The sequence below is a fragment of the Lemur catta genome, chromosome 8 (assembly GCF_020740605.2).
Source record: "Lemur catta isolate mLemCat1 chromosome 8, mLemCat1.pri, whole genome shotgun sequence".
Lineage (NCBI taxonomy): Eukaryota > Metazoa > Chordata > Mammalia > Primates > Lemuridae > Lemur > Lemur catta.
Window position 1 is genome coordinate 19,948,067 of NC_059135.1, and position 259,355 is coordinate 20,207,421.

Sequence of the window (259,355 nt, forward strand, 5' to 3'; positions counted from 1 at the left end):
GACAAATCTGGGGTATCGCATCCCCAGTGTGTTGAAGGAGGCCGTTATCCTGGAGGCCCTCAGCTGAAGAATACCTTGTCTTCCACTTCGAAGAGAAAAAATTGAAAGGGTCCAATTCTAGATATTCAGGACTGACTGCCTGGTGGGGATTGCACTAACAGAGACTCATCCCAGGAGGGGCAGAGCCACAGCTGAGGTAATGGGCATGAGCCAGCACAGCTGCAGTCAGCCCCAGGCCAGCTGCCATCGACTTGCAGAGTCAGCATGGAGACCAGCGGCAGCTGAACCGGCACTTGCTCCAGGTTTGAAGGCAGAGCTCAAACAACGCTTTAACTGATTTTGCAAGTGGAGTTTGTATTATTCAGGGCAAGGTGTGAGGACCAAAGGAGAGCTTCACCCAACCAGCCTTGGCTCCTATCCTGTATTCAATGGTATTCGGCAGCAATTATTGAGCAATAATCATATGTAAATTACTGTGATATAAAATAGTTCATGTCCTCAAAGAATTTATAATCTAGTGGGAAAAATAAAACATAAAAAAATAACAAAAAGGCAAAAAAAAAAAATGTAAGTTCCTTGAGGTAGCAACAAAGAATTATACTGGATTCAAAGGCAGGAAAGAGTGTGTCCCGTGGGGCCTATTTAAGATGGGAGGTGTCAACGTGGGGATAGTTGTGAAAGGTAGGGGCCTAGAGAGGGAGGTGTAAGTATACCTGGGTAGAGGAGATAGAAATACCCCAGGTCAGCCTATGTCCCCTTTAGACATAACAGTCTGAAACAATGTGGCTTTCCTGTAATAGATGCATGAATTGCCACCCCAAAATGAGGGAATGTACTATTTGTCATTTATGTCACCTACAGCCTACTTTTCATTTTCTGCATCATACCTAACCTAGTAAATTGTGATTGAAGGTGGGACCTAGCCAACATAGTCACTTCCCCCCAAATCAAAGCATTCGGGTTTAGGTTAAAGATGGGTACTTTCCCTATTGTATCTGACAATGGGCTGAGGTTCAGAGCTTTTCAGCTGAGCACTAGCCTTATTGACTTAAGACATTTTAATGACACTTTAAATATTATAAGAGTCTCTGTGCCCAGAGTCTGTCAAATGATCTCTGTGCCCTGCCTCTGCTAGAGCAGACACTGTGCGTAGGGAAGAAGACAAGAGAATGTAGGACAAGTCCTACTGGCCTGACAAGGGTACCTCCTAATTCCTATGACGAGTCTAGTGCAGGTGACATGTTCTCTGAGGTGTGGATAGGTAGTTAATTTCGTGGAGAGTAGGAGGTGTGGATTCAGCTCTGTTTTTTTTTTTTTTTTACAGTGGGGCATTATCTAAATGATACTCATCCTCTCTTGAATCTAGACTTCATGCAACAAGCAGCACCTGGATGTTATTTTAAAACAAGCACAAGCCAGTGAAACACACTGATCTGGGTCCTTCTTTTGGAAGAAGAGTTGGTTGAGAGGTGCTTCTTGGCTAAGGATTAACCGCACGGAAAAAGCCAGCAGAAACAGAAGAACTGTGGGTTTCTTACCCCAGCCCCCAAGGAAGCTATGCCATGAAAAGGCTACCGACCCACTGACACACAGCAAGTTGGACGGGCATCAATTCTTCTTTTGAGGAGTGGAGAGAAAAAGAGGAAGTCTCTTATTCCAAGCGTCTGAAGGATGGCTTCCCAATGCCATCAGCTTCGGATCCTGGTCTGGAAAAATTGGCTAGGTGTTAAAAGACAGCCGGTGAGTTTCAAAAAAAAAAGGTGGGGGTTTGGGGCACGGGGAAATACTCCAGGCAATCCTCAAATGTGATGTTAATGAGAGGTAAAAATAAGAGAATTTAAAGGCATTTTCCAAAGCAGGAAATAAGATATTTAGGATTCATCCCTCCAGCTGTCTTACGGCTAATAGAGCGAGTCTTAACATGCCCCAAAAGCAGTCTTTTGAGTTCAGTAAATTAAAAGAGTAAAACCAGGACATGCCCCAGGCAAAGAAAAGGATGTGCCTTGTTAGTGGCTGAATTGGAATTAGTGTTGAATTACAGGTTCAGGCCAAAATGCTTTCAGAATTTTTCTTAATGAATTTAGTTAAAGATGAGATGAAGGAAAACAAAGTATCATTTGAAAGGTACAATAAGTGGGAAGAAATGTACTAGAAAACCAAAAGCAATAATAAGCTTGGTTGAAAGGTAAGATTTAGAGCTGAAATAGTTTGAAAGCTGTCAGTATAGGAAAGCTTTTAAGAAATTTCAGTATCCAAAAATCATTTCCTGGAAATGCCAAACAAGACTAATATGTGCCATGTTTTAAGAGTATTATTGAATCACTTACTTTTCCTGATACAGTCTGTTTTTTTATTCATTGCAGCATCTTTTTTGTGCTCTTCCCTTAATATTTGCTTGTTAACTTACAAAATCAGCTATTAGATCCTCACCAGGTAGAGTCCAGGAAGATTGAGAAATTGTCATATATTCAGAAGAATGTTTGAAAACCAGGGAAGTTCAAAAAGGCATTCAAGATACTTTATTTTAGAGTGGTAATTCCCACTCTAAATGAATGAGTAATATAAATATTATGCAAATAATATGCGTCATAGAAACCAACATTTTATCTATGCTTCTCATCTCATGGCTTGCTTGCTGTGCCTGACACCTTATTTGAGTGTTCTGACGAGTGTATTAAGAGAAGAAAGTAGATGTTCACTTACTTTTGTGAATTTGGTGGATAAGGTTTAAAATCATAAGGCATCGTGGGATTGCATGGGCGTGGGATTTAGACATAAAATTACAAACTCATTAATATTTTTATTTGTTTTTTAACTGGAAAAATAAACACAAAAGAGAAACTCATGTGGTTGATACTGTTTAGCATTCAGCAGGGAAACAGTCCTGAGTGTGTGGATGTGGTCAGAGGGGGAGAGTTGAGACTCCTGCCATTGTTCCTCATGTGACTTAGGTAGCACATGACGATTTCTCTAAGTACAGGTTTTCCTGCTTATAAAATGAGCATGAGCCCTGCCACATCTAATTCATAGTAGGGGAAGAACCAAATATGCTAATGCATTTCAAAGTTTAATACTTTCTATTAATAAATGGCAAAACACTTGGCACATAAATTAGTGAGACATTTGGGGTAATGTGAGTGTTCTGTTTTATTCAGCTCAAAGGTGAAAGGAAATCCAGGAGAAGGGAGTGTAGAAGAAAGGAAAAAATTTACATACAGTAAAGTTCATAAGTAATGAAAATTCAATAGTTAAACACAAAAGCATAGAAGAGCTCAAAACTGGTATTTGTTATGCCAATAATCTGAATGCTGAGGTATGTTTTCCTTATGAGTCTATTTTGCCTAAAAAATTATTTTTTGAAAAACCTCAAAACCTCAGGTGAATAAATTTTTTTTCACTGAGAAATTTTATCTTTAGAAATTTTAATGACAAATCCCTTCCTTATCTGTATAGTAGTGGGTATATCAAATTTTAACTTCAGGATTTTTCTTCATTTTAGTCAGTTTCTGTTGGACATGGTGACATATTTAGAGATGATGCAAGTCAGACATGTGAAAAGTATTTTTACCATGATAATGGTATTGTTCTCATCTAGCCAAAATCTCTAAAAAGCCCCTCGTAGTTATACTTTTCCTAGAGAAGGAAACTACACGAGCTATTTGTTCATTTTTGGACATAGAATAACTTCGATCAATCTTAAGTGCACCTTGAGAGAATGGGACACAGGACAGATAAGTCTTGGTTGCAGGAAATGAGATCAGGGAAAGTCCAGAATTTGGGGCAATACAGAGGCCAACCTGAATCCATTATTACCAACCAGAGGGACAAGAGAGACATGTAGACGAAGGTGCTGGCAAAAGGAGAAGGAAGGACAGTTTTAAGTGGAGGGTGAAGGGGCAAAGGAAGACACATTTCTTCCTTCACAGTTTTGCCTGAGTCGAGCTCTAGCTCTTGGTATTGGGAAGAAGACTTGAGGATACAGGTGGAAAGGATGTACATGTGCTAGCATGATCCTTGAGAGGGAAGAGTGAGAATATAAAGAGATTGAGAAGTTGGAATTAAATATCTAAGGGCAATAAAATGGAAAAAATGTGTAAAGAGAAAATATAGACAAGTTAGAAGACAAGGACTGTGAAAAAGAAGGTCATGTGACTTTGAGGAAAGGACATAGACTTTGTGTAGGAACTGGACTTGGTAAGTAAACATTTAATCAAGTAATCATTTAAGATGCAAGCATTTCCATACTTATATAATCGCTCTAACAATGGTACTTTAAAAATATACTTTTATTCCCAGGAAAATAGAAAATTAAGTTGTGGGACACTGGAAATGTATGGTACTTACTGAATGTTACAGAAAAATGCCAGCATCACCACCATAACAACCTCCCCTAATTTTTTTTTAAGAGATTCCATCACAAAGGAAGGTGGTAGGAATAATCTATCGGGGAAGAAGTTAGGAATCTATTAATGGAGACGTAAATTACATACAAAAAAAAAACCAAAACATAAAGCCCCAAAAATATATATAGTAAAACTATTAAGGTAGATTGAGGATTACTGAAGAAATATAATTATTAAAAGTATTAATATATGCTAGAATAGAAAGTAAGAAAAGAATTATAAACAGCCATATTGTCTGAGAAATACAATGAGAATGGGACAAGCTAAATATTGAGTTTGGGTTAAAAAAAAAGGGTCTTTAATTTTTTAGGTGACCTCCCACAAAATTGTTCTTGGTGTAAATAAATCTCTGTCTCTTTTTTGTAAAATCAAATATCAGAATTCTGGAATATTTGGAATTCTGTGACTCACTCACTTTTACAGGGTCCTAGAGAGCTCAAGGGACTTGTCCAAGGTCACACAGTGAATTTAAAGCTCAAAGTCAGGTTTCCAGGGATCTATTCTTTCCATTACGTCATGCTGCTTCTCTGTCCCTCTTGAGTTGAGTTTACTTTCCCGACATTCTCTGATCCATGCTCAGCGTACAGCCCACCAAAGAAGAGATCACATCTGCTAAGGAGGCCTTAGAGATTGCTGTTTTTTCATATTTGTGGTAATATCAATTCTCAATTGTATTCCAAGAAAAACAATAGAATACTAAAGGCTAGTAAAAAAATACATTAAGCACAACAGAAATGTTAGATAATAGAGAAAATCAATTAGATGCAGTTAATACCCTGCTGGGCTTGTAATTTGACTCTAAAAATAATGGAAAAATGAAGATACGTTCCAGCAGAGATGGTTAGCACCAGGGAGGCTTACCTAATGAGTTGCTAGTTAATGGCAGGAAGACAACAAAGAGATTGCAGCCTGAAAGAGTAGATAATAATACAAGATAAGAGTTTATCTTCCATTAAGAATATGAGTCCTAAATAGGCATATTAAGGAGTGACTTCAAATCTGTACAGAAGTGGAATCTAATTCTAGCATTCTCAAGCTGAAGAAGGAAAATTAACTTCAGCTGTAGTGGATCACACTTTAGCTCGGTTGACGGTAGCATTAGCTTTTCTATCTCAGACAGTCCCACAACTTGCAGAAGACTGGCATTTTGTTTTTTTTTTTTTGAGACAGAGTCTCACTTTGTTGCCCAGGCTAGAGTGAGTGCCGTGGCATCAGCCTAGCTCACAGCAACCTCAGACTCCTGGGCTTAAGCGATCCTACTGCCTCAGCCTCCCGAGTAGCTGGGACTACAGGCATGAGCCACCATGCCCGGCTAATTTTTTTTTTGTATATATATTTTTAGTTGGCCAGATAATTTCTTTCTATTTTTTAGTAGAGACGGGGTCTCGCTCTTGCTCAGGCTGGTCTCGAACTCCTGACCTTGAGCGATCCACCCGCCTCGGCCTCCCAGAGCTAGGATTACAGGCGTGAGCCACCGCGCCCGGCCAAGACTGGCATTTTGGATCAAGCTCGACAGCTCCTTCCACAGTCCCTACCTTGTTCATAACACTTTCTTTCACAGTGACTAGAGAAAGAGGAAGTCTGAGCTACAAAATTTTAGAGCAGGTTTGTCTATATGTTAATTTTTAGATTAAAACAATTTAGGATTAAACCCTAATCTCAACATAATTCTAAATCAGATTAAAATAAACTAGGTCCTGCACAATTAACTGCATGATCAAATGTTTCAGTCCCTTTTACCTCTTTGGGTCAATATCATTTACTCCCTTAATCCCTTTTAATTGCTCAAAAATTTCAGTTCTACCTGTTGATGATAGTGCCTGACACGTAGTAGAGATGCATGTTTTATTAATGCAGTCAATCAAGAAAAAGTAACTGAGGTGAAGATGTTTCAGAAGTGGGAGCAATAGAGAAGTAAGTTGGCTTAATGTCTGATAAAAATGTGCTGTTTCCATATAAACCATGGAAAATTTACCCATCTCCAAAGTACAAAATTTGAAGTACAGATTTCAGAAAGCTTTCTTGATTCTAGTTTTTAATTGAGTCGTTTATATGGATGGAAGTATTATAGAGCAGAAAGCTCAAATAACTGAGAACTCTGAGCCATTTTTGTTTCTTCATTGGAGAACTAAGGTTTCTCATTGGGAAACTAAGATTTCTCATGGGAACTATGGTTTATTCTAGCTCTCAAATACTAAGCTCTTACTTTAGAATGTGAACCTTGAAATTGTCTTATCACTGTCAAGTAACAGTCATCCTTGTCTATAGGACAATGCAGAAAGAAATAGAAAAGGAAGAAAGAGAGAGTGTACTTTATATATGGAAGGCTGGACAATTTTTATTTCCAAGTTTGCAATAAAAAGTTATAATTCTAGGTTTCAGGAAGACCTTTAGATGACTTTCAATACTTTCATACAATAAATTAATAAAAGTATAGTATTCAGATCAAAGAGAGCTACTAATCTATTTTGTAGTGGTTTGGCTATATAATTCAATGATTAGTTGTGCTGGTGAAGCCAGACTGCCTGGCATCAAATACCAGCTCCACCGTTAGTGGCTTATGGAAAGAAAGCTTATTTTGTCTCTTTAAGATTCTGTTTTCCCAATCTGCAAGAGGAAATGAGGTTATTATGTTGAAATGAGATAATACATGTTAAATCTTTAACATAGCATATTGTACATCCTAAGCCGTCAATATATTTATTATGTTAGCTACTATCATTTAAAGTACTGTATTGAATTCTAACACTAATTAATGTCAGAGTTTCTTATAATTATAAGAAAACTACTTGACAACAAGAATTCATTGTGGGGAAATTATTTTGAAACAATATTTAACAGAATTGTTGAAAGTACCCAGGAAAAGAGGGGACTTTGTCTCTCTTCAAATTCTTGTAGAATTCTCATGAGAAAGAGAAGGTTGAACTTAGACAAATGAGTGGTAGTCGTGGGGAGGAAGCTTTCACCTTAATATTAGTAGAAATATCAGGCAATATGAGTTGTCCAATGGTGAAGAAGTCTCGTGAAATAGTAAACTTCTAGGCACTAGAAGCTTTCAGTAGAGGTCGGATGACCTTACAGTATGTGCCAGTCATTCTGGGCTTACTTCTGTTCCTAGAATATCCCACCTTCTCTCCCATCTCTGGGTCTTCACACAAATGTTTCCTCTGCATGGAAGACTCCCACTTCTTTCTCACACTCCATCCGACACACGTCTTTTTTTCTGCCTCTGCCTGACTTTTTTTTATCTTTCAGGTTTTAGACTTAGCTTCCCTATATCTATCTTCCGCTTACACGCTTTCCTTCCTACGTCATAGCATTATCCATTACATCCAGCTGTAATTATTTTTTTTACTGTTTCCCTTCCTCAAAAGACTGAAAACTTTAATTGCTCTATTCCCAGTGCTTGGTACACAGTCGGTACTCAACAATTTCCTAGCGCATTCGTGAATGTGTAAACTTTATATAAATGACTATTATATTATTTATGTTGAGCTCTAAGTTTCCTTAAAACTTTCCAAGACTCTGACTCCGTGAAGGGGAGTGCAGATTCTTCATCCTAGACACATTATTTTTATTTGTTTTCAGAGTAAGACAAAAGAAATCCTGTTGAAATTTAGAAATTATACTGATGTTCAGTATCATTTATTCTAACATAATCAACTTCAAACCACTCTAGTGCACAAACTCAAATACCTACAGGTAACGTGATTATGTGATGTGCACCAAGTGCTTCATAAGAAATAGGGAAGGGAGATACCTCTGATGCACTAGAGAGTGCATGGCCTATAAAGGCATTCAAATTCCATTAAAAACAACAACAACAACAAACCTGTGTGCAAGAAACAACTCCTCCATGAGTCTGATTCGGCCTTTCTACCACTTGTCTGTGACCTCTGCTCTAGGACAGTAAAGAAACCGTAATTAAATTCACAGAATATTCAGATAATATTTTAAAGCAGTCTTCTCAAATTTAAAAACAGATAGTAAAACTTTGCAATTTGAAATTCACCTCTATCTTATTTTCTTATTTACCTTTTAGTGAAAATGATAAGAGAATAATAACAATGGTGGACACAAATAGAATCAGATGGACTAGCAGGAATTAGAATAAAGAGTTCTGACAAGGTAACGGAGTATGGATGACCCAGAGTTGAAAATTACAGGCTTTGTCTAAGTTTTTTAGAATATTTGATTTGTAAAATTTTCAAATATTTGAAGCAATAGCTTTTAGCCAATGCAGAAGCAAATGTTACTATTAATAGATAATTCAATTTAATTAGTAGATAATATAGATCAACTCAAACCTAACACTCAGGTGTCCACTAAAAGAAGATAGCATTTCTTATAAATATTTTCAGGGCTGGGATAAAAAAGGTACAAAACTAAATAAAGCAGAAACAACTTGTGGAACCAGAGGTAGGAAATAAATAATATGCACACATAAATGGACATTTATATTTAATGTCTCTTTATATATTTTGGAAATGACGAGTGTATGCCCATATTGTTAATTCCAGCCCAACACTACAGAGTTCATTTCCCATGTAAAATTCTCCCCATGAATAGTGAGAAGCTGGCTCCCCACATGGGAGCTATATTTACTTTTTTGGTCATCTCCTCTTATGTAATCCCTCTTCTTATGAAATCAGTCACCTACTACTTCTGCCTTCGCTCCCTGCGCTGACACCCTCTTCACCCCACTTGGGCTCTGACTGCCCATGTCCTCGTCACCCTGCTAGGGATCCACCTCCCTCACTGGGTCACCGTGGCTCCCCCAGTCCTAGCGTGGAGACTGACCTGGCCAGGCTCCACCTAAGAACTTTTGGACTGAATTTTTCAGGAAAGGAAAGAGAAGAAAAAGAGAACAGAATAGGAAATCTCAGTAGACAATAAACCCTGGAGAAATAGAAGGACACAAATACCAGGGCCTGCTAAGGAACTGTAAATTATTCAGTGTGCATGTGCCTTTAGATGCCCAGAATACAGGACAATGGAAGATAAACGAGGTGTAGAGTGTAGAGGGAGTGTGAGACAATTAAAATATTAGCAAAAATACTAAATCTTCTGAAACTACTGTACTTAAAGTTCTCAAGTAGCTCCTATGTCTTTATGTGTAAAATCAACATATTAACGCTTTCTCCAAACAAACAAAAAAATCTTGGTTCATTGGTTTAGTATTTGGGCCCCTCACACTGCATTTGCTTCTAGGTTGCTTATGATAATATTTAGAATGGTGTTGAGAGCAATCCTGCTGCTATGAAAATTTAAATTTTATTTATTTCTTGCTTTTGTGATTAACTTGTCAACTTTAACATTTCCAAGATCACACTGTGGAGGGCTTTGTACTTATTATTCCTCGAAAATGAAGTATGCTGAAATGTTCTCCAAAGCTCTCTGACCTAAAATCTTAGGGAAATCTTCTGATTATAGATTTGCATATGGGCTTGCTGTGGTTTCTGCCTTCAACAGAGTCTATATGGCCTTAAATTTCCTTGATATAGGTTACATTTTTGCCTGGATTTAAAACATATCTAAGGTAAATTTCAAAATTTACCAAAACATCCTCATGAAATCATCAAATTAGATCAATCAAAGGACAACTGAAAAATATCCTACAATAGATGTCCCTTATTTGAATGTGAATGTACAATTGTGTTGATATAGTTGATCTTAGCCACTGAATTCTCATGACATTGCCAAGAAAACAAATAGGTGCCCCTAAAAGTAGCTGTGGGGCACTGTCTACTCAGATGAATATTTTCTTTAAAGAATAACAATGGCATCAGATGTAAAACTGATAAATCCACAAACGTTAATATTTTTTAACCTTAATTCTTTATAGTCTACATTTCAAATGAGTCACATAAAATAAAAATGGCACCTTGTATCCAGGATCTGAAGAAGAGGCTCTAATTTTCAAATGTATCAGAGACTAGGCTAGAATAATAACACCTCTTGTATTTCTGTAGCACGGTTACTTTTTAAAACACACTTTCTGTGGTGTTTTCTTATTTGCTCCTCAGAACAACACGATAATTATAAAAAAATCCTGGCCTGTGTCCCTTGAGATTCAGATCCTTGTCCCCTGCTTTGCTCTACAAATGGATATGTGACTTTGGCCAAGCTATGCACCTTCTGCATCCCAGGGAATACAAACAGGGAGTTGGATTAGATTCAGGGCTCTTATCATCTTCCACGCCATGGATGTCTTTGGCAGTCTGGTCAAGCCTATGGCCCTTCTAAGAATCATGTTTTTAAATTTGTCAAATAAAATATATAGGATTATAAATAAAACAAATTATATTCAAATTCAGTTATGAAAGTATTAAAAATCAAGTTTATGAAATGGTAGTATGTGTGTTTGTTATAGCATTAAAAAAAAGTCTAGTGGTGAATCCATAACTACCATAATTTTAACACAGTGATGAGCGTATATAGCACTTTGAGATATCTGCAACAACTCTAATGTGATTTTAAAATATCCCTAATTTCTGTTGGTGACAGGTACTGCTAATAACATTGTGGTTCATTGCCCACATTCATCATTAATGGAAATGCTAAATTTCAAACAAGAGAAAATAAAAATGCAATTTTTTCTAGTAATTTGCAAATGCCCTGAATTCTATCCATCAGATGATCTCAGAAAAACGTTCCAACAAAAATATTCCAAGACTTTATAACCAATCCTGCTAGTTGAGGAGGGTGACACACATCCAGGTCCATTCTCCAACAAAGTGTAGTCCACGGAACAGCAGCATTAACATCACCTACCTGGGAGCTTGTTAGAAATGCAGAGTCTCAGGCTCCCCCAGACCTGCTGAATCAGAATCTGTGTGTTTACAAGATCCCCACATGATCTGGGTACACATGAGTGTTTGAGAAGTGCTGCTTTAGATTAAGTTGTTCAGCCTGTCTGGGTGCTTTTTAGGTATGATCAAACCGAGTGCTTTAGGACTCCTTAGCTCTACAGTGAACTTGCATTTCTAAAAACTTGCCCTTATACCCAGAGTCTAAGAAGATGGTGACAGGCCTACCAGCAAGCAAAGCAGTACTCTAGGGTACACAAGGGAGGTTTTAGTAGAAAATTTAGGTTAGGAATTACTTAAGGATCAATAATTGATTGGGTTTGGATTGCTTTGGAGAATTGAAGAGCCCCAGGTAGATAGTTTAATTTGGCAGAAGCAAATTGTCTCTGAAAAGTGAGGGAGGAAAGATACCAAGCCTGATTGCGTGACCACACAGAAACGTAGCTCCACGTTCCACTTTATTAAGTACAGGCAATGTTTGTCTCTGTGGTTTGGCTCGAGCACTGTAACTACTTGCAGATCACGGTTAATGTTCTTGTGAATATATGTTTTTCACTGTTCTGGAGCTAATTTTATAGGTATATAAAATATTAAGCAGTTAGTGGCTTTAGACCAGAATCATGTCTACGTGGGGAGAGGCAGCAGCTCCTGAAGTGCTTAAAGTGAAATTCTCTAACAGAAATTTCAACGCCATATGTATATTTTTGGGGCACCTATCTTGCACCAGGTAGTGGAAATTTAGGGATGAATAAGATATTATCCCTACCATAAAAGAACTGCCAGTTCATTTCATGAAGCAGACAAAAGAACACACAAAAAAACCATTGCCTTTAACGAATGGTATGTTAAGTTCTATGATAGAAACAGACACAGGATATGATAGTGGGATAGGAGGGGTTGTATAGAGCTTTAAATTCCTGTTTTCTCCTTCACTCATTGACTCAATTATTCATTTGTTGGTCCATTCATTTGTTTATTTTTTTATCATTTTTTAACCATGTCACACACCACTCTTTATGGCTGAGCATAGACTGCTGACATTGAAAGTGGTAAGACAGGTCTAGGTTGAAATTATGGTGGTTTTGTGTGCTCTGTTTAGAATGTTGTGTCTTATCCAAGAGCAACTAGGAAGCTCTAAAAGATTTTTAAGGAAGGAAATAACTGATCCGGTTTGAATTTTAAGATAGTCACTCTTGGGGCAGTCATGAGAGGTGACCAGAAATGTGGCTTTGGAAGATCATTTCAAAGTTCTCAGCCTGGAACAATCATCCTTCTGTCCACTTAGAGGTCTTTTGCATTTAAAAAATTTTCTCATTTTTTTTTCATTAATAATATTTATAGGTAGTCAAATATCCAGCTTGTGTTGAAATATTATAGTATGACATACCTTTTGTGGCCATGTTTTTAAATTTTTGGTTCAACAATATAATTAACGATTTTTTCTATTGTTATTTTGCAGCTTTGGACTCTTGTCTTGATCTTATGGCCAGTCATTATTTTCATAATTTTGGCTATTACTCGGACCAAGTTTCCTCCAACAGCAAAACCAACTTGTAAGTAAATGAGATTTGTTTCCCTAACTTTTGGATTCTAGTTAAAATTTATTTTGGTACGGCTTTAGTGTTTTATTCTAAAAAATTTTTTTGTATAGTATTTTCACTTGGAAGTATTTGTATAAACAGTTTATGTGTTTTTTACCCAAGATTTTCAAATTAGTCAGAAAGTGAAGTTTGTAATATTTATCTAGAGAAATATGAAGCTTGTATGAGCCAGAATATATTTTAATCTTTATAAAATTTTGACTCATTTATTATTCACATCATAAATCTCACGAGGGTATGCACAACATAAACAAGTGTAATCTCAAACTCGATCATTCTTTATTTTCATTGTAGAAACCCTAGACTTGTATTTGATCAACAGAACAAATGAAATCTGGAGTGGTATAAAAATTTCTCTCTTCAGTGCTGATATTTGAGTGATGTAAATGTGTCAACACGATTAGTTTAAAAGAAGATTGTTTTCTAATTAGTGCTGTTTCAGTTACATTTAGTCATTGCCAAGTTACAAAATGGGCAGAATGCCCACCTCACTTCATTATTTTCTTTTGGATCCAGAATGGAAATACAGAAAAGACATAGAGAAGTCCTCAAAGCTGAGGTGGATGAGCTTTTTAACCCCAACGATTTGACCAACACTGTTTTTGTTTTTGTTTTTTTTCCCCATGGACCCACTTTTCTTAGAAGAGGAGTAAAAGTCAATCAAATGTTTCATGTTCAACAAAACAGCCATCTCCTAAAAAGCTTTTTATAAATCAAATTTCTATAAATCTGATTGTATTTCAGGTAAATTATGGTAATTTGCTATATAAAAGAATGCAATGTTGAATTATTGTGTAAAGAGAACAAGCTAGTGACTTTTTAAAACAAGAATAATGTTTTCCAATCACCCAGTCCTAAGAAATAAGATGAGAGCCCTGCAGAATCTACCTGAATCAGGCACAATAGGATCATTCAAAAGAAAATGTCAGCTCAATTAGTATAAAGCATTTAAACTCTTGGTGCTAGAATAAATAATTCCTTATATTTGAATGGCACCTTATTTATAAAGGACTTTTGCACAAGTCATTACATAGAGTTGTTGATGAGATTTTATTAGGTTGTTTATAAAAACAGCATAATTTTTGTCTTTTCATATTGTGCATATATTAGTTCTTTATAACAAATTAACTCCCCTGTATACAATTGGAAATTATGTATTCTTGCATATCTTAAGCAGCTTGGGCTTCAGAAATAATGCATTGAGCACATAAGTAGGACAAATATTCTTTGAAATATTCTGGTTGAATATGCTAATTATCAATTTGCTAACGATAGTAATAGGAGGATTTTAATAGCTTGTTTTTAGGATTTTTCAGTTACATAAAGTTCCCCTTATAAAACTTTCAAGAGAGAAATACAAGGTATGTGAATGAGTGGTCTTTCACTAATTGGTGCTACTTGCTGACTTTTGGAGGTTCATGGAGACAATCCTAGAGGGCTCTTATAATTTTACTAAATTAGGAAAAAAAAACTAGAGAAACAATATGAAGTGTGCTTTCTAGACCTAATCTAAGGGCTCTGAAAAGACAAAATATATGAAAGGAGATGAATAATCATTTTTACTATGGACCTATTGTCATACTCTAACAATAATTAGCTATGAAGTGATTATGTTTGTGGATAGGAGAGAATAGAAGTACAGGATAGTTCAAACACTGAAAGTATGGTTACTACTCTCTTAGACCTTGTAAGAGTCAGTCTAAAATACAGTTTTTTGGTTTGTTATTAGAGCAGGATGTGACCTTCTCATTTTACAGATGAAAAATCTGTAACCCAGGGAGATTGTATTAATAGTTTGCCAAAATTCAATCATGTAGGATAGGAGAGAAAGGTATTAGAAATCACCTTTCCTTATTCTTTGTCCTTGAGATTTGTATAGTATCTTGCCCTACTACACACAAATTCTTTCTAGGTCTAGAAACTCCTACTTGGATAAATAAGAGCCAAATAAAAATTATACCCAGGGTTTCAATTCATTCTATAATCAGTAGAATAGAAAATGTAATTTTATAATCAGAGGTGTTGTAGAGTAATTTGGAGAATCTAAGACTGGTATAGAAGCAGTTACTTTTTCTCTCTCTGTGGTAGAGAGGGAATAATTTTGAGATGACAGTTTGGACTTAAGTATTTTTATTCTTTTTTATTGTTGTTGTTTCTCATATTTATCTATTATACTGCAAGATTAGAATTGGCCAATAATAAATAATAACACTAAAAATGTTTCTTGATCTCATACTATGTGCCTGGCACTTACTAAGGTGGTGACTGTATTATTCGTGTCATAGTTGAGAACACTATCTCACCGAAAATGTAAATAACTTGACCAGTTAATAAGTGGTGGTGTCAGGATTTGAACTTAGGCAGTCTGGCTGTAGAATCTGATTTTAAGCTCATGAATTCACATTCCTTACATCTAGTAGTCAGTACTAATTTTTCATGTTGTGTCATTTAGATTTTGTAAAAGTAGACTAAATATTAGAAACTGGTAATATAAACTCCTTTGTCTCTATGATGAAATCAAAAAATATGAGGAACAGGTGCATTCCAATATATATATCAGAGTTATCCTAAATGTTAGTATTCAGTGCTAACTCTGTCTGACTAATTCTGCATGAGTCATTACAGTTGTAGTACCATAGAAATCAGGTTTTGCTTACTAGAGTTAAAATCCTTTCTGGGCTGCAGTGCTAGTTGGGCAATAGAGAAATGAAGATGAAACTCCAGAGCACATCCCTAGATGAAACTTGGCTACGATGAGAATGGGAGTTGTAATCCCATGGGCACATTCTGCTCCCAGAATATGCAGGCAGATCTACAGGACTCGATAAATCATTTAGAACAAATATATTTAGCGACTCACAGGACTCCCTCCGCAGTCTTTTTGCCTGATCGGTGTCTGGAGAAGTCTGGGTTTTTGGTAAGGAACCAGCTGCAGTCCCTGACACCATGGGTGCTGGTCCAGGGTGACATAATTATTTTTGACATCATCTGTGTTCACTCGCTCCCTTTTGTGTTGTGACAGATTAGGTAACTAGCCTCTGCAAATAATAAATTCCAGGCAATGAAAGTGCTTTAAGCCTGGCAGGCAGGCCTGATGCTGCTTTTTTTTCACACGGGGAAGACATGAGCTGAGATGCCAAGTTTGAAGTAGTTTCAGCTTCGTATAATCTCTACATGCAGAGGCTTGTCAAGAGGCAAACTTTAAAGCTGAAACACCATGCTTCGGAGCAAAGGCAAACAAAACAACACAAATCTCCCCAAAATGATTTAGACTAAGCCCAGCTGGAATGTGCAGGATGTTTATTTTGTCTCCTTTTAATATATACATACCTATGAAAGTCCAGGCAAGAGCTCCTAATTACTGCGGAACGATTCTTCAAATACAATAAAACCCTGCCAGAATGAGATAAGTAGACTCCAAAAAATGCAGTCATGTCAAACAAGGAATCACCCTTTTGTGAGGTTAATGAGAAGCAATGTTTTCCAAGTGGTCAAAAATATCACTATAAGCACAGTGGAAATCATACTGCGCAAATATCACCATGTGCTGAATTAAGCTCCAGATACCTCAAGGCTGTCATTTTCTAACATCACTGCCCCCTCCAAGGATAAGAGAGTCAGCTCATCCCACATTTGAAAATAGGAGAAGTTAGTTGGATATAGAATTATAAACAAATTTATGTTATTACAGGGTTATACTGAATACCACCCACCCAGATGTGACTCAATAGCTTTGGTAAATGCAAATCATCCAACATTCCTAGCATGACTTTTGACTTCCAAAGCCTACCTTTTGTCTTCAGGGAAGCATAAATAAAAAACAAAATAAAAAGTAACAATAGGGATGAACATTTATTGAACACTTTACTAAATATCAGACACTGTGCTGAGCATTTTGTATGTATTACCTTAGGTAATACTCATATCATCTTTTTGAACTATGTAGTATGATTATCCCTATTTTAAAGATGAGAAAACTGAAGCACAGAAATGTTAAGTACTTTACCAACGTTCACATGGTTACTATGTGCCGGATCCTGGATTTCAACCAGACACCTGTAGATGGGTGGTTTTATGCAGATCATAGGTGCCAACAATGGCAGTCCTGAGGCCTGGTTCATTTGAGTTTACAGTGTCTCCTTCTTCTTCTTCATATCACCTATTGGCACTATCATAGATGAAGCATGGCTGTAAAAGTGAACTCAATTGTTCTTTCTGCTTGTCAGCACCTCTAGGAAAAACACGTGAGAAGGATGATTGAAATTGTTGATCACTTGCTGGTTTGTGGGATCTATGCCTGTCGTTAGGCCTACAGTTCCTGAATTGTTAAGAGGAACTATTGTGTAGTCTATGTTGACAGAGCCGATGAGGCATCTCACCGGAGAGGGCTGTGAAAGTCAGAGAAGTGAGGTTTTGTCTGGCCTCGCTCTTGCTGCTGACTTTTCCTGAGGTTTGTTTTCACGGAAGCGAAGGGAAATGCATGAGTTCAGGATTCCAGGGAGTACCTTGCTCTCGAGCACACCTGTGATTTAATGGTAAAAATTGAGGGACTCGTAAATAATTTTGCTTACTATCTAGATTGGCTCAAAATTTATGTAGTTTTTTGTTCTGGAGAGCTTAGAACTCATTGTCATTCATCTTTAGCTGAGGATTGCCCAATGTGGTTTCTCCATTCTGATGAGGGCCCGCAATACCAGTCAGCCTCGCAGTTTAGAAACATTTGAATCATCTCTGACTCCTCCCTTTTCTTTTCCTCCCATAACCACTGGCTTTCAAGTTACAATCTGTCTTGTGAAATGTGTCCTGGAGTTACTCTTGCCTTTCCGTCCCTCTTGCTATCCCTTGATCCCATTGTCTCATGCCTGGACTGCGTTGGTGTCTTTGTTCATGTGAGTGTGTGTGTGGTGTGTGTGTGTGTGTGTGTGTGTCTGGAAGCTCTACCTCCAACTCCTCCCAAGTTTCATCATCAAATAAATCCCCTAAAATACTCTTTGGGCCCATAAAGTTTCAATCTCTCTTTGCCCGACTTTCAGGACCTTCATAACTTCGTGTCTGTTCTGTTCTGTGGTAGGATGCCTGTGCCTCCTAAGGAGGAGGTGTCTGAATGTCCTCCACACGTCCCATGCTCACCTTGATGCATGTGTTCACATCTCATCCTGAATGCTTATTAAAAGACAAGCTCACATCTAAAGCTTCCTCCTACCTTAGCCTCCCCAATCACTCAAAGTCCAATCAGTTCTCCTTTATCTCTCTCTTGTTCAGTATTGGCTTATAGTGGTCTTTGAGTGTGTGATACTTCAATCTTGACTCACTTGTTAGATGGGTAGTACAGTAACAGCAGAAATCACACCATACCTTCATAATCATATCAGATACAGCATGGTTCCTAACAGTGGACAAAGTAGGGGTGCAATAGGTCAGAATGTGGTATACTTTGGAAGATTGATATAGGTGATTGAATTCCAAAATTCACCCAAAGGTGGTTAGTAAAAACCTCAATGTGCATCTGAGATGGGTAAAGGGCAAGGAGTTAGCTTGTTTTGGTTTGATATTTACTTTTCATACCCAGGTAAATCTGACTGTGCTCTCAGAAATGTCTATAATGGTTATATTGGGAAAAGAAAATGAATAGAAAGCCCCATCACTCCTCTCCAGCTAGATCCACCTGGGAATTTCCACCATAAATACTTAAGAGTTCTGAATGTGTAGGAGAGATTTTTGTGTAGGAGAGCATACAGTCTGCTTCCTGCTTAAGAAGTTTCAGGAAATGTTGAAACAGCTTTTGAATTTCACAGCCAAAGCCCTAGCCTTTACTTTTTCCAACAGCAAACCATAGTCAGTGACTTTTTGGGAAACATTACTGACCCTTTAGATGGCAGCGTGGAGATAAATTCTGTGGAACTCATAGGAGCTCAGATTGGGATCAGATTGGGATTCTGTTTCCTCAGGTGTCCTGTACAGAGCTGTCTGAAATAAGCAAAAAGGAGAGAAATATGAACATGACTGTCACACTCATACACAGGGGTGGCTGTAGCTCCTGCTGGCAGTCGCCCATCTCCCCCAGCTCCTGACTTGACTCTCAGGCGGTGCAGATGGGCACACCCTAATGCCAGGTAACATGATGCAAGGATTTCTCAACTCATGCCCTCGTAGGCTCAGTACACACAGAATTGCATCAGAGAACCAGAAATACCTCTGAAGTACAATATGACTTAATTTAACAAATAGGAAAATAAAGAGTATATAACAGCTGTTGATTGCACAATGATGGGTTTCTTTTCTTTTATTTTCTATCCATTCTGTATCATCCCCACTTTGGCTGATCTACCTTTCAAGCTTCCCAGAGGTGACTGCCTCACTGAAATTGGCCATGGGGGGAGTCACATGTCTTCTCTTTCTTAACTCCTTTTCGCTTTTCTTCCCATCATAAAAAGCAGAGGGCCTTCTGTGACTCTCAGATAGGGAGCACTAACATCCAGGTCCATCTGATAAGTCAAGATGAATAATTGATTATTTATAACATTCTTATAAATATAGTGACATCCCTTGCTGAGGTTGCCAGTGTCAGTTAATGTTGCCAATATCCCTTTTAAGCTAAGAGCCAGAGTTAAGAAAATAATTTCAGCTGATTCCCCTTCACTTACCAGGGAAATAGAGCCCAGATATGGGCTCACAGGTGAGGGGAGGGGCTGGGCTCATGATTGGCTAACCATGTTTTCCCAAATGACTGTTTTTTTAAACTTTCTTCTAAGCATTGTCCAGAATACCTGGCCTATCAAACCTTAGTCACTTAATGCCACTCTCACTAGTCACATTTTCTCATTCTCTTTGATTAGATTACATTGTGTAATTTGTCTTTGATAAATGAACTAATGCATTTTTAGAGTAAAGTTGCCCTCATGGAAGAAATGCTATAGCATCTAATTTTCTCTGGCTCTCTGATCAGTTAGAATTTCATTGTGGATTAGAATTAGAATAACCAATAATATTTTCACATTTTAAAACACAAAATCTTTCTGTTGGTTATATATTTACATATTTATATTTATTTATATATAAAATTGTTATTGTGGGAAGCAATATAGGGGTTGAGAGCACAGACTCCAGATCCCAACTGTGTGGGTTAAAACATAAGCCTTGGATAAGTCATTGGATGCTCTGAGCCAGTTTCCACACCTGTATATTGGAGCCAATATTAGCACCTACCTCATAGAATTGTTGTGAGAATTAAATAAGTTAGTATTTGTTAAACACTTGGAAAAGTTTTTGGTATATAGTAAGAACTACATTGGTATTGGATGTTATTTTCCATATTATATTATTTATAATATATATGTATAGAGTATAGCATCAATCATTGAATATCTAGTAATCTCGTCACTATTTGACAGATGAAGAAACTGAGACTCTTAAAAGACTGAAGTTTCATAACATTTATTCTTGCCATCATCACATATTTAAAGGGTACCTGCCATGTCTCTTAAGTGTGGATTAAGAAAGCTTTGAGACATCAAAATGATCAAGTGTATAGGAGAGTAACAGTACATCAGAAACTGTAATGCAATGTGAAAAATCCCACAGTGGAGGTGGGTCTAAAAGCAGAAGCAACAAAGAAGTTGGATTCAGCAACTTTGCCTGGGATCAGGGCTAGGGCTATGGTGAAGAAAGTGTGGTGCAAAATTCAAGGGGTTAACAAAAAACTCAATAATCAAGATCACTTATATTTCAATAAAATATTTTTAAAAATCAAAATTAATACAAAAACTCCATGATGAACAAAATATCAAAATTTAAAATAAAATCAACACCAGGATTTTTCTTTTGTCTCAGACTCCAATGTGGAGCTCCATGCTAAGACTCATGTCTTGGCATGAGTCTTGAAGAAGGAGGAGGAATTTGTCAGGCAGACAACTAGTGTCTTTGCATTCCTTACAGATAACATGAGTGAGGACACTGAACGTCAAAGAGTTAGATGTGCCAGGAATTTTGAGTCTGTTTTGTCTGAAAGAGGAGGATGCTTGTTGAATGGTGGCAGATAAGGCTGTTTGGTCAATACCAAAAATATTCAACTTTATTTTGAGGGCAATGAGAAACCATTGGAATTTTTAACTAAATTAATTTTATTTTAAAATGTTTATACTTTTTTCTGACCATAGGAGTGAATGCTTATTATTAAAAATTAGAAAATATACTACAGGTATGCATATTGTAAAAAGTGGAAGTCCTATGTAATCTTGACCTCTAAAGAGAACCCTTGTTAACATTTCAGTGTATATTTTCTCAAACATTTTTCTATGTATATATGGAACACACACATAGGCACACACTCACATACATGTGTACACACAACAGAATAGGACCACTGGTACCAGATGATGTTTTAGAAGAGTCCCTGCAGCAGTGGAGAGGATGGCTCAGAGCAATAGGAGCTAGTGACTGGGCCGGGCATGGAGTTCTGGTTTTAAGATTCCTATTTCAATTTTCCTTTTCATGATCTCTTCTTAATTGCCTTGGAAATGTGCTGGGGCTAAAAGTCTGTATATTTCTCTATCTTAGCTAGCTATTTCCTCACATTTTTAACACCCCCTCCTTTGATCTCTCACCTTCTTTCCAGATTTTTTCAAATCCAAATTTCTCGTAAAAATAGAGAATTACTTTTTATAATATGGAGGTTTTCAGTGCAAAGTTAGCCATAACCCTCTAATTTTACACTGTCCAAATGAGATTGACACAATTCAGGAAAAATTTGGGGAGTGAATATGTCACTAATTAAAGACAAAATAATACAGGAATCACAAGCTATTATCAGTATTTTCCCTCGTTATCTTTTCTCTATCTTTGTGAGTTATAAACAGATGTACTTAGGCACTCTATCTTAATCAAAATGATCTAAGTGTGTCTGCTGAAATAGATAGATTCCGGAGCATTACCCTAGACTTTCCGAGTTGGTATCTGATGGTGGTGGTGAACGTGGTGGTGAATGGGGTGGTGTTAATGACCGGACAGCTTGAATTTTGAAGAGCTCCCCAGGTGATTATTATGCTACTTAAAATTTGAGAGTTACTTTTTCCTTTTTTTCCAACTATTTTTTTTTTAAATTTAGATTGGTTTGTATTTTTCCCTAGTTCACCAGTATGAAAGCAAACCAGAGAATAGATTTAATTCTTTAAATAATTTCAGCAAAGAACTTGCCTTCACCTGAGTGACCTTGCAGGATTTCAGTGAAGGCCAGCAATCTCTGCTTCATTCCATCACTGGATCTTTCACTGTAGTCCTCAGGATACCAAAAGTCTCACGCTATTGTTCATGTTTTATATGGAAGACAACAGCTGAGAAGAGGAAGAAGCCTTCTCTCAGAGAGCACGGTCAGATGATGACTACGGGGGGAAGTGTTCACAACTTCCTGAACAGGTGTTCCCCCAAGATGGTTTCATGTTGAGGTTACACGTCCAGGGAAACCCAGTTCCGTGCAGACAAGTGCTTCACACTCTAGCATTTTAACACGGTGCTTCTGGTTTCATAAACATCAGGAGAATGAGAAATGTCAATATCTTTTCATCATTTTGACATCGCTGCCCTATATGGAGATGGTGAAAAGATGCTTCTGGAGATTCCTATTCTGCAAGGATGTGCCTAGGGCTGCAAAGAATAGGACTGTTTCTGTCCTCGAGTTGCTTGTGATCTAACTGGGGAGTGAGGAAGCACAAAAGGTTATGTGCCATAATAGATTTTAAAAAATAAAAAATTAAATATAATGAAAACAAAAGTGTAAAATACGTGTTTTGGTGCAGTACTTTGCATATAGTGGGAACTCAAATATTTTTTGATGAATTAATAGTGACACGTAACAACAGTTCACATACTTAGAAAAATAAATATTAAATAAGCAGCAATGGCAACGAAAACTACTGGATGTTTAAAAAAGGAAAAGATTGCTATGAATGAGGGTAATCAAGAATTACTCCAGGATTAAATTAAGCTTGGGAGGAAGAAAATGAATATGCAACAAGAATAGGAAATGGCTTTCAAGAGGAGGAAAGGGCATGATCAAATCTTGGAGGCAGGACTTCCCAGGAATAACTGGCTGAAGACAGACGGACTAGTGTGGTCAAAGCGGAGTGTTTTGCTTGAGAGCAGAAGAGATCAGTTTGAGTGGGGTTTGGGCATGTAGGGTTTTGAATGCTAGTATGGATTTTTAGCCTGTAGTGAAAGAAACACTGAATATCTATGAGGAATTATTTAATTGTGCGTTTTCCAACATGAGAGGTAGACTAAAGGCAGTTTGACAGGTGTTCCACCAAAATTGTTTATATTCACCCAGATGTTTCCATCACATCCAGGCTATAGTAGTTATCTATAGCTCTAAAACAAATTGCCCCCCAAAACTTGGTGGCAACAATATAAACATTAATTGATCTCCAGTTCCCAAGGGGTCAGAAATTAGGGAGTGGCTTAGCTGGGCAGTTTTATGTTAGAGTCTCTCATGAGTTTGCAGCCAGGATCTTAGCTAGGACGATGGCCATCCAACAATTTGGCTCCGGCTGGAAGATCGGTTTCCAAGGTGGATCGCTCACAGGACTGACGATTTGGTACCGATTATTGGTGGGAGGCCTCAGCTTCTCCCCACAAGGCCTCGCGGCTGCTTGTGTGTCCTCATGACATGGCAGCCAGCTTTCCCCAGAGCAAGCAATTCAAGAGACAGCCGGGAAGAAGTTATCCTTTTTCTGACCTCGCCTTGGAAGCCTTGAAGAATCACTCTGCCACATTCTCTTTGTGAGAAACAAGTCTCTCAGCCTGACCTATATCCAAGAGAATTAGGCTCCACCTTTTGAAGGAAAAGTGCCAAAGATTCTGTGGACAGATTTTAAAGCCACCACACAGACTAACAAGATTCGATGGTGCAATAACAACAACATAAATATGCTTGACATGTTTAGCTGCATCAAGGCAGAGTCTATCTGCTTTCAGCCACACTGCAATCCCAGTACCTAGCACAGTGCCCACAAGTTGAGGCACTTATTAAATATTTTTGAACTATTACTATTTTATAGATGAAGATATTTAGCTTCAGAGATTCTAGTGACAGGCCTCTGTAAGTGTTGGAGCAAGATTTAAATGGGTCTTATTACCCACAACTTCTTGCTACTCACTATGCTTCCTGTCAAAACAGAATCACTCATGGCTGTCAGAGATGCTCACCTCCTGTTGGCACAGCTAACAGAAGCACTCTCTGGAATATTGCCTGGTACTTACTAGTCACCAACAAATATTTATTGAACAAATGAATGAATTTGGCACTACAATAATTCAAAGCTAGAAGTGTAAAGAAGTCTGTTCAAATTTACTCACAAGTCAGTGGAAAACTGAGGAATACGGCCCAGAGTGCTTGCCTCTTACGCAGGTTATTATATCATCATACTTACTGAAAGGGTGCTGTGTTTAAAGTGCAGACATTAAATACTAAGAATACAGAAGATATGGAGCTCCCGAGGTTTGAGGAGCTTTATGATGACCACACACAAGGATTCCGCGGCTAATGAACTTTCTATCATTACACCATTTTTTGGAACGTAGTCTTTTCAAGAGTGGGGACACAGTGGAGGGGCAGTCAGTGTGCATCAGCTGGAATTCCTCCTATTTGAGCAGTGTCGTGCTTTGACATGTAACCCACAGGAAAAGAGGAGCAAACAAATTAGGCTATCACATACCATACCTAAACTCTCATGCACCTCACTACACAACTCTAACACGATTTATTCTGGAAACATTTTGGACCAAAATTGAACCTAACTACTGTGAAAACTTTACTCATCTCCACTGAATCCTGTTAGCTTTAATTAGCTGTTTTTAGGTTGTATAATAAGCAGAGCTCTGAAAACCAAAGAAAATAATTATAGAGCTTTGTTACACACATGACATTCCTTTCAGAAGTATACCAAGAGCTGAAATTTAAAGTCTTCATTTTGTTGGCTTACCTTTAGTTTTATGTGGATATCCAGCATTAAATATATAATCCAGAAGGCAAATAATAGGGACCAGGGAATTTCATAGGCAGATTTAATTTGTGGTTAATATGAAATTTGCATTAACGATAGGTAATAGAAATGTAGCCAAACTTGCAGAACAATAAGCAATCGGTTTTTCTGCAATGTTAATACAAAAAGTATGAAATTTTAGCTCAAATAAAATGTAAAGCAAATGAACAAGAGTGGGATTAAGTTAATCTCAAACTTTAGGAAGGTTGTTGAAGGGATTAGAACGATGATTCTAATCCCTGCATTTGTTACATAGATTTCTAGATGTGAATACCCCTAAAGAATGACATTCGGCTGCTCATTAAGCAAATGTTTATTTATTATGGTTTCACATGAAATCTAAAGGAGAAGAGTACAGGTTTCTTAGGCAAAAACATTGATAATCAACGTGGTAACTCTAAAATCTATGATCTGTTACATAATCTACTCTGATAGGAGGAACCACAAATGCACCAAGATTAAAAAAAATAAATGAACAAAAAGAAAAACACATCAGATTTTTGGAGACTAAATAAGTTAGGCAAAGCCTAATATCTAAAATAGGACTTAAGCTATGTTCTCAAAAAGAAAAAAAACTAATAAAATAATTGGATTTGCATGCAGAAGAATAGGTAGTTTTTTAAGGGACGGAGGAGAATGAACCAAATTCTTGACGGGTGGGGATGTAAGGTGAATGGGCTTATTTTGCTTCAGGGAACCTTCCCTGAACTTCTGTACTAGGTTAGTTTTCACCCACCGTACCCCTTCCGTGTAATTTATTGAGTATGCATTTATTTATTTGATGTCTGTGTCCCTGCATAAGATCTGTGCCCTGCCTAAACCTGTTTTATCCACCAAATATCAGCAGTGCCTAGCATGTTACAAACATTCAATAGATAAGAAAATGCTCCCCTTCCCCAAATTCCATCAGATTGTACTGGGAAATAAGTTTGAATGGATAAAATAGGACCGAGAAACCTAGAGTTTCAAGTCCCAGGGTGAAGATATTGGGATGTCTTTATCTGATAAGCAATGAAGAATGACCCATGGCAATAGGTATATGGTGTTTTGTGCATATTAATCAGAAAATGTGAGAAGGCTAGATCAGGGTGAGGAAAAGCTACAAGCAAGAAAAAGAATTACACGTTATCAGAATTATAAAAAGCATTGGTCACTCTCTCTAATACAACAGGAGAAACAAAAATAGAGAAGAATAAATAAATCTTAAAGATTTTGGGCAGAGAGAGTCAGTAGAATGTGATGGAGATTGGATTTGGGTGATAAAAGGAATGATTTGAAATAAAAGCATTCTTCTGGCTTTTGACTTGGAAGTCTGAGAAAATAATAACAACAACAATGATCTCTTTTATGTAATATTATCTTTGAATTCTTGTAAATTTAAGTCCAGCTTGACATTTTTGACCTTGGGAAGTTAACTTCTCTGGGCCTCGGTTGAGGATAATCAACATACCTACGTCATAGCATTTTGGGGGAAGTTAAATAAGAGACTACAACTAATAAGACAATATGTACTAAGGTAATTGGTGATATCACGAAAAAGGATGCCTACAGTCTACAGATGCACAAAGTAAGGGCTCAGTAAAGATTACTATGATCAGGTAACTTGCCCAAGATTAAACTGCTAGTGAGTGGCAGGGCTTCTTACTTGAACCCAGGTCTTCTGATGTATTTGTTATACTTGAGAAAAAAAATAAAGGCACAGGGGTAGAACTGAAACATTAGTTGCTTATTATGCAAAGGACACCACTTGTTTACTGTAGTTTGTGCGTTAAGAATCACTGATCTGGGCCGGGCGCGGTGGCTCACGCCTGGAATCCCAGCACTCTGGGAGGCCGAGACGGGTGGATTGCTCGAGGTCAGGAGTTCGAGACCAGCCTGAGCAAGAGTGAGACCCTGTTTCTACTAAAAATAGAAAGAAATGATTTGGACAGCTAAAAATCGATATAGAAAAAATTAGCTGGGCATGGTGGCTCATGCCTGTAGTCCCAGCTACTCCGGAGGCTGAGGCAGTAGGATCGCTTAAGCCCAGGAGTTTCAGGTTGCTGTGAGCTAGGCTGATGCCACGGCACTCACTCTAGCCCGGGCAACAAAGCGAGACTCTGTCTCAAAAAAAAAAAAAAAAAAAAAAAAGAATCACTGATCTGATGTTTGGAGGAAAAAAAAGAAATCAACAGTCTTATCTTAGTTCTGCCAATCTAAATTTTCCTACGACTTGAGAAAGGACCCAAATTGTTCTTTGGTTTCTATACTCATGTACTAGATCATGTATGTGAAATTGTGCCAAGAGAAACACACTGGATAAAAATCCTCTTAATGCTACATTAGTCCTATAATCTTTAGCGACAACCACTGTTAATGGACCTTGTTTCTCTTTGTGACTGAATTTTAAAACTGAAGACAATAAAGATGCTTCGCAGAAACAACATTTGAAAGAATTCTTCTGTCTCCAGTAGGACCCAGATAGCAATCACACAGGAGAAGTAAATGAGGAGAAGTAAATTGAGGAGAAAATGTTTTCTGAGAGCAGAAATATTCAGAGGCTTTTGGGCTTTTGCACACTAATTCGTAAAATGTAGCTCTTGTTTTACTATCATATCCTTGCTAGCACATGTCTTGATTTTCTTCAATGTAAGAGTTCCTAATAGTTTTAGAATAGTAACAATCATTCTTTTTCTTTCAACATGTTCTTTTCCCATTCTTAGGAGAAGGAGTATGAATCTCATGAAACAGTAAGCAAGAAAAGATTACATGGTTTATAAGGAAACTGTCTGAGCATAAGTAAAGCTTAAAAAAAAAAAAATTGACCATAATCACAACTAATCCAACCACAAGTAGGTGTTAATCCACTTTAGTTATTCCTATCTTATCTGCTGGATTCAGTATTTATCTCCAGTGGAGGTCTGAAGTACTAAAACATTCCTTGAGTGTTCTGACCACAATTTGATTCTGTCCTTTTAAAATTTGTCCAAACTCTCCCAGCTCTTTCAATGTGCATGGTACTTACCAGGTGTTCAATAGATATTTATTTAATGGAGGGATAGATGGATGGATGGAGGGACAGATACATAAATAATTTACAGAATGATTAAATCAATGTATCATTGAAGTTTCTGAAAAAAAAATACCAACTCCCTTTTTGCTACTAAAACTCATTTGGGGAGCCACTGTGTCACATCACCAACATCATTCAGCATTGCTAATGACAAATGCATGATAGTAACTAGGAATTAACAGTATTTTTGTCAAGAACAGGTGTCTCCATTCTCATTTCCTTTTCCTTAATGAAATCAATTTTGCCTCTTCCCATTTATTAAAATTCTAGCTTGGGCTGATGACAAATAACCCCAAACTGAACCTCTGACAGCTTCATTTCCAAATCTCCCAGTCAACTCATGAAAAATGAATCTAATCTAACTCAGTTCCATTAGATATTGGAATCTAATGGTTTTTCATTATGTTAGACTAACCCAATTGCAATACCTGAAGAAAAATAATTAAGGAAATGTGGGTTTGTTACAAGTTTACAACGCATGTACTACTTAATATCTAATACTTAATCCTTTATCTTCCCTTTCCCCCAAACTGGCCATTGCCTAATGTGGGGAATGAATCCACCTTCCACCAAGTCATCCAACACCGTAAGATGGAAGCCATCTTTTCCCACCACATCCATATCCTTCAGTCTCCAAGTTTTGTCAATTCATCCTTCCAAATGTCTCTTGAAACTCTTTCAGATCTTCATCCTGTGTCTGTCATATTCCAGTGGCATTTTTATCTGATTTTCACGTCTCTGTTCTAGCCCATTTAGTATATCCTTTATACTGATGTCAGTTATTATCTTGAGCACAAATCTGTTCATGCCATTTCTCTGTTTAATGTCCTTCTGACTCAACATTACTTTCAGGATAAAATCCAGACTCTATCATGTGACACCTAAGACCTTTCATGATCATACCATGACCTAACTCGTCAGAGCCATCTACTGTCACCTCCCCATCACTCACAGCCACATATTTCATAGTCCAGCCACTTTCAATGAACTAAAAAAGGAAATGGTGCCATAGCAGTATAAGCAGAATCTAGAACATTCAATCATGTAAAATGCAGAAGCCTGTTGTGCAAGGATAATGAAATGACCAGGTGAGCCAATTGCTTTATATCTGAATTCAAGTTATTGCATTATCATGGGGTTTTATTGTACTTTAGGCTCTTCTAGGGTTTTCCAACATTTATGCCTTTGCATATATTATTCTTTTGCTTCCCTGTCATTCTCTCAGCTAGTTCCAACTTGTCCTTCAAAATACACAGCAGGTACTACTTTCTCTAACTAACCTCCACCTGCCCACTCTATTCTCTGCCACCAAATTGTATTAGGAATCCAAATTTTGTTCTTTAATATCATAACCTGTGCATGACTCTATTACCATAGCAAGCATGTGCCAGTTGTAATTGTTTGGACACATGCTTCTCTTTTTTCTCTTATATTCCTGAACCCCCCCACCATGCAACACACACATACTGACTCACGCATAAACACACATTTATACACACACACACACACACACACACACAGAGTTTATATGCCTATTTAAGGCAAGACTTTTATTTTTCATATCTATATTTTCTCTTAAGACCCAGTCCAGTGACAAGCACATAGAAGAAATCCGTGTTCTAAAGGGAAGCCAAAGATCTGTATTTGTAGTAAACCATTTGAATGAATATTTGACAGTCCTTTCCAGTCTGTTAAGAATATCCTAGGCCAATTTGGCCATTCATGATCATTAGGTGCTTCTTGGTAGACACTATTAATAATTAAGTGATAGTTAGAGAAAGGTGAGCTCTGTGGGCCTCCTCCCCCACAATCTTGTTTGCAGTTAGTATATTTACAGTGAGAACAAACCTCACAGTTTGCCACTCATGGCAACATTTATTAGCAAGCATGCACAAAAGCAGTGACACAAACCCGTTCATGAGGCTTGACAAAGTCCCAGCTCTTTGTCCTCTAACAAAGGCCTTGCTGGAGAAATGTATTGGAGGCACACGCAGCAATACATTAGCAGGAGTGTGCATTAGCTCCAGAATCACCTGGTCAGTGGTGGGACACAGGGCTGAAGGGGACTTCTAGGCTACACATGTGCTCCGGAGGGTATTAGGAGTCTGGTTTTGCAGATTCTTAGACTCTGTTCATGTAAAGGTGGAGATACCTTTACAGTATTTCTAGCCAGGCCACGTTAACCTGAACACCATTCATGTCACCAGTGAAAACTCACTTTGGACACCCCTGATGCTACCTGACACGTCCCAGGGCTGACTGAAGAGAAGGCAGGAGAAGTATTTCCACGCAAAGGGCTGCCCTGGCTTAGATTCTCCTTGTGGCTCTCATTTAGACTTAACTGTCTGGGGCCTGTGTATTCCTGATTTAGAACTTCAAAAGTTGACTAACAGCCTCTGGGTTATAGATTACAATTAGATACAAAAGTGAACTGATAGTTGCTGGGTTTTAGGTTAGCATTAACTAACACTCTTAACCCACTATATCCTGAGGTACTTTAAAATAAAGTACAGATGATCTCGGATCCTATGGTCAATCATGATGGTGGTCTGCCAGCCTCTCCTAAAGATGGTGCATGGTAGATACAGCCACCAGCATGGATGCTGGCCAGATGACTGATTAGCAAATGCTCTCTTGCAATGGCTTAAAATATTTCCCATCTCTTATTTCCTCCCTGCACTCATTGTCTTGCCTTCAATCCAGGGGTCCTGACTTCTTCCACCACTATTAATACCTTTTATTCCTTACATAAAAACTACATAATGGTCTTTCATTTATATCTGCAGTCTGCCAGTTACGTAACATTACTTGACTCCCCAAGTGCCTATGTGTGTAATGTTCTTGTGGAAGTACGCTGATGCTTTGTAGAACATTTCTTCCCTTCTTCCTCCCCTCTTTCATCCCCTGCCTGCCCCATTAACTCTAGCGAAGTTACTTACAAGGATACAGTGCTAAGATATCTATAGAATGAATGAATGATATTCCAAGTTACAGAAGGAAGAATCTTATCCTTGTGACATAAAGCTAAAATGAAGGAGACAGAATTGTTTCATACAAAAACAAATTAATTTAGGCCAGGTCTTGTTGAAATAAATCCTATGACAAAAATATTTTTATATAAGAAATTAACATTAATTGTGCCCAGGACTATGGTAAATCTTTTACATGCAACAGTTCATTTGATCTTCAAGACATTACTGTGAGGTAGGTGCTGTTGTCTCATTTTTGCCCCTGTGGGAAAGAGGAAGTAAAGTTGGCCGCCCAGGGACATACAGTGGTAGAGCTGGAGCCAGGCCTTGAGGCTCACACCACACACAAATCTTCATTGCAACCTGTTGCTAAGTATTTTGAAACCTTGATTCAGTTCACTTACTTCCAACTAATATTTACAACAGTAAAAGTCTAGTACATTTAAAATACAGAAAACTCATTGTAATTGAGATTTGGGCTTTATAGCACCAGCTTCTTTCATAGGCACTGAGAACTGTATCATTTACTCCCTTGTTCATTTGTCCATTCAACAATAATTTTTTGAGTCCCTTGTCCAATCATAATATGATAGATCTATATATGGCATGGTACACATATAAACCCTTGCCAGTCAGGCAAAATGACCTTCATGGAGACTTTTAGCCATCAGTAAATTCCTGAGATCAAATGAGCACATCAGTCTTTATGCAGTTGGGATAATAGTTATGAGAAGCTTCGGGCCAAGCTCCCTCTTTTGAAAGTTAAGTGTTTCCATTGGCCTTGGTAGTTGAAAAGTTTTAGTGTTATAGCCATTCAGGCCAGTAGAAGATTGCCTTTGACCTTAGCAAGTTTCTTCTCCAGTTTTCCACCTTTGGTTTTAAAGTATGACAGGAAAAAAAGTGCAACTATTTTATTTAATTTGGGTAATACGACAATCAACTATTGTGACTCAGATTGACACTTGATAAATAAAGGGTCATTGCACTTTTTTGGGGAACTAAATAATGAAGTCTATATGCAGAAGCTGTGATTCACGTGTAAAAATATATATCTTGGGTGGAGATCAAAAATATTCTTTATAAAAAAGATAAAAGGTAGAAAGAGAAACTTCATAATAAGAAACATGAAAATCATAAAGACCATGCCATACCAAAAAGATTTTTATTTATTTTGATGGTTTAAGGGGGAAATATGCATAACAGTTAAAGCTGAGGTACCCAACACCACACACTTTTGTCAGTGGCTTGACTACCTATGATAAAGCTGCTTGATATGTCATGTGAGCTACTCTTCCTCAGTCTATCCATCTGAACTATAGTTTTCAACCTCATTGTCCCCAAGAGGGTACCATGATGATAAAGTATAGGACTTCTAGTTAGCATACTCTAGATAAACAATGAAAAGCAGTATTACACTCATCCAAAAGACAACTAAGTGTTGTTAATTTTTTCTTTTGTCCTTGCAAATTCTGTCCTGGTTGTTTGGTATAAAGAGACTTAGACATAAAATTGCTTATGATGCCCAACAGTGATCAGTATTTTCAGACCAAAAGACACTCCCAACCTCTCTCCTTACCTCCCATGATGAGTCCAAGCCCTCCCTGATATCTTTGTACTGAACCCTGATGTCTACGCCTCTCATTCTGATGTCTTCCTCAGGAATGACCTCATGCTCAGGACAGCTCCCAGCCTAACCTGTCTTTATCACACTCACATTCTACTACCCATTGGCACAGACACTTGATCTCTGCTAGGTGACTCTAGGTGGTAATGACTAGCAGGCACTATCTCTATAGATATGTCAGGGATCCAATGTCTTACACATCTCAATAACATAGTCTATTAGTCTGGTTTAAGTGTACACATCTCCAGAAAGCCATTACCATATGGAAATGGCCACCACATGGCCAAATTAGGGAAGAGGTTTTAATTAGAGGGGACTTCCATCAGCTTTCAGATCATACAATATACACAGAATCATATTGTGGAAAGAGTATGGGGCTTGAAATCACAACTTCTATTTAAAGTTCCAATTTTGTTTACTTACAAATGTCCCTGAGCTTTTATTGCCTAACCCATAAAAATGGAAATGATGCTTATCTCCCATGGTTATGCGAATGAAGCGCAAAATGGTGTTATTTGTGAAAGTATTTTTAAAGCTAAAAAAGCATTAAAACATGGATAGTTACATATGTTATTATTATAGTAATTGAAAAAGAGACCCCTTGAGTAAACTCTTTAAGAGATATAGCAGGTTATATGCATTCTAGAAAACTACAAGAGGACTGGCAGTTAGCTAGGGGCTTGTGTGTGGAATGGTGGGTCACAGACTTGAATATTTTTTTTTATTTTAGAATATTATGGGAATGAGAATGTTTTGGTTGCATGGATTGCTTTTGTACTGCTTGAGTCAAAGTCATATGTGTGCCTATCACCCAGATAGTGTACGATGTACCCATTAGGTATGATTTCACCCATCCTCTCCACCCTCTTCCACCTGAATGATTTCTGTTGAATGTTACTTCCATCTGTACACATGTGTGCTGATTGTTAGTTCCAATTCAGTAGTAGTGTTTGTTTTTCCATTCTTGCAATACCTTACTTAAGAGAATGGTCTCTGGTTCCATCCAGACTGTTGCAGAAGGTATTAATTCATTTTTTATGGCTGAGTAGTACATCATGGTATACATGTACCACATTTTATAAATCCGCTCATGAATTGGTGGGCACTTGGGTTGATTCCACATCTTTGAGATTGTGAATTGTGCTACTATAAACATTCACATTTGAGTGCCTTTTTTATAAAATGTCCTTTTTTTCCTTTGAGCATATACTCGGTAGTGGGATTGCTGAATCAAATGGTAGGTCTACTTTTAGTTCTTTGACGAATCTCCATACTACTTTTCATAGAGGTTGTACTAGTTTGCAGTCCCACCAACAATGTATAAGTGTTCCTTTCTCTCTGCATCCACATCAGCTTCTACTGTTTTGGGACTTTTTGATAAAAGCCATTCTCACTGGGGTTAAGTGATATCTCATTGTGGTTTTGATTTTCATTTCTCTGATGATTAGTGACATTAAGCATTTTTCATATGTTTATGGCCATTAGTCTATCTTCTTTTGAAAATCTTCTGTTCATGTCTTTTGTCCACTTTTTAATGGGGCAATTTGATTTTTCTTGCTGATTTGCTAGAGTTCTTTGTAGATTCTGGTTATTAGCCCTTTATTGGATATATAGCATGCAAATATTTTCTCCCATTCTGTAGGTTGTGTATTTGCTCTGTTGATTGTTTCCTTGGCTGTGCAGAAGCTTTTTAATTTAATCAAGTCTCATTTGTCTATTTTTGTTGTTGCTATGATTATCCTTGGGGTCTTCTTCATAAATTCTTTGCCTAGGACAATATCTAGAAGAGTTTTTCCAACATTTTCTCCTACAATTCTTATGGTTTCATGTCTTAGATTTAAGTCTGTTATCCATTTTGAATTAATTTTTGTGAGTGGTGAGAGATGTGGATCCTGTTTCAATCTTCTACATGTGGCTCTTCAATTTTCCCAGCACCATTTATTGAATAGGGATTCTTTTCCTCGGTGTATAAAGTTGTCTACTTTGTCAAAGATCAGATGGCAATATATGGATGGTTTTTATATCCAGGTTCTCTGTTCTTTCTGTTCCATTGGTCTATGGTCTCTATTTTTGTGCCAGTACCATGCTGTTTTGCTTCTGGTAGCCTTGTAGTATAGTTTAAAGTCTGGTGATGCCTCTAGATTTGTTCCTTTTTCTTAAGGTTGCTTTGGCTATTTGGGCTCTTGTTCCAAACAAAGCGTAGAATTATTTTTTCAATGTGCACTGTACAAATCAATGTACTATACCAATCAGTAGCATTCTTATACACCAACAACAGTCAAGCTGAGAATCAAATCAAAGATTCAATACCTTTTACAATAGCTGCAAAGAAAATAAAATACCTAGGAATACATTGAACCAAGGAGGTGAAAAAGATCTCTACAAAGAGAACTATGAATCACTGAGGAAGGAAATTGCAGATGATATAAAGAGATGGAAAAACATATCATGCTCATGTAGCAGAATCAATGTTGTTAGAATGTCCATACTACTCGAAGTGATTTACAGATTCAATGCAATCACCATCAAAATACCAGTGTCATTTTTTGCAGATCTAGACTTGAATATTTTTGCATCAGCTTCTTTAATGACTCTTTATAGGCCACTAATTCTCTTTCCCATCAGCCCAGCCTTGAGATCATCAGGCTGGATGTAGTGAGGAGAAAGAAGGCAATTGCTTGAACAAGGAATATTGATTGCCCTAGATCTATGTACCTGTCAACCCTGTAGCTCAATTATAAAAGTTGTTATTGCAAAATATAACCAAAATGATTCATTTTAGTAAGTGGGAGAGACACATTATAGTTGAAGGTTAGCAGGGGTGTGAGTGCTGGCAGGACTCCTACTCAACGCTAAGGTCTGGGCTTTATCCTGAAGGCGGGAAGGCTGCTCAGAAAAGAGGGCATTAAAAAGCCAGGAAGAATCAAACAATTTCAATGTGATGTCTCCATAACACACAACTACATATGGACTTGTAAAGAGGGGCTCATATTTTCAACTGAGGTCAACAAAACTTGTGCAACACTATCAATAAGGATAATTCCAATAGTCTAGTAACATCGATTATCCAATGCCCTTTTGACATTGGTTTTGTGTTAGAAACTTCAAGATCCTCTATTTATTTCATAGGGGACTAAAACTCCATTCTGAACCTTTCCTTCTGGAACTCCCTTTTGCCCCCTGTCCTAATATCCTGTCTTATAATCTCTTGGGATTTTTTCAAAAATGGTTATGTTTGTGTGTGTTTATTTAAAATTGTATGTATGTACATATACACTTCAATGTGCAATTGTATATATTAGCTCTGTGATGAGCTATAACATAAGTAGTATGTGTCCAAGCATTTCAATGGTTAAAAGTAATTCAAGTAGGGGTGTAATAATTTGGTCACCTTTATTTAGGGGGCAAACTAAATCCAAATGCCTCCCCTCGTTTTTGTTTTGTTAAGAAATGAAGGTAAGTAGACTAAGAGAGTCAATTAAGATAAATTTTAACTGGAGCTTTTGAATACAAATGTGCACAATGTAACACTTGGGGTAATTGATACTTCCTTTTCTTGGCCAGAAATTGGCCTCATAAAACCAGGCTTAGTGTAGGAAGCAAAAATTAATGATAAACCAGGTGATTCTCAACTTCTTGATCAGCTAAAAGGGGAATTTTCCAGCACTGGTTCAGAAAAGATTTAAAATAATATGGTTCTGAGAAAGAAATAGAAGGATGTGACTTAGAATGTCTTTCAAGGGTTACCTGGTAGTTCTAGTACTCTCTGTATGAAACCGCAGTTAACTGCAGCAAGCAGGAAAATGGACCACTGAGTCAAATGTGGCACTTAAGATACAATCTTGACTTCCCAAGGGAGCAGCCCACTGGATGTGAGAAGAAATAGGTATTACTTGTGGCCACTGACTGGGCTGCCTTTGGTGTATTATTTACTCTTACAGTGTCTACCTTGTCTAATCTATAAAGTATAAATAAATAATTTTCCTTTCTTAAATGGCCTGAAGCAATTGTTTCTTAGATTTATAAGTATACATATTTAAAGCATTTTGAAACGTAAGTAAGAGTATGTCTTAGTTCTATGATAAATTCCTGTACATTTCAGACTCTCAGTTGCATTTTAAGGGCAGTATCCATTATATATATATACTTTAAATTTTAAATAACTACATTAAAAATTATTAATAATATATCCCATTCTCCTGTGAACAAGCAGGAAAAATAACATGGGACTAAAGATGCAAGACAGGACTTTCAAATATGTGCAGAATTCTTCTAAGTACCATATAGAGAAGGAAGAAAATCCCCACCTAGCACAGGTGTTATAAGAGTTAAAGACAATATAGGTCACATATAGGGAAACATTAGAAATATAATAAATGGTAGTCATTAGTGCATCTATCCCTAACCAACATTTTGGTAGTAATCCTATTGGTATGTCTAAATTTAATTTCTTTCCAACTTTATTGTACCTGATTTCATTGGCCTATTTTAATGTTGAAAGCCACTTGCCTGGAATTTAAAGTTTCTGTTCATTTTCTTCCTAAACATTTTATTAAGAAACATAATATTAAGAACTGTACAATCTTACCAAAAGCAATAATTAAAACACTGGTGCTGGTGGGGAATCTGTGAGTGTCTAGGAGCAAAAAGCAAAAACTGGCAACTCACTTTGTTGACTTGAGTGATACAAAACATGACAGGCAATGGCAAGGGAAAGAAAAAAATTGAATTGGAAGACATTAATGACCTTTACTCCGACTTAACTGTCCCTTTAAGCATACTGAGCAGTCACTGATGAAGTTACACCGACTTTGATATTTGAAAACTGGGAGATCAGTTCAAGCTTTCAGATGCTTTCCATATTTTCTTTCTATTACTTATTTATCCACATCTTCCAAAGCTGCCACTGGGGAGTTGATATTGAATACTGACCATTGAGTCAGGTCTCTTCACTTATGCTTCATTGTCTCAGAGCCAGAAAAGAAGTGTTATGACTTTCAAGCTCTGAGCCTTCAGTTTCATGTAGTCAGTCACATTTTTCCAAAAAGAAATCCACCACTGTCTACAGGAAGGTTTTATTGTGTGTTATGATGAAGCTTCATGCCTCTTTCACTTTTTCTCCATGTTGAACTGGGAAGAAAGGATGGTGTGAGGGATGCAATTTTAGAAACTGTTATCTGTGAAGACGAAGCACTTGAAGACTTTTTCATATCCTTCTGTTTTCCTTCACATTATTAGGATAAAAGAACAAAAGCATCTGCTTGCCTGAGACACAGAAAGGGGCTGCTACAAAGTCCACTAAATACACATAAAAAGGGATGAGAAGGAAGAAGCAAAATGTATTAATACTACGTTGCTCACCTCGTACATATGCCCGTTCACATCCCAGTTTCTTTTAATTATTGAGCCTGTGGGTAGAATTTCATTTTATTGTTGCCTTAAAGAAGTCTAATCTTGGATGGGAAGTTCCAACATAGTAAAAGAGGAGTAATTCCCTGGAGGTTATTGTGTCAATTAGATCTAATTCTTAGGTATAATGGCCCAAAATTAAGATGAGGTGACTAGGGTTTGTTTGGCTCCATAATGAACCAGTGTGTTTTTTCCTGTCTCTCATTAGTGTCCCTAAGGGTAGGGACAGTTATAATTCTCGTGTCCACAAAAAGCATCTCCACATTATAGAAGTAAAAGCTATTTAGTAGCCATCAGCCCTCTGTGGATGGGATCAATGAATGAGTAATGACACTGCAGTGCTGATGTAGACGCATGTATCGGAACAATATCTACCAAGTAAAAAACAACGAAGTGGATACCTATCAGCTGGGACTGCATAAGAACTAGGACTTATAAAATTAAGAAGGGATTTGATGGCAACATTACCCACAATCTGAAAGAGTAACAGGAATTCTATGATAGCATGCATGTGGTAAAATCAGCTGAGTATATTAGATCAGTATTCTCTCCAACAGTCAAAGAGGATGAAAGTAAACACAGTGTGGCATGATCTTGAGTTACTTTTCTTTACAAAGTGGTGGAGGCTGCTGCCTTGAGTTTGCCAACAAAAGCTATGAGAGTCAAGGGGAATGAAGTGGCATTGTTTACCCTGGCTAACATTTTTAAAAATCTGAAGAAACTACAGAATGAAACCGAACCACTAATAGAGCTGTATCATTTACTATTAATTGTGAGAATATCTTTAAAGAGCTGCCAGCTGGCTAATGGCTAACCTGTTTTTAAAAATGTGAGGCAAGAGATCCTGGGAACTCATATTAGAAGTTAAGCAAATTTTCCTTTAGCAGGAAAAAGCAATGACTGCCCAGGCCCCTCATTTGGTATAGTTTTAATAAATTAAGTTGTGTCTTTCTAACATGCTGAAATTGCTTGGAAGGATTAACTGAATATTTGTGGTGAGGAAAAGCCAGTGGTTTGCATTTTTTTGGTGATCATCCCACACAGGGCTATGGACAAAGTTTCCATTAAGTAATTTGAGGTATAATTTAATAACAGATAAAAGGTCCAATCCCAGGAGAATTCCAAAAACCAGTTGAGATAGACAAATATATAAAATAAGAGCATGGCATTCAGTTTGAACATTGAGTTGACTTTTAGAAACCTGTAAACAATTTAAAAACAAATTTATTAACATTTCAGAAGCAAAGCAAAAAAAATGGTACATATTTGCCAAGAAGAAGTTTAGAGGATTATGAGAAACTCTTGAAGGACTTAATTAAGCTCGGTAATGGAGTAAACACAATAGCAGATGATGTTCAATGGAGAGAAGATGGAGGTAATATATAATGGAACAGTTTGGAGTCATGCCTTTAATGGGCTCTGAATTAGCCGTACCTCTCAGGAAGACAGGTCCCAGCTAGCATCATAATAAACAAGGCAAGGAGGACAGTGGGGAGAAAAACAAACAAACGAACACTACAACAACAAAAAGAACCCTAGGTCAATGAGTTATCCACAATATTTGCAAAAGGGAACAGAATCTATCAACTCTGAGAGCATTGTTATAAAGTTATCGCTGAACTGGCTTGCAGGTAAGATTGCATTATAATGAGCTTTCTCTAGTACTTTTGTAACTAAAACCTTCTAGTTATGATTTAATGCAATTTCAGTACATCATCATTGAGAAAGTGTGAATTATTTCGAACACATTAGCAAGCGCAAAAATTACACAGACATTCATGTATTCACTACTCAACATTGTCAAATCGTAACATTTTTATATCATATTTGCTTCAGCATTTATTTTTGTTAATGTTTAAAAGAAAACAAACATCAAGGGTCCCACTGAGGCCTCTGTGTAAACCTCCTAGGTCCCATTCCTTCCCTGCCCTCCTGCCTCCTTTCTTCTGTTCCTGAAGGAAACCATTATCATTAATTTAGTGTGTAACATTCTCATGCTTGTTTTGTATTTTTTGCTACATATTTGTTTACCGGACTACATCACACAATATTATTTTGCACGTTTCTAAACTTTATATGTACATGGTATCCCACTATCACATCCTTTTGCATCATGGTTTTTAGGCTCAACATTATGTTTTGCTCAGCACTGTGTTGTGGAGATTTATCTCTGTTGATTTATGCAGCTTGAGTTTATTCACTTTGATCTGTGTGCTCCGTGCATAAACATGCCACAATCTATTCCCATAGTCTTTTGGTGAACATTTAGATTCTTTTCAATATATTACCAATAACATTGTGAATTGATATTCTTTTATATGTCTCCAGTGTATATTTCTCTACGGTATACACCTAGAATTAGGCACATTTTAAACTTTGTCAAATGTGGCCAAATGCTTTCCACAGTAGCGTTACCAACTAACTTTTCCTCACCATGGAACGAGAGTTCTCATTGCTCTCTGTTCTCTCATTGCTCTCAACACTCAGTGTGGTCAGACTTTTTTAAACTTTTGCCAATCTGACAGACATAAAATGAAATCTCTTGGTAATAATTTTTATTTTTCTGAAGTATTTTCTTTTCATAGAAAAAGAAATTTATTTTAAAAAATAGAAATACTAATTGCTATGTTAATTTTTAAAATATTGATAAATTTTGATGGTACAACTTAGAAAAAAAATACCACTGAGGAATTATTCTCTGCTTTTTACCCCTTAATGAGACAGGAGTTTTGATAAAAGGTGGTTCTGCAAAGAGGGAGGGAGAAGGCCAGTAATATGTTGTGAGTTACAAAGCAAGCCACGGGTCACATGAATTGTCTCTTTCCGATTGGCAGAGGTCTTGGTAGGGGAATCTTTGGTTTAGGAGAAAAGTCAAGTCTGACAAAAAGATGGGGTTGCAACTTGTCAGCTGTACTGCTGGAAAGAAAAGGTTGTGACATGCATTTTCCACTGGCGGGCTGTCACAATTATCATTTGTAAATAGACAAAATATGAATACCAAAGATCTAAATATTACACAGGCTGTTGAGGAGTGATAAAATCTGGAACCAGACCCTGAGCTTCCCATGTGAACAGACCATCTGTTGAATTAGAGAAGTTACTAAGCTTCTGCCTTGATAGGGTCTATTTTTTTTCTATACAATGATCTCAGCAATGTATTATTTCATTGGCTTTTATTTTTATACCATAGCACACAAAATAGTCTGTAATAATAACTGAGCCAGATTTCTGGATGAAAATATAGGTTTTAGTAACATACCTCTTTTGGAATAATTACTAAAATTCTTTCCTCCATATTATTACTCTTAATGGGTTACTGAAATCACATTTTAATTTCCAAACATAATTTTCCTCTTAAGTGCTTAATACTTCAACATGCTAATCTCCTTTCACAGGAGATACTTCTTATAACAGTTGTGATGGATGGACGGTCCAGATTTTTTTCCCCTGCATAAATGAAGAAATTGACTCAAGGTAGAGGGTGATGGTTGCATAATAAATCATTTGCAAAGCTAGGATTAAAAATGATGCCTTTTAACTCTTGCTCCTGTCTGGTACTTCACTCATGAGAGTAATTCCTGAAAGTTTTGTCAATACATAGTTGACTGGCAATAGCTCATAATTTAGCTAGAGTTACCAGATGAGCTAAGATTGGGGGAAAAATTGAAGAGGACATTTTCTCTGACAACCCCTAACGCCTTTGCACTATTTTCATCATCTTGCTTGGTATTTTGTACCACGTACATCATGTACACCAGTACCATGATGATGGGGCTCCAGATTGGCAGCTACCCCTTTATAAATGGTGAAGGGAGAATAGCACCTCAGTTTCTCCTCATCACTGCATGCTGGTGGCAACACCATCATCCTCCTCACCCCTTAAAGGATCAGTCACTGGAATGTGGGTCACTGTCACTGATGCTCCTGTGCTGGGTTGGGGGAAACTCACTGGGACATGCTAAAGAAAAGCTCTTGGTGCCTGACAGGTGTGATTTCTCTCTCTGCGTAGGAAAAGCTGTACCTCCTCCAATACATTTTTTTATTTTTATTTTATCTTATGGACACCATGGACTGGGTAAATGATCACACTTCTGTAGTTCCTTGGGTTGCTTAGTGTATCCAGATCCGAATGTGTGGCCAACCTCATATAACACACAGACCTTGGTGCATATTATGGTGGTGGCTTTATTTTTTCCTACCTGTGTTTGCTCTCCTGCTGATTTCCTCATTACTTTGCTTTTTCCCATTATAGAGTGTGTACTTTAATAAGCCTCATCAAATCCTTCTAGAATGAAATTCCCTTCTCCGAGCAGTGTCTTAGACAAGTTTTGCTGAGGGATTCCCACAAGCAGTAGTGTACAGACACCGGGATGCTTGCTTTATTACCACATTTAAGCCATGTTAATAAGGTGACAGTGTATGAGTAAGTTTTAGTACATCAAGGCTTGAAACCACAATGTTTTCTTATGTAAGAATTTTCCTACCTTGGGAGTGGGAGGACAACATATTTCCAGTTCCAGGTGACTTTTCAGCTGAGAATATGTGAAATCGTGGATTAAGGCATTGTTTGCCAAAGTGTGCCCCATGGAATATTCCATCCCAAGATATTATCCAGTACTGCCTTAAAAAAACAGGAAGAAAAAGGGGAAAAAAAGGAAAGAAAAAACTATTCTGTGTATCACCTTGTGGAAATATGGAATTAACCAAAGTTATTCAGATTTTTTACTGGAAAACTTCTCAAGAGTCTTTAATATGCAAATATATTCTGGCTTTCCCAGAAGAGGAGATAGAGTTTTTGTTTCCTAAACTCATTTGGCCCCAGAGTCTGGCTTATGAAAATCCCTTATGCTCCTCCACTCTGCATTCCCTAAACCCCAACTCACATTGCAGATCACAGTAATGGGGGAGGAAAGCGCAGGCTTTGCGAGTTAACTACCGCGATGCCTGAGCGATGTGTGGGGCAGGTAACCCTCGGCACAGACCTGCCTTCCCGCATCAGAACAGCCCATGCAGTGGCACTGGAGGAAGTCCCACCCCTCCAGCGTGCCCCTCCTTTGCTGGATGCTACCTGTGCTGCTGGATCTGTGGAGGAGGACAGTGTCTCAGGGGCCCTGAGCAGTGGCTCTCAACCCACCAGCACCAGGACTTTCTCATGTGACAAATCAGCATAGTCACACATACGCCCAGTGTATGTGTACCCAGCTTCATTCGGCCCTGCCCAGAGGCTAAAAAACATTTTCCTAGTTAGCCACATCAAGGAGAATTAGGAGACTATGTTTTAGAGGGAGAATGTCCTATACGATGAAATGAGGACCTGGGGTTCATTTTTCTTTTAGATTTAGAGGAGAACAAATAGCTGCCAGGATTCTGTTTGCAAACGGCCATAGCAGGGAGACTTTTTAAAATGCAATTATAAACCTTTGTTACTAGAAGACAAGTTTCAGAAGAGCAAGATATTGTTTACTGTTAGGCTCATCTAAACAGGACTAATAGACCCCACTCACCCAAGGTGAGACATAGACTTCAGCATTCCTGGTTAAATGGAAATATTTTGAATAGTATGAGTGAGATTCTTATTTTTAAACTACCCCAGATTTAGTCCATGAGGGAGTCTAGTATCTGCCATGTTATGTCTCTTAAGCTTGAATGAAAACATTTTGTTTTAAATTTAAATAGATCGGGTCATGGCCTTTTGAACTCACCACCCAGCTAGGTCTCCTTAACATTCAGAAAGGAGGGAGGAACATTCCATTCAGGACACTCAGGAAGGCAGGGTTATGGAGCCCTCTGGGATAACCATAATTCAGGTGTGTATACTTAAGGATCAAAGAGACAACAACCAAAGAGACAGCAAGTTGCTGAATCCAGACTGCTTTCTAAAAAATCCTCTTCTCTTAAAAAAATAATAATAGTAACAAGACAAAGACATAAAGAAAGCAGGAATATGTCCTCACTTCCTCTCACCTATAGTTTCATAGCCAGAGTCCTAAAATTATCTTTACAGGGACACTCTTTGTACCTTTCAAAAATCTGTCTGGCTGTGGTACTTGGCAGCAACTTTGAGTGATGAGAATGTGGAAAGATTCCAGCCTCGTAGGACACCATCTCAAATGACCCAAGGTTTGTTCTGGTTCTCTGTGGTTATAGCCATTGACCACATGCAGATGCCAACCTTCTCGGTATAAGACCTCCTTACTTGCTGCTTTCAGGATTAGGCATCTTGCCTCAGCCCTCACCGTCAGCTACAGTCTACCCTTTTGCCCATGGATTTGAACTTGGAAAAGAACCTGTCCTGTGAAGCAAGACTTGCCTGGGGAGAATTAGGGAGAATGCGTCACGGCACCACACCCACTGAGCACACAGTAATTTAAGCACTACCCCAGTGGATACAGGTACATATTATGAATTACTAGGGAGAGGAGCACTTCATGCAACACTCCTAACCATTCATTGGCTCAAGACCTGAGATAGGAGACCGAGCAGAGCAGCAAAGCCTCGGCCCCTGAGTGGAAAATAAAACAAGTGATGCAACAGCAGCCTGATGAGCAATGGTAACTCATGGCTGTACAGGGCCTCTCGTCGTCAGTGTTCATAGGACCTTACACAAGCCTTATCTAATTGATCTTCCCTGTGCCCTGTGAGGTGGCGAGGCCCATTATCCTCAATTTGGTAGATGTGGAAATAGAGACCTAGGTAAATTTACCCCTGGTGATTCAGTGATTCAACAGTAAAACCAGAAGTATACCTGTTTTTCCAACTCTTAGTCTGTTCCCTTCGCAATACTGAAGCTTAGCTGAACAAAATGTATTTTCATTATTGTCATCTGTCATGTAGTTCTAGATCCATCTCTGGCATTTTCGTACTCATGTGACCTTGACCAAATTGCTCGATCTCTGTGAGGTTCTCTGCAAATGGTATAACACTTGCCCTTCCCATCCTATGGGATTGGCATGGGACTTATATGAAATAATGTCTGTTAAATTCCTTCAGGAACCATGAAGGTTTATTTTTAACCAATGTTTTACTATTTGTAAAACACATTTTTATACGTAATATTTCTGGCAGTTCAAGAAAACAAATATAAACATTTTTATATATAATATTTCTGAGAGTTCAAGAAAACAAATGACTTCTAATGCATTTTATCTAATAAAAGTGTGATGAGCTTAAAAACCAGATTCTCTCTCTTTCTCTCTCTCTCTTGCATGCCTTCCCTCTCCATAATAATCCAGAGTAATATTTTTTTTAAAGTTAAGATGAGACATTTTTTTTTAAATAGAGGACAGAACCTTACTTAATTCCTTATTCAGTGCCAAGCACACAATACCTATTTGGTAAATATTTATCAAGCAGATGATGGATGGATTCACGTTGTGGATAATAAATCCAGTGGTTGATATTATGGATGTCAATGTGTATTAGTGAGATTTTTCAGAAAACCAAGACCTAAAGGACCTACAACAATAAATATTATTGGTTTTATTAATCAGTTGAGTCTATTTTTACAAGGCCCATGAATATAATGCAATATTATCTATTGAACTTACTATATCCATTGAACTTACTATAACATTGGGGTAAAGTTTGAAACTTTGTCCCACAAATAATAAGAAAGATGTATATTATGTTAAATTCCTAACTCATGCAGTCTTCCTGGGACCCTCCCTCCAGGGGTTCATACCTCCATTCATTTATTCATATACATAAAAATTGTTTACAATGTGCTAAGCCTTGTGCTAAGAACTATGTAAATATTTTTCATTCTTTCAAATAGCTTATTCTTTATCCGATCTCTCAAAAAGCTGTAATTTTACTAAGTTATTATTTCTATTTGAAGGTTCAAAGTCATATCGGTTTTTAACCCTTGGCTAAGGTCACTCTCGGGCACACAGGTGTAGAAGCCCTCATTCTAGGAGCTGAAATCTGGAAGCGCTAGTGTATTTGATTTTACCTGGTGGTGGGTGGCAGAACAGGACACCTCTCCTCAGTAAATAGACTGATCCTCCAAATGGATATAATCTTATGAAATACTTGGAAAGGCCAAGTTGATATCATTTACATTTTTAACTGTATCTTTTAAAATGTAATTGAGAACAAAATGTGCTCAAGAACAGCTACAAGAAACTGTGCCACAAGAATAATAAAAAAAGCTTAGTTTATAAATTATTACAAATATACTTCTGAGATTCATTTCCTTATCCATAACTTTTTAAATTCATATTGAGGTATTTGATTATTTGCAGGTGATGTTTTTGGATATGCTTGTCTCATTTTGTACTCTTGTCGTGGCATTAAATTCTTGTTGTCATATTTAATAAGGAGACATCATTTGAATATCAGGCCTAATGCTTATTCTGCCGATGTGACCCTGTATCTAAAAAGTTAAGAAACATGTAATACTTCAAATGAGTAATTCTATATTCTTAAAAAGTCCGATTTTTCCTTCCAAGATTTATCATTCACACCTTCACGAGGGTAAAGACTAAATTCCTATTACCTGCAAACACAAAAATACCATCTAGGTTGGGTTCTGACCTGTTTTGAGAAAAACACAAAGAAACAGTGGAAATTCTCCAATTTTACCATTACTATAATAGCTGCAAATGTTATCAAAGCAGCCTACAGAATACTTCCTAAGCCTAACAATGTCAAATGGAAGTAGCTTCATTCCCCAAAAGAGTGTGACATTTCTTTGTTCAATAATGAAATAAATAGAAAATAGCACTTCTCTAGACAGTGCCAGTGAGCGGCATGCTCCTGGATTTATTATGGAAGTGGGTAAAGGTCTTTTTTTGGTGGTGAAAGAGACGAAGTAGTGAGGCAGGATGCTGGGAGAGAGCTACATCCTTGGCTGCATCAGTGAGTAAAGGTATGGGGGGAGGTCGGAGGATGGGGAGTAGCAGGAGAAAAAGAGAAAAGAGGAATTGGAATTTGAGTAAAAAGAGGAAGTGGTAAGTGGAAAGAAAAGAAAAAAAGATTGAGAAATAGAGGAAAAAGGATATTAAGTAGATTAGATGCAATGAGGGAAGAGGGAAAGAAGGATGGGGGAGAAAGTGAAACCAGGAGACGAATGTGGCAGGGGAGGAGGCAGGTGAGTGTAAGAAAGATTATCCTCCTAAGGGTCGGCAATCTACAGCCCACGTGCCAAATCCAACCTACTGCCTGTTTTTGTAAATGAAGTTTTATTGGAATACAACTAGGCCCATTGACATACATTACATGTTGTCCAAGGCTGCTTTCACACTACAATTGCAGAATTGAGTAATTGTGTTAGAGATGGTGTGACCCACAAGCTTAAAATATTTACTATCTGACTCTTATAAAAGGTTTGCAGTCTAATCAAGTGATTCTCAAACTTTGATGTGCATCAGAATTACCTAGGGGATCTGTTAAAACACGGATTGCTGGCTGGGTGTGGTAGCTCACATCTGTAATCCTAGCATCCTGGGAGGCCAAGGCGGGAGGATTGTTTGAGGTCAGGAGTTCAAGACTGGTCTGAGTAACATAGCAAGACCCCATCTCAAAAAAAATAGAAAAATTAGTGGCGCAGTGGCACAAGCCTATAGTCCCAACTACTGGGGAGGCCGAGGCAGGAGGATCATTTGAGCCTGGGGTCTGAGGCTTCAGTGTGCTATGATGACACTACTGCACTCTCACTGGGATGACAGAGCAAGACTCTGTCTCAAAAAAAAAAAAAAAAAAAGAAAGAAAGAAAGAAAGACAGACACACAGATTGCTGAACCCCATCCCCAGAGTTTCTGATTGAGGAAATCTAGGATGGGATCTGAAAATTTCATTTCCAGTAAGTTCCTAGGTAATGAGGATGCTGTTGGTCCTGGGACCACACTTTGAGAATCACTGTTCTCATCTTTCTATTATGTCACACTAATATTGTTCTGAATAAGGACTTTTGTGTAGAAAGGGAGAGGAAAATCAAAGTTGATCCTCTTTTAAGGTAAGCATAGATGTGTCCATTGATACCACAATTATTTACACAGTATAATTTTTAAAAATTCTTAGAACTGAATCTTTTTATAATCCTGGTTTCATTCTTACAGCAATGAAAAATGGATTTGATTCAGTTTAAAGCTTAGTTAATTGGTGGTTTGTTGCTAAAACTGTTTTATAGTTTGGCTTCCTTCAGCTTCCTGAAACAAAGTTGGACCGTGTCAGTGTTATGGTTGGACTGAGTCAATACTATGGACTGTATCCATTTAAGGAGAAGCCTCTCTCCCCACCCAGGGGTGGCTGCTCACCGCCTCTGCCTGGAGCCACTGAGAAATTAAGCCATAGGTGGCTTGGGATTTTGCTTAACACCCACCTTGCCCCACTCCCAGACTCTGCTGGAGTCTTCTGAATTTGACCCCATGAAATTGGCAAGTTCTTCGATAGTTTTTCTTTTGGAGATAGGCATAAATGTTGCCCTGAGTATGAGATCTTTAGGAATCATACTACCAGGTACCAGAGACTCTATCCTTCTTAAACAATGCATCCAAAGACCCTGAGATCTATTTTTTTTTTTAACCTGCTAGTGGTGTTATGGTTTGTGCACTCATGATCTTCTACCTGTGCCCTTAAATCTGTGCTCTGGCTGGGAACACGGACACTCAATTATTAGGCTTAATTTTGCATTTTCTGTGCTTGCTGAATGGAAGTTTTGTGAAAGACAGAGAAATGTTTCTCATTTTTCTTTATCCTACCATTTGAAAATATAGAGGAAACATAATTTTAGAAGCTGAAAGTACCAGAAACACCTCTGGGATAGAATGAGTACAAGTTGAAATTAGCAGCTCTTTATAATGTGGGATGGTTTGCTTCCACCATGGCTCTGAATGTGTACTCTTTGCACATATAACCGAGATGGGCGGAAGACTGAAAAATCCAGATTTTTCTTACAAGAAAGAGACCATAAAGTTTAATTCAGACCTGTTAGTTCTAGAGGATTTCCAGATTTTGTGAAAAATTGAAGTGCATAAGGAAGTATATTATGGACATCAAGGAAGGATGAATAATGTAAGTGTATGTTACATGCCTAGTTCAGTGCATGGGATACAGTAGATACTTAATAAATCTGTATCATTGCTGTTGTTGCAACAGGCCCCTTACCTTGATGAATGGACAATTCTTGGTTAAAAGAGCATGGTAAAATAAACAATGCAGGCAGTCCACACTCTGCATGGCACTAAGTTAGCTGAAACTTGTGCATACCTGAACCAGTTCCTCATTTGCACAATCCCATTGTAACAGGTAAAATATCAGTTATCAAAAAACTATACAAAGCATAGACTGTCTATTCTTTCAACACCATGGGAGCTTATTTTCAAAGAAACCCTATGATGAATTTTCCTATAAAGTGAGATTATGCTCTATAGCTATCACATCAAAGAATGTTGTGGATTTTAATTCCTTCTAATTCCTCTCCAATAATTTGCAAATTGTAATCAACACCAAAAAAGTAAACCTGGATATAAAGTGCCACGTCTCTTCAGCTCTTCTTCCCATGACATCTTTTCCCTCCTTCCCCTCTCTTTGCGTGGCCGTGCGGCTTTTCATAAGCTTCCGCCTATTCAGCACTGCCTGACCCAGTGACACCACCACGCTGGTAAGTGGCATGGAGGAGAGGGGTCACCTGGTCATCTGTTCCTGTTGTCCTGCCATCTACCTTCCACAGAGTAGGAACAAGTCCGTTTACAGACCCGCACCCTGAGCGAGCGTCTACAGTCAAGATCTGTACAACAGGGTAGATTACAGCTAATGGTGAACTTCCACTACAGACTTTTAAAGGTCTTGTTGTATGCAGTTTGCTGTGGCAGAATTTTGTTATAGAGGGATGACATGAAAAGCTAACAGGCAATTTGACTTCAGCTTTTAGTTTATTCAGGGAGTTGCACTGCAATGAACACATTGATGGGAATTACTGTTGGTTCAGTGCACTTTTCACTGGGGTTTAATATTAGAAGAAGCACCAGTCTCTCTGGTATCAAAAAAAAGGGGTTGCTTAGAAGGTACTAGTGAATAATTTGGTGGGCTTGATTTCTTCTGAGTTTTCAAAACTTTCATACCGGTTTTAGTTGCTGTTTTATTTTTCCATGGCTGCTGTGATAAATTACCACAAATGGAGTGCCTTAAAACAATACTGACTTATTATTTCACAGTTCTGGAAGTCAGAATTTCAAAACTCAGTCTTGGTGGGCTAAACATCAAAGTGTCAGCAGGGCCGCGTTCCTTCTGGATGTTCCAGCGGAGACTTTTCTTGTCTCTTCCAGCATCTAAACATCGCTCCTCTAGACACCCCTCCTCTAGACACCCCTTCTCTAGACACCCCTCCTCTAGACACCCCTCCTCTAGACACCCCTCCTTTAGACACCACTCACATTCCCTGGCTTTTGTCTCCTTCCGCCATCTGCACATTAACAGAATAGCATTTTTCAATGTCTGTCTTTTTCCCCTCTTTTCTTTTCCCTGGCCAACTTTCCTATTGCCCCTCTTTTTCTTTCTTTCTTTTTCTTTCCAGTTCTATCTTTATGCATATCTGTATTTAAGTTACTTGAATCAAATTTCTATTTATCATTCTCTTTACTAGTATATTAATGCATAGCCATGTCGCTCTTACCATTCTCTTTTTTTTTTTAACTTTTCCTCTTTCTCTTTAAAATGAAAATAAACCTGTACTAATACTCTTTTTAACACATTCATGAGGAAATTAAGGTTTTGCTTTTTAGCCTACTGTCTAGAATTTTCCTCATCGTTCCTAAACTTGCCTTTTTTGAAAGAAAGTTCATTGTTTGTATGTTCCCCCAAAGGGAGGAATCTAGTGTTTTAATATCAAACATAATTGTGAAAAGATTTGTGCTTCACCGCTTACGTATCTTGACTTATGTGTATGCCGTCATCGTACTTTATAAAGCAAATGTTAGTTTGTAAAACCCTCTACTATTATAGTTCTTGTTTTCTGTTACTAATTTTAGGGAAATCTGCATGGTCATTCACACCACTTACTACTGATTTTTAAATAGGAAAAAAAGTTGTACATATAGGATAATTAAAATGTTAAATTTTGAGGAGACCAAAAATATCTCCTGGTATTTGGAAGATTCACTGCATTTATGCCTACTTTGAATACAAAAGAAGACATATACATTGTGAAAAAATAGTTAATATACAGTCAAAATGAAGAAAATAAAATGAACTATATTATTCAGGAAAAAAGCTATCAACCAAATTTTGGTGATATAACGTTTCAGATTTTTTAATATATATATATTTATATACATCTTAAAAGATTAAGACTCTTCTGCTGATACTATTTTCTGATCTATTCTTTTTAACAATACATTATAGATACTTTTCATATTAATTGATAGCATTTTTATTGGCTGTATTGTGTTTTATCATATGGATACTCTGTGATTTATTTTTAAAACAACTTGGCAAACACACTTGCAACTACTTGTAAGCATTTCCTTAGAATAAATCCCAGGAAAAGAAATTCTTGAGGTTATGGACATTTTAAAGTCTTTTTCTATATATTAGCAAATCCAGAAAAATCAAGTTAAGCAAAACACCCCGCCAAGCCTGCTCCTACGCAGCAGCGGTACATACTAGTTGTAGAGTTGGGGCTAATTTGGGAAACCTAGACAGTCATAATCCACATGGTAATTTCATAAAACAGAGTTACTGTACTTCTTTCCCTTCCCAGGCAAATGTGTCATGGTGACACATCGTAATAGTAACTATTGTTTTTTGATTTCAGGTTACCTCGCACCTCGAAACCTTCCTAGCACTGGATTCTTCCCGTTCCTGCAAACCTTGCTCTGTGACACAGACTCTAAATGCAAAGACACACCCTATGGGCCACAAGATCTGCTTCGTAGGAAAGGGATCGATGATGCACTATTTAACAACAGGTGGGGCACTTCTCAAGTGTTCAATTTTTCTGAGAGATCAAATCTTGTTTCCTTATGTGATAACCAGAAAGCCATCCCAGCTTAGGTATACAATTTTATTTTCAGTGTCTACAAATATAATGATCTAAATATGAATTAACAACGTGGGTACCAGCTATAATCACCATGTTTATGTGAGATTGAGCATAATCTACTTTGGATAAATTACTCATATTTTGCTAAATAAGATGGGTGGCCAAGACTGCCTTCCTTTACTTCCCTCAAAGTTTCTCTGTCTCACCTCAAATTGTCTGTGACACATTGCCCTAAGGCTCAAGCACAAGCATAAGCTGTCACAAGTCAGTGTCAGGGGCATTATCGCCTGGAATAATGACATACTTATATTACTCTATGTGGTGCTTCCAGATATAATAAAAATCAGGAAGTGCAAATAAGAAAATTAAGGATCTTGAAATTCAAAGTAATAAAGTTGAACATATGCATAATTGAACAACCACCTTTAAATGAGGTTAATGCCTGTCCTATTTTATGGTATGAGAAATACCTGAAGAATGAATAGGGAATCTGGAACATTTATGACCTGATCATTAACAATCTCAATTTTCCTTCCTGGGATTCTAACGTTAGAGACTCTCAGGAGCCTACCTGTCTGTAGAACTGAAAACAATATTGTAATCTTGAATCAACCATGAAATAATTCTGTTACAGATTTTTTTAAGTATCTCTTAAGAAAAGATTGTTTATCTATAATCTGAGATACTTGGTTCCCAAACTTTAATATTAAATTCCTTGGCATGTGGCACAGGTTCTCCTTTAACATCATCATCATGATTCTGGTCATCAAATAATATGGGTAATACTTTAAGAGTTTAGCAAGCGGTTTAGCAAAAGCCATCATCAACATGTCAAGAATTGTCATGGGAAGTGACTTGGAACACATAATTGTTGGGTTGCTAATTCACATAGGTTTTGTTGTTTCAATAAGTTAATTAAGCTTGATGCTTTAAATAGTCTGATGTTCATTCATTCATTTATTCAAGAAATAATGACTGAGAAACTTCCCGGGTACCATTCCAGGCACTGGAATAGAGAGGTGAACGTGAAAAATTTTCTAGCCTTTTGTTACTTGCATTTTAATGGAAGGGGGAGCAATAAAATGATCAAATAAATAGCATAATCACATGATAATAAATGTACCAGTAAGAAAATAAAGCTGGTTAAGAGGTAGAAGTCGAATACGTAGGGATTTAATAGAGTGTCAAGAGAAGACCTCTCCTAGAAGTGACATTTGGGTAGGGACCAATAAGGACAAGGAGAAACCAGCAGCAACATGTGAACATCTGGAAAAGAGTGTTGCAGGCAGAGAAACAGCAAATGATCCCAAGGCAGGGACAAACCTAACCATTTAGAGGAGCAGAAATCAGCTAATATAGATGGAACCCAGCCAGGGATGATGAAGTGATAGGGGATGTGTGAAAAGGATCACAGAAGACTGAGCATGTGAAATAGATTATGAAGGAAAGGTAAAGGGATTTGCACTGCATTTTTAGCATAATGAGAGGCCATTGGAAAGTTTTAAGCGGGGAAAGGACATGACATAATATTTATGAGAATTGCACATTCTAGGCATTTACAAGCATGATCTTAATGAGCACTGGTGTATAATTGGATAAGGAAACCAAAGCCAGCTTGAGCCTATGCTCTCTTATGCAATCAGTGCAAAGGTGAGATGCAAGGAAGAATGGCATTCCCTCTCATTCAGTGCTGATGGTCTATGTGTCCATCACCATGTGAGTGACAAAGTAGGCATGATTTACGCTGATGTTCTAGCAAGGGAGAGAAAATACTAAATCAGTGAGGATAATAGGAGATACTGTAACGCACACTGCCAGAAAGATACTGGAGCCAGACACCCTCCACACTCAATGTAAAAGGGAGCATTCAGCTGGGGTAATCAGGTAAATCCTCATGAAGAAGTTTACTTGAGATGGACGTTTTGTGAACCAAGCCTTAAAGGAGATATGGGAAAAATTAATATCCATTATTAACAAATTGAATTACAGTTCTACCTGGGGCTCTCTTCTGTGTACCTTTTTTTCCCCATGAAGAACTAAGTATGAGGAAAATAATTAGCAATATCTAAGAAGTATGTAACTGCACTTCTCCTTAAAGGAGTATTTTTCTATTTAATGTTATAGAAAACCAAACTTACGGGTTTGCATGAGATGAGACATTGAGTTGGTTTTGGAAGTAGGGTTAAAGTCCAGGTTTATTTTATCATTGGTTGATTATTCTCTAGATAGCTGATCATGTTTGCTTTACTTTGTTTGATTCTAACCTCTAGGTAGTTTGTCTAGCTTAAGCTGTGTATTGCTGTATATTCAGTGTTTTCTCTAAACTACCAAGTAATTGGAGCTTCATTTAGAAAATTATGTACAATCATAAAATTGCATTAATGACATTTCCCACCATGCTATTAACTTTTATGCTTTCTATAGCTGCACAATGAAACTGGTGCATGGTTTACCAGTAAAACCTTTCCACTAAATTGCTTCCCTTTGGTGAGGGAAGATTCACCGGCGTAGCCTCATTAAGAAACAAAACAGTCTTCCTTTTCTGTTATGTAAGTGGGGAAAGAAATGCCACCTTTGGTCTCATCAAAAGAGACCTGCCATGTTTCCTTTAATAGAATGTTCTTCTGAAAGACACGATCACACTGCAGTCACTACTTCCTGGCCAGTCGCCAAGTGTTTTGATGTGATTTTGCGTTTGGCACCAGCCTTCTGTTATTAAATTCATACTTCTCTAGGCATTAGCTTCAGGATGAGATGCTTTTAAAAAAAATCCAACACTGTATTCAGCATCCACTCTAACTAGCTGTTTTTCTGAAAAAAGAAACAATTGCATTTATGATTTTCGTGTTCATTTGCACAACAGATGATCCGACATCACAGATCTTACCCTTTTCTTTCTTCCCTGCACTGCCTGTTAGAATCCATCGCACGGTGGGAGCCCCTGGCTGTGTGCCATCGCTCACATAGTTGGAGGATGGCAAAGCTCGCCCCCAGAGCTCACAGGGTCCTCATTTGCAGGAGTGATTCAGCATTCCTGCAGACCCTGCGGGGGAACTGCCTCTGTGGATTCGCTCCCTGTTTCTGTTGACACTCATCCCCGACCCACCATGGCTTCGTACCTCGGCTCCTATTGCTTGGCTCCTACAGGGCTTGAAAAAACCTAATCAGATTTTATTCAAGGATAATTTTAAGTGCCAAGGCTTTTGTTTAATATTTTTATTTAATAAAATTTTGTTTAATATTTTGATTAAATAAAATTTACTTAATTTTTTTTATTTAATAAAAAATATGAATGAGTTTAGAAATTGACCTAAAGGTATACATGGGAATATAAGGCAAGTGGAGGTAAAAAGGGTATTTGTCCTCATTTGACTATAAAGATGAGATAGGATGAAGAGGTCTCATACTGTATGAATTTTTGACTAATTTATAATCATTTAGAAACCATTTTAGCTAGAATTAGTGTAAAAAGAAAGGAAACTAAGACTCTAAAAGTTTAAAAACTTTCCATTAGCTTGTATTATTACATTTATTATTGTTACACAGGTAATTAAAATGACATTAAAATATATTATTTAAAATATGCTTACATATAATTAAAACATAAACATTGATAATTGTTAAATAAAATTTATTGAAGTAAAAAATATTATTTATAAAAAACAAAATAGGAGAATGTCTTAATTGCCATGTAGGCCAAACTGTTCATTCCCTCGGTTATAAAGGATTGAATTTGTACACGTGCTGGAGACGACGCAAGTCGCTGTAGATACAGAAATGAAGGAGGCACTTTCCATGCCCTATATGAATGTACAATTCAGTGGGAAAGAAAAACAGAGAGATGAGATAACAGGTAAATTACTACACAACATAGTAAATGTGAGGAATGTTTGTTTAGGATCTCACTGTGCCCAGAAGATTAGACAACAAAGAGCTAGGCAGGTACCATAAGACATTGCTCGTGCTGAGGAACACGGGCTGGTGGGTGTATTATTGGAGGGGAAATAGGTTTGTGCAGGGAGATGTCAGGAGAGTTCTCCCAGAGGATTTTGAGAGTGTGATCATTAAGGGCAGATAAGGTGATGGTTACCAGAATAGAGGAAGGTATATTTGAGACAAGCCATGGAGAAAGAATGCCAGAGCTCAGTGCAAGAGAACAATAGATGGAGGAATTTGCATAGATGGCTTCGAGGAATAGGCAGATATTTTTGCTACTGACTGTGACAGATTACAAATTTCCTTGCAGCATTCCCAAATTGATCTGCCTGTTTCACAGTTAAGTAGAACATAGTCTGTACAACATCTTCAGAGAGATACTGTGATATTATCTCCTTCCCCCTATTCTACATGCTCCTGTCACACATCTACCCCCTAAAACTTTTCCTCATCTGCCTGTCAGAGTGCCTTTAAACACTTTTAGAAATGTACTAGTTCTGATTATATATTATAACTCCAAAGTCCTTCATAAGAATGTTAAAAATCCTAGGAGAGGGCAACATATTAAAGAATTTCTCAATCTTAACTGGTATTGATTGTTGGATTGTAGCTGGGCCACTTAGAGAAGAGAGATGTTTTGAATGTGGTCAGGCATCCGTATCTGAAGCACGAATGACCCTTAAAGAATGGAGGTCAGGATGAAATACAAGAAGATAATTAAAACAATTAAAATTTTTCTGTAAATGACTTCTGCTTGGGGAGAGGCAGGAAGGACAACTGCATTGAACTACTGAGGGGCTGCAGTGGCCATGACAGCATCCTGAGTCCTTATTTACAGTTAAAAGTCAATGAGGAATGTTGTTCCCCACTGGGATCAGAAGTGAGCTTAGAGCACAACTCACATCTTTCCAGGTGTCATTATATAACCATATAATTATAATTCTGGCAAAAAGAGAAAAAAATACATATAAAAATCTTACTAACCCTTAGAGACAAAAAAGAATATCATAATTTTCTTTCCAGGATAAGCCATCTGGCCCTTTCCTGATAGTAATTCCTTTTATAAATAGAAATTACCATGGCACATGCATATACCACTTGTACAGGTACTCTTTCCCACTCACAGGAAATACAAAGACACTTAGTAAAAGTGCATAAATTGTACCATTACGATGATATATATAAATGTGACATTTCCTGAATGTAACTGTTGGTAGACATGTCTGAGAAGAAGTAAAATCTATTCTGTGTTTAGTTTTCCTCCAAGTATGATGGAATTCTTAAATCCAAGATGTTTCCCTTATTGAATTCCACTCTGAAATAGAGCCCTATAAATGCCACTGAGGCGGAGTTTATGTCTTCAGCATCTTAGAGGAGAGGTCCTTAGCCATCCCCATGACACCTTACATGTGGCTGGATCCAGTAAAAGTTAGTTGGATTATGCCAAGGACCACTTGGTGATTTGATCCTGACTTTCTTGGTTCACCTAGAGGGTTGAATTTTCTGGAATCAGATGGTCCTTTGTGCCAAATTCAGGGGACATCTAAGTTTTGCATAATGCTTTCATATACTTCTCAGAGATACGCAGCATGAGATAGAATCTATGAGACTTCCTTGGAGCTATTTAGAGCACCTGAATAGAATTTTTAAGTCTCCTGAGTTGATCCTGGGGAGTGGGAATAGGGATGCATTGAATAATTCCACTTACCTGTCATGGTCTAGTGCAGGGTTTCTCAATCTTGATAACTAGACCAGACAATTCTTTGTTGTGCTGTGCACTGTAGGATACTTGGCAGACCTACTAGATGCCAGTAGCACCTCACACACAGTTGGGTCAACCAAATATATCTCCAGACATTGGCAAATGTCCCCTACGGGAGGGAGGCAAAATTGTGTCTAGTTGAGAACCACTGCTCTAATGGAAGTGTGAAGGAAAAATTTTAATGTGGCAAGAAACTTGAATTAAGATTATGTCTCAAGATCTTGCTCTATAAGAAACATAAATGATAACTGTGATCTAGGGTTCCTGTCATGTGTTCCCAAGCTCCTCTGTGTGTGTCTTTACTTAGCTATTCTCATTACTGTACTATAATCCCTTGTTTTCTTATTTGACTTGCCCATTATATTACATCCAATAAGAACTAAATCAATGTTGGTGAGTTAATGAATGAATATGGTAAGCACAGTGTAAGATTATAACTTTGGGGCTATGGTACCATCCGTGGGTGTTTCCTCTTCTCAGGACCTTGGCAGAATCAGGTACACAACCATGGAGAACAGGTCAAGGCCATTTAAAAAGATGCTTCCATAGCAATAAGTTGTTCCAAGTGACATTCTTTGTTATTAAGGATACAATGCTTTTCGTGTGCTAAACATCCTACCATCTGCCAACACAGTACACTGTAGACATTTCTTACAGTCTAAGAAGGGGAAAATTGATCATACCTACAAATGGAAAATTCTTCTCATAAATAGATGAAGTTCTTGAAGGTTCTGGTATTCTAAAGGGATTGTGTATAGAACACAGGTGTATAAGTATGGTCCTTCAGCTCCCTACTGATGGTGAAGTTTGTGCCTTTGCACATCCTCTTTTGGGAGTATTTTGACAAAGAGCTAATATTGGCAAGTGCCTGTGATGACAGGGTACAGACAGACACTCAGTACATATATCTTGTCTCATACTCACAACAACCTTGAAATACAGGTGTTATCATTCCTAACCAGCAGATGAGGGAGACAATGGCTGAAATCTTTAAGGAAGAAACAGAGCTAAAAATTCCAAAGCTGAATTCTAACTCTTAAGCTCTTCCTACCACACTCCAGCAATGTGGTCTCTTTTTATTTAACCAGCCATCAAATCTTATGATCCAGTCCTGTACTAGATTCTGGAACATAAAGGTGAATGAGATGTGGTACCTGCTCCCAAAGATGTCATAACCTAGAATAGAAAAGTTCTGGGAATAGATACATGTAAAATAAGCACATACAAAGTGGTTGTGTGAAATAACAAAAAAGGTACTGTTTCTCACCCATCACTCTAAGAAGTATGTTGTATTAGGAACTTCAGAAAAGGCCATTACTCAGTAAGACTGGCTACCTGCTTGCCCTCCTAGGGAGTTAATAGAATTATCTTTGTTTGGGGGAAGTAAGCTGCACTTCAAATTACAGCTTTAATTTATCTTTTTACTCACATACTCTCTGTTGGACCTTTTTTGGTGGTTTCCGTCTTAAGAGTTTAAAGAAAACAGTTTTGATATGAATGGGACTAGACACATGCCATCACACCACACCTTGTAAAGGCAAAATAAAACTGGAGAAAATTTTCAGGAAGAGATACAGCAAAGCACACAAGATATCCCAAGCCCTCACTTCCACAAAAAGGCACACCGAGGCCATTGAAAAGGGTGTGGGCAACCACGAAACCATGGGCATTTTCTGGTGAAGGAAAGGTTATCCATCGTTCCTTTCCTGGGAACAGTTGTTTTACTGTTGAGCAAACTCAGAGCTGCTGAGCCAGCTGCTTTCTGGGAAAGGAATGAGCTTGTCCTTCCTTGGTATTTAAAGAATATTTGTAGGAGTAATTTGGGGGCTCCTATCTGAATGTGGGAAGATGGGTGAAGTGTCTTCTGTGGAGCAGATGGAATTTTACTTCCCCAAGTGCACACATTCTTAGTTTCTGATTGCTGCTTCTTTCTTTTTTTCTTTTTTCTTTCTCCCTTACCATTTATTATTCAGTCTGTTATCCCTTGCTCCTTCATTGCTCATTTTCATCTTTGTCATTCTCCTTTTGGTTTTTGTTGCTGTCCTTAGTCCTTAAATTTTTTATGAAGGCAGTGTTTCCCTTTATATTCAAAATGTGTTGATATTCAATAGTCTTTCTTGTAGTATTTCAAGCTGAACTAAAAAAATGGTGAGGAAAAGAAAAGTAAACATGACTTTCTCAAACTTTCTAAAACTTCTTTTTGAGAGAAGGGAGAAGGTTCAGGTCAGTTCTTATTTTCATCTGAACAGTTTTCCCATCCAAATAGTCAGCATAAGGAATGTAAAAAGATTTAGGAGAATACAGTCAGGGTTATGAATAATTCAAATATACATTAAGAATGCAGAACTTTGGAGCAACCAGTACATTTTATGGAGAATATTGGAAAAACACTAGGGAATGGAAACAAATATATCCTCTTTTTCTTCTTCCAATTATAAATCACAAAGTACCCTGGAACTGGGATTTGGATCTTATTTCTAAAACAGAAATCAAATTGAACCACATTGGTAAGCAGAATTTCTTGCTTTTCCACTACCTCTTTATATCCGTTTTATGTATCTTTAATTAAGCTTTTTTATATACAACTTAACCAAGTTTTTGGAATTCTGAAAATTATTTGCAACCAGACATTTGGAATGATTTCATTTTTAAAATATATACATTTATTTTAGGCACTTATGGGTACACCCAGTTTTCAAGAAAATGTGATTATCTCTGTTTTAATAATAAATTAAACAGGAGACGAATTTTTAAAAAAGAAGATCATTAAATTGTGGGAAGGTCTAATAATATTTCATTCCAAAAGCTAATGTGATCCTGTCATTCAGGGATTCATGGCACCACAGTGTGGTTATTACTGCATTGACACATTCAATACAATTGAAAATTGTTTTAATATCATTCCTTTCATACCTAGAGCCACTGGTAATGACACCAGCCACAGTTCCCGGCACATACTGGATACTAAATAAATGTTTGTTCTTTTTTTTTCTTCCTTGAATCTGTCTTGCAAGTATTCAACTTTGAAAATCTTCAAAATGTCATCAATAATTTAATATAGAAAAGGTGTTTTTCTTTTAATGTTGACAAATAAGCAGACCTTTGTTTCAATCCCCAAAGCACTCTTGGACTTTCATTTATTTTGAATCTATCAACTTTTTAAAAGAAAGGAAAATCATAAATCTTTCAATATTTGACCCTAATGTCTTTTTAATTTCCTTTCTACATGATTAAAATAAAAAATAACTGTATTAAACCTCATCTAGGCCATTTTCTCTGCATAAAAATATACCTTGTAGGAGACCTTATATATTCATTGGTGTATGGTTAGGTGAATTCTTCCATTAAAATTCTAGAAAGTATATTAAAAAATTCAAAGGTCCTCAGAGAGCCCTGGAATCTGCCACATAATACATTGCTGTAACTAACTAAAATTAATGTGAGAGAAGTTATAAAGCTCTTGCTTTTTTTTTCCTCTAGTGAAATTCTGAGAAAGTCGCCCAACCTGGAGGACAGCAATTTATCACTCCAGAGCACCCAAGTTCCAGAAAGAAGGCATGCCTCACTGGGTAAGCTACTCTACTTCTGTAGAGTTTAGAAGAAGTCTTTTGGAACAATAAAGGTCTGATCTTTAAAAGGTTTATACTTTAAACTTTTCAAACAAAGATGGAATGCTTAGAATATCCCTAAGAGATCTAAATGTTCCTCACAGTTGCCTGAGAATGGTGGTGCAATTATGTAAAGTTGTCAAGAATAATTAGAAATTAAGTTCTCACTGAAATACCCTCTAGGAGCAAACACCTAGATGTTGAGAATTGCACTGTTTCCTAGAACTGATTCTGGACTACAGTTGTCTGCAATTAGATGATGCTGGGATGGTTAGAAAGACTATTAATAAAAATCATTGGAATGAGTCTCAGAGATTTGTCCAGACTTTCCATTTTATAGATGAGAAATAAGAGGCCCCACAGGTTAGGTATTGTGTCTGTAGTCATGTAGCAGAGCCGGTATCAGAAGGTCTCCTAGGCCAATACTCCAGCTATACACTGCTGCTTCTCACTTAACACTCAGAGTCACATTCTTCAGTGTGATTGTCTACTTGTTTCACATCTAGGCCAGTAGCTCTCAAACTTTCAGGTACAAAGAATCCTCCTGAGTTACTCCCTAAAAGCAACACAGGTCCTTGAGCCACATGCCCAGGTGATTCTGTTGCAGGTGGACTTGAGATACACTGATTAGAAGCCACAAATTGGGAATAAAGTCTTTAAAGAGCAGGGCTGTTTTACATTCATTTGACAAATATTTATTCCGTGCCTACTATTGTGTAGGCACTGTCCTGAGGATGGGGGATATATCTGTGGACAAAACGAGATTCCTTCATGTTGGAATGTGATTGGTGCTCTGGATAAAAAGGGAGTATCTGTAAAACTGCCAGAGAATATTTGATACTTTATGGTATTAAATAACATTCCAATACAAGTTGATGGACCAAGTAAAAAAGAAGTCCTGTGTTAATGGAGTAGGAACATGGTGGTGAATGGTTTTGAGGAGTTAATGTTCTGTTGTGAATGATCTGTGGGTGTCCGGCTGAATAGGTTAAAGCACAGTAGAAATAAGGTCATAATGTCATGGTGCAGTAACCTTTGCTTTGCTTGCTAGCCACAGCTTATATTTCTCACCCTGGCCAGTCATCTCACAAATGTGTTGTCTTGGTCAAGGAATCAAATAGCAAATTCTTTAGCCCCATGGGCACTAAAATAAAACCTAGGGCCTATTTATGATGGGTTACTAGTATCTTTGAATGTTGAGATTCTTTGCTGTGGGGATAACAGAGTACTTTTGTCCAAAATTTATAAAATCAACATACTGGCTTAATGAATGTCCACACTACAGATAGGAATGTACTCTTCTAGATAATTCTCCAAGCCCAGAAATCTTTGCCACATCGTAAATAGTACTCGATGAGACCACTTTGGGAATTACTTAATTAGTGTATATTGTAGTCTGAGGCTAATTGCTTTATCCCATTCATTTGATCTGAGATAGCATCCAGAAACCACTTTGGGGAGGAGAGGATTTATGATCCTAAGCAGATTTCAGCATCCCAATTGGATAATTTTTTAAAAAGATCATTATCACCAGATGTGCATTGGCAGATCCTTTGAACAGATGTTGGGTATGATGGATCTGCGAAGCCAGTGGAGGCACCTCGAATCCTCTAGGCCTGCACAGAAATGATTCGGTTTATTGGGCAATAATACTGGTGATGAAGTTTAATGACACAAACTGGAATGAAAGCAAATGATATCTAAATGATTGGAAAAAAACCAAGAGCATACTAAAACCATCACAATTTTATACGAACAGAAGAATCCATGGAATCTGCCATTTTTTCAGTATGAAATTTTCATGGAAGAGGCATATATGAGCACATTTTTGCTGTGGGATATATGGGGTCACAAGTGATGTTTATGGATTCTTATGAGATCCTGTCCATTTTGACGTGTGTGCTTAGAATGCTAATCTGTTCTTTCTTCTACTACAGCCATGGTATTTCCCAGCCCCAGTTCTGATTTGGAAAGTATTGGAAGAGATACCTTCAATGGCAGTCAAGTGCTTGCACGAATCCTTGGTTTGGAAAAGGTAACTTCATTCAGTATTGTTATGGATAGATAATAAAAAGCAGTTGAAAAAATACCTTTTAAGTCAATAGAAGTATCTCCCCAATAGCAGGAGATTTGAGGCACCTTTCCTATTTAGAGTAGTATCTCAGGTGTAGTCTTTTCTTAGGAGCTCTTCAATAAACAGCTTAATTTTAAGACATTCTAAATTCCTTAAGGTCTTGAGTATTTACTTCCTTGTTAAGTCCCTTAATTGAACTTAAGGTTTTTATTTGGTAAGAAATAGGGTGGCATTATATGTAATCTTTTAATTTTCTGAAGCAGGGAAGAAAACAAGACCAAATGAAGCTATAACACTCTACGAACTTGCTGCCTCATCCATATTAATCACATCCTTGGAAAAATTAGAGCTATGGAAAATATGCCTCAAAGTAGGAAAATCATTTTCCTTGGCATATTTTAGAGAGTTTATCTATGGATTTCTCTGTTTCCTAATGATCATCCAATTTAGGATTTCTCAGATTATGAGATAATAAACATAATTTCTCTCATAAGTATGAACTGACAGTGTGGGAGCTAAGTGTGTGTGTGTGTGTGTGTGTGTGTGTGTGTGTATGTGTATGTATGTGTATGTGCATGTACAGAGATTTTAAGAAATTTAATTTGAATGCCTTTAGACAGAACAGGTGCTTTTTGAAACTACAATGCCCACCTCTCCTTATTGTCTTTAATACAGCCAGTTCCATACATTTAAGTTATTTGGTTGGTCCCATAGGCATTTGAGTCCTGTTTTATATGCTCTTCAGAAATAAAGAACAGATCATTTTCAACATTTTGCCTTATAGAGACTATTTTCTTCCTCTCTTTATCTCTCCCTCCCTTGCTCTCTTGTTCTCTCCCTCCCTTCCCCATCACATTCACACACGCACACATGTATTTTTAATAATTTGCCCATGTTTTACATAGTAGACATTTCTTACATCTGAATCATCAGACATGTCTCTGACATTTATTCACAGTCTAGTAACCATAACCACTACTCCTGAATATGTCTTTGTTAGTTACCACTGAATTACCATTTTGTATAACTAAAGCATCTGAATAAATTGGATTATATAAATAAGCCAAAGAACAACAAAAAAATGGACACCACGAAAAGGTACCACATTCATCAAGTCAACTCTGCCTGTACTGGCTGAAATAGAAGACTTTCCCATTCATGCCAGTCTAGACGTCGAAAGCCTAGTATAAATAATATTGGAGGTCCCTAAGGCTCCCTGTCTGACATAGAAGTCCTCCAATATGCCTAGTTAATTCCAGTCTAAGCCTCCTCCAATCAGGCCAGTGTGAAAACTCAAGAAAGTTATTCTATTCCATTCTATTGCTTCCATATTGGTTCCTAGAAGCAGGCAGTCTTGCATTGGATCAAATAAATTCTTTAATGCCTGGAACAGCAATGCTACTCTAAAAAATACCACTTTATTGTATTGAAACTCCCAAGTTCTCTTTCTCACATGGAATAAAATTTTAGATGTTTGTGAGGCAGCACATAGAGCCATATATCTAGGAGAGATAAGCCAAAAATGAATTTTCTATGTATAGATACATATTTTTAGAGAAGTTGAAGTAGGGAAGGGATGTAAAAATTAGGATGATATATTGATGCCTGTGTCAGCACTCTCTCTGATTCCTCTTTCTTTCTCTTTACTGCTTTCTGCAACCCTTGCAAGAATGAGTAGAGAAATCATTTTGGGGTGAGTTTATGTGTAATGTTAGAAAAGAGATATGGATGAATGACTAGAAGATCTAGCACTTATAGTACATCCTAGATAAGTGGATCTTGTCTTGTTCCATTACATTTAGAAGTTGAGTCCCTGGAAGGTAGAGTGTAGATTTTGTAACATAAACTTAAGGGGAGGATGAAGTCGGCTTCCCCTCACAGGGTTATAAGAATTAAGTATTAAGAGGGACCCTTTAGGTATGACAACAAAATATAATTGGCTCTGTAAATACCCAAACAACTTAAAATGGTAAATGCATTCAATATTATAGGTGAAAATAGTGCTACATCTGTGAATGGTCTGCACTATAAAATATAGAGGGTGATTATAATGATTTCATTATGAAAATGATTTCCAATTATTGATTTTAGTAATTATACTTGCTTTTATGTACTTTCACTTGTGTTTTCCTTTTTTCTTTCCATATATAAGACTTAAATGCAAGAATTGCTTTGCTAGTGAAACATAATCCATGTTTGTCCACATCTGTAAATAAACACTGTTGGTCCTTTGACCTTGAAGTTCCTTCTTTTGGAAGTCTTTCAAAGATCACAACCAGCTTCTCGTGATGTGTTACAAAGGGTTAGGACACCTGAGTTTCTGCTGCCCAATGTCCAGAAAAAAATGAGTAAGATTTTTTTGCATGAAGATTTTTATCAGAAAAGGCCTGGTCCAATTAGGTTTTCTGGTGAGAAACAGAGTTCAGTTAAACAAATCATACGTGAATCATTGAAATAATACCAAGGACAAGAATTTACCACATTCCCACATTCCTTCTGCAAGTTCTTATCAGTAAATTCAATGCATTTTACGATTATTTTAATAGTTGCTATAATAGAGGACTTTAAAATGGCTATTGTGAAGACAGGTCAGTTTCCTTGAAGACTAGAATATTTTAACATCTACATTTACTAACATTATTATTTAACTGTTCTCACACATGTTTTTAGCTATTAGAGCAAAATTCAACTTCAGAAGATATACGAAGAGAACTGTGTGAGAGCTATCCAGGATACATTGCGGATTATGCCTTCTCATGGACCACTCTAGGAAAAAATGTTTTCAACAAATTCTGCCTTTCCAACATGACCCTTTTAGAGTCTTCTCTCCAAGAACTAAATAAACAGTTTTCTCAGGTGAGTGTAGATCTATTAATATGAGCAAGATCTCATAAAAAATAGAAGGAGGGTACTGTTTCCATTCTTGGATTCTCAAAGTGATTGAACACGGATCGAAGAGCAAATCTGTAGCCCATGTGGACTAGGAGATGCTGACTGGGATATTTGCTCACCTTTGGCACATTTTCCTCACATAACATTTGGACACAGGCTTAGGCTTAAGTAATGTTCACTTATCATTTAAATGTGAAGAACTGAGGTGATTTCAATGCTGAACCAAAAATATTGCATTATATCTAATGTAGACACACCTTTATAGATGAAATATGGCTTTGCTCTATGGTACATGAAGATTGACTGTTTGGAATCTTTAAGTGAGATTATTCAGGATGTAATACAAGATTAATAATTAAACTATCAGGGCCATATAACTATCAGCAGTTAGAATAATGGGTAATGTCTTTCTATCTTTCTCACCAACCTTAAATCTAGTTTGAAAAGCTAAATTTTGATGAAACAATACATCCTTGTCTCCAAAATGTTACACATTAGAAGCAAGAACATTCTACTATGGAGTGCTAATGACCATTTGCATATGCAAGTCTTAAATGATAATAGTGAAAATGAGGTACCAATAATCTGTATTTACTGAAATCCCACATACAATGAAAGATCACAAAAAGTATTCAGAACTTTATTGAAATATTATAGACCAGAATAAATTAAACATGTCCACTTCTAATATTTTCCCCTTGATTCCCTGAATTTTATTATAAGTAATTTATTTTAAGTACAGAGTTCTTAAATAACCATTCAGTAATCTTAGTCTTCCAAGTAAACTCAATTAGAAATACTGTTATCGTAACCCCAATCCAATGTAAAGCACTTAAAATCCTTTCTTAACAAACTTGGCAGTTAGGTAGAGTAAAATATATGGTCAAAAATGCATTGTTCAAAATTACATTCTCAGCATGAAAGACTGATTTAAGACAGATCAAAAGCTCAGCTTTACTAGTGTAAATGAGCTTATTAAGAAAACACTTTGTATGGAAATATAATGAAGAAAATATTTTACTTCTGAAAGTGCTAGTTGAATCCTATGATCCAGACCAAGAGCAAAAATCATAGTTGTTGTTTATCTGTTTACAGTACAAAGTGTGATTATTAAACAGCTTCACTCATTTATTATGACTATATATCATTTATTATGACTAAAAATATATCATTATTATGATATATAAATCATTTATTATGACTAAAGTTCCTGGTATTGCATTAGATCTTTGAAAATATTTTATTACATTAAGTATGAGTAATTGTAATGGTAAACATTTTCCTAAATATGTATATATATATATATATATATATATATAAAATGAATATGTTTATATCATATCTCTATACCTCTCTATTAGTTTTAAGTACACTCCATCCAAACAATATAAGGTCTAGCAACAGATACAGGGAAGATATGTCTGCAACTCCCAAGCCAGGTCCTAAGAAAAAAGAAAACCATTACTCAGAGCTAATTTTATTTTAGGAAATTAACTTTAATTTCCAAATATATAATTTCAAATATTTTATGTAAATACATCTTTTTAACCAAACTTAAAATATGCCAATTTCTGGAGTTAGAGGGAGAAAAATTCCAATTTTGTTTAAGAACATTAGAAATGGTTGCAGTTTTTCCAAGTAAAAGATGGCTTCAAACTGTGTGAAGATCTGAAAGAATTGCTTATGTGGAAATCTAGAATTTTGAGGCTTTCAAAGACAGTCAACCATGTGATTCCAAATGTTAAAGTCTTATTTTACTCTGTGGTTTTATTTTTGAAGCTATCGAGTGACCCCAACAACCAGAAGGTGGTGTTCCAGGAGCTGGTCAGAGCGCTGTCCTTCTTCTCCCAGGTGCAAGAGCAGACAGCTGTGTGGCAGCTTCTCTCCAGTTTTCCAAACGTGTTTCAGAACGACACTTCACTAAGCAGTCTATTTGATGTTCTTCGAAAGGCAAACAGGTGAGAAAATGTAGGAATTCAGTGGAGTATTATCGTTCACAGAAAAGATTATTATTATTATTTTTTAATGCTGCCTGTGAGGATTGCTGCTAGGTAGGTTATTTAAACACATAGCAAACTGGCTGGGTGCTCACGCCTGTAATCCTAGCACTCTGGGAGGATCACTTGAGCTCAGCAGTTCAAGACCAGCCTGAGCAAGAGCGAGACCCTCGTCTCTACTAAAAATAGAAATGTTAGCTGGGCATGCGGGTGCACACCTGTAGTCCCAGCTACTTGGGAGGCTGAGGCAGGAGGATCGCTTGAGCCCAGGAGTTTGAGGTTGCTGTGAGACAGGCTGATGCCACGGCACTCTAGCCCTGGTAACAGAGTGAGACTCTGTCTCAGAAAAACAAACAAACAAACAAACAAACACATAGCAAATAATCCTTCAGCACCTTAGTGTAGATTTGAGCAATGAAAGTGAGTATATTTGTTAAGCAAAGAAGAAACACACACTGTGGTTATCAGGGTTATTGAAGTGTCTGTGAGGAGGTAAGGAGGAACACTAATCCTAACGGTTGCATTGTCACTTGGTGTCCCAGAGCTTCTGAGAATGAGGTGTACAGCAGGATCAACATAGATTCCAACAGTGTCTCAGGCTCATTCAGGGACAACCTGAGCTCTGTGCATCTGGTGTTTAAACTTCCCAAGAATAACAAACCTCAGTGGGTTTTGTTTGGTACCATCCATGATAAAACAGTGCTATTGGTCAGAGTTTTATTCCAACCTACCGCAAGAAAGTTGGCCTCCCTTGTGCCCAGCTGGCTTATAAATGACCTTTCTAACCCTGCCTATTGGGTTGGCTTTGTTTGGCATATATGTCACAAAGATTTAAAAACTTTTGCAGAAGAAATCCCCTTTAAAAGACTGCTTTTTTCATAAAAGATATTTGGACATGGCCAGTATTTAGAGTTTAATGGGCACTGCTCAGGTTGTGACTGTCCTATTTAGCTAATTTGAAAATGTGCATTTAAAAAAATGACTACATCAACAATTGTCAATTATTAAGTGCCTATTACATGCCAGACACTTTACTGGGCTGCTTATATATGCCATTGAATCTTACAACAAACATTATTTATTTTATAAATGAAATAACAGAAGGTCATAGAAATTAAATATTTGCTGATCACGCAACTAGGAGGATTTGAAACTGGGTTTCCCAACTCCAGAACCCAGGCTGCCTCTCTAATATGTCATTAATAGTCTGGTTCTATTTTAAATGTTCAAAGCATCAGAAGAGATTGTTTTTACTTTTGGAATGCTTTTAAGAGTTTATGTCTGTTCAAAGACCTTATAATAAGTCCTTGTATTGATACACTAATCTATTTGATTCTTACAATAATGCTTTGAGATTGAGACAAGAGATTTCCATTTTACAAAAGAGGAAACAAACCCTCATGCAGGTCAAATGTCTTCCCCAATGTTCTACAACTAGCAGTGGCAAAGCCAGGACTTGAACTCAAAAAATTGGCATCCAAGTCCTGTGCTCTTTTTATAATAGCACTCCATAAATGAAGTACAGAAAGAGCAAGACATTAGGAAGTTTGATTCCCAACATTGGTTCTCATTTTACCTCTTAAGGAAATTTTCATTCACCTAGAATTTTGACACTTGCTCCTCTTCCTCCTATTTATAGTTGGTCTTAGAAAGTAAACAGGTGAATCAATTATCAGAGAAGGGGAAATAGGAGATACCATTTAACCCCAGTTAGAATAGCTATTATCAACAAGACAAAAAAATAGCAGATGCTGGTGAGGTTGCAGAGAAAGGGGAACTCTGGTATACTGTTGGTGGGAATGTAAAGTAGTATAGACATTATGGAAACCAGTATGGAGGCTCCTCAAAAAATTAAAAATAGGTAGGCACAGAAAGACAAATACTGCATGATCTCGCTCTCATATGGAATCTAAAAAAGTCAATCTCATAGAAGTAAAGAGTAGAATAGTGGTTACCAGGGGCTGGGAAGGGGGGAGGGGAGGATGTGGGACAGTTGGTCAAGAGGTAGAAAGTTACAGTTAGGTAGGAGGAATAGGTTCTAGTGTTCCATTGCACAGTAGGGTGATTATAGTTAACAGTAATATGCTGTATATTTCAAAAATCACTAGAAGAGAGGATTTTGAATGTTCTCACCACAAAGAAATGATAAATGTTTGGGGTGATAGATATGCTAATTACACTAATTTGATCATTGTGTATTATATACACGTATCAAAACATCACACCGTAACCTATAAGTATGTACAATTATGTGTAAATTAAAAATAAAACAAAAAATAAATAGCTTCAAATTGGTATGAAGCAAATAGAATTTGACATTTAAAAATTTTATTGTCATAAGAACATTTAACATGAGATCTACCATCTTAACAAATTTTTAAGTAAACTACAAGTAAAATGTTGTACAGCAGATCTCTAAAGCTTATCATCTTGCTTACCTGAAACTTCATGCCTGTTGATCAGCAACTCCCCATCTCTCTCTCCCCTCAGCCCCTGGAAACCATCATTCGACCTTTGATTCTATGAATTTGACAATTTTAGATACGTCACATAAGTAGAATTTGTAGTATCTTTTTTTCTGTGACTGGCTTAAGTGATTATGTGTTACCACATAGCATGATGTCCTCAAGTTTCATCCACGTAGCTGTATATTACAAAAATTTCCTTCTTTTTTAAGGCTGAATAGTATTCCATTGTATGTATATACCACATTTTCTTTATTCATTCATCTGCTGATGGGCATTTAGGTTGGATCCACATCTTGGCTATTGTGAATAGTGCTGAATGTAAGAGTGCTAACATATCTTTGAGAACCTTACCCAGAAGTGGGATTGCTGGATCATAGGGTAGCACTATTTTAATTTTTCAAGAAGCCTCTATACTGTTTTCCATAGTGGCTGTACTGTTTTGTATTCCTGCCAATGGTGCACAAGGGTTCCAATTTCTCCATATCCTTTCCAATGCTGTGTCTTTTGTTTATTCAATAATATCCATCCTGACAGGTATGAGGTCATATCATCGTTTTGATTTGCATTTCCTTGATGACTATTTCCTTGATGAATATTTTTTTCAAATATCTGTTTGCTATTTATCTGTCTTCTTTAGAGAAATGTCTATTGAAGCCCTTAGCACATTTTTAAATTGAGTTGTTTTGTTATTATGGGTTGTTTTTTATTTTTTGCTATTGAGTTGTAGAAGTTCTTTATATATTCTGGAAATTAACCCTTTACCACATTAATGGTTTGCCGATATTTTCTCCCATTATTATGTAGTTTACCTTTACAACAGAGTAGCATTTCCCTTTGATCTAATGTGAACAACTCCTTTCTTTAATGGTCCAGTATATTATGGCCAATGTATATACTTGATCTTTCTAATATGATAGCCCCTAGTTAACGTGGTTTTTGAGCACCTAAAATGTGCTAGTGTGACTGAAGAACCGAATTTTTAACTTTATTTAACTTTAATTAATTTAAATTTTAAAAAATAATACTTGATTCAGTTATTGGAAAACTTTTTAGTATGTTTGGAACAACTTGGGTATGTGAATCTACTTTTTCACCTGTAAATATAATAAAATCTAAATTGATTTTCAATTAAATTTTCAATTAAGATTCAGCGTCTGTATTGAAATGCCTCACAAGTTCAAAGATTTAGTACAGTATATATAATATAAAAGACTTAAAATATTTTACCAGTAGTTTTATATTGCTTAAAAGTTGAAATAACAATATTTTGGATGTATTGGTTTAAAAAAAATACATTATTAAAATTAGTTTCATCTGTTTCTTTTAACGTTTTTAATATGACTACTAGAAAATTCTAAATTAAGTATGTGGCTTGCATTATATTTCTCTTGGAGAGCCCTTTATAAAGCATTTTTTGAAGCCAGATTTTTATTATCCTTATTATTTTTAAGCTGACAGTGTCATTAAAAGTCATAATTTCCTCATAAATGAGTATATTTTATCAGGAAATTTTGGTCTCAATGGTTTATCTTAGTCTTTGTTGAACAAGTAATAGGGACAAATGAAACCTACAGAAAATTTCATCATTTCTTTCAGCAACCTTTTCTTAAGCTGCAGTCACCAAAATCAGATTACATAATGTTAAGATTATGACAGAAATTAGCAGAAATGAACAGTCTCAAAACTCAAGAAGGGTATATAAAAACACACATGATTTTCACCTTTTACGAGGAAAAGGCTATGCTGTGATATGAATCACAAAAGCTCTTTTTAAAAAAAATTATCCTTACTTATTGGATAATTTCCATTTTTATATGATGAAGAGCAGAACAAGAAATCTTTGAAGTAAAATAAATATATCTTGATTGAGTTCAAAGGATTTCAGAGGATGGGAGTCAGGTATCATTTTTTAAGTTAAGTTTTGTCAGAAAAAGATGAATTAAGTCTACTGACATTTTATTAATAATGTTAATAGTAATGATAATACTGACAGTTTTAATGAGATTGCCAAGTGTTCAGTCTTTAAAGGTGTCACTTTGGAACAACAAATCAGGTGAGTCAGCAGAGGGCCAGGCTGCAAGAAGGCTGGTCCGGATCTACAACCTGAGAACTTGTAATGGGTCTCCATGGCTGCCAGGGTTTCAAAGCAACCCACAGTCTGAGAACCAGGAGATTCTCGGGGCAAACATAAAAATGCCTGCAGTATCTATCACTTGTCACGTATACAGAGCAGAGAGGAAAAAAATACAGCCATGCCTCTGTGGCCAAATATTTGGATAAGTCAATGATGCCTGTGGGCTTTGTGCAGAAGTGTTCTGTACTTCTCCTCCCCTGCTATGTTGAGGCGAAATTTCTGGGCCAGGCCAGGAGCAGTGACTTATCCCTGTAATCCTACTACTTTGGGAGGCCAGCACGGGAGGATCGCTTGAGCTCAGGAGTTCTGGGCAATAGTAAGACCCCATCTCTATGAAAAATAGAAAAATTAGTCAGGTATGGTGGTGCATGCCTGTAGATCCAGCAACTCAGGAGGCTAAGGCAGGTGGATCACTTGAGCCCAGGAGTTGGAGGCTGAAATGAGCTATCATGACTCCACTGTCCTATAACCCGGGTGACAGAGGGAGACCCTGTCTCAAAAAAAAAAAAAAAAAAAAAAAAAAAAAGACAATTCTGTGCCAGAGGCAACACAAAGAATAAAAAGAACAAACTTTGAAATCAGATAGACCCAAGCTCTACTTATAACTGGATAACTTTGTGTAAGTTATTTAACTTTTTGAATTTTAGTTTTCCCATCTGCAAAATAGGGCAAATAAAATTGACTTCCTGGAATTATCAGAGAACTAAACTTAAAATATGTATATTTTAAATATATACACATATACATGTGTTTATATAAACACATACACATAGCTATATGTGTATCCTTATGTTATGCTAGAGGGCACTCAAAATTTTGTTCTCTAAACAGCTTTCATTCATATCTAAGGGACTAAAATTAAAATAAACTTAATATAATTTTAAAAATTCCCAAAACATTATAGAACATTTACACACATACTGTATCTATTGCTGAAGTAAGCTTTCAGTTTACTAAGAAAGTTAACAAAGAAAAACTACTATTAGTTCATTTCTACTGTGTTTAACTTCATAATAGTAAATTGTTAACAAAAGCTTTTTGTTCTAGTTACTATTCAGGTTAACTAAAGCATTGACTCGGCCTTGATTGTTGGTATAAATCACAGTATTTATGAAATTTAGACATACTTGTGCAAAAGCAACATTTCTTTAAAAATGTACTGACTGTAAGCGGATTAAAAGACATTTCTCTTTTTTTTTTCACATGAGCAGCTTTTTATTATAAAACAAAACAAGTCTGTCTCTGCGAGTGGAGAGAGACAGACTGACTCACTAACTTACTGACTAACTGACTTCTATAGTCAAGGAAAACCTCACTGATAAAGAATCATTTGAGCCAAGGCCTGAAAAGACTCATGTGAACTAGCATGGAAAAAACAAAATAATAATAATCATTGCAGGAGACACTACGCTGTTGGTTGTCCATCCAACATCCAGTTATTCCTTCCTTCTCTCTAACAGAATGCTTCTTCCCTTGCCATAATGCAGCCATGTGATCAGGAGAAAGCTGGAACCCATCTCTAACCGTAGGGGTGGATCCCAATTAATCTAAGCCAATAGCGGCCACCCAGCCTTACTTACTAGTGACAGGTTCAGGAAGCCAGGTTTAAGCCAATCAACACAGGGAATTGCCCTGGTCACTGTCATTGGTCCAGGAGTAGGCACATAAGCTAAACTGGCCTAAGCAGATTTATATTTCTGTTTGAGGGACGAGATTTTTTTCCCTCTGTCCATGATGGATGTGAACAAGGAAGAATGTTGTCACCATTGCACAGGACTTGGTGACACAGCCATCTCTGGACAGTGAAGGAAGCCTGGAGGTACAGCCAATACAAAGAAGAGGGCAGAGCTGGGAGCACTGCAGAGAAAGAGTCAGAGCCCAGATTAAGATCCAAAGATTTCCAACAATGTTATCCTCCAAATTAGGTCTCTTTCTATAACCTGCTCTTGTGCAGCTTCATCCTCAGGAATTTTTTTTTCCGTGTGAAAACCCCTTGCAGCTCCATGTTTACATCCAATTGTAGCAAAATAGAGCTTTTTATGCCAATGGTCCTAGCAAAAGTCCTAGGAATAATTCTCGATACTTTTAATTGAGTCACCTGCCCTTCACTGAACCCATAATAGTAACTCTGAATAGGCCTATGTCACGTGCATACCTCTGGATTTAGAAGTGGGGTTGACCCCATCCAAATCAGATGGATTAAAAGTGAGGGAAGGTTGTTCACCAGAGGAAAATCAAGTTGCTGTTAGTAAAAGGGGGAGAAGATATTAGGCAAGCAAAAACCAACTCATGTCCTCCATAGGAGATGTCCCATACATCAGTAATTATACGGTAAGGCCAGGAGTGATGCCTGTCTTAAGTGCTTACAGCCAAAGATTAGGTAGGAGAAATGGATCACCTCAAGGACAGCTGTCCACAAACGCCTTCTAGGAGGAAGCTTATGAACTATACCTTTTGGATAGGTAGGATTATGGTAGGTGAAGATGAGGAGGCTTTTCAGATACATGGAGAGGCATGAACAGAGGCAGGAAGGTAAGGATCCTTTGGAGGTTTTCCAAGTTTGCTGGGAACTTCTGGGAATTAAGTCTGGAACTTTGGCTGGGGGCTAGATCTATACATAGTCCGATAAGTGCTAAGCCTTTATGCAGATTTCTTTCATATATGATCTCAAAAAAAGAGTAATTTTGGCAGGCACCAGGAGTAGGATTATTCTTCCCATGTTACCAATGGGGCAAGTGAGGCCTACTGCAAGAGATGCCTGCTGAGAATTCACCCTCCTCGGTCCAGAGACAGAACAGCACAAGAAGCCCAATTTCTGCCCTCCAGCCCAGGACTGTGCCCCTCCCTCCAACCCAGTAAAAATAAAATCTGGGGTTGGAAATTACCAGGACAGCAGCTGTGGCTCAGCCCCAGGGCCAGCCTGAGGACACTTTTGGAGGAAGCTGTGGGAACAGCCATATAGGAAGAAAGAAGGTATCTGACTTGCATAATGGGCTAAGAGCAGAGACTCTTGAGTCAGGCCTGGTTTTGATTCTCAGTTTCATGAGTTAAGGTGTTACCTTGGGCAGATTACATAACTTCACTAAGCCTTAGTTTCCTCATCTGTAAACAAGATAAAGAACAATACTTATGTTATAGGATGGTTCGTGAGGTCTGAATGAGGTATTGCATAGTAAGAACTTAGCACTCTCTTCCTCATCTGGTCTTCTCTTTCTCCTCTGGACTGGTCTCCTCTTCCTTGTCCAGTCTGGTCTCCTCTTCTTCCAGTCTGGTCTCCTCTTCCTCGTCTGGTCTCATCTCCTCTTCCTCATCCAGTCTTGTCTTCTCGTCTGGTCTGGTCTCTTCTTCCTCATCTGGTCTGGTTTCCTCTTCCGGCCTGGTCTCCTCATCTGGTCTGGTCTGGTCCCGTCTCCTCTTCCTCATCTGGTCTTGTCCTAAAAGGCATTTCTTAAGTAACGAATTGCTTTTTGGAACTATAGAATGAACTCAATCATAAGTGAATTTTCTGATTGTCTATCCCCAGTTTAAACTGCTCATCTTATTGGTGACATAAAAGGTACAGAAGCCAGGCTCAGTGGCTCCTGTCTGTAATCCTGTCACTTTGGGAGGCCAGCATAGGAGGATCACTTGAGGCCAGGAGTTTGAGACCAGCCTGAGCAACATAGCAAGATCCCATCTCCATAAAAAAAAAAAAAGTTTTAGAAAGACAGTGTCAATTAGTATGGATGTTAAGTTTGAGCTACCTCTGGACTAGTGTCCGTGAACTATTTAAAGGATAGAATACAGTCTTTAATTAAGGCAAGCTCCATTTTTTTTCAAAAATATTACTATTTGTTCAGCAAAAGATAAATATTTATCAGATGCTTAAATAATAATTATTTCTGAATCTGTTTTCTTTATTTGGGTTTGATTTTAATGAAAATAATGTTTAATATTCAATTTTTCTCTGTAATTGATAAGAAAGAGGTATTCCTAATTGGAAGTTCCTTTTCCCAACGACTTATTTATAAGTCTTAGAAGAAACTAATGTGAACTTTGCTCTGTTGCTTTAAGCCCTGTGAGTCCTGAGGTTTTCGAAGCCAGGAAACAAAGTGCTCTGTCCTGGTTAGAGAACATTTTGTTGGGATTTATACATGAACAGACAAGCAAGTAATTAAGTTACAAAAGCAGCACCTTGTCTTTTATGTTAAGAATAATTTTCTATACTGTAGCCATTTTCTCCTTGAATAACCTTTTGTTTTTGTCTGCAAACCTTGAAACACAATCTGGTTTCATTGTTTTTTGACTCGTTAGTGCGCTGCTGGTCGTGCAGAAGGTTTATCCACGTGTCACAACTAACGAAGGTTTCAGAACCCTCCAGAAGTCTGTTAAACATCTGCTGTACACTCTGGACTCCCCAGCTCAAGGTATTATATTTCCATCTTCCTGTATTAAATTCAGTGTCACAAAGCCCACTGGAAATATAAAGCAGAGTGCAATGAAGTAATCGTGTAGAGATGATATTATTCTTAGGTGGGGACATATGCTACGAATAAATCTGGATCTCTAGTTAATCAAAGTGTGGAGAAAGGGAGAAATTAGGGAAAAAGAGGGAAGTGCGACTTTCTAGGGGTTTGATTTAGGTGAAATGATCTCTCTTAGCTTATAAAACTATGTTTATACTTGGTATAGAAAATAAATATTGGGGAATAAGCCTCAACAAATAGATTTCTACCACTACTTTTTGGAACAAAAGCCTAAACTGAATGACAGTGTTTTTGCCCTCATTTCCACGCTTTGATTTTTTAATCAGGAGGAATCTTCCATTTGTAAACATATACGCCTCAGTCAGCCATCTTGAAAAGGCACGATGGGCTTCAGCACACGAGCAGATGGGTATAAATCCACTGTCGCCCCAGCAAGACAAGGTGTGCCAGGTTGCTAGTGAGTCAGAAGATGTGCTCCTGTCATATAGAGATTCAGCCTTATCTACCACTCACATGGAAACATACATAGATACACACACGGACACAGGCAAAAGTTTAGGGATGTAAGGAATAAATTCCTACTTGCCAAGTGAAATGTTTGGTTAACATTTACCTCTCCTGAATGAATTTAGTATTATGCTTTCTTAACTGAGTTTGTCACCTTTTAGATATATAAACTTTTACCTATGGATTACAAAGTAAGCATCCTGAAGACATCAGGTCAAAAGTTGATTATTCATTATACAGTCTTAAAATATCAATTTTCATATGAAAAACACATTTGTGAAGCCTTAGAAGAATTCTCACTGTGGGGTCCAACATGCTCTTGGATACCAGTTTCTATTACCCTGGAGCATTTTTTTATGTCTACAATTACAGAATTAATGATTAGTTTGCAAGATTGACTGTGGTTAAATTTAACAGTCTTGACGAACATTAGAAACAGAGGCTTACTCTTAAAAATAAAAAAAAATAAAAAAAAAGCCCAGGCCAGGAAACCAGACAGTGCACTAACAAACACTAATTATTTCCTCCATATTCTTTTTATGTTTGCATTTTAAACACTTGAGGAACTTCACGTTTCTCCACCATCCTTTTCCTTTTCATCTTCAGACTCACACCTTATCATAAATATAAAGTGATAAAGTTAATTTTTTTGAACAAAGGACAAAAGCTCACCAGTGCCTTAGAAGCTGGAGAAGTAAGTAGCACTTCTTATTAACTAGGCAGCAAAATACTTTTCCTGGTGAACAATAGAATTCAGTTTTCAATATTTAACAACAGCCTCGTCTTAGGTCTGTGGATATGCTAATGATTTTGGCAAGTACCCAAACACATTTTTGGTGGTCCAGATGACAAGGAAATACATCAAGGAAATGTATTTTTACCTGTAAAATTTAATGTGCTTCACTTGTGTTTGTTTTTATATGTCATGAACTTGTGACTTCATAAGGCTGCGGATCACAGTGCAGATGCATTAATGTCAGTACCTAAAAGTCATTAAACCCAAACCTCTACCTGCTTGAGCAGAAATTTTATTGCCTCTGAAAGAAAATCCTCCTAGATATTTCTGGGAATCCTTCAGGGAACTCAAACTTGTCATTGAAGGCTGAACCACTTATTCCAGTTCAACAGTGCAGAGGTCTCTGGCCCCACGTACAGATACCTGCCCCATTGCCCAGGCTACCCCGTGCTTAGTCTTCATGGTGTTCAGCAGTATTTTTGAAGCAAACATATTTTCTCCCTTGATTTTATACTCTATTATGCCGAAGCGGTGTGGTATGTCATAGTGGAGTTGCTCAGGACCTCTCTAATGTATCATGGGGTGAAGATGGCTTTGTGGGTCTCACACCCCTCTTAAATATAAGGAAAATAACGGGTAGTATTTATTGTGTCAATCTGAGTGCTTTATTATCTTAAATTCCTCTTATCATTAAAATAACTCTCTGAGATACAGTGATCATCCCATTTTACAGGCAAAGATACTGAGGCACGAAGGGGTGGGCACTTTGCCTATGTTATGTGTCCAGCAAGCAGCTAAACTGAGATTAGAACCTGGATACGTCCATCCTCGAAGCCAGGTCCCTTGAGCTCATCTATGGATGGCCTCACTTACATTTTCTTTCTGGGACATATATACACTTGCTTCTAGGGTATCTCACTGGGACATGCAAGTACCTGGTTGACCTCAGAACTGTGCCCACTTCCAGCCACTGCTGGAGACTGGTTTCCTTCCCACATGATGCAGCTTTTCAGAGCCATACCCCATTCCTTTCCACACACCTCCCCCACCCCATGTCGATCTCTGCTCCAACCTGAATTATGAGCACACTGCAAGGTTTCTTCAGAAGCCTTCTCAGCAACTGTGGAAATACGGAGATGCTAATAAACACTGGAAAACAAGATTGTCTCCTCACTTCCTGTCTTAAGGGATCTAATTCTCAGCTTTGTCCCAGGAAGGATCCCTGCTGCACAGTTAGTAAGGTCTAGTATTTCCATTTATAAATGCTGAGTTTGGGGAGCAGATATTACTTGTGTGACTCATTGGAATTTGCTATTTTGCAAAGTAGTAAATTATATAAAATTATATTTTTAAATAGAAAGCAATCCTTTTTGAGGAAAAGAGGTTATCCATGCACTAGATTTCTTTCTATGTCTATGGGTACCACTTTAAATATGCCTAGTCCTACGAATAAAAAAAGAAGAAAAATATCACTTTTTAAATCTCTCTCTACTTCATAAAGGCCTGTTTAGTACAGTATTTCTTTCAAGATACTTGATAGTCCTCAGTGGCTAGAGGGAAAAGTCCCTAATTAACCTCAGCGTCAAGTCTATCATTGAGAGTATAAAGTTGATTGTCTATTAATTACTTATTTTAATAGCTTGATGAAAAAGAGAAATTCTATAACCACTTAGTATACAAATGGCAATTAACTTGCTCAGCATCACAAAGGAGTTCAAAATGAGCAAGATTTGATCTTGGAAAAAGAGTTTTATATACTTTTACATTGCAAAAGCATAAATCTCAACAGATTTCTGTCTTTGGTTATTCTATATGTGGAAGCCAATAAATAATAGGTATTACTATTATGAATTAGGTTTATTTATTCTGGGCATCTTCATTCTTGGTCCTTTTACCCACTGATGCATTGCTATCATTAGAGCAATAGTATTCTGCTGTACCTTGGGCAGAAAACTCCACTCTGAAAAACTCCACTCTGCTGAACAGGACAACTGAAAAAGCCATTCCACCAGTTTCTAGGGGCCACACAAACATTACTTAAACATGACTGATACAGGAGACAGATAAGGAAGTTTTTAATTCTGAGATAGTCTTTTTTACACACATGTTAACTTAAATAAACAATCAGCACCAGAAAAGCATAGGTGATTGCATAGTTTTTGCTAGGACTTTTTAAAAGGCTTTAGAATGTACTAACTAGACACAGGAGAAGAACTATTAAAACTGATAATAAAATACCCCATTGACAGAAATAGGCCTATGTTAAAAATGACAGCATTGAAACATACTGGATTATTGATAAGGAATGAGTAAAATCTGAAGAGAAGACTGAAATAAGTGAGACTATTTCCCTAAAGAAGCCAAATTAAAGCACTGGATTTATGGTGTTTTTATTTATGCATTGGCCATTTAAAGCATTTTCAATTTCAATTTTTCATGTGACTATTGTAGCACACTTACTGTTTTATGATACAACCTATGCACCAGGCTGAATCAGCGGCACGTTTAACTTCAACGATGTTGAATTAGAGTGGTTTCCATTAGACCAAACTTAGTGATTGCTTTCCACACTCTACACCTTCATATTATTTGAGACCACTCAGAACAGTTCTGTTAACATTAGTCAATTTGCATTCACAGCTGCATTCAATTGAGATCACTGGCTGCTTTTTGAAAGATAGAAAATATAGATTAGTGATGGCAGATGTTTCCTAAGGCTACACTCTAGACAACTGAAAGCAAAAAATATCCAGTGACCCATAAGACTAAAATTGGCTTCATTTGATTAACAAATTGTGTGTAGTCAATCTTCATTATAGTATTCAAGAGTCATCTATGTGTACAGGTCTTGGGATAAAATAATGCAGTGCTTTGATGCATAGAGAAAGAAATTATTAGAAATGCATGTGCTTGACTATTGGGATTATTTTGATTAATAGGCATCTATTTCCTGTAACTATCCTAAATGTTTCTAACGAAAAGAGCACAAATGTCTTTTGTAAAATTCTTTGGAGAAAGCTTCTGCAGATTTATGCATTCTTCTCCCCATTAATTTGAGCTGGGATGGTCTATGCTGGGAAAAAAAATCTTTAAGCAAACATATTAAATGTTTACCTACATAAATGTTATTCCTTTAGGTGACTCTGATAATATAACACATGTGTGGAGTGAGGATGATGGACAGATACTATCTCCAAGCAGTCTGGCTGCACAGTAAGTCTTCGTTTATTTGTTTCTAAATTGGTAGGTAATGTGGTCAAATAAATAATCAAAACAGTTCATAAACATAATTCTCTTATTGGTGTGTAAAACCATGGAATCCAAAGATCAACTACTGACTGAGTAAAGGAAAGGACATAGTTGAAGTGTCATAAAGTTGAAACTTATTTTTTTGGTATTATTCTATCATACTTGTGGATAATACAACATGAGGATCTCTTTTTCAGTTCTAAGATTGCATAACTAAGTGTAATCTGTCATGTCTAGCTTGGTTAGCTTATGCCTGTGAGGAGAATCTAGCTGGAGGTGTAGTTGCCAACTCTTTTAAGGTCTTTCACCATGAAAAATGTATGAGCATCTGTCTTAGTCTGTCCAGTCTGCTAAAACAAAATACCATAACCCAGGCAGATTATAAACAATAGAAATTAATTTTTCATAGTTCTGGAGGTTGGAAAGTCCAAGATCAAAGCACGAGGAGACTCAGTGGCTGGGGAGGGCCTGCTTTTTGGTTCAGAGGTGGCATTTTCTTGCTATGTCCTCAAATGGTGGAAGGAGCAAGCCAGCTCTCTGGGGTCTCTTTTATAAGGGCATTAATCTCATTCATGAAAGTCCTGTTCTCATGACCTATTCACCTCCCAAAAGCCCCACCTCCTAATACCATCATAGTGGGGGTTAGGAGTTTAACATGTGAATTTTGGGAGGGCACAAACATTCAGACCATAGCAGTATCTGATTTTTCATATTACTATTTCTTTGAGTTTTTAAAGAATCAAAATATTTTTTAATGCCCAATCAAGGCAATGCAAAATTTGTTTGCTCTTAGTGGTATTCAGGTATGCAAAACTATTTGTAGGTAACAATTTTGAACTTTTATTGGGATATGCAAAGTCCCAGGAATAGGTAGTGGAAATAATAGCAGGAACAAAGGTGTCTAAAGACCAGTAATGTAAGCAGATCCTTAAAGCCACTGTAATAGTGATTGTAAGAAATGCAAGCTATTGCTTGCAGTAGCTGACTGAGGTAAATTCCTGTAGTTCAAGGCACGTTTAGAGACTACAGGGCCTGTTCGATAAAGGTTGCTTTAGGCTGTACATTATACTATTGAAATTTTTTGACTTTAATCCCAAAGGGTATATTTTTGTGCTAATGGAAATTTGTACAAATAGCAGTACTTATTTTTAAACCATTCATTTCTTTTTCTAAAATAGAATCTGTGTAGTTGTTTGTAAACAATTATTTAATGAGTTCTCCAACTCTGAGTAAATTCTAGGCAAAATCCTCACATAAACAACCACCTCCTGTTTCTGCTCCATCTCCCTTGTTTGCCAAGGTGGCTAACCCAGGTGCTCCTCTCCTGGGCAATTTTCCCTTAGCCGGGCCGCCAAATTCGAAGTAGTTGTGTCTTTTAAACATCCTATATAGCCATCAAAATAATAACAAAAAATATCTTTAAATTGAGATAACTGGATGCTTATTGCTGAAGCCAGGTATGTTTTTCAGAGCCTGGGGCATCCATAGCATTGGCAATGCCAGCACCACAGACCTGCAAATTCCACAGCAAATGTAGTTAGCTGCTGACGGCTAGCTGACAGTTTATTAGGAAGAATTCAATACTTTTAAGATGGCTCTTGTTGTGATTGATGAAATTAAGAGATTTCTTATCTTCAGACTTCCTTTCCATTCCTGCTTTAAAATAATCACAGAGTGGCAATACAGGCATAAGATAAAAGTTTTTTGGCCCAGAATTTTGAAAAGAAGCTGCTCAAAAATACTTTTCCCTCATAGCGCTTCCTTTTTCTCATCATTTTTTTTCTGAGGGCATTATCTTTACTGTTTTGTATTTGTGTGTGTATGTGTGCACATGAGTGTGTACATTTATAAGCTTAGCTTTTATTGTAAACACTCTTGGGAAGTAGGCAGGATTTTGTATAAAGGATGCATCAATTAAATGCCTTAAAGGAGTAATTGAGTGCTTATGTCAAAACAGTGGCACATAGATATGGAATCTTAATTTTGGGAGTATATTAAATCCATTCTCAAAAATCTTGGTAATCACATGTTCTTTATGTAACTTAGAGAATGGCTTAGATGATATTTCAAGGTCAATTCTAGCCCAACTGTCCTTTATTTTAAGCTTGACAATACACCACAGGAATCTCTGATTCCAGTCCATCTGGAAGATTAAGCCAATATTTTACTATTGAGCACTGCACCGGGAAGAAATTGCTCTATGCTGTAATGACTATGACAGGGAGGAGGATGAACACAAGAGAAGGAAGGGCAATGTTGGGAAGGGTGGGGAAAGGTGAGAGAGGTTAGGGAGAACCACCTCACTGAGGCAGGAGAACCACTCCACACGTGCCCATCCAGAGATGCCTCACTGGGCACTTCTCAGATAAATGGCCGGTATCTCTGCAGCTTCCTAGATCTCTTTTACTGATATATTTATCCTTTCAACAGCTGTTAGGTCTCTGATGTACAAAACAAAAGTGCTAGATATTCTGTGATAGGGATAGGGGTCAGGGTGAGCAGGGAGTCAGATAAAAAATTAAATGGATCATTCTATCGAGTGGTTCACAGAGGAAATAAATTTATCTTGAAACCTATGCTTATTACTATAGGCAAGTAAAATAAATGGATTATTTCCCCTCCCCATGGGAAAAAAATAGATACAATAAATTTACAATTATTCCCCTAAGTCTATTTGTTTCTTCTTTCATGTTTTAGATTCTCAAATCTCATTTTCTAGTTTATCTTTACAATCTTCTTTCTGACACTGTTCCCTACTTCCCTCCATATTCTTAAAGATATCATATATTCCAAAATGCTTGCTCAGGGTTTTTTGTCTTACGTTAGTGCTCTGAGTACATTGGTCATTATTAGATAGACCTTGACTTGACTTGATTCAACTTAACTCACTGATGTCATAGGTGATGATAAAGTCCATGAAACTTGACGATATGCAGGTATGGCTTGAAATTATATGGGTAACCTGTACAGGAGGGTTAGTTATGTCATATGTCATACTCCTGTTAGATTTTTAATAATTATGATGTGATTTAGAAATTTGCCTGATGGATGGTTTCTTTTATCTAGGACAGAAAATCTAATTTCCTGCCCTTCATTTATGAATTGATAAGTGGCATCGATTATCTACAAGAAGGGTTTGATAAATAATAAGGCTAACTGTCTAAAAGCTCAAAAGTGTAGGCCAGGTGCAGTGGCTAATCCCTATAATCCTAGCACTTTGGGTGGTCAAGGTGGGAGGATCACGTGAGGCCAGGAGTTCAAGACCAGGCTGAGCAATACAGTGAGAGCCCATCTCTACAAAAAATAAAAAAATTAGCCAGGCATAATGGCACACACCTGTAGTCCCAGGAGCTACTCCAGAGGCTAAGAAAGGAGGATCACTTGAGCCTAGGAGTTTGAAGTTGTGGTGAGCTATGATCACGCCACTGTACTCTAGCCTGGGCAAGAGAGGGAGACTTTGTCTCAAAAAGAAAATAAATAAATAAGTATAAAAGCTCCAAAGTCTGAGACAATCAAATATAGTGTTATTAAGAGTCTCTAGTCAAGGAATTGCCTAAGCAAAAGCAATAGGGTTTTTGGAATGGGTGCTATTTTTTTTTTTAATGTAGAGGCTATGAGAGTTTTTAAATGAGAATCAGCCATCTGACCACTTAGACTGCCAAGTTAGAGACTTTTCTTGCCATTGATTTATTTTACTTTTAAAGTTCCTCAAGGATCCACCGTTGTTAACCCACATCTAAACATCCTGAGTCCTCTTTAATATTAATGCAAACATTTTTCTGTGTTTACTAGCTATAGCAAGATAAATCTCTCCCACTCACATTTTAATAAAATCGAAGTTAAACACCTGATAGGGCTAGTTAATTTGTGTATTGCACAGTTTGACTCAGAGCAGATGATCCCCAAATCAGCCGTTGACATTTATTCTATCTTTACACAAAATTCAATAGTAGACACTAAGGGAAGAAGTTACAAAATAAACAGAGCTGCAGCCTCACAGTCCAAGTGACAGGGCACATATAACACACACATGCTTACTCACATACACATGCCTTACAAATCTTAGGCTGTGTTCTCACATCCCAGTCAATTTGAAAGGAGACCAGAAAGTGGTTAATTTGGGAACACTAAATTAGTTGTCCGGAGAAAAAAATAACTTACATTGGTCAATTGGATTCCACTATTTGTTTTTAATCACAATGAAATGAATTCAAATGTAGTTATTGAATGTTATGGGTGGAAGGATCTAGCAGATTATCTAGCTTCCTACATCTTAACTGACAAGAGAAGAAACTGAGGCCTAGAAAGTGGTTGCAAGATTTACGGAAAAAAAAAAAGAAGAAAAGAAAAATGTGCAAGACTTGTAGGAAGGACACACTGACAACTAAAAAAATTTATTCATCATTTATTTTTAACTCAACTTCAACTGGGAGTCCTGTATTTCAACTGGCAGCCCCAGCCCAGTGATTTTTTTCTTTCATACCTAGAAATGGCCTTAAGATCACTTATGATGGAGTATTAAAATAATTAAATATAAAGATAGTGCACATGGAAAAGGTAAATGTTCGGAGAACCTAGGCAGTGCTGCTGTGGTGCAGTTGGACGTGATGAGGGAAAATGTCCAGCTTCCTGGCGGTGCTTCAATGCCCAAGTCAGCCAATGCCAGACAACCAGGGACTGAAATGATCTCAGCAAAAGGGCTTTGCTTTATTTTTATATGACTTGATTTATATATCCTTTTCTAACTCTATAGGCTGTTGATCTTGGAAAACTTTGAAGATGCCCTCTTAAATATATCAGCAAATAGTCCTTATGTTCCTTACTTGGCATGTGTGAGAAATATGACTGACAATTTGGCCAGGGGGTCACCAGGTAATGCTCTTCTCAATCATCGGAATGCTGCTCATGGTTTCTAATTCTGTCCTAACTTAGTAAGTCTTTTAAGATATTCGCTTACAAAAGAAAGAAAATTTTTTAAATCTGGGTTTCCATATGCATCAGTTTTAATTTGGTGATTTGATGAACGAAGGGAATATCTGATCATATTATTATATTATTCTGTTGTTCCTGCTAGTCCCACCTGGTTATCTGGACAAACTTTAATATATTAATATAATGGTCATATAATGGATAATGTTATAATGGCTACTTGGACAAACTTTCCAAGTGTTCAGAGTCATTAGGGGATCACATAACCCTTCATGATAATTTCTATGCTCTTAATAATCTCATTTGTTAAAAAATAATGAAGAATATTAGTATGTTAATACAGAGTTCTAAAAGCAGATGTAATTTACATCAACAAAGGCATTTTTGTGGCAGATTATTTTTACTTCCTACTCTCACACACCTTTTATTTTCAATTTTCTGCCTACATGGGCAACCACAAAGGTTGCACTTAATCAAATGTTTTGTTTCTTTTCATAAGAAGAAATATCTATTTTCTCACACTTTCTAGGAGACACACATTCCTTTGTTCTATACCAAAATAGTTTTTTGAGAGTTAATGGCAGGCAAATAGCACAACAAATATTTAAACCTGGTCTTTGTTTACCAGGCATGAATTAATCAGGTTGGAAGGGCATATTTACTTCACAGGGATGATACAACCTATTCCCCCCAAAATACTTCAGCTGAATAGTACATCCAAAAGTCAGAAATAAAAGCATATTCAGTTCACAGAGTCAAAACTATGTAGCACCTTTCCTAGAAATATTTTTATCTCTAAGCAGAATATCTATGAATATTTTAAAAATAATGAACTCTATTGTCCCCATGGTTCAAATAAAGGTTAAACTTTTACTCGTCTTATATTTATATTGAACTAAGCTGTTATCATAGAAAAAATTTAGTAATAAATCAGGATAGAGGTGTCTTTCAAATGGATTTCCTAAATGACCTTGCAATTCACATAAAGTAACTCTTCTCCCCTCCTTTACAGAAAATATAAGACTCCTTCAGTCCACAATAAGATTTAGAAAATCTTTTCTTCGAAATGGCTCCTATGAGGATTACTTCCCTCCAGTTCCTGAAGTCTTAAAATCAAAAGTAAGCCATGAAAGAAAAAAATAAACCTCAATACTTCCTATAATATTTTGGCAAGATATGCTTTTAGTTTAAGTCTGATCTTTGTAACTTATGATCCTATTTTGACTCTAGATTTATAATGGTTCTACTTATGACTCTAGAAAAAGGATGACAAGACTTTGGTGTTGTACAATGGTACTTTGTTTTTAATCGGTGGAGATTTCTGCATGAAATGACTCATAAGAGCCAGATTAAAGTATGTGCATATATAAAGGAATGGCTAACAATATAGTTACCTTATTAAGCTTCACAGTTTGAGAAAGGATTCATAATATGATTTCTAACTTGAGATGTCCTAAGTTTTAAAATCTATCAAAGTAGATTTTAAAATATGCTGTTTTAGATTTCACAGCATACAAAAATCTCAAACGTTGACTCATCCTATTTTTATTATTGTCATCAGAAACAGAAACTAATAAGTCATATTTGAATGTATGCTATTGAGTAAAGGGGGAAGAAAGCAAGCTCAAAATTTAAAATCTGAAGTTTGAATCTGTTCATGCTTATTTCTTATTATTCTTTGTTTAGCTCATGCATATAGTATACAGGTTATCATGAAAATCTCTTCATTTCTTAAATAACCCTATTTAATTTTGAAAGCAGCTTTCCTAGTAAGAACAGCAGTTTAATTGGATTTATGTAGCCAGGAATAAAGTAAAATTAGAACTGGTTTATTCAGGGCAAGTGAGATGACTTGCTGTATAGTCAACACGGTATAATTAAGCAGGCATGCCAAACATTATGTCAGTGTATATTACAAATAAATGTGCTAGTTGGATTACCTACATTTTAGCCCTAGCCTTCTACATGCATCAAAAATTCTAATATACTTAATTTAGCATTATCTTAATTTGTTTGTGCAAATGAGAAGGAAGTTATGCATTCATCTGGAAAATTCCTACTCATCCTTCACAGGCATGTTTATTTATTTATTTACTTATTATTTCAAAATACTAAGGGGCTACAAATGTTTTTGTTACGTGGATACCTCGTATAATACTTAAGTCGGGACTTTTATGGTGCCCATCGCCATAATAACATTCATTGTACCCAATAGTTTTTACTTGTCATCCCCCCTCCAAGCCACCTCTCTTCTTGGTTTCGATTGTCCTTTACATCTGTTTGTGCCTATGTATGCCCACTGTTTAGCCAAGCACAAGTTTAAATGTCACTTCTATAATATTAGAGAGTATCACCTTTCTCCCTCTTTCTCAGCCAGGGTAATGACTTTATCTTCTGTGCTCCTATAATATTTATCTATTCATTCTTTTCATTCATTACCTGTGCTCCCATAATATTAATCAATTTATTTATAAGATATACTCTCTAACCCCCAAATGTTTATAATTGAGCCAAGGAAAGAGATGGAAATGCAGAGCAACAATTCTAATACAGTGAGGTAAGAGCTCTGGTATGTGGATGGACAGGATTTGGTGCACAGAGGTGGGATATCTAACGTGCATTGCAGGGGATGGAGGTGGAGAAAAGAAATTTATAGAAGAGATAATGCTTATTCTTAGTCTTGAGAACTGTGTAGAATTAGGTTAGAGTCCTACATTCTAGATATAGAGACCTGAGTTTTTGAGAAGACAGAGGCATGGACCTAAAAGAAGGTACGAGTTACCTGCATTCATATGTGTCCAGCTGGAGCAGAAGGTGCCCACGGGACAGGCAAGAAAGGGGCCTGCAGAGGGAGACTGAACCCAAGTCCTGAAGGCTTCCTAATACTTAGCCAAGGAGTTTGAATTTGATCCTGAAAGTTGTGAATTTGGAGAAGGTGAAATTTGCATTTTAGAAAGAGATCTCTCTGGGAGAATTATAGACAAGTGATTGGAGGGAAGCCAAGTAGGCTATTTTTGCAGGAATCTAAGTGAAAAGAGAGGGCCTGCACTGTGCCATTGGCAGAGGATAGAAGAAAGAGACAGTTCCAAGACTGATAAGAGTGATTTAGGAGATCAAATTGAAGCAATGTGGCAGCCAGTGAGATGTGAGGCATAAGGAAGAGGAGTCTCTAATGACTGAGATTTCTGGCCTGTATAACTCATTCCTTGGCATTATAGTTTGTGTATGTGTAGGTTCTATGTCCCTCCCTAGAGTGTAAACTCTGATGAGATTATGCCTTCTTCGTCTCTAAAGCCTCACATGGTAGGAGCTTAATTGGTCCATGAAGGCATGAAAAAATAAGGGTGTTAAAGTAGAGCACTGGCATTGTAATCACACTCTGTGGGCAAGGACTCATGGTAGTTCTTGACTTAGGAAATAACCGGGAAGCACACAATATACATTAGGGAAATGGAGACAACACAGTCTCAACCATTTATACAAATGGGATGAGACTAGGGTTAAGAATAATTTAAAACATCACCCACAATTTGAATATAATGTTCCCCTTGAGGATCACATTATGAAATAAGTCATAGAAGCCACAGAAATGGACATAAGCCATGACCCTTGTCCCTTGGGTAGGAAATCTTTTGTCATTTATGTAATAATAAGCATGGCTGCTATTTGAAATTGACAGAAGCCATTCAGTCCTAGACCGAAAGCTCCACGAGCAATATTGCCAGGTCTGTCCCTTTGCCATTGTATCCCCAGCACCTGGCACAGAGTCCCACACACAGGAAACACTCAGGACACATCACTGGAAGAATGAAGACAAACTCCTAGAGTTTTACAACTGGAGATGCTCTTACTTCCCTGCTTTGCCCACCCTGATAATTAGTATCATGATTGTGACAGTCAGTTAGGGCCCACTCATTCCAAAGCTTTCTTCATGGTATTCCCAAGGTGGCAGGGAATCCTGTTACTCATTGGCGACTCTTCCCTCTGTTTCCCAGCCTTCTGGCCCAGCCTGAACATTTTATTCTTCTTGAGCTTGTGTGTTTTCTTCTCCCTTCATTGTCTGTTTTATCTTTTTCTTTCCAGTCCCTTTGGTGGGAAGGATAACTTCATGGTTGGGGGGCTACACCTAAAATGGGTGTTCCCCTTATTGAACAGTAATACAGATAACACAATATTTTTATTGAGACACCTCCCTCCACGTACCCACCAAGAGCTCAGAAGTATTGTTTTATCATTTTATGGCCCTGATATTATGAGGCCTCTACAATCGTGTCCCTTACAATTCTGACTCAGATGCATTTGGGAACCAATTATTTGATTTCCATTTTTCTCTTTTTCATCTGGATATGGAATTTTAAGCCCTTTTAAGCACTTCCATAGGACAAAAGCACCTCATTCCCTACAATACAGAGGAGGGCAGGAAACAACATCAATAACAATGCAGACACTTCTGAAAACCCAGATGTGTTGTCACTCAGAGTTTAAACACAGTCTTATTAGAAAGCATGTGATTCTCATGCTGCAGTTTAAGAAAGACTGTTTTATTTTTTTATCAATTTTTAAAAATTGTGGTAAAATAAACATACCATAATATTTGCCATTTTTACTGTACAGTTCAATTGTGGCAAGTATATTCACATTGTTGTTTAACTAATCTCCAGGACTCTTTATTTTGTGAAACTGAAACTCTATACCCATTAAACAACTCCTCGTTCCCCCTTCCCCCAGCCCCTGACAACTATAATTTTACTTTCTGTCTCATTGTGTGTGTGTGTGTGTGTGTGTGTGTGTGTGTGTATTTACACACATCACATTTTGCTTACCCATTTATCTGTTGTTGAACACTTGCATTGCTTCTACCTCTTGGCTGTTGTAAATAATGCTACTATGAACATGGCTGTACAAATATCTCTTCAAGACCTTGCTTTCAATTCTCTGCAGTTTATACCCAGAAGTGGAATTGCTAGATCATATGGTAATTCTATTTTTAATTGTGTGAGGAACCACCATACTGTTTTTCATACCATTTTACATTCTCACCAACAGTGTACATGGCTAAAATTTCTCCACATCCTCACCAATACTTGTTATTTTCCATTTTTTCAATAATAGCCATCCTAATGGGTATGAGGAAGAAAGGCTTTTTTAAAGTTCCAAATCAAATCTGCTTTCTATCTGCCCTACACATGATTTAAAATATAAATTAAAATATAAAATTAGGACTGGGTGTGGTGGCGCATGCTGTTAATCCTAGCACTTTGGGAGGCAGAGGTGGGAGGATCACTTGAGGCCAGGAGTTCCAAAACCAGCCTTAGCAAGAGTGAGAGACCCTCTCTCTACAAAATATAGAAAAATTAGATAGGCATGATGGTGTGTGCCTGTTGTCCAGCTTTTGCCTCCTTGCTGAGGCAGGAGAATTGCTTGAGCCCAGGAGCTTGAGGTTGCAGTGAGCTATGATGACACCACTGTACTCTAGCACGAGTGATAGAGTGAGACCCTGTCTCTAAATAAATAAATAAAAAGATAAAATTAGTTACAGTATTTATGATTCAAATTTGGTAAAACTAAACTACATTTTTTTAAACCCATGAATCTATAGAGGAAGACAGGTCTAATATGTCTAAATTTTTATAAAATTCTTAAGAGAACAATAAACTCAAATGACAGAAAACAGTGCTTTGTAATAAACCTAATGCCAAATGCCAGCTAACCAAACACATACGCAGAATGTTTTTAAAAAGCAAATCAATTTTGTTTGCTTATCATGAATGACTAAATATGTAGAATAATGTAACTAATCTATTTCCCACTCTTTCCCCTTTTTGGAAAGCTGTCTCAACTTCGAAACTTGACCGAACTTCTTTGTGAATCAGAAACTTTCAATCTGGTAGAGAAATCATGCCATCTTTCTAATATGAGCTTTGGGAGCCTGTGTGAAGACAGTGCATTTGATCTGCAGCTCCTTGAAGCAGCAGAGCTGGGCACCGAAATAGCAACCAGCTTACTATACCATGACAATGTCATATCTGAAAAACTGAGAGATTTACTGACTGGGGATCCAAGCAAAATTAATTTGAATATGGATCAGTAAGTTTTTCCATTGTCTTCTTCCTTCGTGACATCCCTCTCAAAATATTGATATGCATAGTTGAATTTCTTCTTCTCTCTGTTTCATTCCAGGTTTCTCGAACAGACACTGCAAATGAATTACTTGGAAAATATCACACAGTTAATACCGACCATAGAAGCCATGCTGCATGTTAATAACAGTGCAGATGCCTCTGAAAAACCAGGTGTTTCCCCATGCACATTTTAAGTCCTGTCGTATTAGAATGCATGTGATTCTCATGCTGCAGTTTATGAAAGGCTTTTTTGAAGTTCCCATCCAAACCTGCTTTGTTATTTGCCCTTACACGTGAGAAACCTGAAGCTTTCAGATATGGTTACATGTCTAAAGTAAACACATAGAAAGGTAGCAGAGAATGAAACAGGGAAATTTGATATCATAGCAAAAAGATCTTTAAAAATTTAACTAGTTAGACCATTCACCTTTTGTTTCTCTGATATATTACAGTGCATTAGATAGTCTGCAGCAAGAGCAAGAATGAAATTTATTTGCTTCTGTGAAAATAATCTGATTGAAAAAACAAAAAGGATGCACTGCTGTCTACAGAAATCTCAATTCAGAACTTTCTATTAGTATTCTGAGCATGATGTATCATGCAATATGTTTCTCCTTTGCATAATGCCTCAGTACTGAAAGGAAAGGCATTCAGAATTTTGGACAACAGGCAGCCACAAAATTGGAAGGGCACTAAGTCCAAAAATAAAGAAGGTATATTTGCATGAGAGATATTAATAAAAGAAATTGAAAGGCATTTGCAGACTGGAGATTACAATCTGCTGAAATAAATCAAAATATTGTTTATTGTGCCTTCAATGACCCAAATATGAAATAATTATAATCATTGTCCTAAAAGAGTTTGAAGTTAAACACATTCTATATAAAAGTGAGATAATAAGAACCCTTTATAAAGTGTAGTGTGCTAGGCAAAGTTAAGGAAAAATGCCTTGTGGTGTTATGTTGTGAATTTATCAAACCTTGTCCTAAGTTGACAATATTAATATGATCCCAGGTTTAAAAGCACTTTAAATTTGTGTGATGTTTTAAATCAAATGGAGAGATATTTGTTTAGTGCATTATGTGATCAAAATATGTAAGGAAACCATATTTTCTTTGAATCACCTTTGTATTATAGATACCTCAGGAAAATTTATAACCCAGAGCAATCTGTTACCTTGGCTTAATGATATCATAATAAGAACAAATCTAACTCAGATAGAAATAGATCCTAAAGATACAAAAAGTTTGCCCAAACTGGGGGACATCTGTTCCTGACAGGCATGTATGTTGAATATGTTTCAGTCTAGAAGGTTTCTGTATGCAAGAGTGACTAAATAGAATGACATTACAACCAGCATGTAAATTGTTTTTCTTTTCTTGCAGGTCAGTTAATAGAAATGTTTAAAAATGTTGAAGAGCTAAAAGAAGATTTGAGGAGAACAACAGGAATGTCCAACAGGAGTATTGATAAGTTGCTGGCCCTTCCTATCCCTGATAATAGGGCTGAGGTAGAGTGTCATGTGTTTGTACTTACATGCAGTTTTTACATTTTTTAATTTAATTTAATTTAATTTAATTTAATTTAATTTATTTATTTTTGAGACAGAGTCTTGCTCTGTTGCCCAGGCTAGAGTGCCGTGGCATCAGCCTAGCTCACAGCAACCTTAAACTCCTGGGCTCAAGCAATCCTACTGCCTCAGCCTCCCGGGTAGCTGGGACTACCGGCATGTGCCCCCATGCCTGGCTAATTTTTTTTCTATATATTTTTAGTTGTCTGGTTAATTTCTTTCTATTTTTTAGTAGAGATGGGGTCTCACTCTTGCTCAGGCTGGTCTCAAACTCCTGACTTTGAGCAATCCTCCTGCCTCGGCCTCCCAAAGTGCTAGGATTACAGGCGTGAGCCACCGCGCCCGGCCTTCATGCAGTTTTTAGAAGTTTAAGTAGCATTTAGCATTTGTCAAGAACACTAGCAAGTTGCATGTAAATCTGGAGAATTTTCCATACAAATGATAAAATTAGAGGCCTAATTTTTACGTGAAGACAGAAGAAAAATTCTGAAGCAAGAATATTGTCACTGTGTGTTCCTTTCCCTTTATTTTTCCTTCTCTGTCTGTCCCTTTGTCTTCTTTATTCTCTCCTTTTCTTCACCCCCAGATGGCTTCCTTAAACAATTGGTGCCATCAGTAAAGAATTGTATTCATTATCACAATCACATTGAGCTGAATTTGCACCTACTATAATGATGATATCAAAGTCAAATTTCAGTAACCTAATTGGGGAAAGAAGTATGGAGACAATTTTCTGTTTGTTGTAACTCAAAAGATGGATACTCATTTTTATTTTTTAAGTCCCAAAACAAGACATGGCATATACAATAGATGTGATCAAGGAAGTTATGGGTAAGTTTGTGGTTGTAGCAAACATTTTTTGGTGTGAAAATGAATAATGTCTTTTCCTCATAGGCCGATAATAAGGTTTTTCACTCAAAATGTCTTATCTTTTGTTCCTTTTCCAAGTCCATTGTCTGGGAGTGTCATAGAAATTTTCCAAAAGAGCCGCAGAGCTTAAGGCCTCATCCATTTAAAACTTATGTGTGACAGACTGTGTCATTTCTAAGCACAGCCCAGTTATTTTCCAATATTGGATAAAGGTTTTTAAAAGCGTTTAACGCTCCCTTTGGAATATATTGAATTTACCTCGTGTCATTTTAATTGGTTCCCCACATAAAAATTAAAACAGCTTTGCCTTCACTTTTCTTCCTCTTGTACTAGCAAATAATATTCGTTTACCTTTTTCCTTTGATCTCACCTTTTGCTCCTTTGATCCTAAGATCTGCTCTCAGCAATCATGTTTCTGGCTTCTGAAGAACAGGTCCATTTTAGTAAATAAAAATATGTAAATGGAGAGCTTACATTTTTATTACTTCCAAGAGGAAAGAGTGAAAAGTTTCTACAATATTGAATTTCATAAGATTTTCTCTTTATTTTAACCTGGGGGCAACAGAGATGGTATCTTATTCCCCACAGTCATACTTCACTATCTGTATGAGCTTCCCTGTCCAAGGTGGGTGACTCACAGTATTGTATGATCCTGGGCTTTTTGTTTTGTTTTGTTTCGTGTGTTTTCTGTCTCTGGATCCCCATAGTATATTGTATAAGATTATAACTTTCAATGATTATAAAACCTAAATGCCATCTGAATTAACTAAGAGTAAAATTTTAAAGGCAGCAGAGTCATTTTTTTTTTTATTTCAGCATGTTATGGGGGTACAGATGTTTAGGTTACGTATATTGCCCTTCCCCCTCTCCCCGCCCCCAGTCAGAGCTTCAAGGTGTCCATCCCCCAGACAGTGCACATCACACTCATTATGTATGTATACACCCATCCCCCCCTTCCCACTCCCATCTGCCCGACACCTGATGAATGTTAGTCCTATAAGAGGCAGCAGAGTCTTAATCTAATATTTTCCCCAAACTTATTCTAAACCAATTATCTTTCTTGGTACCATCATTCACAAGCTGTATAGACAAGAAATCCGGGAGTCATCCTGGATGTCTCTGTCTCTCTTTTCCCACCTTATTTTGTAAGTTTTCCAGTGAACTATGGGTTCTCTATAATAGTAATTAGTGCTTTAAATAAGCACCAGTTTGATTCTTGAGAACAATTTTTCATATTTTAAAACATAGAGTGTATTAAAAAAAAACCCAAAATGGACAGACCACGCTCAAGTGATTCACAGCTAAAATATTTTTCTTTTTCCAATTTGTAGATTATTTCTCGGGTGTTCTGGCTGCATTCTTGTGATGCTAATGTTACCAATCCGAAACTGGAAGATGCGATGAAGGAATTCTGCAGCCTGCCTCTTCTAGAGAGATCACATCAGTCTTACCTCATTGGACTTACTTTTCTGCACTACTTAGACATTTATAACTTCACATACAAGGCAAGTTGCTATTGGTGAAATATATTGATATTGATGATTTAGTATAAAAATATTTAATTACACATGTATGCTCTCTGATACTATCAAGGATAAGATCCATTTATCCAGCTTTTGGAGTCAGAACATTATTTTAGAGCTCAATGAAACCGTAGAGATCATACGTTGCAATTTTGCACATTTTATGGATGAGGACACTAATATGATTGCCTTATTAACTCTCAGTTTATGTATCAGGGACCAATAATTAAATTCAATATATACCATTACTGTGAAATACAAATGTATTTCAAAAGTGTAAAATACAAATGTTATAATTTTTTTTACAATGAACAGGCATTAATTTGGTAGGATAAAAATAAAAATTAGAACAAAGTTTTTTTTTTAATGAAAAAATAGGATTTTTTTTGGTGTCCTCAAAAAAAGTTTTGTGTTTCCTTCATCAATTTAGGTAGAAGCTACCATTACTTATCCAGTAAATGGTCATTATTAGGGCTTAGTAAAGCCAAAATGACTTCATCTTGCAATAGTCAGGTGTTCTATGAGTACTTATTTAATAAATAACTGAAAAAAATATAAACATAATAAAACGAAACACCTATGTTCACCCAGATTTCTACTTGGGTCAAAAATATTTAAATGCTCTTAAAAACACTGAAAATTTGTTTTTCTCTTTAAAGTAAAAAAGCAAATGGCTGACTTCTGTTGTTGAGACATGTTAGCCAAAGGGAGAAAAATGGTTCAGGACTAGTCATAAGTAATCCTGTTCCGAGTCATCACCACCACCCCACACCTGCGTTTCTGCAATGGCCTCCTAACCAGTCTCCCTGCTGCCACACTTGCCCTCTTCCCCTATCCCCCCCACCTCCAAAGCATCAGAGTGATCTTTTAAAAACTTAGGCCTCATTATGTTACCCTTCTGCGCAAAGCCTTCCAGCGGCTCTCCATTTTATTCAAGGAAACCTTCACGTCTGCTTCATGACCTACATGCACATCAACTACTTTTCATCTCTGAGATCTCATTTCCTCCTTGGCTACTCTCTGTGCCTGTGGCTACTGCATGGCACTGCTCTGGGGACACCCTTCACATGGTTTGCAGGGCTAGTTTTTTGCTTAACATTGACCTTCTCAATAAGGCCTACCCTGACCACCCTATTTAAAATGCAACCAATGCTGCCTATAGCACTCTCAACCCCCATTTTCCTGTTCTATTTATTTTCTATTGCACTTCCATCAAACTCTATATTTTATTTAGTTTTCATTTTTCTAATTTATTTTCTGTCTATTCCCACTAGTATGTAAGCTCCACAAGGGCCTCTTTGTTCACTGAAATATTTCAAATGCCAAAAACAGTACCTGGCTCATAGGAAAACTCAGAAAATACCCATGAACTAAACTAATGGTTATTTTACATAAACTATAACCTAAAATACATAGGACATGAAATTATGAATTTTGTTCACCTAAAATTTTAATTCTTATTTTATAATATTTCTGTAGAGCAGAAATCAGAATAAAAATTTCTTGGTGAGTCTATTAATTAAACATGTGCATTTGACAAGTAGACCATTTCCAATTCTTCTTAGTATTGCAAACAAAAATAATAAAAATTTCCCATCATTAGTCAATTTATCTCACATCAATATAGGAATGCCTAGAATTTCAGAACTAGAATAGAAAATAGAAAAATAGAAATGTTGGTTCTAATTTAGAAAAATCTGATTGCAATTAGTAGCTGTGCCACTGAGGCAGCTATACCTTCACAAATGAGAGCTGAACAGTGTGGCAGATGCAAATACAAGGCTATCTCTCCAACTGAATCTTGTGCTCATTGTCATGGTTTTTGACTTCCTTGGATAGGCCAAGAGCTTTCTCTCCTTAGGGACCTCACACATCTTTCCCCTTCTGCCTATACCCTTCCTCTTCTTATTCTTCCTATGATACGTTCTTTCTCATCCTTTAGGATTCCAACTTGGAAAGAGACCTCTGATTTCTTAGCTAAATGCTCCCTACCTTCTCATATTCCCCAGCCTTTGTTCATTGCCTTGTTTGATATCTGCAACATATTTATTCCCACCAGAAATATATGACAATATCCTCCTTATATCCTTGAACTAGGATGTTTCTTTAGTAGAAAACTTAAGTGTATCATTGGTAAAAATGAAAAACTTGTGAGAACTCCAGAAATCACGCTTACATTTTGGCTATAAATTCACTTGTGGTTATGAAACAAACTCTAAGTTTTTCAGAATTTTTAAAAATGATCTTGACCCTATAAAAGCTATCATTTGATATCTGTGCCTCCTAATAGACCAAAGTTCTCTGAGTGCAGGGATGATGACACCTCGTGCCCCACTGCATACCCGTTACCTTGTGCAGTGCTGGCAACATACCAGGCACTCAGTGTTTGCTGAATAAATGAATCAGAGGATGAAATTATTTTAAGATTTAAAAAATATTTTCAATGTTTATTCCTGTAGCAGATAAGCATTATGAAATTAAATAGCCTGATAAATCATGTAAGCTTTTTGACAGAGTTTTCTTGATTTTTAGGATCACATTATATGATTTTTGAGGAATGGTATGCATGAAGAGTTATGTAATTGACATTTGTCTTGATGACCTCTAAAATCATTTATTTGCAACTTTATTGAGGTATAATTTAGGTACCATAAAATTGACTCATTTTAAGTGTACAATTCAACAATTTTTTAGTAAATGTATAGAATTGTGTAACTATTACCACAATGTCATTTTAGGACATTTCCAGTACCCCAAAAAGAAACCTCATATCCATTTTCAGTTACTTCTCATTTTGACCTCTCACCCAGGCAACCTCTGATCTATTTTCTGTCTCTATAGATTTGTCTTTTTTAGATATTACATATGAATTGAATCATACAATATGTAGTCTTTTTGTCTGGCTTCTTTTGCTTAATATAATGTTTTTGAGTTTCATACATGTTGTAACACATTTCAGTATTTCATTTCTTTTTACTGCCAAATAGTGTTCTTTTTTAAGGATATACATTTTGTTTTATCCATTTACCTGGATTGTTTCCACCGTTTGGCTATTGTGAATAATGCTGCTATGAATATTTGCATACAAATCTATGTGTGGACATATGTTTTCAATAATCTTGGATAAATACCTAGGAATAGAATTGCTGGGTTGTATAGTACATTTACATTTAGCCATTTTACAACTTTTGAAATGTTTTCTAAAGTGGCTGTACCTTTTTACATTCTTACCAACAGTGCATGAGGGTTCCAGTTTCTCCACATAAATGATTTATTTTTATTCTGTTTCTGTTAGGTGTTTTTTCCTAGGAAAGATCAAAAGCCAGTAGAAAAGATGATAGAACTCTTCATGAGACTAAAGGAGATTCTCAATCAGATGGCTTCCGGCACACATCCGCTGCTGGACAAAATGAGATCCCTGAAACAAATGCATCTGCCCAGAAATGTTCCATTAACACAGGTAGAAAAGTTACCCAGGAATGTTCTTGTTGAAAAATTCCTTCTGTCATATTAACTTGTTTTTAAGATTAGTTATAACACGGCTTCAAATTGAGTACATTGAAAAAAAAATCGCCTACAAGAAAACTCCTCTACTCTTAGCCACAGTTTTTGCCACTTCAATTGGTGAAGATTATCATTCTACATTTACATTTGAGATACACATTTTAAAGGAATTATAGAACCTACAAGGATCCTCTAAGCATCATCAGGTGTTCTTTCTATATTGTTTTCAGTAGCATCTATAGCTCCTATTATGTTAATAAATCTTGGTTTTTTGTTTCACAGGCAATGTACAGAAGCAACCGAATGAACACGCCCCAGGGATCATTTAGGACCATTTCCCAAGCATTGTGTTCCCAAGGAATTACCACCGAATATTTAATTGCCATGCTGCCCTCTTCCCAAAGGCCAAAAGGAAACCACACCAAGGATTTTTTGACCTATAACTTAAGTAAAAAGCAAATTGCTTCAAAATATGGAATCCCCCTACATACCAGTGAGCATACTTTAATGATGATTGTTCTTAATGACAAGTTAAGAACATTGTCTATTCTGTCTTAGCTTTTCATGATAATGAAGTATTAATTTTTCCCCAAGAGGAAAAGTAGAAAACACTTATACAGCACTTACTACATGTTAAGCATGTTATGTACATAAGGGGAAATGAGGCACAAAGAGCGTAGGTAATCTAGCCAAGGTCACTCAACTTGGAAGTATCCGAGCTGTTATTTGAACCCAGGTAGTCTGCTGCAAGGCCTATCTTCTTAGAATTTGTCAGTGATATGCACATCTTCCTGGCCTGTAGATAATACAAAAACTTGCCTTAGGTCTGTTTGAGTTGATATTTTTTCTTAACTTTTTAGAATTAGAAATTTATATCCTACATGGTAGAGCTGCAGAAATGCGGCAGAAGCATAAATGTTTAGTGGCACATCAAAGTCGTTTACTTGATCTATAAACTTGGAGATGCAAAATGTGATCTGTGAGCTCTGTCAAATAATATATGGGTGTTTAGTACAGCAATTGGATTGACTCATTTATTCATCTTTTTATTCATTCACCAAACATTTATTAAACAGCTCTTATGTATCTGGTACTATCCTAGTAGTAGGTTTTTGTGTATTTTTAGAAAATTAAATGCTGATGAAATGGATCTGTTGGCAATTCTGAAATGTGGTTTTCAATCTTTCTATCTCCTCTTGGCAAAATGCCATCACTTACTCTGGGCTTGTTTATTGGGTTAAACTTTCTCACCTAAAAAAGATTTGTTCCTGTGCTTTCTTACTTTGCTACCAGATGCCTCACATCTGTTAATAATATAAGAAGTGCTAAGGCATGTATTTTTGGGTGTGATAAGAATAATCTGTGTCAATTTACCATGAGGAAATAGATTTGAAATACATCTATTAAGTGGTTTTATTTCACTTTTTCCTTCCAGCACCATTTTGCTTCTCCCTTTATAAAGACATCATAAACATGCCTGCTGGACCTGTGATTTGGGCTTTCTTGAAACCTATGTTGTTGGGAAGGATTTTGTATGCACCATATAACCCAGTTACAAAGGCAATAATGGAAAAGGTTTGACCATTATAACTCAAAGTTTCTATTTTGAGTATTAAGATGATTTTTAAAGTAGTCAACTTCTAAATTTACTTTAGCTGACTCTGGTTTCTTTGTATTTTACTATTCTTACCCTTGGCTTTCTGAAGCTCTTAATAATTCTCAACTTCTGCCTGGGATATGTGCAAGCAATATAGATTGGGTGGTAGCCCTTTGAAGCGAAATGAACCATGTTGACACTTGAGAATGAGGTTAGTTGAAGCAGGTCCTCAGATTTTTCAATTTATCTCAAAAACCAGAAAAGTTGTCTACAACTGGTGCCTAACTTTCAAAGTATGTAAAAATTGTGCTAGAAAAAATAATATTGGGCATTGTATACCTACTTTGAACAAAAACAATCCCTAACATAGATTCTGGGCTTTGTATTTAGTTGTACAATTTAACATCTCATATTTACACAGAAGATAGATACTGAGAAAGACAACATTACTAATAGTAACTGTTCTTATTAACTGCCTAATTTAACCATAATAGTTTTTCCCTATCACTTTTAAAGTTGACTTTAGTGATTTGAATTATAAACTTCATACTTTTCAAATGAAAAAGCAAAAATGAAAAAAAATACTCTGCTTCACCATTACTTGCTCATTAAACTATAGTTTATATGAATATCACATTATTTTTACTTCTATATAAAAATGGATAGGAGATCAACACTGAATGTTCTTTGCTTGTATTGTTTGTGATTTAATACCTTATTTGCTTCATGACTATATACCTCTACATAATTTTGCATAAGTGAAGTTACATGTATGCTTATTTTCTAAGTGCAGTCTTTTTTTCTTTTCCTTTTGTGCTTGGTTCTCACCTCCCCTTTTTCTTCTCTCTTGAGCCTACTCTTCCCTACACATTAACTAATATATGTTAGCATTCCAATATGTGTCTTTCTATAACTTATTCACATGCCTCTAATCCTCTATTGATTATTTTACCACATATACATTCAGATGCGGAGTTCTTTGGGCATTGTTTGCATTATTAAAATAAGATGGCATTATAATACTTTTCCACATGTTGCTTTTCTCACATAAGAATACATTGTGGAAATTCTTCCCACTCAATAGGTATTGTTTAATTTATCCTTTTTAAAGATTGCAAATTTTTTCATAACATGAAATTTAGTCCTCCAATCCTCAGTTGTTGGACATTCATTTTTGTTTCCAGGGTTTGTTTTTGTGTTTTGGCTACTGTAAACAATGTGACAACAAACACTCCCACGCATATGGTTTTACATAGTGGTATTTTTATGTCAGTTCAATGCATGTTCAGGATCGAGGGATTGAAGGATATAGTATTTTATTTTAATAGCCATTGTCAGATTGCTTCCCAAAAAACGCTGCAACATATTTATTCCCACCAGAAATATATGAGAATATCCTCCTTATATGCTTGAACTAGGATGTTTCTTTAGTAGAAAACTTAAGTGTATCATTGGTAAAAATGAAACACTTGTGAGAACTCCAGAAGTCACGCTTACATTTTGGCTGTAAATTCACTTATGGTTATGAAACAAACTCTAAGTTTTCCAGAATTTTAAAAATGATCTTGACCCTATAAAAGCTATCATTTAAAGCTTTCAGCCATGTGGGAAATTTCTGCCAATATTTTTTTACTAGCTTTACCTTTTAGAACTGGTTTTTAAAGTTATATAATAAAACAATCTTAAGAGACCTTTTTGGAATATGTAATGGACCAGCAAAATACTATTGGACCAGATCTCTTTTGTTTCTTTGTCTTTAAGTCCAACGTAACTCTGAGGCAGCTGGCGGAATTAAGAGAAAGATCTCAAGAATGGATGGATAAGTCACCACTTTTCATGAATTCCTTCCACCTGTTAAACCAGGCGATTCCAATGCTCCAGGTACAAGATGGTTCTGTCATTCACTTTAGTAGGAATTATAATTCTTTGAGACTTTAAATGCCTTCATTATGTGAATGGGCAGATAGTCACTTAGAATGCACATTCAACAGATTTAAATTGCCTCTCTTTCAGAGAGTGAGTCTGAGACAGGATAATAGATCTGTCACTCACATTCATAATCATCCTCACCCCTTGTACTGCAACTTCTCTGTCTGTAATTCAAAGATAAGATATCTTACAAGTTGATCTAGAGACCTAACTAGTGGTATAAATCAGTTTTCCAAAGGTATTAATAAAATGCTATAAAATATGTTTATGTTATTTATTTCTGTCCTTTAAATTACTCTCCTTAGCTATCTTAACTAAACCAGAATTCCTAAAATCCTGTATTCTGGAGAATGTTAAATTTGGGGAGTTCTGTGCTGGAAACATATGACATATGTGTTAAAAAAAATTCCAAATTTATTTTAACATATTGTACACAAGGTGTTCTCATTAGTTATCTAAGTGTCTTCAGTTCAAAGCCACCAAAGGAAGCAAAAGCTACCATGACTAAAAAAAGTGCTCTAATAAATTGGCCCCTTCAAAACTTTGTTCCCTCAAACAATCCTTCATGCTTGCCCTAGTTTAGGTTAAAGATTTGACAATACAACTCAAATCCAATACCCATTAGTTGAAAAGCATAATTTGCAATTCTTGTAAAAGATGCAGAATTTTCTGAAGACAATGCAAATACCTTGGGGAAATGTAGTTAGCCCAGTCATCAGTTGAAGAAAAGAAAATTGGCAGGAATGATGACAACCCAGGAGTTTCAAGAGAGCCTGGCTTGCATATCACAGAGAGGCCTTTGAAAAATTGATGGAGCCCTGGAATATTTTTGCAAAAAAAAAGAAAAGGAAAGGAAAAAGAAAGAAAAAAGCTCTTCTTTATCATCAGGTTCAGGAAGTTAAACATAGAATGAAGGATATTGCATAACACAACTCGGTCAAAAAATTTATACCCCAAAGATACTTTACTCAGTTTTTGTCTTGACTAGCAATTAGTGCATAGTTACAATTACAACCCGAATTTTATTATAAATAAATGATAAAACAAATCTCTAAAATAGCTATTTAATACATTTAATAAATATAAAATAAATTTTTCATCAAACATCTAACATACAATTTACTATTCAATTTTGGATCTAATTTTAAGCATGCTCATTTTAAGTGGCCTTTTCTAGTGAGTCTCACTCAGATAACAAAGGCTACTTAGATATTACTTTATTGACAAATGTATTTTCCCAAGTGGTAGATTGATCTTTTTTCCTAAAACTTTTTTTCTGTGAAGAGAAAAAAAAAAAGCCACATATTGTTTTATTAAAAAGTTTTGTTAGCAAAAGTGGTGAATTAACAGGACACGCTCTATACATAATTGTTCCATCAGTGGACAACATGCTACCAATTATTCTTAGAACCTGCAGAAGCTATGGATTTAGAAAATTACTTCTATTATATGTGTGCTCTAATGATATATGCTATTCTTAACCATTCATCTCCATGATAATAAAACAAAAGATATTGGTAAGAAAGAAAGAATAAATGGTACCAAACTTTGCTCTAAAAGGGCAACCAACTTAAGCCTAGCTTGCGTAATATCCAGGCCATGAATATACACATGAGATGAATAAACATTTCTTAATTGAGTTGAAGTCTCTCCCTTTAATTTTTTCTTGTCCCTCATTCATTGTGTGTCCTTTGGAGAATTTACATAGCTTCTTTAGCCCTAGATTTGTCATCTATTAACTGGAGATAATAATAGCACTTACCTCAAGGTGTTGTTGAAAACTAAGTGAGAAAGTTAAGTTAAACTCTGTAAGCCAGTGCCTAGCATATAGCAAAAGTTCAATAAATATTAGTTAACAGGGCTCCTGCAGTGGTAGCAGTTATGTCTTCTAATTTGGAAGATAGCTATAAAAGCCTTTATAAAGGCTTTTAAAGCAACTATTTTTTTAATTTTTCAATCTTTCCATGGATATAGATATTTAAAGTTTTATCACCAACTTATTCTTTCGTATTCACATAGTTGCACTTATTACAATACAAAACAATATTATAATAAGTTACACTGACTATTCTGATGAGATGAGTCATTCATCCCTACTTTACAGAAAGGTAACCTAAAGCTGGGAAGGGCTGGGTGCGTGCTAAAAGCCTCACAGCTGGGAAGTATTAGAGCTGGAATACAAATCAGTTGACATGTAATATCTACATGTCAAGTTTCACATAGATATTACAATTTTAAAAAGTAGTTTTTGTTTCAGTTGAATAAAATTCAACCACGAACCATTGTGTATATCCTATATTAAAAAGAAATAATACAACAGCTATGTGAAAAACATCTGTTAAAGTGAACATAATTTCCTAATGTTGATAATTATGGCCATATCTGGCCAGTTTAGCATGCTGACCAATTTGTGTCTATAGACAAACAAAAGCCCAGCCTTTCAACTCATTCCCAGTCATCAACCTTCTCTTTTTTTTCTCAAGGATTTGTATGTGAGCCTTTGCAAGATGGTGCATTGATGATACCCAGTGGTGGTTACTTCATTTCACTGTCATTGTTTTTAGAGAGGCAATGTTAAACATGTTTTCTTCTTTCATTGAAACTGATTCCCTATTATTATTTGTTAGAATACCCTAAGGAACCCCTTTGTGCAAGTTTTTATAAAATTCTCCGTGGGACTTGACGCTGTTGAACTGTTGAAACAGATAGATGAACTCGGTGAGTCCAGATTCACAAAACTTTTACTCACTAATCATGTCAGAAAATCATTGTTCCACATGATAAGTTCTTTTTCTTTCCTTCTGTAGTTTCTAGCTAGTTTTTCAAAGAAAAGTGAGACCTGGGACATATCCATCCATCTTCTTTCCAGATAGTTGTACAATTATAAGTAGAAATCAGTGTTTGGATGCTCAGTGTCTACAGTTAGTTTCAATAATTATGATGCAATACACTCCATGTAAATGCAGTTTTTTTTTTTCAATCTTAGGTAGGTTGTTGGAAGTATGGGAGTGCTTTTTTTTGGAAACTTGAGGAAAATCAAATCCTGAAGGACAAAGGAAAATAAAATGATTTATTTCTGGCTACATTTAATATCTTTATCTTCACTGGCCTCAGTATCACTTGACTAACCCAGAATGCAATTAGAAGAGGTTATAGAGTTAGCAAAAGCAAGACAAAGGCAATGGGGAGACTCAAAAGAAAATAAAATCAGTATTCAAGGTTGGGTCCTCCTCACATGGTCATTTAAAAGGAACGGGCTGCAGAGGATCAAAGGAAGCTGTCTGAACTTATGCATTCCCTCTGTCACTTCTGCACCTTCAACCTAATGGATGCAAGACATCTAATTCAGGCTGCGTCTGATTCACTGTTGCTATGCAACCACGGGTATGAGAAATGGATTGAGAGCATCAGAATTTGGCAGTAACGAAGTAAATGCCCCTCCTCCTTCCCAGCACTGCTGGGACATAAATGATTAAGGTTGTAAACCAGTGGGGAAGAATTATGCCTACAATTGTACATATATTTTGATAGTCAACCCAGTTGGATTAAAGAAAGGTATTAGTGGGTTTATTCTCTAAAAGAATCATTTGGGTGAGGAACTATTTGATCAAAATATCAGGGATAAACTACGAAGTTCTTATATAAATTTTGTCATTCCTAACTTTTGAAATAGGAGGTGAAGCTTAAAATTTAAGATAAGGTTAATATGAATATAGCAGTGACACTTGATGTTTCTATAATTACATATGTAACTTAGTATCTAAAAGGTAATATATTTCAAACATGGGGGCCACTGAACCCCCAAAGCATGTCTAGGATTCTGTCTACCAGCATTGCTAAGGAATCCTTTGGAGCTGTGTTGATTTCCATTGGCCGCTGGAGGCCACTGTTCAACCACGATTTACCCCTCCCCCACCATCTGCATCAAGTAAAACATTTCACTTTAAATTCTAATGAGAAATGCGTTTAAGAAGTTGCCCTGTGTGAGAAATTTAGTCTTCTTTTTGCCACGTTAAGAGACAAGTCTGGATTCTGTGAGGAGAGATTTATGGTATTCACAGCCTTCTCAGTATTCATGATGATCAAGACAGTCAAAATTTAATTGGCCAAATGATTTGTTAGCTTGCGATTTCATATTTACCCTCTGTCCCAGTTGGTTTCCTCACAAGGAATCATGAAATTGAAGAGAAATGAAATCCTCTTTCTTCCAGAGTAATTACCTAAAATAAAATCTTGATCATTTTTTCTAGATTAATACAGATATCAAAAGAGGTAACTCACATAAGGTTTTAAGTCAAACAGTCTTAGCAAGTTGCAACTATGTGGCATGTATTCTCAGGTACCTTAAATGTTTCTGTAGCTCAGCCCATCAAATGATATCGTTTATTTGTCCTATATACTCTACACAGGCTTTCCCTTGTTTCAACTTGTACATTCACACTCCCTGTACAAAGCAAGCACTTCTTTCTAGTTTCTTCCAAAATCTCATCTCTAGTTTGTAGTTTTCTTTCTAACAATATGTATAGATATTTTTTAAATTATTCATCTTTAGTCCTTTGTTAATTAAATTGTAACAGAATATATTCTTATCTTGTATCTTTCTTTGAACTTGGGTTTACTGTATTTGTAACTAGCTCCTCTCCTCAATGAATATTTGCTTAACTGGACACATTTTCGTTGGTATAGAATACTAGATATTTTTAGAGTAAATTCTACAGCCTACCATTATTTATAATCTAGTTTAATGTTTGATATTTACTCCCTAAAAAACCAGTATTTTGTCTTAAAACTATTAGAATCAAGATTGTAATGTTTTTGTCTCTTTCGTTTTGCTTCCTTAGACATTCTAAGGATGAAATTAGAGAACAACATTGACATCATTGATCAGCTTAACACACTGTCTTCCCTGACAGTAAATATTTCCTCTTGTGTATTATATGACCGTATTCAGGCTTCAAAAACCATAGATGAAATGGAGAGAGAGGCTAAAAGGCTCTACAAAAGGAACGAACTCTTTGGAAGTAAGTGCTATTCTATTAGGGTTTGACCTTCTCTTTGTACTAAAATTGGCCAAATTCTTCCCTCACCCCTTTCATCAGGAACTCAGAAAAGTAGTCTGGGGGTCATTGCCCCGTCTGATGTCTTTAGAATTGAGAACCTTTCATGTAGTCAACCAACTGTATTATCTAAGTGTGTCTAATTTTGTTAGTGTAGTTCAAATTAAGAGTGAAAAGGATCACAGAGTTACGGGATGAAGTTGAGTCCAACCTCATTATCAGTCAAGATTATTCATTTAAAAGTGTTTCTTTTTTTATTTTAATAAGTGGCTTAGAGTGATGTATTTGATCTGGCCACTTAGTTTGTGATTATATTCTTAAACTCTAGCTTTCAATCTCTGAGGTTGACACCTCCAATTAACCATCTTTTCTGTAAATTAAGAGCCTGAACCTACTGTGACATCACTAACTCAGTTGACTGTTTGGCTGCCCCCTATGTGTACCCTCCAAACACTGAAAAATGTCAACCATAAAATAACCTTTCTGCTGTTGTTGCCATTTTATTTTTAGGTGTTATTTTTAAGCTTCCTTCTCACAGAAGCCAGCACGGAGGCTATGACTCTGAAAATGTCTTTCTCCCTCCTGTCGTAAGATATACCATCCGCATGAGTCTCAAGACTGCACAGACCACAAGAAGCATAAGGACCAAGATTTGGGCCCCAGGGCCACACAATTCGCCATCAAACAACCAGATCTATGGCAGGGCTTTTATTTATTTACAGGATAGTATTGAAAGAGCAATCATCGAATTGCAAACTGGAAGGAACTCACAGGAAATAGCAGTTCAAGTTCAAGCAATTCCTTATCCCTGCTTCATGAAAGACAAGTAAGTCTGTGTACTTTCAGCCCTTTTTAATGCTCAGCTACTTTCTTGAGAACTCACTTCAGTTCATTCATTCGATGTATCAAGTGAAAGGGATAATATATTTACCAAAGCTTTGCCATATGCCTGTTTCCAGGAAAGGCTACGCACTATAGGCACAGCTCCCTCTTAGCTGCTCATCACTACTAAAATGAGGGTAAAGTGCTTACCAAATGATCCATGTTTCCTTTCTCATGACTCTTACCTCTGCAAGAACTCTGGCCCCAGAACTGGGAGAAATGGACTGTAGACCCCTGAACATTGCTGCATGACTTTCATGTCACTGCTGTCTACTTGTCTTACCTTTCTCTAGTCTAATGAGAGAGATGAACAAGATAATCTTAAAATCCCTTCCAACTCTCCCAAATTTGATAAAAATCTGAATACAAGGTCAATTTTAAGGGGAAAAAAAGGATGAAAGAAATCTTAAACACATTATTGATCAACTCTGTGAGATAAATATTGTGCTATCCTAAATTGTCATGTACTATCCAATTCGTTTGCTAGGAATCTTCTCTATTAATAAAATGGTTTTGCTAAGTGAGTTTAAAAAGGTAAAGATATGCTTTTAGACAACTGAACTTGAATGTCCAAGAAATCAGCCAGTTGGGTAGCACTGAATGTCTCCTCCACTTTGTACACAGTTAAAAAGTAAGGTTGGAGGACTAAGTTTTCTAAGCTTACTCTTCTACATAAAATATTGAGGCTGAATATTACTTTAAAGGAATCAAACTTGCTTCTCAACACAGTTGTTGCAGTTTATGTACAATTCAGATAGTTCCAGCTTTTTCTTTTTCTTTTTTTTTTTTTCTCTCAATGCTTTTGTCTCCCTTGGCTACTTCAAGAATTATAGATGAGATGAGGTCATGTAACCCTTTGCGGGAGTGCAACTGTGATATGGGGAGACAGATCAGGATTCCAGCAAGTGGGCTGTCAAGGTTAGCTGGCTATTGTAGAGGCCAGTTACGACTTTGCTGCTTGAACTATGTGTAAACTGCAATGGCTTGCACGAATATTAAAGACCTATGGGTTCAATTAAATTAAAATGCTCATTGATTTACTTGCTCGTTTTTTTTACCCTTCTGAATTTTGGTACCTAGGATGGTGAGTACCTGGATGTTTTTTATAGAATAAAAGTAACTACCCTCTTTATGGGAGTATGATCATAATGTCTTACATACACATATAAACTCTATGTTTCATGCAAAGTGCTTTCACGTATATTATCACTATTTCATTTGTTTCACCCCAAAACCTCATAAGGTAAGTGGGAGCAGGAATTATTGTCCATATTTTTCAGATGAAAAAACTGAAATCCAGAAAGGTTAAATAACTTGCCCAAGTTTATATAGCTGTTACCACATGCTCCTTCCTATTACAAGACCAGCGATTTCTCCCGTATACTACACCAAACCTGAAAAACACAATCATTTGGAAGAAATATTACAGGGAATTTTATCATTGATGAATGAGGGCCTTGCTTAATTCTGGATCCAGAAACAGCATCAAGGCTGGACCTGAACCTAAACAAAATTCATTTGAAAAGTAATCTTTAAGCACTTATTCCATGCCAGACAATTTCCTAGGAAACAAAAAAATTGGATATGGCCCCAAATCTCCCTACTCCCCAACCCAAAAACACCTCATCTCTCTGATGTCCATACACTTCTACATGCTAGAGTGATATTGAATGGAGTGATGCCATGTTCCATAAATACTCATATTTTCCTTGGGATACTTGAAGGTAATTCTTTAGCCTTACGGAATAGAAAGGAAATGGCCTTGGGACCTTTCTCCAAATGAAAGCTTCTGTGAAGCCCAGTATGCAAAACAGATCAATTTAGAAAACTACTGCCTTAGCCTCAGTCTGTAGAAGAGGGGCAATTGTCAGAACAGTGGCTGTTAAAATATGCATGTCAGCATCACCTGGGAAGTTGTTTAAAATGCAAATTCCGGGCCCCATCCCAGAGATAATAAATCAGAAGCTTATGGATGAGGCCCAGAAGTTTGTGTTTTAATAAACTCTTCAGGTGCTTCTAATGCAATCAACTTTGAGGACCCGGGCATTTGGACTTTCAGGTGCCATGGGTAGGACACTGGGGAATGCATCTGGGGCTTGATGAGGTCTTCCAGTGACCCTCTGGTTTAGCATATCATCAGAAAAGACATTTCTATACCATTTATGGAACATCTCCCAGAGCATTACTTTGCGGAGTCCAAGTTCTTTGTCCACGTTTTAAATCAAATGTTTTGGGTTTCATTTCATTTTGGAAAATTTAGTTTAATAATAACTATAAGCTTCCTAAGAGTAGATAAATACAGTAATTTTGGAAGATATGCTTTTAGTTAGATAAACCAATCATCATCTAATTTTAAATTTGCCTTTTAGATAAGAATTTAGTTTAAACAGAAGGGTTTTGAGCCTTGCAGTTATATCTACTAATATATAATAATTATTTTCCCAGACAGGACATAGTCAACACAATTTAAACAAGATGGCAATTTTGTCTAACAATCTAGAGCTGTTTTTTCACTCTTGCAGCATTACAGCAAAAAAACTGTAGGCTCACTCTTAAGTCATCTGCACATTTCATAAATAATGAGGTAATCATAATTATTTTCAATTTCAAAACAGGAGTATAATTTCAGTGTAAGAAAGCATGTGTTCTTTATATATTACAATCTGTAAGTGTCACATTCATTTTGGTCACTGGATTTTTTTTTTTGTTTTTGTTTTACAGTTTCCTAACCAGTGTCTCTTATTCTCTTCCAATTGTGCTTATGGTTGCCTGGGTTGTATTTATAGCTGCTTTTGTAAAAAAGCTTGTTTATGAGAAAGACCTCCGGCTTCATGAGGTATGTTGAGAATCTCTTCTTATTATGAATATAATATTCTATAATAATAGAACAATTAATTACCATGATTTTTGTCATGCCTACACAAACTCAGAAAGCCTAACCCATACCTTATGAATTAGATAGAAATAAAAATATTTTGCAAATCACAGAGGCAGCTGATAAGGGAATATTTTGTTTTCTCAAAAAGTGACATACAGTCACTTAATAAGTGGCTCTCTAAAAAACAAAATCTGAATAATTATAAATAAAATATGAGTACAATTATCCTAAGAATAATTTTTGCTCGAGAAATTACCTATAGAACTTAGGATCTAACAGAGGAAGTTTAAGTAATAAAAATAATAACTATTAAGGCAGGAAGATTGTTGGCAGGGTAAGTAAATGGATCCAAATGTAGCTATAGCTATAGATATAGGTATAGACATAAACACAGGCATAGACATATGGTTTATTTTGGCTCTCACAAAAAAAATTCTCTTTCCAGCATGCCTTGTCTCCTTCAATTACCTTCTCCATCTTCCACTGATTTCTTATTTACAGAAACTAAAAATTTGATCCTACTGATTGGGTTACTAATAATATCATAATGGAAGACAGGACTAAGAGTATAAAGCATGCTCTCTTCTTGGGCATGTTCTTTATCATTAACCGAAAATCCAAAATATCTTACTGCTTTTTAGAATTTATGATAAAGCATTGTGTGGTTTTTAGATTATGTTTGAACAGAATTTATTTCATCTGCTCATCCCAGAGTGAGTCTGTTCCTGTACTTACTCAGGTGGTAGTAAGGAAGATGAAACATTTCAAAACTCGGTCACAATAACTATTGCAAGACCTGGGTGAAAAATCTGAAATGAGGTTGGAGCAACCTGTTAGTATGCTTGTACTTTTCAGACTTACCTTGCCAATGCTTCCAGGCAAGTGATTATTTCTCTTTACAAGATACAAATCACTGCCTCGTATTTCTGTTGTAGTTCAGGATCAGCCTTCCACGGTTGGCCCAGAAATGTAGATAAGAAATCTACGTTTCTTACCTTTTCTATTTGAATTCTGGTTGATCTTCACAGTTGCATTTTTATATTTCAGTTACAATTTGGTAAATGTCTCATCAACTGATATGAGTCCTGTGATATGCAGGACTATTTGCAATGGTTTCCTAATTCCAATTTAGAAATTTAAATCCATACCCTAGACTCTAATTTTGGTTGCAAATCCCTACCTTATATTTCTCTTTCAGGTTCCTACTACTCAGAAGTGAAACAGATTAAAGGAAAACTCTGAAGTAGAAAATTATGATAGAAACTAAGTTGTTTTCTACTTTGGAATAAATATCTATCTTAAAAATATTACTTGTGATAGAAACAGTAAATAAGTGTATATGAGTACAGTATATATACACTTATGCATATGTAATATATATGTGTTACATACACATTGTATTATTTTGTGTTTGAAGATGGTGCTTTCTGAGGGCATCCATGTATGTCACCAAAAACTATCAAAGCATAATGAAGAGTCTTTTCTCAATTGAAAAATCTGTTTTTAACAGCGAGCCAATTTCTGTTTGGGAGCTCTATGTCATCATTTAGTAGGCATCTACTTTCCAAATGTAACCACCTGGTCTTGGGGTGAAAGTTAGACAGCAGAAGATCACTGAACTTGGAATCAGAGTATCAGGTTTTGTCTTCCAGTTCTACCAGCCGTGTGCACTTGGGCCCAATCCCTTCAACTCTGAGTCTGATCATCTGTACTTCATTCAACATTGTATTTCCAGAATGTAGCTCTCTCACTGCCAGAACAGAGGAGCTGCTCAATTACTCATATTTTATTAATTCTAAGACATTGATTTTTTTTCACTTTTTAAAGCCTCTGAAATTAGCATGCATTTGATAGTGTCATGATTTATTTGGCAGTGATTTCTCTTTTGTGGTGGCATGTAAAATAACAGCACATCCTAAATGGTGTCCTAAATTTAAAGGAATATGGTGCATTTGTAATTGATGGAGGCAGGCATTGAAGGAGTAGGATGTTCCCGGTACCTCCTGCTCAGCCTGTCTGCAGTGCCCACAGTTCTCATCTCCCCTCCTCCTTTTGGAAGATGATAAAATTGAGTCGAGAACATGAGAGGTGACTTGCTGAAGACTCTGGAGCTAGTTTATGGTAGATCTGGCACTAGAACTCAGGTATCTTTTTCCATGCCATAGCTACCTTCTCCCTTACAGTCTTATTTTAATAATATAGACACTTTTAAGAACTATTTAGGATGGTGATGGAGAATCTCTTAAGTTATCAGAGACTCAAAATCATTTTTTAATATCATCATTTTATATTCTGTTATGGTCTAAAGCTGCCCAAGCCCTACTTTCTTCTCATTCAAATTAAATCAAAAAGGTAAAGAAAATCAATATTCTCCCTTTTCCTTCTGTAGCTATTCTAAACTCTGGGAGAGAAAGCTAAGTTAGTCACTATCTCAATGAAGCCATCAATCTTTGACTTTGTTACAGTATCATTCTGTGAATTCCTTTACCTTTTTAAAGAAATTACCACAAATACTAATGTCCAGTAAGTTTATTTATGAAATTGAGCCTGTCGTTTAAAAAAAAAAACTACCTTAAAAATGCCTTTCAGTTGAGTTTTGTTCTGTATTCCTTGCTGTTAAAAATTAAAACATTAAATCTACAAAAAGCTGATTTTATAACAAACACAGGAAAATATATTTTTTCTCATTATTTTCATGGTTTAGGGGTTAGCTTCATTTATTTCATCTAATATAAATCATTGATAGAACTTTCAGTGCTTACATTTAGTTAGAGACAGAATTTTGGAGTCATTCTCTCAGTTCAAACAGGCAACCTGAAATATCTGTGGGCTGCAGGGATATTACCAAGAATTATGCAAGGATTTTTTAGTCCACTGGTTCTTCACATCAGACAATTTTTATGCTTTCCTGGCATACACTATCTACCCCACTGATGAGAATTTGGAACATTCCAAGTAATGATCACAACATCCTTTATATTGTACTAAAAAAATAATATCTATTGTTAAGAGAATTATAAAAATGGAGATAGAAAATATTATTCCTCATAAATTAGTACTTGACATACTTGCTGAATTGAATGAAAACATTGCTGTCATGAAAGTATATGAGTGTTTATGACTTCTTTTCCTGACAGTTTTAATGTCAACCACTGTGCATAAGCTTCTCATGAATGTGGCAGAACATTCATCCAAAATCTTATAGAATATCTTTCTTATCATCCTCTGCTGTAAACTGGTGCAGATTTTGACCACTGTGCAGAGGAGTGTTCCTTGAGCAGCAAGTTATCAGATATTGATGAATTGCCCTAGCAGGTTTGGGAAGCTTAAGACAAGTGACTCTTTGATTACAAAGCTGGCACCTGACATCTGTCACTTTGAGGAGGAACTAACAGCATCCAAGAAAGCACAGCCAGCCGCCCTCTGTGGGCCACCTTCCATCCGCAAGTTTGGCCTTGTTTATGACAGCACAGTTGGCAGTGAATCTGGATAATTTATGGACGACTTATATGCTCTCATTGCTTTTCCTCTTTATGAATAGCAACTGTTCTCCTCGTGGCATAAAATCCTGAAGTTTAACACTGAAGTTTCATGATGGCATGTTAAATAGTGAATAGTTCTAGAAGCACCTAACTCAGCCTGTTTCAATAAAGAGCAAAATGATCAGTCTCCAACTTTTATCAACTCCTGAAAATAAGAATTTGATCTTGAGTCTTAAAAATTTCAAAATTACAGTGATAAATACCTTTAGTCATTGTCTTCAAGCCTACCTAATTATCTTTTAACAAGTCTATGAATGGAGAATATTCTAGATATATAAGATTTACACTGCAGCTATCAATTGTGAGGGAAGAAAAACATGTTTATACACATGATATCAGCTTTATTCCATGGTCTTGATATGTCCCAGATATTTTATATCCACCTCATGAAATATATTGACATTGTCCCCTACCAACATACATCACTCTTGGGGGGAAATATTTTTGTACAGGCCACATAAAATTAAGTGGTAAATACCAGCTTTGGAAGTAGTTATATAGGTTCCATAATTCTTCGGATAATTCTAGTCAAGTAGGTATAAACTCAGAAAAAACTTCAAAATACATATAGCAGGAAAGGCAAATAAAAAGAGCTAACCTTATCATAATCATGTTGGAATAGAAGAGTATCTCTGAAATGCAGTCATCAAACATAACATAGTAATTTTTTTCAAATGGGGTGGGGTAAAGACAAGGAATTTCTGGAATAAGATCTTTGAGGTCTTTTTCACACCAAAATGTAATTTTGTGTTTAATGATAGCCTATGTTGCAATTAAGGGAAACTTTCCATAGTGAACTTGGTTCTATGCTAATTTTTTACTTTGGCCCACACTTCCATTCCCATGGAAACCTAGGTTGGGTCTTTACTGCACAGGGTGACAGGGCCTAGGAGCAGAAAAACATTAGGAAGAGAAGAAGGTGAGGAAGAAGGCAAAGTTCAGAGGAAAAGTCACAGGCTTTTCTTCAGTGGTGATTAGTTTAAAGCCCACAGCTTAGACTGTTGGCAGTCAGGTAGCTGTTTCCATAGTAACAACAGGAGCAGCAGAGTTATCGAAATGTGATAAGTTACAAAGGCAGAAAGTAAAATTCACTATTTTGCTTGTAGAGCAAAAGAGCCAGTGCATTCCTTATTATTGTTTTTCCTAGACAAGTTAGGTTTAAAGGGGTGGGGCATTGAAAATCCTTGATTTTTGCAAAAAATATTGGATTATAATCAGTTAGTGGAGCATTTCTTTTGTTTTGTTTTGTTTTTATGGGATATCATGTTCAGAGGCTTAACATTAATCGTGAATTGTTAAAATGAGGAACCAGGATATCCAGGTTCCCCCAAAGTACAACGTGTCACCAAATTCAAGACAACCAAGGTCCAGGGGACTTTAGATCCTTCAGAATCCTTTTCAGTTAATGCACAAACGGATCATGCCGGTTTGTTTTTCTGCCCTGTAAAATGCCTTAGCCTCTGCAGATATCACTGATTTATATCAAAGAATATCAGTTGAGAGAGAGGTATAGAGTATCTCGGATACATGAGTTTTCTATGGATGTACAAATGTCATTTTGGAAAACAAAGGTGACAAACACGACCTAGATTACCAGTAAATGTTAGGAAAGGGAAGTTATGGCTAACGGCAGAAGGTCTCTCATAAGTTTCCATGTTTTAAATTCTTAGGAATCACGTCTATTCCTTTTCTCTCAGAAACATGAATATGATGGCGTTGTTCATTGATGTGTAATAAAAAAATTATGTATTTTTATTATCTCAGTCTCTACATTGAACTTGTAGTTAAACCATGCTTTTTCACCAGCTTGAAATATTCATGCCTGCACAAATGTCAAAGTCATATTGTAAAATTCTGCAGGGGCTACCATAAATTTGATGATCTATTCTAAATTAGTTTAATCTGGAGACATCAGCTAGATACGAATTATAAAGTGGAATGGTAATTAAAAAATAAAGAACCTCATCATCCAAATCATTTATTATATTGGGGCATTCTGAGACCATACAGTCTAAGATGAACTAGTATACATAAGCATATTTCACATAGCAAGCCTGAACAAGTACTTGATTTATGTAAATCATTAAGATGCCTAGCTCTATATATATGGCGACTGCCATGGACATTTTGATATGATACAGGAATAATTGTTATTGTGGAGACTATCAGCATAAAAGGCAGCTAACACTTTTTCCTTCTTACAGTACATGAAGATGATGGGTGTGAACTCCTGTAGCCATTTTTTTGCCTGGCTTATCGAGAGTGTTGGATTTTTACTGGTTACCATCGTGATCCTCATCATTATACTCAAGTTTGGCAATATTCTTCCTAAAACAAATGGGTTCATTTTGTTCCTGTATTTTTCGGACTACAGTTTCTCAGTTATTGCCATGAGCTATCTTATCAGTGTCTTCTTCAACAACACCAACATTGCAGCTCTGATTGGAAGCCTCATCTACATCATTGCCTTTTTTCCATTTATTGTTCTGGTCACAGTTGAGAATGAGTTGAGCTATGTAATAAAAGTATTCATGGTAAGCCAACTGTTGGAACCGTCAGGGTAGGAGATGAATAGATTGAATAGACTATGTTTGGTTTTAGACTTTTTTTGTTTTGTTTTGTTTTTTCAATTTCATAATATTACAGGGGTACAAATGCTTTGGTTACATAAGTTGCCTTTGCACTGCCGAGTCAGAGCTATAAGGATGCTCATCCCCCAGATAGCTCGTATTGCAGTGCATCCATTAGGTGTGAATTTACTCATCCACTCCTCCCCCCTCCCACCTGCCCAACATCCTATGAATGTTACTTCCCATATGTGCACATTAGTGTTGATCAATTAGTACCAATTTAATGGTGTGTACATGTGATGGTTGTTTTTTCATTCTTGTGATACTTCACTTAGAAGAATGGGCTCCAGCTCCATCTAGGATAATGCAAGAGGTATTAATTCACCATTATTTATGGCTGAGTAGTACTCCATGGTTTATATATGCCACATTTTATGAATCCACTCCTGTATTGATGGGCACTTGGGTTGTTTCCACTGAAAGTTCAGGTATCTAAATTTAAAAATTCCATAATAACAAAATAAACTTAATGTCCTAATGATAATCAGTTTTTGTTCTACATCATTGTATACCATACAAGTATAAGACAATGAAAACCTTCCAAAAGCATAATGAATGATGCTGTTAAGAAATACTTGCTAAAGAAAGAGCAGTTAAAATGGGATACATGATATTTTAGAGGTCTTCAATAATTCTAAGTTCTCTCTGATCCAATACCTTAGACATCTTGGAGCCTCTAGTGTTGTAATTATTCTCATGTGTGAACAATTCTTATGGTTTTCATGACACATAATGCAACTTACAGGCATAAAGACAAATGCACTGACAGCATATAATCAACTCTAAATTCTTTTCTGCCTTTCAATTCAAGAGCACTAAATTAATTTAAGAATTTTAACAAAAGCATTAAGATTACTGACTTCAAAATTTGGAAAGCCAGAGCACATCTCATCATATTAAAACTTTGCTGTTTATGGAAATAGAAAGTAATGAATAAGTTTCATCTAGCATTGACTATTTTGGGTTTAAACAAAAAGTAAATTTGTAATTTGTTGCAGTTGTCAGCATTCAATCAACTGATATTTCAGTGTATTTTCATTCATAGTCCTTCTATTGCCTGAAATAAATTTATGAAATGAAAACATCTTCTGGCCTCTAATGTTTTCATTTAAGTTTAGTCTCAACACTGGGTTACTCTGTAATTACCTATTGTATAAATTACTGAGCAACATTTAATAAGCTTACATATGTATTTTGAATTTTTAACAAATATTTTCCAAGTTGTAATTTTCCTATTTTTGTTTTCTGCTATTCCTTCTATTCTTCTTTCAGAGATGTAGCATGCTTGATAAGGGACCTCTGTATTTTTAAATATGCTTAGAGAGTGAGCATCAATTTTATCTACACAAATGTCTAAAGTTTTAAGTATTTTAAGATCCCTCTGGGTGAAGTATATGAAATCTACAAGAACTATCATTGCTGTTCATTTTCTTCACAGAGCCTGCTGTCCCCAACAGCATTCAGTTATGCAAGCCAATACATTGCACAGTATGAAGAACAGGGCATTGGTAGGTTCACTTCCTCTAAAACTGGATTTTATCTTTCACAACTGTGATAGGTGTCACAGAAGAATAAACATCTGTGTTCACTTTTTAGGTCTCCAGTGGGAAAATATGTACAGCTCCCCGGTTGAGGATGACACCACTTCATTTGGCTGGCTGTGCTGTCTAATCCTAGCTGACTCTTTCATTTATTTCCTTATTGCTTGGTATGTCAGGAATGTTTTTCCAGGTAGGAACATGCTTCCTATGGATATATGCTTTTTATGGCTGTCATCCTTATAAATCAGGAAATAGGTACATGTTCTACTATTTGATTTGCCACATATAATCTCCAAAAAAGTACTCTAATCCCAAAACTAACCAAAACTTTTCAAGATGAGATAATTTACTACTGAGTTCCCTCCCTGGTATCCCCTTAAAGATGGAGTGAATTAAGAAGCATGGAATAGTGTCAAAAATCAACTCAGTCTTTCCAAATAAGAGAGTGCGATATTATCAGGCAAAAGTCGAGTCTCCTAATTCTAAGGAGAATTTACCAGATTCTAAAGGAAGAAGACAAAGTTGGGATTCTCCCTTCTAGATCTCAGGCAGTCATGCCTTCCATCATGCTTAGGTCTTTTTCCATTAAGCCTTATTTATAATTGTGCATTTTTCCATGCTTTAAGCAAATAGAAGAGTATGATTTCATTTGTATAAGAGTTCAATAAAAGACAAAATATGTAGAGAAAGAAAGCAGACCAGTGATTGTCTGGGACTTGGGTGGGAGCAGGGATTATCTGCAAATGGGCATGAGAGAACTTTTTCAAGTGATAGAAATGTTCTAACACTGGACTGTAGTGATGGTTACACAACTTTGTACATTTACTAAAATTCATGTAATTGGACACTTACAATGGGTAAATTTTATGGTATGTAATTATACCTCCATGAAGCTACTTTTAAAAAAGAAAAAGAAAACAAGAAAGGTTATCTTTGTTACTGTCCTTTGGAAACAGAGACCATCCTCTAGTTTTATGTGCTATCAAAAAGTGAAACTACTTCCTAAACCATGTATAGTATTCTATTGTTTAGTTTCTGATGCTTAATGTTAAGAATCTATTAATAATCACTTTTCTTAATACATATTTATTACAGGGACATATGGCATGGCAGCTCCCTGGTATTTTCCAATCCTTCCATCCTATTGGAAGGAGCGATTTGGGTGTGCAGAGGAAAAGCCTGAGAAGAGCAATGGCCTCATGTTTACTAACATCATGATGCAGAACACCAACCCATCCACCAGTAAGACGAGTAGGTCAACAACATGCATTATTATGAGAGAATTGATATAAAAATTACATGACTAGTAGTTTTAATTATGTTTTTCTAAATGGCAAAATTATCATCCTTTTAGTCATGGATGAGTATATCTACACATACATGTTTGGACTCTTTGGGGGATTAAATTGTGGTTTTTTCTGGGCTCATTAGCTCAGTTGGTCAGCATATGGTGCTAATTAGACCAAGATTGCAGATCCCTTTGTGGTCCAGTTAGATTCACACAGAGAAAAATTTTGTTCCTTGGCCATAGTCTACACTCTAACTCCAGCCATCTGTCACCAGTCATAAGAAGTAACAAAGTAACAAATATGGGTAATTTAGCATAACTCATCACTAACACTGGAAAAATAGTTTAAAGCGTGTCTTACTAACATTGGGTAGGTAGTGTCATCTTTATAAAGTAAGTGTGACCCACATAAGTGGTCTTTTTGTGATGCCTGCAAGAGGCGTAGATATGAATAGTAATTAATTAACTGGATTCTATAAACTGCAGATCTGAACTAGTCTTGTTATTATAAAATCACAACTTGTAGATATTTATTCCATAAGTTTGTATCTTCCTGCCAAATCAGAGGACCAAGCCTTAAGCCTTAAACTTAGCTTTTGAATATGTGAGATCTGTTAGATAAAGCAGAATTTATAAATATAATTCTATATCCTGGGACCACTTTTTCCAACAGAGAATGGTGGTGTAAACCTTAGTTCCCCACTCTCATCCAGTTTGTAACCAAGTGAGAAGGAGGCTGAAGACTACACTGAATCATTTCTTTCTGGAATTTTTTTTTTTACTTAGAAAACTGTATTTTTATAGTCTTCAATTTTTAATTAAGATTAAGTCTAACTCTAGCTGCATTGTCTTACTTGTGAGCTTACAACTCTTCCCTTTATTTCTCTCCAGGTCCTGAGTACATGTTTCCCTCCAACATTGAGCCTGAACCTAAAGATCTCACAGTCGGGGTTGCCCTGCATGGGGTCACAAAGTTCTATGGCTCAAAAGTCGCTGTTGATAACCTCAATCTGAACTTTTATGAAGGGCATATTACTTCATTGCTGGGGCCCAATGGAGCCGGGAAAACTACTACCATGTATGTTACTTTCCAACACATTGTCATAGAAGCATATTACAAAAAATACGTAATTTTATTAATAAACTAACCTCTTTTATAAACAAGATAAAGTTACTACATTTCCCAGATGGAGTCAAATGGTTCAACTTGTACACTATAGAATGGAGTCTAAATCTGAGGTTCTAAATTGTGAGCTCAAACATCAGGTCAGACCAAGGATGATTTGGTCTAGCTAGTAGTGATGGCTTACCCAATACTTCTCAAAATTTTTAATTCAGTGCCAACATTTAAAAATGGGAAGTTTTCTAATAAGAATAAATATTCTTGGCATCTCTTAGATACCAGAAAATTCTATAGCATTGAGTGCATGTTCTTATGTTGAGACTACCTGTTGGGGCTCGTTAGTGACTGATCTCTTAAAGGGAACACCTGCTGTCTGTTTCATTCCCGATCTCTACAGATCTGTACTGCCTCATACACCTAAGCTGTTTCATTTCTTTGCATTTCTATCCTGGTCCATGTATAAGCTTGAGTTTGCACATCTTGGTGTAAGGACAGCCCCAGCTGCGCCATCACAGGAAACCCTTGCCTTGATTACTAAAGAAACAAAAGAACCACCACCTAGCAGATGTAAATCAAAGAGGCTAGGAGCAGTGCTTGGGCTGTTCTTCCTCACTCTTCACTTAAGTAGCATATTCTTGTGTCAGAATGGAGAAGAGATTCAGATGTCTTTAAAGTGTCATTCTGTTGAATTCTTATGTATGTGATTTGCCTCCAATGCTCCACATTCGCTTCCCTGGTGAGTCAGCGCTAAGATGCTGTTGGTGCTCTAGCCCTTGTTTGAGAAAAAGTGTCACTTTGCTGCATATCCTATTAAGCATCATCACAAGTAGGCTCAGCAACTGCCAAAACATTGGGATTAAATTTTTGGGGGGTAAATAAAAGAGGATAAAGGAAGGTCATGAGATGCGGGAACATACAGCCTCTCTTATTTGCATGACCTGTGTAAAGTCAGAGTTGGCTTTCTAGTGAGAATACAGTGCTTTTAGATTCCTAATAGGCAATAAGAGAGACCAGTGAAGAAAAGGAAGAGAAAAAGCTTTGGAAGAGGCTATAATTTTAGCTGAGAATGCTCCTATTTTATTGTTCTAAGTATAAACCTTTAATATAAAGAATAAGGTATATTATTTGTATTTCAATGTGTTTTTAATGGGAAAATTGCACATTCTATTGATTCCTTGTTTAACCCACAAGGCTTCAATGCCAGGCACTGGGTAGGCATGGCACCAAGTGTTGAGAAAACAGGTCCTTTCCTTGACCTCATGGAGCCCGTATTATAGTGGAGGAAATGGGTATTAAATATGGTCCAGTTTACTAATCATCTGAAAGATGATGGGAAATTACATAGGTGAAAATACTCTAGTCTCAGTGTAGGAAAAAGGACTGGAGTTGAACAAGCAGCATGTGGGAAGCAGAGTTAGGAGCTTACAGTGATGGGTTAGGCAGGTGGTGATGGGGGCTGGCCCTGTGGTGGTAGCCATGGAAATGGAGAGGTGGGAGGGGGGTATAAAAAATGACTTTGGGATTCCAGTCTCGTGCAACCATTCTGGGAATGTATCTCACACTGACAGTGGTAAGTTCAATGAGGGTGTGGTTTTGAGGGCACAGATCATAAGCTCAGTTTTAAACATGTTGAGTATGAGGACACTGTAAGACATCTCACCGAGAAGTGGCTGTATCTGTTAGAGGTATAGAGCAAGGCTGGAACTGAGTGATGAGGCCGGAGCTAGAGATATCAATTTGAGACATGTCAGCCTGTAGATACTGAGGGACGCCAGGGAAGTGCTTGAGTTTGCTCAAGGAGAGAGTGTATGTGCAATGAAAAAGCACAACCACTTTTGTCATTATTCCAACAACCACCATCACCATGTAGTGCTTACTTAACGCTTAAAATTACTTAGAAGCAATTTAATACCATTTTATTTCACAATTTGTCCTTGCTTAAGAAGATACACCATAACATTTTTTTTTAACTAACAACTGAGATATATTCAGTCCTGACATCTAGTTTAAATGCTTGGTTCATACCTAATGTATCATTTCTTCACTTCCAGTTCCATGTTGACTGGGCTGTTTGGGGCCTCAGCAGGTACGATCTTTGTGTATGGAAAAGACATCAAAACAGACCTAAACACTGTGCGAAAGAACATGGGGGTCTGCATGCAGCATGACGTCCTGTTCAGTTACCTCACCACCAAGGAGCACCTTCTCTTATATGGCTCCATCAAAGTTCCTCATTGGACTAAAAAGCAGCTCCATGAGGAAGTAAAAAGGTGAGTTATGACAGGCATGAGAACATGAGTTGCTGACTCCTCTCAAAGACCCATAGCTTGGTTGAGGAAGGTCTGGTAATAATACCAACAGGAAATGTTTTCTCACAAAAAAATTGCTTTCTAGTCTTTCTACTTCTTTGATATTGCATACATTTAATTAATATTGTATACATTTGATTATACATTTAATTATCCTCACCAGCCAGTTATTACACTGAAATTGTTTAACTCCCTTCATCTCTGGCTCCCATATTGCCCCAAATCCTTTGCTTCCAGTCTCCATGGATACTACACTGGTCCAAGCCTCCTAACTAGACTCTCAGCTTCCACTCTTCCCTTGTGCAATCTGGGAAGAGGGACCAGGGTGATCTGTTTCAACTACAAATCAGACCATGTCATGCCTGGGTTCAAATCCTCCAATGGCTTCCTGCCGTGTTCAGTGTGACACTCAGTAAGGTCTTTCTCAATACCTACAAAGTCCTCTATGACCGGCCCCCAATCTCACTCCTGATTTCATTTTCCCCCAGTCTCTCCCACATTCGCTTTACTCTAGGCACACTGGCCTAGCCGTGTGCTTGACAACACCAGGCCTGCCCCAGTCTTTTGCTTTCTCTTCCCTCTACTCACAGCACCCTTCCTCAGACAGCCATTTGGCTTATTCCTGGTCAAATGACCACATTCTTTGTCTCTGCCCAAATGTCACCTTCTCTCAATCCATCACCATGTATAAAATAGATGCCTAAAATAGCATGTGCCAGACACTCCTTATCTCACATACCCTGTTTTATTTATTTTTTATTGTACTTATCACCACCTGACATATTATAAACTTATTTAGGAATATGTTTATTGATTGGATTTCCATGCATCCCTCTCGATATACACACATACTAGAACATAATCTCCTTGTGAGTAGAGACTTTATCTGCTCACTGCTTTTCCCAAGCACTATAACAGAGCCTGGCAAAAAAATAGGCAGGCACTCTATCAATATTTGTCAAACAAATGAAGTATATATTCCCTTGTGATTTTTCTGAGTATTAATTTGGTACCTACAACTGGGTGACAAATGATAGAAAACTATATCATGAATCCTCAGTGGTTTATTGTATCCAACTGAGCACATAATAGTTGCTTAGTGAATACCTATCACTATGTTTATTGTATTTTTCCGGTGTTCAAATAGTCTATCTGTAAAAAATAACCATCATACATTATTTTCTAAGGACTTTAAAAGATACTGGGCTGTATAGCCATCGTCATAAGAGAGTTGGAACATTGTCAGGAGGAATGAAGAGGAAGTTATCTATATCCATAGCTCTCATCGGTGGATCGAGGGTAGTAATTCTGGATGAACCGTCCACTGGCGTTGACCCGTGTTCTCGCCGAAGTATATGGGATGTTATATGCAAGAACAAAACTGGTATGAGTACTTTTTCTTAACTTCTCCACCCAAGAGTCATAATTCTACTCTCTGGGATACACAAACGCAAGTCGAAGCTTTTTCTGTGTATGATATCCTTTGAAGGTCTAAGATTGGCTCTTTCTTTTCCCAAGATTTTTCTTCTCCCAGCCAACTTTCTGGGTCAATTTGTTATTATCTGTCTAGTGCCCACTGTGAGTTGAGCACTTAACTGGCCCTTTTGAGAGCCCGCAAATTCAACAGAAGTTCCAAAGTCTGCTTAGAGGAGTGAAGAATCTAATTAGAGATATCAAGCATACACAAATAAAAATAAACTGAAAACAGACTAAATAAGTGCTAACAGGATGTGAAGCAAAGGAGTAATCAGGGTGGAGTGGATTAATCAGAGAGGAATATTCAAAAAGTCTATAAAATTATCACTTTCTTGTTGTGAAGAAAGGGAATAAAAACAGTGCAAAACGAAGTCACAGGAGCAAAACTGACAGATTGGGAAGAGTTGCCAATGCCCACGCGACAAATGACGGACATTTAGCCAGTCAGCATAATACTAATTTGCTTCCGATTCATATGAAAGACACCCCCAAATATTTAAGAACACCCCTTCTGAATTTTTCTTTGATCATTTTGGAAGTTCCTCGTGGTCAGTGAGTTTTTCAATTAGCTCATAAAACATGACTCTTCTCCTCATGACGTCACAGGATTTACTCTTGTTAACTCTGTGTATCTTGGGACCTGTGGCTTCGGTTTTCATTCCCTGTGGGTCTCCTCTGTATTTTCAAGCCAGAACAATCATTCTGTCCACACACCACTTGGACGAGGCTGAAGTGCTGAGTGACCGCATCGCCTTCCTGGAGCAGGGCGGGCTGCGGTGCTGCGGGTCACCGTTTTACCTCAAGGAAACGTTTGGGGATGGATATCACCTCACGCTCACCAAGAAGAAGGTTGGTAGGGGAGAAAATATACATCCTTACAGAGTCATAAATTAATTTTTTATAGGAAATGGAGGCAGAATCTAACTTCATTCATTGCTAAAATTCATTCATATGCTAGCTTCATGGTTCTCAAACTTGAGTGAGCCTCTGAATTCCTGGAGGTCTTGATTAAAACTCAGATTTCTGGCCCCACCTCAGGAGTGTCTGATTCAGTAGGTCTAAGAGTGGCACCAGAAGTTACTCCATTTCTAACAAGTTCCGGGGGATGCTGCCCTGCTGGTCAGGGGACTGCACATTGAGAAGCAATGCGCTAGGTAACAAATGACCTGCACCTTAATGTTACTGATGGAGAATCAGCTTTTAGTTCCTCTAACATTTCAACTTATATGGCCAAAAATTTGATTTTCTGTTTTATCAAGAGCAAATTAAAAGAATGTGAAGTCATGTATTCACCTTCTAATCAGTACTTCTCAAACGACAGTGTGGAGACTATAACTTAGACAGGTCAGTGGTGCTTTTACATCTTTTGAAGAACAAAAAAGCTCACTAAGGATCCCTGTACCACCTCACATAGTGTATGATTTAACAATACTGTGCAAGATGTATATGCTATTAGGCAGTCTTTGACTACCACCAATTATTTAATATCTAATCATCCTGATGTGACTTCAAATATAAAAAAATAGTTCATTGGTATACTCATTGATTCACTCAGGAATTTGTGTATTAGGTATTTATTATGCCTTATGGTGTACCCAAGCACTGTCCTAGGCACTGGGATACAGCAATGAACTCATGAAAATTCCTGCCTTGTGGAGTTTATATTCTGATGAGGTGTGAGGAATTCAGATGATACAATCAATAAATAAATTATTTTGTAATTGCTGTGTATGGAAATGATGCAGGATAGAATAAGGAAGTAATGCTGAGCGGTGCCATTTTTAAGTAGGGTAATAAGAGAAGAGGGCTTTGAGAAAGTGACAGGTGAACCAAGAGTTGGAGCCAGTTCGAGAATGGACCTGTCACAATCTGAGGGCAAAGAAAGAGCAATTTCAAGGGTCCTGGGTGGGCATGGGTGTGTGTGTGCCTGAGCCTGAAGCCCTCTAGCAACAGAAAAGACACTTGCTGACGTAGAGTAAGCGAGAGGGAGGACTGTGGACAATGAGGTGGAGTAGGAGGATGGGGCTAGTAAAGTAATGACTTGCAGACAACCACAGGAGCCCTGAATGGGACAGGGAGCACTGAAGCAGTGACGTGTGATCTGACTCAGGTCTGCAGTGGCCTAAACGAACTCACCCCCCTCTCACTGGGACCCTGGTTCGCTACAGTGTAAAGAGAAGAGAGTGTCTAACTTCTGTCTTTGTCTCTAGAGTCAAAATCTAAATGCAAATATAGTGTGTGACACCATGGCCGTGACAGCAATGATCCGATCACACCTTCCCGAAGCCTACCTCAAGGAGGATATTGGGGGAGAGCTTGTCTATGTGCTTCCTCCGTTCAGCACCAAAGTCTCGGGAGCCTATCTGTCGCTCCTGCGAGCGCTGGACAATGGCATGGGTGACCTCAACATAGGGTGCTATGGCATTTCAGACACCACTGTGGAAGAGGTACACGTTGACTGCTCTTTTTTTTCTTAAGACTGATATAACTTGCTGTTCCCTTAGAATAAACATGTGCAGGTTTTTTAAAAAAATATATAAATATTTCACAAAATCAGAAAAGTTTAAAATTATTTCAATCCTGTTCTTATGTAAGACTGACTTCTGAGAATAAAATGTTGCTCCAACTATAGATCACGTATCTTTTACAAACAAAAATATTCACTTAAAGTCAGATGGTAAATATTTGCCTCAATAAATATGATAATTCAAAATCAAAATTAAGCTTAGACATTAGAAAAGACATGCACTTTTTACATTAATGAAGTGATCTGGTTTCTCTTTCTAGGTCTTTCTGAACTTGACTAAAGAGTCACACAAAAATAGTAACATGAGTCTTGAGTACTTAACCCAAAAGAAAGTTGGGAGTTCCAATACCAATGGCATCTCAACTCCTGACGATTTATCTGTGAGCAGCAGCAACTTCACAGACAGAGACGGTATGCCACTCGTGGATATTTTGCTTAACTCCAATAAATTGTATAATTGAGAAAAATCACAGGAAAGATTTTGATTTTTTAAAATTCAACTGTAAAGTTTCATTCTACGTTCAAAAAACTAAAGAAATATAAGCTTCCTTTTTTATTATAATATACAAAATATTCATTAAACCAAATCAAATTCTCTATTTCCAAAGTACTTTGAAGAATGAATGTAGAAGACCTCCCTTGATAGGGTGGTAATGAGTATTCCTCCTACCCACCAGAAATCGTTTTCAAGATGTAACTTCTACAATTTCAGATTTATGCTTGAGTTAAAATTCTTCTTGTAATTGGTGCTGTCTGGCAACAGACAAGGTTACCTTGTGAGGTGGTTCACTCCCTGTTTGTTATTAGACATGCCTAAGTGAAGACAATAGTCATCAAAAACAAGTAAAAAAAAGAAAAAAAAAAGAGTCATCACTCCTTATGGTACCTCATCAGAAAACATGTCTAACCTCCCCCAACTCTGGAACATTCAGGTGCTGAGAAAATGCTTTTGAAGGAAAGTCTCTGAATTGATTAAATTGGACTTGGTGGCTAAGAATCTTTAATAATAGGTTCTCCCCAACTCAGCAATCCTTCATACAGGATGTATTTGAAAAATCATGTTTCTTGATATGACTTTAAGGGATTGGGCTCTATTGAAAATAACTTTTATGGTCTCTTATTCTCTTTCTGACAGTTAATTTATACCTCTGGAAACTCTATTTACTTAAGGTAGCATATAGTAAAATGATATATAAATTATGGAGTAGTCATTTCGACAGTTTGCTTAAATTGGGAAAAATCTCTAGGAACAGAACTTTTAATTAAACATTTGCCTGGCTTTAAAACTCAGAAAAGATCATCTCTGGTGTTTGTATAATTCCAAGACTTGAGGCAAATATGTCCTCATCTATCATCTTTTGGGGGATACAGTTGTACAGTCCATAAAATTGAGAATTTTGATTAGAAAGTGGTCATCTGCTTTAGGAAGTAAATGCTAAGTATTTGCCTCAATATTTGTCTCATAATTTGAAACTATTCTTCAGTCAAAATGTTCCCCTCATTGACATTATCTTTCAGAAAGCACATTTATTCCATTTGATACACCTGTAAGTCATCCACATGTAATTTCTCAAGAAACAGAAAAGCATACTAATTAATTCAAAATATTCAGCTCCTTCTTCAATTCCCTTTTGTGGAGATATGAGTTTGCATTTAAACGTGTTCACTCTGTTTAATTGGAATTCATTTTAAATTAAGCAGCTTTATATTTTTCCTTATCAGCTAAATGAAGATCATGAGTTTTGTGCTGCATAATTTGTGACAGAAAATTTAAAATATACACAGAGTTGAGGAATACCGTCATCTTATCACGTATGAAGGAGTGCTTGGTGGCAGGCCTTTGCTGAGAATGCTGTATTTGAACCTGTTTTTAGAGGGGGCTGCTGAAATTATTAGGTATAAATCTCTATTGAGGAAGCAGTGGTTTATGGCCTCCACAGCTGCTCTGACTCTCAGAGCCACAGAATTTTTCTTAGCATCTGAAAAGCATTTCAAAGTAGGGGTGGAGGAGAGACATTTTTCCAGTGAGTTCCTTCTTGTAACTCTAGTGGTAAAAATGGAGTTTGGAAAGGCCATAAAATCATTCCAAATTTCCAAAGAGAAAAGGTAATGAGTACGTGGTTGAACTAGAACTACACTTTAGAGGAGAGGATTTTCCTTTTCCCTCACTTAGGGTGAATTCACTGGACCTCACATTATAGTCAGAGCAAATCAATTAGACTTGGAATCAACTAAGTTACTCATAATAGGAATGAGGTCTTAAAACTAGGTTGGTGTTTTAATTTCTACTTATTTGAATTCAATCTCTTGATAGAAATTATCTCTTGCGTATCGGTAAGTAGGAATCCATACTTAGTATGCATTGAGAGTTTGGAGTTTGAGGACAATATTCACCTGTGAAATTCTAGATATCTAACTTTGATGTAAAATCACTATGTATGTGGCTGTTTTTTGCATAGGGAATTAGAATTTTTAAATCATTTTTACATACAGTTCTATATAAAGATGTGTTTTAGGGTCCTTTATTTTCCCAGTGGAAGGCTCAGGACCAAGGCTGATACATGCATTGCTGAACCTGAAATCCAAATCTTTAAAATATAAGCATTTCCTACCACACCATATTATACCATCCATCCATAGTTTTTGAAGTTACTTTATTACTTGATTTATCAAGATTTTCCAGAACTATATCAAATCTCTTTTTCTTAATTAGACAAAATCCTGACAAGAGGAGAGAGGTTGGACGGTTTGGGACTATTGCTGAAGAAGATAATGGCCATACTCATCAAGAGGTTCCACCACACCCGCAGGAACTGGAAAGGTCTCATTGCTCAGGTTATCCTCCCCATCGTCTTCGTAACCACGGCCATGGGCCTCGGCACATTAAGAGATTCCAGCAACATTTATCCAGAGATCCAGATCTCCCCCTCTCTTTACGGTACCTCCAAACAGACAGCCTTCTATGCGTAAGTTTCTTTCCACTAACTGAAAGGATGTTTCCAAAAATCTTCCAGGAGTGTGGTTGTACCTGCGTGAATCCCATGGAATGCTGAAGAATAAAGAGCTTAGGGCCCATAATGCTTGCTTCTGCTAAAGGAATGGACAGTTTGATATATTGCAATATGTTACTTCCATTGCCAACAAATAGCTTTTTAAGAGTTTTTTTTTTTGCATTCTCCTGAAAATAAAGTTATAGTAGATATTTGTTTTTAATGACTAGACTTTAATCAAGAAAGCCAGGTTATGTGTATATTACCTGTTGTAATATACAGAAAATATCTTTTTATTAGTCTCACAAATATTGAATAGCAATGTCAAAATTCTGAATAATATAATGTTATTTATACAGTAGGTGATCACTAAATGCACATGACAATTATAATAACAAAGCAGCCAAATAGAGACACGTGCATATTTTTTCCTGTGATACTTTTTTTCCGAAGACTGCATCTTTCTTAGATTTTTAAGAACATAGTCCTATAAACAGCACGTTTCATTTCTTCAAATTATTTGTGAGCATGAGTTAACGTGGCAGAGTCACGAATCTGTTTCTATCCTTTAAACATTTCAGGAATTCTCACCCAAGCACGAAAGGACTGGTCTCAGCAATGTGGAACTTCCCTGGCATTGACAACCTGTGTCTCAACACCAGTGATCCGTAAGTGGTTCTTGCTTTTTGTTTGTTTTCAATGTTCCCTTTTGTGTGTATGCAGGGGTGTGTGTGTGTGTGTGTGTGTGTGTGTGTGTGTGTGTGTGTGTGTATGTATGTGTATTTGGTTAGAAGAGGGCAGTTCCCTGTTAGAAATCTCTGTGTAACAGATTTGATCTATCTCCTTTAGTTCGTTCCACAGCTATGCTATACTGTAATGATAAACATTAGATGTCACAATTTGTACAGCTCTTTTGTATACATATTTTCATTTAACAATCACAACCTTGTGAATTATTCATCCCATTTTATAGCTAAAGAAACTGAGGCTTGTATAAGGTACTTGTCTAAAGAAATCTAGATAGTAAATTCTATAGCTAAAGCTGAGACCCAAGTCTTCTGACTCCAATTCCCATATGTTTGCACTATGCAATATTGCTTATTCAAACTTCCAAGATAGTAAATAGCACATGTAAACCTGACCTTGGCGTATTATTAATATTATGCTAAAGTATTCCCTTCCTGTCAGAAGAGAGGATGAAAAAAGCAAAGAGAATAAAGGAGACAAAAAGCGCCATCCTGACATAGTAAGACACTTCAGTGAGATTTGGCCTCAACACTATTGAATCAATAAATGCTCTCCCTCAATCCCCCACCACAAAACCTCAAATCACTAGGAAATGGCCATGCAATGTATATTCAAGTTATGAAAAATCAGCAAATTGTAACTAGGACTACACACCAGAATTTAATACCAAGTACTTATGTATATACTGGTACATAAAGACGAGAACACACACACACACACACACACACATCCTCATGTTAATATCATTTTTATTTGCAGACAGTGTTTAAAGAAAGACAGTCTGGAAAAATGGAACACCAGTGGAGAACCTATCACTAATTTTGGTGTTTGCTCCTGCTCAGAAAATATCCAGGTAAAATGGAATTTGGTTGCATTGAAGTAGGAAAAGCAGGGAATAAATACTGAAACTTGAAAGATCTATCTAAGTTACCCAAGAGTCGCTATAATTTCATTTTATGGAAGCTAGTAGCTCAGAGATATGGACCCCGGCAGCTCAAAAATAGTGACTTTGAATGTCAGGTCACTATTTTAAATCCATCTCAGGACAAATCTCCAAAGGTAGGTGATTCTTTGATGGTCTTTGTGGAGACCACCTAAAAATGAATTTTTGGTCTCGATTCAGTGCTAACTGGAAAGCTCTATTTTTCACACGAAAAATTGCCACCATAGCTGTCATATTTGAAAATTCAGTGAGACTGCCACTGTAGTGGTCAGCTAGGAAGTCAATAATGTGTAAGTCTAGAACAGAGTTACATATGTCTCTAAGAAACACCTCCAGGCTACAGGAAAAATCATTTCCTGAAAGAAATAGAAAAAATTATCTATCACTTACTCTGTCCATGTTCGATAGATACAGACCTTAGTTTTCTAAACCTATCAATTCACCAAGCTTCTAAGAGAACCAAATTCACTAGGGAAGTTAAAGTTTGTTGAAGAGTTGCTATATTGTCAACTTAACTTTCTCATGGGGGTAATCTAGCAACATTTTCTTCAAAGTGACATATTGTTGTGCCCTGAACTGTCTTGGTACAATATTTTAGAATGAAAATATTTTCAGTAAACGCAACCCATTTTGGTGTTCTCATGCAAGATAGTTACTAACAATAAGAGCTGGGACCCAACAAGGACCTTTTGGAATCCTTGCATATTTAAAAATTAGTCCTACCCAGTATTCAGAGTTTTTTAATCTCTCATCTAATTTAATTAATTTCTGAAATTCTTCATGTATTTTCTTCAGTTCCCAGTAAAAGTTAGTTAACTTAATATTTAAAATTAGAATCTGGATGATTTTTAGTAATCTAAAATCCAGTAGATTTATAATTTTTTCAGTCTATTTTGTCATTTAATTAACATCTTCAGATCTATTTCTACCTGTTTAATAACAGTGAGGTCACTTTGCATAATTGATGCTGTGTACATCAGATATGCATTACAGATAAAGTTCTAAGTTTCTTGAAAAGAAACAAATTATACTGTATGTACATCAAAAGATTAAGAAAGTAAAAAGGAAATCCACAGCGTGGAAGACAATATTCACAATACACAGCAAAGGACTCATGTTCAGAACATATATACAAAGAACTCTTGCAAATTACTAAAAAAAAATAGATAACCCAATAGATAAATTAGCAAAACCATGAAGAGACACTTCACAGAGTATATACAGGTGGCCAATAAATATATTAAAAGGTAAAGCAATATCACTCCATACTCACCAGAATGACTAAAATGAAGAAGGAGGAAAATTCTAAGTGCTGACAAAGATATGCAACAGGCAGAACCCTCGTAATCTGCTGATGGGAGTTTAATTTGGTACAATTTTTAAACCTGCTTGGAAATATATACTAATGCTGGACATATGCCTACCTGTGGGGCCTGCAATTCCACTCCTATTATATACTCATCAGAAAAGTGAATAATGCCCACAAATGGTAGAATAGATAAGTCAAATATAGCATATTTCTGTGATGGAATACTATCTAAGTGAAGTGAGAGTGATTGATCTACAACCACACACATCATATGGAAGATTCTCACAAACATCATGATGAAGGAAAAGAGCCAGACACAAGATAGTATATATTATATTATTCTATTTATGTAAGATATAAAAATGGGGGGGGAGAAAAAAAGATATAAAAACAAGTCACAGTGGCTCATGCCTGTAATCCTAGCACTTTGGGAGGCCAAGGCAGGAGTTTGCCATCTTTATTTAAGAAAATAATTAAAAAATTAGCCAGACATGGTGGCACACACCTATAGTCTTAGCTACTTGGGAGGCTGAGGTAGGAGGATTATTTGAGCCCAGGAGATTCAGGTTGTAGGAGCTATGATCATGATACTTCACTCCAGGCTGAGTAGGCAGAGCAAGACCCCACCTTAAAAACAAATAATTAAAAGAAAAGAAAATGCAAAAATATGCAAAACTAATCCGGGTCTGTTACTTTAGGGGTGGTAGTGATTTAAAGACAGTGTGATGAGGGAGTTTTTGAGGGGCTGGTATTGCTGTTTCCTGACTTGGTTGTTGGTTACACAGAAGTGTTCAGTTTGTCAAAATTCATCAAGAAGTGCTCTTATAATACATGTGCATTTCTCAATGTATATTACAATTTAATTTTAAAGATTGCACTGTATACATAAGGGTATCTTCCTTTAATTATTTGTGAACCTAGTACCATTCTGGAATGCAATCTCAAGTTGATATAAGAGGAAATCCAGCACTGCTTTTTTTAGAGCAACCTGCAATTTTATGTACTTGGGATACATATGTGGTGCTATGGAAAAGTGCTAGATTTTTCCCAAACTAAACTTCATCGCAATGAAGCATGAGAAGCTACACTAAAAAGTAAGTTATCAGGAAGTGCAGAAAACTACGAGTATAAGAATAAGTGTTAAAACTAATTTGTAAGCAAATGTACATGGTAGGCTGGGCGTGGTGGCTCACGCCTGTAATCTTAGGACTCTGGGAGGCTGAGGTGAGTGGATCGTTTGAGCTCAGGAGTTTGAGACCAGCCTGAACAAGAGCGAGACCCCATCTCTACTAAAAATAGAAAGAAATTATATGGACAGCTAAAATATATATATAGAAAAATTAGCCAGTCATGATGGCTCATGCCTGTAGTCCCAGTTACTCGGGAGGCTGAGGCAGGAGGATTGCTTGAGCCCAGGAGTTTGAGGTTGCTGTGAGCTAGGCTGATGCCATGGTACTCTAGCCTGGGCAACAGAGTGACACTCTGTCTCAAAGAACAAAACAAAACAAAAAAAAAATGTACATGGTAATGTAAAGTGTTAACAGGGGAAAGCAGCTAGGGGTGTACAGGAACCCTTTGTACTATCTTTGTGACTTTTCTGTAAATCTAAAATGATTCCAAACTAAAAGTTTACATATCTGTGTATGTGTGTGTGGAGATACATATCACACACACACACACACATATAAAACTAAAGTATATAATAACTAAACTCTACTCCTAGAGTATGTACCCAAAACTAATGTATCGTGAATTTTTCATCCACTGCTGTCAGTCCCTGGAGCAGTTATGTCTGTTCATGTTATCATTTCAATTTGGGGCAAACATTTTTTTTCCTTACCTGTGAATTATTGAGGGAATTTTGAGTCATTTTAATATTTAATGTTATTCTCCAAACATATTAAGCTTGTCAGCATGGTGAAAGAAATATCACACATTTGTTAACTTGTGTTCTTTGTTGGCCTCAAGTGAGTGCTAAACACATGTATATATGCTCCACATAAATAATAGCTGTTTGTTCTAATTTCTTGGCATAGGTAAGATGACTTTTTAAAGCTCTTTGGAGTCAAAGGACAGTCTTATCACACTGTACCAGATGCAGTAGTAGACAGATCATGAAACTGAAGCTCCTTGATACTGTCGATTTAATTTGCAAAGCATTGGCCAGAAAAAACTTAATTTTTAACTTTATTTTCCAGGAATGTCCTAAATTTAACTATTCCCCACCTCACAGAAGAACTTACTCCTCCCAAATAATTTATAACCTCACTGGACACCGTGTGGAAAATTATCTTATTTCAACTGCAAATGAGTTTGTCCAAAAAAGGTAAAATACTCTGTTTATAACATATATAATTGCTTTCTAATTTTAATGATAACTGCCTCCTAAACTTGAGACAATAGAGACAACAGATGCAAATTCCTTTCATTTATATTTTACATGGTTACATTCTCAGTTTTATTTAAACAGCCTTATGTACTGAAACGTAAGTATCAACTCTAAGTTAAGATTTATTTGAACAAACTGAAAAGCATTGGTTTTTTCAGGCCTCAAAAATGTACTGTTAAATTTGTACATATTTTTTTTGAAGGAAGAAAGAACTTATTGTCTGGATTATATGAACTTGGAGAGTTTTAAGGCATGATTTTTGGTGACAATTAGCCTTAGTTCCAATATGAATATCTGAAAACTTAGACTGTGATACCTGCATGTGGACAAAGCATGTCCATGTGTAGCAAGGCAGTGGGCTTGTACCTACACCACCTAAGCATTTACCATGAATGTAAAATAATTAGAAACTATAGATAAGCACAAAGAAGAAAAAATATTTCTTCACTCAGATATACCACTATTGATATTTTGGTGTATATCCCTTCAGAAATTTTCTTGTCACAGATATACACATAAATATTTTCAACAAAATACGTTTTATTATAAACAGTTCCAAACCTTACTTTTAAAAAAAGTGAACACTATAATATGATGTTATTTGCGTGTCAGAAACATAGTTCTATAGCATCACATTTACGATGATAGTCACAAGATTATTCTAGTATGACTGCACCATTATTTATTTAACCTGACTTAAATTTGGTGGCCATTTAAATTAATCTATTCTTAAAATTACTACTTGGACTTTAAAAAGCAACTTTTCATTTTTAGGAGACCATGAACTGACAAATAGTTAAACAAACCCAACTCACCTTCAAACATCAGAGAAAAAATATAGCACCAGGGGACAAGCTAGGGGAAAAAAATTGGAATTATATTAATAGAAAAAAATGAGCTATTTCAAAAAAAGATATGAACTGATATTATATTGCATCAGTATTAATTACCTAAAAGGAATATTTAAGCACTAAAATATTAAGATTTTTGAGATGATACCTGGGTCAGCTATGATGGAGAAATTGGTTAGGTTATATGTCACATTTTCAGGCTGATTACTACGCAGATGCAGTTGTTTAGAAGGACTTTTTCCCTCTAGTTATAATGCACACTTGAGATTAAAATATGACAAAGAGAATCAATAAAAAGGTAAAATATTTGTCAAGCAGTATTTACTTTATCCTGTAAATGTGTTCCTAATGGAAAGAAAAAAATGAGCTCCTAGTTAAGTATTTTAGATCTACTTATGAAGGTTTTCTCCATTAAAACAAATATAAATTTTACTACTCTCTGTAGATATGGAGGTTGGAGTTTTGGGCTGCCTTTGACTAAAGACCTTCGTTTTGATATAACACCGATTCCTGCCAATAGAACACTTGCCAAGGTAAATTATGATCTTTCTTCTGGGATGTCATAAAAATGAGAAGGTGAAGTTGATAGGGTCAAGTATTTTCATGAGGTAAAAACAAAACATGGGTACAATCAATTTGGCTTTATTCAAACCCCAAAGCACAGTTGTTCATGTCCTGTGTATATACCCTAGGGAAACGGATACACATAGCACCAGGACACATGGACAAAAGTATACATAGTAGTATTTCTCATAATAGCCAAAAGCACAACCCAAAATGCCCATATGTAGTAGAATAAGTTGTTTCACATTCATCCAATAGAACTTTCAGCAATGAAAATGAATGAACTCAGCTCCATATAACAAGCAAGTTCAATCTCCCAAACATTATGAATAAACAAAAGACAAAAATGACTACATAGACTATGATTGCATTTGTTATAAACTTTGAGACTAGACAAAACTTGACCATATTGTTTAGGGGAAAGGGAGCGTATTGTGATTTGGAAGGACACAGAGAGTGAAGGAGAAGGTGTTCCAGATGCTGGCAATGTTTATTTCTTAACCTATGTGATGGCTTAATGGGTGCACGCCCTTTAAAATTTTTTGTAACACCATACATTTGTGTTTTATGCATTTTTCTTTATGCATATGTTTTTTTAGAGAATGGAAATATGTATGTTTAGCCTTGGTTCTTGAAGAACCTGGAAACCTTACTGAATTTGATGGAGATAAATAATCTTGTTTGCTTTTTTTTCTTTTAGATCATACCAAAAACAAGCTAAAGTCACAGGATCAGACACATATGATTACTCACATGGCCTTAGGGACCTAAATTGTGCTTCACGTGTTCTCATTTGGTAGTAAGGGACACGTACAGTCTTGGAGAGTGTGGGGAAACTCATATTCATTCAGTGACTCTTATATGGCAAGTTCCATTATCACCTTTTACACAGACAACCTAATTTCCTCCTCACAACATCTCTATGAGATAGAGACGATTGGGCCTATTTTAGGTGATTTTTACAAGTCATGTAGACAGTAAATAGTAATGCTGGGGGGGTGGTTAATGCTCCCCTTTTCTCCCTCTCCTCCCTCTCTCCATGCACAGAGTAAATATTCTTGTATAAACAAGAGAGATTCTAATGTAAAATTGTTTCTCCATAAATCAAATTTGTAATTTTGAATTATCAACTGGGTTTCTTGAATTGAGGTGGACCAGTATTTTAAACCCCTCTGTTTTTGACACAGAAGGTCAAGTAACCCACTGTCTTGTGGGTTATGATTAGGAATAGAAAGATAATAGAGGAATTTCAAGGTTGTCAGTCTTGTTGCTAAGGACATGATGCTTGTATATGTATTTTATTTGTTTTTCCAGCTCCGTCCTTATGCCATTTGTTTTTATTACTATTATTGTGAGCCAGGATACCATAGTTCTAGTCTCAGAATCACCATGAATCCACCACAGAGCTGGAGATGAGAATGTTTCCTCCAGTTTATTTCAAGGTTTGCCCATAGAGTAGGTCCTGAATAACTAACAGTGCTATCACACAACTGTCTTCCCAAGCTCTGCCCATTCTACACTGGAGACCTACTTATAGGTCTGTGGTCAATGCTCTAGAGGATAGTTCGTAATTGTTCACGAGCAAATAAATGTTCGGAAAATTGGTGCTCTTATTTTAAATATAAATAAGGTAGTCTGTCAGATGTTAAGGCAGCCTAATTTATTTGAACACAATATTGATATTGCCTTGTCTTGGAATTTAACAGGTATGGTATGATCCAGAAGGCTATCATTCCCTTCCGGCTTACCTCAACAGTCTGAATAATTTCCTCCTGCGAGTTAACATGTCAAAAGAGGATGCTGCACGACACGGTAAAGTTACTTACACAGAAGCATCTTGTATTGCAACTTTTGCTACTCTCCATATAAAAATACACTTTGTATCCTGTTTCCTCCCAGTGGCGGGTATCTTATAGTATCTAAATCACGGGTCTTTAAAAGGAGTTTAGAAGTAGTAACTACTGCCAGATGGAACATTCTGGATAACACCCTTAACTTCAGGTTAATTTAGTTTTCTCATTTATCAAGTCAGGATAATAATACTGACTTCATGCTCATGTCTGCTCCCACACTTAGTGGTTGTATCTCATAGGAAAATATTTTTAAACTATTTACTTGCCTATTGGCTAAAAAAAATTTAAAAACAATTAGTGTTTTATAAATATTGTTCACAAATGTAAACATGAAGACAAGACTTTCAAACTAAAAAGTACTACACCTGAACAAAAATGTTACCATTTATTGAGCACTTGAGTTATGACACATGCTTTATATGAAATATTGTTGATCCTTACAGCAGCCTTCAGGTGAGTATTATTATTCCCAACTATGAATTCTCCAAGGCCCAGATGTGGGATTTGAACCCAGGGCTGTCTGATGCCTGCCTGTTCATTATTCTAATACTCTATACTGCTTCTCTATACTCAGCCATGTCTACTTCAGATGGATTTCCCAAGAGACTTCCACATAGTTTTTAAAATAAGGTTTAGAATTTAAAAGAGACTGATTCTTTTTTTTCTAATCCAATTACTGTTCATCAGACTATTTCATCTTCTTGAGCCTTGCTCAAATTTATTTTTCCATACTGATCCTTAAAAAATATTAATAAAAAAGATGGAGAAAAACTAACACATTTACTGGCCAAGACCAAGGTTACTCGCCTAATCCATAGCCTATTAAGTAGGAGGGAAAACCACAATATATCTTTTAGAAATACCAATGTCTACTTCTCTTTCGTCTCCCTTCTTTTGAGCTTAATAGTGTGGACCAGATGTACTGGTGATTGTGGAAAAAAACTGAAGACTCAAATACTCATTCCAGCAACAGAATCTTTAGGAGTCTTCATTTCAGAGAAAACAGTATCTTTTTCACAATTTCTTTGGCATTTTGTTAGAAGGAACCAAGAAGAAAATAACAAGATTCATAGTCGTTAGATCTAGAGCATTGATAAAGAGCGTAGTCAAAAGTGGTAAATTGAATTAAATGGTGACTAAAGCCAGGTGGGTCTAGTGTAATCTGGTTTGAAAAACTATTGGACACTTGACTTTCAGTAGGATGCTTTATTCAGAGCAAAAGACATTTATTATCGTGACAGATAATGAAAGGATAAGAACTATAGACATGACTAGACAAACATGTAGCAAAAATAGAGAGAACAAGAGAGAAGGGTCAGCTGTCTGAAACCTGTGTTCCAGTTTCCTTAATAATTAGTGTTCTTTCCTTTGACCCAGGCAATCTGAGTCACTGTAGACTCCAGCAGGCTCGTTGTAGCTCCTAACATGGTATTTTAAGTTACAGAGTGTAAAGAATTAGGAATTCTAGAATAAAAACTTTATATTGGCCCTAAACTGAAATTTATTTTTTTAATTTAAAAATAAGGCTCAGCTTGAGTTATACAGAGATTAGTATTAGTGTGTCTTCTATTCTCTATTAGTTTTTCTTATGTAGACTTATGAAAGTGGTAGATTTCCACCCACTCTGGAAGGAGTCTGATCTCTTTCAAAGAAGAAATCTATACCACCCTAACATACTTTTGTTTCATAATGCTTATTTGGGGTCTACCATGATAATTAATAATATTACTTGCTTTAAAAATTCAAGCCAATTATTCTCCCACCACCTCCCCCAACACACTACTTGTTTGAAGGCATGTTTGTTAGATTCTGCATGAACTGGAATTTTACTTTAGCTGTAAAATTGATTTTCTTTGCATTCCAACATGCTAATAAAAATCTTTTAATTAGCTTTCCTTTCCGAAGTCAATATCTATTATATTCATGTGGTTCCCTCTAGTGGTTAATTTAACATGAAAATTCTGTTCTTTCTTTCCAAAGAATACAGGTTTGTTTGTTTTCCTAACAAATGTTACACAAGTAGGCTCTTTTTCAAGAATACTAAAACATTGCCCCTTCCACTCCAGCCTTCATTCTTACACTTCGTTGTATTAGTAGCAGTGGTCAATGGGAAGCATCTCATTTTACGTTCACAACTGTAGAGACAACAGAAAATGTCTCATTTTTAATATATATTATATCTGGAAAATATTAATTGAAATTTTAAGATTTGATTTCATTTAACAAGCATTCATTGACTAATCACTATACTTCAAGACATTATGCTGGATCCTATAGAACCTACAGAGTTGTTTATGGTATAGGTCTCTAACTCAGATACATTAACTTGATCTTTTAGCTAAAAATATGTTTCAAAAAACTGGTTCCACAGGACTTTGCATTGTGGAGTAAAACGTATTTGCAAAGATTCTCTGATGAAGTAGAGTATTCCTTGATTATGAAATACAAAGCAGAAATAAAAGTTTTCCCTTGCCTATATTATAATTTAGCAACATGGTTTAAGTAGGCCCCAAAGAAATTTGAATCTCCATTTAAAAAGAGCCCATTAATTTATACAAAGATAAGAAAAGTACATTCCTCTGATGGCATGATTAAAATTATAGGTCAAATTGGTTTTTGTTGTTGTTAGTTTCTTTGTTTTGCTTTAACCATATATTTTTCTTTAACATACAACAGTTGCAAAACTCAACCTCAAAATATGTCACATTCTACTTAGTAAATATTATAAATTAAATTGAGAGAATCTACCTTTAAAATCACCTATAACATTTGGGTACTCTGCATGGACCTCAGTATCCTAATATGAGCATGTACTATATGAGCAGTAAGTGAGAAAGTTCTCACTCAGTTTATGACGCTATAGGAACAAGTACTTAGGAGATATCCTCATTCTCATCCCCTACCATTCTTTTCCACAATTACTCAGACAGTACAGCCTCTAACTTTGCACTGTGGTTCTTTGGGAAACTGTTGCCACCCCATTTTTTATTCTGTCTAACCAAGGTCCTCTAATGAAGAGGAGAGAACCTTGCTTTTAACTCAAAAATATAACCTACTCTGAGAGATCCCAGCAATTTGGGATTGGGACTATGTGGAAATTAAGTGACTACTTTTCTGGAGCCAGTTAGAATCTCTGGACCTTTGTGTCTCAGTGGAAATTTCTCGGGCATGGATGAAGTTCCTAGGCCCTAGTCTGGTAGAGCTCTAGAACAATAGGCACCTTAGAAGTAGTAAAGGAGAAGGAGGGGTCCTCTCAGGCTACCATATTTCTCCACCACAGCCATGGCAGTAAGGAGGATTGGTAGAGGTAAGTTTCTGTTCTTTAGAGGACCCTCATATAGTTGGTCCCCTCACCCTTGAATTGCTTATGTAAATGTAACACATTTCTGAAGTGCTGCTGAAATACAAACATATATTAATACATCACCAGATAGAGGAAAGACAGTGGAAAACAATTATTTAAATGTAATAGACTAGGGGAAATGTTATAGAAGAAATGTAAATTTTTGTCTCTTTCCCAAAGGTTCTATACACCATGTGAAAACTTTTCTTTTTATGTGAGTGCCACCAATGGCATTGATGGGATTAGAGGGGGAAAAAATCATTTTCCTTTAAAGGAGGATCTGCAAAGTAAAATTCTTTAGATCATAGCATAAGGAGGAATGTATTATATATTATTCATCTAAAAATTGGTATTTCTGATTAACTGAATACTGACTAATAGAAAAACTGTCTCTTCTTGAAGGCATCATCATGTACAGCCATCCGTACCCAGGAGTGCAAGACCAAGAACAAGCCACGTAAGCAGATGTTTCTGGATTGACTACTTTCTCCTTGGCATAGCTGAGCCTCTGCATAAAGTGCTATAATTGGAAATCACAGTTGTATCTGAATGAATGTCAGTCTAGAAGGGCTGGTAATATAAGTCACTGGCTGGGATAAAAGGAAGTTTCTGAAAGGGTGTAGAGTGGGCTTGCCAAGCAGAGCTTGTTGACTACAGATTCACAGAGTCTGCTGCTTTCATGAGTCAAGTGCATAAGTGCTTTGTCATTTCAACTTCCCTGCATAGCATTTAAGTACTGTTTCTATGCTCAAGAACTATATATCCCTTGCATATACCCTGTAACCCTTGGAGACCGAAGCTTTTCTATCAGATATCCCTAGTCAATTCAGATGCACTAAAACTACATTTATTCCAGCGTCACAGTAGAGGTGCATTGGAGATATTATCTGGCTGCCTTGCAGGAAGCCATATTTGTGTCACAGCCAACTCTTGTACTGTTTTGTTGATGGCTTGAGTCATGAATCTCTCTGAAAGGAAAAGAGCTCCAAAAACTTATGTGTGCTTTCCTCTCCCTATTGCTCACTATAGAATCAGCAGTTTAATTGATATTTTAGTGGCACTGTCCATCCTGATGGGCTACTCTGTCACCACCGCCAGCTTTGTCACCTACGTCGTAAGGGAACATCAAACCAAAGCCAAACAATTGCAACACATTTCAGGTATCGGTGTGACATGCTACTGGGTAACAAACTTCATTTATGACATGGTGAGTAACTTCCGTCATTGCAAGAAGAACAGGATTAATTTGGATAGAAACCATCAGTTTTATATTCAAGAGTTATTTATTCTAGTTTGTTCAAATTATTACCACAAGGACAGTAAATTACAAAAAAAAATAATTTGAACCAGGCTTATCTTCATCTAGTGATTGGAGAAAAATAAACCCACCTGCCTTCGTCTCTGTGGGCTATACCAGATTCTGTAGGGCACTTAAAATGCAGATTCCTGGGCCCTACTCCAGATCTATTAAATCCATATCTTGGAAGTGGAGCGTGGAGAACATGCATTTTTTAACAAGATCCTCCAAGTAATTTTAAGCACCCTGAAGACTGAGAACCACTACCGTGGAGAAATAGAAGCTTAGCAGCAAAATATCCTTACCCAATTTTGCCAAATAATCAAGCTTATAAAAATTTAATCAACTAATAGTAAAAAATTCAAAGTAGTAGCCCCTGAAGAATGACACATTGAAGAAGATTAGTAGGGAAACGAAGGGATGAATTTCATTTCTCTCATTTGCATAAAATGGTCCCAAAGTTTAGATGGTTGTTCTTGACTTCAAACACGCCAGTGCTGGCCAAAAGCCCAGATGTGTATGTCTGCCTGGTGATTATGGTGAAATTGTCTGAGCTGTTGTCAAGATCATTGGCTCAAAGGGTTAAAGAGTAATTAACTGTATATTCATTTTGTTAATGTAGCCAGTGAGGTCTGAAATGTGTTTGTTGTAGAAGTCAAATCTAAAAGAATAGTAATAATTGCTCCGGACTTAATAGGAGCTTTAATGTTAAGAAAGCTTCAAACACACACTTCCATAAAGATTTACTTACTACTTAGGATTCTGTTGTCTTATATTTGGAGCTCATTCCAATTTAGGAGTTCCACCCCCACCACCACCAATTAAATTACCACTGCCTTCACTGTGTACATCTTGCTGTAATCATCCTCAGCATTTAATATTTCTACTTGCCAACAAAACTCTTAAGTTCTTTGTTTATATACCTGTGTTTCTAAGAATGTGTGGGACCCACTGACATGCTGCTTTGCACAGAGTGGCTCACACTGATAACCAAGCCTTAGAAATCAACCATCTGAGAGAGTTCCAGCATTCCAAATGAAATCAATACTTTGAGGACTGAATCTAATACCAAGATACCTGGCTGTCTTATCTTTCTCACTGAACCTCTGTCACTGAATGATCCCAAATCTCAAAGCCTAGAGGCAGGAACACCAGGGACTCCTTGTATATTTATAAAGATGGAGAGTGGCTCGACCTCATATTGGAGGAGACAAATTCTAAAGTAAAATCAATGTAAAATAAGCTGAACATTACAAGCAATGGGAACATAAATAAAAAATTCATTCCTTCAAATATTTCTAGGTCAACTTGTTGCAGTTTTAAACTAGATGGGTTATTGATTTTTTTTTGGAAAAATACTTGCCATACTTTCAACATCATTTTACATATTCCCATAGGTCTTCTACTTGGTGCCGGTAGCATTTTCAATTGGTGTCATTGCAATTTTCAAGTTACCTGCCTTCTACAGTGAAAACAACCTAGGAGCTGTATCTCTCCTACTTCTGCTGTTTGGGTAAGCTGCTGATTAAGCAATGAAAGAAGAATTAACAGAATTAAATGCTTCTAGACACAAATAGGACCTAAATCTCATTAGCTAAATTACAATTGCCTTGGGGTTTCATTTGACATGAATGATGACTAACAATACATTACACTTGCTAGTCCATAGTCTGTAAAATATAATACTTCTGAAAATTAATTCTGTTATTATTATAATAGTAGTAATACCTAACATTAATGAGCACTTACTGGGTGCCAGATGTCATGCTTACTAATTTACATATGTAAACTAATTTACATAAAAGTGGATACTTTAGAACGACTAGAAATTTATGTGTGAATTTATGTATTGACAAATTATATGAGTGTATGTAGTATTATAGGGTATATAAAAATTCATGTATACTTATTTGTATTTATCTTTTTATAGAAATCTAGGGACACACACGTAATATTGTTGTTTCTGTATTAAGATAATACAGGTTGATATATGCAATGCTTAGTATAAGAATTCTTTCTGCCCTGAATGCTTAAGTAGTAACCCTTAGTTAGCAATTATAGTTGATGCAGTAACTCCCTTATCTCTAGTTCTATTTAATTGCCCCAAAAGTTGCTCAAGTCTTTGCTCAAAACAGGCTATCCAATTTCTAAGCATGCTCTGTTTAGCTAGCCTACAATAATGTCATTATTTTTCCTAAACTTTAAATTATAAGATTTATACTGATTAAACTTCTATTTCTGAGCAACAACAACAAAAAATCCTGCCTGTGAGGGATAACACTATCTCCAGGGGGGATTAGTTTGTAGCTGTAATGATGTAGGACTACTCAACGGTTTGTAAAAGAGGCTTTTTATGGTCATTTTTTAAGACCATCCTTTGGATTTTTTTTTGTCAAAAAGAGGACTGAAAGAGAGATCTAATTACAAGGCTTGGCAACTCACCTCTAATGTTTATTTTGATTTTGGAACCCCATCTAATTTCTTTTCTTTATTAAAAATAGAATAACTAAGGTACAATTCTAATTCTTAGTATCTTTAACCTGCAGGTATGCAACATTTTCTTGGATGTACTTGCTGGCAGGGCTCTTCCATGAAACAGGAATGGCCTTCATCACTTATGTCTGTGTCAACTTGTTTTTTGGCATCAATTCCATTGTTTCCCTGTCGGTGGTGTACTTTCTTTCCAAGGAAAAGCCTAATGATCCGGTAAGGTCCTTTATTAGTCTGCTAAACCTCAGTGAATGTATCAAAAGCTTCAACATGTTCCAGGTGGAAAGATTTTTTTTTATTTTACATTCTTTAAATAGAAAAGAAGAATACAGTTTGATTCTATTAAATTTAGAAGAGGAGAAACTCTCCTTTACACAGCTTTTAAAATTCTTTTTAGGCTTCATCTAGGTTAATGCTTATCATTGTATTTACTGAGTGCCAAAGCTATTGACATTTGATAGGGCTTGAGTAGGGTAATGGAGGTGAAATCAGGTATATTTTATAGCACTACATAAATCATGCAATCAATTGGTCAGCTAAACTTTTTACCCATTAACAAATTCTTATGGTATGGTGGTGACAGACAATGACTTAGTTATATGACGATAGGCTAGGAGTCATTTGAACATTCATAGAGAAAAAACTTCATTCTTTCCCTTTTCAATCAAGTATCAGCGTCTACTTCATTGTAAGCATCATCTTCCATTCAGAACTGACAATTATGATGAGTGAGAAGAGAAGCACTAACAGTGCCAGGCAATTGAACAGAAAAGAATAGAGAGGAAATGAAGTGAACTGAGGAACAGACAAGCGAGCTCCAGGAGGAGGAAGAAAATTCATGAGGTGGAAGTAGTTGGCCCCAAGTGTGAATAACGTGAAAATGAGCCATTTGCTCCTCTTGGAGACATGTTGTCTCTCCTTCCATCTCATTTCACCATTTTAGTTCCTCCCTAAGCAGGAATTATCTTGGGTTCTAAAACTGAACTGTAAAGTGTCTCCCTCACTCAGGCACCTACCAATCTCCTACACTAGACCCCAACACCCCGGCTAGCCTTACCGCTCGTAGGGTCTAAGGCAGGTCTAGAAGTGATTTTGCCTTCAGGATTGGAACCAACACCTTCGATTGCCTCAAGAAAAATATAATCATTTTCTGCTTGTATTTCAGTGATAAACCTCCACCATTTGGTTGTAGTAAATATTCGTATGCAAATTCAGCATACTTGGGAAATAATTGCCAATCTAGATAAGCTTCTCAGGTTTCAATATCGGTACACATCTACTTTTAAATTTTTGTCAATTTGTTGGAAGCCTAACACTGACCTTTATTTTTGTCTCTCTTATTTCAGACTTTAGAACTTATTTCTGAAACCCTCAAGCGCATTTTCCTGATTTTCCCACAATTCTGTTTTGGCTACGGCTTGATTGAACTTTCCCAACAACAGTCAGTGCTAGACTTCTTAAAAGCATATGGAGTGGAATATCCAAGTGAAACCTTTGAGATGAATAAGCTGGGCGCAATGTTTGTGGCTTTGGTTTCTCAGGGCACCATGTTTTTTCTCTTGAGACTCTTAATTAATGAGTCGCTAATAAAGAAAATCAGGTAAATATAATGAAAATAATAGTGTTTGACATCCATGAGAGAATGCAGTTCAAAATATTCAGGCGATAGTCAATAGTCTAAGCTTTTCTATTAGTAATAGGGAAATATTTGGCTCAAAAGACTTTTAAAAATTGTATAACACAATTCACCATTCATTTTATTCTGATAAATGGTTATCTAAACTTACTATGTGTCTGCAAGTATTGGTGTAGAATGAGGGAATAAAATCAAAAAGCACAGTTGTTAGCCTTGGAGAGATTAAGATTCAGTGGTGGGGTGAAAATATGTACATACACAGGAGATGTAGTCTTTGAATTGAGTTTGGAAAAATTGAAAACACTTTTCACAGGCAGAAATGGAGAAAGGATTGCATGTGTAGCATGTTGGCAACGAGTTTGGGAAAGGAAGACTGAGATAAAGTGAAGACAGTATCATAAATGAAAAGAAATACCCATACCATTGATCCAGCAATTCCATTTCTAGGAATTGTTCCTACAGATATGCTCACACATATGCAGACTTATATATGTATAAAATTATTCATTATAGTAATCATTTCTAATAGCAAAAGAATGGAAGCAACATAAGTCTCCTTCATTTAGAGACTAGTTAAATAAATATACATATATTCACTAATACAAGATTTTGCAGCCATTAGAAAAAATGACACATTTCTCTATGTAATATTTGAGATTACCTCTCATATTTATTAAGTGAAAAATACAAGGTTCAGAACTATGTGTAAAACATATTACCATTTGAGTTAAAAAATAAATACATATTATTTATGCATACATATCCATAGAGTATCTCGAATTGTGAGTGCCTCTGCTGAAGAGAACGTATATGGTTGAAGATGACTTAGTTTTCACTATATATCTCTCAGTACCATTTGAATTTTATTAATAAGACCATGTACATGTATCCCCTATTAAAAAACAAATTTTTTTTTTTTTTTTTTTTTGAGACAGAGTCTCGCTGTGTTGCCCGGGCTAGAGTGAGTGCCGTGGCGTCAGCCTAGCTCACAGCAACCTCAAACTCCTGGGCTTAAGCGATCCTACTGCCTCAGCCTCCCCAGTAGCTGGGACTACAGGCATGCGCCACCATGCCCGGCTAATTTTTTCTATATATATATTTTAGTTGGCCAGATAATTTCTTTCTATTTTTAGTAGAGACAGGGTCTTGCTCTTGCTGAGCCTGGTCTCGAACTCCTGACCTCGAGCAATCCACCCGCCTCGGCCTCCCAGAGTGCTAGGATTACAGGTGTGAGCCACCGCGCCCGGCCTAAAAACAAAATTTTAATCAAATAATAATAATGAGAGGAAAGACAAGAGCAGAGATAGAGAAACAATATTATGGCGTATTTAAGAAAAGAGTAATACAATTTGATTAGAACATAGAATAAATATAATGAAATAGGAGTGAAGGCTTAAAATGTTGTTGGAAGATTATGGAGTTTCCTAAATGCATGCTAAAGAGATACGGTTTGGGCTTTATTCAACAAACAAATGGTAGTCCATTAAAGATTTTTTGAACAGAGAGCAACATGATCAAACTATGCTTGCGGAGGTGTAATTTTGTAGACATAGTATAGATTGGAAAGGAAGAGTCAGAGACACTGGAGCAGTTTCAGGTTCCCAGAGAGATCTAGGTGAGGAGTGAAAGCCTATAATAGAAATTGACAGAAAATAATCCATGATAGGGTGTTATAAGGCATTTCCAGTGTTTGGAGTGTGACTGCATGAGTAGATTTTGGAATGGGGAAGATTCATAGAAAACATCACAATTGGGGTCTTTGGGGATATCATTAAAAGAAACAGAGACATTGGGAGGAAGACCTGGATTGATTTGTTGGATTTTTAAATTTTGTTTGTTTTGTTTTATTTTGGTATGTTAGGCAAGATACTGAGGTGGGTTTGGGACTTAGTTTGCAGGGCTGATAACCTTAAAATATTGGCCAGATCGTAGGTGAGACATGAACAGTAAAGAGAATACAGAATAATATTTATATGATTGATGATTTAAAAAGTAGAGATGTCTACTGTGTAACATTGTGCCTACAGTTAGCAACAATGTATTGTGCACTTAAAAATTTGTTAAGAGGGTAGATCTTATGTTAAGTGTTACCACAATAAAAAGAAGAAAAAAGTAGAGAAAATTAAATATTGGTCTTGGGTTTGAATTTTACTAATGACTCTGGACTGTCTGTTAGAAACTAACTTTCAAACACATATTTACTTCCTTATTACTGATATTAGGATGTTGAATTTTAACAGTGGATCTCTAAACATTTAAGGCATGGAAAGCAAAAACTGTTTCCCAAATATCATCGTGAATATGGTGAAGAGAGTCCATGCTACTTTCTTAAGCTATTTGAGTAGCATAATACATAATAAATTTAAAAGAAGCTTAATAATGAGTAGTACACTTTCAGTGAAGTGAAAACATTTCAAAATTGAGTGGTGTCATTTTTAAATCATTGATGTAAAATCACTGGGTCCATTTTTTTAGGCTCTTCTTCAGAAAATTTAATTCTTCACCTGTAGTGGAGACAATAGATGAAGACGAAGACGTGCGGGCCGAGAGATTAAGAGTTGAAGGTGGTGCAGCTGAATTTGACCTGGTCCAACTTCATCGTCTCACTAAGACCTACCAACTTATCCACAAAAAGATTATAGCTGTAAACAACATTAGCCTTGGGATACCTGCTGGAGAAGTAAGGAACTGTGTTTTGTTTCTAACTGTCCTTTTTATTGGCATACATAATAAGTGTAATTAAAATCTTTAATTATTTTTCCTTTATTTTTTCCTAGAAATATAAAATTCAATCTGAATATTTCCATGGATTATATATATCTATATACCTTATATATATAATCACCTTTTGGTATCCGAGGGGGATTGGTTTCATGACCTCCTGTGAATACCCAAATCCATGGTTGCTCAAGTCCCTGGTATAAAATGGTGTGGTTTGCATACACCCTACACACATCCTCCCATAGATTTTAAATCATCTCTACCTAATACAATGTAAATACTATGTAAATAGTTGTTATAATGTATTGTTTAGGGAATAATGACAAGAAAAAAATCTGCTCATGTGCAGTACAGATGCTTTTTTTTCCTGAATATTTTCAATCTGAGGTCTGTTGGAGACAAGGATTCAAAACCCATGAATACAGAGACCCAACTGTATATATAATTTACATGTGTTCACATATTATTTACTCCTATAGTCTTTCCTTTTGGCAGGGAGAATTTAACCAGTCCTACCAACTACTGTCCACTGTTTACTCTGGGGTGAACTTTGGTCAGGAAGCCTGTTCAGGCTGCTGGCGTCAGCCTTTCATTTCCAGTCCTCTTCAAAAAGCAACATAAAGATGTCAGTTTTCAGAAGTGAGGTCCTAGAACTACATCTATTTATTTATACCTTTGCTGTTTTCACAGCAGCAATATTAAGGTGGCTTTGAAAAGAGAAAGAGAATGTGGCTATTTCCCTTAGTTTTCCAAGCAGTCCTGCAAACTACATGCATCAAATTTATTTGACAGTATAAAGAAAGTATTGCTTCAGTAGCTTATTCAGTAAAGTTGTGAGTTTGTGTGAATAATGTTAAATCTATAAATATAATTACTTTGTCAAGTTAGCAGATCTTATCTGTGGAGTGTTTTATCATGTCACATAGAGGGGCACTATAACAATATGCAAAACAGGTCCTGTGTATATAAACAAACGTTCAGATGGTTAAAAGAAAAAAGATAACATAAGTATCCATTTGTTTTAAAAGAGAAAGTTTTACCAAGTGCCAGGGAAGCACAATATCCATGAATAATGACAGTGATTTATTTTTCTCAGTAATTTATTTCAGCCAGGGAGAATGAGGGAAGAGATACAATAGCAGCATTTCTTTGGTTTGGGCTAAGCTTTACATCTTTTTCCCTCCTCAAACCAGTGCTTTGGCCTTCTTGGGGTGAATGGAGCAGGAAAGACCACTATATTCAAGATGCTGACTGGAGACATAATTCCTTCCAGTGGAAACATTCTGATCAGAAACAAGACTGGGTATGAAAAACTACTGCTTCAGCTTACCGAGTGCAACGTATTTAAATGAGAAAAATAAATAAAATGAACAGTTTAGATTCTTTTGTGGTTATATTATTAAATCCTCAGGGGAGAAAAAAACTATTAAAGTGAGTGGAAATTTTTAAACCTTTAAGTGTAACTATGATAGCGGGATTATTTTATCCCTTTTTATCAAAGTCACCAACTCCCATGACCAAAATAGAGCTACCTTCCCAACATTTGGGGGCCTGGAGGGATAAATTTTTTGAAACTCATCTGTGTTTTCCATCCTCTCATTCAGATCTCTGGGTCATGTTGACTCTCACAGCTCATTAGTTGGCTACTGCCCTCAAGAAGATGCCTTAGATGACCTGGTAACTGTGGAAGAACATTTGTATTTCTATGCCAGAGTACACGGAATTCCAGAAAAAGATATTAAAGAAGTGAGTACGCGTATGAAAAACTGATTAATGTGAAACAATTATTGTTTCTAGTTTCTTCTCCATATGAACCCCCAAAACCAACTGGAGAATGATGACATTTTCCTTCTGGCAATGACAATGAACCCATACTAGCTTGATAATGTATAATATATACACACACACACACACACACACACATGCACATATATATGTACATACACACACTTATGAAATCAGCTTTAGAAAATCCTTGGCCCATATTTGTTCAGCTACCCTGTTAAAAACAATCAAATAGCCGATCACACTTACATCTGGCTCTGGGTTGAGCAGTGGTTGATGATGCCTATACATTCTTTAGTGTTTAAGCACTGGCACATAGAATTGACTGCAAAATGCCTAAGCAAAATAGAATAGTTTCAATTTTGATTTTTAATCTGTGATTTTGCACTTCACTGCAACTTTTTGCCTTTTTAATGTAATGACTAACCTTTAGGGCAGTTTCTTCTATTTTTGCAATCCTGGGGACCCGTTGTGTAAGTCCAACTAGGATTTTGTTATTTGCCGGGACTATTTAACTACAGAAATAACCTCAAGAACCCATGATTCCTAATGTGCTAAAGTTTTCATACTGGGTCAGTTTTAAATAGACTTAAAGCCTTTGTGACAGCTCACCCCTCAGTAAGAAAAAAGAGGAAGCAATGATGACAATCAGTGAAAAACCTGCCTTGTGAATTCTGTTTTAGCTCTTTTAAGCTTTATGAGAGAATCCCGTGGTAATACAGCATAAAGTACAATCTGTAATTGTAAACACGCACACACACACACACACACACACACACACACACACACACACATTTGGAGGGGAAAATTCCCTTTAAAAGGAGCCTCCAAGGAATTGCTTTTATCTCTTCAAAATAAACTATTATTCTCAAGTTGTTCTTTGAAAACAAAAATTGATGTTGAATTTAAATGTTTTAATTTTTTCCATATATATAGTCTCCATGAAGAAATTTTCTTATCACAAGCAGATTTTTTTCCATTTAGTGTTTTAAGGGTTTTGGCAGGGGAAGGTCAACTCAACTCCTCTTTATTGTCCACAGACGGTTCACAAGCTCCTCAGGAGGCTTCATCTGATGCCCTACAAGGACAGAGCTACCTCTTTGTGCAGTTATGGCACAAAAAGAAAATTATCCACCGCACTGGCCTTGATAGGGAAACCTTCCATTCTACTGCTGGTAAGAGACTTGTTATGAAAAGAGCTCCTACATAATTAGGACAGCATATGCAATTGAGTGTGTCAGCATCTCATCAGCATGATTGCAGTCAATATTTATTGAGGTCTCACTATGTGCTAGTTATTGTGCAAAGCACTTTCCTTATACTCTCCCATTAAGGGAATTTCTATCAGCAAATAATTTGTAACCACAACAATATCCCCTCAAAAATGTTCTGTCTGAAGCAGTGGATTTCAGAAGAAACACTGGCATGGGAATGGGAAGTAGCTGAAACAAATTCAAATAAGTAAAGTTATGAAACATGGTAGATTTTGATTCCCATCTCTTGAGGAAATCATGTCTCTCTTTTTCTATTAGGAATTAACATTTTCCAACTTCTACGATGAAGGAAAGGCACATTTTAGGACAATGTATTATGCTAAAATTTTATTTCCCTGTTACTTAAAAACATGAGTTATCTAGCTTGGGATATGATTGATAATATACCATACTAGTTTATTTGAATTTGGAGGGGCAAGAAATACATTCCACTTTTATATTTCTGTTAATATGCCTGAGGTGTATTAATAATATATTAATATTATAGTATTTTTATATTATATTTTGATTAAAAGCTCAAAATTAAATTGATCAACTAGAAATATAAGTTACACACCATAGTGATATAGCATTCTGCTCCCCAGGCCTAACACTGTAAAAGAGAAACAAACTTGCCCTTATTTTGGAAAATTCCCTTCATTCAAGGACCTCTAAACTCTGAAAAAGCCTTAACTATATGCAGTAATAATCCAGTTATAAGTCACCACATTATTCCAGGAATTAAGTCATGCAGTGAATCAAATCATTTAAACTGCCAGATAGAATGATGCCCAGCCTACCTTTCTATAATACCAGAAGCTTATAATGCATTATATCTCTGCTAATCGATGCTTCTAATGGAATTCTATTGTGTAAATGCCCCTTAAATTGAACAAAACAATTTTTAGACGCCCCTCTGAGATAATAGATGTAAACCACTTTAAAATGTTAAAAGTGCTATGTAAATGTTATGTATTAGTGAGCTGAACTGAAGTATGGACTATAAGAGAAAGATACCATGTTTTCTTCTAAATGCATGTACTGTATATGCTATCTGCTTTATAAATAGGAGTAGTGACAGTGTATCCTTTAATGTTTCCCCAAATTAACACTCATTCCTTTATTTCCTTATTTTTAAAAAGTGTAATTATTATTTTTAATTGACTCATAATAATTGTACATATTTATAGGGTATAGTGTGATATTTTGATTCATTTATACAATGTGTAATGATCAAATCAGAGTAATTATCATATCCATCACCTCAAATATGCATCATTTCCTTGTGTTTGGAGCATTCAAATCCTCTCTTCTACCTATTTGAAAATATACAATAAATTATTGTTAACTGTAGTCACCCTACTCTCTACTTCTATAAGCTCAACTTTTTTAGCTTCTAAATAATGCAGTCCTTTCTTTAAATTTAACTTTAACACCTTACTGTAAAAACAAGCCTCTAGTTATCCTACGTACATACTTTCCATTACAAATTCTTTTTAATTTTTACCTAATCTTGAGCTATAATTTTTTAATCACCTGTCAGGATTTATTATTGTTTAGGTTATCTATTGCTACATTTTCTAATTTGTGTCTAAACAATTTTTCAAAATATCATTTACTTTGAAAAATAATATATATCTTTATACTTGGCGATTTCTGCAAATTCTTATTTTTATTTCCCCAAGGAGTGTTAAATTTCAATTAATAACATAAAACTAAAAATACACCTCCAACATATTAACTGAAATGTCAAATTGTGTTCTTTTTGCTTCACATAGCATATTATCCCTCACAGCCACAATTCTGTTATCAGGAGGGTGGCAATCTTGTTGATATATCTTCAAATATATATGTAGCAATGTAGAATTAAATGTAAAAACTCCGCTTTGTCAGTAATTGAAGCAGAATTTTTTCCAAAGAAACATAAGAGATGGATATAAAGTAACAGGGTGTCAACTTCACTGAGACACTTTTTTAAACAGATTGACAATTTTAAATGATTAATTTTGAGCTTTTTGACAGCAGCAGAAAGAAGCCTATTAAGTATGAAACAAGTTAGTCACCGGACCTCAAAAAGTGATTTCTGTTCTAGGGAACTGAAATGCGGTGATTCATGTAAAGAACCTCATCAAAAATTAATTAATTTGATAAATTTTTCTTGTAACTTTCTATTAAGGATGAGCCGAGCTCTGGGATGGATCCTAAGTCGAAAAGGCACCTCTGGAAGATCATTTCAGAAGAAGTACAGAACAAATGTTCCGTCATACTCACATCTCACAGGTAAACTGAGGGTGGGATCTTTAAAGTCAAACCACCAATCTCAGGATGATAGATGGGAAAAGGTAATCCTACATAATAGATCGATTGATCAATCAATAGATAGATAATGAATGTCCACAATTGTATCAGTATGTTTATAGTAGTAGGAGCAAGTCAGGCAGGTTTCATGGTGAAAATACAATTCTTGTGGTGGGACAGGGTCTAAGGTCTAAGCACTATGTTTAATCAAATCTCTCATGACCTATGGCCCTCTTAACTCAACTGTGGCTCCTTCTCGCTTGTCAGATAAATTTCAGATTCCTTAAACTCAGTATTCAAGGCCTTCTATTCTCTGGCCTCATCTAAACATCCTGTCTCTTTTCCCTGCAACACCCTCTCGATCTGAATGATGTGGTTGTGCATCCGCACACTGGTCCTTCCCACCTCCACGCCCTTTCTTCAGCTCTGCTTCCTACTTGAAATGGTCTTTTCATAAAATCTCTCCACATCCTAATCCTACCAGTCCTTCCAGAATCTGCTTACATGCCTTTCCTCCATGAAGTAGACACTTCAATCAGCTAAGCATAGGAAACACTAAATCATTTTATCTGTGACTCTCTTATGAGGTTGGCTTTGTATATTCTAATTTGTGTTAAGTTTATCTTTGCATTATCATTATCAATGGTAGGAAAAGTATTAAATTTTTTTATTATCAAGAGACTTATTTATATCCTTGCTTTGCCCCAGCACACTGGAGTCAACCATTTAATGTCCATTAAGTTTTGTATGAAGTGGACAAGGTGATACTTCAAAGCAGCTCCAGTTATCATAGTCTGTGAAATTAGAGATTATATAATCAAGTGCAGGTTAACTAGTTATAAATCCCACAACATAAGATCCAACTGAATATGGGGTATGAGGCATAATGAAAAAAGCTTGATGTCATTTTGGAAATGTTTCGGAGGAAGTGTAGGTCTTGAGTCAAAGCTTGATAGACTTGAAAGAAAATACTAGGTTCAAGGGGGCATTCCAGGTGAGAGACATGGCCTCAAGTTTTAGAAGAAACAGTAATAAACCCTATCTGAAGACATTTAATTTAAATTAAAAGATGTTTTTGTTCTCCTTCAAAAGAACTAAAAGCTAAAAGAGAACTAAAGAAGGAGCTAAAATAGTAATTCTAAGGTGCCGTAATGAAACAGTTAAGCTTATGCTCATGAACTTGAACCTGATTTTCTGTGCCGTGAATGCTAGTGTGATTCTGCTCTGTCCTTTAGCATGGAAGAATGTGAAGCTCTCTGTACCAGGCTGGCCATTATGGTGAACGGAAGGTTCCAATGTATCGGATCTTTGCAGCACATAAAGAGCAGGTGAAGAACAAACACGTGCACAGATGGCGTGCAGTATTCAGTCTAATGGTGCTCTACTCATTTCTAAGGATTATCTCAGCAGCCTGAGTAGTAAAACTGAAATGGAGAAGTTAATCATTGACTCACCTTACATTTAAATTATTTTATTGAGGGTTTGATATGTTTTTAGTTTCTAATTAAAAAACCTAGAAGGCCTACAGCTAAAAAATCAATAAATAATCAATCATCCATAACAAAAATACTCTCAGGAAGAAATTTTCAAGAGTTTATCCAGTAACAAATTAGATCTTGACAAGTGTATGAAGGCATAGATTTTTATCTAGCATGTTCATTTGCCATTTGCACAGGCTTTCAGTAAGCTATTTAACATTTTCACCACAGTCAAAACCTTTTAATCAAGCATACTTTGGAGAAATGTGCATAAATATCATATTACTATAAAATTAAAATTAAATTAATAGTTTATGTTCACCAGAGCATATATGCATTTATAGGTATCCACGTTAATCTCCAAACTTCAGGATATTACTTTATACTTTTCTATACAAGTTGACTTTCTTATAAAATAATATTAGCCAAGATAAGGAAAAAAGGATGAAAAAGGCCTTATGTTGCTCTTAGGGAGTCTGTTGTGACTTGTTTGCAAACTTTTTCTTTGCTGCAAACAAAGAAAATTGTTTTAATATTTATCTTTAAAACCCAATGATGTTACTCTTTGCTATTGACACCAAATCTCCAATGACCTGCCTCTGCAGTGTTTGCTCACTTTAAATTAGAACGTATTTAACCCCAGAAATTGATATCCATGGCCAATTCATGAATGTCAAAGAAAGTCAAGATTTTATGTCCTTTTCAGTGCAGCTTTTGCCCACAGAGTTCGATTTTGTATAGAGGTAGAAATAAATGAAAAATCATGGCAGTGCACTATTTCCAGTTTGCAACATACCCCGAACTTTTATGGCAAAATGACAGTCTTTATATAGGAAAAGGGGCTGTAATGGTCGGCTTGGGTCCTGTTTCATTATCTAGAATTCCAGGGGAGCTATTTCGACAAAATGTAACTCATACCACATTTTGCACTTTTTCTTTCTAGGTTTGGACGAGGATTTACTGTTAAGGTTCACTTAAAAAATAACAAAGTGAGCATGGAGACCCTCACGAAGTTCATGCAGCTGCACTTTCCAAAAACATACTTAAAAGTAAGTGATTGTCTCACCTTTCCATCTTGACTGGTTTTGACAGTCGTCATCTAATATCATAGTGGATGTTTGCCATTTCCAAGTTAACCACAGCCTTATTATTAATCTTAATATATTTATTAGGTCCAGATGCATAAGATACTCCAAAGCACACTTAGTATGAGCAAATAGAATCTTCAAATTAATTATATATTTTTGTAGCTATTTATTTAACGTAGTCCTTTTATATACATTTATTTATTTCTTCCTCACAAAGTCTTTATGATCATACTGTATTAGTTTTCAAGTTGTTTATGTTGCTAGTTTACTAGTTATATATGTTAGGGAATTGAGGAATGACGGGTATTATATAACCAAGGGCATTTCTTCTTAGGAAAAAAAACGACAGAGTTCTGAAATGTCACAACTAGAGGACATTATCTCCTTTATTTCTCTCATTGCAAAAATAAGCCCACAAGAATATTTCCTCAAGTCCTCAAGTCCCAGAGTAGTTGAAATATTGCAAAATTGATTTTATCTTACCTAGACATAGCCATGGATGGACACACACAAATATATGCATATATATCTAATATAGCACATACTTAAAATAAATGTACTTGACAGAAAAAGTTATCATTATGACATCTTTGATGTGCAGGCAATTTGTAGATGATGATGATGGCAAATGATTGTTTTTAAAAGGAAATCAGATGTGGAATGATGAAAAGAAATTGGAAAGACTTGGATGAGGTCCGGCTATGCCTGAGTGATTTCCAACAAGACATTTATTTAAAATCTCTGAGCCTCATTTTCCTCATTTGTAAATAGAAATAACAGTAGTCCCCTCTTATCTGAGAGAGATGCATTCCAACACCCCCAGATACCTGAAACCATGGGTAGCACCAAACCCTGCATACACTCAGTTTTTTCCTACGTAGTAACAGGCAGGTAGCATGTACAGCATGGATACACTGGACAAAGGGATAATTCACATCCTGGACAGGATGGAGTGGATAGCTCGAGATTGCATTCCTCTACTCAGAAAGGCATGCAATTTAAAATTTAAGAATTGTTTGTTTCTGGAATTTCCCCCTTAATATTTTCCAACCACAGTTGACCACAGGTAACTGAAACCACGAAAGCAAAACTGAAGATAAGGGGTGACAGCAATAACACCTACTTCACAAAATTGATGTGAGAACAAAATGATTAAGTGTCCGCAAAGATAATCCATAAACTGTATGGCACAATATTAAAGTGAAGTGATTGTAGAAACCAAAATAGAATGCAGTTTTAAAAAGAATTCATCTTTACAAAAAATACCTTTGCCTCAGCCTCCCCAAGATTTAGTTAGGTAACTTCTCTAGGAAATAATGGCTTTCATGATTCTTATCAAAGCCCATTTTCTATCATCTAAATTTAAATCAAATTTAAAAGCCAAAGGACATCTTTCTTGCACAAATTGTGTTGGTTGTAATGCTTTTCCTTTTAGTGAATTTCTGTGTTTATTCACTGAGTGATGAAATTGCATTCTCCCTGGTCTGTTTCTCCTGGGACCAGGGCTATACAAGGCAAATGCAGTGATGACAAAAGTTTGATTTTTCCCTGAGCAGACCATTCTTTACAAATCTTCCGTGGTTGCTAGGTCTCTAGAAGGGAAATAGCCAGAATAACATTTTGAGAGCAAAAGTAAGCAAGATGGCCAGATTGCAGTGTCAGATACAATGCAACTACAAGCCGATGGGAAAGGCTGTGCAATGCACAAAGGGATGAGGAGAAGGAAGTCTTGAACCTGGCTGAAATACACAGTCTTGATCTGATTCATAGAGGTCGCAGGGGAAGATTCTGGAATAAGAAAACACCCTGATGAAACTAGTGTTTAGGAAAGATTATCTTAGCTGCTCTGTGCCAGAATCAATCAGTGTATATAGTTTCTAGGTTTCTGAAGAGGCTGAGGGAGTAACTCAGATGTGGAGTGATGAGCACCAAGTTAATAATATTGATAGTGTAAATAGAGAGGAAAGGTTAAACTTGAGAGACATTTTAAAGGAAAAATAAATAAGATGTGGTAATGGATTAAATATTTGGAAAAGTAAGATGTTAAAGATACTCCAAGGCAATAAAAATAGATTACTAAATAGGTGGTGATACTATAGACTAAAATAAAGAAATTGAAAAGAATTTTGGGGTCAATCAAGAAAGGATGCAACATCATTCGAATGAAGTTTCCTCTAGACCATGCTGAGAAGTCTAACACATTTAGCAGGTAATTTCTAGCCTTTTAGAATAATTCTAAGGTAAGAATAAAATTTCTAAAATTGATCACTAGAAAGCTTATATGAGCTGAGCACAATATGACATGTGAAATACCATTCCACAAACTTTTGTCAGCAAGATTATAATGACTTTGTAAGTTCATATGAATGTAGAATGCCTTGGGATTTTCATTAACTTTTAAACGTTTTTTCTCTTTGACATTCGTAAAACTTTTCATCTCATCTTTGCAAGCTGTTAGTTTCAAAACATACCCATTATTTACACTGTCACATCATTTTCAGTGGAATGAATTTCAGTATTTTCCTTAGCTCTTGGTAAAGTATGTCTAGTCGTGTCACTATTACCTGACACTGTAAAAGAAAACTTTTTCTTTTGGTCCCACAGGATCAGCACCTTAGCATGCTGGAGTACCATGTACCAGTCACAGCAGGAGGAGTAGCAAACATTTTTGATTTGCTGGAAACCAATAAGACTGCTTTAAATATTACAAATTTCCTAGTGAGTCAGACCACTCTGGAAGAGGTAAGATATGATGCATGTGTACAACTTGGCATATTAATTATTATGCATTTTGGTTATTTCTTTTTAATGACATTTAATTTCTTTTTAATTGAATTAATATCTAATCTTACACCTGAAAAACTCAGCAAAGAGCCTAATTAATTTCTGACTTCCTTTGGGAATTTTTTTTAAAAATATGTGAAAGGCACTACTTTTAATAGAGAAAATGAGTTTTTTTCTCCATTCTATACAACATCTATATCCATAAGATTATATGTGTATGTAAAGCAACAAAACACTATTTTCACCAAGAAAACAAACAGCTATTAACATTTTCCTTACTTTCTCCATGGTAGGTTTCTTAAAGAACTTTTCTATTGATTGGCTTCCTGGATTAGGGTGGGATGGGGGTAGTTAGAGAGAATTTGGTACCAGACCTTTAGATCTGCTCAATTCAGGCAATTAAAGTGGTAAATGTAGAATCCTTTCCTTTCACTTGCATCATTTGTCTTAATTAAATTTACATTCACTATCTAGAGGCTTCATAGGTAATCCTTTATCACCTTTGGACTGTCTTAATTTTGTACAGTTCAACTAACATGACATATACAATGTTCAATTGCAACTAACATTGGGACGGGTCTGAAAGTAAGGCCTTAGGAGCCTCTGAGTTATTGCATGGTGTTGCATTCTATGGACAATTTTTTTTATGTGGCTTTAGGCATTTTAATGGAGTCTTTAGACAATCATGGCTTTGCTGACACAGAAGATTTAGTCTTTGACTTATGACCAGCTACCAGCACCATCCCTGGCAAAAAAAACAGACTCTCAAATCGTTTTCAGATTAATCTATGACTAATAGATTTAATGATTTTAAACAAAGTAAAAAGGTCTGCCTGTTAAATAATTGGCTCACTGAGTATGCTGTTAATGTGGGCTTTCTATACAAATTTTATTTTAGTGCAGCGACTCTTAAAACTAATGAAACTTCCCTCAACATTTGTGAACAAACATCTGATAAGAGCTTCAGGCTGGGCTCCTTGTTTATACTTGATATTGATGTATATCACCTGGATAACACATACGTGGCTACAGATACTCAGTTATAGGTTTAGATTTAGATGATGGTTTTAAATGTAATCATAGTCATAAAAACAGTCATAGATACAGGTGCTATTTTCAAACCCCAGTTATATTTGAATATCTAAAAGGCCTTCTAGTGAGCGTGTGTATATATGTGTGAGCATGCCCCTATAAAATCTAGTTTTCTTATTTGCTTTTCGTGTGTGTGTGTGTGTGTGTCTGTGTGTGTGTGTCTGTGTATGTATGAATTAACCTTATTTCTTCCTTTGGTCTACTGGACACTAATGGTTTTATTTTCCCTGAAAAATCAGGTATTCATCAACTTTGCCAAAGACCAAAAGTCCTACGAAACTGTTGATACCAGTAGCCAAGCTTCCACTATAAGCGTTGACTCACAGGATGATCAGATGGAGTCTTAATACTTCCAGCAAATTCGATCTCAGACTACGGCCAACAGCTTCATTCTGAGAAAAAGCCACAGAAGATACCACTTCTTCAAAATGTCATTTGAAAGTATTATTCTGTATGGAAAGTTACAGTTGTGTAAGACTAACAAGTATTGTAAGTGGAAAGTTTTTCCTTCTAAGGTCAGTCAGTGAACGTTGTTGCTGCTGAAATGAATTCCCGTACACCCAGCACTGTGAACGTGCTAATGTATATGCGGGTGATTCTCAGGCAAAAGGTGAAACCACCTCAAGATGAATGTCTTAATTTATTACTTTCAATAAAAAGACAGCTTAAAAGGCACGGATATTAGTAGTTGAAAAGTAAGAGTGGAAAAGAAAAGGAAGATGGTTTGTGGTAGGTAGAACTGGGTGAGCAAACCAAATAATTTATTTCCAGGAAAATAACAGAATGGACATCACCATGAGTACATGAATGAATCTACTATGATGTGTAGAGTGCTAAGGGCCAGATTAACATTTGCAGAGCAGTGGGTACAACGTCCACGACGTATGTGTATGTCATTTGCAGTACCTGTGAATAATGGGGACATAAGCCAAAAAAAATGCTTTTCCACAAGAATGCAACACAGAGGGCAGTTTACCCTGGTGGTAAACGGAACTTAAATTCATTCCTGCCATACCTTGCCAATCGATAGTAAGGGGCAAGGTCGAGCAAGAAGCTACTTGTACTTTGGGGCGTGGGGGGCAGGAATGGGCGTGTCAGCTGGGCAGATACAGGTCCTGAAAAGAGAATTCATGTGCTGCTGGCAGGCAACATTTTTTAAAAACTCTTACAGAAACCCTCATGTTCTAGGTTTCTTCTCAGGAAACATTCCTGTGGAGGGAAAATGAATATGAAGATAATTTTCAGCTAATTACCTGGCTGACACAGAATCGTGTGAATGGCTATAGAATAGACTTAATAATGCCAAATGGCATGGCCCTCAGTGCTTTACGTACTGTGTGCGTGTGTGTGTGTGTGTGTGTGTGTGTGTGTGTGTGTCGCACACGTGTGTCTGTATAAGTTTACTAGCTTTGGCATTACTGTTTCCTCTTCAAAAATCAATAAATTCAAAGTTTAGAAAAGATCATTCATGCTGTCATTTCATTGGTTAGGGAAGAGCCAAGAAACTGAAAATAGGACTCATGTGTCCTGCAAGGTCCCCTGTGATCTGGCCTGCTCTCTCCTCGCCACCCTGTCCCCACCATGCTCCCTTTGCTGTTTCAAATGGAGCTGCCTGGCCCCTGCAGTTCTTCCAGGGCTCCACACGCGTCCTCATCTCCAGACCTCTGCACACTCTGCCCCCTGCTGGCCGTGCTCTTCCCCACGCCTTGTGCCTGGCTAAGGCTTCAGAAGTGTCAAACTTTCCCAGAAGTCTGACGACCCTGCTGTCTCATTTTAAATGCGGCTCCCTGTTCTAATATTGCATTTTGTTGTACCTGCCTCCTACTTTTCTGTCAGAGCATGTATCATAATTTGTGATATATCCAGACTAACTATATAACTATATGTGTATGTGTATATATATTAACAGATCACAACACCATTTCTCTCAGGATAGCAAATGTCTTTGTTGAGTATAACATATAGATGAGCCTTGCGGAGTAGAAGGTATAACTCCGAGCGCATGAGTGTCTTCGGAAGCCCAAGTGACAAAACAGATAGCCAGGCTTCCTGAAAAAAAATCAAAGGAAATTTTTTGTTGTTTATTGTCTTTGTTGTGGTTGGTTGCTCGTTTGCTTCTGGGCAGCAGTAGGAAGGGGAGTGAACAGAAAGGAGAGAAAGGACGTGGCGGAAAAAGGCAGCTGTGAGATGGTGGAAGGCTGAGTGTTGAAAGAGTCCAGTGAGAAGGTGCAGCCCTGCTGTGGGCTGTGCCTGTCACCGCTGAATGTTGGTTAAAGTTAGCCACGCGTGCACCTGCTTTATGTGAATGCGTGTCTGGTGGAGACTGAGGAAGGGATATGTTAATGCCCATTTTGACAGAGGTGCAGAACGGTGACTGCATCATCCCAGAATGGGAACCTAAAGGCAGAGGAAACCAGGAGACAGGAAGGCGGGCCCAGGGACACGTGCTGAGCAGAGCTCCCAACCAGGGGACATGGCTCGGGGATTCCAGCCCATCTTATCTGCCCCTCAATGGGCAGGGAAGCCCCAGCTGGCCTGTGGACCACAGTAGTTGCACCTTTATTTGCATATGTAGTATTCCTCTCCCTCGCTAGACTAGAAACTCTATGATGACAGAGGTCTATTTTGATCTTCCTGGTTTTCCCACCAGTATCTACATATATAATAAATATTTACGGTACTCAATAAATACTGGTTGACTAATGAATAAACAAATGAGAAACAAAAGAGAAGCTGGCATGGTCAGTATGGAAACCAAGCATCCTGATTCTGTTTACACTTCTGAAATGCAGTGAAGTTTCCTAGGAGGGAGTTTATTCAGGGAAAAGAAAAAGGAAAGATGTTGCTTCATTCCGTATTGCAGATATGACAGTGAATCCACTGCTCTGGGAAGATTTTTGTATCTTCTATGGAATTAGAATTTGAATGCTTTGCTTTTGTGCATTTCTGCACATTTACTTCTCCTTTCTCCTTTTGTCTGTTAGGATGTACTATATAAGAGTTTCATAGTATATTTTTACATACAAGTAAGGAACTCACATAAAAAATATTTGAACAACCCACATCCCTTTGGGCTTCTCTGTGGTAGAAGAAATGTTTTGAGAATTCCCAGTTCTTGGAGGGCTGCCTCCACTCGAGATAACACCTACAGAATCTTTTTTTTTTATCTGAGTTACCTGAATTACCTCTAAGAATTGTGGCAATTTTCACGTCATTTATAAAACACAATTTTTATAACATTAAAACATCGGATGCCAAATCCCAAGGATGGAAAAATGATGAGTACAACTACCTTCTTCAAATATGCTCCCTGCCTCATAGATCCTAGACAAACAGCAAACAATCACCTGAACTTGTGAACAAATTATGCCCCAGTCAGACATGCAGATGAGAACTCAGCCCTGGTCAACACCTTAATTGCAGCTGTGCAGAGAACCCAATTAAGGTGTGCCCAGATTCCTGACCCACAGAAACCATAGATAATAAATATGTTTCTTCAAGACACAGAGTCTGTGGCAATAGTGTTATGCAGCAATGGATAGTTATTAATAATACTCATAGGTAGACTAAAAACTCATATCTAACTGCCTACATAACCTTAGCTTTCATTTTCTTCTTTGATGACATTTTCCCTAACATAATCATTCCCAAAGTATGTACCTCTAGTCATTATTTGCTTAAGTATGTAATTAATTACCTAATCTACTCTGATCTTCAAGATGATTTTTATTCCTCTCTTTCTGTTTAAGGCCTTAACCTTCTGATTGACTTTTTATCAATTTTTTTATTGTGATAAACTACAAATAAGATTTATTAATCATTTTTAAGTGTACAGTCTAGTGGTATTGAATATATTTATAACGTTGTGCAACCATCACCACCACCTATTTCCAAACTCTTTTCTTCTCATAAAACTGAAATTCTGTACCAATTAAACAATAACTTTCCATTCCCTCACTCCCTCCAGCCCAGAACAATCACCATTCTACTTTCTATCTTTGTGATTTTGACTACTCTAGGTACCTAATATGAGTAGCATCATACACTATATTTCTTTTTTTTTTTTTTCTTTTGAGACAGAGTCTCACTCTCTTGCCAGGGCTAGAGTGCCATGGCATCAGCCTAGCTCACAGCAACCTCAAACTCCTGGTCTCAAGCGATCCTCCTGCCTCAGCCTCCCAAGTATCTGGGACTACAGGCATACGCCACCATGCCCAGCTAATTCTTTCTATTTCTTGTTGTTTGGCTAATTTCTTTCTATTTATAATAGAGGTGGGGGTCTCGCTCTTGCTCAGGCTGGTCTCAAACTCCTGAGCCCAAATGATCCGACTGCCTCGGCCTCCCAGAGTGCTAGGATTACAGGTGTGAGCCACCACACCCAGCCAATTCCTAAGTATTTTATTCTTTTTGATGTTGTCTCAGTCCATTTGCACTGCTATAACAAAATATCTTAGACTGGGTAATTATAAACAACAGGAATTTATTGCTAACAGTTCTGGAAGCTAGAAAGTCCAAGATCAAGGTGTCAGCAGACTCAGTGTATGTTGACAGCCAAGGCTTTATAGACGATACCTTCTTGCTGTGTCTTTACATGGTGGAAGGGACAAATAAATTCCCTTAGTCCTCTTTTATAAAGACACTAATCCCATTTGTTAGGGCTTTGCCCTCATTACCTAATCACCTCCCAACACCACTACACCAGGGATTAAGTTTCAACATATGAATTTTAGGGAGACACAAACATTCAGACCACAGCAGATTCCACTGTATAATATATACAATTGTTTTAATTTCCTTTTCAGATTGTTCATTGCTAGTGTGTTGAAATGTAACTGATTTTTGTGTGCTGACTTTGCATCCTGCTAGTTTGCTGAATTCACTTATTAGTTCTAACAGGTTTATTTTGTTTGGAATCTTTAGGGTTTTCTCCATATAATATCAAATCATCTGCAAGCAGAGATAATTTTACTTCTTCTTTTCCAATTTGCATGCTTTTTTTTTCCTTGCCTAAATGCTCTGGCTAGAACTTCCAGTAGTACATTAAATAGAAGTGGTAAAAGCTGTTTGATTAACTTTCATCCATACCTATGCTATTGTTATATTAATAAATCACAGGTCACCCTCTCTATCTGTTCAAATTTTGTCAGCCACTGATGAACTGCTCTAGACTTAATAATAGCTAACATTTATATAAGAAAGTATAAAATTTCACCTTTTACAAGGAAATTTTACATATATAAAATCATAGCAATAGCAGTGATTCATAGCAAACCTGTGAAGTATTATTGCTCCTAGATGGGGATATAGGATCAAAGGGATTAAATAACTGACTTAAAGCAACAAATATAATGTACTAAACTAGTAAGATATTTTTTTATTTGTCCTAAATTCTTTCCTAGCCTCTCTTTTCTGATTTCTGTGGTTCCCTTGGTCCTATTCCAGGTTGTCTCAATAAGGCTGTCCCTCTCCATACCAGCAATTAGGGTAGGCATATGACCCGGAATGGCCAGAGTAGCTTAATTCTCTTCACCACTTTGATTAGTTTGGATATTAACACATGACTCCAGGAAAGTTAGTCAATTATTCCTGAATAATATTTAAATTTTGAGAGAGATATTTCGTTCTCATGTGATTGCTAAACTGGGTAGAGATGAATCCAGGGTTCCTAGTTGCCATCATTTCCATAACATAGAAAGAGCTTGCATATTTAATAAAGATGAGCAGAACCAACAAATAAAATAATAGACCAAGTCCTCCTGACATTTTTTTAACCACAAATCTAGCAAAGCCTAAAAGACTGCTCTGGACGCTATGGAGGACATACAGTAGGAGCCAAAGCAGAAGTCAGAGTAATCTAAGAAACTAGTGCAGCAGAATAAGGTGGTAGCTGTGGAGATGGTAAAAAAATGGTCAGATTTTGAATTTATTTTGAAAGTAAATCTGATAGAATTTGCTGCTAGATTAGTGAGGAACGTGTAAGAAAAAAGGGAGTCAAGAATGAACCCAAGGGTTTTAGCCTGAGCAACTGGATAAATGGAATTGTCATTTATTGGAGAATGAGAAAATTGGAGAGGCAAAGGCAGTTTAAGGAGAGAAAATCAAGAGCTAGGCTTAAGGTGTATTAAGTCTGAGATGCCTATTGGACATTCTAGAGCTGTGGTCCCCAAACCCCGGGGCCTGGCCCAATACCAGTCTGTGACTGAGCTGTGCCCCACTGCCCCACTCCATCTTTAGTTTCCCCGTCTGTGGAAAAATTGTCTTCCATGAAATTTAGGAACCAGGCCACACAGCAGGAGGTGAGCAGTAGGCAAGTGAAGCTTCATCTGTATTTACAGCCGCTTCCCATCGCTCAAATCACCACCTGAGCTCCCTACCCTCCCCATCCATGGAAAGATTGTCTTCCATGAAACCGGTCCCTGGTCCCAAAAGGGTTGGGGGCCACTGTTCCAGATGAAATGTTGAGTAAACAATATATCTATGTGTCTGGAGTTTGGGAAAAGGAGCCTGCTGGAGAAAAAATATGGAAGGTATTGGCATAGAGATGAAAATTCAAGCTACAAGTCTAGACAAGATTATGCAAGGAGATGAGTGTGGCTAGAGCAGGGAAACAATCTAAATAGAGCGATCTGGGGCATTATAGTATTTTTGAGGTAGAAAAGGAGCATCCAGAAATAATTTGTAACACACAAGCCAAGAAAAGAAATTGTTTCTAAAAAGGAGACAGTCGTTGACCTTGTCCAGACAGCTGCTAGTTGGATTAAAATAAGGACTGAAAATTGAAGTTTGGATTTGATATATTCATGGGTGACCTTGACAAGACTCAGGAATGAGTTGAATAAAAAATAGAAGAGAAAGTAGATATGAAGTATATTGTTAATTTTTTCCAAGAAGGATGGGAAAGGGGAGCAGAGAAATAGGTGGTAGTTGGAAAGGAATTACTAGTTGTATCAGAAGAGGGAACTTACATATTCTAGTGGGGGCAGAAAAGGGTCAAGTTTGCCACGGTAGTGTTCTGTGCCTCTGACAGTCACTGGGCCGGGCAGTGTCTGCTGTTCTCTGGGTACTATTTTCCTTGTTAGGATTAGTGACTGAAGTCTGGGCCGACATAACTTGTGATCTAGTCTCTTTCTTGGCTTAGTCAGAGTCCGGCAGTGCTTCTGGGCTCATTCTCACCCTTGGGTGTTTGTTACATCTTCCATTTCTCCCATGGGCACAGCAGCTCACACTTAGCTCAGAGGTCACCGAGCATACCATGGGGTTCATGACAGAAGTAGAACACTGCTCTCAAGTCAGTGACCATGCCAGACTCAACTGAAAGTGGCTAGGCTGAAACCCAGTGTCTCCTTTGGTGTACCACCCTGCACAGTCTGGTTTGCTTTGATGTGGCATGTCCCAGAGATGTCTACAGCAGCTCACCTTCCACATTACGCTCATTTAATGAATACTTCACATGCACGGACACACATGCTTCCAGGTCAGAGCCCAAAGAGTAGAAAATTAGCATTGTGTCCACCCCTCTCTCATCTTACCATCTCTCTCTCCTTTTGTTTGCCCTTAAATATACTAAGGACAGAAAGCAAGTAAGCTTTCTCTGCAACTTATCTCTCTTCCACAAATGAAAAGCAAATCTTAAGACAGAAGATTTCTTTACATTATAAGGGAATTCTGTGATCTTGAACTCATTCCCTAGTTTTCCAGGCCATGTTGTTAATCTACTACAAGGGATAGAGTGAGGAAAGTCAAAGAAATTAAGCAAATCCATTCTTAAAACCATACTGAAGCCTTCTGAAGTTACTATCCAGTTGTATAGTCCTATTTTGTTTGTCATAAACTGAATATTACCTTGGTCTTTTCCTCCACATTCTTTCTGGAACTTTTCCAATCCCCTAACTTCTCTTCCCTCATCATATTCTCCTCCTACCCCCAGCAGATAAATGCCTTGGACTACAGTGCACAGGCATGGTAATCAGAAAGGCAAATGAAAAAAGCTTCAAAGGAAAGAGGCTATGGCAGGTCTATTCTTTCTCACATTGGATAGCAAGGCTTTCACAAGATCTCAGCTCTGCAGCCTCAGAACCATAACTAAATGGCACAGAGGGGATATATCTCCCATGGGTGGACTCACACGAACGTTCAGAGCACTGATGGATAAAATCTGGGTGTCAGATTATTGATTTGCCATGAGAACTTTAACTGAACCCTCCTATCCCTCAGCCAACAAATTTTCTTTTCCCACAAACATGCTACCTACAAAGTCAAGCTTTAATCAGAAGTTTGCCTGCAGAGACGTGGGGCAAGTTGAGTAGTTATATGAATCCAATGTTTAATGTCATCAGGCTTCTTGAGCCTGAAGCATCCATCTCCATAGTAGGATACACCTTAAAAAGACACAGAAGGATGTGGGAACTTTCTTCCCTCATCAGAGCTGAGTGGGCTTTGAGCTCTGCCATTCTCTGTCCTTCATCAGCTCTTTTCTATGATGCTTCTATAGCCAACCAATCCCCTTTGATAGACCCTTATTCGTCTGACACAATAATCTAGCACTTTCAATCCAGATACAGTTTTTCAGGTGTAATGATTTTGTGTTTTCATTATTTATTGATTGTAAAGCTTAACTCGGAGCAATATTCCCAAACCTCCCTTATAATAGGAATCACTTAGGGCCCTTTGTTGAAAAAAAATACAACTTCCCAAGCTCTTGCCCTGGAGATTCTGATTCAGTGGGTCAGTGATTAGGGAGTAAGTTGTAGTGTTAACAAGCATCCAGGTGATTTTTATCTCTAGGGAGATTGGAGAACCATTACTTTGAAGAACAATCAAATGCACCTTATTTCTATGCTCCTGACTAAGCTCTTCACTATGGCCAACACATATTCACAACACGTACATTCATTATATGAATACTTTTGTAAGCACTCATAAAATTGATCACATCAGATTTGAGAGGCAGTACAATATAGGGATTTAGAGAACTGCTTCTTAAACTTAAATGCACACGTGAATAGCCCAGGAATCTCAGTAGAATGCAGATGTTGACAAGTAGGTCTGCCACGTGGCCCCAGATGGGACATTTCTAACAAGCTCCCAGGGATGCCTCTGCTGCTGCTCCTCCAGCACACTCTGAGTAGCAAGGCTAGAGGTTGTGTTTAGAACCAACTGCCTTGGTTCAACTCCCAGTTTTGAAGTTCACCACCTAGTTTTAACACTCACTCTCAGTTGCCCTAGTGAGGTGACATTGGACATTTTACAATTTCCTTGTTTTTAAAATGGGGATAATGGTAATATCTTTCTCACAGGATTGTTTTGAGGATTGCATGGATGTTAAAAGTACTTAGAAGAGGTCCTATAGTAAATTCTGCATAAAGGATCTCTCTCATTAGCATTCCGGTGCCACAACTAGGTTTCAGCCATGAACTAGTAATGAATGCAGATTTAAAGACATTGTTGCTCATTGTGTATCCTCTAAAAAAAAATCCTAAAAGCAACAATTTCTTTAGATAACAAGATGACTGTTTTCATTTAACGTAACAGCGGTATGATGAAGTTTCTGCATTTTGCTGATTTCAGGAATCTCCTTAACTGGGTTTTGTTAAGCCTATTCTCTTTAACATACCTGCTCAAACAGTACAGAGAGTCAAAACACAAGATCTCTAGTTGACAAAATTGTTTCTATCTTGCCCCATGGTTTGGATATTTGTCCCCCCAAACCTCATGTTGAAATCTGATCCCCAGTGTTGGAGGTGGGGTTTAATGGGAAGCATTTGGGTCATAGGAGCAGATCCCTTATTAATGGCTTAGTGCCATTCTCACGGTAATGACTAAGTTCTGGTGCTATTAGTCTCTTAATTCCCACAAGAGATGGTTGTTTAAAAGAGTCTGGACCTCCCTCCTGTCTCTCTTACTTTCTCTCATGCAGTCTCTGCACAGGCCAGCCCCCTCCTACCTTCCACTATGAGTGGACCAGCCTGAGCCCCTCACCAGAGCAGATACTGGTGCCGTGCTTCCCGTACAGCCTGCAGAACTAGGAGCCAAATAAACTTCTTTTCTTTATAACTTACCCAGCCTCAGATAGTCCTTCATAACAACACAAATGGACTAAGACACATCTTATTCTGAACTCCAATTGTTATAGAACTATTCCTTTGCTTTATCTCTTCATGTCAAATTCTCACAAGAAAGGATCAAAGTATAGTCTTCAAAAAGATATTTTCCATAATTTAAGATTATAGGAGTCCACTTGCTCAAGACTTCTTGGGCGTGGCTCCAGGTAAAAATAAAATAAAATAATTTAATAAAAAAAAGATTATAAACTCAGCCCAATTTGGCACATATTGGAATTCTATAAATGCTATTGAATAAATAAATGATGAATGGATTGATAAATAAAGGAATAAATGTAATAATTCCTAAAAATCCTATTTCAACTTTTCTCTCAACAAAATCTAAGACTGAGCCTCACAATATAACATTTTCTAAGGAGAAGAAAATGATTTAAGCATACTTCTCCATTATGGTACTTTCTATTTCAGTGATTCTCAATTTGAGCTGCACATTGAAATTACCTGGGGAAATTATACTGCTTCCAGGGTTTCACCCTTTCCTGGAAAATCTAATATAATTAGTTCAGGGTGTGGTGTGGCCACTGAGAGTCTTAAAAGTTCCCCAGGTATTTTTAATGTGCAGCCAAGGTTGAGATCCACAGTTCTATCTGCTATGGATAATTGATATCTTGCTGAAAAAGTAAATTCAAAAGCAATATATAACTCTTCAGAGTCTTATTGAATTTATATTAGACTTATTAGATAGAATTATAAATTGTATTGCTTCAAGATAGATCCCAAGCACTAGTGCCCCCGGAAACTTGTATTATAATCATACCACTAAAATTAGAATTGGAAAGAAGAGCCTTTGGAGAGATCAAATAATGCTTTTAAATGATGTGAAAATCAAGTTATGTCCTAGCTTTTTATCCTCTTAAACTTAGATTTAAAAACTAATGCAGCCACAGAAAAGAAATAAAAAGCACATGTGCTCAACTGTCATATACAAGAGAAAGAAATAGCTGAGGCTGTTTGGAGTCATTATTTTCAAGAAGACGTTCTTCCCAACAACTATGCTATATAAAACTATCGTGAGGAACATTCTTTTCTTTTTTAGCCAGGTGGTTCTACAATACTTACAGGTACTGAAACAGCTTCTAACATATTTGTCCCATCTGCTTTTGTAGTTATTGCTCTATTCTTTCTTATTGTCTTAAAATATAGCACAGAATATGAATCATATTCAGCATCATATTTGAATCATTTAACTCCCACCTAACAATACAATTAAAGCATTTAGGCATTATATTATGTATCAGTGAATAAGAACTACCACAGAGAAATGAGTTTTCTTAGTAAATTGATTACTTTAAGAAAAATGGCAACACAGAAGTAGACTTCTATTTCTATAGATTTTAGCAGTGGAAAAGTACATGTTTCCCTACAATATTATACAAAATTATACTTTGAATGAGCTCCCAATTTTTAAAATTTAAACCTCTTTTAATCAAAGCAAGAAATGCAACAACATAATATATATTTTTATATTAAAATTCCATTACAGAGCTATCATATTAAACAGATGGATTAAGATTTAATTGAGATAAAAATCATGGTTCCAAGTAAAACATTAAAAAGAATAAAACAGAAAGAATTTATTAAATGCTTCCCCTTATTTTCATTGTTTTATCTCATTAATGTTTAAGTGAATTTTAAATTACTGCATATTTCTAAAGTTATTTTTGACACCACCCCCAATTTGGGTTCCTTCTTCATATCCTCAGAGATAACTGCTGTAATAAGCACAGTGTGTTTCACTCCAGAACTTTCTAGTTTTAAACGTACATTAATACATACATGCCAACAGAGAAGAGAGAATCTGCCTCTACATCCAGCTCTGCTACACCCACCTTTACTATAAACACAGAACAACAGCACATAAAGTGATTTAATATAAGATGAAGCAAAACCATCACTGAATTCAAAAACGAGATACACAGGCCCATGGACCAGAAACAGAACTGAAATAAGAGCCGTAAGTTGCTAAAACTCTGGACCCAACAGCAGGCAGTGGGGGCCAGGAATCAGGTCCCGGAACGTAAGGCAGACTACAATTACCCGAAATGAGATGAGAGTAGGTACCAGAGCTCAGTTGCTTACTCAGAGGTCCACAGCCCTTTTGCCAGCAGGGACTGGTTTCATGGAAAACAGTTTTCCACAGGGGTTGAGGGGTGGAGGTGGAGGTGGAGCTCAGGTGATGATGCCAGGAGCAATGGGGAGAGGCTTTATAAAACTGGGGGGGTGGCGGAGCTGTGCAACCAGGTTCTTAACAGCCCACCGACCAGTCCACCTGTGCAACCAGGTTCTTAACAGCCCACCGACCAGTCCACCCTTGGGGTTGGGAACCGCAGACTTAAGCAACCTCAGTGAATCTTCTCTTTTAAGTGAAAACAACGATTTACCTTAGCATACATATAGAGAAAAGCAGATCCAGAGGGTAAACATAAGACAATTTGCAAAACGGGGATGGGGGTGGTATATGAGAAAGGTCACATGGGTACGTAATACATTACACACTCTTTCTCAATCTGTTTTTTTCCCTCCACTTGCTACTTTTTTCCTGTGGTCAAAGGTGAGACAGGGGGATCTGTCCATTCCAGTGCAGAAATTGAAGGTGCAGACCCGGGGAGGTGGGGGGGGGTGGGGAAGGAGGTATGACTTCATGATGAGTGCCAGGCGCACTGTCTGGAGAATGAGAACGGACGCGCTTGGGACTCTGACTCGGGGGGATGGGCAGGACATGGACAATGTATATGACCTAAACTTATGTATCCCCATGATGAGCTGAAATAAAAAAAAATAAATAAATAAACCAAAAAAAAAAAAAAAAAGAAATTGGGGTTCAATGTCCATAGAGAATTTAAAAATAATAAAATCAATTAAAAGTTTCCTTTGTATCTTCACCAAGTGTCATCGATTCTAAACAAAGTCAGTGATCAAATACTCCCACCAGAAAAGAAACTTTCATTGGGCATAAGTTCTAAACAATTGATATAATTACCACTGAGTTTTAATAATATATTTGTAAATTTCTAACTAGAACTTTTAAACATTATTTATCCTTTGATAAACATTGTATTCTACATGGAGGAAAATTAAGAGAACTCCCAGTTATACACTCGTACCATGACACCAGCAGACTCATCCATAGGAACTGTTGGAAGTTCAAGACCATTGGGAATCTTTCCGGCTTGCTTGATAAGCAAATGATAGCATTGTGATTGTAAAGATGAAGAAATAGAACTTTTTACTTCAATTCTGTCATTCTATATAGCCACTTGGAATTTTTATCTATGTGTAAAATTTTTTGAATACAAAAACATTTGAAAGCTGCTAAAATCAATCCCAAAGAGAGGTATGAGAGTAGTAGGATATCTGGAATTTACTGTGAAATGAAATTTTTATAAATCTCTGCCAAACTTACCATTATTTTTAAGAATTTTCCTATTTGAGTAATTGTTGCTTTGTGCCAAAGAAACATTTCAAAATTAAAAATAATAAAAAATATTCTTTTAATCAGCTAAGAGGGATGATAGATAATCTGCCTATACTTGCTAATGAACTTAAATATGCAAAAATATATTTCAAAGAAGCCATTGACAGAAGCCTGAAATTTGCAGAAGGCTTGAATATGGAAAAGATAATGTTATTGATTTAGCGATAGACCAATACATAGATATAAGTTATTTTTCCTTTTTTAAAAAAAATATTCATTTAATTAAATGTCAATTCATTACTTTTTCCTGTTGAAGATAATATTTATTTTATTCTCTAAATTTATTAATTTTTAAACTTCTAACTGACATGATTATATATGACATTCAATAAAAGATAAATCTTCACTATTTTCATTGCTTTTCTGGCTACTATTTTTATTTTATGACAATTATTAAAAACAATTTTGTCATATAGAGGAAGGAGGTGTTAAAAAAAAAAATCCAGGCTAGTGCAGTGGCACACATCTGTAGTCCCAGCTAATCAGGAGGCCAGGTATTTGATTTTTTTTTTTTTTTTTTTTTTTTTGAGACAGAGTCTTGCTCTGTTTCCTGAGCTAGAATGCCATGGCGTCAGCCTAGCTCACAGCAACCTCAAGCTCCTGGGCTCAAGCAATCCTCCTGCCTCAGCCTCCCGAGTAGCTGGGACTACAGGCATGTGCCACCATGCCCGGCTAATTTTTCTATATATATATTTTTAGCTGTCCATATAATTTCTTTCTATTTTTTTAGTAGAGACGGGGGTCTCACTATTGCTCAGGCTGGTCTCGAACTCCTGACCTTGAGCTATCCTCCCGCCTTGGCTTCCCAGAATGCTAGGATTATAGGCGTGAGCCACCGCACCCGGCCTGAGGCCAGGTATTTGAAACTATAGTGAACTATAATCAGGCCTGTGACTAGCCACTGCACTCCAGCCTGGAAAACATAGCAAGACCTTCTCTCTTACAAAAAAAAAAAAATCCACTTTCAAAATCAAATATGCTAAGTAAGTCCCTGTTCATCCCACTGTCAAATCTTCCAGTTCATGAAGCTGATAGGTACAGATAGGTATTGTAATAAAAGCCACTGTTTCTAAGTTAAGAATAAATTAGAATTAGACCACAATGAGGTCACAAATGTGTAGTCCAAACCCCAGATTCTACACAAAGATGTATTTTACTCAATTTGCACAATGTTTTGGAAAAGAATAAAAAGCCAACATGTAACATTCTAAATATTTGGCTTAAAATTCAAATTTCTGACATCACTGGACCCCTCCCCCTGCTTCCTCTGTGCATGGCAACAGTTGGCTGGGGCTACGGGGGCTGATTTTAGTGGAACACAACCTCTACCACTCACACCTGTAGACCAAAGGATCTACTCCTGGCTGGGTTCATTCCATCCTATCCCTGCCCTGAGATGTATTTGAAATTGCAGCCCTGCAAAACCTCCCTGCAAGGGTTCCTCGTGCCTATCTTTTTTTCAGCTTTTAACCAAATAATGTTTATTGCATCTGAAACTTCATTCATTTATTCAACAAATGTTTGTTGAGTGCCTTTTATTACATCAATACTTCTGCACCTATCAGGTCCGGGAACTGGGAGGTTTGATGGTGGGATGTGCAGGGGCTTACCTAGCATATTTGACTTTGAGACTGGACTTTTTTTTTTCTTTTTGAGAGTGGAACAGGAAGTTATTGCTATAGTATCCCCCAGTTGTGATGGAGGAGTGATGTAGTATAGGTCAGTCATATGCATATTGAAAAAGTTATAATGTTGAAAATTTTGAGTACACGAGGTTTCTGTATTGCAGGAAAGGGAAATTGATTATTCATTTCCTTGCAAATATGCACTCTATACATCCTCGATGTGTGGGAAAAAGGTGCCTGCTTATCTGAGGAAACTTAACTCTTCATCTTGAGAAGATGCTTTTAGAAGTAGAAAGAACATTCATCCTGGTTTGCACAGGACAGTCCTGGTTTACATCTGTTAGCCAAGATTAGTTATTAAAATGCTCCCTTCCTTACATTACACTCTCAAAACAGTACAATAAACTATATGGTCAATCACATACTGGAAGGACTATGTAAAATGTCATGAAATATTACATAAATTATATAAAACTTTCAAAAACTATACGGTTACACTATTTAGAGGGCAGTAAAATATATAATATGAAGTCAATCATAATAAAATATCAAATATTAATCAAATACATCTTAATTTCAAACAAATGCTGTCAGAAATTTTATAATTCCCAATAGCTGATGACTCTGGTCATGTGATCATTACATCATTGGTCATTTCCTTGGAGAGGGACTGGGCAGAAGGCTTGAGGTTAATAATAATAAGAATTTGTTATCAGAAAAATGTTATTAACACTAGAATGTATGGGTAAAGAGGAAATAGAATTTCCTTCCATGGAGTAGTTTAAACGTTGGATGGATCACATCAGTTGAGGTCATGGAGCAGATTTTATTGTATGCTGAAGGACATACCCTGGAGATGAAATGGTAAGTAGTTGTTAGGTAATGGCAAACCTGGTAGTTTGCATATGGGGACTTCGGGGTGGGGGGTGTTCTGAATGCTTATATAAAATGTACAGAGAACATCTAGGAGCTAAGTACAGGTTTCACTAAGCTATTTGCTTACTTTCTGTAAGTGACTTGAGGAAAACCAAACTACATCCTCAGTAGCCAAACTGAAAAGCAAAAAGGTCCTCAGACACCTGCTTTCATAGCCAAGATCCAAACCCACCTGGCAACTCCATCCTGCCTCCTGCCTCCTGCAACGCCCATACTCACAGCTCACCCTCCAGAGTCCTAGCTTCACAGAATGGTCTATACAAAATCTCTCTTTGAACCACAGTCTAACTTCAAAACAAGCTCATTTTGCAGAAAGAACAATTTATAGCCTATTATATCTCCAAATGGACAATGTAACAGAGAGGTCAAAATGGCATTCTTAAGAACAAACAGTCTCCTTCGGTTTCTCGGAAAGAAAAGTCTATGTAGAAGATACTTTTCTCCCTGGATCAATATAATATGCTTTAACCTCTTCAAAGTACATAACATTCACTGAGATTTTCAAAAGAAAAAAAGAAACATACTGCAGATAATTTCTAAGTGCTTGCATTCAGGGTGTAAATATGCTATCTAAAACAGCATGCTCCACTCCTGACCATAAGAACAACCATGAGAATACAGGAAAGTGAAAATGAATTAGAACAAAGAAACTAAAAGCAATTAAGGCCATCGAGTTGGGTGTGATTTTCATGACTGTGGGTAAGTCTTATAGAAGATGGTTCTAGTTTTAAATTCGAAATGAATTGGTTCACATCTTAGCTGCCTAAGCAAATGGGAGCTTTTCCCCTCATCCCCATCACCACCACGATTGCTGTGATCAGCATTACAGGAGATCCCATTGCCCTTCCCAACGCCATCTGTCCTTGCAGAATAGGTTCTCCAGTCAAGAAAGATTTCCTTTAAAAGGTTTCATACTCTTTTTTTTCCTTCTTTTTTTGGTAAGCTATAAAATCTAAATTGTATAATTATTTTAATTTTTAAATCTATTTCTAATGTAAATAATGTGTTTTCCAAAAGAGTTTATTCTGGGAAGTTTTTACCCAATTAATTTAAGTAATTCTTAAATCAAGGGTGCGTTATTTAAGATATTTTATAATCTAATTTACTTTCATCAGTTTTTGTGGATCTGAAATGTTTCAAAATTAAAAGAAAAGTAAAACTTAGTCAAGTGTCTTAGAAATCATTATTTGATTTGAAAAAGGACACAGTGGGAAAAAAATCTGCACTTAATTGTATAAACATATGGAAGATTGTTATTTTTTTTCTTTAAAAATCAAATACAGAATTGCTTATAATACTCTCTGTGCTTCAGGATCAGAAAAATAAAGGCCCTATTTAGAAATGATGAGGCATTAACACTATGTGGCATGATTTTTCCAAGAATCATAGCCAAGGTCTGACATTTACGCTGAGATGTGAAGAAGGAGTTAGGCAGATAAAGAGGCAATGGAAAATGATTCCAAGTAAACCTAAAAGAGAACATAACTGAAAATGCTACAACTAAATATCATTTGCTTCTTGCCACAAAGCATGCACTTTAATTTAATTTTATAAAGGATTAGTCACAATATCGATATGCTATCCCCTTGTTAAGTCAAAGAATCTATGTGTGCAAATTTTTATTTTTCTTCCTTCCATTTATTTTCATTTAAATCAGAGGAGAGACCATAGCTGGGAAATTAATACATTTTGAAATATACCTATAGTGGTTTATAACAAGATCTCTGAATAATCTTAATTATCATGCTCATTGCCATCAGTTTAGTTCCCATTGTTTTTACTTGTCTACATGTAGAGGGAGCATTACAAAGGGAAAAACAGGTGGAGGCTTGTGGCTGTAACTTGAGGGAGCGTGAGCCAGGCAACTATTGCTCAGCAGTCTGGTTTTCTAACATGCCTTACTGCTCAAAATACGTGGAAAGTCCTGATTATGTTGTCAATATTACTTCTGGAAGATATACACATTAAGCCACCGTCAACTATTAACATCTTACTATTTTATTAGATTAGCTTTAGATAATCTAGACCAGAAGAAAGATCTAGAGCAGATATTCAAAGTGCTGGTGTCCCTCTTCCCTGATCCAGCCCTCTCATGAATTTGGTTCCCAGCAGTATAATGTTGGTTGGCAAATGTTCTATATTACATGTGCCAACATTTTAAAAGCCAATATCTTATTGAAATCTAAATTTTAGGCTTCTCTTGAAAAACTAGATCTGGCATCATCATTCCTGTCTCCCCATTGCCAAGTGGAAATAGTCTGCAAGAGTCCAGTGGCCCTGGCTTGTTTCAGATGAGACATAGTTTCTCAGCTGGTCACAGGTGTCTTCATCCTTGAGTTCCTCCTAACCCTGAAGCTAAATGTCAGATGCCATCAAGAGGCCTTTTCTGACCAATCACACTGAAGAACTCCCCCATCCCTAAACCTGGCAATTCTCTGCCCCATTTCACTCTCTTCTGTTTTCTTGATGACACTTATTCTCTGAAAGAACCTTATTTCTTCTCTTGTTTACTTGTTATTCTTTGACTCCACCTATACTCTAGAGTTGAAGTTCCAAGCTAGCAGAGACCTTCCTTATCTTGTTGACTACAGTGTTCCCAGTGCCTACTAGAACACTACTTGGCACGTGACAGGCACTCAATAAATACTTGTTAGACAAATGAACGCATTTATCATCACGACTGCACTATTGTTTTTCATAGAACAGAGAAATATATCTCCACCTACCCAAGCCCTTACCTAAAGGCCGTGAGGTAAAGAGGTATATCCTAAGAAATAAAAATCCAACAGAGCTTCTAGTGTACTTATATCTGGTCACTTCATTGCCTACAAAACAATGGGAACTAAACTAATGGTAATTAGCATGACTCTTAAGATCATTCAGAGATTTTATCATGTAACACAATAGGCATATTTACAACTGCATTAATTTCCCAGTCACGCTCTTTCCTCTGGTTTAAAGAAAGAAAATGTTTTTTCGCTTATTTTTATGTTTAATTGACAAATTATAATTATATATATTTATGGCATACAATGGGATGTTTTGTATACTATGTGGAATGATTTAATAAATCTAATTATCATATCCATTACCTCACATACTTATCATTTTTGGTGATAAAAACATTTGAAATTTACTCTGCTAGCAATTTTAAAATTTATGATAGATTATTCTTAACCATAGTCTCCATGCTATGCAATAGACCTCAAAAACTTATTCCTCTTACTTAAATGAAACTTTCTACTCTTTCATCAACATCTCTCCTTTTTCCCTTACCCCTGCCCCCAGCCTCTGGTGACCACCATTCTACTCTCCAGCTCTACAAGTTTGACTGTTTTAGATTCCACATATAAATGAGATCATGTCATATTTGTCTTTCTGTGCCTGGCTCATTTCACTTAGCAAGATGTCCTCTGGGCTTATCCATGTTATCACAATGACAGAATTTTCTTCTTTTTTAACCTAAATAGTATTCCATTGTTTATATATAACACATCTTCTTTATCCATCCATCTGTTGATAGACACTTTGGTTGATTCCATGTCTCGACTACTGTGAATAATGCTGCAGTCAACATGGAAGCACAGATAGCTCTTCAACATACTCATTTCAAATCTTTTGGATATATACCCATAAGTGGAATTGCTGGATTATATGGAAATTCTATTTTTTAGTTTTCTGTGAGACCTCCATACAGTTTTCCATAATGGTTGTACTAATTTCTATTCCCACCAATAATATACTAGGGTTCCCTTTTCTCCACATCCTCACCAACACTTGTCTTTTATCTTTTTGATGACAGCCATTCTAACAGGTATGAGGTGATATCTCATTATGGTTTTAATTTGTATTTCTCTACTGATTAGTGAGGTTGAATATTTTTTCACATACCTCCTGGCCATTTATGTCTTCTTTTGAGTAATGTCTATTCAAGTTCTTCACCCATTTTAAAATGAGATTATTTGTTTTCTTTCTATTAAGTTGTTTGAGTTCCTTATACATTTTGGACATTAACCCCTTACCCAATGTATGGCTTGCAAATATCTTCTTCTAATCTGTATGTTGTTTCTTTACTCTGTTACTTGTTTCCATTGCTGTGCAGAAGCTTTTTAGTTTGAAACAATTTTATTTGTCTATTTTTCTTTTTGTTTTGACAGTAAAATTTTTTAAATTATCACTCAGACCAATGGCATGAAGCTTTTCCCCTATGTTTTCTTCCAGCAGTTTTATACTTCTAGGTCTTTGAAAAAAATAAAATAATCAGGAATAAATTTAACTAACGAGATAAAAGATCTGCATACTGAAAACTATGAAACATTGATGAAAGAAATTGAAGAAGAAAATAGAAAGAAATTCCATGTTTGTGGAGTAGAAGAATTTATATTGTTAAAATGCCTGTACTACCCAAAGTGATTTATAGATTCAAGTCAATTTCCATCAAAATCACAATATCCTTTTTCACAGAAATAGAAAAAAAAATTCCTAAAATTCCCATAGATCCAAAAAAGAGCCCAAATAGCCAAGACAATCTTGAGCAAAAAGAACAAAGATGGAAGCATCACATTACCTGATTTCAAAATTTGTTATACAAAGCTATAGTAATCAAAACCATATGGTACTGGCATAAAAACAGATACATCAACCCATGGAACGGAATAGAGAGCCCAGAAACAAACCTACACATGTCCTGTCAATTGATTTTCAACAAAGATGCCAAGAAGACACAATGGGGAAAGGACAGACTCTTCAATAAATGGTGTTAGGAAAACTGGATATCCACATGCAGAAGAATGAATCTGGACCCTTCTCTCCTACCATACACAAAAATCAATTCAGAATAAATTAACGACTTAAAAAGGAAGGAAATATTTTTCAACATAACATTAGTGCCCACAACAGTTCAACTTAATTTTATTAAGGTGAGTGCTTTGGGGGTTCAAGAAAGGTTCTTTGTATAAAGTTATGCTTAAGCTGAACCCTGAAGGGTATATATATCCTCTATATGGGTGGTTATATTTTTCTGGGTCCTTTAGCATCACTAAAGAATCTCTCAAAAAACAGGTTTCAGAATTCTCCACTGGACTCTAAAGACAAAAACAAAAGACAGAAAGAAGGCTGAAAATTGAGAGAAGAACCTATAATTTGTTCACTGCTGTGTCCCCAGTATTTATCACAGTGTATAGACGGTGTTCAATAAATATTTGCGGCCTTACTGACTGACAGAAGGAATAATCAGATGCTGAGACCTTAATGGCTCCTGCTGACTCAAATACTTCACAAGTTAAACCAAATATCTTCAGCTCGATTAGGCTGCAATTAAATGACTACTGGCTTCGCCTATTGTGTCTTAGAGGAAAAGCCATTTGTTCCTATGAAAAACAATGATTGTTTTAAGACCTTTAAAATGGCCCATTAGGGCACATTCAACTCTAGCAATTTGAATGTGATCCCCAATCCTGTTTTTCACATTGGGCTCCATACACATTTTTAAAAGTACATAAAAAGGCTCTGTGCCCTGTCACCAAGCAAATCTGGGTAGAGTTAGACATAAATATTCATTAGAATCTCTCCCCACCTCCCCTTAAAAACACTCTATTGAAATGGAGATTTTGACTTTTAGAATAATGAAGAATATAAAAAGCCTTTATTCTTGAAAAATTAATAGATTAATAAAATGGCATTTCTCTATTTTCATTAGGATGAGTTTTTTTAAGTAAATTTGAACGTAATTTGCTTGTTCTCATAACAAAAGCACATTATCTTTCAGAGAGTGGAATAACTCCTTAATAACGTGCCATAATTTTTGCACTCTCTATTAATCCTCAATTAAATTGTGAACTAAAATAAAATCTTAAGGCTCACCCCCCACTGGCTGACTGAATGGACCCCCTGTTGGCCAAAGGAATATCCCAAAACTAAATTGCCTGCCATGAGGAGGTAAGTCAGACATGCCTCATCATGTCCCCCTCCCTTCTTGGGGACATCCTTTGTAATCCATTAACAGGTCTAAGGGTATGCAAGACAAACATGCAGGTCCTCAATTTACACAACAAATATATGTCAGGTGGCTGGCTTATTTCTGGTAAACAGCTCCATATGTTAAAACATTCGAAGCCCAAGCCTTTAGACAAAGCTTCATGTCTTTAACCAATTACAAGTCAAAGAATCTTTAAACCCACCTATAACCTGTAAGCCACTCCCCCCTCTTCGAGATGGCCTACCTTTTCAGGCCTGCCTCCCATTTAAGACTTTACTTGTAACCTCAGTCTCCCTGAAATGTATAAAACCAAACTGTAAACCAGCCACAGCGAGTCCACTTGCTCCAGGTTTCCTGGGCGTAGCTCCAGGTCATGATCCTCAAATTTGGCTCAGAATAAATCTCTTTAAAGTTATTTTACAGAGTTTGGCTTTTTTTCTCTTGACAAAATACAACCAAGATTGTTTTCATTTTGGTGCTTAGTGGAAAGTTTGAAGTTCTCCTTTGCCTTTGGTGAAAATATAAGGCACCTTAGATTCTGCTCATTTAGTTGGGAACTTATTACACAAGCTATCTTAAGTCGCTTTGCAAACTCTTAGAGTTGTTTTCTGTCAGAAAAAGAGGAAAACAATAAAATAACTCATTGTGAGGATTTATGAATCCCTGTTGACACGGTGGTCTTGAGTAATATTTTGCATTAAAGTTTGTTTGCTTGGGGGAGAGGACCTGTATTCTTTTTAGGTAAAACTAGAAAACTGCAAAAAGAAAATTACGTGTTCAAAATATTTCAGAATAGGATCATTCAAAAGAAGGTAAAATTTTTGTTTTAGTGTTGTTTTTATTGTTTAATTCTTTTTTGTTGTCACTCCTTCCTGAATGGAATTGTCCCACTCCTAGAAATCTAGTTGGCTTCTAAATGAATAAAGCCAAATGAAGAGAGATGATTTACTGTTGCCCTCTGCCTCTCAAACCGTGTCTATAAAATCTAGCTTCGGTTTGAACAAAACAGATGCCCTCATGTTTTCAGTTCTACATCTGCTGGGGAATGTAATTATAGCATTGATGTCTGTTTAATCTGATTGATTTTCATTGTGCCTTTGTCTATGCTCAGGGCCTTGTTTCCTAATCATTTGACTAGTCGGTTGGTCTTTGCCACATTCCATTGAAAGAGTGTGATTTGGTTTCTCAATTCATCACATCTTATTGTTTTCTGTTACTTGGAACTACAGTAGCACAATAAGGTTTCTTTTCTTTTTCTCAGGATGTTTAAAAAAGGACTTCTAAAATTTGTTTGAGAACAATTCAAGAAGTTTAAGTGCAATTAATCTATGCATCTCCCATTAAAAATATCTGTAATTTATTGTTACAAATTACTTTGCAAAAGCAAACAAAAGTCTACTTTAAATAAAATTACACTTAATTCTTAGTAATTTTATTTACCAAAATATAGTGATAAAATGTGATATAAACTATTGGTAGCCAACTGTTATCTTTCCAACTGTCAAATTCCTTCCTCTTCCATACTTCTTCCTACCTGGACAAGATGTCATTCAACTATAGAGTCTCAAAATGTCACACATCATTTTCTTAAATTTTTTGCAGCCAATTTGTGACCCAATCCTAGCAGAAGAGACCCAGAGGAAAGTCTGCCAGGGAACTTCTGAGAAAAATTTTCCTTCCTGTTAAAATGAAATGTAGGAGGAAACTGTCTATCTTTTATGACAAATGATGTCATCTCTACATGTGATACCTAAACTACAACCACACTGTCACACCCAAAAGGTTTAGGGTCCAAGACAATATTCTGAAATTGGAGAGTTGAAATATAGAAAGATCTGAATCCTTCATAATATTATTAAGATGTTAAGCCAACCCTGAAAGCACTCTGCCTCTGGGCTTCTTTTTTGGTGAGATAATTATATTACTTTTGTTAAATCATTTAAATTGGGTATTCTGGTACTTATAGCCAAAGGAATACAATAGAAAATCAACACATTAAGTGATAGTTAAATTTAACCATTATTATGTAATGCAGAGCTATATGTGTACCAAATAATATTTACCTAAAATTCTGAATTACATTTATTGGAATGGTATCTACTACATTCTCTTAAATTAAAGCAAACTTTTCCACTGACAACTATTGTTATGATTTTGTACTAAAAATCATGTTTAAATGGATTCAAATCCTAAAGATATTTTTCCCCTGAAATATGATACCCATAATTCAGCTGAGGATCTTTATAGAGTGGTTTTTGTTTAGTTATTTATTTGTTTATTTTTTTTTTACTTTGGGATGAAGTTGAGGCAGAGTTTCTATAAAGTCAAATAGTGCTCAGAATTTAAATACACTGACATCTGGGATTTTTTTAAATTAAGATACTATAGATTTTGCTGGCAAATTAATAAACTTCTCTTTCCTTCTAACAAAAAAGAAGAAAGAAAAATATTATATACTTGGGGAGGCACACATCCAACAAAGCAAACTACAAATTGCCAATGATAAGCAGTTTTTAAAATGTATACTAATGTTACAGTTTGATTCATTTTGAGTACACAAAGAAGTCTTACCTTATTTTTCTCACAACCTTTAATATATGTTCTGAAAAGAAAAGCCTCCTCTTTAAAGTTAATTCCAACAAAACAAGTGGATAATTTATAAGCCTGTCACCTACCCATGATCCACAATAACTGAGTTTACCTGTTTTTTTGCAGCAAGGTCAAAATAGAGTTCTAATCTACCGTGGGTAATTTGGATGAAGAGACAGGCTTTAGGAAGAAAGTAAACAAGCACTCCACCTTGGCTGATAGCCTAGATAAATTTACTGTGAGAGTGGAGTCACAGAAATGGGATGAGGATTAATGGAGAAAAAGAAACATGAATTTTACATTTAAAAGATTAGGGAAATCCCAACCTTTATTATAAAATATCTGTGAGCCTACAAAGATGATTTATAATACTGGAAAAGCTTTAGTTATGCTTTGGCTAATGCTCCTGGGAAGCTCAGAAAACATAATCCAATTTCCTAGTGGTGTACAAAAGAGAGATACTTTAAAATAATTGCTATTTTAAACTGTAGCCTTCATGGAGTTATTGGCATCTAACCACAACATAAGGATTAACAGAAATTGTTACACTGCCACTTTAAAAATGTGATATATTTGTGTCCCATATTCCACAGCCCATGGCATGAAAAGCCAACTGTGTAAAAGAATTGTTTGAACTAACGCACACACCTTACCTGGCTTAGTCACCTCAGAGAGGGAAAGTCAGAAATGAAATGAAAGTCACAAAGCAATGTAACCTCTTAATTAAGCTTTTTGAGTCATCCAATTGCTATTCTCTGGGAAAACAAAGCTCTGGCTATCACACATAAGTTATGTTTTCAAAAGCATGTCCTTTCTTTTAGGCATTTATTTTTTCAAAACTCCCTAGAAGATTCAGAAGCATTACAGTTCCAGGATTAATTGTAGGCCCAAACTAGAGCAATATAGGAGATGTATTTACGTGTCTGACATCTCAGGCAGTCTTATTTACCTCTTCACCAGTGGAAGAACAGGTTTCTTGGAGGAGTTTTACCTTGTGAATTATGCCTTGGAAAAAAGTGGGCTCCAGAAATTCGGCTTACATCTGCTCTACTTTAGCCCAATCATCAGCCTATAAATGTTTTTCTGCTACAAGCTACTCTGATTGTTTATTCCATTCTGAAAGCTAGGGTTACAACTGCAAGTATTAAAGTAGCATCAAACCAGAGTCAAGCGATTCTGTTCTAGCCCTATTATTGGTGTGATGGACGCAGACTTCAGTAAACAGCTTCTAAGGGCAAAAAATATCTGCCATAGGTGAAGTTCATTTTCATGATTGTCTTATCTAGAGATACTGCTTTGTAACCAAAAAATCTTGGCAAGTCATCAAGATATTGATCAGCTTAAAGAAAACTTTAATATTTCTGAGCTTCTACCATCTCTCTGACAACAGTCAGAGAACAGATGCCAATTTGGCAGTTTTTGAAAAAGGCTTGTGATATTCCTGTTTAAATTTACTGAAAAACGCTGGGCATGATGGCTCACGCCTGCAATCCCAGTGCTTTGGGAGGCTGAGGGGGGAGGCTTGCTAGAGGCCAGGAGTTCAAGACCAGCCTAGGCAAGGTAGCAAGCCCCCCATCTCTACAAAAAATAATTTAAAAATTAGCCAGGCATGGCTATGGCACACGTGTATAGTCCCAGCTACTTGGGAGGCTGAGGCAGAAGGATCACTGGAGCCCAGCAGTTCAAGGTTCCAGTGAGCAATGATCATGCCACCGCTCTTCAGCCTGAGCCACAGAGTCAGATCCTGTCTCTAAAAAAAAAAATATTACTGAAAAAGCTCAACTCCATTAATTAGTTGACTCAAAGTAATGGTCTGAGGTAAGACTGTAAGATAAAGTTTAAGTTAAATATAAATAGAATATTTAGTCATTCAGTAAATATTGAATGCCTTTCATGTTTTGGGCATTGTTCTTAATACTAGACATACATAAGTGAACAAAAAAGATTCAGCCCCAGATTTTCTTTAAAATAAATCATGTTGAAGGGCATGGATTGAAAGGTATTAATAGACGAAAGATGGGGAGCTTGGTTTGATGATTCTTACACATGGATGGTGGGTATTGAGGGTTTATTACTCACTAGTTTTATTTATCTTTGAAGTGTTCCATGAAAACATTTTTAAAGAAAAGAATAAAGACCATAGAGGTCCTGAAATAAAAAAGATAAAAGAAAGAAATACACAGTCTGTGCTGTCATGGGGTTTACAGTCTGTCAGGGAGAGAAGATAGACATTCTGCAAGTATTTAAAAGTGTTAAGAAAGAATTCAGGCCGGGCGCGGTGGCTCACGCCTGTAATTCTAGCACTCTGGCAAGCTGAGGCAGGAGGATCACTTGAGCTCAGGAGTTCAAGACCAGCCTGAGCAAGTGCAAGACCCCGTCTCTACTAAAAATAGAAAGAAATTAGCTGGACAACTAAAAATATATAGAAAAAATTAGCCGGGCATGGTGGCGCATGCCTGTAGTCCCAGCTACTCGGGAGGCTGAGGCAGAAAGATTGTTTGAGCCCAGGAGTTTGAGGTTGCTGTGAGGTAGGCTGACGCCACGGCACTCTAGCCCAGGCAACAGAGTGAGACTCTGTCTCAAAAAAAAAAAAAAAGAAAGAAAGAATTCAACTCATTATCATTAGGAAAATTCAAATTAAAACCACAGTTAATATCATTACCCACTAGAATGGTTAAAATTAATAACATGGGTAGGTAAGGACATGGAGCAATTACTAATTCTCAAATGCCTCAGGTGGAAATTGCAAAACACTTTGGGAAAACCGTTTGGAACTTTTTATTAAAAAGTTAAACATATACCTACCATATGAACCAACTCTACTCTTAGTGAATTACCCAGGAAAATGAAAACCTGTCAACAAAGATGCATATTTGAATGTTCATAGTAACTAAGACACCAAAATACAGTAGCTCAAAACTAGAAACAACCCAAATGTTCAGCAACTCTTGGATGGATTAAACAAATTGTGGCATATACATAAAATGGAATTCTACTCATCAATAGAAAGCAATGAACTACTAATTAATATGCATACTATATGTGAATCTTCAAAGCATTATGATAAGGGAAAGGAAGTTGTCATGAAAGACTACAGACTATGTGTATGTACTGTTTCTTGCTGTCCCATTCACATATAGTATACATGAGCACAGGATTCCAACAGAGCCACGGTGCGTGAGAGTTCAGTATGACGCAAAGCACACACAAGTGTGTGATATCTACAACTAAATTAGCAGGACACTGCCCTGACATGCCGCCTTTCTCTTCAACCCACAGCTGCTTCAAATAAAGAAAGAAGGCACTGATATTCTAGGAAACAAGGACAATTAAGAAGGCCAGTCATGTTCTTTTTTATGTTACTTCCCTGTATTATGTTCAAAATGATAACACATAAATAAAGAAAAAGTGGGACAACTTCTAGAGAGTGTTAGTGAAATGTGTGTATATCAACAAGTGAAACACAGTTGAGCTGGTTTTGTGTAGCATTTCCACATATGCATATAAAGCTATAAAACACAATCTGTGTAATTTTGGTGATTCTGCATTGAAGATAACTGCTCATATTTACATTTAAAACTGGCATTTCACAACATAAAGATGAATGGGAAAATTTGTTCTAATAATTGAAAATTTTAATTTTTCTTTATTTAGAACAAATAAAGAAATAGCAAATAAAAATACCATAACAAGCTGAAAGACACACCACAAAAGCAAGTAAAAATCTTTATATTACATTACCTTAAATGGCACTGTTTTCCCTGCTTTTTTTTTTATTTCAAAGTATTGTGGGGTATAAATAATTTTGGTTACATGAATCATTTGTATTAATATCATGCTGGAGTCAGGGTTACAAGAGTGTCTATCACCTAGATATTGTTCATTTTACCTGTTAGGTAAGTTTCTGCCCTTGTCCTCCTCCTCCCTCCCCCCTGGTTGCTTTCCCTTCAGTTTTACTTCCCTCTATGCACATATGTGCTCATCAGTTCCAATTTAGTAGTGAGTACATGTGGTGTTTGTTTTCCCATTCTTCAGATACTTCACTTAGGCTAATGGTCTCTAGTTCCATCCAAATTGTTGCAAAAGGCATTAAGTCATCCATCTTTATTGATGAGTAGTATTACATGCTATACATATACCACATTTGTTAATCCATTCATGAATTCATGGACATTTGGGGTGATTCCACATCTTTGCAATTGTAAATTATGCTGTGATGAATATTCAAGTACAGGTATCTTTTTGATAAAATGACTTATTTTTCTTTGGGTAAATACCCAGTACTGGGATTGCTTGATCAAATGGTAAGTCGACTTTTAGTTCTTTGAGAAATCTCCATATTGTTTTCCATACAGTTTGTACTAATTTGCAGTCCAACCAACAGGATATAAGCAAGGCTTTTTCTCTGCATCAACACCAGCATCTGTTGTTTTTGGATTTTGAAAATAAAGGCCCTTCTTACTGGTGTAAGGTGATATCTCATTGGGATTTTAATTTGCATTTCAGTGATGATTAGTGATGTTGGGCATTTTTTCATATGTTTATTGGGCATTTGTCTATCTTCTTTTGAAAAGCTCAGTTCATGTCTTTTACCCCCTTTTTAATGGGGTGGTTTGATTTTTCTTGCTGATTTGCTTGAGTTCTTTGTAGATTCTAGTTATTAGTCCTTTATTGAATGTATACCTTCTCCCATTCTGCAGGTTTTCTATTTGCTCTGTTAATTATTTCCTTAGCTGTGCAGAAGCTTTTTAATGTAATCAAGTCCCGTTTATTGATTTTTGTTATTGCTGTAATTGCCGTTGGAGTCTTTTTCATAAATTCTTTGCATAGGCTAATATCTAGAAGAGTTTTTCCAACATTTTTTTGTAGAATTCTTATGGTTTCATGTCTTACATTTAAGTCCTCTATCCATCTTGAATTAATTTTTATAAGTGGTGAGAGATATGGCTCTTGATTCATTCTTCTGCATCCAATTTTTCCCAGCACTATTTATTGAATTCTTTTCCCCAGTATATATTGTTGTCTGCTTTGTCAAAGAGCAGTTGGCTGTATGTGGATGGTTTTACATCTGGGTTTTCTGTTCTCTTCCATTGGTCTATGTCTCTATTTTTGTGCCAGTACTATGCTGATTTAGTTACTATAGCCTTGTAGTATGGTTTGAAGTCTGATAATGTGATGTTTCCCTATTTGTTCCTTTTTCTTAAGATTGCTTTGGCTATCAGGCTCTTTTCTGGTTCCACATGAAACATAGAATTATTTGTCCTAGATCTGTGAAATATGGTGTCAGTATTTTGATGAAGATTGCATTGAATCTGTAAATCACTTTGGGTAGTATGGACATATTAACAATGTTGATTCTACCAGTTCATGATCATGATATATTCTTCCACTTGTTTGTATCATCTGTGATTTCTTTCCTCAGTGTTTCCTAGTTTTCTTTGTAGAGATCTTTCACCTCCTTGGTTAAGTATATTCCTAGGTATTTTATTTTCTTTGTAGCAACTGTGAATGATATCCAGTCTTTGATTTGACTCTCAGCTTGACTATTATTAGTGTATAAGAATGCTACTGATTTGTGTACATTGATTTTGTAACTTGAACTTCACTGAATTTATTTATCAATTCCAGGAGTGTCTTAGTGGAATCATTGGGGTTTTCTAGTAATAAGATCCTGTCATCTGCAAAAAGTGATATTTTGACCTCCTCTGTCCTCATTTGGATTTCCTTAATTTTTTTCTCTTGCCTGATTGCTCCAACTGGGACTTCCAGTGTTATGTTGAATAGAAGTAGTGACCGAGGGCATCCTTGTTTTGTTCCAGTTCTTAGTGGGAATGCTTTCAACTTTTCCCCATTCAATCTGATACTGGCTGTGTGTTTCTCATATATGCTTTTATAATTTTGAAAGATGTTCCTTCTATGCCTAGTTTTTTGAGGATTTTTCTCATGAAAGAGTGCTCGATTTTACTGAATTCTTTTTCTGCATCTGTTGAGATGATTGTATAATCTTTGTTTTTGCTTCTGTTTATGTGGTGAATCCTATTTATTGATTTATGTGTGTTGAACCATCCTTGAATCCCTGGGGTAAAGCCCACTTGGTCATGGTAGATTATTCTTTTGATAATCTGTTGAATTCGGTTTGCTAGTATTTTATTGAAGATTTTTGTATCTGTATTCATAAGGGATATTGGTCTGTTGTTTTCTTTTTTTGTTGTATCCTTTCCTATCTTTGGTTTCAAGGGGATACTGACTTACATTAGAATATAGTAGACATTGGCAAACTTTTTCCTAAAGGGTCAGATCATATTGTAGACTTTTAGGGCCACATGGTGCCTGTCATAGCTACTCAACTCTGCCCTTGTAGCCCCAAAGTATCCATAGATAATACTATATCAATGGGGGTGGCTGTGTTCCAATAAAACTTTATTTACAAAGTGCCAGGTCAGCAGCCACAATTTACCAGCCCCAGCTTAGACTAGTGTTCTCAAGCTTGCTGCACATCAGAAGTCACTGGACAAATTTTAAATATACAAATGCCCAGAGCCTTTTATAATTCTCATGTGATTTCATTTCAGGGTAGAGAAATGCCTACCATACACTATCTTGCTTTTCAATCATCATCAATGTTGGATATTTTTAAGGAGGAAATAGTTAAATGTCCTGGATGGTTTCTTTTTTATGTTTATGTGTTTTTAACACCCCTATCTGCCCTTTCTCAGCAAAGATTTATGATAGCAAGTTTTGTTTAGACTTTCAGTAGCCTAAAGACTCTGAATGCTAATGAGATAATTTGGCAGTAAACTCCAGATTGATGCAGTTAAATCATGACCTGTAACAAACTAACTGTGCCTTAATTGTGAGGTAATTGAAATTCATTTTTTGAAAAATATACTGTAAAAAACAAAGTTAGTTTCATCACCTGCCCAAAGTTTTAGCAAAATGAAATTAATAGTTATCATCTAAGTTCTACAGATGTTTTACAGGAGAAAAAATTGATAAATTATTTTCAGTTTTGGGCTTTAAAGGTGGATCTAATATACTTTTTTTTTTATTCTTGGTCAAAAATTTTGAAAAGGGCTATGTAACACAAAAATTATATAGCATCAAAATGCATTAAGCCATAAATAAAGTTGTTTCTTGTATGCTCCAGAAATACAAGAGGTCTACAAAAAGTTCATGCAAAATGCATATTAGGAAAAAAATTATGCATGGAGTTCAAAAATTTTTTTGTACCAAAATACTCTCATATTAACTTATTATAACATGTCTGAACAGGATCTTGTTTGAGGCACTAAGAAGGATAAGACATCAGTATGAAAAAAGCCCATATCAGAGCAACATGAATTCTGCCAAAATTGAAGCAGAGAAAAACATCAATTTATGGTTGAAGCTTGGGTGGAAAAATGGCGAAATCATTGATGCTTTTCAAAAAGTTTGTGGGGACAGTGCCCCAGAAGAAATTAGCAGTTTACAAATAGATAACTGGTTTTAAGAAGAGATGAGACAATATTGAAGATGAAGCTTGCAGCAGCATACCATCCACATCAATTTGCGAGGAAAAATTAATCTTGTTTGTGCCGTAATTGAAAAGAACTGATGATTAATAGCAGAAACAATAGCCAAACCATAAACATCTTCATTGGTTCAGCTAACACAATTCTGACTGAAAAATTAAGGTTGAGGAAACTTTCCACTCGATGGCATTCTGACAGAAATGATTCAGGTTGCCTCTGTTCGCCTTTCTAATGGCAGTACTCTTTCCCTTTTAGGAGTCATGCAAAGGTTTGATCCTGCTGTCTCTGTTGGGTGGGTCCCTCTGCAGAGTTCTCCTGTAGTGCTGTGGATCATCCCCCTCAGTTCCCAGCTCTGCCATGGAGCTACCCTTCTGTAAAGCTAATAACTGTCTGAAATCCACGTTACAGTGCACCCAGTAAGCTTATAAGACCACAGTGGTAGATTAAATACATCCACAAATTCTTTGCTGCTGTCTCATTGAAAGGCATAGTTTAATTCCTCTGCTCTTAAATCCTGCTGGCCTTAGAGACTTACTTGAGCGATAGAATGTGTCAGAAGTGACATTTTACAGTTCCTAAGGTGAGGATGTAAGAAGCTTTGCATTCACTCTTGGAGTCCTCAGCTGCCGTGTAAAAGCGCTGACCCTCCTGAGGCCACCTTGCTGGTGAGACTACATGAGAAGACATAAGAGCAAGACATACATGGCTGACTGTTCCAGCCCTCAGCCATTCGAGTATTTCTGCAGAGGCCTTGCCCAATTTGCAGATTTGTGAACATAATAATATGGTTGTCATTTTATGGCTTTAAGTTTTGGAGGTGGCTGTTATGCAGCATGAGACAGCCAGAACTGCCACTTTTCACTGGGGCCAGAGACTCATGGACTAAGAAAGCCTCCTTTCCTTTTATTAACACATCAGTCTAGTCTCAAGACTACCACACCAGATGGTTAGCAAAACGCAAATTCCCTTACTAAAAGGAATTTTAGGAGAGAAGCATAACATGGATGACAACAGGTTACACTTAAGTACAGAAAGGGAAGTCACCTAAGAATTGGATCCTTAAAAGGAAATCCACGCAAGGGCTTCTTTGAGCCTCTTTTGGCTGCCATGACCTCAGATACATGCATCCCCTTCTCCAAGCATCTCTATCCTCGAGTCACCCGCCTGAATTCCCACCCACCTCCACAGAACACTCTGCCTCTCTCTGAATCCATTCCCCCTCCTCCCTTAACATAAACACCCAAGTCTGAGGCTTGCAGTGGAGTAGCAGCCCCAGGGACTGACAGGATGGTCAGTGAAGCAAGTGGATACCCAAGTCTCACAGAACAGGCAAAGAGCAACGGCTCTGAGCCACTGTTAATGATGCAGACGGAGCCTCCTTGTTGGATTTTTTTTCCCAATATTTGTACTGGTATGTGCTACAGTTGAGCTGATCCCTATAATTAAAGAACTTGTAAGTGAAACACATATCCGAGAAAAGTCATTAATTTGGGGAGAATAGGGCATTTTACACTAAGAATCATAAATTGAGGCATTCAGACTTCAAGCAGGTAATAAAAATGAGTGAGGTGGACTTGGTGTCCTCACTGGGGAGAGATGGGGATCGTGGCAAAGTGAAATGAGCTTGCCTGCCTATGCAAAGGGCACAGTTGTCACACACCACCCAACAATGGCTGTTTTGCAGGAATGCACAGTGTTGCCTTCTCTCCTGCTCTCTCTCTCTCCCTCTCTCCCCACCCTCTTCAGAAATCTGAATTTACATATTGAATGCCCAATTTTCAAAATGCTAAGAAGGAAAAACAAAACAAAACACAGATTTGTTCACTGAATTTGGGGTACCAAATGAAAAACATTTTGAGAAAGTAATCTTCTTAGTTATCAAGACACCTCTACCTTCTCTTTTCCCTGAGCTCCACAATTATATTGAGTAGCGTTTAGTGTCGTCTTACTCAGCCTGGGGATTCCTCCCGAATAATACATTAATTACATTGGCCTTTAATATTGACTCCCCTTTTTTTCTCAGAGTGACTCCCAGATTTGATCAATTCCTAAACTTTAGCCATCCCCCTCTAGTCTAGAGAGTATTTGCCAATTCTTTTCTCTACAAAAATTTTAAGAAGCTTAAAGATACGACTTTCACTACTATGTTAATTCTGAGACTCTACCTCCTTTCACCCTTACTTAAGTAATAGTGTATTAACCAGGTAGCCATTGGTCCCTATACTAGGTGTTTCTGCTACAAACAATGCCTGGTTAGGTCTCTTACCTTGAGATTTGAAACAGAAAATAATTTAATGAGTATCTCATGGGAAATGATAGTTGATTTGTTAAGAATTAAAATAAGCATACAAAATTAATTATTTTTCTCTATAATATAAATACTGCATTAATTTCTACTGCCTCTTCCCTCTCCCCAACCCTCAGTTCCTCCTGGCAGTAATTCCTTACATTAGGATGACATAATTATCCTAATGTAAGGAATGCCAAGATCTGCCAATACTTCCTACTCTAGTCTAGACAGTACTTTCAGTCTTTTCATTATAAAAATATGGAAAGGATGTGTCAGCAAGAATTCATAATTTTTTACTCTCTATCAATTCAATGTCAATGTATGTCCAGATGATAACCAAAATGCTTCAGCCATCTGGCTGAAGGTGGGCTCCGAAATCATCTGACCTGCTCTGATTCTCTAAGCTAGCACTGCTTAACTCTTGAAGAGTGGGCAATGAGAGGTTGGAATCCCAGTTGGAAGCAGAGGTAAGCACTGCGGTCCTAAAGCTTTTACAACTTGAGGGCCCTCCTTAAGAAAAAGAATACAAAATTACCAAAACAAACTTAGATCTGAAGTGCCCTAAAAAGAGTAGACATTACACTCCCTTGAGTTTTGGGGTTTTTTTTTTTTCTTTAAAGAGAATAAGGTAAGAGTGGCAATTCCTCTTGTGATGGTTAATTTTAGGTGTTGACTGGAGGGAGGGATGTCTAGATGGCTGGTGAAGCACCTATTGGTTTTGTCCCTCTGGAGAACCCTGATTAATACACATTTCAAGTGGTAAAACCAGGAAATATGAGCCAGGGAGTTATTGGTGGCTGGGTCCTCAAAGGTACTGACTGATTACTTTAGAACTTAATGGAGTCCACACATAGAAACAGTTATGAGAGAAAGAAAGAAACATCCTAGTTGTGTTTGTTCACAGGCCCATTCTGTAATCATTTTTTAAATGCTTCAGCAAAAGAAATGAGAAATTACAGACACTGACTTAAACTATATGTATGGCACCTTCTTTGTCATACATACATTTATCTATTAAAGAGCTAAGAAAACTCAGATCAAAAATGGAATATAGGCCGGGCGCGGTGGCTCACACCTGTAATCCTAGCCCTCTGGGAGGCCGAGGTGGGTGGATCGCTCGAGGTCAGGAGTTCGAGACCAGCAAGAGCGAGACCCCGTCTCTACTAAAAAATAGAAATAAAAATTATCTGGACAACTAAAAATATACATAGAAAAAATTAGCCGGGCATGGTAGCGCATGCCTGTAGTCCCAGCTACTTGGGAGGCTTAGGCAGGAGGATCGCTTAAGCCCAGGAGTTTGAGGTTGCTGTGAGCTAGGCTGACGCCACAGCACTCACTCTAGCCCAGGCAACAAAGTGAGACTCTGTCTCAAAAAAAAAAAAAAAAATGGAATATGAAACAAAAGGGATGAAGAACGATAAAATTAATAGACATGATTGAGACAGCATACCTCTCTCCTGCCCATGTCCTGATTGTTGTCCCTGCCATGCTGCTGCTAGACTTTTTGGAAGATGTGCAGTGGATGACCAAGTGGAAGCTCTATTATCAAGTCCTAAATTTTGGAATAATTGTCTCCTCAGCATTAATGGTCTGGAAGGGGTTAATGGTAATAAATGGTAGTGAACGTCCTATTGTAAGGTGCTCGGTGGTAGCATGGAACCTGGTTTCATAGAGGAGATCTTCTCTTTCTAACATATCGAGTTGAAGATTCCATACAAGTGGGAGAAATTGCTGTTTTTAGGACAGAAGGACAAGAGATTCTTACAGTTCACCCAGGCTTGATGATTCACGAAAAGCAAAATGGACATAATAAGTTTTTGACCAAAGGAGATAATAATATGGTTGACGACCGAGGCCTCTATATACAAGAACATTGGCTAGAGAAAAAAGATGTCATGGGGAGAGCCAAGGGATTTGTTTCTTATGCTGAAATTGTGATGAGCCTCACAAATGACTATCCTAAATGTAAGTATATAGTACTCTTTTCTCTGGTTTTATTTGTACTGGTCTATTATCAGTAAGAAGTCCGCCTTGCTGTTCCTGGGAAGATGCCATACTTTTTGTTACTGAATATTGGGAGTAGATATTGGTCTTTGCCTGGCAGAATGGAAAACACACAGGTTGGTTTGCATTAATTTATGTTCCCAAACCAGAGTATGTGTGAGTGGGTGCACTCCAGGGGATTTTTAATCACAGGATTGAATAGCTGTCATTGTCACATTTTTTCACATTTTTGTACATCATTGGATTTTTTATATTAAAAGGTTGTGCCAAAGCCCCAAGTGTATGTATTTTGAAACCAAGCTTCACTTCTGAAGTGCCTACAGAGTTCTAAAAATGAAAATGTAGCTCTGTGTGGGTTTGAAACCATTATATCTCCTTATAATGGGAATGTCATATACTGAGGTGGTCGTAACTCTTAACTTTTCAAAACTTTAAATAAAAGACTTTGCATATTGAAAAACAATTGAAACAACAGCAAAAAAAGAAAAAATCAGATGATACGCAAAGTATTAACTTCTGTTTTGAGACCATGCAAATGAAGGGACCCTAAAGCTCTATTATCATTAGCTTCAGGATAAATCTGCCTCTACTTAGAGGCTCCATCCAATTTCCTACACAAGATGACCTAAAACCCTTCCAGGGGATTTTGGCCTTTGTTTGCTAGTTTACTCAAAGCAGAATGTGTGGGTTTGGTAAAATCCAATTACAATTTTCTTGTGCCTTATTTGGGAATAGAAACTACACATTTCTTCCTCATCCATGAGTCATACAGATAAAGAGAGTAAACAAAGAGACTCCCTAACAAAGGCACAGTTTCAGAAGGAGACTTGTAGAAGTTACTCATCCTCCCTCAGGGCCAAAATTCAGGGACTATTTCCAAAGGAGATTCCTTGAGTGAGAAAACTAGTTGAATGTTTGTTATTTCCATCTATTCTCTTAAGGAAAAATCATGTTATATGTCAGTAACAAGGTTCTCCATTCAACTGGAGATTTTCCCAGGCCTCTTGAGTAAGTCTTTCCCTTCTGTCTTCTAGACTTGCTTTTCTCTTTTGCTTCTCCCATAATATCCTCATTGATTCTACTACTTAAGCTGTCATCCATCAACTCTAGGAGAGTTTCTACCTATAATCATATTCCAGTTGTGGTGAGATAGAACATACCTTCTGCAACTATCTCAATGTCTAGATAGTCATGTTTTACTAGATCTTTGCTACCTTTAGTACAAATCCTTGTAAGTTTGCTTTACTTTTTAATCCTTTTCCTTTTAAAAAAAATTAATGTTTTTACTTTAGTAACTCAAGGTTGTTTTTATTTCTTTATTTTTTCCTATAGTCTGTACCCTCCATGCTCTTTCTGATCTGATTCTCCCAGCATACTTTCCCTCTTGTTGCTGATATTTGTCTTGGACTGTACTTTTTACGTTGCCTTGATTTTTTTCTCCCAATAGTTTTGGGGGGGGATTGTTTTTGTTTTTTTACAATATCACGTTTACAGGTTTGATCTTCCAATAGTTTTAATTCTTGGTACAATGAGAAGGGATGTGATGATCACTTAGAGAGTAATAGACCAACTTGCTCAAGGAGAAACTGTTTTCTAACTCCCTTACTCTATCTTTACAGGGTGTTATTTTTTCATTCACTGTAAAGCATCCTTTTGGTCACTGATATTCTATTTTGAGACAGATAGAAATGCCAAATTGGAAGCTTTTGAAAACTTTCCTGACCATAAAACTATTTTCAAATTCCCATTAATTGAGACTAGGAGAAAACAAACAGCTGGCTAACAAGAGAGAGTTTTCAATAGAGCTAGGAAGCCCTCAGGTAAACTCATTAGGACTCTACTCTTGCTGGGAGCATAGATTCGCAAGGCTACCAACACACTACTCATCATTCCTACTAATTAGGGGATGAAGATTCTCTTTCACTGTTATAGGAATAAACTGTCCATAATGTATCTTTCTTTTTCATTCTCCACTCAGATAATTAATAGCCTGTCATCTATCTGAGATCCATAACAGACACTGGAAACAGACCATTATATAAAATCAACTCTCTATTTGAAAAGGATTTTCAAGAAACATGGTGACGGTCTGTGCTGTTTCTCACTGGCAGTGGCAAGCCGTAGTCACGGTGCAGAGAAGTAGGGTTTAGTAGTGTGAAATTGCTAATCTGTAAGATAAAGTATAACCGAATGGTGTCACTGATAAATACCCAATTAAACAAATGAATTTATGTATTAAATAATCAGTAGTAAGAAATTGTAACTATCTTTTTCTACCCCACTTTGGCAAACTAATTTTTGAGGATTTACCAGTAGTAAATTAGTTGTATTTTAGGTGAGCCAACTGGTATGCTTTCAGTGACTGCTTTGAATTATAATTCATCTTATGCACACAGCCAATTACTTCTCATAGAAAGGGTTCAGAAAAGTTCCCAATACACCAAAGCAAAGCCTTGACTTCAGAAAATATGTGTACTTTGGTATTTTTCAATTTTTTTCTTAATTGAATGAAAGAAATGTTAAGTTCAGCTATTATGTAACAAAGTATTATGTTTCTTCAAGTTGGAATGACATTAGGATAAAGTGTTTAAATCTTTGTTCATAGTGAATATATTTTCTCTCAAATTTTGGAATATCATCTCAAACTTTAAGAAAAAAAAAATACTGAATAAGAGTGGTGAGAGGGGGAAAAAAAGAAAAGAAAAGGGAAAGAAAAACACCCTAGGATAACTCTCCTCCTAGAGAGGCATATTGAGTTACCGTAAAAGTGAACTGGAGTCTAGACCAGGTTACATTTCTGGGATACAGCGAAGATTTAGTATGAACCAGTCAGAGGTTATGTCAGGAAGCTGTGAGGAATGAATTGCAATTTATTGGTAACTGAGAAAATGGGATTCAGGTCACAGCAATATACTATAGATTGGTTCAGAGGTTGGCACTCTATTTAGTTCTGAATGACTACAGCAAAGTGAGGTAAAAAATGAGAAAAAGAAAGGAGCGTCAATAGGAGGTTTAGCTTGAGATACAGACCATTGTGTGGAGGAAGGAAAAGGGAACATCGGAAAGGAGAAGCTATACAGGTAACACTAGGACACAACTAGAAGATCACGGACTGATTCAGGTTTTTAGGGCCAGAGTATGGCTGTTTTAGTTCTCAGCTTTTCTGATTCTTGCCCTCTTGTACTCAGTTGTTACTATGGACACAGAAAACACTTTTGGTTTGTCAAATTCATAATGTCTGAACCCTAGGCATAGGTGAAATGATAATGGAATCCAAACACAGGGCATCAAATGGGCATTCACCACTGGACATTGACCATAGATGTGTGTGCGTGGGATACAGGGCTATATGACTATTTCCTGATTCAATACCCAGGGACACCACAAGATACTGCCACTGGGGGTTTTCGACATGTGCTATGACCACAATAAATTCTGCTCTCCCCTGGGCAAATGATAGCTTGGAAAATCAACCATCTTAGGACAAGGGAGCTGAGATTAAACCAATATCCTGAAAACATAGTGATAATATGACATTTCGAGGTTTCTGCGATGTTCCTGAATGGTGAGAAGAGACAATTATACCAAATGAAAAGAACATTTAAAAGTAATTAGGGATGAACTAGGATAAAACTGTGAAATATGGAATTCCAGACCATCTTTACAACAATTCTGCTTCCTTTTCTCTTGTGCTGAAATCCCCCATTCCCAATACATAGTATCTATACGTGTCCTCTCCTTCTGTAATACACTGTGGAAACCTTTTATTCCCTCTAAGGTATAATTGGCTGACAATTTATTAAAGCATTATCTATCCTAGAGGAATTTTTATTACAATAAGGATCAAAGCAGTGATCTAAAGAAGGATCATCAAATATAAATGTGGCTACCTTTCCACTTTGATCATGGCAAAAATGGCAAAATGTGAAATGCTTTCTCATGGAAACCAGCAAAGCCACAGAATCTTCCTCAACATTGGTGCCCCAGGTAGCCACAAACAACTGAACAAAGTGGATGAGCAACTTAAAACTTATCTACATCACCACATGTACTCACTATCAAATTGATATTAACTGATTAACACTTAAATGCATAGATAATAATAACATTCATCGGGTGTCGGGCAGACAGGAGTGGGGAGGAAGGGACAGGTACGTAAACACCTAATAGGTGTGGCGTGCACTCTCTGGGGGATGGACACACTTGAAGCTCTGACTCAGGTGGGGCAAAGGCAATGTACGTAACCTAAACATTTGTACCCCCGTAATATGCTGAAATAAAAAAAAATGTTTTAATTAAACTAAATTGAATTTAAAAAAAAAACTTATTTATCATTCAGGATCTATATCATAAAACTCTAATGGTTACATGTTAAGCACCAATCAAGATGTATAAATATGGATTAAGTATAAAATATAGGGAATGATGAAAGGATTGGGACTAAGGAATGATAATTTATACAATTATAAATCTAGTTCTGTTATTAGATATGATATTGAAGGAATATATTAAAGAAATCAATAGTTAATGACTGAACTCATGGCAAAATTGTCATAGACCCAAATAGCCAATAACTACAAAATGCAAAGAGGTCACATTCAAGATAATAGGTGTAGATTGTTGAGCAAAGATTGAAGTACTGTTTGAAAGCTTTTATTTAAATTTCTGTTGTTGTAGTTGTTGTGTTATGGATGGCCATCATTTTCTGCACACTCAATATAGAATGTATTTCTACTCTTCAAGAAACAAAACTGAAATTACAGATCCAAATTACTATATCCCTTTCAAAGTAGCTGCCCTGACAGGACATACATTTATTCCAGCAATACTGCCATTGCTTAAAACAGTTTTAGAACTCCTCATGAAATTGCTTTCAGAGCCTGAAGCTAATTTCTTTGACTATCCTCAATAGTGGCAAATCTTCATCCTTTGACAGGGGATTTGATTTTTAGAGCTTGCCAAAAGTCAAGACTAGTGAATAAAGTAGTTGGTTAAATTGGATTGTAATGTTTGGGTTTCAAAAATAAGGTGAGCTACAAAGTTATGAGCCTGGTTTTCTCATGCAGCTGATAAACCACTTTAGAAGGCAATTACAAAAGGGAATTTTTTAAAGTAATATTTTTAGTTTCCTCCTCTATAAAATGAGTGGATACCACTAACTGATCTCTAAATTCCCTTACAGCTTTATGATTCTGTGTTTCAGTAATTTCTTTCTTTAAAAACTCTTGAAAGATTTGCCACTATTTTAAAGAAAAATAAAACAAACCTTGAAATAATTGAAAACATTTTTATATTAGAAGAGCCCTTTGGCAGGGCATGATGGCTCATGCCTGTAATCCTAGCACTCTGGGAGGCCAAGGCAGGAGGATTGCTTGAGCTCAGGAGTTCGAGACTAGCCTGAGGAAGACTGAGACCCTGTCTCTACTAAAAATAAAAAAAATTAGCTGAGCGTGCTGGAGCGCACTTATAGTCCCAACTACTCAGGAGGCTGAGGCAGGAGGATTGCTTGAGCTCAGGAATTTGAGGTTGCAGTGAGCTATAATGATGCCACTGCACTCTACCCAGGGTGACAGAGCGAGACTCTATCTAAAACGAAGGAGCCCTTCATCATATACCGTCTGCTATCAAATGAGGAAAAATCTTGGATTGATGACCTGTTAGCTGTAAAATGATATAGTTATTGTATTAGTTATCTACTACTTTATAACAATTTATTCCCAAATTTAGTGGCTTAAAACAACATTTATTATCTCATAGTTACTCTGAGTCAGGAATCTGGGCCCTGCTTAGCTGTGGCCTCTGCTTCAGGGTTTCCTATAAGGTATAGTCGAGGTTTCATCTGGGTTGCAGTAATCCCAATGGTCAGCTGTGGAAGAATTTGCTTCCAAGCTCACTGCATGATTGTTGGCACTATTCCATTCTTCGTTGGCCTCACTCCTTGCTGGCTGTTGCCAGAAGGCTGCCCTTGGTTCCTTTTTCACATGGGCCTCTCTATAAGGTATCTCATAACATGGTAACTTGCTTTATTGAAGCCAATAAGCAAGAAGAACCAGAGAAAGAGAGGGTATAAGCAAGATGGAAGTCATAGTTTTTATGACCTTATCTCAGAAGTGAAATCCCAACACTTTTGCCAAATTCCATTCTTCAGTAGTGAGTAATTAGATCCAGCCCATACTCAAGGGGAAGAGGTTACACTGTCCATTTCAGTCCATGCTGGCAATGTTTTTGCTGACATAATTTTTATCCTTTGAAGGGGATATTCTAGAATCCCTCAGACCAATGAACTCCTAATGATTTAACTGACATGGCAGGTCCTTGACTCTTCAGAGTGCTTGTCTCCTACACTCCAGAGCATGTGTCTTACCTAGTCATCCAATGTACTTACCTTGCCACTTTTGGATCATCTGGTCCGACTAATATGATGTCATCAATATAACAGACCACTGTGATGTTCTATACATGTCTGAACAATCTAGGTTCCTCCAGAAAATATCACGTCAGAGGGTGTAACAGTTTAACCTAGAAATGAGGCAAAATCATAAATGTTTATCCCACATGAGTACAAACTGCTTCTGATCCTCCTTCTGAAAGAGGCTTTTAAAAAGATCAATTTGCTAGATTAATGACTGCATACTATATACCTGAAATTATGTTAATCTGCTTTAACAAAGATATCTTTTCTGGAATAGTAACTGCAATTAGTGAAACTACTTGGTTGAGTTTGCAGTGGTCTATTTTTATCTTCCAAGATCCATCTGGACTTTTTAGGAGCCAAAATGGTGAACTGAATGGAGATATGATGGGACCATGACCCCTGCATCTTTTAGGTCCTCTACTATTCCCCCTGGAATGCAATATTGTTTTTTTTTTTAATTTAATATATTGCACAGGTGTGGCGGGGGAAGGGTGTATTAGAAATTTCCACTTGGCCTTCCCACTAGAGTAATTCTTACTATGCACTCTAAAAAAGCATTAATTACCAACCATCTCCATTCCAGTTATATATCTTAGGACCAAGGAAAGAATTACTTTGTCAGTCCATGAACCCAGTGAATCCACTCCTGTGAACTGGACCTATGCCAGCATTCCATTATTATCTGATCTCCAGATACCCTCACTGTAGCATGGGGAGGGTGATGATGCTTTATGCCTCTGGTTATCAATGTCAGCTCAGACCTGACATGTAACCATCGTCAAATTGTTTGGGTATTTCATTTTCCCCACAGCTTAGTTATACAAGTAAACAGCTATAATTCCTGTTGGAGAATGACTTGTCTTTCTTTAGTTGATAAGTTCAGGGACTAAAACTGACTTAGGTACGGAAATTGGACGTAAGTTTGTAACTTTTTACTTAGTTGATTATCTTCAGTCCCTGATAACCTATTTTTGATTTATATTCATTTTATGGTTTGAGCAACAGACACCCTGTTGACTGCTCATCTCCCTTGTCTCCAGGGATGTTGTGTTCTCATCGTGGTAACTGAACTGTGGTGGACATACCCCAATGAGTTATAACCCTGTATAATCCCCTCCAGTTGAGTGAAAGTGGAATCTGTGACGTGTGCATGCCTGTGACTCAGCTACTCGGGAGGCTGAGGCAGGAAGACCATTTGAGCCCAGGAGTTTGAGGTTACAGTGAGCTATGATAATGTCACTGCACTCTAGTCTGGGTGACAGAGGGGGACTCTGTCTCAAAAAAAAAAAAAACCAGACACTAATTTATGCCTAGATATAAATAGAAATTTATACAGATATAGATATGAATGTAGATAGATAGGAATTTATTTAAGTGAATTACAAAGAAAGATATAACTTATTCTGGTGTAGACCATAAATCCTTTCTCACTAAGGGTCATTGGAAGCACACTTAGGTCTATAATCCATCTGTAATGAATTTTTGTGAATGGTGTGAGCTAGAGACTATATTTTTTCATATATGGATATGAAAATTTATAGACTTAAATTTCAAATTCTGACCGTAACCAGCCCCCCATTGAACTAATTTCAATGATCCCATATAAGCCTCTCCCTTAAATAACTACTTGAACTTCTGAGTTGTTTCCCAGAAGTGGCTGATTTTCTGAAAGACAAAGGAGTTGAGATTTCAAAATCCCCTAAGCAAGATTCCTGTTGCCAAGAATCATCATCCCCCACAACCAGACCAAGGCACATGACCTGCCCCAATGTGCTAGCCTCTTGGGAGATACACCAGGACATGCCCCAAGGCACACAGCCCCTCCTTTAAAAGCCCATGATATCCCTTAGTCAGGGAGATGGCTTTGAGGTAGCTCTCCTATTCTCCCGAATCAAGAGTCTGTCATCTGTATTAAAGAATCCTTTCTTCCTTGGCAATGTTTGTTGTCTCAATAATTGGTTTTTTGTGCAACAAGCAACTGAACCTAGACTGAAAACCCCCTTGTGGTTTCAACAACATGACAATATCAAGTTCTCGCAAGAACAGGGAGCAACTGGAGCTCTAATATACTACTGGTGGTAGTGAAAATTGCTACGACCACTTTGGAAAAGGTTTGGCAATATTAAACTAAAGCCAAAGTCATGCCTTATGACCCACAGGTTCACTGCTAGGGATACATTCCATAGGAGTGTATACATGTATGCGTGAAAGTACGCATACATGAATGTTTATAGCACTGTTAGTCTTAACTGCCAAAAAAATTCAAAATAGCTTAAATGGCTATTAACAATATAATGAATAAATAAATTGTATATTAATAATATAATGAATAAATAAATTGTATATTTCTAAAATAAACTGTATATCATATTGCAACAAAAAAGAACTTCACCAACAATATGCATAAAGCTCACAGACATAATGATGAGTGAGAAAACCAGACAAAGAACATATGCTGTAAAATTTTGTTTATAGAAAGTTAAAAGTCAAACTACTTAACAGTGGAGAGAATGATTATTTTCAGGAGGGCAAATGAATGGAGGGGGCATGAGGAAAGCTCCAAAGACCCTAGTAATGTTTATAGCTTGATACATAGATGGTTGTTACATGAGAATATTTGCTTTGTAAAAAAGATTAATTGAGTTATATTTAGTGCATTTTATAGTATGTTATATTTCAATGAAAAAAATCTTATATCTTCCATAAACAAATAGTAGTTTAGAGAAGAAGAAATGAAAATGTCCATTGCACATATAAAAAGTTATTAAATTTTACTCATAATAACAGAGATGCAAATTTAAGCCATATATTATAATACCACTTCTTCCCTATCAGATAGACAAAAATCTAAAAGTTGGATATATTCTACTGGATGGGATGTGGGGAAACAGGCCCTCCCATGTGTTGCCAGTGACAATGCAAAATGGTATAACCCCTATCAATGAGGCGAACTTGGTGACATCTAGGAAAATTACACAGGCATTTATCCTTTGACCCAGCAATCCCACTTCTAGGAATCTATTTCACATATACACTGACATAATATGAAATTACTTTTTATGCTGAATCCTTGTTTTCCACTCCAGAGCTATTCACCATTCTTCTCCACCCTGCTCTGTGCCTGAGAGACTGAACCTTGGTGACCTGCATCAGTGATCAGCAAATATTTTCTGTAAAGGGCCAGACGGTATATATTTTGGTCTTTGGGGGCCATACAATCTCTGTTGTAACTATTAATACTAAACTGCTGTTATTGCATGAAAGTAAGGACAGATAACACATAAACAAATGAACATGCCTGTTGCAATCAATCTCTGTTTACAAAAGCAGGCCATGAGCAGACCACAGTTGCAGTGCATCATCTGCTTCCTGCCAGTACCCTGAGTTATTGATAGGTTATTCATTATGGCATTATTTACAAAGAAGAAAAATTTGGAAACCAAACATTCATTACCAAAGAACTGGTTGAATACGTTATGTTCAATCCGCATGTTTCTGTGTGTGCATATGTGTGTGTGTCTCTGCATATATCAAATATCTTTGTTTTCTTCGCTCTCTTCTCCCCTTATCATGTATCATAAAATGCATCAACTTTATATCATAGTATTTAAGTGTTGTTAACTTTACATTAAACTATTTAAGTTTCAGGATACCAAGGAGAACAGTGAATAACACCAAAGGACTTTTCATCCTTTTCTGGGGAAAGAGCTAGTACATTTCCTGTTGTACACAGAATAGTTGTATCAAGTTAGACAGAAGTATAACTTTGTTATTATTTTTATTTGGATATTAAGAATAGTATATGGAGATGTATATGGATGCCAGATTGACATGGGTAGACTTGTGTTGGTTAATTTTGTGTGTCAACTTGGCTAGGCTATACTCAGCTATTTGACCACTTTTCTAGATACTGCTGTGAAAGTATTTTTTAGATGGGATTAACATTTAAATCACTGGGCTTTGCATAAAGCTGATAACCCTCCATGTGTGAGTGGGGGTCATCTAATCAGTTGAAGGCCTTACAGAAAAAGGACTAATGTCCCCAAAGAGGAAGGAATTCTGCCAGCAGACGGCATTTGGACTCAAGGTGCGACAACTCTTCCCTGGGTCTCCAACATGCCAGCCCACCCTACAGATTTTGGACTTGTCAGCCTCCACAACACATGAGTCAATTTTTTAAAACAAATAAATCTCTCTAGATAGGTAGATATAAAATGACCTTTATGATACATTCTTTAAAACTCAAAATGCAGAACAAAAAGTTAACTATTTACTAGAATAAACAAACAATCCTCAGAAAATGATAAATTTCAGAGTTGCTGGAATGTCTAACTTTCAATCAAACCTTCTAGACTTGCGAAAAAATAGAAAATTGTGATTTATACTCAGAAAAACAAAAGCAATCAGTAGAAACTGATTCTGAGTTGGCCTAGATGTTATAACTAGATGTGTTATTTAAAAAAGTATTCAAAGTAGCTGTTATCAACATATTTAAAGAATTACAGAACAATATGTTCCAGTAATTAACAGATAGTATGTTGTTAATGAGTTGAAATATAAGTAACATTAACAAGAGAAATAGAAATTATAAGAAATAGAAATTCTAGAGATAAAAAATATAAAAGGAGAAATAAACAATTCACTAGATGGACTCAGTAGATTTGAGCTAGCAAAAGAAAGAACACGTGATCTTGAACTGAAAGTTACTGAATGTTACCAGAGGAGAAATGGATTCAACAAGTCATACTTTTTAAGGACACACCTTTTAAACCTCCACTTTCCCTATACTAGCTTCTCTTCTCTTCTCTGATGACAACAAAATCTAGGAAGTTATGTACTTGTACCAGAGAAATAGTTCCACTCACATCTCCAGAAAAGGCAATTGTGCACCTGAAACTTCAAAGCCTTCTCTATGTTCAAGCCTCATGCCTCTACCATTACTCTTGTCTCCTTCATCTGCCTATCCAAGATTTCTATCACTTCTGTGACTGCCACTCCCAACACTGCCATTCTTTGATCTCAACTACAGACTAAGAAAGTTGCAGTATTAGTTTGTCTTTAGTGCTGCTCACCAATTATTTTTTATTTGTACTATTGTGCTTTCTCATCCCCCTTGAAGTTGTTTGTGACCTTGAACTTGCTTTAGACAATAAAGTGTGAGTGGAAGGTGAGCAAAATGGATGTGTGTTTCTCTGGACGTAAGTATTAAAAGCCAGTATGCAATTCATCATGCTGTTCACTTTGGATGACTTGCAGTGTTCCAGAGAGTGGTTTCTTGTTTAATGTGGACCCTGGAGTAAGAACAATGGGGAGTACAGCCCATATCCAACCTGTAATGCACGTATAATGTGAGCAAGAAATAAACTTGGTGGTTTTAAGCCATGGAGATTTTCAGGGGTTTTGTTACTTGAGAACAATAGTCTATTCTGATTGACATGTATATTAATAGTTTTCTCCACACCTCTCACTTATATTCTCTAGCCTATCCAGAGGAATGATGTCTCTGCCTCTGTCCTTGAACCTATGCCTTACCTTTTAAAAGAAGGTGGTGGTTGTTTATCATTCTGTATGTACCTATTTTAATTTTGCCTCTCTCCAGGTCTACTGACTTGAAGGTTTAACACAATATTGATGATGATTACTTGTCTTTCTTTGATAAGATTAATATATATCTCATGGATTACTTCTCTATTTAAAAGAATGGAAACAAAATTCTCCGACTCGGAACAGTAAGAAGCATCACAGAGATGGCCGGGCACGGTGGCTCACGCCTGTAATCCTAGCACTCTGGGAGGCTGAGGCGGGTGGATTGCTCGAGGTCAGGAGTTCGAGACCAGCCTCAGCAAGAGCGAGACCCCATCTCTACTAAAAATAGAAAGAAATTATCTGGCCAACTAAAATATATATATATAGAAAAAAATCAGCCAGGCATGGTGGCACATGCCTGTAGTCCCAGCTACTCGGGAGGCTGAGGCAGTAGGATCGCTTAAGCCCAGGAGTTTGAGGTTGCTGTGAGCTAGGCTGATGCCACGGCACTCACTCTAGCCCAGGCAACACAGCGAGACTCTGTCTCAAAAAAAAAAAAAAAATAGAAGCATCACAGAGCCTATTCCTCTACTCCCTCAAATACACTTTGAATCAGTTTTACCAGTAATATTTGGATGTCCATATTCAACCAACAAACACTACATGCTACAACATTGGTAGAATGTGGTATATTAAGAGTGTACTTTTCAGCCCAGAAAGGTGAGGTGAGCTTCATCCCCAGGTAAAGTCACCATACTGTTCACAGTTTTGATCGCACCTAAAACTGCATGTAGGCATTTTGGGTTCTGCCACTGAGGCTGTTGGTAGACAACAAATGCCATAGGATACCAGATCTGTCCTAGATTCTTTTTTATGACGTGATAGAATGTTATAGAAAGCTTTGGCATAGAAATTAAGCTATCTGTGACCTTTTCTGGCTCTACTTACGGCAATTATGGCTCAACTTCTACAAGAAAATCGATATAAATCAAGGTTCCCAATCTTATCAAGATCCCCTAATGTGCCTTAAAGTAATAATATGTGACTTACATTCTTGCTTCAGAAGCTTAAATGTAAATGATATATTCTTATCCAAGATACTATCTTTTGAATCTGACAGATATTACCTTTCTAAAATCTTGTATAGCCTATATAAAGTTTAATAAAAATAGTAAATTTCCCAATGTAGAAGCTAATATATAATTATTAGTTTGATCCATTTGAAATTGCCAATATTTAATAATATTGACCTATATACATGACAATTTTACATGGTTTAACCTAGTAACTTTCTATGTATTATATTGTTGCATTTTCCTTCATACACATGATGAAAATGTACAAGAAGAAATTGGTCATTTTATCCCCCCTACTTTTATATTCTTCATCTTTATGAATGCATCATTGACTACCCAGTTGTCCAAGCAAACCTGGAAGTTATAATTAAGTCCTCCATCTTCCTTTCCTTTTACTCTCAATTGGTAATGAACTCTATTTTTTCTTCAAATATCCTAAAAATTCTATGCTGGCTCCATTTGCTACCACCACTGCATGGGCTCAGTTTGTAATGTGTCACAGATAGGGTTCCTGAGGAAGCAGACTGAGATAGAGATTATATGCAAGAGATTTATTACAGAATGTTCTTGAGATTGTAGCATGTTGAAAGCAAGAGAAGGAAGCTGGACTGAGCAGAGGGAAAAGTTGGGCTTTGATGCAATCTCAAGAAAAGCTTTGGCAGACTCCCCAAGGAGTTCTATAGATGAAATGGCCATTCCAAATTATACTAAATTGTGGCAAGGGGATAAGGCCTTTATACCTCTGCATCAAAAAGTCCTTGAATGTGGCCTGGGAAAGAAGTGTGGCCTTAGAAGTCACTCTTTTCAGGCAATTTCTAAGATGTCTGGCAGCTAAGGGCTGTCTGCTGGCAATACTCAGTTCTAAAGGGGAATCTAGGTGGCACATTACAGTATCCACTAAAGTCCATCCTTTGCAATGCTCAGATCCATTTCTGCACATAAGTTCCAGAAGTAGTTCCTCCAGGGCATCTTTTTCTCTACAGACATATTTTCCTAAAGGGACGTATAAGAGGAAGGTCAATGGAACAAAACATAACCTTTACCTTTGTAGCTGGTCTCCAGGCCACAACTGATAATCAATGTCTCTCTTCTCCACTATGCATTCTAGGTTCCTTTTACTTTCAGCTAGCATTTCTGCTAGCCTTCCTGTCTTTCCTGGTGGTGTGACCCAGACCCTCATTCTCAGAGGTCCACAACTATCATAACTATGCTTTTCTCAGGCCCAAGTACTATGCTTGTCCTTTTAACCTCTAAATTGGAAAAGGGATGTTCAAGCAGATATACAGATGCCAAATATATTGCTCCTGTCCCAAGAAGTAAAAACAGCTCCATATCCTCTTGGTTAGGGATGGTCACCCATGCTGAAACTTTCAGGTCTTCTTGCCTACTGGTCCCTTGGTAAGAGGAGCCCGAATTGCCCAGGCAACAGCTGCATCTTCTAGTCTAATAGGACTCTTGTGCATCACCATAGTGGAATTCTCCCTTTGGGAACCAGACCTCTAAATTCATGAAGTCCAGAATTGGAGAAATAGAAAACCTCCCCACATAAGTCAATGGTAGTGATAGTGAGGGGGCTCCTTTGGCTTCCAAATCCTGGGTCCAAGATCAATGTATATGAAGTACTGGGAAACAGCATGACATAAAAGTCATTAGTTTACAGCAGGGTTTCTCAACCTTGGCACTATTGATATTTTGGGCTGAATAATTCTTTGTTTGAGGGGGCGGTGTCTGTTCTATGCATTGTAAGATGTTTAGCAGTATCCCTGCCTGCTATCCCCTAGATGCCAGTAGCAACACAACCACTCTACCCTGGCTGTGACAACCAAAATTGTCTCCAAATATTGTCAAATGTTCCTCCAGGGGTAAAACTGCCCCCAACTGAAAACCACTGATTAGAGTGTATACTGGAGGTATATACTGGAAGATGGTGCCCCATCATTGCAAGGTATTGCCTCTAAGCTGGCATTTCAGCTGTGCTTCAACAGGCCATTTCATTGCTCTGTAAGGTTATCAGCTTTCTGGATAGTGCAGTATGTATTGTGCATAGCAGATCTAATGTTTATACACCCACTCCCACATTTTGTTTGCCATCAAAGTATTTTTTTAGTCTAAAACAATGTAGGTAGAATGCCATATGAATGGAGAAAAGACTATAAATCCTCATCTAGTGTTGAGGCCTTGTGGGCAAGAAAGGTAAATCAATACCTGAAATATCTATCTCTTCTTATCAAAATAAACAGCTGCTCCTTGCAGTATGAAGGGGATCTGATGGCATCCGTGGAAGGTGATAGCTTGTGGATGATACATGGGTCCAAACTTGTGCAGCCAGCATGCACTCTCCACACTTGTTCATGCTCCATCTCAAATGTACCACTTCCATCTGACCATAGACTGCCCAATCTTATCACACACTAGGTCCCTTAGCTAATGATGGGCAGTTCTAGTTACAAGGTCACTTGTTGTCACATGATCAGGCATTTAGTTTTTATAATTTTCCACTGCAGATGTCATAGCTTTGTTCCAGCATCCTGGGGGTTCTACGTGATTTGTGATTTTTGCATTGGTGCTTGTCATAAACACCACAGAGCATCTCTTTCCAACCCCAATACCTCTAATACAATACAGAACCTAAGGTTGTGTAGCCAAAGTGATAGGGGTACTATTCCCACGGCACGGACCTGCTGCAAAGCTATTTCCTGCCCTAGACTGGTAGTTTTTCCTGTCACCTGGTGTATAGTTTGGAACAGAATTCTCAGCTGTGGAAATTTTCTGCCCCTGCCTCCTCAAAATATTTAAGGCCTAATAGGCCTTGTGTTGCCTTCTTCCAGGTAGAAAGTTCAAAATGCAATAATTTGTCTTTTGACTGATGTCTTACAAAAGCCCCTTGACACTATGTATAGAGTGAAAGAGTGGAATGTCCTGTGGAATGCCCAGCTGGTCCAGGTTGGTTCTGAATTTGTTAAAGGGCAGAATAGTTCACATAGCCCTGGGGCAAGATTGTGACATATACAATTGTCTTTTCCAAGTGAGTGAAAAGTTTTCTGATTCCCTCTTTGATAGGGATGGGAAAAAATACATTTGCCTGCTTGCTGGCTACATTACTTGCAGCCACATCAATATATTCTAGCAGAGATACCACAATGACACAGAAACTACAATGAGGGATACTATTTGGCTGAGTTTTTGGTAGACAATTGTCATACTTTAGAATCTGTTTGGTTTCCGCAGGGGCCAGACGGGTGAATAAAGTGGAGCTATGAAGGGAAACATTACCTTTGCATCCTTTAGGTCTTAAAGGGTTCCACTAATTTGTGCCATTTCTTTAGAATGCAATATTGCTTAGATTTACTGGGGAGCGGAGCAGTTCCAGAGCATGTCCAATTCTCTGAGCCTCTTAAAACCTTTCTTCCATTGTCTGCTATGGCAATTCAGGTACTTAACCTCATTTATTATGAGCCATCACTGTTCCATGCTTCTAGAAAAAACCACCACACCCTGGGTCTTTTCTAAGCATTAAATCCTATATATTGGAGACACCTCTCAAATCAATAAGCAACTTTGTGTTTTGCCCCCTTTAATCCAGTACTCTCAGGATCCAGTCCCATGTGTACTCCCCAACTTCCATGGATATATTTTCGCTAAGTCCTACAACAATTTGGAGGTTTTGTATCAGTTTTCTATTTGCTATAGAACAAATTTCTACCAAGTTAGTGGCTTAAAACACTACCCATTTTTAACTCACTATTGTATAGATCAGAAGCCCAGCACCACATGGCTGAGCTCTCTGCTCAGGGTATAAGAAGTCTGGAATCTAGGTGGCAGCCGGGTCGGGTTCTCTTCTGGAGGCTTTGGGGAAAATCTGCTTCTAAGCTCATTCTTACAATTGGCAAAATTTAGTTCCTTGAAGTTGTGGGACTTAGGTCCTCAATCGTTTTCTTACTGGCTGCCAACCAGGAGCCTCTGTCAATAACTAAAAGCCTACGGCATTCTTTGACTTGTGTACACCCTCCCCCCGCCCCATCTTTCAAGTTAGCAAGCTTTCTGTGTCTAATCCTTCTCTTCCTTTTAATTGCTGACTTCCAATTCTTCAACCAGCTAAGGAAAGCTTTCTTTTTAAAGGTTCATTTGAATAGGTCAGACTCACCCAGATAATCTCCCTATCTTAAGGTCAACTGATTTAAGACCTTAATTATATCTGCAAAATTCCTTCACTGCAATACTTATATTAGTATTTGATTGAATAACTGGAAGAAGGTATGCGTATACCAGGAATCTTGGGGGCCATCTTAGAATTCTGCCTGCTACAAGAGCAGGGGGGAACCAGTTATTGGATGGGGGCTGTCACCGGAAGAGAGAATGATCTTGGGGAAGACAAATCTGTTCAGCCAACATGATTCTGTAGGGAGCCGAGAACTGAGAACTGCCTGTCAGCAGCACTCCCAGGAGGTAGGGGATAAAGTCTTCCAGTAGAATGATTTATCTCATCTATTGCCTCACCCTTCTTGTCTAGATTATTACACCCACTTCCAGTTCTGCCCTTTTCTAATCCTCTCTTCACACAAATGACAGAGTACTCTTTCTACAACCCAATTCTAATAATGTCATTCCCCTCATTAAAATAATTCCTTACTGGCCAGGGAGTGGTGGCTCACGCCTGTAATCCTAGCACTCTGGGAGGCCAAGGCAGGAGGATTGCTTTGAGCTCAGGAGTTCGAGACCAACCTGAGCAAGAGAGAGACTCCATTCTCTACTAAAAATAGAAAGAAGTTAGCCAGACAACTAAAAATAGAAAAAATTAGCCAGGCATGGTGGTGCATGCCTGTAGTCCCAGCTCCTCGGGAGGCTGAGGGAAGAGGATTGCTTGAGCCCAGGAATTTGAGATTGCTGTGAGCTAGGCTGACGCCATGGCACTCTAGCCCAGGCAACAGAGGGAGACTCTGTCTCAAACAACAAAAAAACCTCCCTATTTATCCAGAGCATTCATACCTTTACTCTTATTACCATGCAATACAAATTCTTCATGGATAGTCCTTCCTTACCATCCAATCTAAGACTACAGACCTTTCCCTTTCTTGTTCTTTTCCCGGAAAGTCTAGTCTATACTAACTCTGTCCTTTTACCTGAGTAACTTTTCCATCCTTGAAAACTGACCATATCATCTCCTCCAGATAGCCACCAGAGAGCCTTTTTTTTTTTTTTTTGAGACAGAGACTCACTCTGTTGCCCAGGCTAGAGTGCCATGGTGTCAGCCTAGCTCATAGCAACCTCAAACTCCTGGGCTCAAGCAATCCTCCTGCCTCAGCCTCCCAAGTAGCTGGGACTACAGGCATGCGCCACCATGCCCAGCTAATTTTTTCTGTATATACGTTTAGTTGTCCATATAATTTCTTTCTATTTTTAGTAGAGATGGGGTTTTGCCCTTGCTCAGGCTGGTCTCGAACTCCTGACCTCAAGTGATCCACCCGCCTCGGCCTCCCAGAGTGCTAGGATTACAGGCATGAGCCACCTTGCCCGGCCATCAGAGAGCCTTTATTTCTGGCTCATTCATCATCTGGGCTGAATCCATGTCCTCTGTGCTTTCCAGAGAAGCCCATGCTTACCTTTATCACACTATGTGCCATTCAATTTAGTAGTTTATATTTCTTTGTATCCATTGGACTAGGAGCTACATGAAGGCAGAGCATTTTTTAATCTCTATCCCCATCACATTTCTAAATCTCTTTCATCCATCCCCATGCACTTCCTACTAATTAGGTGCTCATTAAATATAAAGGTAATACAAATGACCCTTGTATTAGTCCATTTTGCATTGCCATAAAGGAAATACCCAAGACTGGGTAATTTATAAGAAAAAGAGGTTTATTTGGCTCACGGTTCTGTGAACTATACAAGTGTGGCTCCAGCCTCTGCTTCTGGTGAGGGATTCAGGGATCTTTCAATCAAAGAGGAAGGTGAAGGGGGAGCAAGCATGTCACTTGGCAAGAGAACAAGGAGAGGAAATAGTGCCAGACTCTTTTAAACAACCAGCTCTCATGTGAACTAATAAAAGCAAGAGCTCACTCGGTATCGTGGGGAAGCCACCAAGCCATTTATGAGGGATCTGCCCCCGTGACCCAAACACCTCTCACCAGGCGCCACTTCTAACACTAGGTATCAGATTTCAACAAGAGATTTGGAGAGGCCAAAATCCAAACCATATGAACCTTTTTTTTGTTTCAACAAATAGAATACACTGAAAGATAAATATCAAGATATTAATATCGGTTGTCTTTGAGAAGTGTTAAGATGTGATTTTTTCTTTTTGGCTTATATTGCATTTTTAAATTTGTAAGTCATAATCAGAAAGGATTACTACGAAGATCAAGATTAATCACAGCATCCACCCACCTCTCTGTCCAGAATTCTTTCAGATAACAAGAAAACACATCTTTAAAAAAGTATTTCCATCACAGTGCTAGAAAGCAAGAGTGCCATCAGTGGAACAGAAAAGTCCTGATAGAAAACAGATGGGATCATATTGACAGAGAAAGATTGAAAGAAAACATGCTCAAGAGGAAAGGTCTGGGGAGAGAAGGGAAAGTCCAGAAATGTTCCAAGCTCAAAGTAAACAAATATGAAGAGCATGAGAAGGCATAGAAATATCATCAGGGTATTAATTAATTGTGTTTGGAACAGTAGTGGAAAGCATGGATGCTGCTCTCCAGGCAATGCTCTGATAACTGCTTTCTAAACCTAGTGAACTACATGCCTAGAAATTCTCTTGCCGTGAGTGCCAGCGTTGGAAAGAGGTGCAGAGCTGACTCTGAGTTACCTACAGACCTCTATAACAACAGCCGGACCAAAGAAAAAGCAAGAGAGAATTCGATTCCTCCCTAGACCAAACTAAACCATGAATATTAATTTCTAACGTAGAAATGCTCAAATAGGAGGTACACAGAGTGGGTACCAGAGGTGGAGAAGGAGGCCAGTGCCCTGGGTAACTCAGTGCCTCTGGGGGGAATGAGGACCCCAACGTCTTGATGCCAAACCACCCCCATGTGCCCAGACTGGCTTCAGGTACTATCCCTCCCCTAAAATCACCAGAGGCAAGCTGCTGCAAACAGAACCCATAGTCACCAAGAGAAAAATAACAATTTTCATAGATTAACATAAAGAAAAAAATAGAACTATCAAACACTTAAGGAAAAACTATGAAATAGAGGCTCCAGAGTTAACAGAAAATTCATATCAAAGGATACAGTTGATAGAGCAAACCAGACAAAGCAACGATGCAACGAGTAAGTAGAGATCAGAGAAATGGAAAAAAATCTGATCCCTGAGATAAAGCATCCAGCAGATGGGCAGGCTAGGAGAGGAGGGTGGAAACAATTGGAGGTTGACTTAGCCAGGGGGCCAACTGAGCTACGTGGTTCTTGTGAAGCTCCGGAGAGTAAAGGGACAGAAAGAACCACAGAGAAGTTAGGGCTGGAGAACACCTTCAGATGTCCCCACGAGCATTCCAGAAAGAGAGAGAAGAGGACATGAGGGGAGGAAATTATATTTAAAAGAAGAAGAGGGGAGGAGGAAGAGAAAAGTAAGGAGAAGGAAAGTAAGAAGGGGGAGAAGAGCGTATGGAGGAAAAGGCAATTTGCCACAGCTGCAAGGTCCGCCACGTGCCTGAGCGCTGATGTAAAAGGACCCACGGATAGACACGTTCTACAAATATTTCAGAGGCCTAAGAACAAAAAGAAAGCATTCACAGGTTTTCAGAAAGGAAGCAAACAAACATGCATCTACCAAGGAATGGAATTAAAGTCAGTGTCAGACCCGGGGCCCCCGACGATCTTACAACCCCCGTAATGCACGATTCAAACCGTGCTCCCGAGGGGCGGGTCGCACAACACAGCGACGTGGGTGGCGCCTCCCGCAGTTGCGCAGTGCGGCGCCCCGGCCCACTTGTCACTGCTCACAGCGAAAGCTAGAAAAGGTGTGAGAAAAAAATAAAGACATTTTTTCAGACATACTAAGCTCAAAAAGATTACCATCTCCTGGTCCTTTCTGAAAGAATTCCTTAAGATAAACTCCAGTAGGACAAAATAAATACATAATGCCACTTAAGACGGAAGCAAAGACACCTGAATTGTTGATGTGCTATATTTAACAAAAGCTAATTTGACCATGGGAGAGGATGAGAAAGGAATGTAAAGTATAAACTGAAAGCAAGCTACTGTTGTCTCGTTCAAGGAGAGGCTCTGTAGTTATTACTTGGCATCAAATAATAGAGAAATCCAACTCACGGAGGGATTTTTTTTTTTTTTCATAACAATTTTGGAGGAAAGAAGCTGCTGGATATTGATCCAGAAACTTGATGCTATGTCAGAATAGGTGTCTCTACAGTTCTCTCAGCCTGTCAGGCTTCGCATCTCATGGTTGTGAGGATGCCTGCTGCAGACTCTTATTGATAACAGCAAGGACAAGGAAAGATGGCATGTCATTTCTGCCTCTCATTGTAAGAAGCCAGAGTAGATTTCTAGTATGCCTTATTGGCCCCAATTCATGTCATATGACTGCCCCAGCTACAAAGGGTCCTGGAAAAAGAATATTTCGCCCTTACCATCCCTATATGGAAGAACACAGGGAAGAAGAGGTTGGGGGAACAATGGTGGATCATCTGACCAAAGTGTCTGCCCAGAGGCTAAAGATGCGGATTCACTATAGACATTGACAGAGAAGGGGATCAAGATATGCCACCGTAAAATATGCCTCTTTAGGCCAGGCGCGGTGGCTCACGCCTGTAATCCTAGCCCTCTGGGAGGCCAAAGTGGGTGGATCCTTTGAGCTCAGGAGTTCGAGACCAGCCTGAGCAAGAGCGAGACCCTGTCTCTACTAAAAATAGAAAAAAATTATCTGGACAACTAAAAATATATATATAGAAAAAATTAGCCGGGCATGGTGGCGCATGCCTGTAGTCCCAGCTACTCGGGAGGCTGAGGCAGTAGGATCGCTTAAGCCCAGGAGTTTGAGGTTGCTGTGAGCTAGGCTGACGCCACGGCACTCACTCTAGCCCGGGCAACAAAGTGACACTCTGTCTCAAAAAAAAAAAAAAAAAAAATGCCTCTTTGGCAGACGGTTTATTTGGAGCTGGTGGCAATTAAGAATGAACAAATACAGGAAGAGTTCTCTGTCCTCCCCCTTCTGCCTTAACACAGGGCATAAATTTCCCTTTGTGAAGGTGGCATAAATTCCACACCCTCTCCTGGACCAGGATGAGGAGAGGAGAGTGACTCTTATCACCTGAAAAGGAGAGACAGCCCCAAGATGAGTCTGCATAAACAACCTTATCTTCCATTAATTCCCTCACGAATTTCCTATATAGTCACTGCCCCACAATTTATCATCACTTGAAGCCCAAACCCTCTTTCCTTTGTTAAGAAAGGTATGTAAGTTCTCAAATCTAACTGCTTCTTTGAGTTTCACTTCTTTTCTGTAAACTATCATGAATGTAAAAAAAAAAAAAAAATTAACAAATTTCTATTCTCTTTCTCCCGTAAATCTGTCATTTGTCAGACATTAAACATAAGAGAGTAGAGGAAAAGTTTTTCTTCCCTGACAATAGGAAAGTATAAGTTCAAACACTTGTGGTTGCAAATAAAGGGTAACCACAAACATAAACATGGGAAAAAACTTAATAGCAGCAGGATGCCAAATCTTTACCTCTTCACAGAGGAGACTAAATAGTTTGTTCTGCCATTTGAGACTGAGTATGAGCTTCCAAAGATGCAAAAATGAAGTAGTCCCTGAACTATTTCCTCACGTGGGTAGAGTCAGTTAACTACAGGACTTTTGTTTTTACTGAATGTCACATACAGAGCTGGTTGCTCAGAATTTTGAGAACTGGGTGACAGGGAAGAGAAAAGCAGAGAAGCTAAAAGGGCAGGTCTCCAAGTACTCTCACATTCATCAAATAAATGTTTCTGGTGCTCTAAAAATGTAAACTCCAAATATGCGGGCAGCATGGCCCTATCTATAAAAATACAAGAGTATGCATCCTTTGTGTACGTGTGCTTTTAGTTTAGAAATGATGAGCTGCTACACTGTTTATTATGTGAGGACACCAGGGGCAAATGATGTTTTACTACTAATAAAGCTGAATTTCTTCTTCTTTTTTTTTAAGATGCAAAATGACTATAAACATCTTAACATTTTCTTATTCACCTCACTCTAGAGACCAGTGTTCCAAACACCAGATTTGGAAACAATTTTAAATTTCACTTGAAAAAACTGACCGTTTCCATAACTTGCCTGATAGAAAATCCGTTGCAGAGTTCAACCTGCCCGATCTGCTCTGAGGAGGTGTTCTGATCCCAGCGATGCAAGGCATTAAGATGGGAAGGCTGCCGAAAAGAAGATTGTTCGGGGATTTCTTTGTACTGTGATTGTTCACTCTGGTGATTGTGCATGGAATTCAAATCATTTTAAGCAAGCAGAGGAGTTGCTGAATCACCTTGACCGTGGGCTTGCAAACCTGCAGCAACAACCCAGAGGGAGAAAAGGTTAAAAACTCAGTTAAAATATCTAATTATAAAAATGGAATTAAAAATTCTTTAATCATAATAAACTATAAGTGTAAAAACTATTATTTGCTGTTCTTGTGACTTGTAATAGACCACAGGCAAAATTATTAAGATCTGTTCACAGTACTAACATTTTTCAAGAGAGGCTCCCCTTTTTAAATTTTGCTTATATGGTGTTATCATTTGAGGTTATCACTTCTGTAGCATGAAACAAACATAACCTGTTTTTGAAGCACATTTAAATGACGTCAAAATCTAATAAAATTAATGGCCCAGTTCTTTGCAATTGCCCTAATACATTTTCTTTCTTTCACTAAAATTATGAGTAAAGATACCATTTCTTTTTAAGTGATTTCACATGATAAAAATATGAAGTCTAGATTAAATTGATCTTTCTACTACTGTTCATTCTGCTATATTCCCTCTATGAAATTGATGTTTCATCTTCAATTGTTTAATTTCAACTAAAATTGGAAGACCAAAGCAACTTAGTCTATATAATAATAAAATTACCTTACTCTGGTACAGTTTTATATTTTCAAAGCACTTTCCCCTTATTGAATTTTGTCTCACAACAAATCTAGTTATTATTATTTCCTTTTTGATATATGAGGAAAATGAAGCACCAAAATGTTAAGTGACTTGTTTTTTAGCTACACCATTAAATTAGTGATAAAGCTAAGGCTGGAACCGAGTGTTTCTGTTTCTGTTATAGAGTTCTTTTCTTCTCTGACTGTTCCATGAGACCTGATATTTTCAAGAAAATAACTCAGGAATGTGTGCCCTCATCAGCTAAATCCTAAGCTCTTCAGTGAAGAGTTCAAGGCGATTGACTGTCAGTTCTTGGAACGCCCTTCCAAATTCCACAATTTGGAAACTATAATGATTATGGAAACTATAATGAGATTGGCAATCTAATCTTTTCTGTCCTTCAACAGCTGAAATAGAACTACACAGCAGGTATCTATCAAGCCAAAGCCGCGAGTTACTGGAAAATATAAGCATTTTCAAGGCAGCCAGGGCCAGGGACTAGAGGGGAAGGTTTTTTGATTAAAATAAAAATTTCAAGGTCTGGCATTCAGAATTATTCAAGATCTCAAGGCCTGAAACGCCTCCTGCTACTTCAAACAGGTATCTGGGAATATGGATATCCAGGTATACAGTTCCCAAGACTGCATATCTCAAGTCAGATATCAGTGCTGACTACACAATTAGAAGGACATGAACTAGAGAGACTGTGTCAATATGGATTCAAACAAGATGCTATAGGACAAAGTCAGAAAGATAATCCAAATCGCTGTGGGTATTTGCTAAGGTTTGAATGTGTTCCCAAAAAGCATGTGATGGAAACTGAACCGCAATGTAACAGTGTTGGGAGGTGGGGCCTAATGGGAGGTGTTTAGGTCATGAGGGCTTCACCCTCAGGAGTAGGTTAATGTTGATTATAAAAGTGCCTGAAGCTGTGAGTTTGAGCTCTTGCACTCGCTCCCGCCCTTGTGCGTGCTCTCTCCCTCTCCCCTTCTCATTGTTTGCCCTTCCACCATGGATGACTCAGCAAGAAAGCCCTTACCAAATGCCAGCCCCTTGATCTTGGCCTTCCCAAATGCCAGAACCATAAGCCAATACTTTTCTGTTTATTATTAATTACCCAGTCTCAGGTATTCTGTTATAGCAGAACAAAATGGACTAGACAGCAGTAGCTGGAGCAACTTACTGTAAGATTTTTCTGAAAAAGCTCAGACTCCCTAAGAGGCGGAAGCAACGTGGGAAAGAAGTCTGCCAAAATTTCACTATTAATGAAGATAATTTAGGCGGAAGAATAAAGGGAGAGATTTGGCTGCTTTCAGATTATAAAACCAAAAACAATATTTTGCATAGGGAATTAACAGTTCAGAGTTGAGGAACTTACAGTTTCATGTCATGATTCATTTCCCCAGCTCCAGTCCAATTCCCCACAATAAGATTTTTGAGATATGAGAAAAACAAGCCCCAGAAGAATGTGCAGAAAAAGCATCAGGCCCTCCTTAGACACTTTACCCACCAATGCACAGGTGGCATACACACAGCTATGTGCCTGCAGGATAGGTAACCACTGAGCACCAATTCCCTGGTGTCTTAGCTCATGTTGCTATAACAAATTACCATAGACTGCGTACCTTAAACAATAAACATTTGTTTCTCACAGTTACGGAGGCTGAGAACTCCAAGCCAAAGTGCTGGCAGATCTTGTTCTGGTGACGGTCTGCTTCCCAATTTGTGAATCTCCTTCTTCTTGCTGTGTCTCATACGTTGGAAAGCAAAGATATCGAGAATAAGCTCTCATGGCTCTTCACTTAAGAGATTTAATCCCATTCATGACTAATTGCCTCCCAAAGGTCCTACATCCTAATGCCATCACATTAGGAGTTAGGATTTCAACCTATGAGTTTTGGGGGACACAAACATTCAGTCTATAATACCTGGCATTCCGAGAAAAATAAAGGCGTGCTGGAGACATTGTTGAGAGCAGCATCAGCGTTTGTTTCTACTGTGGTGTGCTGAAGCCAGTTCTCACCCCCACTTTTCAGCCTCCGTAACCACATGAGTTGATTCTTCATAATCAATCTTTTTCTGGCACCTGTGGGAGGCTTGGCCAGGAGGATCGCTTGAGCCCAGGAGTTCGAGGTTGCAGTGAGCTATGATGACACCACTGTACTCCAGCCTAGGTGACAGAGCAAGACTCTGTTTCTAAACAAAAAATAAGAATAAAAAAATAAATAAATCTTTTTCTGTATATCTCTATATCTCCTATTGATTCTGTTTCTCTGGAGAACTCTAATACAGCCTATGAGAAATAAAATGCTTCAGAAATACAGTTGTTGATCTCTGTTTCATCAAATGCTTGCAGTTCTGAAATATTTTCATAAAATTATTATTTTCTGAGTTCTTTGCAATAAAGTGATATAGATAGGGAAATAGTGTGGTATTATCCTTTCACTTTTGCAGATGAGGAACTGGGTTTCACAGAGAAGAAGTAACTTGGCCAGGTGTCAAGTAACTGAAACGATTCTTGTCAGCTGAGTTTTTGGTTTCAAGGGACCAAAACCACTTATAATTGCTAAATAAAGGGTCTCTGTAGTGTGCTGGTAAATGTTTAACAACTGGAAAAAAAAGGATCAGGGTGTGTAATGTTTGCTAGATTTCCATGGTGTAAATACTTTTCACCTGTGGCTAATTTTCAAGTTACCAAGGGTGATGTCACTGAATGAAGAGTTGGGAAAAGATGCGCGTGATTAGCACAAGTAGGTGAGAACCGGCTCCAGCATGCTACCAGGTGTTCTCCACAAGGCTGCAATAGGCAATCTCTGGGACAGCCAAGGCTAAGAAATGAATTACAGCTAGGACTGCTTTTAAAGCGTTTGATGAGCAATCTCGAACCCTTTTTTGATTTGCTTTAGACATACTCATTGATCTTAACCATGTCTCTGACAAGTTTACGTTGCTAAAGTATGACTTTCACAGTACAAGACAGAAAAGGGAAATAGTGTGTAGAGTCACTTACAATGCTATCTTTCTCCTTATAGAGCCTGTGTAGGGACAAGTTCTGCTATTAATGGGGTACAAAGGTAGAAAGTGTCAGTGCTTTCCTGTATAACTCAGTGGTGTGCCATGGGAGACAATCACCTGGTAAGATACAATTCAGGAACATGCAACAGAAAAACTAAAATTCACAGGAAACTATTTTTCTTATAATTTCTATAACTTCTATCACAGTCATGGTGACAAATCTTTAGGAAGATCCTATCAGAACCTCCTGAGAATGGACAATTCCCTACTACAGTGATGCTATAAAGAAAAACTAGAAATAGGATTAACTACCTTGGAAACTTCCATTGACTGAGATTCTAAAAATTAATATCTTGTATCTTGAACACTTTGAGACAAATAGTAGACCACCAATAAATATTTTTGAATTGATAATTTTTCAAAGACTAGCACATACATTTATTTATCATAGAATTTTAATGTGGTCAATTAAAATAATAAAAATTTCACATACAACTTAAAACAAATGGTTCTGCCTTTCTAATATCTACCTTCCTACATCTTGTGAGGTTAATTAGTTCCCTCTAATGAACAATGAAGCACACTCTATGCACCAAGTTAAGGGCTAGCTGCTGCAAAGAAAAGGATTCGTACAACACAGCCCCTTTGGGAGATCTTAGACTAGCTCAAATCTTCAAATTAAAATCCAAATCAAGATTGTGAAATTTTTTTTTCAAAAGTGAATTCAAATAAATCCAAGAGCCATGTTTTAATCATCTGAATTTTCCATGTTTATGAGTAAATATCTGGTGGCAATGCACTTTTTATTGATTTTCCTTCCTTCTTTGGGAGAACAAAAACAGTAATTCTAATAAAATGTTTAGCACAGGTGCCTGGCGTGGTAAGCATATGCGTATCTTTTATTTAACACCATTGTCAGTGGTTACCATTGTCGGCCACCAGAACTCAATCTTGCTGTGGACTTTCTGAGAGAATGTGTGTTATACACCTCATAATTGGGCCATTGAGGGGTGAATCCCAAGCAAATCGTCCCTTACTTGTTGAGGATTAGGTTACTACTACTGGCACTAACTCTTCAGCATCGCAAGGTGGCATAGGCAACCCCCTCACTCACTGTTGTGTCCCATTGCCTAGGGACAACTCAAAGACTTCACCTGGGGCAGATGCTTCACAAAATGTTTGTCCTCAAGATCAGCTTTCATCTCCTCTCATTGCTTCTAGACAAATGCCTGGGGTCACGTCGCAGCATAGCTCAACCGAGGAATTACAGTCCCTACTATTTAAGGAAACAGATAATTTACCCAAAGAGCTTCAGAATCTGGCTAGGATGTGTTAGCAAGAACCAGCAGTGTATATATGATATAAATTTTGAGGGTGTTGAATGGGGAGTGGAGGTTGAAGCAGAGACAATATAAACTTAATAAGGAAGAGATCATTGATATGGGACACTCTCCTGTCACTCAGACTATAACGCCTTGACAAGGATGCCTGGACGCAGTTCTAATATGCTGTTATATGTCTCCTTGAAGCTTGGAAATAAGGATGGTCTGTAGTGGAGATGCCAGCACTGCCTTGGCAGAGCATTGAGGAAGGGGTCCTCATGTTCAAAGATATAAGCTCATTACATAAAACCAGAGAACCCACCAGACTCTTACCTGGAAGGGCCTGAGCAGGCACTCTCCCCCAAAACTATAAGGAATACACTAATGAGGGAGTGCTGGCATCATTGAAAAGCTATGAAATTGAGCTTTGTGGTGATAATAGAGATGATAAGATTCTGCAATAGCAGAGGCCAAGTGGCATCACTTAACTATCAGAGGTGAGGCTGACGTAATTACTATAACATGTGGACACAGTCTGTAATGGTAACCAAGGAAATTTGACCCAAAAAGATCTGTGGTGATGACAAATTGACCAGAATGTTCCTTGGAGTAAGATAAAGTAGCAAACAAAAAAATTTATCATCATTTGGTTTGTATAAGCAAAAACAATCAAGAACTGGAAGGCAAATGATTGGTGTCAACCATTGCAATGGAAAATCACGATCACTTACCTGGTGTCTACATCTGAGCCAGTTCTCAGACCTAGGGCTCATCAGTTGAGAAGGAGGAGGTCAGGTTCCCTTTCAAAAGGTCCTTGCCATGCCATAGCAAGTATATAAAATAAATATTTCACCAATCCTTAATCAAAAGAACCTAGAGCCTTTATCATAATTAACTGTACGCTGTAGAAAGAGCAATACCCACATCTTTCAAGGGCTGCTGGAAATAGGGTCAAAGATGGCACTAATGCTACAAGGACACAAAAAGTCTTTATGGCCCCTAGTTAAAGTGGGGATGTATGGAGGCCAGGTGAAAAGTCCATCTCAAGTGGGTTCAATGAGTCTAAGGCCCCCCAGGTGATCATTTTCCTAGTTATAAATGCAGTATTGAGTATTCTAAGCAGCTAGCAGAAGCCTTACATTGGTTTGCTGACCTATTAAATAAGAACCATGTTGGTAGAAAAAGTCAAGTGGAAGTTCCTGAAACCATCCTTGCAACTTGGCCAAAATAATAAATCAAAAGCAATCCATATCTCAGCTGCAATGGCAGAGATTTGTGCCATCCTCAAAGTCTAAAAGATGAATGAATGATGAACCCCATCATATTCTCATTTAATTCACTGGTATGGCTCCTACAAAAATCAGGTTGTGCTGGGCACGGTGGCTTGCACCTGTAATCCTAGCACTTTTGGGAGGCCAAGGTAGAAGGATTGCTTGAGGCCAGGAGTTCAAGACCAACCTGAGCATGAGTGAGGCCCTGTTTCTACAGCAAAAATAGAAAAATTAGCTGGACGTGGTGGTGTATGCCTGTAGTGCCAGCTACTTGGTAGGCTGAGGCAGAAGGATCACTTGAGCCCAGGAGTTTGAGGTTGCAGTGACCTATGATGATGCCACTACATTCTAGCCTGACCAACAGAGTAAGACCTTGTCTCAAAAGAAAAAAAAAAAAAACCCACAAAAATCAGCTTGATCTCAGCAAATCATAGTGGATTACCATAAAATTGACCAAGTCCGTAGCCTAAATCACAGCTGCTATGTTGTATGTAGTAGTGCTACTAGAACAAATCAACACAGCTGCTATTGAACTGAAAAACGAATTTTTAAAACGTGTTATCAGGAAAAAGGATTGAAAGCGCTTAGCATTCACCTAGGTGGAGGGCAGTGCAAGTTCAGAGTCTTGCCCCAGGTCTGTGTTAACTCTCCTCTCTGTTTCAACAGTCTAAGGGGACACTCCACAGAACATCCTGAGAGTCCACTGAGTGAATGACATTATGTTAATCAAACCAGTGAGCATGAGGCAGCAAATGCTCCAGATGTTCTGGTAAGTTATATGTGAACTGGAAGGAAGATAAACCATAGAAAAATTCAAAGTAGATCAGTGACATTTTTAAAGTCCAGTGTTTTGTGGCCATCCCTTCAATGTCAGGAACAAGTTATTACATCACGCACCTCCTATCATAAAGAAAGAGACACAGTGCTTTTGTCCTCTTTGAATTTGGGAGATATCCTATTAGTTGGGTTCACTATCTCAAGTTTCTTGAGATGGCACAATTCAGAGACATGTTCCACTCAGTCTCTCAGAGAGTCCCCAGCAAAACTGAGCCCCAGTTGTCAACAATAGTAAACTACTCATTAACACTAAATCCTTAATTGGCTTTTCTCCTTACCCTTCTCTCTGCACGACTCTCTACAATGCTCTCTGGGATCACCTCCTAAATAAATTATACCCAAATTCTTGCTCAGGACCTACTGTTGTAGGAGCCTAAGCCAAGACAGTGGATAAAAGCAGAAATGAGGAAGCTAGCTACGAAATTATTAAAATAATCCAGGCAGGAGACGATGGCTAAATCAGGGTGGTAGCACTTGTTAAAATAATAAATTGGGGTCAGGGACAATGGCTTATGCCTGTAATCCCAGCACTTTGGGAGGCTGAGGCAGGAGGATCAAGTGAGGCCAGGAGTTTGAGACCAGCCTGAGCAAGAGAGGGAAAATAGAAAAATTTGCCAGGCATGGTGGTGTGTACCTGTAGTCCCAGCTACTTGTGAGGCTGAGGCAGGACGATCCCTCCAGCTCAGGAGTTGGAGGTTGCAGTGAGCTGTAATGACGCCACTGCACTTTAGCCCAGGCAACAGAGCAAGACTCTATCTCAAAAATAATAATAACAATAATAATAATAAATTGAGAGGCCATTAGACTGAGGTTGTGCCCTTGGTTCCTACTTTAAGCAAGTGGAAATCAAACTCAGTGTAAATGTTCTTAACCAATCAGAAACCACCATCCAACCTCTAACTGGGTCATGTTAACCAATCAAATATTTTCTTCGCCTTGCTTCCTTGTTCACCCTTTAAAAGCCTTCTTCTCATGCCCTTTTGGTGGAGACATGACCACCTGTGGTCGGAAGCTGCCTGTTCATGAATTGCTATCTGCTCAAATAAACTCTTAAAATCTTAATGTGCCAACATTTATCTTTTAACACAGTGGAGGTAATTGGATATGGTCAAGTGTGGTTGAATTCTGGATGTATTTTGAAGTTAAAGGTGCAAAGTTGGATGTGTAATGAATGAAAGGAATCCAGGTTATCTTCTAAGATTTTGCCTGAATCAACAGGAATGATCAAGTTTCTTTCAAATGAGACTGAGAAGAGTTCAGGAAGAGCAGATTTTCTAGGGAAGACAACAGAGTTCAATTTTGGTAAGCTTAAGTTTGAGATACCTAGTTAATATTTAAGAGAGGTTTTCAAGTAGGCAGTTGGGTACATGAGTCTAGTGTTCTGGAGGAGGGCCCACACAAGAGATATAAATCTGGGAGTCATTGGCATATGATAATATTTCAAGTGATGACACCAAATGAAATCACAAAAAAAGTGAATGTAGAGAGAAAGAGGACCAAGGCCTGAGTACTGGACCCCTCTAGTGTTAAAAGATAGAAAAAAGGAGATGGACTGAAAAGAAGCTGTCAGTGGGATAGAAAGAAAACCCAGGAAACAGGATGTCCAGGAGGCCAATGGGGCCAAAAACATACAGCATGTCAAGGAGGAAGGAGTGATGGGCTATAACCAAATGCTGCTGAAAAATCAGGTCAGATAGGGACTGAGCACTTATGAGTGGATTTAGCAATGGGAAGATCAGCTCAAGCCTGGTGACAAGCATATTACAAGGCACACTTCATGAATCCAGTGAGGTTCAATGAATATATGAGCATGGGTGGGGGAGGGGGGTGGGGCGGAATACAATAAAGCCTCAAAAAGATGGGGAAGGTATGCATGAAAAGAAGAAAGGACTCTTACAATGAACTGTGGCAATTTTGCCTAAGGTCAACTATGTCACTGGCAATAAACCATTGGGAATAATATGATTATTATAATAATAATATTATAGATGAACAAACTCACCTGGGTGCCCTGGGAGGAAAAATATAATAACACTAGAATCTCCTGGCAGTCGAGCCAGATTAATTTACTGAATGCTTTTGTGATGGATTTTGCTGTAAAATAAATTGGATAGTAGACTCCGTAGAAAAACAGTGCCTAAAATATCCAGTTGCAGAATGTTTTGGCTTGTTATAATCAGTGGGAAGCCCCTAGATGCTCTGAAAATAATGACTGGATTCAGGCTGGTACAGCCACCTGATAATAATGCTGGAAGTCATCTGTCAGCAAGCCCTAGTTGCTCAATGAGAACCTGTGAGGGAAAATGCCAAAAAAGTCTCATACATGAAAAGCAACTGAATCCCAGAAAGTAGGGGGCAAAATAAGTCCATGTAATCATTTCATCCATTCTCTATCTGGCAAGTTGTTCTGATGTCTGGTTTTAACTTTGGTACAAATAATAGCTTTTTTTTCTCTCTTATAAAAGCATTTGATTTTGGCCATTTCATCAGTGTTCAATGTCATCTTCTCTTCTGATAGAAAATGTTGCTTACTTGGTGTTTGCATTTGTGTTTTTTTGTTTGTTTGTTTGAGACAGAGTCTTGCTCTGTCCCCCAGGTTAGAGTGCCATGGCATCAGCCTAGCTCACAGCAACCTCAAACTCCTGGGCTCACGTGATCCTCCTGCGTAGTCCTCCCAGAGTGCTAGGATTACAGGCATGAGCCACCACATCCGGCTGGTATTTGCCATTTCAATAGTCATACTCAGGATAAAAATAGTATCTACCTATAGGGTTTTTAAGAAAATAATGGGATTTAATCTAGCTAAATCATTTAGGATAGGACTTGGAAAAGAGCTTTCGCTCTGTGTATGAGTGTTACCTTTTATTGTTACCTTTATGACACCTCCCTAGGATGCCTTGAGGAGGTGGAGTACAGCTCTACCACTTTCAGATCCTCTAATCACCAATCCTTCCAGGACTAGGTGCTTCTTTCAGTTTTTGTCAAGTCTGATTCCTGTTCCTAAGAGTCCCAGAAGGCCAGGCACAGTGGCTCATGCTTTAATCCTGGCACTCTGGGAGACCAAGGTGGGAGGACTGCTTGAGGCCAGGAGTTTGAGACCAGCCTGAGCAAGAGTGAGACCACCCCACCTCTACAAAAAGTAAGAAAATTAGCCAGGCATGTAGGCACACACCTGTAGTTCCAGCTACTTGGGAGGCTGAGGCAGGAGGATCACTTGAGCCCAGGAGCTGGAGGGTGCAGTGAGCTATGAAGTCACCACTGCACTCTAGCCTGAGAACAAAGCAAGACCCTGTCTCAAAAAAAAAAAAAAAGAGTCCCAGAGTCCTTCCCTTTTTTTGGACTATCTCCTTATCTTCTTTAAAATTTTTTTTTTACTCTGCAAGACAAGCCCCAGGTCTCCATACAACCTAAAGGCTACCCCAGACAGAGAGGGGAAGAGGGAGAAATAAAAAATAGCTCTTGTGCTTCTGATCCATCTATAGCTGTGCAAACAAAACACAAATTCACAGCTCAGTGGATTCGTGTGGCACATAGTAAGAAAATGGGCCAAACCATCTCTTGCCTCTGGCCTTCTCATATGTTGCTGCTTCTGCCTGGAATATGCTGCTTCCCCTCCTCGACTGGCTAACTCCTACTCACTCTTCACATTTTAGCTGAAACATCACTTCGCAGATTTAAATGGTGGCTTGATTCATTATTTCAAAACATCAACACAGATCAAAGATTTCAAAAAGATGAATATACTTTCATACATGATGTTTACTAGCAGCTCAAAGTAAGGACAGGATAGCTTCGGAAGAGCTGTGAAAAAGGCTGGGTTTCTCATCAAGGGCTCCCACTTCCTTCCTGCAGCCTCCTCCTCTTTGGGTAATCCACTTTTTCAAAGGCTGTGGGCTTCAGACCCTTGTTTTCTCCCTTTCCCCAAGTCTTCCCACAGAAAAGGACCATTAATCGCTTATTTGCATCTTAGTGAAATGTAAATGGAAGTGTTAACTCTCCCCGGGCATTCCAAGGCTAAGCCCAGGTACTCTGGTGGAACGACTTTGTTCCCAAATAAAGTGATGCTACACTGCAGGAGGAAGGATATACTCATTTCAGTTTAGTACTAAGTGACTTGGGACCTGCACTAACCTCTTTCTATCAGTAAAATAACACCACATGTATTCTGATTTTCCCAAGGATTATTTTGAAAACCAAATGAGATAATGTATTTGAAAGTGTCCATAAACGATCAAGTATTACATAAATGCTAGTGCTATTATTAGTAACTTTGAGGAAATTAACATTCATTGGCATTCAAGGCAAATCTGGAGAGCCTTTATTCTTAACTTCTATTAATAGTTCGCATTAAAGTTGCTGTATTCTATTCTGCATGCAGTAGGAGTCGTAATGCCACGTAGATTTACGGATAGGTTCAGACTAGTTCCATAAAGCTAGAAAGTATATTTCTTGAATAAAACAATACATGTGTCTTGCAATGATCTTTTTTTGTAATCTTTTAGAATTTTCTCTTTTGTCTCAGTGGAAATCTTCTGAGCTTTCCTTACTTTTGCACCAAAGAGCATTTTATTTTTCCATATAACCTGAAATTTTTTTTGCTGTCTGACCCAAGAGCTGAACTTTGATATTTGTTAAAACAATTCATTTCTTCATTTTCAATGAAAATTTATTAGATCCTTCATTATCTCCTAATTAATTAGGAAAAAAGGTTTTATTTATTATTTCTTATAGTTGAATTGCACAGATCTCTAGAAACTTAAGTAAAAAAAAGAAAAAGAAATTACATTTTTCTGCCATATCAAATGTGTGCAGTACAAACATTAGCAAACACTTCATACTTCCTGCATATCACTAAGGCATAATAGTTTTCCTTTGATCAAATATTATGCATTTGCATGATTAAAAATGATCATTGCCTACACATATTGAAAGTTTACTTAAAGGTTTCCAAGCAGCTTAATTTTTCCTGTTAGTGATTCATGTGAATCTGTTTTTTCCTGAAGTCAAAATAATTTTAAAGAGTAGGGAGTGAATTATGCTAGGAAAAGAGAATTTTAAAAATCTGTTAATTTATTTTCTGTTAAAATGATATGTACTAGGTAAGAGTATGGCTGCATATATGGCTAGCTCATAGGCAACATCCTCTGAACCCAAATCAAATAAGCCACTGAGCTTTTCTTACAGTGATGCACTTAAACACAATCAATCAACCATTCCTCTACATAGCTCACAGTATCAGAAAAGCGAATTGCTTGTCATGAGTCAGTATATCTAGATTCCAAGAGTGTTTACCATTTCTTTTCATTTATTCATTTACTCATTCACTCAACAGATATTTTTGGCCATCCATGTGCCAGACACCTACTTAGATGAACAAGTGCCTGAGCTGGGCATTCAGGTGAATAAGAGAGACAGGATCCCCGGCTTTCATGGAAACTATGATCAAGTCAGAAGATAAACAAAGATATCAAACAAGATAATGATGAAGCAGGGCAATGAAGAAGACTGACTGACACAGGAAGGGAGGGCAACTAATTTAGACTGGATGGCCAGGAAGTGCCTCTCTGAGGATACAAAACTTGTCTGAAGGTCTGAAGAAAAAGAGGGAGTCCACCAAACGAAGAACTAAGGGAAGAACATTCCTGGCCCAAGGAACAGAAATGCAAAGGCCCTAAGTAAGGATCAGACCGGCCTTCTCAGTATTTCTGCAAGAAGCCAGTGTACCTGCAGTTCAGTGATCAGAGGGGAGAAGGGTGGGACACGAAGTCAGAGACAGAAGTAGGGCTACGTCATGAAGCCCGTGAAGACCAGAGTAAGGGATCTGGGTTTTCCTTCAAGTGGGAGAAGCAGCCATAGGAGAGTTTTAGTCGTGGAGCAGTAACGGGCTCTGTTTACATTTACAGGACTACTCTGGCTACTCTGGGGAGAATGAATTGTAAAACTGCAAAAGTGGAAAGAGGAAAACTAATCGTGAAGTTATTGTAGTGGTCTAGAAGGAGATGTTGGGGGCTCAGACCAGGATAAGAACAAGGAAGGTGGAGATAAGTTAATGGATTTGTGATACATTGGAAGGTAAAGCGAACAGTTATCAAAATATTAAATTAGATACTGAGAAAGAGATGAGGGAAAGGGAAAAATCAAAGATATTTCCCAAATATTTGAACTGAGGGACTGTGTTGATGGCATACCATTTACTAAGAGGAGAAGGCTAAGAGAGGGATAAATTTTTGATGGAAAATCAACAGTTTCACAAAGAGTGTGAACCCCAGGTAGAAGAAAGTAATATGCCAGAATAACATAGGCTGGAGAATGAAATATAACAACCAGTGTTGGGTGATCTGCAATTAAGCAGGAAAGAAACATGCTTCTTCCAGAGTTATCTTTTTTGTGCATAGAAGACTAATACATAGGCACAAGTACTTTAATGGGCTGCAGCTTGAGGAGTGCAGTGATTGTGCTTAGGTGCAAAGCACATGGACTCATGGTACTTTTTATTGAACATTATAAAACACTGATACATTTAATTTTATCATATAAGTTAGAAAATATTTTATTAGCAGAAATACATATGTGCATATATATTATATATATTAGAACTTAAAAAAGTACCTGGCATATAGTATATGCTCAAGAAATATTTGCTGAATGAATGCAAATATGTATAAAATATAAAATAATTATAGGTACATGTGCTCATAAAAAGGCAACTAAGCATCATAAATTACGTGTCTAATAACACTCGATTGTTACAGGAATAGTAGCAAAAAGCAAAGATGAACACATAACAGCAGGCTTCTGGCAGACATACAGTTTAAGATCCACTGGGACAGAGAATCCATTCTGAAATGGAGCAAAAACTAGATCCAGTTATCAGTTCTGCACAAATTACTTCATTTGGAACTCTCCAGCACAAATGCAGCCAGGCAGGAAATGAGTGAGCAAAGGGATTGGAACTATCGGGAATGGTGAGCATGGGATAAACTAGAGGACACCTGCTCAGTACCAAGAGGCAGATATTTCTCAGCTTTAGGAGATTGTTACTGCCATGCTGAATTAAGAGTCCCATAGTGCCAGATTTTTTCATTTTTCAAGACTTTTTTTTTTTTTTTTTTTTTTTTTTTGAGACTGGGTCTCACTGTGTTGCCTGGGCTAGAATGCAATGGCATCATTGTAGTTCACTTCAGCCTCAAACTTTTAGGCTCAAGTAATTCTCCTGTCTCAGCCTCCCAAGTAGTTGATACAGTCATGCTCTACCATATCTGGCTAACTTTTCAATTTTTTGTAGAGATGGGGTCTCCTTATGTTGCTCAGGCTGGTCTTGAACTCCTGGCCTCTAGCTACCCTCCCGCCTATGCCTCTCAAAATGCTGGGATTACAAGTATGTGGGCATGAGCCACTGCACCCAGCCTTTCTCTTCTTTTTCTTTCTTTTAGATGCAGGGTCTTGCTCTGTCACCCAGGTTGTTGAGTGCAGTGGCATGATCATGGCTCACTGCAGCCTCAAACTCCTGGACTCAAGCAATTCTCCTGCCTCAGCCTCCTGAGTTGCTGGGACTACAGTGGTGTGTCACCACATCCAGCTAATTTTTTTTTTTAAACTTATTTTTTTGTAGAGACAGGGTCTGGCTGTGTTGCCCAGACTGGTCTCAAATTCTTGGCCTCATGTGATCCTCCTGCCTCAGTTTCCCAGAGCACTATGATTACAGATGTGAACCACCATGCCCAGCCTCAAGACTTTTAAACATTGGTAATCCAATTTTTTAGAAATTGTCAACTGGCCAAATCTGGCTGTTGGACTCTTTATTTAGACCTTGGACTTAATCTTTCTGGGCCTCAGATGATATAATTATGTGACAGTGCTCTGTAAACTAAACATCATTTCTTTTGGTGGTTCATAACATTTTAGGTCACAAACTCCTTCAAGAATCTGATGAAATTACAGATACTTTCCTTAAAAAATTCTCTGTATAAATGATATTTTGGATAAAATTTCAGGATGTTCACAGGCCCCGCAAAGGCTGTTCATGAACTATTAAGGATTATATGCACCCAGTTTAACACATTAACTGCCATGTGAGTTGTATTTAACTCACGCTAGTTTTGAGCCTGAGGCCTCGTGAAGCAAAACCTGGGTAAGACCCTGTGGTTAGTCCCTGAAAATCTTATTTGTTGATGTTCTTATTGTTACAATTAATATTGACAATTTAATTCTAAAAACATGGATTAAATGAATAGAAGTCAATAAATTTTGTTTTTCTGTTTATGTTTACCTTTAAATTACAGTTAAGCCTGACATGTCAAGAAAAACACTTTACCTTTATGAATTATTTTTCAAGTTTTCACATTACTTTTTACATTACTAATTTTCAAGTTTTTATATTACTTTTTATTGGTAAAACACAGAAAGCAATAAAAAATAACAAATTTTTCACTAAATTAGAAAGGATCATTTTGTTTTCAAAGTTTTTATTCTATTTTTGTAATAAAACACCATGGCCCCAAGCAAAAAAATTTTTTTTATAGTGTAGCAGTCAGTGTGTTAAGAATCACTGGTTTGGGCCTGGCATGGTGGCTCAAGCCTATAATCCCAGCATTTTGGGAGGCAGAGGCTGGAGGATTGCTTGAGCTCAGGAGTTTGAGACCAGCCTGAGCCAAGAGTGAGACCCCCATCTCTACTAAAAAAAAAAAAAAATAGAAAAATTAGCTGGGCATGGTGGCACACACCTGTAGTTCCAGCTACTTGGGAGGCTAAGGCAGAAGGGTTGCTTGAGCCCAGGTGTTTGAGGTTGCTGTGAGCTAGGCTGATGCCATGGCACCCTAGCCCAGGAAACAGAGCGGGACTCTGTCTCAAAAAAAAAAGAAAAGAAAATTAAAACAAATTATCCAGGTGTCATGGCACACTCCTTTAGTCCCAACTACTCCAGAGGCTGAGGGGGAGGATTGCTTGAGCACAGAAGTTTGAGGTTACAATGAGCTATAATTGGGCCACCGCACTCCAGCCTGGACAACAGAATGAGACCTCATGTCTAAAAAAACAGAAAGAAAGAAAAAGAATCACTGGCTTAAAAAAAGAATCACTGGCTTATACAAATACAAAAATTAAAATGTTAAAATGTTGATTCTTTTTTTCTTTAACTCCCAGGAAGCTGAGACCCAGATCTGTGGCTCAAATATAATAATTATGATGGATCTTAACATGTCTATTTTTCAGTTTGATTTTTCTCCTTGCTCTTGACCTTCTAAAGTTCCATTTATTTCTTCTATTTTGTGAAGTTATAGTTGTCTATTTTATTGCCTGCATTGTTGCCATACACCTAAAATTCCTTGAGCAATAAATGAATAAATAAATAAATAAGAAATAATAGTAAATGATAATAAGAGCAATACTAATTTATACATAGCATTGTGTACCAAATAAAAAAAGTAAGAATAACTGTGAATTAGACACAGTCATCTCTAGTGTTCTCTCACCTTTCTTTTCTTCTCTCATTTTCTCTTGTAAGTTATCCTTCTCCCTCTCCTCCTGACCGTGCTCACGCCACCTGGGCTGCTCAGAGTTCTCCAAGGCTGTTGCCTGCCCGAGTCTGTTGTCTCATGGTAACGATTTGTGTCTTCAACCTGCCTTGGGCTGACTCCCTTAGACCCCTGCCGTTGTCTTTCTCTTTCAGCAGAACTTCAGAAGTCCTTACTGACCGTATGTCTCATTTTGACACTTAATCACATTCTGCTTTATAATGTTAGTGAATGTTTCACAACATGATTGTGCCATAGGGCTGCACAAAGCTTGGCGTCTCGTCCCTGTTTTATAAGCTCCACAGCACTTTGCTAAGTGGTGAGTACAGATAATGGCTTCGTAGACACTGATGGAGTTTGATTGTACTGCTTCTGATTCAAAGCCTTCTATTTTGCCATTTTTTTCAAACAGGGCAAATCACTCAACAAAAATGTCATTTTTAAAATAAACGTTCACCTAGTGATGCAGTGAAACCTGAATCCACAAGGGAATACGAGGATCTGGGCAGATGAAGGATATTCCTGTCTGGAAGCTGTAAGAACTAATGCTGTAATTGATTTGACTGGATTCTAGGGATGATGAAGTGAACATAGATCATCGGGAAGTGGAAGAAGATTAACTAGGGAATATGTTCTTTGCTATGCAGTAATAAGCTAGGAGTTTATGGTTTCTGATAATTTCTCAATCTATTTTACATTTTTATTAAACCCATGTTATTAGAGTACAAATTATTAGACTTTAGATGAAGCCTGTTATTCACTGCAAAACATAGCCTTCCAGTAAATGCTAGTATGGCTTCTAAAGGTTAATATTGCCAGTGTCAGATTTTTCTAGGCAGCGGTTAAAAAGCCTTGACATTTGCTGAGTAGCCCCTGAGAAAGTACCTCTTTCTAAAACTGCACTTCCTCCCAGAACATAGCACTTGCAGGAGCTAGACTCATTTCAACAAACACTGAGAGCCTACTTTACACGACGCATGCTGGTATGTGGGCAAAAGAGTCCCTCCCTGCCTTTGAGACAGTAGATATAGACATTAGCTTTTAAAAAACTGAACACTTACCACACTTACCTCCTGCCCTCTCCCCACTGTTTAGTGGGTAAATAGCACAGCAAGGATAGGTAACAAGAGAGTACAAAGGAAGAGCACCATGCCCATCACGGGAACTTGGAGCTCAGAAAGGCTTCCTGGAGGAGGTGATAAAGCAGATGAGTTTTCAGACGTGAATAAGACTTGTGGAGTTTGCATTTTTTTTTTGAGACAGAGTCTCACTCTGTTGTCTGGGCTAGAGTTCTGTGGCATCAACCTAGCTCACAGCAACCTTAAACTCCTGGGCTCAAGCAATCCTCCTGCCTCAGCCTCCCAAGTAGCTGGGGCTACAGGTGCACACCAGCATGACCAGATAATTTTTTTTTTCTCTGTTTTTAGTTGCCTGGCTAATTTTTTCTATTTTTAGTAGAGATGGGGTCTTATTCTTGCTGAGGCTGGTCTCAGACTCCTGAGCTCAAATGATCTTCCCCCCTTGGCCTCCCAGAGTGCTAGGATTACAGGTGTGAGCTACTGCGCCCGGCCCCTCTTCAGATACTTTAAATCATTCGGTAATTTTTATGTTACTAAGTGTGTGTGTGTGTGTGTGTGTGTGTGTGTGTGTGTGTATACACACAATATTGTGTATTATGATGTTGTGTCTTCAGTGATCAACTTTCATCCTTCCTGGTAGAGAGGAGAGGAGGACCCCTTTGTTCTTGTAAATTTATGTCCAGCTTTTAGCCAAATAGGGGGAAGACAGAAAGTTTTTCTTGTATCTGCTTCTTCTCAATTGCCTTCAGCTCAAATAATCCTTATGCCAAAGGAGCATATTTTGGGGTAGCATATTCTGGGTACTACAATTAAAAGATTATAACTGCAGTTAAAATTGTCTTAATTTATAGTTATTTTTTTCCCTGCATATACATACAGCAAAGTTAAGGTCAAACCTAACAAATTGGCTAATAGTTTTTACTAAACTGCCATTAAGAAAAGCAATTAAAATAGAGATTCTTGTTTATTTATTGAGAAATCACCAGCCATACTTAGACAATAGGTACACAATTATTTTTTTTCTGCTTTATTTTTTATAGTTAAAATTTTGAGTTGAACAATTGACTTGCTAAGCACTAGGCATATTTTCCCAGAATTTGTTATTATGACCTAAAAATAGCATAACAAGATTTCCAGGAGTAAAATCATAACATACTTCTCAAAGATTATATTTCTTTTATATAATTATCTAGGCATTTATAGGATGCTTGGTAAAACAGACCATTCTTGATTACGTAGAGATCAGAGTGGTCTTTCTTTTGAGTTTTCATAATCAAATTCCTGGATTTACAAAAGATTGTTTAGAGAAGCAAAATACAAAATATATACAAATACATAATAGAAAACTGGCCAGTTATAAAATTAGTCATCAATCAAATAACAGAATCCTCTCTGCCTAACATTAACCTCTATACTTCTCATTGCTTAAAACATCAGTATCTGGACAATGTGATATAAAATACAACGCAAATCAAATTAAAGTGAAAATGCAATTATTGTACAAGATAAAAACTCTCTTGAAGACATTGAAAGTGATAATGGAGAACTGTAAGAACCACACACAAATGAGAATTAAATGGCTCAACAACTGAAGAGAAAAGCAAGAGGCATGATGGTTAAGTAGGAACTTCTAAAGAGAATAATTTAAATATGAAAGGATTAAAAAAAGCCCTTGGGAAAATGTGGATTGAGAATGTCTTGTCTTACTATCAAAAACATTTTCTTTGTTAATGGAAAAAAAGCCAAACTCTGTAAAATAATTTTAAAGAGATTTATTCTGAGCCAAATTTGAGGACCATGACCCAGAGCCATGCCCAAGAAGCCTTGAGCAAGTGGACTCGCTGTGGCTGGTTTACAGTTTGCTTTTATACATTTCAGGGAGACAGGGGTTACAGGTAAACTCATAAATCAATACGTGCAAGGCATACATTGGTTTGGCCCGAAAAGGTGGGCCATCTTGAAGTTGGGGGGCTTACAGGTTATAGGTGGGTTTAAAGATTCTTTGGCTTGTAATTGGTTAAAGACATGAAGCTTTGTCTAAAGGCTTGGAATGTTTTAAGACAAGGAGCTGGTAATCAGAGATAAGCCACCTGACATATATGTGTTGTGTAAATTGAGGACCTGCAGGTTTGTCTTACATACCCTTAGGCCTGTTAATGGGTTACAAAGGATGTCCCCAAGAAGGGAGGGGGGCATGATAAGGCATGTCTGACCTCCCTCCTTGTGGCAGGCAATTTAGTTTTTGAATATCTCCTTGGCCAAGAGGGGGTCCATTCAGTCAGCCTATGGGGTGGGGGAGCCTTAAGATTTTATTTTAGTTCACATTGTGCAATGTTACACTCCCAGACTCAGGGATTTTTCAACTTATTTTTCATTCTTCTAAAAATCAACACATAATTGCAGTTGTAACCCAAATGTTATTAAATGTAATTTATTAATATTTTCACAATTTTTATTTTCTTTTTCAAGCTAAAGATCCATCAAATATTTTCAATCTTCCTCTTCACCTTTTTTCCCCTCCTCTTCATTTTCCTTTTTTCATTCTCCCTCCTCAGTATTTATTATGAAATTTTGGCCTGAGAGTTAAGAAGATCCACCTTAAATGGGCTTTTCTCAGTACCACATAGTGTCAGATCATGAGGACCTTCTGTGCAAAAACAGAAAAAGGAATGAGCCTGTGCCATCTCAAATCTCAATATTCTGAAAATGACGAAAGAGCAGGCACCTCTGGGGCAGAGGTAATAACAGCTGCCCTGTCACGCCATCATCTTTTTGGAATGGAATATCTAACTTTTGTGGTCTTTTCTCCATTCTCATCCCCTCAGGTCTCATACCACTGGAGGAGGCCTTTCTTGCTGTATTATTATTCTGCAGTGTGTGAAAAAAAAATCTCTTTCATTCTGGATTTGAAAATAGATCTCTTCCCTATTCAATGTATTTTTTTAAAATTCTAAGCATCAGAGAACCCCACTGCCTGAATACATTTTCAGTTCCTTCCTGGCTTGAGTAAATGGAAAAGGGGATGTGACTGAACAGCCTTGTTCATTATGATTCAGCCAAGGCCGTCCATACAAGTGAGGAATACGAAATATTGGTACATACCTTCCCAGTACGTTCTAATGAACCAATAGGTAGTTAGTATTAGATCTAGTATAGATGAATTGTAGAAGTGAGAATTGGGCATACATTTTAGGTTGAGTTTGAATCTTAAGGAGCTATATATATTTGCAAATTATATTCTTCAGATACCTTACAGTTGATATTAACAGGCTATTTTAAAGAAAATTTCACCAGTGACATAGCTTCAAATATAAAATGTGAAATGATTATTCTTTACAAAAACATGTTTTATAAAGGATTTTATTACAGTTCACTTAAACAGTTATAAGGTAAAATAGGTTTTGATTGTGATTAAAAGCTTTGCTAAAATATCTCATGATATTCTTCAATTATGCAGAATGAGTAATATATTATAGAAAGGAGCTATTATCCTCTCTAATGTCATGTTGGAAAGCAATAAACAAAAGATTTATTGTTTTAAAAACAAATTCACAATTTTAAAGTTATTTTTCCTGTACTTTATCTCTGTGAGTTCAAATATTGATTTTCACATTTTTAACTTTTATGATATTAAAAAACATACCAAACCTTATAAAATAATGAGTACTATCTTTTCATTCAAAATTTCTTTTAGGCATTTTAATAAATAAACCATTTGTCCTAAGTAGTACATGAGGAAGAATATAACCTGTGGAGCTATTTTAAAATATAAAGGCTGTAGTGCAAATACTTGGAATATGATTATACTTCCCTTTTGTCCCAAAAAGCTTGGTGCCAGTTTTCACCTTAAGTTTTTCCCTTAAGAAGTGCATTGTCTGAAATTCTCAGTGCTCTCTTAGCAAGGTTGGGTTCTTTGTTGTCTTGACAGGATATGAAGGTCTTGATTCATGTTTACATGGAGGTACACTACCACAGTTTATCAAACCACTGCTGAAACTATTTTACTGGCTTTCTGTCACATTACAAATTGGTTTTAAAATATGTTTGCCTTATATAAAGTCAAAAACTGCATTACTTGTGTTTAAACACTGCATAAACCAAATTTAGTGATCTATTTACTCTTTATGCTTGCATGGACCATGCTGTGTGCACTTCAGAATGTCCAATTATCTGATAATTTATGGCAGAGAAAAACCCTTTCCTGTATTTCTCAAATCTGTGACTCTTTAACCTTATGAATTTAAGAATAATGAGTCAGTTTAATCTTATATCCTACAATAATATATTTGTATGTATGTCCTATTACATTTATATACACGTGATCTTAGTTGTAATGTATAGTGGTTTTGTTCTATGCTTACTTAGTTATAAATTTCAGTAAAGCACAAGAGAGATATACATACACATACTGATTTATTGACAAAAACTGCAAACATATTTCACCTTGTAGGAAAAAAGATGACACATTTATCTATTTTATTGTCTTGTGAGGTCTATATTGGTATTCTTTATTTTCAAAAGTTAATGGCAACTTTATTTAGAAAATCAATGAATCAAATACCCTTTAAAACTTGCATTACATCTATTTCAAAACTGGTATGTTTGTCAACAAGTAAAACTTGAATACAAAAAATAGTCATTTCATGTAATACTTAACTTTTCAATAATTATAAGACACCTGGCAGAGCCAAGCTTGTGAAGATTGCTTGATCTGTGAATATGTTAGTGCTGTAATTTAAAGAAACACAGTATATAAATGAGACTAAATGGGAACATAGATCTATGATTCTGTTTGATTCAACATTAAATTTATCCTATGAGTGGGCAGATAAAATGGTTATTTTAATTCAATATCTTAAGAAATTATCCTTAGGTATGGATTTTTTACTATCTTGTGCTGATGTTGTATAATAAAAAATTACCTGAAGTCTGAGGATCTCTATGTAAATTACAGGGCTTTTTTGTCTATGGTTCACCTACTGGTGCAGAATGAGTAAGATTTTGTGATTCTCGCCCAATGCTTCAACCGTTTATTCTGGCACCCTATAATTCAAGAAAGGAAATTTAATTCCTACTTGGAAATGAAATATAGGGGAGAAATTTCAAAGCAAGCCACATTATCTATTGATCATAATGGGAGTTGCACAAAACCTTGGTAGGTTTTTTAAAGAAGGTATTTTTTTTCCCTACAGAGACAATTGTATACTGACAATTCAAGTTAATAATTTTGTTTTAATTTTAACAAATGTAGGGTTGGCTGAGAACCTCTTATTTTGAGTTTGGAGAAAAAGAAGTATAATAATAATCTCTCACATGTATTGGTTACAAACTGCTTTTACATAAGGTATTCCCATTTAATCCTCACAGCAACGCTATGAGAAGGCAGTTATTATTTTCCCCATTTTAGAGTAAAAAAAGGGATGTAAACTCTATGAGGAGAGGGTCAGGTCAGTCTTAATAGTCCCTGTACTTCCAGTACGTAACATAGCAACTGGCAGATGATAAGCTCTCAGGAACCATTTGATGCATTAGATTGATTGGAAAGATTTAGCATTAAATGGCTTAACTTTTAATGCTAAAACTCCCCCCCATCAAGGTTGCTCTACCTAATAAAACTTGTAATTGTAAAAAAATATATAGCTAAATGAGAGGGCCAGGGCTTGAACATACATCTTATAACTCCAAGAACATTTCTGTCCTAGTTTTTTGGTTTTTTTGGCTGTTCATTAGAGTTATCCCATCCCTGCTGTTTTCCCTTTTGCTTCTGCCATAGATATTTATGAATTCTTTTAAAAATCTGTATATGTTTTTAAATGCATTTTTCTTTTTAGTTTTAAATACTTTTAACCATTAAAAAATAGTTGGAAAACAAAGTGTATTTTTCCTTTTTCTGTTCTTTCTTGGCTTTGATAATTACTGCTATCACAGCATCCGTGTTCACCTAAAGCAATAAGCCAGAAAGATGTGAAAATCTTTGACATCAAGTCACCGAGTGTGAAAATGGAACTCTATTGAGAAGATAATATGATCAAAAAAAAATTCAAGTTATATGTTTTACCAATAAGGACTGTCATTTTTGCCTCTGGAAGGTCAAGCCTGCATTTCATGAGCTGGTTGGACAGTTTTGGGAATGAGACAATAGAAACCTGCAACATCTAGCACTATAGCCTTTGTCTATCTTGTTCTGGTAGCAAAATGTTTCCCCTTGGGGGCAGGAAGAATTGTTTCTTTGATATAAAAAAATAGCAAAAAACAGAAGTCTTTCTTACCCAACCATACAGAGATAAAACAAAAGACTGGATTTCAAACCAAACTCTCCCAAATCTGAGCTTTTAGCAGGTACCATCTTTGCTGACAATTTCACTTTACTAATTATTCCCAGGTTTTGGATTGCTGAGCCCTCCCTCACACCTTTCTTCCTTTCTTTTGTCATATCATGATGATCTATAAATAATGTGTGCAGCTACTACACTTGCACAAAAGGGTCCTGTTGGGACATGAAACATCTTCCCCTTTCTACTCAATTACATAGCTAACATGGCATTTTCCAGGGAGCTAGAACTTATAAATCCATAGTTTCAGATTTGTTTCCATAGCAATCCTATATTCTGCTAAAAATATTCCATGATGAAAGACTCTTGTTTTTAAAGTTTGCAGTCACCCAAATCCTGGGACTTTTCACTGGCTGTTTTTTCTTGATGTAAGTCCAGTCTTATGACATGCTAACTCCTCTCTCTGTCCCTTCTCCCTCTCTCCTCTCTTCTTCCTTCACAAGCCCCAGACATAATTTCTCTTTGTCTCATGGAAAGTAGTTAAGACATTGCCTGTTGCTACTTTGGGTTTCGCTAATACCCCTCTTAGCCAAGCATCTTATCAAGAATTTTCCTGAACCATCCACAAAAAAAAAAATCTGGTCTGAAATATTAAAATTCATTTTTAAAAGTTTTTTACACACTCCTAGGTTTTATTTTCCTTCAGCCAGTCACATTAAAATTGTTCCAGTTACAACTTTATGTACAGTGGAGGGATGGTGTGAGGAGAAGTAGACTGAATCTGTTGGAGTACTGAAAACCATAACCCAAATATGGCGCTTTGGCAAGCTGAGTGCTTTGAATTAAAGAAGACTGCAAGGCAGGCTGGGTACAGTGGCTCATGCCTGTAACCTCAGCACTTTGGAAGACTGAGGCTGGAGGATGGCTTGATACCAGGAGTTCAAGATCAGCCTGGTAGAGTCTCAAAGTTAGTAAAAAGATAATAATAATAAAAATAAATAAAAAAGACCAGCCTGGGCAACATAGCGAGACCCCATATCCCCAAAAAACAAAGACAAACCTGCAGGGCTTCAGAAATAGACCTTAGAACCAGGGTTTCTCTCCGAACCTTTTTCTTTCTCAAAGCATCAGAAGGGACTCTGTAAAATTTCCTTATCTGACAAGGGAAGCTTCTTTACAAAAGAAATGCAATTGTCTTAAGATCCCCTCTGCTCCCTAGGAATCTCATCAAATAACTGGAAAAGATTAATCACTGGAGAAAAGAATGGGAGTCTTCATGCCCAGACAGACTTTTCATCTATGCTCTGAGGGAGAGCTTGGAAAGATTACCTGGAAGATTATCTGCAGAATAAGATAATCTTTGCTCAAAGCCAAAGTCTCACCACTCATCTTCCTTCTACCTCCTCCAGAGCTCAGAGAAACTTGTCTCATTGTTCTTTGGGCTCATTCATTTCCCCTGAAAATCATTTGCTACCCTTCACAATCAGCTACACTCTCCATTTCCTTCTCCCTTTTGAAGAGGGTATTTAAAGTGTCAACCATTTGGCCCTTCTTCCAGTCTCATGTTTTACATGGCTCCCAAGTTTATGCAAATCAAATAAATCTGTATGCCTTTTTCTCCTATTAATCTATTGTCAGTTATTTCTGTGACTCTTCAGTGGGCAGAGAGGAAGCTTCCTCACTGTCACAAAACTAAGCAGCTTCCTTCAAGGAGCCAGAAGAATTTAGTCATATTAGAGAACTTGCAGGGCACGACTGATCTAGGAATATCTAGGGAGAAAAATTTATCATAAATTAAAAAAAAAAAAAAACAGGGAGCAATTTTGGTCCAGAAATAATGCCCTAGCATCAAAGGGCCAAGTTGATTTTGACTACATCATAGTGTCTTCACTTTGTTTTCACTCATTCATTCCAGTGAGTACATATTATGTCCCCAGTGCTGTTCTGGGTGTGTCCTGGGTGTGTGCATGAATTCTATAACAGAATATAGATAATAAATTAGATAAATGAGTTAAATAAATATTGTGTTAGCTAGTCATATGTTCTAGAAACACATAAAGAAAGAAAAGTGGGGTAGGAAATGTTCCTTCAAACCAGCCCCGCATGAACTTGTGATATTGATGCTGAATGCAAGTTCAGCTGCCCGACACCTGAGAACCAAACACGAGAGGTGAGTGTTGGTGAAGGAAAGGTGGTTTATTCAAGTTCTAGAAGCCTGAGGAGATGGCAGACTATTGTCTCAAAGACCATCTCATCTCCTCTGCTCACTGAGCAACTTATAAAGGGAAGGAGTAAGGGAGGTTGGTGGCAGAAAGAAAGCTCTGTGCAAGTCATCATGACTTGTGGGACGGTTAACAGCAAATTATAGGTCACTAGGTCATCTAGTGGATCTTGTCCTCAGCAGTCTGCAGTTGGCTTGTTTTATTCTTGATCTATTTTTCCTCAAGATCATTTTCTAATCTTGTGCCCAGCAGCTGTGTAAACCAGCAGCAGGTTAATTCTAAACTTTTAAGACAGAACTAGCCGAAAGCATTCTGCAAACAAAATGGCTTCCCTTTAGCTAGCCTAGTGTTATAGTCTGAATGGCCCTTGGGGTGCACTTACAATATGAATGTAAAAAAGCACAAAAAAACCAAAAAAGTGAATTTCACACAACACTTCTGAGAGATAATGAAGGCACAGGCAAGACTAAATTAGTTCAGAGTAGGCGCAAAATTAGGGAAAAGACATACATACTCCCTCTTTTCATAGAGCAGTGTGGCCATGGAGTACACTACGAAGGAGCAGCTAGAGACAGTTTTGGACTAGAGGAGTTGTGGGGCCTGAAGGAGTGAGGAGCTCATGGCCTCAGAATATGCCAAGCTTCTGGACCTAAGCAGCAAACATCACTGTGGGGCTCAGAGACAGAGCCTGAAAGGAGGGAAGATCTGGATGCATGTTGTGCTGATAGCACTGTGAAACACAACGTGAGACTCTCACAGTGTGGTGGGTAGGGGAGACATGAGAGCAGCACTGATGTGCTGCTAAATGTTGAACAAGTAGCTTTCTGAGTGTAATTCCAACATATGTGTTGGTTGATATTTGTGTTAAATTAATGAATAAGCTAGAAGAAGACATTTTTCAGCAATGATGTGAGTGATTTGTTTGCTGAGTTGAATACTGCAAAAATATATCATCAGGCCGGGCGCGGTGGCTCACGCCTGTAATCCTAGCTCTGGGAGGCCGAGGCAGGTGGATCGCTCGAGGTCAGGAGTTCGAGACCAGCCTGAGCAAGAATGAGACCCCGTCTCTACTAAAAATAGAAAGAAATTATCTGGCCAACTAAAAATATATATACAAAAAAATTAGCCGGGCATGGTGGCTCATGCCTGTAGTCCCAGCTACTCGGGAGGCTGAGGCAGTAGGATCACTTAAGCCCAGGAGTCTGAGGTTGCTGTGAGCTAGGCTGATGCCACGGCACTCACTCTAGCCCGGGCAACAAAGTGAGACTCTGTCTCAAAAAAAAAAAAAAAAAAAAAAAAAAAAATATATCATCAATTTTTGTGCCTATTCACAATACAACAGCTACAGATATGATATATTTTAAGTGACATCTGCATTGACATTTTCATCATCTAAATCTAGAATAAACAATCAAAAGAACAATATATCAGATCCTAATCCGTAACATTGGTCAACAACCATGGTGTAAATGTTCTCATCATGGCTGACTTCAAGCTACCAAGGTGATGTTGCTGAACATGGAGTCGGGAAGAGATGTGCAAAAGTGCATTATCTTATACTGTAGTATTTCCACCATAGAGATAAAAAAAATGTAAATAACATCAAGAGCATAGATAACAAGAAAATGTAGTAAAATATTTAGAAAGTAAATTTTGAATATTTATTACCTTTGCTTTAAAAATCATCTAATAATTCTCAGTTCACATAATTTGAAATAATGGTAATGTTTAACAAACAGCTGGTAAAATTCCTGAAAATTTAAGAAATGGCTGTTGTGAGCTCATACATGCCAGCTACCACTTACCACTGGTGAATGCCAAAGCTATATAAATGTGAGTTATTGATACTGACTTAATGTTTATCATATTAAATTGAATTGCCCTGAAAAGGGAGTTTTAAAAGATATATTTCAGTTCTTTAATTTTACTCTATTTGCTTTGATTGGAATGGGGCTTTTCTTTGATTATCTAAGCACTGTATTTCCAAATCTCTCTTCAGGTGACATAAATGAGCAGATAATAATCTCAGCCATTATTTGTTGATTTCTGCTAGCTTCCTTCTCAGAAGGTGACTTTTCACTGATTCCTCCCCAAATTCTAGAAGTTCCTTACTGCATTCAGCTAACTAAAATCACTGCTATCTACTAGGTATTAGGTTAAGCCAGATGAAATTGCTGTTTTGACCTACAAAAACAGTAAATTTATATGCTTCAACCTGACATCTTTGTTCTAGTCAAACTGGCAGTGATGTTCCCCTGTCATTTATCTGTGTTGTTGTGATTTTGCCCATCTGAAATAATCTTCCTCTTCCCTTTTACAACTTCAACTCCTTTGTCTTCCAAGACTTAACTCCCACTTTTACCTCTCCCACAAAGCTATCCACGATCGCCAATCTTCATTAAGCAATTTTAAGTATTCTCTCCCTTGACCTTTTGTGATGCTTATATGTGGACTACAGAATTGAGCACTTAATTATAATGTCTCATATTATTAGTATTGCTTCTTGTATAGTCTTGTCTGTAACTAGGCAGTAAATTCTCTGACAGACTAGAACTTCTTCTGTAACTTACCACATATAATTGTGCCGAAAATTTGTATGCACTCTGGTATTTCAACTGATTTAGCTTTAAACGACATCCTTTGAAGTTGAACTTAATTAAAACTAGGTTATGTAGGTACTTAAATGCTTGGGCTTTGGAGGCAGGCAGACCTGGATCTACTTCCTTGCTCTGCTATTTGTAAGCTATGTATTTTTGAGAAAGTCACTAAACAACTTTGAGCCCTTTTTCCTCTTTTATCAAGTAGGGTGATAATGGTATCTATACTACTGGGTGATTGTTAGGATTATATGATGAATCTGGATTATATAGACTCTTTTCTAGACACTTAAACCAATGAAATATATTTTTTCTCAATGTTTTAAGTAATTCAGGGAAGGAAAGATTGCCATTGTCTTTGTATGGTTTAAGAATAAAGAGAAAACTGTTATTATAGTTATTTTTAAGATGATATTTTTTGGCTTGACTCAACTTCCCAATCTCCCAAATTAATACCTAAAAAATGGTGTGTATATATGTATATATATATTATACATATATAAATAGATATATACATACACACACATGTTTTGGGTGGAGGCACAGATATTTTTAAAAGTTGAAATATACTGGATTCTTGTTACTCGAGCATCCATGAGGATACTGTGGTTCTTATTACTTAAAAAAAAATTCTTATCATTTTATTATTCTTGAACCTAGAGTTTTTTGCGCAGTAGTAGGTGCTAGCATTTATTAAGAACTTGGTATGCTCCAAGCACTTTTCTGAGTGCGTTAGCTTATTTTATCCATACAACAACAAGGTATTTTCTATCATCCCTACTTCACAGATGAAAAAATATGTAAGCTATCTTTTGAGCTACTGAGAAAAGTAAATAAATAAATGCATATGCAAAAATACTGAGAAATATTTTTAAACTATCTCTCACAGAAAGTGACTTTATAATTGTAACTAAATTTTAATTTAGCCTTCTAAACTCCAAAATATATTGCTGAAGGGCTATTAAGGGTTATTGCCAATACTAGTAAAATGAGTCCAATATGAACAAGGCATAATTTCCAAAACAGTATATATAAATGAAAAAAAAATACAGCTGAAATGCACTTTGTAGTTGATCATTGCTTTTATGGATAGTGGTATGCAGTCATTCATTTATTCCCATATTTATTGAAAACATGTTGTGTATGAGGCATATTTAAATACACTAGTTACTTCTCACTTGTCCTTTGAAAGAAATTTAAATTATTGCATGAATTTTGATTAAACTGATTACAGAATTTTGAAACACAATGGAACCCAAACTAGGGCCAATGCTCATTTCCTAAATGAACATTTTATGTGCAAACAAACAGCTGTTAGAATCCAACAGAATTTAAAACAAGCTGTTTGGAAATTTTACTGACAGCTGTTTTTGGTGATTTTTGTCAACAGAATTTTCCTGCGTTGCATCACAGCATTCTTTTATTACAGTGTCCCCTCAAAGAATAACTTGCTTGCTTTAATCACGTTTACAGAGATTTATGACTTGATGCTTATTCAGTGGTAGAGCTTCTCAACACAAAATGTCAGTGAGCCTGTTATAAATTGCTTCTGGCATTCCTACTCTATCTTTTATTTGGCTGGGAGTATTTCCACCTGAAAGTGATAAATTCCTGTTATAACTGCTTTATGTGCTTCAGTAATTACACTGTACAGAAAAAGGGGGTTTCTACCGAGGTGTCTCCTTAAAAATAGCAAGCAATAAAAGGCAGTGGAATGGGCTGAACTCTCAAGTCTATTGAACAAAAAACAATGACCAGTGAAATATCTGTGTCAGATTGAATTTGATAAATGATCAGGAAGTACAAAAGATACCAAAACCTTTAAAACAATTGCTGTGGGGACATATTAATGTAAATATCCTTAGACTTTTGATCCTGTGACAGAAATTTGGCAGGTGACCACAAGAATGGAGTTAACATCCTTTCAAAAACTATTTCAAATATCTAGATGCTTCTAGAGAATTGAGTAATTTTTCACTAAATGCCAAGGTCTGGATGACATTGAGACTGAGTCTATATATGTTCGTCAAAGAGACTGTGGCCTGTCAAAACAGTTTAGTACAATCCATTACAGCCAATAACTTGATCAATACATATAGGCACAACTGAACTGATCAAGAGGAGATTCACATTAATCATTACAATATCCATAGGTGGTGGGTACTGATTAGTTTTGGCCTTACTGGTTTCTTTGCTCCACATAAGTTGTCTATAGTACACGGGACAAAATGACTGTTTTTAATTGCTGAGGCTTTTTTGCTCTTAAAGGAGAAAAGAAAGGATATAAATAAAAGATCAAGTTCATTAAACAAAAATTATAAAGATTTTCATTATCAGATCCTAATATATGCCAAGGATGGTGTCAGGAATCTAGTGGACACTTTGAGATGATACTAAAAGAGATTATGATCATTAAATAGGATTTATGGTTTCTTTCAAGGTTATTGCATCATATTTGCAAAGGAATTGCTACAGCAAGTATCTCTGTTCCAATAGTCACAGAATGAGTGGCTCCTTCTTGCTTAGATTATGTGCTCTTTCATAAGAGACTTTTAAAGCAAGTGTAGCTGGCTTAGTGCAACTTCCCAATGCTAAGACCAGTCCTAAAAATGGGAAAATATATTGTGTGCTTATTGTGAGTTAAGCTTTAAGATGTGTATTGAAGTTTAGGACAGTCCATTGTGAAGGGATTTCCATTGGTTGTGCTGCTCTGCTGGTTTAGGACAGTTTCAAAAGCTGTAATTCCTTTCTCACAACAACGCTGAGTATGAGACTGGTATACATTAATCCTAAATTTACAAAAATGACACCAAGTTCCAAGATAGGTTACACAACGAGTCCATGGATACAATCCTGGGAAATGTAAGGGCTAGGTTTATGACCCAGTTCTGCTTGCCTCCAGATCTCTGTGTGCTTATTCATTATTCCACATTGGACTCCACAAAAAATAGCACAAAGCATATGACTTTAACGTAATAGCATTTTCACATATAAAGGCAAGCTCAGCCAAATGTTCATAGCAGATACCACAGTCCTAGATGCTGAGGTGGTTTGTTCCATTCCATCAATTACCATGTTTGATTTTTCCTTATCAATTGTTTTCAAACTGCATTTTTTGAGGGGGAGACTCTAGATTTCATAGAGGTCCTTGCAAAGAAAATGTATATCTGACAAAGAGAATGTGCTCAAAGAGTCAAAGTGATCGATCCCACTGCATAATACCATAATTAAAAGCCAGAGAAGAATTAGTATAAAGGCCAGGATTTGTGAGCTGTATTCACACTCCATGGGAGGAGGGTCTGAGTGTTACGAATATTCCATTTTGTTTGTTATATATGTTTATCCAAGTGGAAATGAGGAAGATTTACTACTTTGTAAAACACTTCATCATACAGCAGAAGAAAAAACATCAGCATTTAGATTTTTCAACAAACCACTGTACTGACCTGAAGATCAGAAAAGAGATCCAGGCTGGTGATGCCTTTGTAGCACAGCAGCACTGCAGAGAGTAATTGAAGAGATGCTGGGGTGAGGGTTGGGAGGGCATGGAGAGAGAAGGGTGGGTAAATAGGCTAAAGCAAGCTAATCTGTATGCCTCAGAGTTCCCCTAGGACCAGAGTGTTACACTGCGGGAGGATGAATAATTTTGAAAGAGTCTAAGGTACTTGGGAATACTGCTTACTTGGAAGAGAACAGACTAGGAGTGAAATGGAGCAACAATCCTAAACTTTTATGTACACAGGAGGGTCCTTGCAGGGAAACTCTGAAAGGGAATAAGATACCATTTAGCCCTTCTGGAAGTGAGAAGAGGATATTGTTAATGCCCTAAACTAAGACTTTACTGACCCTATGGATGGACTGACTTCCCTGCAGAACTTTTTCTCTGAAAGAATCACAGGATTTTACACATTGGTGGTGTACCTCATCCTGGAAAGGTTGCCCATCTTTTACTCACACACACACGAACATGAGAAAAGGAATTGGCTCTTGAAATTCAGGACCCAGGGTTGAGGGAAGGAGTTAATTCAAACACACACATCCTATCTCCACCAAAAACAAAGCGCCAGCAACTTGAGCTGTAGTAGAGCAAGGCTGGAAGGAAGGAAATGGAATGGGAAGTTGAAGATGGGGAAGTCATCTTGCTTATTCTTTACGAGTTTACTATGGCCACCATTAAACAGCTGCCAAGGACATCATGAGTCTTGGGGAGAGGGAATGGGGAAGTGGAAGAGGAAAGGAAAGGAGGAAACTAACAGCAGAAAGAACTCATTGCACCTGCAACATAATTCATTTAATAACACTGTACAAATAGGCCAATTACAATTGTGTGGTCCCCAAAGCATTTTACTAAAATGTGAAATTTCCATTAACTCTGATCACAGTTAAATTGTGCCCTAATTAAAAAAGCACCTGATAAAAATGTTTGGTGTTATTACTTGGTAAATAAAGCATCAACAGTACTGGATATATATAATCGTCTTCAATTTGTTGCCATTTTTTTGAGTACTTACGATGTAGGTGACTTTACATTTAATCTCACTTAATAATCCCAAATATCTATATGATAAATATTGTCCCTATTTTGCAGAAAAAGGAAACTAATGCTCAGAGAGTTTAAGACTTGACTTAAATCGCACAATTATTTAGTGGAAGTGGGATCAGAAGTGGGACTGACTCTTGAAATCCTCAATTCACTCCATTAACACCATAGTGTCTCTCTAAGTTTTAACATTTTGTTTTCTAGAGTTTGATTTCTCTGAGGCTCAGCAAAGAGTAAGCTATGGTTTAACAGGGTTGATAATCAAAGACTAACTTCTTGAGTGCCTCTGAGTTTTTTAAAAAAATTGTTAGTTTATGTACTATCATAAGTCTAGTTAAAACACCTGTTAAGACCTTATTTAATTTTTCTCATTCTGCTTCTACTAACCAAGTATTTGATTTTGGCCAAGTCACTTAAACTCCTTGAGCCTTCATAATTTACTGGAGCCATTAAGAATTAAAAAGATCTGGGTTAAAATTCCGCTACTCTCATTATCTGTGCCTCCACCCTGGGAAAGTAACTCAAGTTCTCTGAGCCACACCTGCCTCCTCCTTTAAAGAACACTCTCTTAGCTGCTATAATACAAAATACTATAGTCTGGGTGGCTTAAACAACAGAAATTTATTTCTCACAGTTCTGGAGGCTGGAAGTCCTGAAATAAGGCTGCCAGCATGGCTGGGTTCTGGTGAGGGCTCTCTTCTCCTGCCTTCTTGCTGTGTCTTCACATGCCAGAGAAAGAGAGAACTCTTCCTCTGCTTATAAGGACAATAATCTCATCGTGGGGGATGGAACCCTCATAACCTCATTGAAACCTAATTACCTCCCAAAGGCCTCACCTCTAAATACCATCATGTTGAGGGTTTAGGGCTTTAACATAGGAACTTGGGGGTGACACAGACATTCAGTCCATAACAGATACTAATACCCACTTCATAGGGTTCCTATGAGGATTTAGGCAGGTAATAATATAGGAAAACGCTTACAACAGGGCCTGGCTTGGCTTGCAGGTAGTCCAATGATTCAACAAATGCTGAGCACCTGCTGGAGCCAAGCACTATATGTGCCACATGGCGCTACATTGGGGAATATGTCAGATGCAGCCAGTCTCTGGTTTTTTGGAGGGTTTGGACTACATGGGGAAACACTAACATATATGTATATATATACAAACTGGTGATATGAAGTACCTGAAAGAATCTAGTCCAGGGACCGGGAAAACCTTCGAAAGAGTGATGACACCTCATGAGCTGAGACCCCAATGAGGAATGGGGAAGAGGACAATTTCAGGTTCCAAAGGGAATCTCTGTGCAAATGCCCTGAGGCAGCAAGGTGTAGGTGCTTTTAAAGACCTGATGTAAAGCCCTGTGGGGGTGGGACAGCCATGGCTGGGGAATATTTTGACAAGAGGCTAAGAGGCTGATGTAGGCCTGGTTAGTTAAAGAGCAGTGAAGTACCTTTAAAGAGTTTTAAGGAAGGGTTGTGCCAAGATGAGTTTGGTGTTTGAAAAAAGATCAAGGCGGCTACAGGGTAGTCTCGGGGGACTGGAGAGGATCTTTGTGGACACTTGCATACCAGCCAGAAGCTACAGCAGAAATCCAGGTGAGGAAGAGGAAACTGGGACTGTTGTGGAGAGAAGTGGTTAGATTTGAGATAAGCTAGGGGGGAAAAAATGCAGATTTGGCAATGGATTGGGGGGAGGGGAAGTGAAGTCGTACTTCATAGGTGTGATTTGTAAAATGCGGTGATCAGTGAAAGACCCTTATGAGGAAGGTAGACACACAAACAAAAACGTTTTTGGAAATTTTATTCACCATATTTCAAAAGTCAGCTAGAACTTTTTAAACATGTCTTTGAGCAGATATCTGTAACTAGTTAGATAGAAACCTCCCTTATTTTTACTCGGCTCTTATGCACCACAGGTGGGGTGGTAGGGAAACGAAAAAGTTACTTTCTTAGGAATAAAGAGTGGCACCTTCAGTGTAATGGGCAAGGCTTTTTCAAGTTCAACAGTAATCTAAACAGCATTAGATTCCATTAATAGTTTTTCGGTTTGTGGTTTTTCCAACGGCTAAATTCGCCTGAGGGTCCCTAGGATCTAAACACCGGGAAGCAGCGACTTTCTGTTCGTCGTAGGCTTTA

General features: G+C 37.1%; 2 protein-coding genes across 2 annotated transcripts; both read left to right on the forward strand.

Moving 5' to 3' along the window:
* Nucleotides 1-1,671: 1,671 nt before the first annotated feature.
* On the forward strand, nucleotides 1,672-164,324 carry ABCA12 (ATP binding cassette subfamily A member 12). The gene is made up of 53 exons (XM_045560161.1): nucleotides 1,672-1,740; nucleotides 12,672-12,765; nucleotides 51,656-51,809; nucleotides 61,062-61,150; nucleotides 63,127-63,224; nucleotides 65,934-66,119; nucleotides 67,935-68,113; nucleotides 77,048-77,160; nucleotides 81,601-81,676; nucleotides 86,466-86,584; nucleotides 87,654-87,760; nucleotides 92,472-92,728; nucleotides 92,822-92,934; nucleotides 94,149-94,273; nucleotides 96,535-96,708; nucleotides 100,022-100,186; nucleotides 100,513-100,723; nucleotides 101,666-101,805; nucleotides 103,589-103,708; nucleotides 106,384-106,474; nucleotides 108,598-108,777; nucleotides 109,324-109,639; nucleotides 112,417-112,531; nucleotides 118,320-118,649; nucleotides 120,184-120,253; nucleotides 120,342-120,476; nucleotides 121,382-121,528; nucleotides 122,466-122,652; nucleotides 124,749-124,967; nucleotides 126,194-126,390; nucleotides 127,171-127,331; nucleotides 128,693-128,929; nucleotides 129,270-129,420; nucleotides 131,723-131,975; nucleotides 132,581-132,667; nucleotides 133,506-133,599; nucleotides 137,197-137,324; nucleotides 138,684-138,771; nucleotides 140,509-140,614; nucleotides 144,401-144,455; nucleotides 145,028-145,205; nucleotides 146,693-146,808; nucleotides 147,842-148,001; nucleotides 149,132-149,385; nucleotides 151,897-152,101; nucleotides 153,336-153,445; nucleotides 153,747-153,888; nucleotides 154,968-155,102; nucleotides 157,357-157,460; nucleotides 158,714-158,806; nucleotides 159,900-160,005; nucleotides 162,649-162,786; nucleotides 164,160-164,324. Exons 1-53 carry the CDS (start codon nucleotides 1,672-1,674, stop codon nucleotides 164,265-164,267), a joined length of 7,785 nt encoding a protein of 2,594 aa, XP_045416117.1. The 3' UTR covers nucleotides 164,268-164,324.
* Nucleotides 164,325-199,930: 35,606 nt separating this feature from the next.
* Nucleotides 199,931-200,465, forward strand: LOC123644042 (signal peptidase complex catalytic subunit SEC11A-like). The gene is given in 3 exon segments (XM_045560162.1): nucleotides 199,931-200,078; nucleotides 200,081-200,104; nucleotides 200,107-200,465. Coding segments are annotated over 3 exon segments (531 nt in total).
* Nucleotides 200,466-259,355: the final 58,890 nt, after the last annotated feature.

What these genes read in the sequence shown, in the direction of transcription:
- ABCA12 (XM_045560161.1), top strand. Translation starts at nt 1,672, where the DNA reads ATGGCTTCCCAATGCCATCAGCTTCGGATCCTGGTCTGGAAAAATTGG. An exon ending in TAAATAAACAGTTTTCTCAG is followed by an intron (nt 66,120 to 67,934) that starts GTGAGTGTAGAT and finishes TTATTTTTGAAG; the next exon opens with CTATCGAGTGACCCCAACAA. An exon ending in CAAAGGCAATAATGGAAAAG is followed by an intron (nt 101,806 to 103,588) that starts GTTTGACCATTA and finishes TTTGTCTTTAAG; the next exon opens with TCCAACGTAACTCTGAGGCA.